The 251,685-nt window shown below is 48.5% G+C and overlaps 4 protein-coding genes across 5 annotated transcripts; 2 read left to right on the top strand and 2 right to left on the bottom strand.

The window, feature by feature from the left end:
• The first annotated feature begins 42,597 nt into the window (after positions 1–42,597).
• F8 (coagulation factor VIII) lies at positions 42,598–140,787 on the top strand. Of its 2 annotated transcripts, XM_084638391.1 has the most exons (27): positions 42,598–42,807; positions 51,627–51,751; positions 54,005–54,127; positions 54,848–55,060; positions 56,116–56,187; positions 59,169–59,264; positions 60,898–61,119; positions 62,637–62,904; positions 65,282–65,456; positions 75,447–75,540; positions 78,567–78,778; positions 81,374–81,524; positions 81,878–82,087; positions 87,873–91,254; positions 92,933–93,098; positions 96,445–96,657; positions 97,878–98,106; positions 98,344–98,526; positions 99,561–99,677; positions 102,133–102,204; positions 103,190–103,275; positions 106,326–106,481; positions 107,293–107,437; positions 108,419–108,567; positions 109,662–109,838; positions 133,975–134,104; positions 140,671–140,787. In XM_084638391.1, exons 1-27 carry the CDS (start codon positions 42,647–42,649, stop codon positions 140,772–140,774), a joined length of 7,431 nt encoding a protein of 2,476 aa, XP_084494517.1. In that variant the 5' UTR covers positions 42,598–42,646; the 3' UTR covers positions 140,775–140,787. The 2 variants fall into 2 exon arrangements, with proteins under 2 accessions (XP_084494517.1, XP_084494518.1); XM_084638392.1 differs by lacking the exons at positions 133,975–134,104; positions 140,671–140,787 and adding an exon at positions 115,559–117,625.
• Positions 140,788–144,267: 3,480 nt separating this feature from the next.
• MPP1 (MAGUK p55 scaffold protein 1) lies at positions 144,268–200,282 on the top strand. The gene is made up of 12 exons (XM_084638835.1): positions 144,268–144,719; positions 166,714–166,857; positions 167,290–167,368; positions 168,983–169,068; positions 170,225–170,293; positions 177,628–177,824; positions 178,322–178,428; positions 181,001–181,081; positions 182,545–182,625; positions 184,238–184,440; positions 185,679–185,753; positions 198,679–200,282. Exons 1-12 carry the CDS (start codon positions 144,618–144,620, stop codon positions 198,853–198,855), a joined length of 1,401 nt encoding a protein of 466 aa, XP_084494961.1. The 5' UTR covers positions 144,268–144,617; the 3' UTR covers positions 198,856–200,282.
• Positions 200,283–200,988: 706 nt separating this feature from the next.
• On the bottom strand, positions 200,989–217,178 carry DKC1 (dyskerin pseudouridine synthase 1). The gene is made up of 15 exons (XM_084638834.1): positions 217,050–217,178; positions 216,094–216,158; positions 214,070–214,156; positions 213,393–213,484; positions 212,158–212,342; positions 211,554–211,618; positions 210,561–210,687; positions 209,750–209,880; positions 208,652–208,795; positions 208,116–208,236; positions 206,401–206,519; positions 204,481–204,584; positions 203,801–203,858; positions 203,044–203,202; positions 200,989–202,359 (listed from the first exon to the last, which is right to left on the bottom strand). Exons 1-15 carry the CDS (start codon positions 217,063–217,065, stop codon positions 202,288–202,290), a joined length of 1,545 nt encoding a protein of 514 aa, XP_084494960.1. The 5' UTR covers positions 217,066–217,178; the 3' UTR covers positions 200,989–202,287.
• Positions 217,179–219,385: 2,207 nt separating this feature from the next.
• On the bottom strand, positions 219,386–221,680 carry LOC311526120 (40-kDa huntingtin-associated protein-like). The gene has a single exon (XM_084638838.1). The coding sequence runs from the start codon at positions 221,635–221,637 to the stop codon at positions 220,609–220,611; it is 1,029 nt and encodes a 342-aa protein (XP_084494964.1). The 5' UTR covers positions 221,638–221,680; the 3' UTR covers positions 219,386–220,608.
• Positions 221,681–251,685: the final 30,005 nt, after the last annotated feature.

The raw sequence follows: 251,685 nt of genomic DNA, 5'->3' as shown, positions 1-251,685 counted from the left end.
TAGTGGATCGGTTCAGCGGATGGCCAGAAGCCTTCCCATGCCGTAACTGCACTGCCAGAACAGTGGCCCTCAAGTTTGTTAAGGAGATCATTCCTCGCTTTGGACTCCCCCTGTGGATGGAATCTGACAACGGGACACACTTCACGTCAAAAATCATTCAAAGCATCTCACATGCCTTACAGATCCCCTGGAAACTCCATACGCCCTGGAGACCGCAAGCCAGTGGGGTAGTGGAGCGTACCAATCAGACCCTTAAACGGCATCTCTCAAAAGTGTGCCAAGAAGCCTCACTGCGATGGTCTGATGCTTTGCCCCTCGTCCTACTCCGTATCCGCGTTCTCCCAAAGGGTAGATTAGGGCTCAGTCCCTTTGAAATTATGTTTGGAAGGGCATGGCCTATGAATGGCACCCCGGTTCTGTCAGGGGAATGGGAGTTGGGTAATGGTTTTTTGTCACAGTATATGTGTTCCCTGTCTGCTGTTCTCTTGTCTCTTCACAGGTATACCAAGGATTCCCAGCCTCTCCCCTTGGACACTCCCGTCCACTCCTTACAGCCCGGTGACTCTGTGCTTGTTCGCATCTGGAAAGACGAGCCTTTCCAGGAAAAGTGGAAAGGACCCTATACCGTCCTGCTGATCTCCCATACAGCAGCAAAGATTGAGGGACACAAGAACTGGATCCATCACTCTCTTCTGAAGACAGTACCCGCCCCCTCGTCAGCAGAACAATGGACCGTCCAACCTGCTGACTCCTCATCTAGTGATGATTTTGGGCTAAAGCTACTGTTTAAAAGACACAAATAGCAGGCACCTTAATGCTAAAATGGGCCCACCCAGGTACTGGAGACCCTGGGTTGGGAAGACTCTGGTGATAATTAATTGGGTAACATTGTTATTCTCTGTATTGGTATTTCCAAACTGTGCATATCGGGAGCATAACTCCTTTGTTTCGCTTGCGCACCATGTTGCTACTTTAACAAACCAGACTGATGGTTGGGTATGTGCTCCAACTCCACTGTCCCCCAAAACGGGAATGCCCCTTGACATGCTGCCCTTGACCCTAGCAGAATTAGCCACCACCAAAGAGCAGGAAAGAACAGACTCGCCATTCTGGAATAAGACCTCTTTACAGCAGGCCACCTATCAGGACCAGGAGTATTCAGTTGCAGTACTCATTGAGGGAGTGTTATGTTTTACCCGAAACCAATCTTATCACTATGGGCATCCTGTGGGAAAGAGCTCCTGTGTTATTACACAGTGGGCTGATGGGTATTGGATAAAGACCAAAAGGGGAGGCCAGCAGTGTGGGTGTAATGGTTCCTCCCCTTTTAGGGAAACTCTTACAAATAATCTTACCACAAAAAAAGGGGTTTGGAAATGTAACTTGCTGTCCAGTTAACATCTCCAATGTAGCAAGCCAATGGTGGGTTTGTAGTGGTCCCTATGGCGAGTGTAATTTGAACAGCACAATTAGAAACGCCCCCACTTGTACCCAATCAGAAGGATGGGATGCCCCCCTAGGGGCATATGAACTGTTTAAAAAAGCAGCCTTAAATATCCCAGGAATCCCCTTAAAAAACAGTCCTTACTGGGCCCTACAGGGTCACTATTTTGTATGTGGCCAAAAGGCTTACAAGGTGCTGCCAGCCAACTGGACAGGTAGCTGTTATATAGCTCATGGAGTTCCTCATCTGTCAATAGCTGCCACACTGCCCAAAGGAAAGATTAGAAATGCCCGAGACACCTCTGTTGAGTCACGAGAAAAGACCCTGTGGCGACTGACTACGGCATTGGAGGGCAAGATGAAGAATCCCCTCACAACCGAGAAGCTTGTAGGGTGCTCTGTGCTGGGAATAGCGCCACTGGTTTCCGGGCCAGCCATGGCATGCATAGGCCGCTATACTGTAAGGTTGCAAATGGTACTTGAGAAAGTTGCCTTAGAGTTAGAGGACTCGGTTAGTGATTTAGGGTCAGCAGTAAAAACATTAAATAAAGAGGTACAGCAGCTCAGGATGTTTTCCCTCCAAAACAGGCTGGGTTTGGACTATCTCTTGGCATCCCAAGGAAGGGTTTGTGCCCTCGTCGGGCCCCGACGTTGTGTATATGTAAATGGTAGCAGTTATGAGATCTGTGAAAAGGTGGTACAGGCTAAGGCCCATGCCCGAGCCAGAGCACAGGTTGCCTATACTTCCCAGAGAATGATTGGTTGCAAACCTTGTTTTCAGACTGGGGTTTGTCGTCTTGGCTTGGTGGTTTATTTAGCCTGCTATTGAAAATTCTCTTTCCTGTATTGCTTGTATTACTGGTATTATGCTGTGCAGTATCATGTGTTAGGGCCCTTTTGCAAAAGTTAATAAGTCATTCTCTTCAGGCTATCACAAAGTGCTTATGCAAAGTCCTATTGTAAAGAAATAAGTAGCCCAAGTGAGAAAACTCAGAGCCAAGGTTGTTGAGTGTTCTCAAAGGGGGAGTTGTTGGGGACACTGGGGCATGGCCACTAGGTAACTCGAGGGGATGGAAGACCACGAGTGTCGATGAAGCCCCCTCGCACTAGGCCCAGGTGTCCTTGGCCCACCCTCCTGCCTGGAGGCACTCGCAGCAGCTCTGCGTACTAGGCCCAAGTGTCCTTGGCCCCCCCGCCTGGAGGCACACACAGCAGTTATGCTGAGGATCTGCAACAATATGCTGCAGAGTCAGACTGCCTGAAACTAAGCAAGGCCAAACAGGACAGAGATGGAAGAACAATGCTGAATAAAGCAGCTTTATGTATAGTTTAACCACTGATACAGAGAACCAGGGAACTAGCTGGGAACTGGATTGGCTGGCTATATGGATACTTGGAGCAGCTTGCTATTGGATAAGTATGCTGGGAAAAAGGATGTATAAAAGCCTGTGTGACTTCCTGCTCTGGGTACAGGATTTGAGATTCAAATCTCCCTGTACCTATTTGAAGCTTCAAATAAACTTTTCTGCTTCTCCACCCCGTTGTGATAACTGGGTGTAGCACACCGGGTAACGAACCAACTCAAGCTGTTGTTCAGCCTCTCGGCACTGGGTGCTGGCAACAATAACCACCCCCCCCACAGACACAGCTACAGCGCGGCATGTGACCCAGGCTCTGTGGGAGGCCCCACCTCAATGGGTTCTATCGGGAATCCCCCGCGTTCCTGCCTCCGCCCAGCACTGGAGGATGCCCTTGGCCTCTGCCCAGCGCCTGTGGGTGGGGGTAGGCTCAGTGATGAGCTGCCAAAATCTTAACAACCGGTTGGTTCCCTCCTCACCCCACGAGGGGGTCCTGCTCCGCAACCCGGGACTCCTGCCCCATCCAATCCCCTGTGTTCCTTGATGCCCCCCACCGGGACTGCTACCCCATCCACTCCTATCCCGTGTCCGCCCCCAGAACCGGGCAGGAGGGTCTCGTGGGCCACTGTAGTAGGTGCCCGTCCCGCCCCTAGGAGCCAAAGGGACCTGCGGAGGGACGAGGTCGGGAGTCCCGGCGGTGTTTATCTGGGGCGGCTCCCGGGAAGTATCCGGCAGGTTCCTCTGGCTCCTAGGTGCAGGGTAGCGTAGCTGGGGGGAAACAGGGGGAGGAGCCACTCCCCCCACTGATCACATCAAAAGTGGCGCCTTAGGGTGCTCTGGGGCTGGAGCCCCCATGGGGAAAATTTGGTGGGTGCAGAGCCCCCACCGGCAGCTCCCCGCCCCGCGCCCGGCCACAACTCACCTCCGCTCCGCCTCTGCCTCCTCCCATGAACGCGCCACCCCGCCCTGCTTCTCTGCCCCCTGCCCCCAGCTTCCCGCAGATCAGCTGTTCACATGGGAAGCCAGGGAGGGCTGAGAAGCAGGCAGTGGCTTCACGCTCAGGCCCAGGAAGGCACAGGCGAGCTGGGGCAGGGAGTGGTTTTCCTGTGTGCCCCCCGAGTTACCTGCTGTGGCGCAGGAGGCCCTCCTTGCGCCCCTCTGCTCCAGCTCACCTCTGCTCCACCCCCGCCTCCCTGAGTCTGAGCGCGAAGCTGCCACCTGCTTCTCAGCACTTCCTGGCTTCCCGCGCGAACAGCTGATTCGCAGGAAGCCAGGGGGGTGGAGAAGCAGAGAGGGGCAGCACGTTCAAGGGCAGAGGTGGAATGGAGGTGAGCTCGGGGCGGGGAGCTGCCGGTGGGTGCTCTGCACCCACCAAATTTTCCCCATGGGTGCACCACTTTTGGCCGGTTGTTAAATTTAGAAGCCCTTTTGGAACCTGTTGTCCTGCAAGGGACAACCGATTCTAAATGGGCTTCTAAATTTAACAACCTGTTCCAGCGAACCGGCTCCAGCTCACCACTTGGTAGGCTTAGCTTGCTGGGGTGGGCCCTGCCTGTGCCTAGTTCCAGGGCCCCAGGCAGGGCGGGTGGTGCCCACTGTGGGAACTGGCCCTCAGGCCTTCGCACCCACCTGGGCTCTGGGTTGGGTTGGAGCTGGGCAGGCTGGGGCCGGGCAAGGCTAGGGCCTGACTCAGCCCCACAGCCTCTGCCTAAGTCTGCTTCCTATCCACGGAATGGGGCTTGTTTTGTTAAAAGTGGCTTTAATGTTCTGGACTCTAAGAGCCGTGGGGTTTGGGGCTTGTTTTATTTGGAAGCTACTTATTTGGGCTTTTTGTAATTGGTGACTTCAACACAAAGTTATGAGCGGGGGGTTGGTGATTGACTGACTGATGTCAATGTGCCCCTCATTAGAATTTTAGAATCCTCCTATCCCCACTCCAATTCAATTAAGAAAACACACCCACATTGGTGAAACTTCTGCCCCACACATATGACACATCCTATGTTCCAGTTTTTTGTTTGACCCTGGGATATGTGTCAATAGTTCAGCAAGGGAATGTATCACACTGAGGATGGAAAGAGTGAGGATTTTGAATAATGTAAGTACACACAAATTTATTATTTTAATATTTTTATGTATAACAATGTTGAATGTAGCAAAACTAGAACTACTAAAAAAAAATAGAATTTGAATAAACACCCCCACTCTCCTCCCTTTGAAATGGGCTTGTTTTGAAAGGCAGTGCCACTTTTTTTTCTCATGAGACTTGTATGACGAAGCGGGACTGTTCTTAATGTTTCCTCTGAATAGTGTGGGGGTGCCTCAGTTTCCCCTATGCAGTTCTTAAGTATCTAGGTGGTGGGATAAGGGTGTATGATCGTTGCAGAGCCCTAGAGGGCAGGTGTGTGCAGCGGTCTGGACACAGAGAATGGCCAACACCCTGTTTCCTGGCAACTGATGGCCTGGCTCTTCCCCCCGCAAGGTGAGAGCTAAAGGGTTGAAGACAAAGAGATCGGGTGATCTCCTGGCCCGGGAAAGGGACAAAACCCAGAGGAGGAGGGGCTGGAGAGAGTTTTCAGTTTGGGGCTGGCTGGGGACATGGAGTGAAGCGCAGATGTGGTTGTCTGGCTCACTGCCCCCCAAAATGGACCCGGCTGAGGGGTCCTGTTCTCTGCACCTACAAGCTCTGTTTTAGACCATGTTCCTGTCGTCTAATAAACCTTCTGTTTTACTGGCTGGCTGAGAGTCATGTCTGACTTCAAAGTTGGGGGACAGGACCCTCTGGCTTCTGGGAAACGCAAGGAGGGGCAGAGGATGCTGAATGCTCTGAGGTCAGACCCAAAAAGGTGGAAGTTGTGTGAGCTGTGTGTCCTGAAGACAGTCTGCTCACAGAAAGGAGACTTCCCCAGAGTCCTGACTGGCTTCGTAGGGAACATTTCCAGAGCATCGCCCGGGGACTCCGTGACAACTGGTGGAAGTGGTGAGATGTACTGCACCCCGTGGATGGCGAGAACAGGACCCCTCAGCCGGGTTCATTTTGGGTGGCCCTGGGAGAGAGAAGGACTTTTGCAGTAACAGGGTTCCCCTGGGGATTGCAGCGAGCGGTCCCGGGGTGGAGGAGTCTGCAGCTCGACCCTGGCAAAGAGGTGGTGACCTTGAGAAGGGCTGGCACACTAGGGGTTCTCCCTGGAAACCATGGGGAGCTGAGAGCACACAGGTCTCTGAGTCCACAACAACTTGGGAAGAGTGGAGTGATGGCCTGTCACCATCTCCTTAAGAAGGACATTGTAACCCTGTGCAAAAAGAGAGGGTTGCGCATTGGAAAGTTCACCAAAGCACAGTTAATCGTGCAGCTGGAGGACGATGACCGCTCTAAGGAACATATTCCTGACCCAAATGGGGCTATAGTAGGATCTGGGAGCAGCTGGAGTGGTAGCCAGGCATTCCCAAGACTCCTGTCCCTGACCAGACGGGGGTCTTCACGATCAGGTTCCCCATCGGGGGATTAGAGACGGACAGGATTGGAGCTGAGTCGGGAGAGCAAGAGGACTGTGAGAGACAGCGAGAGTCCAAGAAAGAGCTGCAGAAGCAGCAGCAGCATGAACTGGCGGTGAGGCTTAGGGGACCTCCCAGGGGTGAGTGGGGATAGACCCCAGGGTGCCAGTTCCGTAGGGAACCTCAAGACTAAATTGCTGCCCCTGGTTAAGGGGGGGGAGGATGTAGATGCCTACCTCACTGCCTTTGAGCAGGCTGGTGATTTGAACCATGGGGACCCTGTGGAAAAACCCGTGTCTACCTCCCTTGCTGGGTCCCAAGGCTGTAGACTCCACCAGCCAGATGGGTGGGGAGGTGGACAGGCTCCCACTCCTGGTCCCAACCTGTATGTCTGAGTGGAGTTTCCTGGGGTCACGCCTCTCGGACCTCCAGTGGTAGCGGAAGGTGATGGTCAATGGGGAGACATTCCTGGGGTGGTGAGATCCTGGGACAGAGAGAACAGGACTCCTCAGCCGGGTCCATTTTGGGGGTCAGTGAACCTGACAACCACATCTGCACTTCACTCCATGTCCCCAGCCAGCCCCAAACTGAAAACTCTCTCCAACCCCTCCTCCTCTGGGCTTTGTCCCTTTCCTGGGCCAGGAGGTCACCCGATCTCTTTGTCTTCAACCCTTTAGCTCTCACCTTGCAGGGGGGAAGGGCCAGGCCATCAGTTGCCAGGAAACAGGGTGTTAGCCATTCTCTGTGTCCAGACCCCTGCACACACCTGCCCTCTAGGGCTCTGCAACGATCATACACCCTTATCCCACCACCTAGATACTTAAGAACTGCATAGGGGAAACTGAGGAACCCCCACATTATTCAGAGGAAACATTAAGAACAGTCCCGCTTCATCACAACTTGATGGCTGACATAGGACAGCGGGAGATGCAGGCTCTTAGTGCCTCTCTTGATTGCACCCACCTGGTATCTTCTGCCCGTGTAGACTGATGCCCAACCCCTGCTCCTGTGCACTGCTCCCTTGGCTGTGCATTTGCCCAAACACCCATTCGTTCTGCCAGGGCACAACATGGAGAAAAATAAAATAATCAGATTATTAATAATAATTCCAGTGAAGTAATGTGACTCCTGCTACTGGGCCTCCCAGTGTAGCCTGTCTAAATTGTACTGACTCTTGGGCAGGCTAGGTGTTTGTCTTTTGTATAGGGCCAAGCACACTGATGGTACTTAACTAATAAATATAAAGTAGTGTAGGAGCAGCACCACCAGCTGGATGGCTGCATAAAGTGGGAAGGAGAAAATAACACCTAGCTCTAAGATAGCATTTTTCATCAGTAGATCTTCAAGTGGTTTACACAGGAGGTTAGTATCATTATCCGCATTTTACAGATGGGGAAACTGAGGCACAGAAAGGGGAAGTGACTTGCCCTGGGGTACCTGCTAGGCTAGTGGTTGATTTGGGAATAGAATCTACCTCTTCTGAATTCAGGCCAGTGTGTGATGCGCTTGGCCATACTGACGCTCTGGAGATAATTTTTTGCATGGCTAACATTTTAACATGTTTTGTTGTATTCGTCAGTCACTCCAAAGTGAGCATTTCTTAAAAACTAAGCAGAAGTGCTTTGAAAACTAACATGCAGCAGCTCACTGTGCACCTAGGTGGCGCCTAACTGCTATGTTAAGAGGTACATTATTGCTTATAGATAGTAGGGCCCTACCAAATTCAGAGTCCATTTTGATCAATTTCACAGTCATAGAGTTTTAAAATTGGTAAACTTCATATTTTCAGCTGTTTACATCTGAAATTTCACCCCCCACCCTGCCATGCAAGGGAAGGACAAGTCCTGTCTCTCCCCAGCCCTGCAGGGACTCACAGCTAGGAGCTCCCTGGCTAGGCCGCTTCCAGAGCAGGGGGATATCAGACTCGCCTCCCCAAGTCTCCTCCAAAGCCAGGAACCTCCTCGGGTGGAGCTTCCTGCAGCGGGGGCGGCACTTGGATCTGGTCTGATCTCCCGCTGAGAGCCAGAGTGGGGAAGGACAAGTCCTCCTCTCCCTCCCCAGCCCAGCCGGGACTTGCAGCTAGGAGCCCCCTGACTGGGGTGTTCCCAGAAGCAAGGGGGAGATCAGATTTCACAGGGAAGGGTGTATTTCACAGTCCATGATGCATTTTTCACCTCGGTGAAATTGGTAGGGCCCTACTTATAGATAGCTTCTGTGAGTTGTTACAGGGTGTCATCCTTTCTCTGGTTGTCCTGCAGGTTTTAGTGTGGTCAGGGCAAAGTGACAATTGTCAGGTTTTTGAGCAAATTAGCAAAATAGATCAAAGATTTTAACCTTGTAGAAGTCCTCCAGCATTTCTGCTTGAGTTTACTGGTTCCTTATTTTTACAGAAGATCATTTTCCGCTTGCTAATGTTCTTTCTTTGAAGAACAAAAGAACAGCCATACTGGGTCAGACCAATGGTCCATCAAGCCCAGTATCCTGTCTTCCAACAGTGGCCAAAGTCAGGTGCTTCAGAGGGAATGAACAGAACAGGCACTAATCAGCTGATTTATCCCCTGTTGTCTTGTTTATGTTACTTATCACAATTGGTGCCTACAGACCCAGAAGACATCCATAACAAAGAAGTTTATAGTTTGACTTTTAGAAGAAAAAGTTAAAACAGAAAGAGCAGCCACCAGTTTATTTGCACAAATTCTAAGGGATATGGATTTTATGTCTGGCTCCTCATTTGTGCTAAGAGTAGTGTTTCAAGGGAGGATGTGGTCAGTTGCGTGCGCGCTCTCCATGTGAGTGCGTGCGTGCAGGAACGTATGCCATTCCTGGGAAGTGGTTTTAAATGCTTTTCACAGATTCTGCATTTTATTTTTGGTGGGCCCAATCGAAATTATAATTATTTTTTCTTAGCAGTGCAAAGGTAGGCATAAAAAAAATGAGGAAATTCTGCATTAGATTAACATCCCCGAATACCATTGTTCTTTGTCTTTGAGGGTAAAGCTGCAGGACTGGAATTAATGGGGCGCTCTCTCGGGCAATGGTTGAAGAGGGAATTATGACTCTGATCATATTATTCTTGCTGGCAGTGAAGTCAGTGGAGCTACAGCAATCTATATCAGTTGATGACTCATGCTTCTACATATATCTTATTTTATGTTGTTAATTTAAAATGAATTTAGTACTGGTGAAAGGTCCTGGATTTAGACCTGGACCTAGAACAAAGTCCCCTATTTCTGTGTGGCAAGCAGCTCTATTCTGCCCGGTAATTTGCATCCACCCTAACTTGAAAGGGTCATCAGTAGGGGTGAGCTTGCCTAGTCTATCACCTTCCCTCTCTTAGCCCTGGTCAACACTACAAGGTTAGATCGAATTTAGCCACGTTCGGTTGATTTTGTAAGCAATGTGGCGACACAACCAACTCCATTCCATCAACCTAAAGGGCTCTTAAAATTGACTGCTGTACTCCTCCCCAATGAGAAGGGGAATAGCGCTAAAATTCACCTTCCTGGGTTGGTGGTACTGTAGATTTGAGGTACTATAGATGCAGCACTGTGAAATTCGATGGTATTGGCCTCCAGGAGGTATCCCAGAGTGCTCCACTGTGACCACTCTGGACAGCACTTTCAACTCCGATGCACTAGCCAGGTACACAGGAAAAGCCCTGGGAACTTTTGAATTTCATTTCCTGTTTGGTCAGCGTGGCGAGCTCAGCTCCACAGGTGACCATGCAGTGCCAGAATCGCAAACGAGCTCCAGCATGGAGCGAACGGGATACACTGGATCTGATTGTAGTATGGGGAGAAGAATCTGTGCAGGCAGAACTCCAATCAAAAGGAAGAAATGCTAATATATATGCCGAAATTGCACAGGGCATGGTGGACAAAGGCTAACACCAGGGACACACAGCAGTGCCGCGTGAAAGTTAAGGAGCTCAGGCAAGCCTACTACAAGACAAAGGAGGCAAACGGTCACTCCGGGTCAGAGCCCCATACATGCCACTTCTATGATCAGCTGCATGCCATTCTAGGGGGAGACCCCACCAGTACCCCACCACTGTCTGTGGACACCTGCAAAGGGGGAGTCTCACGCAATACGGAGGAGGATTTTGTGGATGAGGAGGAGAATGTGCAGCATGCAAGCGGAGAATCCGTTCTCCCCAGTAGCCAGAACCTTTTTATCAGCCTGGAGCCAATACCCTCCCAAGGTGGGTTCCTGGACCCTGAAGGCGGAGAAGGCGCCTCTGGTGAGTGCACAGTTGTAAGTACGCTACAGGAGTTAAAAGCAATTGTGTTGAATGTTTGATTTGCCCTGAAGAATTGGGATGCATTCGTGGACAGTACAGCTACTGGAAAAGTCTGTTAACGTGTCTGAGGATGGAGCAAGAATCATCCAGGGACATCTCCATGAAGCTCTCCTGGAGGTAAAAGCCTTTGCAGACTGTTTCTGGGGAGGGCTGCCTTATTTCATCCTCTACGGTATGATGCTTTACCACGCCAAGCCAGTAGCAAGTAGTCTGGAATCATCGCAGCACAAAGCATGGCAGTGAATGGTCCTGATTTTTGGTCGCATCCATGCAACATTCAATCTTTGTCTTTCTGTGTCAGCCTCAGGAGAGTGATATCATTCACTGTCACCTGGTTGAAACAGGGGAATTTTTGTACGGGAACAGTAAGAGGACCCCGCTCATGCTGGGCTACTTTGCGCTTGGCTAAAAGGGATCATCCCGGAGAATAGCCACGCGGTGGGGGGAGGGGTGTGCTGCACATCCAACCCAAAACCGCAGCCCCTCTTTTTAAATGGCAAACCCAACCGGCACCGCTTGCCATGGGAAAGGAGGGCGCTGCAGTTTGAAACCATTGCCACATGTTATGAAGGCGGAAGAAGCCAACCTCACGTACCCTTTGGCTTACCATGGCTGCCTGGAAACCGAATTCTGTTGCCCAGCTGTGTGTGATGTGTCACCATATGGGCAGGCAAAGGACCGTGGCAAAGGACCATCCTTAAAGCGCTGCCGCAGCAGCCCTTTAACGTCGCTGCCCCTCCCTCCCCTCCCCCCCCCCGACAGCGGCTCTGCTGGTAGGGTCCGTACCGGCAGGGCCGCCGACAGGAGGCAAAAGGGGCAGGGTCATTAAAGCATTGCTGCGGCAGCGCTTTAGGGATGGTCCTTTGCCGTGGCAGCGCCTTGACATTGCTGCGCCCCCCACCCCGGTCAGGACCCTGCAGCGCTTTAACACCCCTGCCACTTTTGCCCCCCCCCCAACCGCCAATGTGTGGGGTTCCTTTAAATTGCCACGGGAGCCCCGCGCAGCATGGGCCAGGCTGCCTGGCCCATGGCTGGCTGGGAGATGCTGACCCCCACCCCAGCCCCGCCCCTTCCGCTTGTGGCCTGGCCCCGGCCCCGTACTGGTAAGTGTCCTGAGTTACTTTCACCCCTGGTTCCGTCTATTGCCCCACCACAGTTAGGGAACCATATTGCAGAAAACCATCCACTATGACCTGCACAATTCCCAGAGTCACTACCCTTGTGAGCAGAAGGTCGCTGATTGCCTTGGCTACTTGGATCACAGCAGCCCCCACAGTAGATTTGCCCACTCCAAATTGATTCCCGACTGACCGGTAACTGTCTGGCGTTACAAGCTTCCACAGGGCTATCGCCACTCACTTCTCAACTGTCAGGGCAGCTCTCATCTTGGTATTCCTGCACTTCAGGGCAGGGGAAAGCAACTCACAAAGTTCCAGGAAAGTGGCCTTACGCATGCAAAAGTTTTGCAGCTACTGGGAATTATCCCATACCCACAACACTTTGCGGTCCTACCAGTCTGTGTTTGTTTGCCGGACCCAGAATCAGCATTTCACTGTATCAACCTGCCCCACTGCCACCATGATGTCCCAACTGACACATTCTGTGCTTTCAGGAACATCTGTGTCCATGTCCTCCTCACAATCGTCCTTGTGCTGGCGTCTCCTAACCAGGTCCTGCACATACTGCAGGATAATGTGTGAGGTGTTTACAATGCTCACAATGACAGCGCTGAACTGAGCAGGCTCCATGCTTGCCGTGCTATGGTGTCTGTATGGGTAACCTAGGAAAAAAGGCGCAAAATGATTGTTTGCCATTGCTTTCGAGGAGGGAGGAAGGGAGGGGAGACTGACGACATGTACCCAAAACCATCCATGACAATGTTTTTGCCCCATCAGGCATTGGGAGCTTAACCCAGAATTCCAATGGGCAGCGGGGACTGTGGGATAGCTACCCTCAGTGCACCACTCCGTGAGTTGATGCTAGTCACGGTATTGAGGATGCACTCAGCTGACCTACTGCGCTTAGTGGGGCGTACAAAATCAACTGTATAAAATCGCTTTCTAAAGATCAACTTCTGTAAAAATCAACCTAATTTCGTAGTGTAGACATGCCCTTACTGAGACAATCAGCATAGGATGGCGATGACCATTTTTGTCTCCTAGGAATCGATCAGAGCCCTAGCAGCCCAGTTTAGATAGTTCAGCAAACAAGTAATTCCTTACTTGAGTTCTTGCAGCCTTGCTCTACTGGGCTCTGAGAAATAAAATCCAGCACATTTCACAGAAGAGTAAAGACTCTTGGATTAAACCCTCAAGAAAACAACAGGGATTGAAAAGAGCCTGTGTATTGTAACTTGTTCTGAAAACAAATTAAACCAAAGCACATCAAGCACGTATGCAGGATTTTTGGCCCAAGAAATCCTGCTAATGAACAATTTAACATCATGTTGCCCCTCCCAGACAAACACAGGGACGTGTTCAGAGAAGTAGCAGGTCATTTAGGCTGTTGTGCACAAACACATGTGTTTCCTGTGATACTGATTAAGGGAAACCAAAATAATCTGCACATGGGGCCAGCTTTGTGAAACCAAAACTCTGGAAAGCAAGAGGAGGCCTGTGCTGCCTGCACAGTGGCAGGTGGGACTGGGGCCTGGGGGACTGTTTCTGGGGGAGTGGGAGACTGTGACTGTTAACCATGAGCATGCTTAGTTAAAGAGTGAGTCTTACGGACCTAACAGCTCTCCCAACTGGCTGACACGCAGAGATGCCAGCATTTGCAAGCTGCTTCTGGTGTGACTGCTCTTCTTCTCTTGTACAGATAGATTTCATGTAACAAACCTGGAGGTTTCCTAAACATAAGTCCATGTTAGGGATGCAGGGAGAGGGAGCTGACGCCCATGTAACCTGGCTTGCACTAATGAATGTATTGGAAGGATCGAATGACAAAAGATGACATTTTTGCTGCAAATACTGTACAGTAACCTACCCTCCTCAACCCATAGGCTGGATCTTGTTGGGGGGAGGGGGGAGAAGGGTAAGGCAAACACTGCTTCCGTTAGGCTCATTCCCACATTGGGCTCTGGGTTAGACTTGATTCTATACTCCTGGCACAAAATGTGCCAGGTAAATCTATCTACTACAAAACAGTTAACTCTTCTTCCTTCCATTCCAGAGCAGTTTCTACTGCAAGACAAGTATCATTATTTCTATTTCACAGATGAATCTGGCTCACAGACAGATGACATCAGTTACCTGAGGTTAGCTAGCAAGCCAAGGACAGAGCCAAGAATAGAAACTAGGTCTCCTGACTCCTGTCCTGTCATCTGACCCAAGATATTTCTGGCTCAATATTAACATCTCCATTAGATTAGAGAGAAGACAGGGATCTATGTGAGACTTCTTGTGCCCCAAACAAAATCTTTGAGGCCAGATGAAGGATCATGAGCAGTGTGGGACTTCCATCCTGTCTTGCCTTACGAGTGATCAAGAGGACAATGCTGCAATCTGATTGGCTTGGTCCTTACAATGGTAATGAATAGTGTTTCATATTTACTATTTTTCCTTTCAAATGCATGTACCAATAGGAAGTACAAGGCTACACCAGCTCTGGACTGAAGTAGTACAAATGGGTCAGAACTATAAAGTTCAAGTCCAGAGCCAAATCCCCTCTAGCTCAGGGGTGTTGATGTCTGGTTGGATTCAGCTTTATCATGAGGCAAGTATCCTCAGGCATAACTGGTAATTTAGTTAGCAACGAACAGGTTCCATTGGAGACCCTCTGCCCTCCTGCCTTTTCTTCATGAACCAGGTTGTTTGTTTTTTTTATTAAAGTTTTCAGTATACCTAGAACATAACCTGTGTTTAGCTAGACCTGCCTTGCACATGTCTCTGGGATACATTGGGTTGAAATAATCTGTTAATGTCAATGGAGCCCCAAAAACGGGGCCCATTCATATACACAGAAACAACAGTGAAGCTGTTAAGTCCAGGAGCAATATAGGTAAAAATATGGAGAGGCTAAAAATGTTTGTGAAGATGGAAAAGGGAGAAGGGATTGCAACAGTGTGTGCACTGGAAGGAGGAGGATGTATGCAGGGCGTAGTACTTTATTTTTCCCCTGGTAAAACTCCACAATTGTTCTTGCACAGCTCCCTAGAATAGGATGCACTGGGTTAGGTATAGCTGGTGTACCATAGATGCATCTCTTGGGGACTAACAGGTGGGGCATGCTGGTTGCAGAAAACCCTGTCAGAATATCAGGTGCCCCTGACATGGTACAGCCAGGAATAACATGTGCTAAATATACACCATTGGTATGAAGTAGAAGAGTGAACCACATCCCCAAGGAGCCAGCACATAGTGCTCTACCCTTGCTGCTCACACCAAGGAGAGGGAGATCCAAACTAAGACAGTTCAGGTTGTCGTTGGATCAAACGAACAAATCCCATATGAAACAAGTATGTCTAACTATTAACAGGATTCTGTTCAGTTCTCTGTTCTGACCAGAGGGCTAACTGCAAAATGAGATCAACCCAAATAACCCAAAATGTGATATGGGAAATTTATTAGCTCCTTTTCAGCTTAGAAAGCTACTTGTGAAATTCCCACCAGGCACTGTACGTTTAGACACACTGTGGCGTTTAAAGACACTGGCCCAGATCCTCAGAAATATTTAGGCACCTAACTCCCATTGATTTAAATTAAATGGGAGTTTGGTGCCTAAATACCTGTGAGGATGTGGGATATGCTGCCCTTTAGAGTCAACAGGCTTGGGGTAAGCTACAAATGCAAGGTCAAACTCACACATGAACAAATGCCCTCAGCCTTGTTCTTTTCCCCCCTCGCTGGCTTTCTCTGTCGAAGAGCTCCAGTTGGCTGCAGTTTGATGATGCTATCAGTGACCCAGTAATCAGATGTAGCTGTTGGTAATAATGTCAGACAGATCCTACACCGACTACTGAGCAGCCAATTGCATCTAGGTTCTCCTGCTTCTCCATATCTCTTCAAGGGAAAGAGATGACTCCAAGTGGGACTTATTGTTAGCGTACTATCTTCACCCTGTGAAAACAAGACATGGTCCCAGGAGGGTGGTGACCACATGCAAAGCAGGACGCCGGATGAAAAGCAGCTATACAGGCACCTATGTTCCTGAAATGCACATGTCTCTGTGTAAAAATACCAGTGTTGCAGTACAAAGAGGTCCGCGTGAAGCCCACACATTCAGGAGTTTCAGATCTCTCTTTTACACGGGGATCAGCCAGGGTCTTGAGAATCCCCAGTTCACACCTACACCTCCCTCCCAATTCGTCACTGCTTTATGCTGCCACCCACATTGTAGCCGCTCTCCTGGCCAAGGAGGACGAGTCAGGCTCTCTTTGGACCCTGTTGACAACTCTTGTTATTGGCCTAGTGGGGAGTGCCTAGCTGAGTCACATGAGCTGCTCCCAGCCTCTCCTGAGAAGGGAGAGACCAAAGCCAGACTTGGCCACTACCCTTTGTTTACCTCAGTGGGCTAAGGAGCGAGGTCTGAATTTCTTGGCTTTGGTAGGTTTTGGGCCAGCCATGTATGTCGACCCTTGGTATTTAATCCTGTGGTAGAACTAACTTACTCCCCTTCTGCCCCAGGAAAAGGGCACAAGTTTCTTCGAGGCCATTGCTTTTCAGACTGTGCTACAGCACTTGGGGAAGGTTTGTGTTGGGGGGTTGACATGGTTTTGGGACCAGATTGGGCCACATTATCAAGAAAGAAGGGGAAGGGAAGGACTGGAAAGGGGGGGCACACAACAGCCAAAGTCCCCAGAGCAATCCTAGCTAACACAGCAAGAATTCCTCTAGGCCTCTGGGGACATGCAGGTCAGCCTGGACAGTCACTGCCCTTCCTTGGATTTTCTAGCAGGGCCCCTTTAAACACAGCCAGGGGTCCCCTAAGAGAATCACTGAGAGGAAGCACTAGATCAGCGCGGCCCTCACCATGCCCTCTTGCTGACCAGCCTGCATATTTTGCACACTACTGACTCTCTGCAGCCTTCACATAGTAGAGGGTGTTGCCACACCGCACCCTGCTCCACCGTTGTGGCAAGCTGGTGCAAACTCAGCAGGAAGTGGGGCCGATGACATGCTCAGCTTACTTTTTCAGAACTTGCTTTTCTCTTTTAGGACAGAAGTGGCTGAAGACGAGCCACAGAGAAACCTGGGCTGTTCTGCATTGGTTCTTGGCCTCATCAGCTTACCTTCGGCTTATCTTTCTCATCAACCCACCCACACCTCCCTGTCTCTTGTGGACACCTGCTTTCTCCCACTGCTGCATTTTCTCTTCCTGCTCTTCCTATCAGGTCTCTCACCAGCAGCTGCAGTCATCCCCTGGCTCTCAGCCTTACTATTTCTTTTGTCATTTTTGTAAGTAACAACGAGAAATCTCTTTTCCAGGCTTAACATACCTCTAATGAGCTGGGATCCTGTGAAACTCTCTAGGGAGAAGCTGATTGAACATTCCCAATTGTTCCAGTACCAACTTGAAATTCAGGGCCAGCCACCTTCCACTTAGAGCAAAGTTGTTCTGTGAAATAAACAAGCCTGAAAACACCTGTGTCTCTCCCAGCCCTCATGCAAAGCTCAGACAAGTAGGAGATGTAACTAGGGATCAGTGTGGGAGGGTACCTGTTCCATGCCCCTGGCATGGCCCTCAGCAGCTGTGCAGCCATATTGCTAATGCCACTGTAGCTGCAGTTGGAGCCCTATGTGGGGAGTTTATCCCTAGGGGTCTGCATTGTGGCATGCTCCTACCCCCCACTCTTCCTCCTGTGCTACTGGAGAGAGAGAGAGAGGCTCTGGAGTGCATGCGTGAAATGTCCTGCTGTGCAGCCTCTCCAGCCTGGCCACAATGGAGCTAGGGTGGTTCCACTCCCCTGAGGGTCTTCCCCAGCTGCATAGCAGAGGCAGTGTTTAGGAGAGGGACTCACCCGGAGCTGGACGGGGCTCATACTGCACCTGTTTGCACGAGTGCTCAGCTACACATCCTCCCAGGCAATGTGGCTACCCCATCCTTCCTGCCGCACCGAGCCGATGAGTGAAATGTGTACAATCGCTGTGAGAGATGAGCACAAGGTGATCACGCAACTTCCTTCTCTGGGAAAAATAGGGGGTGAAATGCTTTGAATACACATAGAGTTATACAGAGGTGTGCAGCATTGCTCTAACAGAAAGGCTACAGTGTTCTCCAGCAATACACCGGAATGCTCCAGCTTACTGCTATGCTTGAAGCATGACTGCAGAGCACTGTAGCATGATTGTTATTGCAGGGATGGTGGCTCATCACTGCAGATCTTTGTGACTTCTGTGCAATAAAAGGGAGATACATATTAACTGAGCACACAGGCACACTCAGATAGGGACAATATAGCATTTAAGGCATTCAGATGGAACCCAAACGCACACTTGGGTACACACATGCACATACAGATTGGGAATGGGAGATCTTATTTTTGCCAAATGTAGAAGCCACTTAGAAATAGTGGATTCTAGATTTACAGTAGAACTCAGGCCTGGCAAAAAGCCATCTCTAAGCTGCTGCTGCTGTTTTTCTTATAGGTTATTCCACAATCACCCTCAAAGTATAGCAAGACTTTCAAACAAGAAACATTTTCCTAGCATAGATTAGAAATACTGCACAAGGATTTCTCCCCCTTTCAGATTAAATTTTCACTCAGAAAACAATGGTTTGCAAAATGCAAAACTTTGAAAGATGAACAAATCTGATCTTTAAAAAAGAAATAAAACCTCAAAAACTACTTGTTCCCTTAGCAAGTCACCGGCCCCTCAACCTCCACTTTAGCATGTGCTTAACTGTAAGCACATTAGTACTCCCATTGAAATCAATACGACTACCAAAATTCCTTAAAGTTAAGCATGTGCTTAAGTGTTTTGCTCAGTTGGGCTACAGCTCAGCACGGGGGAGCCATTAGCTATTATTAAGAAAATAGCCTTTGAACCTGCACCTTATGGCTCTGATCCAGCAAAGCACTTAAGTGTGTGTTTAGCTTTAAGCAAGTGAGTCCCATTGACTTCAAATGGGACTGCTTAAAGTTAAGAATGTGCTTAAGTGATATGCTGGATCGGGGCCCCAGTGCTTAGCACCTTACAGGGTCGTCCCCATGGAGTAATCAGTGCACCGTCAGACGTGGTCACCATACCTTGCCATTTCTCTCAATGAATCATAAAAAAAGTTTGCTCTTTTACAAAAGCAGGAACCAAAATGTTTTTTCCAGATGGGGCTCAGCCAGGTGAGGGTTACCCTTTGTCCACCAGACATGCTGCTCCTGGATGCTTTCTTAGAAAATGAAACACATTTTTTCTAACCACGTGTCCCCAGCCCAACTCCAGACTCAGCATTTTTAACAGAAGAAAAAAATTAAACAGAAGTGAAGAAAAAAAAAAGGAAGAGACAACAAGGCTTTGTAGAGCTTCATTTTCTTCCCCTGGGCTTACAGCTTCTTCCTCAGAGTAAAATCCAAAGGTAGCAGGGCAGCTGATGAAGTGGGAAGGAGGCCTGGGCACAACCCATGGTCTGAATCCCCAGTTTGGGTCATTATTGTGCTCCCTTCTTCGTGAACCTCTAGCCATCGAAGCTGCTCTCTGTTGAGCCAGGATGTAGGCAGAGGTGCTGCCGCTTTTATCAGTACTACAGCAAGCAGCTTCTGAATTCCCCTTCCCCCAGGATGGGACATTCATACTCTTCTTACTCACCTCCAGCAGGGACAGTCCCTGCGCCACAGGTTTGGGGCAATGACGAGGGCTCCTCTTAGATCAAACAAGAAACTGGGGATTTTTACTGGGTTTTCTCCCCTCCCCCCTCTCTTTCTTCTAATTTTCTGGAAACGAAGCACACTCAGTCTCCAGTTTTTCATGCCATTTGGCGCGTTTCACTGCTTTGTGGGGGCGAGGGCTCGTCTTTTTAGCCCTGACCACTTTCAGATAGGCTGTAGGGACTTTACAGCCTAGTTTGTCTCTTTCCCGACTTCCACTCAGCAAATAAAGGGACTTTCTTCTCCTCTTGCACTGACAGCTGGAATTTCTGATGATCTGGTTTAGTGAAAGCTTCGTGGTCATTTCCCAGTCAGGCTTTTCCCCTGCTCCTCACTGTACCTCGGCTGGGGTGACCAGATGTCCTGATATTAGGGGCTTTGTCTTGTATAGGCAGCTATTACCCCCACCTCCACCCCCAACCCAATTTTGCACACTTGCTATCTGGTCACCCTAACCTTGTCAAATCCATATAAAGGGTAGTTGTTTTCATATAGAGCCTGATCATATCTCCCATATGCTCTTAGTGAGCAGTTACTCATGCAAGGAACCCTGGGGATTTCAATGGGTCTACTTGAATGCATAGCTGCTCATCCAAATGAGTAAAGGATTCCTGCAAACTGGCCCTCAGGCATTACAAATAGTAAATAATAATAATCATTTATTATTAATCGAGGCAGACCTGAGTTCTGTTCCTTGCTGTGCTGTTGGCCTGTTAAGTGACCTTGGGCAAGGCCTCTTTGTACCTCAGTTTCCCTATCTGTAAAATGGGGATAATTATAATCTCTTTTGCCAAGCATTTTGAGATCTAGAGTTGAAAAGTGCATTATTAATTAAGTATAATTATATTTACATGTACTATATATGTGCAAGGGATATCCATGTTATAGTCAATATTTTTCTAGAAGATATGCTGTAGTTCACGTATAGCTAAAGGACCTGAAGCAGAAATTGATACAGGAAAATTCTGTGGCCCGTGTTATTCAGGAGGTCAGACTAGAAGATCACAACGACCCCTTCTGGCCTTAAAAATCTATGACAAAATTGCTGAGTTATGTGATACTTTGTATCTGCACCCTGCATCTTTGACCAGTTTCACCTGCACTTTGCCCACTGGAACTACTTCAAACAGTTGCTAAATGCAAAAATAAAAAAACTTGCCACAAAATCCAGCCCTGGACTGATGTGATAAAGTGGGAATTTTCTGTAATATTTTTATGAAGCCTATATGTGACTCAGTTTCCCCTATATGCTGCATTGTTACCAAGTGGGGAAAGGGACTGTTTGCTCTCAGGGCATGCTAGGAGACATGGGTATGGATGTCCCCTAGCTGCCTGGCCTTAGTCGCCATATCAGTGGCGCACCTAAGAAGACAATGACAAACCCAATAACCAGGACATTTGACACTTAGTAACCAATGACCCAGAGGGATATTGATTTTCCTCACCTCTCAGCAGGGAAGCTGAGCAACATCCCCAGCTGGAGAAAAAAGGACAGAGGTGAGAGGTGAGGGATAAGAGTTGGCTGCTGGAAGGTGCCAGGGCTCTCACTGGGAGTCTGACCAAGGAGGGACCAAAGCTAGAACAATGGGGTTCACTACAGCTTGCCTGGGCTCCCCAGAGTGGACTATGCATTAACCTTCATTCCTCTGTGTTAACCTAAGGACTTCCTGTGCTGTGTTCCAGTTCCTAATACACCTGACTTTTGGCAATGCTATAACGTCACTGCAAATGCTGGGTGAGCTGCATTAATCCCCGCAGAGTGTACAAGAGTCTATTTCTGTTGGACTCACTGAACAGAGCTCACAGTGTGAAGCAGGGACCTGAAGGCCCAGAAGCAAAGTCTAAGGAGGTGGTGAACCAATATGGCCTACCCTGAAGGAAGAGTGAGACCCCTTGGGGGTCTGGCACACTAACAGGGTTCTTCCTAGAGACTGTTCCATAGCTGGGGGAGTAGCACCAATCCTGTAGATCCTTGACAACCAGCGACAGATTTAAAAACTGAATATCTCATGAACAGATCAGGCTGGCAACAGGTGTTTAATCACACTGGAAAGAGACTGGGATCCCCCTTTTAATGTCTAGTCCTGGTAGGTTCCAGCTTATCAGTTCTTAAAATCATGAACCCCAATAGCTATTAGTATAGGTTTACGCGTGTGCACGCTGTGACACTCTGTACCTTGAGGGAACACCCAGCACCCCCATGTTCATCCTTATAAAATGATTGCATGGGATCCAATGCAAAGTTTGTCTTGTCAGGTGTCTTTGGAAGGCTCATGATGTACTGAGCATTGTTGTTATAGTGATGTTATAGGTTATAATTTCACTTATATAGTTATGAGACTGAAAATGTATCCTCATGGCTTAAAGCAAGCCCAGACAAAAACTCTCCAAGAGCAGAGAGGCAGTTCATCATGGCAGGTATGGGACAAACCAAGCCCAGCCTCACAGGAACAAAAGACGCTGGCTTAGGCAGCAACAAAAGAATCTGTTAGACTCTTGAAGGAGTCACCCCCCTTCCTTTGGTCAGTTTGGAACTGCAATGAGGTAATGCTGACCTGACTCTGAAGTGGGGGGCAAAGCCAAGAGGGAAGAAAGGACATGAAAAAAAGGGAAAAACATTTGCCATGGCTCTCTCTCTCTCTCTTCCACCTACATCTACAGACACCACCACCACCACCAAGCGACTGAAGCACTGATCAAAGGGGAGAGCCTGGCTGAAGAGCAACCAGCCAGCCTGTGGTGAGAAGCATCTAAGTTTGTAAGGACATTAAAAGTGTTAAAAGCAGCTTAGAATGCATTTTGCTTTTATTTCATTTGACCAAATCTGACTTGTTATGGTTTGACTTAGAATCACTTAGAATCTATCTTTATAGTTAGTAAATCTGTTTGTTTATTCTACCTGAAGCTGTGCGTTTGGTTTGAACCATGTCAGAGGCTCCCCTTGGGAGAACAAGCCTGGTACATTTCAATTTCTTTGTTAAATTGACAAACTCATATAAGCTTGCAGTGTCCAGTGGGCATAACTGGACACTGCAAGACGGAGGTTCCTAGGGTTGTGTCTGGGACCGGAGACATTGGCTAGTATCATTCGCTTGCAAGTAGCTGGGAGCAGCTTACATGCCAGAGGCTGTGTATGAACAGCCCAGGAGTGGGGGTCCTCACAGCAGAGTGAGGTAAGGCTGGCTCCCAGAGTCAAGGATTGGAATGGCCTAGCAGATCATTGGTCCGGATAACACCGGAGGGGAGCATTTCCCTCTGTCTCTCATAAACACACACACTCTCTCTCTCACTCACTCACTCATTCTACCTCCTTTATTCTCCTTAAATATTGGTTGGGAATATTTTTTTTCTGGGACGTCCAAGTATCTTTGGAGCTTCTTTCCCTGTGGAATCACATTAAAAACCTGATGTTAAATACAGCCCTTTTTCGGCTTGCTGAAAACTAAGTTGGTGAGATGACTGCCTGGCTCCCCAGGTGCTTGGGTAGTGCTAATAATGCAAAGAGCAGATTTCACCTTTTGCAAAGGGTAAATTAATTCTCCTTTCAGTATGTGCTAGACACCAGGATTAAAGATAAAGGGCTTAGTTCTCAGTTACTCCATCCCTAAGCCTGGGGCTGTCTAACAGAGCAGGCTCCACTATCTGTCATAGAATCATAGAAGATTAGGGTTGGAAGAGACCTCAGGAGGTCATCTAGTCCAACCCCCTGCTCAAAGCAGGACCAACACCACCTCATCATCCCAGCCAGGGCTTTGTCAAGCCGGGCCTTAAAAACCTCTAAGGATGGAGATTCCACCGCATCCCTAGGTAACCCATTCCAGTGCTTCACCACCCTCCTAGTGAAACAGTGTCTCCTAATATCCAACCTAGGCCTCCCCCACTGCAACTTGAGACCACTGCTCCTTGTTCTGTCATCTGGTACCACTGAGAACAGCCTAGCTCCATCCTCTTTGGAACCCCCCTTCAGGTAGTTGAAGGCTGCTATCAAATCCCCCCTCACTCTTTTCTTCTGCAGACTAAACAAGCCCAGTTCCCTCAGCCTCTCCTCATAAGTCATGTGCCCCAGCCTCCTGATTATTTTCGTTGCCCTCCGCTGGACTCTCTCCAATTTGTCCACATCTCTTTCTGTAGTGGGGGCCGAAAACTGGATGCAATACTCCAGATGTGGCCTCACCAGTGCCGAATAGAGAGGAATAATCACTTCCCTTGATCTGCTGGCAATGCTCCTACTAATGCAGCCCAATATGCCATTAGCCTGCTTGGGAACAAGGGCACACTGCTGACTCATATCCAGGTTCTCATCCACTGTAATCCCCAGGTCTTTTTCTGCAGAACTGCTCCTTAGCCAGTTGGTTCCCAACCTGTAGCGGTGCATGGAATTCTTCCTTCCTAAGTGTAGGACTCTGCACTTGTCCTTGTTGAACCTCATCAGATTTCTTTTGGCCCAATACCCCAATTTGTCCAGGTCCCTCTGGACCCTATCCCTAGCCTCCAGTATACGTACCTCTCCCCACAGCTTAGTGTCATCCACAAACTTGCTGAGGGTGCAATCTATCTCATCGTCCAGATCATTAATAAAGATGTTGAACAAAGCCGGTCCCTGGGGCACTCCACTTGATACTGGTTGCCAACTAGACATTGAGCCGTTGATCACTACCCATTGAGCCCGATAATCTAGACAGTTTTCTATCCACCTTATAGTCCCTTCATCCAATCAATACTTTATTTAACTTGCTGGCAAGAATACTGTGGGAGACCATATCAAAAACTTGGCTAAAGTCAAGCTATATCACATCCACTGCTTTCCTCATATCCACAGAGCCAGTTATCTCATCATAGAAGGCAATCAGGTTGGTCAGGCATGACTTTCCCTTGGCAAATCCATGTTGACTGTTCCTGATCACCTTCCTCTCATCCAAGTGCTTCAAAATGGTTTCCTTGAGGACCTGCTCCATGATTTTTCCAGGGACTGAGGTGAAGCTGACCGATCTGTAGTTCCCCAGGTTCTCCTTCCCTTTTTTAAAGATGGGCACTATATTTACCTTTTTCCAATTGTCTGGGACCTCCCCCGATGGCCAAGAGTTTTCAAAGATAATGGCCAATGGCTCTGCAGTCACAGCCAATTCCCTCAGCACCCTTGGATGCATTAGATCTGGACCCATGGACTTGTGCAAGTCCAATTTTTCTAAATAGTCCTTAACCTGTTCTTTCACCACTGAGGGCTGCTCACCTACTCCCCATGCTGTGCTGCCCAGTGCAGTAGTCTGGGAGCTGACCTTGTCTGTGAAGACTGAGGCAAAAAAACCATTCAGTACTTCAGCTTTTTCCACATCATCTGTCACTAGGTTGCCTCCCTCATTCATTAAGGGTCCCACACTTTCCCTGACCTTTTTCTTGTTGCTAACATACCTGTAGAAACCCTTCTTGTTACCCTTCATATCCTTTGCTAGCTGCAACTCCAGTTGTGTTCTGGCATTCCTGATTACACCCCTGCATGCTCTAGCAATATTTTTATACTCCTCCCTAGTCACCTGACCAAGTTTTCACTTCTTGTAAGCTTTCTTTTTGTGTTTAAACTCACTGAAGATTTCACTGTTTAGCCAAGCTGGTTGCCTGCCATATTTGCTATTCTTTCTGCACATCGGGATGGTTTGTTCCTTTGCTCTCAATAAGGCTTCTTTAAAATACAGCCAGCTCTCCTGGACTTCCTTCTCCCTCATATTAGCCTCGCAGGGGATCCTGCCCATCAGCTCCCTAAGGGAGTCAAAGTCTGCTTTTCTGAAGTCCAGGGTCCGTATTTTGCTACTCTCCTTTCTTCCTTTTGTGAGGATCCTGAACTCAACCATCTCATGGTCACTGTCCTGCCATCCCATATTGTTACCAGATTTCCCTGTTACTTTGGGGTATGCTCATTTATTAGGGTTACTCTTCTGGGAGAGGGTGCTCTATAATTCTATCAATGTACTGCTTGTGTCACTTATGCTCTCATATGGAGCTCTACTTCTCCCTTCTGCAGGTTCCCTCCCGATGGAGCTATCCTGCAGGACCTAGGTTCCCCAGGGCTGGGTTCTTCGAACCCCAGAATCAGATGAACACAGACATTAACAAAGGGCATCTGAGAGGACTGGGTTAATCAGCACTCGCAAGCTGACCCCTCATATGCCCCTGGACTCAGCAGAATGGGTCAAGCAGCAGCTCCAAGCTGTCACCCTCAGAGGCCCTTGGACTCAGCAGGTGGGTCGAACAGCACCTCCCAGCTGTCACCCCCGTGTGCCACGGGCACCGCACTGGCATAGAGCACGCCTGAGCAGGCTGGGTCGAGCAGCACTTTCAATCTGCCTCCCTCATATGCCCCTGGACTCAGCAGACTGGGTCAAGCAGCACTTCCAAGCTGCCACCCTCATATGCCCCTGGACTCAGCATGTCCCTATCCCCACTTTCACATTACAATTGTTCTGGTAGTAACCCACTTGATGAGCAAATTCCCCAGGGTTTTTGGGCACTACACGGATCTTAAGCTTAGGTATGAGGAGCATTGTTGCAGAGCGAATGAGGAAGCCAAAAAACACCCACAATGGGGGTGGAGGGGAGGGAGAGAGAGAGGCAACCAGCTTAACCATGAAAGTTATTTATTGCCAGGTAATAACCATACAAAGGGAGGCAAACAAACAAAACAGTGATAATATTAAATCTAACTTACATTTGATTATAAAAGTCAGGTTTAGAAAACTATAACCTGATCACACAAGTCAGGGTCAGAAGGCTATACCTAGAGAGAGAGAGAGAGAGCTGGGTTCTTACCACTCCGTGAATCTTGAATCGATCGGGGGTCCCAGGTGGTGCAGAGGGTCCGGAGTGCTGGAGACAGGCAGAGCCTCCAGCATGATCAGTCAGGAGAAGATGAAGTCCCAATGAAACTGATGCAGATTTTGGATCCAGGCATCAGAGCACTTACTTGAGCATGGGCAGAGATTTTTGTAGGGAAAGAACAATGGCTCAAGGGAGAACACTAGATTTGTTTATAGGTAAAGTGATGGTTTAAGGGAGTACACCAAAGGTGTTTTGTTCAGGCTAGACAATAGGAGCTGATCATTCCTGGCTATGGGTGGTGTTTCTTTGAGGGAGCTCACAATGCAATTAGGCAACTTCAGTATTTTGGATACCAATAAAGGATTTATTACTAGAATTGGTCTGATAACTATTGAGCTGGGTGTGTGCAGGCGTGGGTTCATTAACATCTGGAGCAGAGATCCCCCATCATGCAGTGCTTTCCTGCTTTTCTGGTCCCATAGTTCAGTGCAGATCTTGCCTTGGAATCTCTGTTCTCCATTCCATATGCTAATGAGGATGCCTCCCTGTCCCATCTCCAATGCAAATGAGGCTAGGGGAGTTTCCTTAATCCTGTCACCCTTGTCCAAGGGGTTTAGGTGTGTCTCTTCTTGCCTTTTCATTGCTTTTTGTAATTCTTTCTTCTGATCAGCTTTGGTTCAAGCAGAGGTTGTTGTGGGGAGGGGGAAGGTCTTTTGTGAGTCAGACAGGCTGGGTACTGCGCCCTGGTTCCCCAAGAACACAGAGCTGATAGATAACAACACAGTCTTGAATTCCTCATTTGTTAATGCCTTTACGTGATGTATTCATGTTATCACCACCATCACAGTCCCATCCAGCCTTTTTATCTGCAACACTCTATCAGCCCTTTCTTCAGGGAACAGGAGAGCTCTCATCCTTCTGCGATGCCCTTCTCCCTCTACATTTGCTTCCTGTGCTTTTTTAACTACTACTCCCAGCTGATGGGACAATTAGCTCTTTAGAGCCCCCAGTCCACAATCTGGTCAGGTAATTAAGTAGTCCATTCCTCAGTCAAGTTTTCTCTGGGGTGGGGAAATTAACCAGAGCTTAAGTGACCAGAGTGCTGGGACAATTGTTAGCTCTCAGCACTCTGCCAAAAGCAGAGATGGAGGAAGCAAATGGGGAGAGCAAAGCTATTTTTGTACTTACTGTATTGTGAAGCTGTGCAGGCTTCTTCCTGGGCCCTGGCATAAATTAGAGTAGTCTCAGGAATTTAAAGATTATTATTTTGTATTGCAGTAGCACATAGGAGCCCCAATCATGGGTCAGGACCCACTGTGCTAGGTGCTGTACAAACACAGAACAAAAAGATAGTCCCTGCCCCCAAAGAGCTTACAATTTAAGTGTATGATGGGAGGTATCAGGTTGATACAATGAAACAGGCCAGAAGAGCACAAGGTAAAGGTGAGTATGATTAGTGTAATAAGCACTGGTCACAGAGCACCAGCTGAGTCTTTTGTAGGCATCCTGGCAGAGGTGAGTTTTAAGGAGAGACTTGAAGGAGGAGGATGCAGTGTCATTGTGGATTATTACAGGGAACTACTCCCAGAGATAGGGGGCAGTGTGGGAAAAAGCATCAAGGTGATTGTGGGAAAATTTTCCTAATGGGTTGGCAACAATGGATAGCCATTGATGATCTGCACTCCCATATAAAAGTTATCTGCATTAATCTTACATTTTATGGGACAAGTCCAAATTAATAGGGTCCTTATAAAATAAAGCAAAGCACCACACCATCTTCTCTCCCCAGAATGCATGTCCCATCTTGCTTCTACTGCACAATACACTTCTGTGGGTTAGAAAGTATTTTGTCTTGAGTTTTGTCTTTGTTCTCCACCTATGTCATCCTAGGTATCTATCTGCCTGATTCATTCAGAAATGCCACAGATGTGAGAAAAAAAAACTAGAAAGGAGAAATTACTGATCCAATTACTGTAGTGATTCAGAAGAAAGCACAGAAAGGACATGGCAAGTTTTAGGGGTTTTTAGTAAAAGATAACACTTGATTAAATGGCTCATTCATGGTTCAAGCCAATATTCAAAGAAGTCAGGGAGAGTTCTATTAACTTCATTGGATTTTGAAGAAGGTCCTGAGGTTAGAACATTGGGTCACAATCAGTGTAGCTCCATTGAAAACACTGAAGCACCTGAAGATCTGGCTTGTTGTATGAAACCTCCTGTGAGTTGGCAGGGAAGATCCCAGTCTGGGGCTCCTCTAGAAGGCTGTAACAATGATAAGTGGGTGTTAGCCAGCATGGTCTGATCTGGGGATCTTTCATGTGGAAGGGGGGAGGTAACCCATACCTGGCAGAGAATATATTTTTGACTTGATTAGGGTGATCTTTATAGAACACTAATGAACTAATGGCATCATCATCATTATTATCTTACCGTTTCCTTTTGGTCCCCCATCAGTGTGGGGCATCCATCTGTTGTGTCTTGGATCACTCTGAGGCCAATCAGCCTCACTTCCATCCCTGGAAATATCATGGAGCAGGTCCTCAAGGAATCAATTTTGAAGCACTTTGAGGAGAGGAAATTGATCAGGAACAGTCAGCATGGATTCACAAAGGGAAAGCCATGCCTGACTAACCTAATTGCCTTCTATGATGAGATAACTAGCTCTGTGGATGAGGGGAAAGCAGTGGATGTGTTATTCCTTGACTTTAGCAAAACTTTTGATACAGTCTCCCACAGTATTCTTGCCAGCAAGTTAAAGAAGTATGGGCTGGATGAATGGACTACAAGGTGGATAAAAAGCTGGCTAGATCGTCCGGCTCACTGGGTAGTGATCAATGGCTCCATGTCTAGTTGCCAACTAGTATCAAGCGGAGTGCCCCAAGGATCGGTCCTGGGGCCGGTTTTGTTCAATATCTTCATTAATGATCTGGAGGATGGCGTGGATTGCACCCTCAGCAAGTTTGCAGATGACACCAAACTGGGAGGAGTGGTAGATATGCTGGAGGGTAGGGATAGGATACAGAGGGACCTAAACAAATTAGAGGATTGGGCCAAAAGAAATCTGATGAGGTTCAACAAGGACAAGTGCAGAGTCCTGCACTTAGGAAGGAAGAATCCCATGCACTGCTACAGACTAGGGACCGAGTGGCTAGGCAGCAGTTCTGCAGAAAAGGACCTATGGATTATGGTGGACAAGAAGCTGGATATGAGTCATCAGTGTGCCCTTATTGCCACAAAGACTAACAGCATTTTGGGCTGTATAAGTGGGAGCATTGCCAGCAGATTGAGGGACGTGATCATTCCCCTCTATTCGGCACTGGTGAGGCCTCATCTGGAGTACTGTGTCCAGTTTTGGGTCCCACACTACAAGAAGGATGTGGAAAAATTGGAAAGAGTCCAGCGTAGGGCAACAAAAATTATTAGGGGGCTGGAGCACATGACTTATGAGGAGAGGCTGAGGAAATTGGGATTATTTAATCTGCAGAAGAGAAGAATGAAGGGGGATTTGATAGCTACTTTCAACTACCTGAAAGGGGGTTCCAAAAGGGATGGATCTAGACTGTTCTCAGTGGTACCAGATGACAGAACAAGAAGTAATGGTCTCAAGTTGCAGTGTGGGAGGTTTAGGTTGGATATTAGGGAAAAATTTTTCACTAGGAGGGTGGTGAAGCACTGGAATGGGTTACCTAGGGAGGTGGTGGAATCTCCTTCCTCAGAGCTTTTTAAGGTCAGGCTTGACAAAGCCCTGGCTGGGATGATTTAGTTGGGGATTAGGTCCTGCTTTGAGCAGGGGGTTGGACTAGATGACCTCCTGAGGTCCCTTCCAACCCTGATATTCTATGATTCTATGACTAAGATCATAAGCTCTTTGGGGCAGAACGTTCTGTTGTTCTGTATTTGTACAGCACCTAGCATCATGGGGCCCTGGTTCATGACAGTCCCCTGCTAGGCACTACAGTGATAATTAACAATACTTTCCAGTGGGAAAGGCTCTCCCAGCAAATTTCCTCATAGTATGGTCATGTATCTCAGCTGAAAGAGAACAGTCTCTCTCTCTCTCTGAAATCATCTGGGTTTAGAATCATAGAATCATAGAATCATAGAATATCAGGGTTGGAAGGGACCCCAGAAGGTCATCTAGTCCAACCCCCTGCTCGAAGCAGGACCAATTCCCAGTTAAATCATCCCAGCCAGGGCTTTGTCAAGCCTGACCTTAAAAACCTCTAAGGAAGGAGATTCTACCACCTCCCTAGGTAACGCATTCCAGTGTTTCACCACCCTCTTAGTGAAAAAGTTTTTCCTAATATCCAATCTAGACCTCCCCCACTGCAACTTGAGACCATTACTCCTCGTTCTGTCATCTGCAACCATTGAGAACAGTCTAGAGCCATCCTCTTTGGAACCCCCTTTCAGGTAGTTGAAAGCAGCTATCAAATCCCCCCTCATTCTTCTCTTCTGCAGGCTAAACAATCCCAGCTCCCTCAGCCTCTCCTCATAACTCATGTGTTCCAGTCCCCTAATCATTTTTGTTGCCCTTCGCTGGACTCTCTCCAATTTATCCACATCCTTCTTGAAGTGTGGGGCCCAAAACTGGACACAGTACTCCAGATGAGGCCTCACCAATGTCGAATAGAGGGGAACGATCACGTCCCTCGATCTGCTCGCTATGCCCCTATTTATACATCCCAAAATGCCATTGGCCTTCTTGGCAACAAGGGCACACTGCTGACTCATATCCAGCTTCTCGTCCACAGTCACCCCTAGGTCCTTTTCCGCAGAACTGCTGCCTAGCCATTCGGTCCCTAGTCTGTAGCTGTGCATTGGGTTCTTCCGTCCTAAGTGCAGGACCCTGCACTTATCCTTATTGAACCTCATCAGATTTCTTTTGGCCCAATCCTCCAATTTGTCTAGGTCCTTCTGTATCCTATCCCTGCCCTCCAGCGTATCTACCACTCCTCCCAGTTTAGTATCATCTGCAAATTTGCTGAGAGTGCAATCCACACCATCCTCCAGATCATTTATGAAGATATTGAACAAAACCGGCCCCAGGACCGACCCTTGGGGCATTCCACTTGATACCGGCTGCCAACTAGACATGGAGCCATTGATCACTACCCGTTGAGCCCGACAATCTAGCCAGCTTTCTACCCACCTTATAGTGCATTCATCCAGCCCATACTTCCTTAACTTGCTGACAAGAATACTGTGGGAGACCATGTCAAAAGCTTTGCTAAAGTCAAGAAACAATACATCCACTGCTTTCCCTTCATCCACAGAACCAGTAATCTCATAATAAAAGTCGATTAGATTAGTCAGGCATGACCTTCCCTTGGTGAATCCATGCTGGCTGTTCCTGATCACTTTCCTCTCATGCAAGTGCTTCAGGATTGATTCTTTGAGGACCTGCTCCATGATTTTTCCAGGGACTGAGGTGAGGCTGACTGGCCTGTAGTTCCCAGGATCCTCCTTCTTCCCTTTTTTAAAGATTGGCACTACATTAGCCTTTTTCCAGTCATCCGGGACTTCCCCCGTTCGCCACGAGTTTTCAAAGATAATGGCCAATGGCTCTGCAATCACAGCCGCCAATTCCTTCAGTTTACTTCCTTTACAGTGTAGAACCCCAAATGGATTTACTTTTCATGCCAAAGGGAGAGAGAAAAGAAACAAGAGACAAAACTTTTTTATTAATTTCCAAAATTGAAAACAACTTTTTAGCTAACATCACAAGGGAGAATTCCCTTGTATTGATTCTGTGCTCACTAACTAGTGAGCATCCATTTGCAAAATCTCATTTCTTTCTTTATTGCTCAGCTCAGAATTAGTCAGCAGGATCCAAAATTGATTCCTCTAAGGTAGGTAGTAAGGGTTAGATCCTCAGGTAATGTAAATTGGCATATGTCCATTCACGTCAATGAAGCAATGCTGGCATACACCAAGCTGAGGATCTGACCCTCTGTATGATAAACATCAGCTGCATGAATAAAATCCCCCTTTGGACAAGCCTGGGGAGGGGTGGGGGCTGACAAGATCCTTAGTTACATTGTTGGAAGGTATCTGGGTTGAAATGAAGCACGAGGTAGAGACTGGAGCACAGTGGAATAAAGGAAAATGAGTCAGGGCAAAACCTTTGAAGCTTTGCTATTACAGTGCACTCCTTTTATAGGAATCACATCCACCCTGCATGATTTGATTCTTATAAGCAGGAATAATTTTGTCCCAGTGGTTTCAATCACTGTATGTGGTTGATTCTTATGTCAATGATTCTTATAAACGGAGGGCACTATGATAGTAGCACAATAGCTTGCATCCAATTTCAGGGCCCCATTGTGCTAGGCACTGTTCATAAGCATAATTAGAGACAGGCCCTGACTCAAACTGTTCACAGTCTGTACAGACAGAAGGTGGTAGAAAGGGGCAGCCCCTGAGTCACTTACATAGAAGAGATTAGACGTGGTTCACTTTTTTCTGAATAATGTTTACCCTACAAATCCTCTGTGTAACTGAGAACACACTCTGCAGGGAAACGAGCCGGGCTTTCTGTGCGTACATGGGTACTGGGGTTTGTGTCTACGGTTAATGTCGCCCTCTTTGACATTGCTGCATGTGACTGTGCTCAGTGAGCGGCACTGATTCAGACAAAGAGCTTCCAGAACATTGTGCTGGGAGTACTGGCACCTCGTTAAAGGCACAGTTTCAATGGGCATCTTTTCAATGTTGTCCTTAAATGTGTTTAATTAAGAGGGCAAAAATCAGGTGAGGGGTATGGAGCCTCTGGCCAGTTCATTCCCCCTTTGCGATCTCCAAGAGACATTGCTGGTGAGCTGGTCGCTGAACACAGCAAGCTGAGCCTGAAAGTGGCCAGGGGGGTGTGAAGAGAAGAGGGGAACTTCCCTCCCCCAGACCAATTGGATGTTCTGGGTCCGGGAGACTCCAGACCCACTGGAACCCTTTCTGCTCACTTGGAACACTGGGCAGGCCCAGTGCTGCAGGACCCCGCAGTGTTGATCACCATCAGAAATTCGTGGTGATGAGCCTGTGTGCACCATCCGGATCCAGATTTCAATCACCCTAAACATTGAGGCTGGAGCAGGGCTTGGTTCAGACCCAGCTTATAGGAGGAGGAAGGCGAAAGAGCAGGAGCTCTACTCCTGTTCAGACAGCAAAGTTCCTCCACTGTCTAGCACTTCCCAGTGAGGCTTGCTTTAAGTGGCTGTGAGTTGCTAGAATTTTCCAGCTCATATAAAATTTGCCAGTTAGGTTGCAAATTCAAGGCTAAATCCCTGGTCCCCGTACTCCCATGAGGAGTCCCATTGATTCCACCCCATCCTGCTACTCATCTCTGTCCCACTTTAAGGGAATCCATATGTTCCTTGCTGAGGCACCTTCTGTCCAAGGATCTCAAAATGTTTTACAAGCATAGCAGCTAAGGATTAAGATCACCTCAGTGTCACAGATGGGGAAACAGATGAGGCACAGAGATGTTAAGTGACTTGACGAAGGCCAGAAACTGAGTCAGTGGGGAAGGCAGGAACAGCACACTGTTCTCCCAACTCCACAGTCTCTCCCTTAACCACAAGAGGACCCCTTCACGCTCCAGCCTTTAGTTGCTATTATTATTATTGTTTTATTTATTTGTGCAGAAGGGCCCCAATCAGAGATCAGGAGTGGAGCTGGGAAAAGTTTTGCAGGTTGCATTTTTTTGGCAAATTAACTATTAGTTACAGGGTGAGTGCAACTATTCACAAATCCAAGTCAAATTCAGCCAAGAGTTTCAGCTGAGGGGGAAAAGAAGAAAAAAAATCAAAACCTTTTGTTTAGATATTGTCAAAATGATCTGTTTTGACTGTTTGTTACAAAACGATCACTTGTTTTGAAATTTTGCTAGATTTATTTAAAAAGAATAGACAAAAAAACTAAATTAAATGAAAAAAGGGGCAAAATGTTTTGGGTCAAACAATTTTTTTCATTGTGGTCGAGAAAAATGAAAATATTTCATGTTGAGTCAAACCCAAACAAATATTTTTCCAGATTTTTCCATTTGATTCTATTTCTGGCTTAGCCAACATCACCCAGCAGGCCAGTGGCAAAGTCACTTTCTTGCTCTGTGCCTCAGTTTCCCCATATGTGAAATGGGAATAATGATTCTGCCCGCCTGTGTAAAGTGCTGAGAGATCTATGAATGAAAAGTGCCAGACAGCTGGGTATTATTCTTAGTTGTTAAAAACGCTTTACAAGAGATATAACACAGACAGCCCTCGCCCTGGAGTATATACAGCCTCACCAAGACAGATGCAGAGTTGACAGGATGTGTGGGAATGCCCACTAAATGCTTTTGCCCTAGTCAGATGTTTGCTGCAAAACATGTTTTTTAAAGAAAGCAAACCCCTTGGACGCAAGGCGAAAAGCTGCTGCAGCTTTTACTTGAACTTGAGGAATTGCTAGTTTTTAATTTCTCGGCTTTGAGCTGTGGGGAGAGTGTTTTCCGCCCAGGTTGTGAGCTTGCTGCTGTGTCAGCCATCCCCTTAGATAACGAGAAGGAAGGAGTGGGCAGTCCCCCAGAGGGCTGGGTTTTTTCACTTGTTAAAGGGGAGAGTCCCTAGAAAATTTTGCATCCGTAGCAGGAGCCCTGCTAGATAGTATCGTTGCTTGGAAGGTTTTCCCCTAAAGTGGCCAAACTCAATGTACTCACAATGGGAGGGAGTTATGCTGGGAAGAGAAGGGGTTCTCTGCCCCTCCTTCCTTCCCCCTCCCCCTCACCCCTGAGATGCCTTGGGTGGCTTCTTCACTCCCACAGTGTCAACAGTGGTGCAAAACCACGGAGGGACAGAGCAGCTGGGGTAAATTGACATTGCTCCATTGACTACGGATGGGGCTCTGCCGAGTCACTTAAGCTGAGGGTTTGGCCCTGATGTCAGCTTTGCTGTTTAATCACTGTGTGGCCTTGGGCAAGTCACTTCCCCAATCCGTGCCTCAGTTTCCCCAGCTGTAAAAGGGGGATAATGCTGCTGTGCCTCTCGGAGGGGCTGCAAGGCTGGAGCCCAAGAGGTGAATTCTCAGGTCTGGTCAGCAGAGGCGGATTAAGGTTTCCTGGAGCCCTGAGCCAGAATAAGTGGAGGGTCCCTCCCGACCCCTTCCACCTGCAGCCCTGCCCCGCCCCTTCTGCCTGCAGCCCTACCAATGGCCCCACCCCTTTCTGCCCCTTCCCCGGGCAGCCCTTGTTCCAGTTAGTGTCCCCCCCGCATTCTGCCCCCCTCTGCAGCCCCGCAAACCCTTTTGCTCCTTTCTGCCTCCCCACCCCACCCCATGCGGCCCCAAGACTGGAGAAGCTCTGTCCCCATGCCGTGGCCCTGGGGCTGCAGTGTGGAGTGACAGCTCCTCCAGTCCCAGGGCTGCAGCAGTGGTTTGGGTGCTGGGGCTTCCCCCTCCACTCTCTGTACTTCTGCGGGAGACCAGGAAGGGGGCGCTGGGGCTTCTTTCACCCCACCTGCCCGATGCTTCTGCCGGAGAGTGGAAACAGGCACGGGGGCTTCCCCTGCTGGGGACAGGGTTGGGGGTCACTGAGGGAGGCTTCTCCCATCCTGTGGTTTCTGACAGGGAGTGGAGTTGGGGCGCAGGGGCTTCCTCTGCCCTGCCCATCCGGCGGTTTGGACTCCGCGCTTCCGCTGCCTGGTGGCAGATTTTTGCCAGGGCCCCCCAGTTGGCCAGGGTTCCTGGGCACAGGTCCCGTCGGCCCAGTGGCTAATCCACCACTGCTGGTCAGAGACTCATGTTAATTTCCTCCTTCCCCCTCTCCCTAGATTTCCCTCTTTCTTTCCTTCTTTCAGTTTTTTATTCCCTGCATTTCACTTTTAGAATTTGCATCAGTGCCAGGGAGATTCAAAGGGTGACATGAAGGGGAACAGAAAACGGAAAGAAAGAGGAAGAAAATATTTTCCATTGGGGAAAAGGGCAAGTTCTTGGTGTCTGGTGGGGAGACAAGGGCTGGGCTGGATTCCTGTTCCTTCCACTCAAGGAGCTGGGGCTCAGTGCTGTGAGTGCTGCCATGGGGCTCAGCTCCTGGGAGGAGCTCCATCCAGTGGCTTCTATTGGCTCAGTACCCATGAGCAGGGCCTTAACGAATAAATATGCGTGTGACTGAGTATAAAGCCCACACCTACCACGGACTGTGGGATAAATGCTCTCCCTGGCTCCCAGGGTCCCCAGGGCCAGCCAAGCTGTGATTGACACAGGACCTGAGGGACAAAGGTATCTCTCAGGGCTGCTCTAATTTATTCTGGGGTGGGGGGAGGTGGGTGGTAAGTGAGCCCTGAGTGTTGGACCTATCCAATGGGGACATTGTGTGCACCTCGATGCCATTGCCAGGACATGGAGTGCGTAAGTGTGAGCCAGTGTACCCCACAACTGGGCTCCAGTCCAGGAAGAGCCTGTACTCCTGTCATGGAGGACAAGCTCGGTGGCCCTCAGAGGAACAGCACAGGAGAGGTCAGCTCCACCCCACACTGCTCGCCAGAGATTCCCAGCCTGGCTTCTGTGTGTGGCATTGTTCAGAACTGAGCCTGTAGCACTGGTGATCATTAGAGGACAATGAGATGTCTTTCTTTGAGGGAGAAGAAAGCAGAGATCTGTCTTGATTAAATCTGTTGTGCCTTTGTGAATACAAATTCCCCCTGTGGCAGGCTAGCCCCTTGTGGGGCACCCTCCAGTGTCAGGCTGCAGCACAACAGATAGACCTGCCTCAGTTTCCCCTTTCTTCCACCCACAAATGGACCATATCTTTCAGTGTCTGACACAAAGCCCGCCTCCGGCCTTAATTTATTCAACTACACCAGAGCAGTGATTCCCAAAAACCCTTGTAGTAAAACCATTCTCCAATTCCCATCATAAACATACCAAGATGCAACAGGTTTTCCATTCCCCTCTCTGGGGAGATCACCTGACGTCACCTACCCAAGAGTCAATTGCAGCATTGTGTTCCCAGGTCCTTTTCCTCCTCATGCAGGGCCCCACTCTCAAGGCTTCCCTGCCTGAGGGATCAGTCTCACAACTCCTTTACTACACAGTCCCCAAGTCAGGTCTCCTGCAAGAGGGCTCCCCACAGCATTCCCCTCCCCACACCTCCTTGCCTGTGCATCCTACCCTGGCTCAGGGATCCACCCTTCAGCAGCCATCCTCTTGCTTCCAGGCTTGACTTCCCTTGACCAAGATGGCTCTTCCCCTTTTCCTGGGGGCTGCTCATCAGCTCCCCCAGCTGTGGCCAGTTCTCACCAATACTCCCGTTCCAGCTCTTGTGGGAACTCAGCTCTCTCTACTGGGTCTCCTACTGCTTTCTTCCAAGCAACTGCTGCCAGCTCTTCCTTGCTGCATCCTGTCTCTGAGTCTCAGACACCTCCTCCTTCTGGTTCCTCTCATGCTCTGACTCACCCCAGCAATAGATGCTGGAACGAGGGATGCGGGGGGTGCTGCAGCACCCCTGGCTTGAAGTGGTTTCCATTATATACAGGGTTTACAGTTTGGTTCAATGGTTCTTAGTACCCGCACTATCAAAATTGTTCCAGCACCCATTTTGGTTCAATGGTTCTCAGCACTCACAATATCAAAATTGTTCCAGTAACCATGACCCGAGCTCCTTCCCTCTAGGTCCCGGGTGGCCTCTCTTAAGCCTAACTGGGGTTCAGCTGAGCAGTCAAGGTGCACTGGCCTCTTCCCTGCAGTCCCCCCACTCCCTTAGGTGCCTCAAGGAGCAGCCAAGGAGTTGTTCACCTTGCACGTGCATTACTTCAGAGAAGAGGCTTCCTAGGAATGACTCATGGAGCATTTCCCGCATCACCTCATTTGCATAGCAGAGGACAAAGCAAGGCAGGACCCTCACTCCTCATCTTCCTGCCTTTTTATTATTTGTTTACAGAGAGAAAAAAATCAATGAACTCAGAGTGGGGGGAGAATTTTCTGGTCCTTAAAAATGAGAAAGAAAAATGTGAACTTAAAAATAGTGAAAGATTTGCATAAAACATTTTGGTGAATCATTTATGAGCTGCTCTCCTAGACTCAGAGAGAGGAAAGTTGTTTGCTTTTGCCATGCAGAAGGTCACTAGGCATTGTGGCATGGGGTGTTTCCAACTCTCTTTCATTCTGTCACTCCATTTGGGTCCAGCCAAGTGGGTGTGTTCATAATGGATTCCCCATTGGGGGTGATTTTAAAGAAAGTGTGTGGTGGAATGGAAGTGTTTAAAGAGGGGTAGATGACTGTGTGGCATACATGTAGGAGACATTTGTGGATCGTCTTGTGGTCCTCTGTAACACCCAGAAAAGGGATTTCCCTTGAGCCTGTAATTGGGGTGGATGTGGTATGAGGCTAATCCACGTGATTTTTGCCCATGTTGGTATGTAGGATAGTCCATAGCACAGGGGTGGCCAACCTGAGCCTGAGAAGGAGCCAGACTTTACCAATGTACATTGCCAAAGAGCCACAGTAATACGTCAGCAGCCCCCCATCAGCTCCCCTCCTCCTGCTCCCAGTGCCCACTGGCAGCCCCACCAATCAGCACCTCCACCTCCCTCCCCGTACCTTCCAATCAGCTGTTTTGTGGGGTGCTGGAGGCTTGGAAGGGGAAGAGCAAGGGCATAGCGGGCTCAGGAGAAGGGGCAGGAAGGGGTGGAGTGGGGGCAGGGCCTGTGGCAGAGCCAGGGGTTGAGCAGTGAGCACCCCCCAGCACATTGGAAAGTTGGCCCCTGTAGCTCCAGCCCTGGAGTCGGAACCTATACAAGGAACCGCATATTAACTTCTGCAGAGCCGCATGTGGCTCTGGAGCCACAGGTTGGCCACCCCTGCTATAGCAGTTCAGACTATGTAGACCAGCATCCAACCTGACTAATGCTCCAGAGGAAAGTGGAAAATAAATCCAGAGTGTACTTACTCAATAGTGCAGCCTTATTCCATGGACAGAAATGTCCTTTATGGTGATTAGCTGATGCCCAAAAACGTGAAGTTTGATTAGCCTTGTATTAGTATGTATAACCCTCTGTGTAGGGCCTGGTCCTGCTCCCACAAAAAGCAAAACTCCTGTTGTCTTCAGGACCGGGCTCACTATTATCAGGCATAAACAAAGCACATTGTACTGGGAAGCGATTTTTATTCAGGATATTGCCAGACAGAGTTGATACCCAGATCTTGGCACATGTGCTCCGGCACACACACACCTTGGCATCAGGAGGTATCAAGGTTAAACTTCTCATAGGCTCATAGACTCATAGATATTAAGGTCAGAAGGGACCATTATGATCATCTAGTCTGACCTCCTGCATAGTGCAGGCCAGAGAGTCTCACCCACCCATTCCTGCAATAAACCTCTCACCTATGTCTGAGCTATTGAAGTCCTCAAATCGTGGTTTAAAGATTTCAAGGTGCAGAGAATCCTCCAGCAAGTGACACGTACCCCATGCTGCAGAGGAAAGAGAAAAAACCCCAGGGCCTCTTCCAATCTGCCCTGGAGGAAAATTCCTTCCCGACCCCAAATATGGCGATCAGCTGAACCCTGAGCATGTGGGCAAGTTTTACCAACCAGATACCCAGGAAAGAATTCTCTGTAGTAACTCAGATCCCACCCCATCTAACATCCCATCACAGGTCATTGGGCCTATTTACCATGAATAGTTAAAGATCAATTAATTGCCAATATCATGTTATCCCATCATACCATCTCCTCCATAAACTTACCGAGTTTAATCTTGAAGCCAGATAGGTCTCTTGCCCCCACTGCTTCCCTTCAAAGGCTATTCCAGAACTTCACTCCTCTGATGGTTAGAAACCTTCATCGAATTTGAAGTCTAAACTTCCCGATGGCCAGTTTATATCCATTTGTTCTTGTGTCCACATTGGTACTGAGCTTAAATAATTCCTCTCCCTCTGGTATTTATCCCTCTGATATATTTATAGAGAGCAATCATATCTCCCCCTCAACCTTCTTTTAGTTAGGCTAAACAAGCCAAGCTCCTTGAGTCTCCTTTCATAAGACAGGTTTTCCATTCCTCGGATCATCCGAGTACCCTTCTCTGTACCTGTTCCAGTTTGAATTCGTCTTTCTTAAACATGGGAGACCAGAACTGCACACAGTATTCCAGGTGAGGTCTCACCAGTGCCTTGTATAACGGTACTAACACCTCCTTATCTCTACTGGAAATACCTCGCCTGATGCATCCCAAGACGGCATTAGTTTTTTTCACGGCCATATCACATTGCCGGCTCATAGTCATCCTATGATCAACCAATACTCCGAGGTCCTTCTCCTCCTTCGTTACTTCTAATTGATGCGTCCCCAGCTTATAACTAAAATTCTTGTTATTAATCCCTAAATGCATGACCTTACACTTCTCACTATTAAATTTCATCCTATTACTATTACTCCAGTTTACAAGGTCATCCAGATCCTCCTGTAGGATATCCCGGTCCTTCTCTAAATTGGCAATACCTCCCAGCTTTGTATCATCCGCAAACTTTATTAGCACACTCCCACTTTTTGTGCCAAGGTCAGTAATAAAAAGATTAAATAAGATTGGTCCCAAAACCAATCCCTGAGGAACTCCACTGGTAACCTCCCTCCAGCCTGACAGTTCACCTTTCAGTAGGACCTGCTGTAGTCTCCCTGTTAACCAATTCCTTATCCACCTTTCAATTTTCATATTGATCCCCATCTTTTCCAATTTAACTCCCCAGGTGGCCACCGTATCAAATGCCTTACTGAAATCTAGGTAAATGAGATCCACTGCATTTCCTTTGTCTAAAAAAATCTGTTACTTTCTCAAAGAAGGAGATCAGGTTGGTTTGGCACGATCTACCTTTTGTAAAACCATGTTGTATTTTGTGCCATTTACCATTGACCTCAATGTCCTTAACTACTTTCTCCTTCAACATTTTTTCCAAGACCTCGCATACTACAGTTGCCAAACTAACAGGCCTGTAGTTACCTGGATCACTTTTTTCCCCCTTTCTTAAAAATAGGAACAATGTTAGCAATTCTCTGGTGAAATGGTACAATGCCTGAGTTTACAGATTCATTAAAAATTCTTGCGAATGGGCTTGCAATTTCATGTGCCAATTCCTTTAATATTCTTGGATGAAGATTATCTGGGCTCCCCGATTTAGTCCCATTAAGCTGTTCGAGTTTCGCTTTTACCTCAGATATGGTAATATCTACCTCCAGTCGTCCCATTCCCATTTGTCATGCTACCATTATCCCTAAGATCCTCATTAAAGACTGAGGCAAGGCATTGGATCAAACTGGTGTGGGATCGCTGAGAATCAAACAAGCTTCAGTCATCAAAAGTCACAGATGATCTGGGATTTTAGATACCCCAACTTTCACCCACTCCCTCACACACTGGTGGTAGCTGTCGCCATGAACAAAGGATTTCCCCGATAAGCAGTGGGGTTGGTCTCCATGGCCCATTCATTGTTTTGCTTCCCTATTGGAACAGCAGTTGTTGGAAGGAGAGACCTGTAACTGTTGTGTATAAGCTACTCAACAGTCATCTGATGGCAATGACTAGTCTGGAAGTGTTTGGATCTGGAGCTTTGCTTTGGGTCCATCTTTATTGTGGTTACGCTATATGATGTCAGCAAGTGGTTACACTGTATGATGTCAGCATGTGAGGCTATGTTGATCACTAGAGCTAGACAGCCCTGCCTATCTGCAATAAGCCATATGTATCAATACCATAAGAGCAATGTTGGGAATACACTGTCCCCGGAATCTGCACTTCATGAACTTTCAGAGGCTGCAGAACCAGAACTTGGCTTTGAGTCCAAATTTCCTTCTTGGACCCTGAATCTATAATGGGCTGGACCAAGCCCTGGATTTGAACAGTTTTCATATCTAGATGGAATCATAATTTTGCAGCTCAGGCTAGTCTCTGCATCCTGGCTGCTTATTGCTATGAGAGAGTAAAGCACCTTGCTCTCTATGGACTGTGAGAGACTGAACTTGACCCAAGCCTTGCTTTTTTCCTTTGCAGCTGAGAGAGTAGGCAGAGACCACACCTAAATTCCCCTGGCCAACAAACCCCTCCCTTTCACAACTCACTCCAAGATTTTGACTCAGTGGATGCCTCCGAATACAAATAAACACCCTGCACCTGGAGTGCTGCAGACCAGGAAAAGTTTAAGCTTTGCTTGGCCTCCCTTTTCCCTTTGTTTTTTCCTCTCATCCTGTTGCTACTACCCAGAAGGGAGATCCCGTCACTTACGCATGTTCCCCTCTGCACTGCTCCGGTCACAATGACTCCGTCTCCTGATGTCCTCAGAAACCATTCCAGAGGTTTGACTGAGCCAGTGGGTGCCGGTTTCCCCTCATTTTTTCCTGTGGATTAAAGCTGCTGGATGGAAGATAAATCTTTTTCTTGTCAGAAATTTATTTTTTTAATCAGAAACTCTTCTGCCTCTCCAGTATGAGGGGCACCATGCCGGGAGGAGTCCTGTGCTGCTTTCTGCTGGGTTGTTTCTTTCAGGAGAGCTTTGGAATCACCAGAAGATACTACATTGGTGCCGTGGAGACGTACTGGGACTATGTGCACAGCAGCCTGCTCTCTGTGCTGCAGGCACCAGCTGGGTAAGGCCATTTGTACTGTAAATGTTCCGACTGTCATGTGATGTCCGTAGGGAGCTCTCATCTTGGCTTTGAGGAAGGTGGCACCCTGCATCACAGAGGTGATGGTGGCCCCCAGGGAAATATGACAACTATAAAATATGTGTGTAAATGCAGCTGTATGTACATGAGTGTGTGTGCATCTGTTTGTGGGGGTATATCTGTTTGAATGTGCATGAGTGCATCTGTGCATGTGTGTTTTAATCTGAGTGTGTGCATGTGTGTGAGGGCATATTTGTGTGTGCGCATCATATTGTGTGTATGTGTGTATACATGTGGACACACAAAATCTGATTCTCCCAATGCCTTGCACATTACATCATCACTGGTGTCTATGCAAAGTGGATGTAGAATGCTCCCAGCGGTGCAGGTGAGTGGAGAATTTTGATTTACTAGAATCCTCACACTTGCTTTGCACTCCACTTTCACAGGTGTAAATCATTGGACATGGTTCAAGGCAGGGAGAATCAGGCCCACAAACTCACTCTCGCACTCACTCAGACATACACATACATTCATCCAGGCACACACACAGTGTGATTAGACATATGGGTTAATTCTGCACATGTAGCCAGCGAGAACTGCTTTGATGTTGGAGTTTTAGGTTGCGGTCATGTAGGGTAATTATTATTAACTATGACTTTAAAAACTGTGCATTTTTCCATCCCAAATCTAGTTAATTTATTTGTGACTGAGACCTTGTATGATAAGATAAGAATTGCTTCTCCGGCTGGTACCAGATGAGTAACCAGTCCCTCACCCTACCCTAAGTAGGGTTCTGATTTGCTTTTTGATGAGTTAATAGCTGTGGACTGTGCTTTCCATGTCCCAAAGGTTACAAATGATATTGTCGTGACACCTTTAGGTAAGGTTGGCCAACACTTCCCATTAGAACTGTTTTCAGTTGCTTATAATTTTGCCAAACTGTAACTGTTTGGGCTGAAGTTTTCCATGCGTGGTGTCTGCCTCAAGTGGAATATTTTTAAACATTTCAGCAGAAGTGGTTTGGCCATTTCCAAGAATGAAATTAGGGGAAAATATGTTGTTTTGTCCATGTGAATGAATTGATTGTAAGAATTTTTTTGAGAAGTTCTAGCACCCAGGTACTTTGCAGCAGGACAGGACATTTGGCGGGGGAGTTGCCCTGAACTCAGGGATGTGCCTTTTTGCTTTTCCTGGGAAAATCTGTCCAAATTTGGCCAAGTCTTTGAAAAATTGCAGTTTTCACATGTTCTGTAGAGATTTGTTAGACTTTGACAGCTAAATTATCCGACGATGCCATCTGCACTGAGCATGTTCCAACCCCTCACAACTCCTACGTGTGACTGGACTGCATATGCACCATCCCCCTCAGAGTGACTGAGCATGCTGCATCTGGGGGCTGCAGGACTCTCCCCGCAATTGCTATGCCAGGTTGGCCTGGTACCAGGCACCACAGCTGTGAGCAGGGAGGCTGTGCCTCCTGTTGCCTCAGTGTTCCCCCCGCTGGCGCGCCCAGGCAGCATGGAGGAGGGTGTGGCCTGAATGCAGAGGGATGAGGAATTGGGGTGGAGAATGGGGGAACACAGGAAGGGGGGATTACAGGAGCCAGAAAGTGGGGAGAAGTAGTGGGAGACAGGAACAGGGGAGGGGGATTGGATTGGATAGGAGCAGAGAGAGGGGTGGGGGCAAGGAAGATAGGAGCAGATGGGGGTGTGGAGGATAGGGGGCAGAAGAGTCTCCCATCACTAAAGCACACTCCCTCCAGAACCTGGAATTGAACCCAGGAGACCTAAATCTCTCCAGTCCTCCACTCTCAGCAGATGTCTGTAAAACCCACTGGCAGAGTGTGTCTCGTCCCCCTCTGATGCCTGGTCCAGATACTCAGCCTGCTATTACTATCAATTACTCTACTAGCTCAAGTAGCAGAGGTCTGTGCCAAGGAGCTAAAGGTCCGAACTCTGCGGCTGACCCAAACTGTGGGTCAATATGCTTTCAAGCTGTTTGCACAGTTTCTTTTAAATTGGGTCCTTGCTGCAATATAAGACTATTGCTTTTTGTCCTATCCTCAGAAGTTAACTACAACAATTTTTCTCCCTCCTCCTTGTGACAACCTTTTATGTACTTGAAAACTGTTATCATGTCCCCTCTCAGTCTTCTCTTCTCCATACTAAACAAACCCAAACTTCAAACTTTCAAACTTCCCTCATAGGTCATGTTTTCTAGAACTTTAATCAATTTTTGTTGCTCTTCTCTGGACTTTCTCCAATTTGTCCACATCTTTCCTAAAATGTGGCACCCAGAACTGGACACAATATTCCAGTTGAGGCCTAATCAGCGTGAAGTAGCATGAAAGAATTACTTCTCATGTCTTGCTTACAATATTGCTAATAAATCACTGAATGATGTTTGTTTTTTTTTTTGCAACAGCGTTACACTGTTGACTCATATTTAGCTTGTGATCCACTTTGACCCCCAGATCCCTTTCCGCAGTACTCCTTTCTAGGCAGTCATTTCCCCTTTCCCCTCAGGGGGACTGAGTCATCTACCTGCTGCCCCGACCGGGAAAACCGAGAAGTCTGCTGCTTGCCAGGAGCTAGGATTCATGATGTGACAGAAAGACTGCCGAGACTCATCAAGCCCTCGGATCGCTACTCCTTCCTGCTTCTCCACGTGGGCACCAACGATACTGCCAAGAATGACCTTGAGTGGATCACTGCAGACTATGTGGTTCTGGGAAGAAGGATAAAGGAGTTTGAGGTGCAAGTGGTCTTCTCGTCCATCCTCCCTGTGGAAGGAAAAGGCCTGGGTAGAGACCATTGAATCATGGAAGTCAATGAATGGCTACACAGGTGGTGCTGGAGAGAAGGCTTTGGATTCTTTGACCATGGGATGGTGTTCCAAGAAGGAGGAGTGCTAGGCAGAGACGAGCTCCACCTAATGAAGAGAGGGAAGAGCATCTTCACAAGCAGGCTGGTTAACCTAGTGAGGAGGGCTTTAAACTATGTTCACCGGGGGAAGGAGACCAAAGCCCTGAGGTAAGTGGGGAAGTGGGATACCGGGAGAAAGCACTAGCAGGAGCGCGTGAGAGGGGAGGGCTCCTGCCTCATACTGAGAAAGAGGGACGATCAGCGAGATATCTCAAGTGCCTATACACAAATGCACGAAGCCTGGGAAACAAGCAGGGAGAACTGGAAGTCCTGGCACAGTCAAGGAATTATGATGTGATTGGAATAACAGAGACTTGGTGGGATAACTCACATGACTGGAGTACTGTCATGGATGGATATAAGCTGTTCAGGAAGGACAGGCAGGGCAGAAAAGGTGGGGGAGTTGCATTGTATGTAAGGGAGCAGTATGACTGTTCAGAGCTCCGGTAAGAAACTGCAGAAAAACCTGAGAGTCTCTGGATTAAGTTTAGAAGTGTGAGCAACAAGGGTGATGTCATGGCGGGAGTCAGCTATAGACCACCAGACCAGGGGGATGAGGTGAACGAGGCTTTCTTTTGGCAACTAATGGAAGTTACTAGATCGCAGGCCCTGGTTCTCATGGGAGACTTCAATCACCCTGATATCTGCTGGCAGAGCAATACAGCGGTGCACAGACACTCCAGGAAGTTTTTGGAAAATGTAGGGGACAATTTCCTGGTGCAAGTGCTGGAGGAACCAACTAGGGGAAGAGCTCTTCTTGACCTGCTGCTCATAAACTGGGAAGAATTAGCAGGGGAAGCAAAAGTGGATGGGAACCTGGGAGGCAGTGACCATGAGATGGTCGAGTTCAGGATCCTGACACAGAGAAGAAAGGAGAGCAGCAGAATACAGACCCTGGACTTCAGAAAAGCAGACTTTGACTCCCTCAGGGAACTGATGGGCAGGATCCCCTGGGAGAATTACATGAGGGGGAAAGGAGTCCAGGAGAGCTGGCTGTATTTTAAAGAATCCTTATTGAGGTTACAGGGACAAACCATCCCGATGTGTAAAAAGAATAGTAAGTATGGCAGGCGACCAGCTTGGCTTAACAGTGAAATCCTTGCTGATCTTAAACACAAAAAAGAAGCTTACAAGAAGTAGAAGCTTGGACAAATGACCAGGGAAGAGTATAAAAATATTGCTCGGGAATGTAGGAGTGAAATCAAGAAGGTCAAATCAAACCTGGAGGTGCAGCTAGCAAGAGATGTTAAGAGTAACAAGAAGGGCTTCTTCAGGTATGTTAGCAACAACAAGAAAGTCAAGGAATGCAAGGAACTGAATGTGGGACGCAACCTAGTGACAGAGGATGTGGAAAAAGCTAATGTACTCAATGCTTTTTTTGACTCTGTCTTCACGAACAAGGTCAGCTCCCAGACTACTGCACTGGGCAGCATAGCATGGGGAGGAGGTGACCAGCCCTCTGTGAAGAAAGAAGTGGTCCGGGACACATATAGAATCATAGAATATCAAGTCTCTTCCCTAGACTAAACAATCCCAGTTCCCTCAGCCTCTCCTCATAAATCATGTGTTCCAGTCCCCTAATCATTTTTGTTGCTCTCCGCCGGATGTTTTTTCAATTTTTCCACATCCTTCTTGTAGTGTGGGGCCCAAAACTGGACACAGCACTCCAGATGAGGCCTCACCAATGTCAAACAGAGGGAAACGATCACGTCCCTCGATCTGCTGGCAATGCCTCTACTTATACATCCCAAAATGCCATTGGCCTTCTTGGCAACAAGGGCACACTGTTGACTCATATCCAGTTTCTCATCCACTGTAACCCCTAGGTCCTTTTCTGCAGAACTGCTGCCTAGTCACTTGGTCCCTAGTCTGTAGCAATGCATGTAGCAGTGCAAGGGATTCTTCTGTCCTAAGTGCAGGACTCTATGCCATTATCTAAATCATTGATGAAGATATTGAACAGAATCAGACCCAGAACCAATCCCTGCGGGACCTCACTCATTATGCCCTTCCAGCATGACTGTGGATCACTGATAACTACTCTCTGGGAATGGTTTTCCAACCAGTTATGCACCCACCTTATAGTAACTCCATCTAGGTTGTATTTCCCTAGTTCGTTTATGCTTCTGAGAGTGCTGATTGGCAACCGATGAAGTTACCCCTTCTGGAGGCAGGATGACTGGAAGTGTTCACCAATTACACTGGTGGCTTTCATGGCCCATTTGGGGGTTTGAGTGGGTCCCTGAAGATGGGTGTGCTCTGTCCTCTCCCAGCTATGTTCCTGAAGGACTTTGATGTCTGAAACTGCTCAGATACACTAGCCTGCTGCTATCTAAACTAACTTCATCTAATGGAAACACACAGAACTTCTTATCTGTTACTTATTTCCCTTGTTTCTAATTCCTTCCCTGCATTCCAAGAGACTAAATCTATTTGGTGACTCCTGGTGAGTGACAGGCATTCCCTTTCCTGGGGTTGAGTGGAGTGGGGAACAGGGTCTCTGTGTGTCCTATCAAAGCCTTGAGAATCTCTTCTCAGCCTCCAAGCCTTTTGGCAAAGGAGGACTGGGTGGTAATTTAGGTCTTTAGTATGACAACAGTGCAGAGTGTTTACCTTGGCTGCCTCAGAACTCTGAAGAAATTAATAGATAAGGAAGCCTAACAATGCTGATGAAATGTTCCAGGCACTATCTGCCTTCACTTAGTCTGCTCTTAGGTAAGAATTCCACTGTGATTTGATCTGATAAGAAGTCCTGGCAAAAATGCTTGGGCATCCAAACTCTTAGAATCATAGAATCATAGAATATCAGGGTTGGAAGGGACCCCAGAAGGTCATCTAGTCCAACCCCCTGCTCAAAGCAGGACCAATTCCCAGTTAAATCATCTTACTTCACCTCTGATCCAGAGCCAACCGGATTCTCCTTTGAATTTCTGGATTCTGCCCTGTTAACGATGCTTGCAGGGAATGCAAAAGGAGCATGTGTGCAGCAGCAGCATCACCATGCATAACTGACTCCCTTTGGGCACAGTATTTAAGGACCAGAATCTATGCTAGTTTCCTGCTGGTGCCATTCCTTTGGCCTAGTGGAGTGGCTGCTGTCTTACAGTAGTATACATGAGATTAGAATCAGGCCCTACAGCGCTGAATGCTTTTTCAATTGTCACCAAAACCAGATTTTCTTGGCATAAAGATTCAAATAATCTGACTCATTTCAGTGGAATGACCAAAGCCTTTTATCTCTGGGGTACCAGCTCAAATCTGGGACATATCATCCAGTGAGTGCAAAATGGTACAATCTAATGACAGTACTGTGGCTAATGTGAAATGAGTTTGGTGGTCTCAATTGCCAGTGGTCAAGGAGCAACAGAAATCACAGCTATAACTGGAACTAACTGGCCAGTTCAGTAAAGAGGCCATTGACTGAATAAACTGTGGAGACTAAATTCATCTAATTTTCTCCAATCTGTCCAGACCAGGTTACAGGCATATTGGCTGGGTGGCATGGAGATGCTTGCACTGCTGCTATCTTGTTCTGTGGATTCAGGAGACAGTCACTCATCAGTAGAGCTCGGGGAAATTTTTCAGACGTATAGTTCATTGAATGTGTCTATAATCCTGGCCCTTGCCAGTTTTCTGTGTCACTCAGTCCCCCTTCATTTCCCCTTTAGGAAAAATTAAGCCAGCTAATGTTATTACAAATGAAGTATTAGTCATAAGGGAGAGAAATCTCTTCCATTTCTTCAAGGGGAAAAATAGCAACTGGCTTGTGTTCCAAAGAAAACACCCTGCAGCAATCAGTGAGAGCATTCATTACTGGAAATGGTCTGTGGGCTGAGACTGATAAGGCATCCTCTACAATCCCTGGAGAAATTCAAAGCTTTGTTATCCTGAGAAATTTACTGGATTTCTCCTATATAATGAGTTTGTTAAGCAGCTTAAAAAAAATCAATAGTAGGTCTAGGTGGTGCAGTCAGTGTGCTAAATCATTAAAGCTGCCTTCCATCTCACAATGAGATCTCATTGCTAAGTGACCAGGGTGCAAATCCTAGTTCGGGTATAAATTAAATGAATTTCAGGACCTCACTCTAATCCCTAAGCAGAAATTCAAAAATCTATCCTGATCTCCCTGCCAGAGAGGACGAGAGCTGGAATACTGTACTGCCAAGGCACTGGACACAGGGCATGGCTATCTGGGGTGTCAAAGACTGCAATAACAGGATGCTGCAGGTCAGAAATGACGTGCATCATTAACAGACTTTGATATCTGAATACTCAGCATCTAATCTCCCTCTCCTGAGCAAGCTCATTGGGAAGCTCGCCAAAGCTCACCTCCCTATGAGAAGGTCTGACACTTTGCAACCAGTAGAGGGCAGACAACCACATATATGTGTTTTGGCAAAGTTCACCCTGTGGAACCGGCAACGAAAAATTCTGTGCCTGACAGCCCCTGATTGCAAATCAACCTGTTTCTGTGCATATACTGGTCACAGGGGCTGCAGCTCCATGGCTTAGCATGTGGGGTTTGCAAGGGCTGCAGTATAACAAGGCTTGAAAGAAGTTGATCTTTCAAAAAATAATTTTGACAAATAATATCAATGTTTATTTTTAATGCATTTTTTCTATTTTTATCTATTTACATTTTCACAGGAAATTATGGGGTGAGAGTCTGGCAATAATTATTTAATGACGGTAGATGTTGAGAATAAAAAATGTTAAAGCTTTATAAACGTTAGAACACAAATTGTCAACATCATATGTCAAAATATACAAAGTAAATAGCCTTAAATGAAACTCTAATAAGTTCTCAAGCAGCATTTTTTTTACTTTGCTTATATGTACATTTTGATTATTATCAATGGAAATATTTTGGTGTTGGTTTGTGTGAGTACGTTGACATTGACATTTACTGACATTTACAGATAAAAATCTAATCCTTCCAACCCTAATTATAACCCAGTGGTAAATTCCCAGTCAAACTCATGGCACTGTACAAACATAGGAAGACAAGGGCTCTGTCCCCACAACCCTATAGTCTAATGCATGAAGGAAATCTATGATTTTAATCCACATGTCAGTCATTGTGAGGTTCTTTCTCTTTGGATGAATAAGGTACTTATGAAAAGCATTCCACAGCTGAGCAGGTGCATTATGAACTTTACTTTTCTGTAAAGCAGGAGAGACTGGCTCCTACAGATAAAAGGGTGCTAGATTAGATGGGCTAGGTGCTCTGAGCTGGTACAGTATATCTGATGTGCCTGCAGTTGAAAAGAGGTAAACATAAATGTCTGAGGAAATTGGGTCCTTGTATTATGCAGGATAATGGACCATATAGAGGATATGTTTCTTATCAAACTCTTACCACCTCAGATAGATAGATTCACATGTTCACAATCAATCGATCAATCATACTCATCAGTGGATCTTGTCAGCATGTGTGTATTGTATAAAGTGGTAAGAAGTCTCATTATGATGCATCTTAATCCAGAATGACACACCATGTTATGTTATTACAGATAACTTAGTAATAACAGTTTAAAAACTCATGCAGCGGGTATTAGGAAATTTACAGGGTGTATTAGGTTTCAGAGTAACAGCCGTGTTAGTCTGTATTCGCAAAAAGAAAAGGAGTACTTGTGGCACCTTAGAGACTAACCAATTTATTTGAGCGTAAGCTTTTGTGAGCTACAGCTCACTTCATCGGATGCATACTGTGGAAAGTACAGAAGATCTTTTCATACATGTATTAGGGCAGGTATTGACTAGAACCGACACAAGGGTGTGATATTTTGGGGATGAGGGAGGAAAGGGGTATTTATAAACACCTTATAGATGGATCTGTACAACCAGTGCTAATTTTTTCCTTCTTTAATGCAGAGATTCAGGGGTCCAAGGTCAAAAGTCACCTATGTCTGGCATTTCCACTCGGTACAAGAAGGCGGTGTTTGTGGAATATACTGATTCCTCGTTCACGCAAACTAAACCCAAACCAGCCTGGATGGGTAAAGAGAATGATTGTTATCTATAGTCTAATGATCAATAGCTTGAAATACATCTAATGGTCTTTATTTATACTAGATTGTATGGTGAGGAGAGTGGTACAGGAACCTAGACAGATATAGTTTTAACTGGGGATATACTATATCATATACTACAATGATGAAGATAGATAGATAGATAGATAGATAGATAGATAGATAGATAGATAGATAGATAGATAGATAGATAGATAGATAGATCACCTTTCATCCCAAAGACTCCCGAAGCCCCTTACAAATTATACATAGCGATCACTTCACACACCATCAAAATGCAACCATCTCTGTTGCAAAATATAGTAATGACTTGCAATGCACTGCAGCATTAGTTTTGCAACGAACCGGCAAGTTCCCGTGATGAGGCAATGGGGAAGAAATTACCCAGGGAACCAAGCTACCATCTGAACAACACAAACCTGGTACAAGGAGATGCAGTATCTTCTCAACTCAATTTTCCTTGGTCCAAGTCAACATTTCTACTGTTTTATTCCTGTATAGTAACATTTCTGAACTATCACAACTTTCAGTTGCTTAAAAAGAAACAATTATTTTAAACCTTAAGATGTTTATTTCTTAGTTGAAGAATGCATTTCTTCCTCTCCAACTGATCTGGTTTTTGCTCATCCTTAGCATGATGGACAAGCTTGGCAAGAAATCTATTCACATGCCATGTCTCGCTGGGTGCAGTGTTACTATAACTGTGTTGATCACCCACTTTGTCTCCCTCTTATCTTGCTGAAGTCTTTTGGGGTCTTTTTTGACACAGTATAGGTTGAAGTCAGTGACATGTAGCCTCTAAGGTTATTAAAAGTGCTCAATAAATTGAAGCCTCTACAAGCATATTGCTAAATTATATTCCCTTTACAGCGGTGCTGATATTGCTGTTATTTTAAAGAGTGTTTTTTCTTTTAAAAAAACCCTTCAATGTTTATTTTCAGATAATTTTTTCTAGCTCCAGAGGACAAGTGGGATCTTGTTTCCTTTGGACTTGGGGGTCAAATCTTCAAAAAGCTCCAGCCCCATTTTCAGAACTGAGTTAAGCACTTAGGAGTCTAGGGGGTCTGTGCACACTGCAATCAGAGATGCGACTGCAGTACGGGTAGGCATATCCAAACTAGCTTTGGTCTAGCTAGCTCGGACACCAATAGCACTGAAGCCGCATCTGTGCGGGCTGTAAAAACCATCCTGCAACTCTGGGTATGTATTAGGCAACTAGTTGGTACTGCTGCAGCATCACTGCTGTTGGCATCCAAGCTGGCTCGATTACAGCTAGCTCAGGTATGTCTACACATGCTGCAATCACACATCCAATTGCAGTGTAGATAGACCCTAAGTCTGATTGCAAGTCTATGGGACTTAGGCTCCTAAGTCAGGTGCTTTTGAAAATTTTACCCTGCGTCTGAGCTTTATATGCTTTTTAAGGGCACAACTCCTTCAATTCCCTCTCAGAGCCACAAGGATCACCCTGAATTTGCTTTTAATTTCTCCAGTCTCCATAAACACCTCAGGATGCTGTGACATGTGCTCTGGCTCTGGAAGGCTGCACATGGCTTCCTGCCAGTGTCCTCCCCCGCACACCACCTTAGTAACTAGGGAAGATTTATACCACATCATCCTAACTGACCGCTGCCTGTTGGGACAGTTTGGCTTGGGACCTGCAGAGTAACTCACATTCTGCTCATGGCATGTTCATTCATAGACTCATGAGTACTAGCCGGGATTGCCTGGCTTTGCTTCAACAGCACATTACGCCATTGTAGTAGCATCATAGAGTCCAAGACCAGAAGGGACTACCAGATCATCTAGTCTGACCTCCTGCATAGCTCAGGCCACCATCCACCCAGTACCCACACACTACATAGAATGTCCATCCAAACAACGTACAGAACCGGAGGCTGCAGGAGGGTAGCCTGTTCAATTCCGTCTGGAGAGCTCTGATGACTCCATGATGCCTCCATGATAAGATTATGACGGGTTGCATGTGATAGTAGGGACTGGACTTGTTGATTCAAGCGGTCCCTTCTCCAGTCCTAAGTTTCTAGGCCTCCCAGCGTGATGCCCCCACACCTCTGGCTATTTCTCCAGTTATCAAGTACCACACACTCCTGGGCCTCTATGGTCCCTCTCCAGGATATGATCTACTCCCCTTGTGTCTCTGTTTTTAGCTCAGCTGCTTGTGTATACAGCACTTACCCTGCACTGTTCTTGCTCTTTCAGGTCTCCTGGGCCCCACCATCCGAGCCGAAGTCTATGACATGGTCGTTGTTACCTTTAAGAATCTGGCTTCCCGCCCTTTCAGCCTCCATGCTGTGGGTGTGACATACTGGAAAGCATCAGAGGGTAGGTCTGTCCTCTTATCTCTGGCTCTGTAACAGCTGTCACAGTGCTTGTTTGCAGGAGGGCAGAGATGTGGGAGCAGGGAGCAGAAGAATATTGTGCTGCATTCAGAGCTAAATGGAAAAGCAACCTCTTTGCCCAGGTTTTCCCATCATAAACCTCATTCTCATGGGTGCATTAAAAACAAACAACAACAAAACCCCACCTTACCACCCAGCCAGATTCCTGGTGGCAGGGAAGAGGGAAAGAGAGAGAGCATTGCCATATTTTTAACTTCTGGTGGGTGTTCAGAGACCACGGTGATTAGGACCATAGGCAGGTGGGTTGGGTAGATATATGGATAGGTGATTGGATGGTTAAGGGAAATTATCACAGGATTTCTAGTGCACCAGTTTGAAATCAGTAAATGTCAAACAGAAACTGTCCATCCAGTAACAAGCTGGTTTAAACTAAACAAGTATTCAGATAATGAACTAACCCATTACTTGGCTATTTAACACTGATCTTCTGTTTGCACTAAAACTAGCTGTCAGACAGAGGTATCAGATAGTAACCAGCTTCATGAATCTGGAGAGAGGCACAGAGAATGAGATGAGCTGCGGGCTGCCCAGACTGTTTTTAAGAATGATAATAATAAAACAAAGGGCAGTTGTGTGGTGACAGGTCATTGGTGCAGTGGAGATGAGGTCATCAGTGATGAGTGGGCTGCTCTTTTGGCTTTAGGGGCAGGGTATAAGGATGAAACCAGCCAGGCTGAGAAAGAAGATGACGAGGTGGATCCTGGTAAGACCCACACATATGTTTGGGAAATCCTAGAAGACCAAGGACCAACAGAGTCTGACGCGTCATGTCTGACCTACTCCTACTTCTCTTACACTGACAGCGTGAAGGACATCAACTCTGGCTTGATTGGAGCCCTGCTTGTCTGCAGGCCAGGTGAGGGGCATGGGGAATCGGAAAAGTAAGTGGGTGATTTAATCCAATCAACCGTTTAGTATTTGGTCATGACTGAAAAGAAAACTGGAATCTTCCTTAAATTGGGTATGAAGCAAAGGCAGGACCCCTGGGAGAAACAGCATCTGTTGTGGACATACAGATTTTCTGGTTGACACATTTTCCAAAGGGTGCCTTTATCCATTCCCAATCCAGAAAGTTAACACATTTTCGAGTGCCATGCTGGAAATAACTTGGTCATCTGTTTCCCTCAAAGAATTTCTTGTATTTCCCAGAGATTCCTAAGCAGTTACTGAGGCAATGGTATCAGGGTGTGAATGTTTGTCCACCTTTTTAGATGCTTTCACCTATGCCATGATTATTCAATGTAAGTCTAGGTATTTTTTCACACAGATAAATTGATTTTGGAAGACCAAATACAGATGGGGCCATGCCAGCATGGATTTAAAGATCACACACAGATGATGTAGGATGTGTAGTACCAAGCCAAATTTAGGATACTCTTGCCTATTCTATGCATGATCCTTTTGCCAGAATGGAGATTGACTAAAACTTCGTTCCCAGTAGTACCTGAAGTGCATAGGAGCAAAAGGTGATGCCAACTTAGCACAGATCTAGATAAGATGGGCTGTTTCAGGTGATTAAATAAAATCCTGTATGGTACAAGAGGGAGTCAGGATAGGACATATTGAACTATCCCTTCAGTACCTAGACCAGGGAGCCTTCGTGACAGCCTTTGCTTTTCCCCTAGGAGCCTTTCTCCTTAGGATCACCAGGCCACAGCACTGGCTCTTCAGATAAGGGGACTTCCTTATCACTCCATGCACTGGACAAAGACCATGAGCAATGGCAGGCAAGAATTAGGCTCCCTCCTGAGTACCCCTCCCAGATCAGCACAAACCCATGCAAGCCCTGGCAATGGCTTCGCTACCTCCAAGAGGTTGAACAAAAGGTCTCCAGGGGAAGAGAGAGATACAACACCACCCTTGCTGTTTCTTTAACAGTAGCATCATCTCTTTCTCTCCTCTTGCTTGTAGGAGCCCTGACCAAAGACGGAACCCAGGGCACATTGCAAGAATTCGTGTTGCTCTTCTCGGTGATTGATGAAGGTAAATACATGGTATGAGGGCGGCCAGATCCTGTATCCTGGCTTAGGGTAGTCAGATTCTGCTGGTTGGGAGAATTTGTGCCACATCTGGAATATTACAAACAAAGCCAGCATGGCCGAACGCACCTTAGCATAGCTGGAGTTCACGGTCTGGGTATTTCCTTCTTTGATGTATTTATTTGCTTTTAAAGGCTGGCAGAAGGTGCTGGATGGGCGGCCCTGGAGAACAAAGTCTCTTTTTTTGATTGGCTGCAGAGCTGCCTCCTGAGCTGAGTCTGAACACACTGGGTGTGTTGACACTGCAATCGGAGGTGTAACTGCAGCACATGGGATAAACCACAGCTAGCTTTGATCTAATAAGCAATGAATCCACAGCAACACAGGCTTGCTGCTTGAGCACGTACTCAGGGTCCTGAGTGAGGTTGTACAGCCCAAGCTGCTACCCTGGCAGTTGTGGATTCACTATTATTTTTACCCGAGCTAGTTAGACCAAAGCTAGTGTGGGTCTGTATCCCTACGCTGCAGCCCCACCTCTGACTGCAGTCTAAACTCCCCACTCTGCCAGAGGGGTGAGACACCAGGACTGGTATTTGAAATCTGGTCTCCTGCATCACAGCTCTGGAAGATAACCTCCACCTGGCCATGAGGTTCAGTTACTGGGACACTGGTTTTATTCTCAGAGCTGGACCCTCATGACTCTAAATCACTTGAAGATGTCCAGGTGCAAAGAATTTTTGCCAGTCCCTGCATTCCCCCTAGCATATGGAAAAAACAGCCTTCAGACAACAGGGCAGTCAAACCCATAGAGGAAATCTAGATTGTGATGAGCTTTACTGGTGCTGAGCGACCTCAACTCCTGTTGACTTCAGTGGGAATAGAGAGTACTTAGCACTTTGCAATGAAAACTGAGCACCTCTCAGGATCAGCCCCTTACTATCCCAGGCACCCCCGTATCTATCTAATCTAATTGATCTATCTATCTATCTATCTATCCCCATACAACCCCTCTATGTATGTATGTATGGATGGATGGATCTATCTATCACCATACACACCCACATATCTAATCTAATCTAATCTAATCTAATCTAATCTAATCTAATCTAATCTAATCTAATCTAATCTAATATATCCCCATATACACTCTCTATGTATGTATATATGGATAAATCCGTCCATCCATCCATCCATCCATCCATCCATCCATCCATCCATCCATCGCCATACACACCCACATATCTAATCTAATCTAATCTAATCTAATCTAATCTAATCTAATCTAATCTAATCTATCTATCCCCATGCACCCCCTCTATGTATGCCTGTATGTATCTATCCCCGTACACCCCCTCTATCTATCTATCTTAGCTAGCTAGCTAGTGCCATACACCCTTGTGATAAATGAAGTGTGAGGGGGCTCCCTTTTATGGACGCAGCCAACCAGTTAGCTATAAAATCCCTCTCGGTTGCCGTTCTCTACTTGCTTTACCTGTAAAGGATTAAAAGTCTCACTGTGATGCATAGGTAAAAGGAAGTGAGTGGGCACCTGGCCAAAAGAGCCAATGGGAAGGCTAGAACTTTTTAAAATTGAAACAAGACTCCCCTTTTATCTCTCTGTTGTTGTTCTTGGGGAGAAGCAGAGAGGGAGCAGTGATGCTGTAAGAAGCTTTGGGCCAGGTATGAAAAATCATCAGTATCATACCTAGAAGCTACTCATCTAAAACCCCAGATATGTAAGTAGATTAGGAAGTGTCTAGAAAGACGGGATTAGGTTTATCCCTTTTATTTTTTATGGCTTGTGGATTCCTCTGTGCTAACCCCACGTGTTTTTGTTTTGCTTTTAACCTTTAAGCTGGACCTCAAGAGAGCTATTTTTAATGCTTAATTCTTGTATTTGCTCTTTTTAAATCTAGCAATAGCTGGAGCTTTCAGATGTATTTTCTTTCTTTCTTTTTTAATAAAATTTACCTTTTTTAAGAACCGGTTTAGAGTTCTGTGTCTTAAGAGGTTTGTGCACATGTTGTTGTTTTTTATTAGCTGGTAGCAACAGCTGATTTTCTTTGTTTTCTTCCTCAGCTCTTCCCTGGAGGAGGGTCTGAAAGGGCTTGAGGGTACCCCACAGGAAGGAATTCCCAAGTGCACCTTCCTGGTTTATCAGAGTGGTTTTGCACTTGGGTGGTTTACCAATCCAAGGTCAGAAAAAAGCTGTAACCTTGGCAGTTTAATACAAGCCTGGAGTGGCAAGTATTAATTTTTAGCGTCCTTGTGGGCCCCCACCTTCTGCACTTGAAGTGCCAGAGTGGGGAATCAGCCTTGACAACCCTATCAAATTGAATCTAGCTATCTATCTAGTGCCATACCCCCCCCCCCCCCGGCCCCCATACACTGCCTCTATGTAATCTAAGTATCTCGCTATCTCAGGGAATTGGAATCCACACATCATCACAGTATCCAAGTGCTAAGGCCCTGACCCAGCAAAGCACTTTGGTACATGCTTAACTTTAGCTTGTCCCGCTGACATCACATGCTGCAAGTCATGCATGTCCTTGAGTTGCTTTGCTGCATCAAGGCCTCACTGATTAGCACCCAGAACAACAGTGTGTAGGTGCTGTGCTGCAGTCACTCCAAATATACTGAAGGCAGAGCTCTGAAGGAGCCCTGTCCTTCACAGAAACACGCTGGACCCAGCACATCCAACCAGACAGGATAAATCAATCAGAATAAAAAATAGTGTTTGACCAGCAGCTTGATTGTGACCTGGAAAGGCCTGGCCGCATGACCTGGCGCCCCCCAGTTTAGGAGAATGAACAGTTGAGGGACTGAGTGCCAGCGTGAGGGGCTCTCACCCGAGAGCACACTGCTGCCCACTCCAGGATTCCAAGGCTCCAGACGCTGAGGCCTCAGCTCTCGCAGTAGATCACACACCATGAATTTCATTTGGCTAAAAACTCTCCAGCTGAACTTCTTTGTCTCTCTCCCCAGGGAAGAGCTGGTACCCAGAGCCCAACCGCACAGGAACTCCTCGGTCCTTGGCTCAGCTGCATGCTATCAACGGCTATATCAACGGCTCTCTGCCCGGTACTGGATGCTGAGGAGTGTGGGAAGTGAAGGGAGGATGAGGGAGAAGGAGGGTCTGGGAGCAGTGCAGGAGGGAGATTGCTTAGAGTGGCACAACAGGATTATAGGGTCACCTGAAGAGAAGGGATATTTAGACTGGAAGCCAGGAAAAAATTCCTGAGGGTGAGACTAGAGGGAATGATAGCTCAGTGGTTTGAGCATTGGCCTGCTAAACCCAGGATTGTGAGTTCAATCCTTAAGGGCGCCATTTAGGATCAGGGCAAAAATTGGGGATTGGTCCTGCTTTGAGCAGGAGGTTGGACTAGATGACCTCCTGAGGTCCCTTCCAACCCTGATATTCTATGATCTGCTAGGCTGTGCATTAGCCTCCCTAGGGATCCCTTTGTCTGTCTTATTTACCCTGGGAGCTCTCCAGGGTAGGGACTGTCTCCTACTAGAGTTTGCACTGAGTGTAGCACACCGGGCCCTGCTTGTAGTCTTTCCGCATTATAGTAATGAACGGGTGGCAGTCTCAGCGCTGGGGATCTCTAACACTAGCGTAAAGGGAGCACTGAGGAAATATATCAGGGGACAATCCAGCACTGACCAGGGATGGAGTAGACAACACAGCAATATTTTACCTCGATTCCATCTTGAAGGGCCCAGTCACACTCCCATGGTAGTTAGCGGCAAAGTGCCCAGGTGTCTTTACCGATGCAGAGTCAAGAATTGTATCCCAAAAGTCTGCCTGAGGAAAAAGCAGGGGGAGAAGTGAAGAGGAACAACAACTGTTTCCAGATGGAGAGTCCTTTCCATCCCTAATTCCTACAGGACAGAACTTGAAGTTCCTAATCAGGGCCTGACCCCATCTCCCATTAAAGTCAATGGCAAAACTCCCATTCACTTCAGGATTGGTCCCTCTTTTTTTGCTCAGTCCTTGCTCCCCTGGGCCAGATTGTGAGAGGTGTTGAGCATCTGCAGTTCATAGAATCATGGAATACTAGGGTTGGAAAGGACCTCAGGAGGTCATCTAATCCAACCCCCTGCTCAAAGCAGGACTAATCCCCAATTTTTGGCCCAGGTCCCTAAATGGCCCCCTCAGGGATTGAACTCACAACCCTGGATTTAGCAGGCTAATGCTCAAACCACTGAGCTATCCCTCCCCCCTGGTACCCTGTCTCCAACAGTGACCAGTACCAGCTGCTTCAAAAAAACGGTGGCCGGCAATGCATGAGCTGATCTCTGTGTGATTGCGAGGGTGGTCAGCAGGAGGGAGGAGTCAAGGAACAGCCATATGTGGTATGTTCCCCTTGCTGGACAATGTGCCATATGATGCAAAATGAATCATAAGCAGGGCCCTATACATTTCATGATTGCAGAGTTTTCCCTTTGCTGGATAACTGCTCCAGAATGCAAATTTTCTTTAAAAGAAAAAGTGTATAGATTTTAAGGTCAGAAAGGACCATTATGATCATCTAGTCTGACCTCCTGCATAAGACCCAACAGAAGTCAGAGATCCTGGCACGACAGGTTTCCAGAGCTTAGCACCTGTCAGGGGTTGGCCCATTGGTGTCTCTGGGTGGAGTGGAGGCTATAACTGTGTGATTCTATGAGCTGTTCTCTCATTGGTGCATTTCCCCTCCCTTTCTGGCAGATCTCCAATTGTGCCAGAAAAGACCAGTCTATTGGCACGTCATTGGGCTGGGTACTGCCCCGGAAGTGCACTCTATTTTCTTTGAGGGCCACACATTCTTGGTGAGGAGCCACCGGCATACAACCTTAGAAATCTCACCGGCCACCTTCCTCACCGCTCAGACCATGCCCACCACCAGCGGCAGGTTCCTAATGTTTTGTCAAATCCCGGCCCACCAGCAAGGTAACATCCACCAGCCATCAGACTGGGAGGGATCAGGAGAGAGAGGATGGGCTGGAATCAGAGATGTGTGAGGTGACAAGACTCACAGCTCCCTCATGCTCAGTTAGACTCGCCTAGACCCAGTCACACCCCCTCTATTGATCTGCAAGGGGGTCTAAGGTTGATGTAATTGGCACACTGAGGAGCTGAAAGTGGGAGTGGGGCTATTTAACTTACACCTTTTCATAGGCACCAACTCTGTGAGCACTCTGGGGCTGGAGCACCCACGGAAAAAAGAAAATGGGTGCTCAGCTAGAGTGACCAGACAGCAAATGTGAAAAATTGGACAGGGGTTGGGGGATAATAGAATCCTATATAAGAAAAAGACCCAAAAATCGGGACCGTCCCTATAAAATCAGGACATCTGGTCACCCTATGCTCAGCACCCACCAGCAGCCCTGCCGATCAGCTCTTCTCCCTCCCCCCAGTGCCTCCTGCCCGCCGAGGATCAGCTGTTCAGCGGCATGCACGAGGCGTTGGGGAGGAGGGGAAAGAGTGGGGGCAGGAAGAGGCGGGGCGGAACCGGGGGAAAGAGGCGGGATGGGGGCAGGGCTTGGGGGAAGAGGTGGAGTGGAGGCTAGGCCTGGAGTGGAACAGGGTTGAGCACCCTCTAGGAACTCAGGAAGTCAGTGCCTCTGCACCTTCTTACCCCTGCCTACTGCTTTTCTTGCTACCATCCTCTCTTCCAGCCATTAGACTTGTGAGATTTGCCATCTTCGACTCCTTTAGGCCTGCGGGAAACTCAGAACTTCTGCTGTTGGTTACAAATTGATGAGTGGATGTGTAAGTCAGGAAATAAGCACATCTTAGAAGTCTAATGGGCTGTAAAATTAAAGCAGTGTCCTCTCCCTTACACTGGATAAATCAGGAGTGATTCCATGAATGCCAGTGGTATTATACCAATATAATACAGGTGTAAGAGGGAGGAGAATTACTGAGGCCCACCTGGAATTATTTAGCGTCATCTCTGAATTTGGTCCAGAATCTGTCCCAGATTTGTTTTTTCCTGTGTTATTTCAAGAAGCAAAAAGAACAACACAAATTTCTCCAGAAGTCTGCAGCAATTAATTGGAAGCTAACCCAGGCCTCAATGTAGAGTGTGTGTTATAGAGCTCCTTAAATGATCATTGGTATAATTAATTCTGTCTTTGCAGACGTAGTGGCTGTAATGCCTCTCCCATCTGGTTGCACTGGAGTCTGTTGGCTGTACATTTGTCTTATGTCATCTACGGATACATACGTATAAATCCCTGCCCTCCTCTACTAACCTATCTAATTCCTCTCCTAATCACTATCCTCATCTGTTTCTCCACATCAACCTACTTACCAAGACAGATATAATAGGGCTAGGTAGCTGTGTGTCCATCTGATGTAGAGGCAGGTAAACCGGAGATACTAGTGAAACAATATCCAGAGCTGTGAGTGAGTGAGACAGACAGACAGACATTGATGTTTCTGCCTGGCCCATTTGAATCCAGCTGGCATGGAAGCATACATCAGTGTGGAAGTCTGCCTGGAAGAGCCCAAGATGAAGATGAGGCTGGCCATAGATGCACCAGAGGAAGACTATTATGATGACAGCTATGATCTGGACAACACAGTGATTATGTTTGATGAGAGTGACTCTTCCCCCTCAATTGGCGCACGTGCTTTCGCCAAGCAGGAACCTGTGACCTGGATCCATTACATTGCAGCTGAGGAGGTGGATTGGGACTACGCCCCAATAATGCCCACTTATTTGGACAGGTGAGAGCATGTTAGCATGGCCAGGGAATGGGGCAAGTACAGGCTTGGCCAGCTGTTCCCTTTTCCCCCCTCTGAGTTTTCTTTCTCTTTCTCAAACCACCATGAAGCCTCAGCCAGACCCTTTCCAAGAGCTGCTTACTTCTTCCTCATTAGGCTCAGGACAAGAAGAGAGTGGGCTAAGTTTTTCTCTTAGGTATACTCGCCCAACCTCAGGGGAGTGAGAGCTGAGTTTAGCCCTTATATTTAAGCCATATTCCTTGCTGCTGGCAGATGGTAGGCTGAGCCATACAAGTCACCAAAGCCATAATGTGGTTTACTTTCTGCCCATGGAACCTGATCTAAAGGGAACTGTTGTCATTAAGAATCCTATCTGAGGGTGTATTATATTAGACAATACCATCAACATCATGGCAAAAAGGACTACCCCAGAATAAAGGCTGGGTGAGCAATCTAATATAGCCCGAAGCAGCATGCACAGTACCGGAGCATGGGGCTCCGTTTGGTCCCTTGCCAAAGGTTGGGAAGGGTGTGGAAATGACACAGTCAGCTCCTGGGAGAAAGGGAATTGTTTGATCTACTGTACCAGTAGTCACTAGCTTTCCACAAGCCACTTACCAGTAGCACAGGTAGAGTTCTAGAGGGAACTGTGAGGTGCAAGTCCTCCGAACAGAGGGTTCTGTAGTTGGTGCTGAAATACCCAGCCCACCTTGCCCTCTTAAACTGTGAGGGTGCCATGGTGAGCCATGTGTGCTCCTGTGCTACCGCTCTGCTGGTTTCAGTGGAGATACACCAGGGATCCCTTTGGCCCTATATTTTTGCAGATGAGAGATGTGATTGCATTGTCCTGAGAGGATGGATCTGTACCAGATACAAGACAAGATTAGCCCCTAATGATGCTCCACTTCCTTCTGGGTAGCAGTAATCTGAGAATTCTATCATAGCAGTGTCTTACTCAGCACTGCCTGGTAGTGACAGTTGTCACCATTCATCCCACTCGCTCTACTCACGCAAGCTTGCTTGGGTATTAAGCAGGGTCACAGGGTTTTGCTTTCCCATGGAGAGTCTCAGCCCAGCCCCCAAAAGACAAGTATCAACCTCTCAAAACTCACTTTCCCAGTTAGCACTGACTGGGCCCCTTGTCTGCAGGGAAGCCGAGGGCTGAATGGGCTAATAGAGGGGGTCCTTCCAGATCAGGGTCAAGGCTTGCTGTCAGGGCAGTAAGAGGATGCTGTCTTGGCCAAACAAAGTAGTTACTCGGTCATGTGATTTTGGCACATCTGGCAGTGACCCCAGCACATGTGGGCAAGTGCCACGCTCACTGCTTTGCTACAGTAATCAGTTGCTGCCAGGACCGGACACGGTTAACGAACCTCTTGTTGTTAAATTGTGTAGTCAATAGCGTGCCCACACTTGGGTCTGTTATGAAATAGACTCAGGAGTCCAGTAACCATTATCAGCCAGATTTATTGCTAAAAGCCAATACCGGAAAAATGGTTCAATACGATACCAATTTCTGGGATGCCGTATTGTTGTTAAATTCACCTTACATAGAAGGTATGCTCCCAGAGCTACATGTTTCAGCTGGTAGTATTTTTGGATGATTTTAGAGGTTACAAACCCCTTCACACTTCACTAAAACCCAAACATCACTTTGTCCCCATTCCTTAACTTGTTCTGTACCTTCTTTATCTTTGTTGTGGATACTAGCACTTCAGATACTGATCCAAGAAGGTATCTGTACCAGGGCAGAACATTAATGGATTTTGCCTTTGACAAGTTTGCTGTTTTCTAACTCCAAAGTGACTTCAGCTTTGCAAACTGTTATGGGATACTTAGCATAAGTGAACAGGATTATAGAAAGAAAAAGGCTGTTTTAGGCCATATAACTGCTAGAACTATATATATACAATATAATGTTATATTGATATTGTGTGCTTAATGCATATTAATACATCTGGTGTGAATAATGCATATTGATAATGTGATATATATATACCCCAGGGTATATATATATTAATTAGCCCCTTGTATATTGGTCAACACTGTCCTACAACTCCATCTGGTGTAGGCTTCCTCTCTTATAGAAGTGATAGCCTGCATTTGAATCCAGTCTTAGGGTTGTGGAAAAGTTGTATTTTGTTGCATTGTTTTTCAGGGCAGGGACTTCCTTTTCATCCTGTTTCTGTACAATGCCTAGCACAATGTGGCCCTGATCCATGATTGGGGCCTGTGTGCACTACCATGATAACAAATTTATTATTATACAATTATTAATAATAATAATGATGGTGATAATAGTAAAAAATCAGCTCCTGTGCCCACCCCTGGCAATTCTGCCTGGGCTTACTCAGTTCTCCTTTCCCTCTCTCCCCTGTAGAAGTTACACAAGTCAGTTTCTGGAAGCTGGTCCTCAGCGAATTGGTTCAAAGTATAAGAAGGTGATGTTTGTGGAATATGGGGATGGGACCTTTAAGAACCGCAAGATATCAGATCAACGTGACACAGGAATTCTGGGACCTGTCCTTAAAGGAGAAGTTGGGGATCAATTTACGGTAAGAAAAAAAGAGAGACGGCTTTCTGGTAAGAGGGATGGGAAGGGTAAACTCATTACTGATTCATTACTGTTCTTCTTCCTGGTTCTCTATTCATGCCTATGATCCAACACAGATTATGTACTGAGTCCCTTGTAGTGGCTAGAGTCCACCAGAGAAGAGGACTTTCCTTCAATTGCTACTGAAATCTAGAGGTAAAAGCCTCATTGACTTCAGTGGAAATATACATGGGATGGATTTGGCCCAATGCTCTTGACTTGTCTTTAATGCAATCAGCTGTGCTTAGTAATCGTCCTAACCCATACATGGTACATGCCTCCCAACAGTTCTCTTCCTTCCTTCAGTCTTCTCCAGCTATGTGTGGATTGCACGGGTAATTTAGGATGTACAGTACCTGGGGGAGGCTGCTTTATATGCACAGTCTATCTCACTGTACCCTTTTATTAACCAGCTGCTTGACTTGTTTATCATTAGCAAGAGGCAGCGTGGGTTTCTGGTGAGAACAGGTTATGATTCAGCAGATTCTAGTTCTAGTCTCTTTGATTTGCTGTGTAGCTGACCGCAAGGAACTGAGGCCAAAGACTTCAAACTCGGGTGGCACTTATCTCCATATTTATTTGATTGGGCAGATGTTCAGAAACGCCACACACCCATTTGAGGTGGATGGCAGTTGTGGGTGCTCAGCACCTCTGTGAATCAGGCCACTTATTCAAGTCTCTTATGAATTCAGTGTCCAATTATGGGAACCCATGTTTTAAAAAATCAGTCTCAGCCACTCTGGGGCTCACTTTTCCCATCTGTAAAATGGGTCTAAATAATATTTACCTACCCTCTAACAATTCTGCCATTTCCATGCTCTTCCATGGACGGACTGAAACTGGGACCTCAAAGAAAGTCAGGATCATAGCGTTTAAGGCCAGAAGAGACCCACTGGATCATCTAGTCTGACCTTCAGCCATCAGAGGCCACCAGCACCACCCAGCGCTCCCACACTAAACCTGACAACTGAAATGAGACCAAAGTATCACAGCCCACAGGAGACTAGACTGTTATGTGCCACAGACAGAGAACAGGAGGGACTGAGGTGCACCAGTGCCCGAGGCCCCCTGCAATAGCAAGGCAAAGTGTGCCTAAGACCAATCCAGAAAAGATGGAGACAATGCTGAAGATCATAGAATCATAGAGTATTAGGGTTGGAAGAGACCTCAGGAGGTCATCTAGTCCAATCCCCTGCTCAAAGCAGGAACGACACGAACTAAATCATCCCAGCCAAGGCTTTGTCAAGCCGGGCCTTAGAAACCTCTAAGGATGGAGATTCCACCTCCTCCCTAGGTAACCCATTCCAGTGCTTCACCACCCTCCTAGTGAAATAGTGTTTCCTAATAGCCAACCTAGACCTCTCCCACTGCAACTTGAGACCATTGCTTCTTGTTCTGTCACCTGCCACCACTGAGAACAGCCTAGCTCCATCCTCTTTGGAACCCCCCTTCAGGTAATTGAAGGCTGCTATGAAATTCCCCCTCACTCTTCTCTTCTGCAGACTAAACAAGCCCAGTTCATAGAATCGTAGAATATCACGGTTGAAAGGGACCTCAGGAGGTCATCTAGTCCAACCCCCTTCTCAAAGCAGGATCGATCCCTGACTAAATCATCCCAGCCAGGGCTTTGTCAAGCCTGACCTTAAAAACTTCTAGGGAAGGAGATTCCACCACCTCCCTAGGTAACGCATTCCAATGTTTCACCACCCTCCTAGTGAAAAAGTTTTTCCTAATATCCAACCTAAACCTCCCCCACTGCAACTTGAGACCATTACTCCTTGTCCTGTCCTCTTCTACCACTGAGAATAGTCTACAACCATCCTCTCTGGAACCACCTCTCAGGTAGTTGAAAGCAGCTATCAAATCCCCCCTCATTCTTCTCTTCTGAAGACTAAACATCCCCAGTTCCCTCAGCCTCTCCTCATAAGTCATGTGTTCCAGTCCCCTAATCATTTTTGTTGCCCTCCGCTGGACTCTTTCCAATTTTTCCACATCCTTCTTGTAGTGTGGGGCCCAAAACTGGACACAGTACTCCAGATGAGGCCTCACCAATGTCGAATAGAGGGGAACGATCATGTCCCTCGATCTGCTGGCAATGCCCCTACTTATACATCCCAAAATGCCATTGGCCTTCTTGGCAACAAGGGCACACTGTTGACTCATATCCAACTTCTCGTCCACTGTAACCCCTAGGTCCTTTTCTGCAGAACTGCTGCCAAGCCATTCGGTCCGTAGTCTGTAGCGGTACATTGGATTCTTCCATCCTAAGTGCAGGACTCTGCACTTGTCCTTGTTGAACCTCATCAGATTTCTTTTGGCCCAATCCTCTCATTTGTCTAGGTCCCTCTGTATCCTATCCCTACCCTCCAGCGTATCTACCACTCCTCCCAGTTTAGTGTCATCTGCAAACTTGCTGAGGGTGCAATCCACACCATCCTCCAGATCATTTATGAAGATATTGAACAAAACCGGCCCCAGGACCTACCCCTGGGGTACTCCACTTGATACCGGCTGCCAACTAGACATGGAGCCATTGATCACTACCCATTGAGCCCGACAATCTAGCCAGCTTTCTATCCACCTTATAGTCCATTCATCCAGCCCATACTTCTTTAACTTGCTGGCAAGAACACTGTGGTAGACCGTGTCAAAAGCTTTGCTAAAGTCAAGGAACAACATGTCCACTGCTTTCCCTTCATCCACAGAGCCAGTTATCTTGTCATAGAAGGCAATTAGATTAGTCAGGCATGACTTGTCCTTGGTGAATCCATGCTGACTGTTCCTGATCACTTTCCTCTCCTCTAAGTGCTTCAGAATTGATTCCTTGAGGACCTGCTCCATGATTTTTCCAGGGACTGAGGTGAGGCTGACTGGCCTGTAGTTCCCAGGATCCTCCTTCTTCCCTTTTTTAAAGATGGGCACTACATTAGCCTTTTTCCAGACATCTGGGACCTCCCCCGATCGCCATGAGTTTTCAAAGATAATGGCCAATGGCTCTGCAATCACATCCACCAACTCCTTTAGCACTCTTGGATGCAGCGCATCCGGCCCCATGGACTTGTGCTCGTCCAGCTTTTCTAAATAGTCCCGAACCACTTCTTTCTCCACAGAGGGCTGGTCACCTCCTCCCCATGCTGTGCTGCCCAGTGCAGTAGTCTGGGAGCTGACCTTGTTCGTGAAGACAGAGGCAAAGAAAGCATTGAGTACATTAGCTTTTTCCACATCCCCTGTCACGAGGTTGCCTCCCTCATTCAGTAAGGGGCCCACAATTTCCTTGACTTTCTTCTTGTTGCTAACATACCTGAAGAAACCCTTCTTGTTACTCTTAACATCTCTTGGTAGCTCCAACTCCAGGTGTGATTTGGCCTTCCTGATTTCACTCCTGCAAGCCCGAGCAATATCTTTATACTCATCCCTGGTCATTTGTTCAATCTTCCACTTCTTGTAAGCTTTTTTTTTGTATTTAAGAGCAGCAAGGATTTCACTGTTAAGCCAATCTGGTCACCTGCCATATTTACTATTCTTTCTACACGTCGGGATGGTTTGTCCCTGTAACCTCAATAAGGATTCTTTAAAATACAGCCAGCTCTCCTGGACTCCTTTCCCCCTCATGTTATTCTCCTAGGGGATCTTGCCCATCAGTTCCCTGAGGGAGTCAAAGTCTGCTTTTCTGAAGTCCAGGGTCTGTATTCTGCTGCTCTCCTTTCTTCCTTGTGTTAGGATCCTGAACTCGACCATTTCATGGTCACTGCCTCCCAGGTTCCCATCCACTTTTGCTTCCCCTACTAATTCTTCCCAGTTTGTGAGCAGCAGGTCAAGAAGAGTTCTGCCCCTAGTTGATTCCTCCAGCACTTGCACCAGGAAATTGTCCCCTACATTTTCCAAAAACTTCCTGGATTGCCTGTGCACTGCCGTATTGCTCTCCCAGCAGCTATCAGGGTGATTGAAGTCTCCCATGAGAACCAGGGCCTGCGATCTAGTAACTTCTGCGAGTTGCCAGAAGAAAGCCTCGTCCACCTCATCCCCCTGGTCTGGTGGTCTATAGTAGACTCCCACCATGACATCACCCTTGTTGCTCACACTTCTAAACTTAATCCAGAGACTCTCAGGTTTTTCTGCAGTTTCATACTTGAGCTCTGAGCAGTCATACTGCTCCCTTACATACAGTGCAACTCCCCCACCTTTTCTGCCCTGCCTGTCCTTCCTGAACAGCTTATATCTCCATCCATGACAGTACTCCAGTCATGTGAGTTATCCCACCAAGTCTCTGTTATTCTAATCACATCATAATTCCTTGACTGTGCCAGGACTTCCAGTTCTCCCTGCTTGTTTCCCAGGCTTCGTGCATTTGTATATAGGCACTTGAGGTAACCTGCTGATCGCCCCTCTTTCTCAGTATGAGGCAGGAGCCCTCCCCTCTCACACGCTCCTGCCTCCTCCCTGTATCCCACTTCCCACTTACCTCAGAGCTTTGGTCTCCTTCTCCCGGTGAACCTAGTTTAAAGCCCTCCTCACTAGCTTAGCCAGCCTGCTTGCGAAGATGTTATTCCCTCTCTTCGTTAGGTGGAGCCCGTCTCTGCCTAGCACTCCTTCTTGGAACGCCATCCCATGGTCAAAGAATCCAAAGCCTTCTCTCCGACACCACCTGCGTAGCCATTCGTTGACTTCCATGATTCGACAGTCTCTACCCAGGCCTTTTCCTTCCACGGGGTGGATGGACGAGAACACCACTTGCACCTTAAACTCCTTTTTCCTTCTTCCCAGAGCCACGTAGTCCACAGTGATCCGCTCAAAGTCATTCTTGGCAGTATCATTGGTGCCTACGTGAAGAAGCAGGAAGGGGTAGCGATCCAAGGGCTTGATGAGTCTCGGCAGTCTCTCCGTCACATAGCCAATCTTAACTCCTGGCAAGCAGCAGACTTCTAGGTTTTCCCGATCGGGGCAGCAGATAGATGACTCAGTCCCCCTGAGGAGAGAGTCTCTGACCACCACCACCCGCCTCCTTCTCTTGGGAGCGGTGGTTGTGGAACCCCCAACCCTAGGACAGTGCATCTCATGCCTTCCAATCGGCGGAGTCTCTTTCTGCTCCCTTCCCTCAGACGTATCATCTGGTCCACTCTTCGCATTAGTACCTGTGGAGATAACATGAAAACGGTTACTTACCTCTATCTGCCCTGCTGGTACATAGACGTTCCCCTTTTTTCTTCTGGAGGTCACATGATGCCAAATTTCTTCACCATCCTTCTGTCCCCAATGTGCAGCCTACTCTGAATCTTCAGAACCTTGTGCCCGTAGAAGCCTATCCTGACATCCGTCCAGGAAATCTTCAGTTTCTCTTATGCACCGCAGGGTCAATACCTGTTGCTCCAGACCTTGAACCTTCTCTTCCAGTATGGAGACCAGCTTGCACTTTGTACAGACAAAGTCGCATCTGTCCTGTGGAAGAAAGACAAACATAGCACATCCAGTGCAGGTCACAACAGCTGAACACCCCCCATCCATGTTACCTTCCTTCTATGAGCTTCCTAAGGAGTTGTAGTAATTACTCAGAGAATCCGACAAGATGTAAGCCACAGTGGGCTCTCCCCAGGCAAATTCCTTTTGTTAACTGCTCTGCTGTTCGCTGCTCAGCTGGTTCGCAACTGACTGGCTTTTTATGCAGTCAGGCCCACTTAAGGCTCACCTGGAACAAGGCACACCCAGTTCCCACCCTTTTCAAACAACCAATCAAGCACACAGCACACAGTCACACTGTCCTCACAACACTCAGATACTCACCAACACAGCCTCCTTAATGCAGCCCTTAGCGTACCTCCTCTCAGGCAGATCCCAGGCAAACTCCTTTTGTTACCTGTTAGTTCCCTCAGCCTCTCCTCGTAAGTCATGTGCCCCAGCCCCCTGATCATTTTCATTGCCCTTCACTGGACTCTCTCCAATTTGTCCACATCCCTTCTGTAGTGGGGGGACCAAAACTGGACACAATACTTGAGGTGTGGCCTCACCAGTGCCGAATAGAGGGGAATAATCACTTCCCTCAATCTGCTGGCAATGCTCCTACTAATACAGCCCAATATGCCATTGGCCTTCTTGGCAACAAAGGCACACTGTTGACTCATATTCAGCTTCTCGTCCACTGTCACCCCAGGTCCTTTTCTGCAGAACTGCTGCTTAGCCAGTAGCCTGTAGCAGTGAATGGGATTATTCCTTCCTAAGTGCAGAACTCTGCACTTGTCCTTGTTGAACCTCATCAGATTTCTTTTGGCGCAATCCTCCAATTTGTCTAGGTCACTCTGGACCCTATCCCAACCCTCCAGCATATCTACCTCTGCCTCCAGCTTAGTGTCATTTGCGAACCTGCTGACGGTGCAATTAATCCCATCATCCAGATCATTAATAAAGATGTTGAACAAAACCGGCCCCAGGACCAACCCCTGGGGCACTCCACTTGATACCGGCTGCCAGCTAGACATTGAGCCGTTGATCACTACCCACTGAGCCTGACAATCTAGCCAGCTTTCTATCCACATTATAGTCCATTCATCCAATCCATACTTTTTTAACTTGCTGGCAAGAATACTGTGGGAGACCATATCAAAAGCTTGGCTAAAGTCAAGCTATATCACATCCACTGCTTTTCTCATATCCACAGAGCCAGTTATCTCATCGTAGAAGACAATCAGGTTGGTCAGGCATGACTTTCCCTTGGTGAATCCATGTTGATTGTTCCTGATCACCTTCCTGTCCTCTAAGTGCTTCAAAATGGATTCCTTGAGGACCTACTCCATGATTTTGCCGGGGACTGAAGTGAGGCTGACTGGCCTGTAGTTCCCCGGGTTCTCTTTTTTCTCTTTTTATAATATGGGCACTATATTTGCCTTTTTCCAATCGTCCGGCACCTCCCCTGATCACCACGAAGTTTCAGAGATAGTGGCAATGGCTCTGCAATCACATCAGCCAACTCCCTCTGCACCCTTGGATGCATTAGATCTGGACCCATGGACTTGTGCAAGTCCAGCTTTTCTAAATAGTCCTTAACCTGTTCTTTCACCACTGAGGGCTGCTCACCTACTCCACATGCTGTGTTGCCCAGTGCAGCAGTCTGGGAACTGCTTTGTCTGTGAAGACGGAGGCAAAAAAATCATTAAGTACTTCAGCTTTTTCCATATCATCTGTCACTATGTTGCCTCCCCCACTCAGTAAGGGTCTCACACTTTCCCTGACCTTCTTCTTGTTGCTAACATACCTGTAGAAACCCTTCTTGTTACCCTTCACATCCCTTGCTAGCTGCAACTCCAGTTGTGCCTTGGCCTTCCTGATTACACCCCTGCATGCTCTAGCAATATTTTTATACTCTTCCCTAGTCATCTGTCCAAATTTCCACTTCTTGTAAGCTTCCTTTTTGAGTTTAAGCTCACCGAAGATTTCACTGTTAAGCCAATCTGGTCGCCTGCCATATTTCCTATTCTTTCTGCACATCAGGATGGTTTGTTCCTGCATCCTCAATAAGGCTTCTTTAAAATACAGTGAGCTCTCCTGGGCTCCTTGCCCCCTCATATTAGCCTCGCAGGGATCCTGCCCATCAGCTCCCTAAGGGAGTCATAGTCTGCTTTTCTGAAGTCCAGAGTCTGTATTTTGCTACTCTCCTTTCTTCCATTTTTCAGGATCCTGAACTCAACCATCTCATGGTCACTGCTGCCTAGGTTGCCACCCACTTCGACTTCCCCTACCAATTCTTCCTTGTTTGTAAGCAGCAGGTCAAGAGGAGCACAGTGTGACCTTGCACCCCATAATGCTTTGTAGAAATATGCTTATGAATGTAAATATAACATAACTGGAATATGTTTTATGCTACGTATGCCATGTAACATATCTCTGCAAAGATTATGATCTACTGAATATATTCATCCTATTTGTATGTATGTATCATATTTTGTATTCATAGTTATGAATATTAGCTGTGTACTGTGTACTTGTTTGTTTGTTTTAAGTAGCCTCAGTGAAGCATTTGCTCAGCTTCTTGAGTAAGTGCCCAATCAAGAAACACTTAAGCTGACAATAGACTTTGATAGATGCCAATCCACATCTGAGCTTTCCTGGGAACATTCCTGTAGAGAACTAAGTCATGCATGGACATGTGACTTGCCCAGGTGACTCCAAAATTCCATCTTGTAGAGGGGATTCTACACAGGGGGAAGGAGGGGGTTCCACCCACAAGAGAGAAACTATATAAAGCCCTGGGAGACCCCTCATTTTGTCTTCACCTGTCTCAAGAGATAGCCTCTCCATCCCCAAAGGATACCTGAAAGAAACTGGAACAAAGGACAGTAACCACAGGGGTGTGAGTGATTGCTGGACCCAGAGTAGAAGCAGACTAGTCTGTAAATGAAGCTTATTGGAACATCTAAGTGCAGGGTCCTGCACTTAGGATGGAAGAATCCAATGCACCGCTACAGACTAGGGACCGAATGGCTAGGCAGCAGTTCTGCGGAAAAGGACCTAGGGGTGACAGTGGACGAGAAGCTGGATATGAGTCAGCAGTGTGCCCTTGTTGCCAAGAAGGCCAATGGCATTTTGGGATGTATAAGTAGGGGCATAGCGAGCAGATCGAGGGACATGATCGTTCCCCTCTATTCGACATTGGTGAGGCCTCATCTGGAGTACTGTGTCCAGTTTTGGGCCCCACACTACAAGAAGGATGTGGATAAATTGGAGAGAGTCCAGCGAAGGGCAACAAAAATGATTAGGGGTCTAGAACACATGACTTATGAGGAGAGGCTGAGGGAACTGGGATTGTTTAGTCTGCAGAAGAGAAGAATGAGGGGGGATTTGATAGCTGCTTTCAACTACCTGAAAGGGGGTTCCAAAGAGGATGGCTCTAGACTGTTCTCAATGGTAGCAGATGACAGAACGAGGAGTAATGGTCTCAAGTTGCAGTGGGGGAGGTTTAGATTGGATATTAGGAAAAACTTTTTCACTAAGAGGGTGGTGAGGGTAACACTGGAATGCGTTACCTAGGGAGGTGGTAGAATCTCCTTCCTTAGAGGTTTTTAAGGTCAGGCTTGACAAAGCCCTGGCTGGGATGATTTAACTGGGAATTGATCCTGCTTCGAGCAGGGGGTTGGACTAGATGACCTTCAGGGGTCCCTTCCAACCCTGATATTCTATGATTCTATGGTCTCTGAGGGTGAGATTTCATCTGTAATCACTTTCTTACTGTATTAGGCTTAGACTTGTGTGTTTTATTTTATTTTGTTTGGTAATTCACTTTGTTCTGTCTGTTATTACTTGGAACCACTTAAATCCTGCTTTTTGTATTTAATAAAATCATATTAACTTATTAATTAACCCACAGTATGTATTAATACCTAGGGAGGGCAAACAGCTGTGCATATCTCTCTATCAGTGTTACAGAGGGCAAACAATTTATGAGTTTACCCTGTGTAAGCTTTATACAGGATAAAACGGATTTATTTGGAGTTTGGACCCCATTTGGAGTTGGGTATCTGAGTGCTGGAGACAGGAGCACTTCTTAAGCTATTTTCAGTTAAGCCTGCAGCTTTTGGGGAACGTAGTTCAGGCCTGGGTCTGTATTTGTAGCAGGCTAGCATGTCTAGCTCAAGCCAGGCAGGGCACTGAAGTCCCAAGCTGGCAGGGAAAACAGGCTCAGAAGTAGGCTAAGCACATCAGGTGGCAATCCCAAAGGGATTTCTGTGATACAACCCGTTACACATGGCCCCTAGTCAGTTCCTCCAGCACTTGTACCAGGAAGTTGTCCCCAGCACTCTCCAAAAACTTCCTGGATTGTCTGTGCACTGCTGTATTGTTCTCCCAGCAGATGTCAGCGTGATTGAAGTCCCCCATTAGAACCAGAGCCTGTGAATGACCACAAGGAAAGCTTTGAAGACATAGGGCTATAGACGCTAAGTGTTATTGTTGTGTGTTGTCATTTCAGATTGTGTTCAAGAATCTAGCAAGTCGGCCTTACAACATCTACCCTCATGGGCTCACCAGCATAAGTTCCTATCACCCAGTGAAGTCTTCTGAAGGTGAGATTGGCTGAGGAAGGACACTGGAATTTAGCAGAGCTGTTGGCAAAGATCACATACCTCAGAACAGGAGAGTTTTGTGAAGCCCTCAGTAAATGGGTTGTTTTACCTATTCGAAGTACTTGGGTACTTATGTCCTCTCAGACTGCATTAACTCTTGGGGAGAGACCCCTCTGCACTGTGGAACCCTCTCTTTCAGGGAGGTTTTGAGGACAGGGGCTGACAGGAGAGGTCCTGTTGATCAGGGAACTGAGGGTCAGCCAAAGGGGTCCAGGAGGCAGTGTGGAGTCCTCCCTCATGCAGATAGCTCTGGCCTCTCTAGGGCCCCCAAGATCTGAGAAGATCTGCATGTTCTGGAGTCCAGATCTCCTGCTGCTTCCAGTGAGAGGCCAACCCTGCCCGACAACGGCAGAATTCAGAGGAGGCTGTACAAAGGGAACCTCATGGGGTTTCCTTGCCTCTGCAGAAGTTCTGCAATGTACGATCATTCTATGGTCTCATGGTCCCTCATGATGCTTCCAGACAACAGAACCGATCCCTCTGCTGCTGTTCTTCATCAGTAGCAGAGGAATCACTGAGCCTCAGACATCCTTGTCTTTACACAGGATTTCTTTAGCATATCAGATCATCCAAGTCAGTATCCCCCTCTGCCTGTGGCCAGCAATGCTTCGTAGGAAGGAAATACCCACTGCTATAATTCACCTTCTAGTGAGCGATGCCGTATACGTGCACTGGGGGAATTCGTTCCCATCCCATGCACAGTGATCAGCATATGCCTTGTATATTTCACTTTCTCCTCATTCCCTGGGCATTTCATACTGACCAGCCCCTCCAAAAACCTTCCTGGAACCACACAGCTATAAAATGGGGTTTAAATGGTAGCTTAAAGCAAAGTCAACTAAATAAACTTGTGTAGTTCTAAAAGTGTTTTGAATGATCAATTGGCATTTATTACAACATTCCTTAACATAAAACACTGCTCTATTAGCAGTGGTGTAGTAAGGTAGTGACATGGCTGTCAGCTGCAGTGTTTTGAGCCATTGTTGTAGGATAATGCAATATTTTTATTATATAATCAATGCCTAGCTCTTTTCAGCAGTAGATCTCAAAGCATTTCACAGTTTTTAATGTATTTAGCCTCACACAGCTGTGTGAGGCAGGGCCATGCTATTATTCCCATTGTACTCATGGGAAACTGAGGCACTGAGCAACTTGCCCCAGGTCACACAGGAAATGTGGCAAAATTGAACCAAGGTCTCCCAAGCCCTTGGCTAGTGCCCTAGCTGCTGGACCATCTGACTGGGGACAATGACAATCACTAATCCTCCTCCTCCTGCCATTTTACTTAATACAACCACCCAGTTATGCCACCTTCCCAGTGACCAGTACTGAAATCAACAGGACTGCTTCGCAGTCAGATGCTGCTCAGTGGATTGGAATCTTATCTCATTTATACCAGTGTAAATCAGGAGTAATTGCATTGAAGTCAGCAGAGTAACACTGTTGTAAAATTAGTGTGAGGGTGGCAGAATCAGGCCCTTTGTGGCATCAGTGAAATTCTCCCTGGGCAGGAATCCTCCGTTCTGATGCTGCCAGGATGGGTGAGCTGGCCACACAAGCGCTCTCCTGCTCTGCTTTAATTTGGGGTTTCCCTCTGGTTCAACTTACCCTCCTGGTACTGCTTCTTGTTTTCCTCTGTGCAGTTGCTAGGTTACCACCTGGCCTTCCAACCACTGCTGGACTGCTGCCTGGTGGGAATCTTTGGGAGACACTGTTACTTAGGAACCATCGTGATTCTTGGGTAGGCATCATGCACTTCTGTCTCCCTCCTCTTTCTTCTTTAAGGATTAAAACTATCTAGGGCAACAATCGCAGTGCATGAACAAGATCCTCTGCTGCTGCTTCTAGCTGGGATGGGAACCTCCAAGAAAAGGAGAGGAACCAGTGGCTTCAGGTTTCATAAAACTAGATCAGATTTGCAAGCCCCCCCTTTTTTTCCCCCCTATGATTTAATTTAAGCTAGTGCCTTCCTCCAGGACAGCTAGGTTCTGTTCCCGGCTCAGCCACTGACTCACTGCGTGACTGTTGGCAAGTCACGTCCATGCTTGGTGGCTCCGTTTCCCCAGCTATAAATTTGGCAGAACACTCACCTATCTTTGTGGGATCTCTGCCTAATGATTGTGGTGCCATAATTTAAGGGTGATCAATTAAATCCAAGTTTTTCTAGCAAGTTGGGCTCTTAATTAGGAGTGGATGAGCCCCCTTCAGAAGCATATTGGGCATAAGCAATTGCCCTGAGGAGGTATCATCATGGTATTTATTTGATGTTAGCGTTTTCTGTCTTCTCGCCAAACTTCTTTTCTCACAGTTATTCTGTATTTGTTTGTCATTCTGCCCTTCTCTGCATCACTCTTCACCCTATCTATTCCCTTGCCATTTCACCTATAATCCCCACTCAGCAAGACACAACCCAGATAAATTTGAGTTCAGATCAGACTCAGCCCATGATACTCATAAGTGGTTTCAAAATTAGGCACAAACCTTCCCTTTCATCCCTGGCTCTGTTTGGCTCAGGCAAGTACTAGCACCTCCAGAGAAGTCTCCATACCTTCCCACCATATTGTACAGGCCTTTTGGGTTTGCAAATGTGGTCCTGATTCAGGAAAGCACCTAAGTGTGTGCTGAACTTTAAGTGCCCTTCCTGAAGGGGAATGCTCTGTTGGCTCATGGTCTTGGGCTGAAAGTGTTGCGGGATCAGGCTTTCTCATGAGATTTCAGGAGCTCTGATTGGGGTTGGGCCAGCAGTCCCCACAAAAGAAGCTCCAATCATGGAATCTAAGTACTGTTGCTTCTGGACCTAGATGCTTGTCCTTGACCTTCTGTTGCTTCTACAGGATGCTTGTATGATCTTGATTCCTACTTGACCCATTCAATCCCTTCCTTCCTGCAGCCCATTTTATAAGTAGGATTACCCCCTCCTCTGAATGAATGCTAATGAATTGCTTTTGGGGGTTGTCTGTTACTAGATAAAGATGTGAAGGATATACCTATTGAGCCTGGCCAGTCATTCAAGTACAGCTGGAAAGTGACGACTGAGGATGGGCCAGCTGGCTCAGATCCTCGTTGCCTGACCCATTTCTACTACAGCTCCATCAACCCAGTCCGAGACACGGCCTCGGGGCTCATCGGCCCCCTCTTGATCTGCTCTAAAGAATCGATGGATCAGAGAGGGAATCAGGTGAGCTCTTCCCTTTCTGCGTAACCACCTGCCATTGCGGAGGTGGGGGTGTGGCCAAAGTGTGCTGGAGTCCCATTCCTTGTCTGTCTGAGCTGCAGGACAGAGCCATTGCAGTGCGACATAGTGACACTGCACCACAGCTTCCCAACATTTGAATTTTCCCATGGTGATAATGCATCATTGCTTGCTAATTTTTCATCCTTAGGGACAGATCCCAAAGCCCTTATGTAGGCAAATCTCCCATTGGCTCACGTGGGAGATTTGCTTGGTTAAAGGGCTGCAGAATTTAGTCTTTACTTTCCATGACACCAATATTAATCAGAACTGACAAAACACATGTCTGTCCCCTGGATTTCAGTGTAGACATATGGTTACCTGCTCTGAACAGCTGGTTCTGCTGTCAGGTGCCTGGTCATATATCCATATGATGGGTAACTTACATTACTAAGGGATGCCCTTATATTTGAGATCAGAGCTGAGGTTACAGAAATGCAGCAGCTGAGTTATATGAAATGATTCATATTGTAACTCACACCTATGCTCTCCTGCCACTGAAGGATCTCAATGATTCTGGAATAATAATCATAATAATCCCTAGCTCTTTTCATCCATAGATCTCAAAGCACTTTACAAAGGAGTCATGATCATTATCCCTGTTGCACAGATGGGGAAACTGAGACACAGGGAGGGGAAGTGACTTGCCCAACGTCACCCAGCAGGCCAGTGGCAGAGCTGGGAAAAGAACCCAGATCTCCTAAATTGCAGTCTAGTGCTCTGTCCACTAGACTGCACTGCCTGAGAGGAAACAGCCTCATAAGTGCATAGGTCACTAACATATCCATGGCACCAGGTGCATAGTAGTGTAACAGCAACATTAAGAGTGAGGGAGTGTATTATAAGGCATGACCACCCCATAGCACTTCCTTTTGCCCAAGCATGGCACTGCCAGCACTCCCTGCCTCAGTTTCCTTCCCTGAGGTGGATCTCCTCAGCTCTCCAACATAGGTCTATGCTGGAGATGTGGCTTGGCCCTCCAGCCGTGTCACAATGAACATGACCCCTTCCGGGGTAACAACAATCCAGCTAAAAGTCCCAACAAACAAAAAGGTTCTTCTGCCCTCCATGGGAGTCTTTTTAGCCTACCCTTTGCATCCTGGTCCCAGCCCCTTTCTGGGTTATTTTGGTGTCTTCCCTGCTCCAACAGAGGGCACTCGGTCCCAGGCTGGTGCCCCTGGAGAACCCGGCCTTCTGCAAACCCTGGCTCATGGCCATACCACTCCCTGGGATTGCACATCCCAGACTGAGCTCTGTCAACCCTTTGATGAGGCCCACTGTCACCTGGCCCCCTGCCCCCTCAGGCTGGGAAGCAGCAAATCCCTTATCGCACAGGTGGGGCTGGCCCCATCTCCCCAGAGTATCACACACCCTGTTCATGAGACAGAGGATTTGTTTTTGTTCTGGTCCTGTCTCTGTGGCCCTGAGCAAGGGCCCAGTCCTACAGAGTGCTGACCCCTTCAATGTCCTTTTAAGACACTGGGAGTTAAAATTAATGAGCTCTGACAACAAAATCTATTGACGTTTTCTTAAATCCCCAATACATATGGTCAGTGACAGGGCTTTTGGCTACTGCCAGGGTTTCATTGGTGTCAGTGAAGGTAGAATTTGGCCCCAAAGGTTCAGATGTTTGCTTTGGATGAGCATCTAGCACATGTCTGCTCCTCCAGAGCCCACTCCTGGGCAAGGAGACTTGCAAGAACAAGCTTTCACGGTGCATTTCCAGTGCTTCTCTTTGGGTTGAGGCATGAGTTGTCCTTTCTGCAAAGAGCTTCTCCCAACCCTGATTGTAACATGAACACAAAGCAGCATCATGCTCAGCCTGGCTACTGTGGCTCACTCTGGAATCTACCATCTCTGAACTCACCTAATATAGCTGCTGCCTACATACTGTGAGGCTCTAGGTTGGAGTTTGGCAGCAGCCATATCCCGGCTACGTGCACGCACAGGACGTGCAGCCACAGGACTCCGCTAGCTGGCTGAGAGCGCTGTCATGCCCACTGGCTGAGGCAGCGAGGGGGCAGGCCAGAGCTGGAGTCAAATGTGTGCATGGTGATGGGGTAGCGGCAGGTCAGACTGCATCAGAGGTGGCCAGGACAATGGTCAGAGCTTTCTGGGGGTCAGTAGGCGAAAAAGCCAAGCCCCGTCACTGGGTCAGTGGGTTGGGGAGGTGAGGTCAGGCAAGGTAACAAGGCAGGGCTGGGAGAGGCAGCAAACAGCAGACAATGATATGTTGCTCAGACAGCTTCCTCTTCCTGTTGGGGCCTTTCTATAGTCCAGGTACCCAGTGAGAGTGCTCCTGTCCCTCCAATCAGGGGCCCGTAGGCCTTTAGCAATCAGGCTGTTGGTCAGGGAAGGGATTACATGCATTGCTGGGCACAACAGCTAAGGCTGCCACCTGGTGGGCCTGGGTGCAGTACCAACATCCTGCCCAGTCTTGGGTGGTAGTTGGCAGGCACACTGTGACCTCTGAGTATAAGTTTACATTCTGGCCAGAGCCATCCCAGATTATGAATAACCCCCTTCCTCTGTGATTCCCAGATGATGTCAGATGAGACGAGGTTTGTGCTGTTTTCGGTCTTTGATGAAAACCACAGCTGGTACCTGGCAGAAAATATACAGCGGTTCTGCACAGATGCAGCTATGGTGAACCCACAGGATCCTGAATTCTATGCTTCAAATGTTATGCACAGTGAGTATCCCAGGGTGGGAGCTGTAAGTGAAGGACTGAAGGAAAAAACAGCATTATCCATACATAAGGACCTATCTTATTTATTGGCTCAGCACAGTTATGGTAGATCAGTGTTAGCTGATACTAGCTAGCAATAGATGACCTGATCTTGGGTTCTTTCTTGATTGTAAGCTGGTCATGACTGTCCTGATCTGGGCTCCTTCTGGAGCGGGAATGTGATCAACACCTGGTTGTTGTCAGGGAGTGAACTGAAGTCTTAACTGTATTGTCACACCCAACTAAAATATAAAAGGTTAGCCGTCATGTGAGACCAAAGCACTGATAAAACTTCTCACACCCCATGTCTCTTCCAGGTATTAATGGGTACGTCTTTGACAACCTGCACCTGAAACTTTGCCTGCATCAAGTGGTGTACTGGTATGTCTTAAGTGTCGGTGCCCAGACAGACTTCCTGTCTGTTTTCTTCTCTGGAAACACCTTCAAACACAACATGGTCTTTAAGGACACGCTCACCCTCTTTCCACTTTCTGGAGAAACCGTCTTCATGAGCATGGAAAAGCCAGGTTAGTAACTTTAGTTGTTTTATAAATTACTTTGCCCAGCTGCTGTTTAATATATGTTGACAAAGACAGGTCAGCATGTTACAATAGGAGCATTTTACGTGTATGACTGTAAGGATCAGCTAGAAAAATAACCAGCTTTATTAAGAGAAAGAGAGATAAAAGAATCAAAACTCAACTGAAACTGCATGAGCAAGTAAATGGCAATTCCAGGTGCATCTGGTTCCTCACCCCCACTCACACTCCCCCTGCAACAGAGCTCTCCAGCTAGCTATCAAGTTACATCATCAGAACAAACTCTTACGGTGTGGCTATCTTACAGAAGTTTGCCACGTTTGAACATGGTTGTGAAGAATCAGCCTTGCTGGCCTGATGCTGACCATGACCTGGTGCCCAGTGTATAGATGAAGAAAAATCATATTCAGTATTGTGTGCTACCCACAGTCAAATCCTACACATTATAGATTCAGAGAAGGACCTCATCTCCAGTTTGTGAAACCTTTCTTAGGTGTGACCTGTTCCAGAGAAATAAGAGAGCAGAGCTGAGAAATACAAGACACATTCACATTTTGTGCCTATTTTGGAAACTAACAAATGATGTGAAGAATGCTGAGATATGTAATGTTATTGTGAAGTTACCCCTATAAAAACTCTAAATTTAAAAAATAGTTAAACTTTTAAACTTTTTTTTTTTTTGAACAAGGAACTCAGAGTAATTCCCACAGTATTGTATTCAGGTGCCAGAGGCAGAAGCTGATTGGTCATTCCCAAAAGACTTTAAAAAAGCCACAATCTCTCTTTTGGCCACTCTGATTCCACCCTTATGGAATGCAACAAGCACCCTTGTCAAGTTATTGACTTGAACTGGGACCATATAGAACGTGGTTGCAACCCAGCTCCTGTAGTGGCACCAAATCTTATATAAAGGGGGTCAAATGAGGTGTCTAAGACAAGGTTATGGTTTGCTGGTTATGATTATGCTGTCTATGTGTGTATCATTTTTGTAGTTAAAGTTATGAATATCGGCGCTATACTGTCTGTATTTCAAACTTGTGCTATGCTCCTGGGTGACACCCCAGATAAGTTGGTGTCAGTTCTGCCTAGCCTGCTTGATGTCCCATTAAGGACTATCAGCTATACAAGTGACCTATTGAGAGAAGACAGATATGCCTTGCAACTCAGCAAGGTATGCAAGGACATGCCTGTGGAGAGAACGCTGAGGTTTTTCCAGGCCATGTCATGGACAGCTTGTCTTTGGAACAAAGAAAGAAAGACTACATGGCAGCTGGCTCATATCCAGAAGGAGATGCTCTCTTCTTTGGAAAGCTGCTGCAGCTCCTCCATCTTGTCTTCAGTCCTGCTTCATACCTCTGGAGGAACTTTGCTACACTGAAGCTTTGAACCAAGGACTGAAAGACCCATCCAAGCTGTGGATGTTTTCCAGAGACTTGATTTGAACCTGCAGGTTATTCCATCACTGCTGCAAGCCTGAACCAAAAACTTTGCCATTACCCTATGTAGTTGATTCCATTTAACCAATTCTTGCTCTCATCTATATCTTTTTCCTTTTATAAATAAACCTTTAGATTTTAGATTCTAAAGGATTGGCAACAGCATGATTTGTGAGTAAGATCTGATTTGCATATTGATCTGGGTCAGGGGCTTGATCCTTTGGGATCAAGAGATCCTTTTTTCTTTTACTGGGGTATTGGTTTTCATAACCATTTGTCCCCATAACAAGTGGTACTGGTGGTGATACTGGGAAACTGGAGTGTCTAAGAGAATTGCTTGTGACACTTGTGGTTAGCCAGTGGGGTAAAACCAAGGTCTTCTCTGTTTGGCTGGTTTGGTTTTCCTTGGCTTGCATAGAAACCCCAGCCTTGGGCTGTAACTGCCCTGCTTTAAGCAATTTGTTCTGAATTGGCACTCTCAGTTGGGTCCCACCAGAACCAGCATCATTACAACCCTTAACTTGCCCTCACTACTCCCTGAGCTGCAAAACTAGACTGTTCCACTCCTACAGAATCCCATGTGCGATGGGTGATGGGACGCAGAGCCTTCTGCCTCAATGGGACTGGTTTGACAAGGTAAATACTGTTACTATCTGTCAGGGTTCCCTCCCCATTCTGAACTCTAGGGTACAGATGTGGGGACCTGCATGAAAGACCCCCTAAGCTTATTTCTACCAGCTTAGGTTAAAAACTTCCCCAAGGCACAATTTGTTCCCTGTCCTTAGACGGTATTGCTGCTACCACCAAGTGAGTTAGACAAAGATTCAGGAAAAGGACCACTTGGAGTTCCTGCTTCCCCAAAATATCCCCCCCCAAGCCCCTTCACCCCCTTTCCTGGGGAGGCTTGAGAATAATATACCAACCAAATAGGTAAACAAGGTGAGCACAGAGCAGACTCTTGGGTTTTAGGACACTAAAAACCAATCAGGTTCTTTAAAAAAGAGAACTTTTTTCTTTATAATAAAGTAAAAGAAGCACCTCTGTAAAATCAGGATGGAAGGTAATTTTACAGGGTAATTAGATTTAAAACACAGGGGATTCCCCTCTAGGCAAAACTTTAAAGTTACAAAAAACAGGAATAAACCTCCCTGTTAGCATAGGGAAAATTCACAAGCTAAACCAAAAGATAATCTAATGCATTTCCTCGCTATTACGTACAATTTTGTAATCTTAGATGCTTATTTCAGGTAGGGTTTTAGGAGATGTTTTTTTCATGCCCTGGTTCCTCTCTGTCCTGGAGAGAGCAACAAAGACAGCCCAACAAAACCTCACCCCACAGATTTGAAAGGCTCTTCTTTCCTTATTGGTCTTGTACCAACCAGGTTATGTGAGCTTAATCATAGAATATCAGGGTTGGAAGGGACCTCAGGAGGTCATCTAGTCCAACCCCCTGCTCAAAGCAGGGCCAAGTCCCATTTTTTTGCCCCAGATCCCTAAATGGCCCCCTCAAGGCTTGAACTCACAACCCTGGCTGTAGCAGGCCAATGCTCAAACCACTGAGCTATCCCTCCCCTTACAGGTGGAGGAAGGATTTTATGCTACCCTTAGCTGTATGTTTATGACACCATCTAATGGTGATCTGCTGTCCTATGTGAAGTGCCCAATGGCTTCAGTCCCATTTCTAGTGGCAATAAAAAGCTACCCTCAGCACTAGCCTCCTTGGTGGCCATCTGAGCACAGAGACAAATGACTCAGGCCTTGATCCACGAGGGAAGAGCTCTGTCTGTGCACAGCCTCATTGACTTCTCTGGGACTATGCAAGGGTGTAAGAATCTGCGCCCATAGATCTGGCAAGATAAGGGCCTAAATGAGCTGGAAAGAATGAACATACCTTTCTCTTCTAGGGGCGCCTCTCTGGGATACATTGACAAGGACAGTGTGGAAGAAGCATATGCTGCCTCTGCCTATACTGCATCTTGTCTATAATAAATACAGGCCTTCAATTCCCAGGGCTGTCAATCTGGCACCTTTCACCCCCATCAAACATACTTAAAACTGTATTAAAAATAGTTTAAAAAATACATCTGGACTGAGTCATGGTAGACAAGGTTTCACCATCAGGGGGTGCTGTTTCTATTCAATAATTTGTTTGTTTCTTGTCAAAGTGATCTGCACATAATTCTTTTTAAAATTAGGCTTGTGCCTTCCCCCTCCCCCCCTTATCATTTATAGAGAAGGCCTTGAATTTTTTAAAGTCACTATGGTTTCTGCTGGTTTTGCAAGGCCAGCATCATTAACTGTTTCACTGCTGATAGTTTTAGCAGAATTTCAGCTTTTCTGTAGTTGTGGGCAGAGCCTAGGTAGATTACCACCACATTTTTACCGGTCTGAGTCATGCCATTGCATGACACTGCAGGGAGATCAGCCCAGCATAGCACATGTCCACAGATTTAAATTTTTAAAGGCTGCACGAATGTTAGGTGCTGCCTTTTAAAAACTCAGAACAAATCTTACTGACAATATGTCTGGCTGGAGAACAGACTATATTTTAGTGCCTAGTTGAGATTTTAAGTGTTTTTGTTCTGTTATAATGCATGCAAATCTTTCCATATACGCTCTGTCAAGTTTGTTCCAGCCTCCCAACCCAGTTCCCAAATGATAGTGAATCCCAACGTGCTGGGCCTGTGGCTTTCTGCTGGTGTCAAGAAAATCACTCAAAGTGAGGGATGGAAACACTGCTGGGGACAATTCTGTGGAATGAGCCTAATTCTGTCTGGGGCATCTCGGCGCTGCAGTCCAGTTTCCTCCATATACACTGACAGATGAAATGTATCTGCTGAGCTGTTAAAATAAAAGTCACTGAACAGCTTGAATGTAGTAACTATAATCCCCATCATGGATCATGGCTGAGATTGCCAAAGCCACATCAAGGTTCCATTGGAATGAATGCCAATCCAGTGTCCACATCCTGTAGGCAACTAGCCAGATCTTAGCCCACATATTTAACTCAATCGTTTAATCTCAGAATTTACCTGCTGGCCTTTCTTCGTCCTCATCCCTAACCTGCCTGTCACACTCACTGGGTCAGACACTCCCAGCGGAGTCTAGTCACAGAGTTTTATGGGAGTTGGGTTAGGCCTGTTATGATGCTAGTGTGCTGTGCAATCAATGACAACTGCCCTTGAGCTTTTTCCTGTTTTTGATTTGAAACAGCCACATGGGCACTGGCAACTCAGAGTTGTGCTTGTGGCTTTAACCCTTGGCCCTTCGTCCACCCTGGGGAGAGTAAGAAAGTGGTATAACTGTATTTATGTAAGTGAATTTAGAACGAGTGAATGGCACCAGCCTATTTGGTGACCAGGATGAGCACAGCCCCCCAAAGCAAGAGAAGGCCCTGTCCTCTCTAGTGAAGGGACGAGGGGGAACCCCGAAATCAACAGTTCATGGGGAGAATTATCTAAACCTAGATTATTGTTGTTATATCCAGTCTTGACAGTTCAGAGTTGACCAGGCAGGAATGAGCTGGTCAGAGCAGAGGGGTAGGAAGAGGGGCGTTGTGATAGAGGGGCTTTGATTTCTTTTACCTTGAGCAGGAGAGAAATGGTGACTGGGACTCAAGAGATCAGCATATGCAGAAGACATTCTGCACCATAGATTCAAAGGCCCTCCTGCAGAACATAGGCCAGAGAACTGCCCCATAATATTCCTGTTTGAACTAGAGCAGATCTTTTAGAAAAACTGACCGTCTTGATTTAAAAATTGCCAGAGATGGAGAATCCACTGCCACCCATGGACAACAAACCAAGTATTGGCTCTTCTGAGATTTGTGAACTCAGATGACTGGATTCAAAATCCAGAATGGTGACCATTATACCATAGAACCAGTATAGTGTATCTGACAGCACCAACCAAACCTTTGATGGGTTGATTCTGGAATCCCACTGGCACTTACATGTAAAGTTGCAGCCATTTTATTGACCACTTCATAGCTACTCTCCACTGAAGCCATTGTGGGGACATACCAGGTAAAGGTGATGGTACCAGGGATGCATTCAATTCATTAGGTGTGTTAGGGAGCATTAAAGCAGTTAAAAATCCTTGCCAGGGATAATTCTAAACACTGCCAGAAATGTTGCAGCACATGGAGACATGCATGACAGGTGAACCCAGTGTGTGATAGATTTCAGTGGGAGTGGAAACAAGAATGTCATTGGTTTATGTCAGAAGCATTCTTAAAATACAGAACTTGCTAATGAGGGAGCACCAGCTGGGTGATAACTCTTGAAATTTCCTGGTATATTGAACTAATGCTGTTCTTTTGTCCTTTTCTGGGATAGGCGTATGGATGCTGGCATGCCTGAATCCTGACTTCAGAGACAGAGGAATGTGGGCAAAGTTCACAGTCTCTGAATGTAACACTGATCCAGAACTGTATTCCTATGGGGAAGATTATGATTTGATACCGGAATACTTGATAAATGAGGGCAATGGCCTTCAACCTAGGGGCTTCCCCAGGAATAAGGGATGGCGCAGGCTGTGTCTGAGGAAGCATCATAATGTCACCTCTCCCAAAAAGGAAACAGAGTCGCTTAACCCGCAGCTAACACTCTGCTTGAGAAAATCCAGCCAGCTCCTCAAATTCAGTAACAGACTTCAAAACAGCAGGAATAATTCCATGGACCCCTCTTCCAACAGCACATCAGTGCTGTCTGATCTACATGGCCTTTCACTATCTTCTCAAACAGAGTCTAACTTTGAGCCAATATCTTATGATTCCTTCTCAGAAGAGGCAGGTTTGTCAGAAATGATCAGCCCTGACCAAGAATTTGGACACCCGTCTCCTGAAGGAAACTCAACAAGCTTAAGTGACATGGTCCATCATAACACACGCTCAGCCAGCGCTGCAGCAGCTGGCTCATATCCAGAAGGAGATGCTCTCTTTTTTGGAAAGCGTAGACCAATTCAAGCTGTAGAGATGGTTAAAGAGAATTTAGAGCTGCACAAGTCAGTGGACAATGTGATGTCCCAACCAACTGCTCCATTAGCCAACTTAGAAAAATTTCTTAAAGGGAATGTTACTTTGGCACAATTAAAAGAGTCAGCACATGTGATGGGCCATCAGGAACCTTCCTTTAATGCTGAAGAAACTGGTCTTCGAGGGAATGATAGTTCACTGCAACTGAATGACTCAAAACATGATTCTAGGTTTCAAGAAAGGATTCCATTAGATGAAGAAATGCCTCTAGAATTGAATATTACATCTTTAGAGCCACACATACCACTGAATGATACAATAACTACAGATAACACTTTTGTTAAAGGGAATAGTACTTCAGCATCATTAGACAAGTCAGCAGATAACACAAGTATACGTGTCATCACCTATGTGAACAGTGGGAAAGCATTTCTTAAAAGCAATGGTGCACCGATTAGGTTAGAAAATGACACCAGACTTCAAGAAGAGGCTTCGCTGGGCTTTTATGAAACTTCTCAAGAAGGAAAGTTAAATAGCCCAGCACATGATACCATGCTTCAAGAGAACACATCCACTACAAATGGAGACGTATTCTTTGAAAAGACTGTAGAGAAGTCTTCAAATGATACAGGAATTCAAAGGACCCCTGCACCACATCAGGAAGATCTTCTCCTTGGTAGGACTAACATATCGCTGTTAGATATCAATGATACAGCAGATCTGAGGCTTGCAGGAAACCATCCGTTGGACCATGAGACAAGGAGTGTTACACCGCTAAGACAGGATAAATCTGGTGATGGCCTGGGTCTTTCAAACGTAGAACATTCCTTGTCTGCAGAAAGTAGCATCAGGCTAGCCTCAGATAAACTTACCAATGTTTCTAGAAGGCTTGTACCAACATTTCTGGGCCGCAATGACATTTTTGCCACCAGCTATGTTACTACACAAGAAAGCGATGAATTAATATTGGGGACAAAGTTTCAAGAAGCTACAGAAAACGAAGAAATGTCTGAAATGGAGAACGTTGACTTACTCAAATTAAATGTTATGGCCAACGAGAGGAAGCTCGAAAAGGCCCCTTTACAAAGCAGCAAGGACACATTTCTGAAACACAAGGTTACTGTGCTAAGTTTAGATGGGCCAACAAATGAAGACAACAGCTTATTAGATAATGAGGAAGTTTATCTCAACGGGAAAGTGCCTCCAGCAGAACTAGTGGACTTGATAAATGGTACACATCGCCTGGAGGCCAATTCATCAGACAAAGAAGGAACACTCTATAAAAGTAAGAGAATGGAGCTGGACTCGGACAGCCAGACCCCTGGAAAGCTAGTGCAAAGGACAGCTTTCAAGCCCTGTGATCAAAACTCTCAGGGATGCAGCACTCATGTAAAAAAGAGGTCCCTGGAATCACATGGAACTTCACTGGAAGAAACAGAGGTGCAGCAAGGACTGGAGGATAAAGCCAGAGCATTGAAGGGAAGGCAGAGCTCTGGTAAACATACAGGAGGAATTGGAGATGTGCTCAGAGGCACTATCAAGATAATCTACAATGACAGAGCAAACCACCTCGCTGCTAGGCCACTCTTGGTAGACACAACAGCAAGAGATCATAGAGCAACTGGCACTGATAACCCCACAGGATACATCAGGGGTGTGTCAGCTTCTCTTCCATCAAGCCCTAGCCAAGCGGATGCACTATCATACCATGCCAGCAGTCATGAGCCACCAGCAGTAGAGGGACACTATGACAACCAAGGTGAAAGTGATACAGCTCAGAGAGGAGGTAACTCCTTTCTGAAGGTGGAAGAGTCAGAGGAGGAGAAAACTAGTGCTACCTCTGCCTATTCAAGTGAGAAAACTACCAAAGAGGAACAGGAGGTAGGAACTGAGGCAGACACAAAGCCCACTGCATCAGCAGTAGAGCGAACAACAAGTATGGTCTCCATCTCAACACAGGTTGTGGGGCAAGTGAGTGGAATTAAGACACCTGCAGTAACTGCAATGCAGCGTAAAAGGGGTGTTGATTGGGAGGCACATTTGAGCTTGCAGCCCAAGGGAAATGTGACAGATGGGGAAGTGAGCACCTTGGACCAGCTGGAGCTGAAGGAAATGTGGATCTTCAGTAAACTGCAGCAGGATATTGAATCTAGTGCTGTTAAGGACCAAGTATTAGGAACTGAATCTAAGGATTTTCCAGCAAGCAAAGAGGTCTCAGAGATCCTGACAAAACGGGCCTCCAAAGAAAACTATCCACTTCCCCAAGATGGCGTGGCTCTCAATCAGACTCTTAAAGGGGACCAATGGAAGCTGAAGCACAGCCAGCAAGAAAATCAAGTGTTTAAAGAAGAAGACGCCATTCCCCTCTCAGGTAGTAAAATACAGACACCAGAATGGAAGGAGGTGGTGCAGGGGGTAGATGGGACACAGAGCAGCAGGGAAAGCACCAGCAAAGCAAAGAACAGGAGCTCCTCTCCTGGATCTGAGGAATATTTTGACACCTCTGGAGAACCCAATGCCCTAAACAACATGGTCAAGTCCAACATCTCAATGCCCCAGAAGGAGAAATCAGACTATGACGACTACAGCAAACCCGAGAGAGACACTGAAGAGTTTGACATCTATGGGGAGGAGAACCAAGATCTGCGCACCTTCACTGGGAGGGTCCAGCAGTATTTCATTGCAGCTGTCGAGGTGCTGTGGGAATATGAGAGCCAGAGACCCCAACACTTTCTAAAATTGAAGTAAGTTTGATCAGACACATCCTTCCCCTTGCACGAAACATCTTTCCCACCCTACTGATTGCTTTCCCTTCTATAGGGCAGCATGGATGAACAGACAAGGCTTAGATCAGTGGTTCTCAAACTTTTGTACTGGTGACCCCTTTCACATAGCAAGCCTCTGAGTGTGACCCCCCCTTATAAATTAAAAACACTTTTTAATATATTTAACACCATTATAAATGCTGGAGGCAAAGCGGGGTTTGGGAGGGAGGCCGATAGCTTGTGACCCCCCATGTAATAAGCTTGAGACCTCCTGAGGGGTCCCTACCCCCAGTTTGAGAACCACTGGCTTAGATCCATCCAGGGTACAGGCCGCACCACGAGACAGACATTGAGTTCCAGCACAGCCTGTCCTACTTACAGCGCTCCACCCCAGTAGAGTCTTGTCTTTCTCTTGAGTCCTTGATCTTCCTTCGAAGTGTAGCAGCCCAGCTGGCAGCAGTCAACTGAGTTCTGCCCTGCTACTCCACTTTGTTGAGGAGTTCAGATCCTCCCTAGCTTGATCTCAAAGATTCTGGCTCTAATGTGTCCTCCCAGTGGTTTGCAGTATCAGTTCGCCTTACCAGGTGAGGGGCAGGAGTTGGAGCCACAGACTTAGTCATTGGCTTCCTATAGACGTGGCAGTGCTAAGGAGATGTAGGAGAGGAATGACCAGCATCTTGGTCTGTGGTTAGTCCACTACTTGACAGTTTGTCCACACTGCTGGGGGACTCCAAAGGGAGCATCCTCCATGAAGCGCTGTGTGGCTGCTGAGCTGGCCACAGCCATGTCCAAAACAATCAACTCAGAGGAGGAGCCAGCGAGATGAAGATAGGGGCACTCTCAGATACCTCCTCTGCTCTCAGTCTGAGTGCTACCCCATAGAATCATAGAATATCAGGGTTGGAAGGGACCTCAGGAGGTCATCTAGTCCAACCCCCTGCTCAAAGCAGGACCAATCCCCAACTAAACCATCCCAGCCAGGGCTTTGTCAAGCCTGATCTTAAAAACTTCTAAGGAAGGAGATTCTACCACCTCCCTAGGTAGCGCATTCCAGTGCTCATAGCCATGCTGGAGAGCTAATCCACTTGGATTGCTCTCCAGCATGGCTATGAGCACTAAACACTAAGAATCTAGAGAGGGTCCAAGACAGCAAAGGCTGGAGCTGCTGTAAGTACCTGGATGTACCTCAGCCCCTGGGCTTCTGAATAGGGTCCAGTCAAAGAAGAGCTGCACCAGAGAGACTATGCCAACATACAGAGCTCGTTGCTGATACAATTTGTATCCGCAAAACAGTCCGTAGATATAAAGCGGATATCCACAGATTTGCAGGGCTCTACCAATATGTCTTGGCAGCTACATAGATCTCTCTGTCACAGTCAGCTCATGCTTTGCCTCTTGAAGGCCAGTCGGAGCCCTTTGGTGGCTCCTGGCTTGGCTCTACATTCAGACTCTCTGCCTGAGCAGGTATGTAGCTTGAGATCACGATGCCAACCGAGATGCTCATTTGGGGTGTTAGCAGAGGGACTAGGGCTGTGATGGGAGTTGGGGTGAAGAGAGGCATTAGAGCCCAGACTCCAATGTCCATGCCTCAAGCCTTCCACTCAGTGAGCATGGCTGGTGCCTTCCCACAGGATGTGGTCCTTTCTTGTTCTTGCAGAGGCCCAAGTAGGGGCTGGAGGAAGCCCTTCCAGCCATACAAGAAAGTGGTTTTCCGAGGGTACCTGGACAACTCTTTCACCCAGCCGCTGGCGCGTGGGGAGCTGGACGAACACTTGGGAATCCTAGGGCCATACATCAGGGCGGAAGTTGATGATGTCATAATGGTGAGTCAGACTGAAAAGGAAAATCCCCATTTCCTTAAAAGGAGTTAGGACATTCCCAGTGCAAAGCTTCCCCTCTAGTTCTAGGTGGGTCTTCCTGCTACCTCTTGTGCCGGGACCCGTTAGCACTAAAGGCCTGTCTTGCACCATAGGCTGCAGTTAGAAAACTGCCAACCAAGGGCCATGGCTGAGATCTGTCACGTTCAGTTTACTCCCTTGTGGTTCCCTGGGTATGTTGTCTCTCATTGCACTGACAATGCAAGGATATTCTGTGGGGAATTATTATTTATGCTAACACCATCCCAGCTCCCTAAGGTGTTCATAGAATCATAGAATATGAATCATAGAATATCAGGGTTGGAAGGGACCTCAGAGGGTCATCTAGTCCAACCCCCTGCTCAAAAGTAGGAACCATACCCAATTAAATCATCCCAGCCAGGGCTTTGTGAAGCCTGACCTTAAAAACTTCTAAGGAAGGAGATTCCACCACCTCCCTAGGCAACGCATTCCAGTGTTTCACCACCCTCCTAGTGAAAAAGTTTTTCCTAATATCCAACCTGAACCTCCGCCACTGCAACTTGAGACCATTACTCCTTGTCCTTTCCTCTTCCACCACTGAGAATAGTTCTAGACTATTAGACTATTAGGTCTAGAACTATTCTCAGTGGCGGAAGAGGACACCTAACTCCCATTGATCAGCACCTAGATAGCTGTGAGGAGCTGGGCTGTGGTACCTAGAGGCCCCCGCTGAGATCAGGGCCCCTTTGTGCTGCTGAGAGCGAGAGATGGTCCCTGCTCCAAAGAGCTCACAATGCACATAGACAAAGGCTGAGAGGGGAAACTGAGGCACAGAGCAGGGAAGTGGCTCAGCCAAGATCATTTAGCAGGTCCAAGTCACAGATTAGGGTCTCCTCGTCACAAGAGCAGTCTCTGTAGAAATACCACATGGCACTTCTGGGAAAGAGCCTCTGAAAAGGCAGAAGGAGGTGGGAAGGGAAGAAAGCTAACTGGGATTCAGAATGGCTCCCAAGGGAGACACACGAGTCCCCAAGTTCAATCAGGCTCCGATTCATCCTCCCTAAAGAGCAGGGTACCAAACTGAGGAACTGTGTATAAACTCAGGCCTTATAGAATCATAGATTATCAGGGTTGGAAGGGACCTCAGGAGGTCATCTAGTCCAACTCCCTGCTCAAAGCAGGGCCAATTCACAATTTTTGCCCCAGATCCCTAAATGGCCCCCTCAAGGACTGAGCTCACAACCCTTAGCAGGTCAATGCTCAAACCACTAAGCTATCCCTCCCCCCACATGGCAAACTGCATCGGTTTAATAGATTGCTAAACCTTTCTATTTAGTGCAGACTCCTGTGTGGACACTCTTATTTTGGTTTGAGAGGGGCCTGTTTCAGTTTAGCGTCACCTTGTCCCACCTGGACTCAAGCTAAAACCAAATAACAGCATCCACAAAAGAGTTTGAAATTGGATCAGCTTCAGTTCACACCTTAGGCTAAACAGTGCAATTTGCTCATGCAGACAAGGCCTCTTTTCCCACACAGCTCCAGCTGAGCTGGGTGATAGTGTGAGTTTGGCTGGGCAGTGTGCACAGCTGGGACTCAGGCTGGGGTCCATTCTTGCTGACCGGCTGAAACTGAGTCCAAAGACACACCCCAGTCCAGTGTGGATTGGACCTGTACTCATCATATGTATCAAGGAAGAGGGAAATTCTTAGCATATGTAACCCTTCTGCCAGGTGGAGCCAGCAGCAACAAGTGCCAGGTTCAGTATCTAGGGGTTCCTTTTCAACAATACAACAAAGAACCATCTCGAGCCCCCACCCGTTTCCTGGGACAATTACACAACACCCCTGGGCACCTTTAAGAGGAAATACTTCCTGTCTCATAAGCACAGACTCTGAGTGTAGCAAAAACTTTTAATAAAAGGAGGGAAGTAACTCAGCCTTAATTTGGGAAAACCCCACAACTAGGGTTCATAAACATAAACCATGAGCAAAAGACCCACCTCCAAGTAAGTTGGGCAGTGTCCTTTTCCCCTAAGGTTCTCAAGTCCAGCAACCCAAAAGCCCCTTTAACATGCTCATCCCTTCTCTGCACCCCACTCAAGTTGCTGTCTTTTGGCAAGTGCAGCCTCAGAGTTCAGAGGTTCATCTGCAGAGTTTACCTCCCACCCTGGGTGGAAGGGGGGATAAGGAGGCACCTTACACGCTCCACTACTCAGGCACACGCTTGTCACCCTGCTAGCCAATTGCCACACCTCTCTGCAGGGCTTTGCTCTGGTCCTCTCTGCCAGCCGCACTGCTGGCTGCTTTCCATGCCTCTCCACCAGCCACCTAGCTGGCCACTCACCAAGATATCTTCAGGGCCCACCACTTAACACAGCTCTCAGTGATTTCAGCTGTTAGCAGGCGGGCATCACTGCTGGTGCACACGGGGCAGTCTTTTGCAATAGAGACACTGTCCCAAAGTAGGTCTAATACTTAGACCTAGGTATCAGTGATTTCAGCTCTGTAGCACATAAAAAAACTCTCAACTGAGTCTAAATTAGCTCTTTTATTATACCAGGGAGGAAAAAAAGGGTCAAGTGGTGCTTAGGACCTTTAAACAAGACCCACACCACCAAATACAAGTACCTCTCACCACCCTTTCTCAACTCCTTGGGCTTTGGAACCCATGTTCCCTGCCTAGCGAGTGCCGTTGAGTTGAGAGTGAGTCCTTTATTACTCCTGCCCCAATAACAAGGAGACTGGGGATCCAACACCAGCCACAAGTGATCATTTGGACAAGCAATCATAGAAGATTAGGGTTGGAAGAGACCTCAGGAGGTCATCTAGTCCATGATCACATCATGCTGAGCACCTAGGCAGGGTGGGGGTGTCCATGCAAATGAGATCAGCTCCTGAAGTCCTTTTCCACAGCTCACCACTAAATGTCAGAGGAGAGTTCATTCAGACTCTGTTTACACATGTAATAGGGGGTGGCAAAACCCTGAACTGGGGAGGAAGAAAAGACCAGATAATATGGATTCAGAAGGCTGGAGCTGGGGGAAAAGGCAATGGCAGGGACTGGCCTGTGTTTGACTGACACTGTGGAGAAAACACACATCTTGCCTATAAAAACACATGTGCCTTTCCCAACAACTCCAGCGAGGGATGCGCAAGCAGAACTGACGCTAGGATCTGTCTCACTGAGCTTCACTAAAGAACAACAGCAGGAAGGGTATGGGGCATAGCCAGTGCCCCACACAGGGAAGGAGTGCAGGCAGGGCCCTGGCTCCAAGTTTTCCCCCCACAAGGAATGTAACCCTTCTCTTTGCTTCTTTCCCTCCACGGTGCAGGTTAGCTTCAAGAACCTAGCTTCCCGGCCTTACTCCTTCCATTCCAACCTCCTGCCCTACCAAGGAGGCCTGGGGGAAAACAGCACACCCAGCCAGGAAGCGGTGCAGCCTGGCGAGCTCCGCGAGTACTCCTGGAAGGTGCTGCCCCAGATGGCACCCACTGTCAATGAGTTTGACTGCAAGGCTTGGGCTTATTTCTCCAGTGTTAACCTGGTAGGTGGGAACCATTTATGAGAAACCTGTTGGTCTCTCTGCTAGCCATCTCTGCCCTCACCTGCCTCTCAACCAGAATCCCAGCTCCCCTGTTCCATGCAGACCCAACGGGATTGGTGCCTGGGACACTACTGCATAGGATATTTCTGTGACACATTGATGGGGGCTTTCATCAGGCCATTTGTGAATGGGTCCGAGAGTGTATAGAAATAGAAACGTAGGGGTGGAAGGGATATCGACAGGTCATCAAGTCCAGGCCCCTGTAGGACCAAGGAACTCTAGACCAGGTGTTAGTTCCACCTGGTCTTAAAGACCTCCAGTGATGGGGATCCCACAACCTCCCATGGGGGCCTGTTCCAGAGCTTAATCACCCTGAGAGTTAGAAAGCTTTTCCTACCACCTGGATAAGTCACATTTCACAGGCCAGATCCTCAGCCCCTCTCTGGCTGCTTGTGGGACCCAGAGGTACAAAACTCCCCCTGCCTTGGTGATGCCTTAGGCAGTGCAGAGCCACTCAGGGGGGATGTCTGGGGCATCCTTATGCCCTGGCAGTCCGTGACATGACTGGCCCCATGCAGGCTATGGATAGAGCAGCCATCAGACTTAAAAATCTGGTCCTTCTCAGCCACAGACTGACTAATGCTCACAACATCCTGTACCGTTGTCCAAAGTGTTTCAGGTGGGGCAACTGAGGCACAGCAGGATTAAGTGACTTGCCCGAGGTCAGGCACTGCGTCAGCAGCAGAGCTGGGAAGGGAACCCAGCGAGTCAGAACTACAAATCAAATCAGAGCAATTCTAAGTGTGCATTCCTCCCCCATGTCAGATTGGGATCGAGAGGAAGGGGGCTTCTGCCCCCTTCTGAAACCCAGCATGCCTCTCCAACTCCCAGCACCAGTGCCAGGCTCTGCACACACCTTGCTCCTCTCATTTTTGGCTTTTCAGCTGTGAGCTGGGAGCATTCATCGCCAAGGCCTCTTCCCCTGTCTGTCTAGTCTGAGGCCACACATGCTGCTGGAGTTGTGGTTGGCACTCACAGGGCGGTGCTGGAGTTTGACAGGCACAGAGAGAGCAGCCCTGGGACGAAGCACACACTTCCAAAGTCCTGCCTGACGGTGGTTAATGTTGTTCTGAGTAGCCACATTGTGGCATTGTGGATGGGGTGGAAGTTAGGAGTGGACTCTACATTCCCATTACACTCTGGTTATTTTCCCTTTCTAGGAGAAGGATCTGCACTCTGGCCTGGTTGGGCCACTGCTTATCTGCCGCCCCGGCATCTTGAGCCCTGCCTTCGGGAGGCAGCTGGCGGTGCAGGAATTCTCTCTGCTTTTCACTATCTTTGATGAGACCAAAAGCTGGTACCTCGCCGAGAACATGGAGAGGAACTGCCCACCCCTCTGCCAGATCCAGCCAGACGATCCTGATTTTAGAAGAAGCAGCTACTTCCCTGGTAAGAGCTCCAGCTCCCCTCCCCTCCCTACCCAGCCATCCCACATAGAAGGGAAACTCTGTAGGGTCTGCTGTTAGAGCAGAGCTTCAGATCAAGGGCTTCAGAATCCCCTTCCTTGCCCATCCCCTGGGTAACAGCAAGAGTGACCTCAGCTCACTCCAGCATGGCTGCTGCTGTTTGCAGACTTTGAACCTCTCCCCTGCCACAGCACGTCCCAAGTGTGCTCTTCTCCTCCAGCTATCAACGGCTACGTGATGGATGCACTGCCTGGGCTGGTGATGGCTCAGCACCAAAGGGTGCGATGGTACCTGCTGAATGTGGGCGGCACTGAGGACATCCACTCAGTCTATTTTCATGGGCAACTGTTTGCCATTAGGACGAACCATGAGTATCGAATGGGAGTCTACAACCTCTATCCTGGTAAGAGTTGACCCAGGTGCTGGGAGCTAACCTGTCTCCTGGAGAGGATTGATGCAGGAGAAGCCAGCAGCCTAGCTCCAAAGAGTGCCCACCTAGCTTAGTGCAGCTGATGCACTCTGATTAGGGTGAACATGGCACCAACCTGACATCAAGGGGTAGCTAAATAGACGAGTGCCTCTCAGCCTGAGAAATAGGCCCTGGACCAACACTGCCTCAAATATTTGGATCCAAATGGCCATTAACTAGTGACGCCTTACTGGCTTTGAAGAGTCTTGTTTTGTTTGTCCAGCACTTCGCACAATGAGCTCCTTGTCCGTGACTAGGGCTCCTAGGAATGAGTGGTGGAAGTGTCCTAAAAGTGGGGCGGGCCACAGGTCCCCAAACCATGGCCCCATCCCAGAGCTGCACTACCCCCAGGCCCAGCCCCTGCACCGGCCCTTCCCACCCGAAGCTCTGCCCTCGCACCACTCATTCCCCCTGAAGCCCCACCCTCACACAGTCCCTTCTCCATGAGCCCCTGCCCTCACACTGTCCCCGCCCCTGCACTGCCTCTTCCCCCAAGACCCTAGCCCCCACTCACTCCTCTCCACCACCTTGCTCCTGTCGCTCAGCTCTATGGCTGGTAAAAAGTGATGGGGCCATGGCCCCCTGGCTCTCCCATTCCAGTGCCCCTGCTCCTAAGTGCAATGTAATACAAACAATTCATATTTTTGTTAATTATTTTTATCAAATTCAAGTGCATTTATTGGGCCAAACTCATTCCTGTCTAACGGTACTGGCTTTGATGAAGTTACACCAGGGAACAATTTGACCCAGTCAATGTGCTATTAAGGCTCAGGAAGCACCTGGCACCCATACCCACCTTGGGCAGTACTTTACTCTGTGAGTAGTCCAGTGCAATTGGCATCATGGCAGCACAATCTGCCCTCAGCATGAGTGAAGCAGGAGTGGGTGTAGCCACCACAGGCTTCTCCTTTAGCCGCTAGAAATAAATAATCCTTTGTTCTGCCCTCCCTCCCCTTCTTCTCACCCAGGTGTCTTTGGAACAGTGGAAATGCGCCCCTCCCACCCGGGGATCTGGCGGGTGGAGTGCGAGGTTGGAGAGCACCAGCAGGCTGGAATGAGCGCCCTGTTCCTTGTGTATGACCCGAGTGAGTGACTCTTCTCCTTGTTCTACAGTTGCCTTCACTGACTCTTCATTCACCTCCCGAGAATTTCATGTTAGACAGCATGGGGGAGCATTTTCACAGGTGCAGAAGTACCCGCCTAAGGCACTCTGGAGAACAGGGCTCAGGCTCCTCCGGTCACTTAGGTGCTTTTGAAAATTTTGCCCTCATGGCCCTCAAACGTGGACACGCCAGTTTTCACCCTCAGTCAGCTCTGGGCGAAGGAGAGTTACAGCGCTGAACAATTGAACCACCTGACCAAACCTACGGAAGAGACAGCAGGATAGCTAACTGCCATCATTCACACCTGCAGTGAATTACACCCCCATCTAAGAGGGGGCATGTGACTATGGGTGCAAAACTGGAGGCCGGCTTGAACCACCTTGAAAAATTTGCCCCCAGCAGCCTGATTTTCAAACCCTAAGACGCTATGGGCCACGCACAAAAATGTGCATACTCTTATCACCATGTCTGCATGCGCCCATCCAGCTGGCTAACGGAATAGGGAAATACCCATTTGTAGATCGGTAAACTGAGGCACAAAGAGGCAACGTGACTCACCAAGGGTCACAGAGGCTGGCCACAGGTGGTCATTTTCAGCAACACTCTTTACCATGTAAAGTGGTGCAAAATCTGTTGGGAATTGCAGTAAAGTCTTTGCCAGCTCAAGAGTGTAAATCAGTTTCCACCTCATTTTAAATACTAGTTTCAAAACAGAAGGAAAGGATTGATTTGTTATACTTAAGAGAATCATAGAATCACAAGGGTCATCTAGTCTAACCCTCTGCCAAGATGTAGGATAGTTGGCTTTACATAGTAAAGGTCTTTTTCCTCTTCTTAAAGGAGCATTAAATGTGAGCCAGAAAAGCTTTGTTTAAAGATAAATTAAAAAGCCGCTTAAGATTCAAAATCCACTTTTTACTAGAAAGGGCTTGACGTGAAAAGACAGTGTCAAGTACTATGATTTTTTAAGAGTCTAAGTTATAATGGAAATAAACACCGCAGTGCTCCACAGATCAGCAAAGGGACTTTAAAAAATAGGAGGTGTCAGCCAAGATGTTCTTAGAAACATGAAGATTTGTGTTTAAAAGACACTGCCTAGCAACAAACAGGCCTGGGAGCCAGACATCAGTACACAGAAGAGACATTTGTCAACACAGCTGTCATACCAGTGATCCAAAGAGAGGAGATGTTTCAGAGGACTCTCTGAGAGGCAGCTGTGAATTGTAATATATACCATCCCGGATTGGCTTATAAACCAATAATAAAAGCTGATATCACCCGCAAGGGTCAAAATTAGGAACAAGGGTCTGTAAGGGGCAGATTTAAAAATTTGCAAAGAATTTTTTAAAATGCTAGAAAATCAACTCCTGCCTTACTTATATGCCAGGACCTGAGTTCAGGCTTTTGGAGTCCTCCTGTGAAAGCTGTAGCAGTTAGGGTCACTAATAGCTAAGGCTGGATGGAGGTGTTCTCTTGTTTTGCAGCTCTTGCTGTATTTAGGACTGTCCCTACAGTGCTAGCAAAAAATCAGGGTTCATGGTTCTATCTCCCCTTTAAAGCGAGTTTAAGATCTCTGACACTATGTTTAAATTCAACACCTGTCAAAACTTCCAGGAGAGACTTGTCATGTCACTGCACTGTGATGCCTCTTGACATCTGCACTGCACAGTGACTATTAACACAATTGATCTGCAGCATTGCATTGTCACATGGCGACATTGTAGCACAACGAAGTGGCATTGGCTCTAAGGATATTGCCATCCTGGGATGCTTTCAATATCCTGGCTGCGCAGGGTGGTAGGTCACAGATAGCAGGACCTGGTCAGAACTGAGATGGGGGGGGGAACTTGGCCATTTGAATTCTCCAGTGTTGGCACAAGCCGTTGTCTGTCTTGGTTCATATGGGTCCCCACATCCTGAGTTTCAATTTGGAATCCAGGTTTCAATGAATCAAGAAGTTCAATGGTGCTCAGCTGAATCTGCCAAGTTGGCCTGGTTCCTAGTTGAAACTACTAGGTATCATGTGATTTACTCTCCAAATCTTGAACGGCCCACCCCCGAAGCCTAGCAGTGGCTGGAAACTTGGCCCAGGTTCACACGAAGCCCCACAGAACTTGGTGCACCTTTCAGCAAGCCTGGCCTGACCTCTGGGTTGGTAACAAGCCCACACTTGTCCTGGGTTGTGGGTTTGTTCTGAAAGGCTGGCCCAGCACTAACTGAGCGCCCTTATGGCAGGTGATGTCACCTGAGTACAATGGCCACCAGCCCCAGGGAAGGCTCCAAAGCAGTGCTGCGTGGGCTCCCTGGCTGCTGTGCCAAACCAGACTTGGGAACCTAACTCAGCGTCCAAGACTGAAGGCTCACCTAGGCCTTAGCTTCAAAGGCCAAATGAAATAGCCCATAAATCTTCTTTCCTCTCTCTTCCCCTTTGTTGCAGAGTGCCAGAACCCCCTTGGCCTAGCTTCCGGGAATATTGCGGATGCTCAGATCACAGCTTCAGGGCAGTATGGTGAGTGCTGGACTTTTTGGCCTTGTGACCAGGAAGAAGGTCAAGTTTTCATCAGGCTTAGCCAACACATGCTGGCAAGACCTGACCTACTCAATCAACTTTCCTAGTCGAGACAAAGCCTTTTTTATGGAGTGGTTCCTACTTCCCGCCGGATACCATCCCGGCATTGAAGGAGTTGTGGAGGGAGCAGACAGGGGCTGGCAAAGGCCATACCATTGGCTCTGAGGACCCAGCTCTAGAATGCCTTCTTCCCTGGGCCCATTCAACTGAGTTTCAAATCCTTTCTTGATTCCTAGAGGCCTCAATATGCTGCATTGCTTTGCCTTGGCGATTTTATTCCTTGCCTTCTATGCTTGGGATGATTCCATTGTAACCACAGTTAGATGAGGCGTCTGCAATAGACTGGTGCCTTGAAACATCCTTGCTGTTTAATTCAGTACTTCATCTCAAGTTCAGCTCTCCCTGCCTGCGGTGGCCAGCGAACACCTCTTCTGTCAGCTGAGAGCAACCTCCTCCAGCCCCCAGAGGAGTCCAGTGAGAATCCATTTTTTAGCCATTGTTATAGCAGAAGTGTGGCCAAGATGCTTGTTTCTCTACACAAGAAGATATGGCCCCTTACAGTCCAGACAGCATGTGATACACGGGGAGACCCTGTCCCTTGGCAGGATGGTGGCCACTGTTAAAGAGAGGGTAAACGGGAGAAGTAGGTCTCTGTCAGACAAGGATGCCTGAGTGGGGTTACCCAGACTCTGTGTTTCTCTGTCTTTTTAATCTGAGCCCAGATTTTACCAGTGCAGAGCTCTCTGATACCTGCACTTCCCATCTGACAGTGAACCAGGTCTGAACAGTGAGGGGCAGGCAGACAGACCCACTGAGGGATGTGCTCTGACTCTGCTGCTGGTGCTGTAGTCATCACACCTGTCTGTCCATGTCAGTGAGTGAACTCACGCCATGGCTTCCCCATCTCTCTTGTGTTCTTCCACAGGTCAATGGGCGCCTAGGCTGGCCCGGTTAGATCATTCTGGGTCTGTCAATGCTTGGAGCACTGACAGCGGCAACTCCTGGATTCAGGTAGGTTTCACTTATGGAGGAAGGAGACATTGTTAAGTGAAATTAATAGTAGCCTCTGATGCCTGCAGGCACCAGCCATTTGCCCTGTGGATGAGCTACAGAAAGAGGCAGTGAGCAATTCAGTCTGGGCAAGCCCCTCAGTTTCTCCACCACCACATCTACAGTGCCCTCAGGCTATTCAGGCCATTGCCAGATTGGGATGTTTCACTCCCCTCCAAACTCCCTACACACACACACACACACACACTCACTCACTCCTCCAAACCCCCTACACACACAGACACACATACACACTCACTCACTCCTCCAAACCCCCTACACACACAGACACACAGACACACTCACTCACTCCTCCAACCCCCCTACACACACACACACGCCCCTCCAAACCCCTACACACATACACACAAACGCCCCTTCCACCCCCCTCCACACATACACACACATGCACGCACCCCTCCGAACATCCTATACACACACACGCAGCCCTCCAAACCCCCTCCACACATGGATATACACCCGTCCCTCCAAACCCCCTCCACACACACACACACACACACACACATGCCCCCTCCACACATACACACACATGCATGCACCCCTCCAAACCCCCTACACACACCCACACGCACCCCTCTAACCCCCCCCCACACACCCCACCAAACCTCCTACATACATGCATATACATCCATCTGTCCAAACCCCCTCCACACATACACACACATGCACGCACCCCTCCAAACCCCCTCCACACACACACACACACCCCTCCAAACCCCCTCCACACACACCCCCTCCAAACCCCCTCCACACACACACACACACATGCACCCCTCCAAACCCCCTCCACACACACACACACACCCCTCCAAACCCCCTCCACACACACCCCCTCCAATCCCCCTCCACACATACACACCCACATGCACCCCTCCAAACCCCCTCCACACACACACACACACACCCCTCCAAACCCCCTCCACACACACCCCCTCCAAACATACACACCCACATGCACCCCTCCAAACCCCCTCCACACACACACACACACGCACACTTTTCCCTGCAGGTTCAGGTTTCCCTTTTCCCCACTTGTCCCCTCCTGCCAGACTCTGTGCCCCCATTCTGACCTCAATGTCTGGTGCCGCATGTTCTGCACCCTCTGGAGCTAACCTCAGTGCCCCCAGATGGGTCTGCTGCTGGAGTGAGAAATAGCATGTGACTCCCAGTGCTGCAGAAAGGGTCCCCTCCTCCTGCCTACCCCCTCCCTGCACCTTGTGCCTAGCATCTCACCCACAGGCTGGTGAAGTCAGTAGTATCTGCCTTCCTCGGATGGAGAAAACAAGAATATTTCATGTTGCACAGAGAGAAAAATAGCAGATTCCCTTTTGGTGAGAAGTTTCCTATTAATGAACAGAACAGATGAGCTGCCCTCCATGTTTATTTTTAATGTGGATTTTCCTGCATTGATGTAACACGCATAACAGTGATTAAGTAATGCACTGTAACATTGCAACCCTCAAAGTGGATTCTCAGCTCAAACTGCTGTGTGTGAGGATGCTAGCCCTAAGAATAGGAGCAATCCCCCAGCTTTAATAGTTAAAATCTTGACAAGTATTGTAGCCAGCCTTGCTTTAGTCAGCACTAATCATCCCCGATTCACATAAACACCAGATCAACCCTCACAGGTAAACAGGAATCATAGAATATCGGGGTCAGAAGGTCATCTAGTCCAACCCCCTGCTTAAAGCAAGACTAATCCCCAATTTTTGGCCCAGGTCCCTAAATGGCCCCCTCAAGGATTGAGCTCACAATCCTGGATTTAGCAGGCTAATGTGCAAACCACTGAGCTATCCCTCCCCCCTGGTATCCTGTCTCCAACAGTGACCAGTACCAGCTGCTTCATAGGAAGGTGCAAATTCCCCTACCAGACAGCTTTGTAATAATCTAGCCATAAGGGAAGAATCTTCCTGACCCTTATCAGTTAGGGGTTGACTTGTGCCCTGAAGTCTCAAAGTTGATATTCCTTATACTATTTTATCCCATCTAATATAACTTTGGGTATTCTTATTATTAATATAAATGTCTAATCCTTTTATCAATCCTGCTACACACTTGGACTCCATCATATCTTGTGGCAATGAGTTCCAAAGGTTAATGATCGACTGTTTCCTTTTACCAGTGTTAAATTCATCCCTTTTCAATTGCATTGAGTGCCCAAAACTATGCTGTGAAAATGTGAAGGGAAATGTAAATCCACAAAAGTCACTGTCATGTTAAGATAATTATAACAAAGCAAATAAAACTGTAATGTGCCAGCACAGTGTCTGTGATAATCTCCTGACAATACACACACAATAATAATACTCTTATAGCATGCTCCATCCAAGGATTTCAGAATGCTTCACAAATAGTCATTCAACCTTTTAGCAACCCTGTATATTATCGCTATTGTATGGATGGGGAAACCGAGGCTTGAAGTGACTTGCCTATGGTTACTCGCAGGTTTGGTAGAGCATGAGTCGCTACCCTGTTTTTTTAAACCCGAAGACCATGTCCCCTCCCTTTGAGGCTCCTCTTTCCCCAAAGGCGGTAGTAATCTTTGGTCCATTCAACCATACTGGTGGGTGTGATTTTCCTAACGCTGGTTAATATTCGTGCTGGCTGTGAGAGACTGGGGCCACTGGGGCTGCAGGGTGAGTGGAGAGAGGTAGATTGGCACATTTCTTAGGGGCTGTCAGTGCCATTGCAGAAGGTTGTTTTGGTTTGAGTAGCAGAGGGGAAGATGATGAGAGGGTGGTCTGAGGTCTCCCAGTGGCCCCTGCAATCACTGATGGTGTGGGATACCTCAGCCTGGTCCTGACAAATTATCCTTACTCAATGAGCCAGGGTTCTGCAACACCCTCCCCAGATATATCAAGGAGGGAAGCTCCTCCCCAACCCCAAACCTGGGAGGAGTCAAACCCGGTGCGCAAGTCGCACTATCGTTGGGAGTAGATACCAAATGGCAATCATCCTATGGGAAAAGAATCTCTATATTCCCTCGGTAGGTGGATCTGCTGCGTCCCATGATCCTTCATGGCATAAAGACCCAGGGGGCCCGGCAAAAGTTCTCCAGCCTCTACATCTCCCAGTTCATCATCTTCTATGGTCTTGATGGGGAGAGGTGGAAGAGATACAAGGGGAATGCCACCAGCTCCCAGATGGTGAGTAAAGGAGAGAGGATAGGATCTGAAAAGGATGCTGCATCTTTCTAGAACTGACTGATAGGCCAGGGTGTGATGAAGGCAGGCATCCTGTCTTCTGCAGGGGCCAGAACCCCTTTCAATTCATATAATTATACAATGTTGTCTCGGGGGTAAATATCTTCCTAATCCCAGCAGGTGATACATTTCTATCCTGAAGCATGAGGATTCATTGCTCCAGTAATTGCATCCTAGTTCATGTCATGGCAGATGTTTTTGTCCATATAAGTGTCTGACCATTTGTAAACCTACTCTTCAGTGACATCATGTGGCAGTGAGTTCCAGGGGTTAATTTTGGGTTGTGTATAATAGTATTTATTAGTATCCATTTGAATGGTGTTTCATATTTATTTCATTGAGCCCTTATTCTTGTGTTATGAAGCTGGTAAGGTTAATAAGTGCCAGACTGAAGTGACCATCTCCTTGCCACTCATTATTGGTAATGGTCTCAAGTTGCAGTGGGGGAGGTTTAGGTTGGATATTAGGAAAAAACTTTTTCACTAGGAGGGTGGTGAAGCACTGGAATATGTTACCTAGCGAGGTGCTGGAATCTCCTTCCTTTGGGGTTTTTAAGGACAGACTTGACAAAGCCCTGGCTGGGATGATTTAGTTGGGGATTGGTCCTGCTTTGAGCAGGGGGTTGGACTAGATGAACTCCTGAGGTCCCTTCCAACCCTGATATTCTATGATGCTATGATTATTTTGGAGACCTCTGTCCTCTTCCTTCTGCAAGCGCTGGAGAAACAGGGCCCCATCTGTTCCCTTCCTGCAGGTGTTCTTTGGGAATGTGGATGCAACAGGGGTGAAAGATAATCGTTTCAACCCCCCCATCATAGCCCGGTATATCCGCCTCCACCCCACACACTACAGCATTCGGACCACTCTGCGCATGGAACTCATTGGCTGTGATCTGAACAGTAAGTCCCACCATGAGGCCGTGATCTGAACAGTAAGTCCCACCATGAGGCCCTCTGCTCCTGGCTCCTCCTCATGCCCTCTAAAATCTAACTCTGGAGCAGAGGGGGACAGGGGCCTGCACCTGTGAGGTGCTAAACTCTCAACTCCCGCTGATTTCAGTGAGAGACGAGGGTGCTCAGGGCCTGGCAGGGTTAGACCATGTTGGTGGTGGGGCTGGCACCAGACACACCAAGATTAGCTGCAGGGGACAGGAAGGGGGAGTGACATCTGGCAGGTAAGTGATGCTTGAAAATCTCCTTATTGGCTGATGGCTATGGCTATCCTGGGAAGAGCGCAGAGCTAGCTCTCGGTGCTGACGCTGCAGCTGTGGGTGGGTGTGTTAGCCACGCTGAGAGTGCCCTCCTAGAAAGAGTGTCTGATCCTCACCTGTTTTAAGGAACCCTGTTTGCTTTTGGTTTTTAGTCAGCTGCCATTTCAGTCTAGGGGGAGCAGGTGAGCAGATGGAGTCCCCCCCTCCCACACACACTGGGGCTGGATATGTGGAGGCACGTTGGGGAGTGAAGGACATTTCCTCCTGACAGGTTTCAGTGGTAGCCATGTTAGTCTGTATCAGCAAAAAGGACAAGGAGTACCCTCTAAGGTGCCACAAGTACTCCTTGTTCTATTTCCTCCTGAGTGACTCAAGGAGAACAGACCCCCCTCCCTCCCAGCAAGAGCAGGCTGGAGGGAGCAGGAGCTGCTTTGGGTATTGGGTGTGTGTCCAATGCACAGGACTGTTCTGGAGACATGGGAGCTGGGCTGGCAGGGGATTGCAGAAGCTGAAATATAGCCAGGTAAGGTACGTGCACAGCAGGACTGTGACAGGTGGTCTTGATGTGATAACAGATGCTGCCTCCCATATGTTGGCCAGTAGGCCACCAAATGGGAGTAATGGGCAACCAGAAGGCATCTTGGTTTCTATTGCTTCAACTCTCTTCCAGGCTGCTCCATGCCCTTAGGAATGGAGAACAAAAGTATCTCCAACCAGCAGATCTCTGCCTCCTCCTACAGTGAGAACATGTTCTCCAGCTGGGCTCCCTCCCAAGCCCGACTTAACCTGCAGGAGAGGACTAATGCCTGGAAGCCAAAGGTAACCATGGGGCATGCCCCACTTTTAAATGGGGGTTTCCCAGCCCAAAGGAGCACTGAGCTAGTGACAGAGCACTGGCTCGCCACACTCCCCACCTCTCCCGACAGGAGTCCCTGTGGAGAATGGTAGAGGAGCAGTAGCTGTGGGTCAATCATAGCTGCTCCAGTCTGAGCAGGAGGTGCTGTATGGCAGGGTGCAGGAGGTCTGGCTGTGGGTCAGATCATAACTACTCCAGTTCTGGCCTCTCCAAGGAGGATGCGCTACAGAGATGAGAGTAGGAACAGTGAGTGCACTTAACATGAGCTGTGATCCCTGGCCTGGTGTTCAGAAATGTTGAGCACTCACCATTCCTTCCCACTGACATTAGTGGGACGTGCAGGGGCTCAGCCCCTCTGAGAGTGAGGCCAGTTCAGTTCAAAGTCTCTTTGGATCCAGCAGCTCCTCGTAGAACATTAAGGCCCCATCCACAATACAAGTAAACTGTGACTGCGACACTCTTGTCTGCCATGCTTACAACACACCAGGCTGAGTTGTGTCCACACAGCAGCCTTTTTCGCAACACACATGTGTCTCCAGTGGGTTTGTGCATCTGTACCGATCATGCTCCTTGCCATGTTTGTATCAGGGCACTGTGGGAAAATCAGGGTAGCTATCCCACAATGCCTCAGCGGAGCACATGAAGCAATGCATTTTGGGATTCCCTACTGCAAAGAGTCTGGGAAGGAGTGCTGGCCAACCTGGTGACACAGATGCTGTGAGGAGATCCTACCCACACAAGGAAATAAGTGTCCTCATTTGGTTCCAGGAGCATGCTATGTGCCAGTCTAGCAGGGCAACACCTGGTTAGCTGAGATTGTTCTGAAGTTTTAGCACCAACCATGTCCAGAGATGGTTACCAACTTGGTTCAAGGTTACGGCATAGAAAGGGTTTTGGCCTGTCTGCTCCCTGGCGCTGAAGACATTCTGAGAGTAGTGGGAGGGACTGGACATGGCTAAGTAAAAGTTCTGACATGTTGAGAGCTGAGGGGACCATTTGCACTGTGTCTGGTGGGTATTTCTGAAGGGGACATGAAGGCTGGTGTGTCATTCCCCAGGTGAACAGCCCCAATGAGTGGCTGCAGGTGGACTTTGAGAAGATCATGAGAGTCACTGGAATCGTAACCCAGGGCGCCAAATTCATCTTCAGTAAAATGTTCGTGAAGGAGTTTGCTGTCTCCAGCAGTCAGGACGGCTCGCGTTGGACTCCAGTTCTCCAGAATGGCGAGGAGAAGGTAAACAGATCCAGGCTGGTGCCTGGGATACCAGGGAAAGCCCAAGGGATCACAGACACTGGTACTCAGGGTTGTCCTTAGGCATGCCCAGCTATGCTGCGTAGGACATCCAAAAATATGGGGCACCCCTGGGTCTTAGTGTCCACCCGCTACCTCTTCCTATCCCTGTTCTGACCCTTTCTGCAGGCTCCGACCACAGCTGGCTGCTGCAGCCTGGTGAATCTTCCTCTGAAGGGGATCTAGTACTTAAAAGTGAAAAAGATCAGGCTTGACAAAGCCCTGGCTGGGATGATTTAGTTGGGGATTGGTCCTGCTTTGAGCAGGGGGTTGGACTAGATGACCTCCTGAGGTCCCTTCCAACCCTGATATTCTATGATTCTATGAAAAGCCTTCCAGACCTATTAGGACAACACTGAATCTGTTAAAGAGCCATTCAAGTGGTAATGAAGCAATTTAACAGGCATTTGCCAAACCCCAGGTATATACTGTCAGTTTCTGAATTTTACTGACAAAAACAGTTGTGCATTACTGTAATATTTACTCAGAACTACAGGATCTTAGTTTAAAATTTGCTTTAAAAATATTTCATTAGTGTGTTGCTGAAGATTATAAAATCACATCTCTAAAAAATCCTCGCACATATTTTTAGATGCACAATCTGGTATTCATCTTTAGCTTTAAATGCTTGGATCTTCAGGCATATAATTTTTTTAATAAATCCTTCAAAAGACCACCTTTTCTAAAATATACATGCAAGCCCGAGCTGCCATCGGGCATAGGGCACCAGTTTAATAATACTGCACAGAGCCCCATAAATCCTAAGGATGGCCCTGCTGGCTCACACTTGGAGAGGGGCTTGCAACCCCTCTGTATCCTTTATTTAACCAACAGCAACTCCTGGGGCTTTTGTCATGGGCAACTCAAGGACCACTTGGCAGTGATGTGCTGCCAGGGTTGTGATGGTGTCTCTTTGGATGGAGGAATTAGTCAGTGTTTGGGGCCTTGCAGGGTTTTTTCTGCTAGGATGAGAAGTTGGTGCTAGGAGTCAGGTCTGTTCTTGGTGCAATCCTGTTTATCTACCAAGAACACACACACAGTCCTCGTTCTCTCAAAAGGTAGAAAGAAACAACAGCAGGCAGTTTCTTGGCTGTAAAATTCCCAGGTTTGCCCCTCCAGTAGGGGGCCACTCACTCATTCCTGAATACTGGACATTCCAGTACTTCTGGGAATGGCGTGACCCTGCCCCTGCCAGTGTGACCCTACCCGCACTGGTCGGACCTTGGACGCACAGTGCAGACAAGGTCATGCTGCATGGGGTAGCGGGGGACAGGCCATTGTTAAGAGCACACTGCTTTTCAGAAGGGCGTCCCACATCCAAACTAAACCATGTCCATTTTTTTCTGTGCAGAAGTGGGACATACCCTAGAAAAGTAGGACTGCCTGGTTTAATACTGGACAGCTGGGTTCTTATCCTCCAGTGAGCTCAGCTTCCTCTCAGGATCACACTCACAGCTTCTCCAGTCATCCTGCTGGCTTTCTTCCGCTAACACACACAGGCTTCCAAACCAGTCTCCTAGCCCCTGAGTTTGTACTCAGCCCACTGAACTGCCAAGTACTTTGGGCAAGCCCTCCATTGTCTCTGCTGCATAAAGGGTGTTGTTTGCTCCTTCCATTGAGCCTAAAAAAGAGCGCTTGGCACAACCATTGGCTTTACCAGGGTCTGTATTTGCTTTGGATCAGACTCATTAGTCAGAGCCATCAGTAGCTTTCAGCCCCCCTCAGCCAGCTGTGAACCCCTATTCCAGGGTAAGGGCTGGTCTACACTAGAAAATTAGTCAAACGTTGCTCAGGGGTGTGAAAAATCCTTGAGTGACCAGTTAAGCCAATCTAAAAGTCCCTTTGTAGACAGCGCTAAGGCTTGTCTACACTACAAATTTATGTCGACCTAAGAGCAGGTCTACATTACAAATTTACATTGGCGCAGCTCCAGCCTGTCTGGTGAAGATGTTCTAAGCTGATGGGAGAGAGCTCTCCTGTCAGCTTAATAACTCCACCTCCGTGAAAGGTGGTCACTGTGTTGGCAGGAGAAGCTCTCCCTTTGACATAGCACTGTCTACAGAGGTTGGTAGAACTACATCGCTCAGGGCGGGTGTATTTTTCACGTAGTTATACTGAAGTAAGTATGTAGTGCAGGGGTGAAAGTAAGTCTAGGGACTTACTGGTACGGGGCTCGGGCTGGCTCTGGCCCCTGGAAGGAGCAGGGCCTCAGGCGGAAGGGGCGGGACTGGGGGGTCAGAGCCAGCCCCGGGCCACCCTGTACCAGTAAGTGCCTGCTTCCCCCTCCCCTCCCCCCGCCGGGGTAATAGCGGCAGCCGGGGGCTCTGGCAACGGTTTAAAGGGCCCGGGGAGGTAGCGGCGACTGAGCCCTGGGCCCTTTAAATCGTCCCCAGAGCCCCACCACCGCTTCCCCAGGGCTCCGGCAGCAGGGCTCCGGGGAACAGGGCTCCAGCCGCCACTACTGCCCCGGGCCCTTTAAATCATCCCCAGAGCCTGCTACCGCCCCGGGCCCTTTAAATCGCCGCCCCAGCCCCGCCGCCGCTACCCCAGGGCTCTGGCAGCAATTTAAAGGCCCAGGGGCTGCAGCCGCTGCTGAGAGCTGCAGGCCCTTTAAATTGTGCCTGGGGAAGCCGATGCACCCCGGTACGGTGCACCAGCTCTTGCCAGTAGGCTGTACCGGGGCGTACTGGCTTACTTGCACCTCTGATGTAGTGTAGACCAAGCCTTAGTTATGTACCAAGTCATTGCACAGTAATTAAATCACTTTTGTTCCTTGTGTTTGCGGTGCATGTCCTCCCCAGGAGCGGTTGTACCAATTGTACTGTCAGTGTGGGGCATTGTGGGATGGCTTCTGAAAGCCAGTAACAGTCAATGTAAGCTCCACACTGACCTGCGTCAACCTACTACATCAACATTGACTCTACGCCTTTCACGGACTCAGTGTAATGGGGCAGTTACATCAATGGGAGCAAAATTTTAGTATAGACGCTTAGAGTTAGGTCAAGCTGCCTTGTGTGTGTCGACCTAACTCTGTACTGTAGACCAGGCCTAAGTCAATGGATGAATTCTTCCGTCGACCTAGCTACAGCCTCTCAGGGAGGTGGATTTACTGCAGTGATTGGAGAGCCCCTCCCGTCAGTGAAGGTGCTGTCTACACTGATGCACTATGGTGCTTTAAAGGGCAGACATAGCCTGAGTGTGCTGCAGGGTGCTATGGGACTACGGTAATGCATCTGCTCTACCATTGAAACAAAACTGTCTTCTCAGGGCACTAGCAAAGGAGAGGTGCAGCAGTCCCACTTGGCAAACAAACGTTTCCTGAGTTGCACTCGCTAGGAGTGCCTGGGGTGGTTCCTGCATGTGGATAGCATAGCACAGTGCTGCTGGAGGCAAAGGGAGGACAGCCTTGTTGCAGGGCTGGGCATATTTTTCCCCATTTGAAAATACCTTGCCCAAACCAAAACTTTTCCATTTGTTCCAAAGATTTTCTAACCCTTTAAAAATAAAATTGAAGCAAAATTTGAAACAAAAAGTCATTTTGAATCAAAATATCTATTTTCCATTTTTTTCCATTTTTTTCTTGAGCAGAACAATTCAGAGAATTTGACACAAATGTATGAGTTTTGAGATGAGAGAGTTTTGTCCAAAAAATTTCACCCAGCTCTAAGGTATCGTTTCCTGCCATTGTGCCCATTGGTGCTTGCTCCATTATGAAGCCTTGCAATGGCGCAGAATTCCATCAGCCCTGCTTGTAACTGCATCAGCCCTTGTGCCACCTGGTCCGTCAGAAAGCAAAGTACAGGGACTTGTTGAAAACACACATCACCCACAAATTAGAAACCTGCAGGCCAGAATAAGGGGCTTTGTAAAATCCTGACTGTGCAATGGCCCTGGGGGATGGGGATAATGGAGGAGAACTGATTACCGTGTGTACTGCAGCAGCTGGGAGATGGGAAGAACTCATGATACAGCAACAGTCTATTAGTATGTGTATTCCCTCTGTGTATAAGAATCATAGAATCATAGACCCAGAGGGTTAGGAGGGACTGCAGGGGCCATCTGATCTAACCCCCTACCACGATGCAGGATTTGTTGTGTCTGACCCATTCAAGAGTATCCAGCCTTCTTTTGAAAACCTCCAATGAAAGAGCTTCCACAACCTCCCGAGGAGTCTGTTCCATTGTCCTACTGTTCTTACAGCTAGGGAGTTTCTCCTGAGACTTAATCTAAATCTGCTGTGCTGTAGTTTGAACCCGTTGCCTCTTGTCCTGCCCTCTATGGCAAGAGAGAACAAATTTTCTCCATCTTTTTAATGGCAGCTTTCAAATATTTGAAGACCGCTATCACTTCCCCCCCGCAATCTCTTCTCTTCCAAACTAAACATATGCAGTTCCTGCAGCCTGTGCTCATACAGCTTACATTCCATCCCTTTGATTATCTTTGTCGCTCACCTCTGAATCCCTTCCAGTTTCACTAAATCCTTTCTATACATTTCAGAGCAGCAGCCGTGTTAGTCTGTATTCGCAAAAAGAAAAGGAGTACTTGTGGCACCTTAGAGACTAACCAATTTATTTAAGCCTAAGCTTTCGTGAGCTACAGCCAATGAAGTGAGCTGTAGCTCGCGAAAGCTTATGCTCAAATAAATGTGTTAGTCTCTAAGGTGCCACAAGTACTCCTTTTCTTTCTATACATTGGTGACCAAAACTGGACACAGTACTCCAGCTGAGGCCTAACCAGCGCCGAGTAGAGCGGTACTGTCACCTCCCGTGACTTGCATGCTATGCCTCTGTTAATGCAACCTAAAATTGCATTTGCTTTTTTTGTAACAGCATTGCATTGCTGACTTATGTTGAGGTTGTGATACATCACAGCTCCCAGATCTTTCTCAGCAGTGCTGCTGCCAAGCCAGTTATTCACCGTTCTGTATCTGTACATTTGGCTTTTTTTCCCTAAGTGCAGCACCTTCCATTTGTCTTTGTTGAATTTCATTTTGTTGTCTATAGCCCAGTTCTCCAATTTATCAAGATCCCTCTGAATTTTAGCTCTATCCTCAAAAGTGTTGGCATCCGCCCCCCAGCTTTGAGTCATCTGCACATTTCATCAGTATGCTCTCCATACCTACATCCAGGTCATTAATAAAGATGTTAAACACCACCCCATACACTGCCTCCCCATATAGTAGACCTGGGCTGTAACAGAAAGATAGAGAAAGCCTATTAGAGCAATTAGCTGTCTGCACCCAAGCCAGTGCAGAATTGATTCCTCTAGTTTATTCTCCAGATCTTTGTCCTGTTTATTTTTAAATTTCCCAAGTGATGAAGCTTCTACCCCTTTCCTTGGGAATCTCTGCTGCAATCTGATAGACCCTGTTGTTTAGAACCCTCCCCCTCCGCTGTTATCTTCCTTTGCTTCCTTTCTTCCCACTCCTCCCAGGTATATCCTCTGCTTGCACCACCTGAAATAAGTCCCCTCCTGTGCCCTTCAGATACAGGGATCGCCTTCCTTAGCATTGTCCTATCCCCAGCTGAGTGAGATTCCCACCTAGAGTAACTCCACTGACATCCAGGGGCTGGTTCCTGGGATGAATCTCTCCCCACTGGGGGAGTGAGCAGCCCTGACATGGCAGAGCAGAGAAAGTGCCAACTATTTCTTCCTCCTTTCAGATCTTCAAGGGCAACCAAAATCACTTCAGCACCGTGGTGAACTCCCTGGATCCTCCGCTCTTTGCCCGGTATCTAAGGATACACCCCCGCCGGTGGCAAAACCACATTGCCCTGAGGATGGAATTCTTAGGCTGCGACGCCCAGCAAACATACTGATGGGCTGATAGCTTTGGATTAAAGGACCTAGCTTTGGCTGGACACTGAACCATCACCAAGCCTGGAGCGATCCAAAGAGGAAGATCTTCCAAAGCCCATATGAAGGGCCACATTCACTGCAGGTCTAAGCAGAAGCAGCACCATTCACTTCCGTGGAGTTTTATGCATTTACACTAGCTGGGTTGGGAATGTGGCACAGAGCACTCCAAGTGGTCGGAAGAAAGGGGCCTGCAAAGGTTTATGGGTCGCCTGCCCTTCCCCTGTCTTTCTCATATACTGTGTGCCATATAATCGGAACATAGCACTAAATAATTAAACAGTAATTTTCCAGCAAACATCTGCTGCCACCCCCCACCCCTGTCTTCCCCAGCTCAGCCAGCCTTGAAATCCCCATGGGGCTTAGAGTCAGCATTCATAGCAGCTAATAATTAATTAGCCACTGAGATCTGCTTCGTTATTTTCCATAAACTCTCAGTGACCTGGCCCTGGCTATGGCCCCAGCACAAGTGATGGAGGGTGTGGTCTGGAGGGAGAGATAAGAACATCACCCAAGGGCCACATTTTGCAATCAGCTGGGGTTCAACGCACCCAGTGGCCCCTGCCAGAGTCCAGGCTGGGGCTGTGCTAGCTTGGTGCAATGCCTGAAGCCAGCAGCCATGCAGCCTGACTCAGGGCTGTGGGATTTGCCCCACATGCCCTTTTGTTTCCCTTCCTTTGCTGAGTCAATAGTGCTCCTGCACTGTCATGGCCCAGTGCCACCATTCTGTCTTCAGCAAGTTGCTCTCTTGTTGGCAGTCATCTCCTGGAGCAAACCCTCCTCCTCCTGGGGCTTTTCTCCCTTTCTGTGCTCTCGGTAGCCTGCTATGGGACTTTGGCCCCTCATGCCGACACCATGTAGAGTGCAGCCCAGGCAGGCTCTCAGATTGTCACAAACAAGGATACTTCCTGTCGCACACACATACCCACCCCCACCCAGAGACTCTGTCAGGCCAGGGGCCATTGGAGGTTGGGGACATTTTACAGTAAGGCCATCTAGCCCAGATTGCTTCTTCACACTGAGCCCCATACGTTAGGGGAATCTGGAGTGGGAGCTGGATTTGGCTGTTATGCTCTTTCTCTGCTTTGGCTGAACCCAGTGGCTGCTTTCCCATTAACTTTAGGTAGACTGGGCCTGGATCCAAACCGCAGGACTTGGGCCCATCTCGGCTTATGCTAGTGTCTGCTGCCAGCATATTAGAAACAACAATGCTTGGAGCTCTATGATTAGACTAGACTGCCAGGCTGTGATTCAGTCCCTTTCCCAGGCTGCACTATAGACACTGGCCACACACTGTGTAGAATCCAAACTCGCCGCGTCCTGATAGTTGGCTTTATTAACAAGGCCACAATAAGATAATGTTCAGCTCAAACCTTCTCCCCTGGCTTGGCTTCTCCTAAGGCTCCTCCTTCTTGACTACTCAGCCTACACCCCAGATCCTTGGTCCCCAGAGGGCCCGTCCTACCTCCCTTATAGCCAAGTGGGGTAATGAGTTACCTGCCTTGGAGACTCAGGAGAACACAATTAACCCTTTCCCAGCAGGGTCTCCAGGGTGGAGTATTTCAGTCAAACACTGCGAGCCTGTGACAGGCACAGAGACGGACTGACCCCACCTCTGGAGCACAGCCAGTCAAAGAGCAGGCATGGACCCCTCAGTATTATGGTCCTGGTGTGGGTTCTGGTGTTTTCAGATGGGTGCCCACCTACAATGACCTTTTCACTTCTTCCCCCAGCACATTTTGTTGGGGTGTTACAATTACCAAATCCCCAAACTGTGCAGACATTGTTTAAATTGAACTGAACAAAAATAAAATCGATCTTACTGATGTAATCCTAATAAAGTCCAGACTCCAGCCAGATGGCACTGTGCTTGCTTTCAGGGTTTGCAACCAATCCAAGTGCTCGCTACTGGAAGCCAATGCCAGCAATGCAGACCACATAAAAGCTCTCACCCCCAAGTAAAGTTTAGCAGCAAAATATTTTTAAAAAGAAAAGAAAAGGAAGACTTGTGGCACCTTAGAGACTAACCAGTTTATTTGAGCATAAGCTTTCGTGAGCTATAGCTCACTTCATCAGATGCATAAAGTGGAAAATACAGTGAGGAGATTTATATACACACAGACCATGCAAAAAATGGATGTTTACCATACACATTGTAAGGAGAGTGATCACTTAAGATGAGCTATTACCAGCAGGAGAGTGGGGTGGGGCGGGAGAGAAAACCTTTTGAAATGATAATCAATGTGGGATAACCTTTTGAAGTGATAATCAAGCTGAATGAGGGAGCCAACCTAGTGACAGAGGATGTGGAAAAAGCTAATGTACTCAATGCTTTTTTTGCCTCTGTCTTCACTAACAAGGTCAGCTCCCAGACTGCTGCGCTGGACATCACAGCATGGGGAGTAGATGGCTAGCCCTCAGAGGAGAAAGAGGTGGTTAGGGACTATTTAGAAAAACTGGACACGCACAAGTCCATGGGGCCGGACGAGTTGCATCCGAGAGTGCTAAAGGAATTGGCGGCTGTGATTCCAGAGCCATTGGCCATTATCTTTGAAAACTCGTGGCGAACGGGGGAAATCCCAGATGACTGGAAAAAGGCTAATGTAGTGCCAATCTTTAAAAAAGGGAAGAAGGAGGATCCTGGGAACTACAGGCCAGTCAGCCTCACCTCAGTCCCCGGAAAAATCATGGAGCAGGTCCTCAAAGAATCAATCCTGAAGCACTTACATGAGAGGAAAGTGATCAGGAACAGTCAGCATGGATTCACCAAGGGAAGGTCATGCCTGACTAATCTAATCGCCTTCTATGATGAGATTACTGGTTCTGTGGATGAAGGGAAAGCACTGGATGTATTGTTTCTTGACTTTAGCAAAGCTTTTGACACGGTCTCCCACAGTATTCTTGTCAGCAAGTTAAAGAAGTATGGGCTGGATGAATGCACTATAAGGTGGGTAGAAAGTTGGCTAGATTGTCGGGCTCAATGGGTAGTGATCAATGGCTCCATGTCTAGTTGGCAGCCGGTGTCAAGTGGAATGCCCCAGGGGTCGGTCCTGGGGCCGGTTTTGTTCAATATCTTCATAAATGATCTGGAGGATAATGTGGATTGCACTCTCAGCAAATTTGCAGATGATACTAAACTAGAAGGAGTGGTAGATACGCTGGAGGGCAGGGAAAGGATAAAGAGGGACCTAGACAAATTGGAGGATTGGGCCAAAAGAAATCTGATGAGGTTCAATAAGGATAAGTGCAGGGTCCTGCACTTAGGACGGAAGAACCCAATGCACCGCTACAGACTAGGGACCGAATGGCTAGGCAGCAGTTCTGCGGAAAAGGACCTAGGGGTGACAGTGGACGAGAAGCTGGATATGAGTCAGCAGTGTGCCCTTGTTGCCAAGAAGGCCAATGTCATTTTGGGATGTATAAGTAGGGGCATAGTGAGCAGATCGAGGGACGTGATCGTCCCCCTCTATTCGACATTGGTGAGGCCTCGTCTGGAGTACTGTGTCCAGTTTTGGGCCCCACACTACAAGAAGGATGTGGATAAATTGGAGAGAGTCCAGCGAAGGGCAACAAAAATGATTAGGGGTCTGGAACACATGACTTATTGGGAGAGGCTGAGGGAACTGGGATTGTTTAGTCTGCAGAAGAGAAGAATGAGGGGGGATTTGATAGCTGCTTACAACTACCTGAGAGGTGGTTCCAGAGAGGATGGTTCTAGACTATTCTCAGTGGTAGAAGAGGACAGGACAAGGAGTAATGGTCTCAAGTTGCAGTGGGGGAGGTTTAGGTTGGATATTAGGAAAAACTTTTTCACTAGGAGGGTGGTGAAACATTGGAATGCGTTACCTAGGGAGGTGGTAGAATCTCCTTCCTTAGAAGTTTTTAAGGTCAGGCTTGACAAAGCCCTGGCTGGGATGATTTAATTGCGGACTGGTCCTGCTTTGAGCAGGGGGTTGGACTAGATGACCTCCTGAGGTCCCTTCCAACCCTGATATTCTATGATTCTATGGGCCATTTCCAGCACATTTCCAGGAGTTAACAAGAAAGTCTGAGGAACAGTGCGGGGGGTGGGGGAGGGAAGGAATAAACAAGGGGAAATAGTTTTACTTTGTATAATGACTCAACCACTCCCAGTCTCTATTCAAGCATAAGTTAATTGTATCCAATTTGCAAATTGATTCCAATTCAGCAGTCTCTCGTTGGAGTCTGTTTTCGAAGTTTTTTTGTTGAAGAATAGTCACTTTTAGATCAGAAATCGAGTGACCAGAGAGATTGAAGTGTTCTCCAACTGGTTTATGAATGTTATAATTCTTGACATCTGATTTGTGTCCATTTATTCTTTTACGTAGAGACTGTCCAGTTTGACCAACGTACATGGCAGAGGGGCATTGCTGGCACATATCACATTGGTGGATGTGCAGGTGAACGAGCCTCTGATAGTGTGGTTGATGTGATTAGGCCCTATGATGGTGTCCCCTGAATAGATATGTGGACACAGTTGGCAATGGGCTTTGTTGCAAGGATAGGTTCCTGGGTTAGGGGTTCTGTTGTGTGGTATGTGATTGCTGGTGAGTATTTGCTTCAGGTTGGGGGGCTGTCTGTAGGCAAGGGCTGGCCTGCCTCCCAAGATTTGTGAGAGTGTGGGGTCGTCCTTCAGGATAGGTTGTAGATCCCTGATAATGCGCTGGAGAGGTTTTAGTTGGGGGCTGAAGGTGACGGCTAGTGGCGTTCTGTTATTTTCTTTGTTAGGCCTGTCCTGTAGTAGGTGGCTTCTCGGTACTCTTCTGGCTCTGTCAATCTGTTTTTTCACTTCAGCAGGTGGGTATTGTACTTGTAAGAATGCTTGATAGAGATCTTGTAGGTGTTTGTCTCTGTCTGAGGGGTTGGAGCAAATGCGGTTGTATCGTAGAGCTTGGCTGTAGACAATGGATCATGTGGTGTGGTCTGGGTGAAAGCTGGAGGCATGTAGGTAGGAATAACGGTCAGTAGGTTTCCGGTATAGGGTGGTGTTTATGTGACCATCGCTTATTAGCACTGTAGTGTCCAGGAAGTGGATCTCTTGTGTGGACTGGACCAGGCTGAGGTTGATGGTGGGATGGAAATTGTTGAAATCATGGTGGAATTCCTCAAGGGCTTTTTTTCATGAGTCCAGATGATGAAGATGTCATCAATATAGCGCAAGTAGAGTAGGGGCATTAGGGATGAGAGCTGAGGAAGCGTTGTTCTAAGTCAGCCATAAAAATGTTGGCATACTGTGGGGCCATGCAGGTACCCATAGCAGTGCCACTGATTTGAAGGTATACATTGACCCCAAATGTGAAATAAGTTATGGGTGAGGACAAAGTCACAAAGTTCAGCCACCAGGTTAGCCATGACATTATCGGGGATAGTGTTCCTGACGGCTTGTAGTCCATCTTTGTGTGGAATGTTGGTGTAGAGGGCTTCTACATCCATAGTGGCCAGGATGATGTTTTCAGGAAGATCACCGATGGATTGTAGTTTCCTCAGGAAGTCAGTGGTGTCTCAAAGATAGCAGGGAGTGCTGGTAGCGTAAGGCCTGAGGAGGGAGACTACATAGCCAGATAATTCTGCTGTCAGGGTGCCAATGCCTGAGATGATGGGGCGCCCAGGATTTCCAGGTTTATGGATCTTGGGTAGCAGATAGAATACCCCAGGTCAGGGTTCCTGCGGTGTGTCTTTGCGGATTTGTTCTTGTGCTTTTTCAGGGAGTTTCTTGAGCAAATGCTGTAGTTTCTTTTGGTAACCCTCAGTGGGATCAGAGGGTAATGGCTTGTAGAAAGTGGTGTTGGAGAGCTGCCGAGCAGCCTCTTGTCATCATGAATAGGTTGGAATATGAACAACAGCACCTCCTTTGTCAGCCTTTTTGATTATGATGTCAGAGTTGTTTCTAAGGCTGTGGATGGCATTGTGTTCTGCACGGCTGAGGTTATGGGGCAAGTGATGCTGCTTTTCCACAATTTCAGCCCGTGCATGTTGGCGGAAGCAGTCTATGTAGAAGTCCAGTATGCTGTTTTGACCTTCAGGAGGAGTCCACCTAGAATCCTTCTTTTTGTAATGCTGGTAGGAAGGTCTATGTGGATTAGTATGTTGTTCAGAGGTGTGTTGGAAATATTCCTTGAGTCAGAGGCGTCGAAAATAGAATTCTAGGTCACCACAGAACTGTATCATGTTCGTGGGGGTGGAGGGGCAGAAGGAGAGGCCCCGAGATTGGACAGATTCTTCTGCTGGGCTAAGAGTATAGTTGGATAGATTAACAATATTGCTAGGTCGGTTAAGGGAACCATTGCTGTGGCCCCTTGTGGCATGTAGTAGTTTAGATAATTTAGTGTCCTTTTTCTTTTGTAGAGAAGCAAAGTGTGTGTTGTAAATGGCTTGTCTAGTTTTAGTAAAGTCCAGCAACGAGGAAGTTTGTGTGGAAGGTTGGTTTTTTATGAGAGTATCCAGTTTTGAGAGCTCATTCTTAATCTTTCCCTGTTTGCTGTAGAGGATGTTGACCAGGTGGTTCCGCAGTTTCTTTGAGAGCGTGTGGCACAAGTTGTCAGCATAGTCTGTGTGGTATGTAGATTGTAATGGATTTTTTACCTTCAGTACTTTTTTACCTACAGGACAGGCCCAACAAAGAAAATAACAGAACGCCACTAGCCATCACCTTCAGCCCCCAACTAAAACCTCTCCAACGCATTATCAAGGATCTACAACCTATCCTGAAGGATGACCCATCACTCTCACAAATCTTGGGAGACAGGCCAGTCCTTGCCTACAGACAGCCCCCCAACCTGAAGCAAATACTCACCAGCAACCACATACCACACAAGAGAACCACTAACCCAGGAACCTATCCTTGCAACAAAGCCCATTGCCAACTGTGTCCACATATCTATTCAGGGGACACCATCATAGGGCCTAATCACATCAACCACACTATCAGAGGCTCGTTCACCTGCACATCCACCAATGTGATATATGCCATCATGTGCCAGCAATGCCCCTCTGCCATGTACGTTGGTCAAACTGGACAGTCTCTACGTAAAAGAATAAATGGACACAAATCAGATGTCAAGAATTATAACATTCATAAACCAGTCGGAGAACACTTCAATCTCTCTGGTCACTCGATTTCTGATCTAAAAGTGACTATTCTTCAACAAAAAAACTTCGAAAACAGACTCCAACGAGAGACTGCTGAATTGGAATCAATTTGCAAATTGGATACAATTAACTTAGGCTTGAATAGAGACTGGGAGTGGTTGAGACATTATACAAAGTAAAACTATTTCCCCTTGTTTATTCCTTTCCCCTCCACACACCTCCTCCACACACACCCCCACACTGTTCCTCAGACTTTCTTGTTAACTCCTGGAAATGTGCTGGAAATGGCCCACCTTGATTATCACTTCAAAAGGTTTTCTCTCCCCCCACCCGACACTCCTGTTGGTAATAGCTCATCTTAAGTGATCACTCTCCTTACAATGTGTATGGTAAACATCCATTTTTGCATGTCTATGTGTATATAAATCTCCTCACTGTATTTTCCACTTTATGCATCTGATGAAGTGAGCTGTAGCTCACAAAAGCTTATGCTCAAATAAACTGGTTAGTCTCTAAGGTGCCACAAGTACTCCTTTTCTTTTTGCGAATACAGACTAACACGGCTGCTACTCTGAAACCTGAAAATATTTTTAGTCACCAGTCGACTTAGAGTGGAAATATTGAAGCAGAGCACTCCTCTGATGAGGATGCTGACTCCGAATTTGCTTCATGGGTCCTTGATTGACTGATCCCAGATGACCTTATTTCTTCTTATACCAGGGTTGATTCAGGGGTTAGACAGTGCACATTTCTCTGCTGGAGGGCAGGGATAGGATACAGAGGGACCTAGACAAATTGGAGGATTGGGCCAAAGGAAATCTGATGAGGTTCAATAAGGATAAGTGCAGGGTCCTGCACTTAGGACGGAAGAACCCAATGCACAGCTACAGACTAGGGACCGAATGGCTAGGCAGTAATTCTGCGGAAAAGGACCTAGGGGTGACAGTGGACGAGAAGCTGGATATGAGTCAGCAGTGTGCCCTTGTTGCCAAGAAGGCCAATGGCATTTTGGGATGTATAAGTAGGGGCATAGCGAGCAGATGGAGGGACGTGATCGTCCCCCTCTATTCGACATTGGTGAGGCCTCATCTGGAGTACTGTGTCCAGTTTTGGGCCCCACACTACAAGAAGGATGTGGATAAATTGGAGAGAGTCCAGCGAAGGGCAACAAAAATGATTAGGGGTCTGGAACACATGACTTATAAGGAGAGGCTGAGGGAACTGGGATTGTTTAGTCTGCAGAAGAGAAGAATGAGGGGGGATTTGATAGTTACTTTCAACTACCTGAGAGGTGGTTCCAGAGAGGATGCTTCTAGACTATTCTCAGTGGTAGAAGAGGACAGGACAAGGAGTAATGGTCTCAAGTTGCAGTGGGGGAGGTTTAGGTTGGATATTAGGAAAAACTTTTTTACAAGGAGGGTGGTGAAACACTGGAATGCGTTGCCTAGGGAGGTGGTGGAATCTCCTTCCTTAGAAGTTTTTAGGGTCAGGCTTGACAAAGCCCTGGCTGGGATGATTTAATTGGGGATTGGTCCTGCTTTTGAGCAGGGGGTTGGACTAGATGACCTCCTGAGGTCCCTTCCAACCCTGATATTCTATGATTCTCATCAGCTCCAATGGGCATTCAGAGTGCGCTGCACTAGAACTAGTCAGAAAATCATTTTTTCCCCGCTGCAAAAAATGTCAAAAATGTGGGTTTTGTTTGAAAAATTTCTTTGCAATTTTTTAGATTTTTGTTGAAAAACTAAAAGCTGTATGTGGGGGGCAGGAGAGAAATCACAAAACCAGAAACAAGTTCCTTTACACCAACAATTTTTTACAAAAGTGGACTTTCATTTTTGGTGAAAATATCTGTTTCACCGAGAAGCCTAAAAAGACTTCTCTCCCCTTTTAAATACCATCCAGCTTGAGGCCCAGGGTCTGCTGCATTCCGGCAGGTCAGAGCGTGAAACGTTTAGAGAGTCTGGCAGAGGATAGAGGCTGCAGCGATAGGAACCTAGTGAGATTAGATGAGCTAATGTTGAGGCGTTGGGGAGGGAAGTGGGTCCCTCTCTCTCGAAAAGTGATCCACCGTGTGGAAAAGCACCCAGCCTCCCTTAACCAAATGCAGTGATTCAGGGGAGACAGGTGATGGTTCACCAGCTAAGCTTCCATAATCAGCCTGCTCTTTGGGGATCACTGCAGACTCTGTCCAGCTGCCAAGGATTCGGGATGAAGGGGGTGCAGGGGTGAGAGTACAGGGCAGCGAGATGGAGGGGGAGCTCCCCCTCTTCTCCCTGGCTTGCAGCTCCCTGTCACATTAGGCCTCAGGCTGGCCATTTGAGTGAGGGTGGGCGCCTGGCTCACCTCCTACATAGTTCTCTGGTGCGGTTCTGAGGTGCCCCCTTCCATTGGTGTCATGTAAGCAGGCCTGCCCCCTGCCAGGGGATGGCAAGCAGGCCAGACAAAAGAAAACTAGTTCCACGGTCCTTGCCTCATGCATAGGAGATGGGAGCAGGCTTTCAGCACTGCAGGCTGTTGCGGCTCCCACTCTCCTGGGTGGCTAAACAGGGTCTCAACAGCAATAACAGCCCAGCCCATCTTCGTCCTCAGAGGGCTGAAGCAAGCGGTGCATGCACACCATACACCAGCTAATAACAACACAGTGCCCCAGTCTGGTTTGGGTGGCACCCCAATTTGTTGCATTCCTCCCTTTCATAGACCCTTGTTGGGGTCTGACAAGCCTCATAGATGCTTGGGTGGGGGCTGATCCTTAACCCCCTCTTGACTGATGTGTGTATGGGGGGGGGTCAACTCAACTCCCTCCCCCCACAGCTGGATAGTGACATGAGAGCTCCCCCGTTTGTTTCAATCTCCTTTAACCAAGGCAGGTGTGGGGAAGAGAAGGGGGGCGGGGGTGATGTCATAAAAACAGCAGAGTTCCACGTGGCAGCTTTAGAACCCAGAATGGAAGACTCCGAGATCAGATGTGATCAGGTGTGTGCGTGTGCACACACGCACGAGCATGTCCTCTGGGGCTGGCACTCTGCAGTTTGGCCATCATCTGGAACCAGCAGCCTGGTTTGTTCCCCCGGGGTTTGGCCTCACTGCCCTAGGGCTGCCTCTGACAGTGAGTACCTGGTAATTTGCTCTATACAAAAACCGTTTTACGGACCTGATGGCCTGACAGCAAGAGGATCTCAGTCCTTGCTCTGTAATGTGGCACCGTTGTATTGCTCTGGTAAAAGATGAGAAATACAGCCTTGACATTCTGGAGTGTGTCTGTATATGCATGTGCAGATACAGATGTGCGTGCCTGTGTATGTGTGGGACAGTGATTTTCCTGGGGACTGTAATAACAGCTCTTTGCATGGGCGGTGTAGCGAGATTCCGAGACATTGCTGGCCAGCCAGGACAACCACTCCCTTGGAGGAAAGCAACACGAAGCCTGAAGCAGGTTGGTCTCAGTGGAGGAATGTCTCTCCGTGCCACTGGGTGACTAGCTGGGCTGTAATAGACAGTGAGAAATGCATCCCTACAGCAGTGCTAGCTCAATGGCACAAGGCAGCAGGACAGTGAAAGAGTATCTTCAGTGGGTCCTAGGTACCCTAACAAGGACGACAGGCCTGAAGACTAGGCCTGCCAGCTGGTGGAGGCACATGGAACACCCATTCTCTGTGCCCTAACACTTGGAGCGGTCAGCTGTGGATCGAAACACACAAGCATCCTGCTTTTACAGTGCTGCACAGGGCAGGATTCCTGTGCGTTTCAATAGGCATGAAGGATGTGCCATCGCATAGGCCATCAGTGCATCCCCCTGGTAATCCACATTCAGCAGCAAATATCTGACACTTCAGCTGACAGGAGGATTCAAACATAATGCCACCAGGTGGTGCTGCATTGCTGTATGTGAGTGGCCAGAGGATCCCCTCCTCGTTGGCCGCTGCAGTGACTTATTGCCCAGAGTAGGAGATCCGATTACCCTTCAGTCCAACTGCATCATCACAATAACAACCTGCTCACAGGAACAGAGTGACCAGACTGAAGGACGGCTCCTCATGCTCATCAGAGCAAGGAACTCCTGCCTGTGTGGCTGGTGACGTGGATCTTAACAGGGTCATTGCCCTCATTAGGGGAAACAAAGAGCACTTCAAACTCAGGGCTGGAAACCTAAGGATTCCCAGGGCTCGGAACAGTCTGTCTCTCAGTGGCTTGCAAGCTGATCTTATCTTTTATTTTAGGAACAGACCAAACAATGTCCCTTTCCAAGGTGATCTTTCCAGAACCCAGAGCAGCTGCAGGATATACACTGAATCTAGGTACTCCAACTCACTCAGTGTCAGAACACAGCTGGCTAGGGCCACTGCACCACTCAGTGATTTTTGCTCCATGATACCATTTCATGATGGACCACCCTCCTCATATCAACCAGCAGCTCACAAGCTAGTGCCAAAGAAACCCGGGGTGCCATCTGACATGCCCTGCAGAGATCCATCTTGCATTGGCAGAGAGATGGACCAGATGGCTAGGCAGCTCTGTAGTTCCTGTCATACTAAGCCACCCTGTGGGGAAAGTGGGGTTGGGTCCCCTGGGAGGTGTGGCCTACAGTGACAGGTACCTCCTCCAATGATAAGCCTGCCCTTGCCAGCTGTGTTCTGAAGCTGTTAGACTAGGGCCTGGGCTCCCTATTCCATATAGTCACTGCAGCTTCCTTGGCATTGGTAAAATCAGCAGGAAAGGGGTCAGGAGGCCAAAATGGTTGGTCTTGGCTTGGAAGGTGGCAGTGGCCAGAATAAAGGTGCAAGGGGGGTATAATCAGGGGCACCTGGGGAGAATGGACCAATCCACTCAATCGCACCAGCCTCCACCACTGGCACATCCCAAAGCCTCTCTTTTGTATCTGCCTCTCCTTTGCGAGGCCAGGGTCTCTTGGGCTGCAGGGCTAGTGAGATGCATTGAAAGGATGGTGGTGCTCTCTCACCAGCTTCAATTCATCCTGCTCAAAGCAGGAGTTGCGACTCGCTGCCCTAATCCCAGATGCTGAGTTTTTAAAATATAGTGATAAAGAGATTTAAAAGAATCAATCAATTGGACAGAAGGTCAACCCAGAAAGTGTCCAAGCTGGAGTGTTCCCAAAGTATGAAGCCAGCCTTGAAATTCCAGGCACCAGGGTATGAACAGGGAAACTACACTAAACCTGCAGTCCGTGGGCAAAGTCACAAGTCCCTTGCGGCAACTCCAGCTGCCCAGAAGTCATGTGACGCAGTAATGGCTGTGGAGTGCTGGATTGTGGGCGGTGGATTTGTAAAGCCTGACAGGCTCCTGGACTAGTTTCCAGAACGGTCTTGTTAAATGTATCTTCTTCTTGGGAATGGAAACAAGAGCTGGTTTCCCCTTGCCATATGAGTCAGAGCTCCCCAAATCCCCGGCCCCCATGTCATCTCGAAACAAGAATTCAAAGGTTCTGCAGAGTTAAAGGGCCCGATCCTCAGCTAATGTAAATTGTCGTAGCTTTGTTGCCTTCAGTAGAATGGTGCCACACAGTTTACACCAGCTGAGGATCTGACCCAAAGTGCTTGCATGATGTAAACTGGTAGCAAGTGCTAACAGTGCAATTAGGTTGATTTGGGGATAGAGGATCTTTCCTGCAATAGCATCTCAGGATTACTGAAACCTACTCAGTTTAGGTCAGGGGAGTCTGATAAACTGTGTTATGAAATAAACCCTGGTCATTCTTTCAAGAAACAGCATGGAGGGATTATCCATCACCCGGAAGCTTCTCTGAGATATCTCACTGATGGTTTCATCCCCCTCCCCCACAAAGCCATACCTCAGGTTATCCATTTTCCTCTTTTCTAGCCTCTCTCTGTCTTTCTGCCTTTTCTTCCTCTCTTCTCACTCTCTCCTTTTTTCTTGTGGCTGATCTTGCTTAGACTTCAGGTATCCATGTGAGTAACTTGGTTCCAAACAGCAAACCCAAACCCTTTGCTGCTTTGTGCTACACTGCTGGTGGATTTTGGGTCCACAGGAGTATCACATAGGGCTCATCAGTGGCATAGAGCTGGTATATTGGCTCCTACATCACCCCTACTTGTACCTGTCAGCACAGGGGGCGTAAGAGGTATTTTGTACACCCTGTATCGTTTACAACTGCCTTCAGGCTATTCTAAATTATGCCAGGGAATTGGCTTGTCAACACAGCTAGCCCAGGATTGGGAGAGCGCAAAGACCACCTTTGCAACCACCTCTTGAGCTGCAACAGCCACAGCTTGAGGATCTGGGTCACAGAGTCACTCATGTGACACAGAACTACCCTGTCTATTGCTTATGTACAGGCTACCCTGGATCCTGCCAAGAGGCCAGTGACGTTTTTGTGGGTGTCTTTGCTTTGGACTTCTATTCCTGTCCCTAGATACATTTTAATTTCTTAAAGCATTTAAAAAGAAAAATATTTCCCCCACACTGAAAGGCACCAGAATAAACATTTGTTACAGTGTCAAAATGCTGGCTAAAAAGGGCTTTTTCCCCCAAATAAAATGGCAAATGACAAGAGAATCAGGGCAAATAATGGGACTCTAGAAACAGCAGAATCCAGACCCAGCCATCTCTGGGAGCCCCTGATATTGAGCACATGGGGTACATCCAGGGGCCCCGCAGGCCCAGGAAATTGACCAGGTGAGGGACACTTATCTGATCCTAACAGACAGACCCTCAATACTCCCAGGAAGGCATAACCCACCCCCAAGGTCCTTCCTGCTATATCCCAAAAGGGAATTACTTTTCAATCCAAAACGTGCTGCTCTTTTCAACCCTGTGCATGAGCAGGAAGCACACTGTCCAGGGGAGACTCTTGATACTGGTAATGTCAAACCCTGCTGCTGTAACAGTGGGTTCTCAACACCAATTCTATGAAAACAGATATGGGAGACTGATATAAGGGGACAGTTAACATTAATTAGCAACAATTTGTTATTGTCAGAATGAATCCCATGCTGCATAAAATCGATCACTTGATGATTACCTCTTCTGTTCATTCCCTCTGAAGCACCTGGCATTGGCCACTGTTGGAAGACAGGACACTGGGTTAGATGGACCGTTGGTCTGACCCAGTTTGGCTAGTCTTATGTTTTTACAAAATACAGGACCAGACCCAAAAATGGGAAACAACCCAGAGGGAGGGGGCAGTGTAGCCTAGTGTATAGGGCACTGAACTAGGAGCTGGGGTCAATTCCCACCTACACTGATCTGCTGGGTGAACTTGGGCAAATCATGTCCCCACTCCGTGCCTCAGTTTCCTTTTCTGTAAAACAGGGATTATGGTATTGCCCTCCTGTGTAGAGTACAGCTGAAAAGCGCTATAGAAGAGCTCAGGATTATTATTATTACATGTATTCAGGTACTTACAAGCCCCATCTGAGCCCCTCCCAAGTGTTCATTCTCACAAAACCTCCATCAGGTGGGGCAGTGCTATTATCTCTGCTTTACAGGGGGTGGGGAACCATGGCAGAGAGAGACAAAGTGACCTATCCAAGCCTATGGCAGAGCCAGGAATTGAACCCAGCCCAGTACTTTAACTACATGATCAGCCTTCTTCTTGCATGGGCTGAATCAGAGGGCTATTAATTACACTGAAGATCCCCCATGCTGTCTGAACGTATTTAATGCCCCCATGAGTGTCAGATATCTGAGAAGTCATTGTCAGTTGTATCTTCCGTGCAGGATCTGAAGCTTGTGGGGGACAGGGTAAAGAGGACACACTGCTGTTGTATGGCAATCTATGTCCCCCAGGAATATTTGTAATGCTCAGATGCAGTGTCAATTTAATATCAGATATATTCTCTGTTGGGGGACTCCATTTGCCTCTGGCAGGGGTGTGGACTCGCTGATTCAATAGGGTCTTTTCTATCTTGGCTATGATCCTAAATGGTTCTCTTCATATTTCAGAGTAATTCTCCTCTTCCCTGCTGTTTATACCGTGGTTAGCTGCAGGATTGTAGTTTGCTCTCTGCATTTGTAGGCTCCCACGGCAGCCTTTTCATTGTTATGAGCCTGTCTCATGCACTATTAGGATAAGGGAAGCATGAAATCCAAACAGCCCTGCTTCTCCTAGGGATGCACAAAAGAGTCTTTATAATAAGTGCTCATAACAGCACAGTTCCTAGCTATGCCTGCAATCAGATGACAAAGTGTGATTCCATGGATCATCCTGGATCCAGACTTCCTCAAATGATGGGGATGTTGGAATCCCAGCTTTATAGCTCAGGCCTTGCCTCTATATTTATAAATTCAGAATCTTTCTGAGTGAGATGCTCTTTCTAGCAAGAAATACACTTAAGAGCCCGTCTGACTGGCTAGAGAATTAAGGGACTACTTTCAAATGTGGGCTGCAATTTGCATCCACTTAAGCCTGCATGAGCACATCCAAACAGGCACTACGGCACAGTTGTGCATTATTTGGGCCTGTTCCAAAGGCCACTGAAATCAGTGGAAAGGTTCCCATTGACATCACCGGGCTTTGGATCAGGCCCTGTGTGGACAGTTACTCATCAGCATGTTGGGTTCATACAAATTTTTCTGCTGTAATAAAGGGAATTGGTCTGGGAAATTTTCCCCTTAGTAACTGACAAGTCCCTAACCCCTTTTACACTTTTCAGTCTTCTTGTGGTCAAAGGATCCCTAAAGATCAAGGCTAGGGCAAGGGCAAGCATGTGAGGGGCCAGGTGGAACCAGGTGAGGAGAATCCAGCCCTGTGAGAAGTCCCCTGGCAGGAAGAAGCCATGGCACTGCTGTTGCACAAGGCTGTGTTTCCTCTGCTGGTCTGGCTGATTGCCTCTGCCTCCTGCTACCAGCCCACCTCCAAGCCTGAGGCCATCTCCCATCCACGCAGGCACCTCTTCAGGATCAGAGAGTGGGGAGCCCAGAAACCAGTCCCAGGAAGACTTCTGGCTTGGCAGAAGGGGAAAGTTTACCCCTTTGCTGTGGGAGAGAGAGGAGACCCAGGCCAGGAAATCCAACGTAAGTAGCAAAAGCAGCAGCTAAAGAGAGACAGGCCCCATGCCTCCAGCTCAATGGGGTGGAAGTAGAGAATGGTACTGCCAGATCCATTGGTAATGCTCGTAGATGACATATTTTTAAACCTCTCTCCCGGTGTCTGGAATCTGCAGGGTGAGGTACAGGATGGATGTGAGGCTTATTATTCCCTTGGAGTCAGTTCAGTGCTGGAGAAATGGATAGGATTTGCAGCCCTGAAACTATAAATTCTCTAAAAGAAAAGGAGTACTTGTGGCACCTTAGAGACTAACCAATTTATTTGAGCATGAGCTTTCGTGAGCTACAGCTCTAATAAATTGGTTAGTCTCTAAGGTGCCACAAGTACTCCTTTTCTTTTTGCGAATACAGACTAACACGGCTGTTACTCTGAAACCTAAAAATTCTCTGTGTATCCCTAAGAGCATCTACAGCACTGGCCCTAGCTATGTACCCCAACTTGGGCCTAGGAGGAACCCAGTTTTAGAGACAAGAGAGGAGTTCAGTCACCATGACCCATTCAGTTCTTGGTCACTCTGCTAAAACTGCTGCCAAGGGGGAAGGTTAGTGCCAACTGGGAGGGGGATGTGTGATGAAACTGTCATAGCTAGTTCCTCCACCCCGCTCCCGTGCCAAAGGGGTACGTGGATGTTTCAAGAGGGCAGAATATGATTTGTTTACCCTGCCACCAAATGACCCTCCATTTCCTTTGTAGGAAGGGCTCGGGGTTCAGGGTTGTCTCTCTGATTGCAGATTATTTTTTACTTTTATACAAAGCATCGAGGGCACTGACACTAGACTTATCTCCTCCTCGAGCTCTTGTGCCTTACAATGTCAAAGGACAGAAAGGTGAGGCAAGTGAAGAGATAAGTGTATTCTTAGTTCTAATAGTTGATCCTACATAGCTCATAGTGTTTAACAGGGGCAAATGGAACAGGAACTGAATTATTATACTATTCATGCTTCAGAATAAATTCTGATTTATTGGTCCTTTTCTAAATCTACTTTTATGAAAAATCTCACTAAGACTGAAACTCCTTGGGTCAGTTAAAATGGGTCCTCTTGGTCTCTGTTCAAATAACTATCAGAAAACTCAAACATTTAACAATTAATATTGGGGTCTGTCTACATGGGAACACTCAGGAAAGTTAATCTGAATTACCTAAAGGTGTGGATTTAAAGTGGATTAGTTAAACTGCATTAAATTCCTGTGTAGACTCTCTCATTCAGAATTGAAGTGACTTTAATTCCATTTTGCTTAATTCACAGAATTAAATTAAACCAAATTAAAGCCACGTTAATTCTGAATGAGAGAGTTTTAATGAAGTTTAACTCATTGACTTTAAAAATTAATTTGAATTAACTTTCCTGAGTGTCCCCAGGCAGATGAGCCCTTAGAGATGTTCCAGTCTTTCTGAAGGCTATTCAGGCTGTTTCAGCTTTCCCCAAACCTGCCTTTCAGGTTCCAAAAACCTAATGAGATAGAACCCACCTTCTCCCAAGTATCTATGTTCAGCCGAGGGTCCAATCCTCATGTGACTCTGGGACCCAGGAGTCTGCCAAGAAAAGACACACGGGATCTGGATCTCTATTGCTTCACAGATGTCAGGAGAATGTGTCTATAGGTTCTACTGTACCAAGTTAGAACCTTCTTATATTACCAGGCAACCAGCTTGTTTCATGTAGGCTACTAACAAGCCATCAGGTGGGCACTACCAGCCTCGTCTGCATTGAGACAAGCAACCTAGAGATGCAAATTGCCCTGGGCCCTATCCTGTTCCCATGGAGGTCAACTGTGTTCACTGGGAGCACAGACAGGTGCTATATTCCATCACCAGTCCTCAGAGCTATCCATTCCTCACTCTCTGGGCTATGGAGAGACAAGGTGGGCGATATAACTGGCTGGGCATGTGGGGAGGCAGCAGGGACTCGCCAATGTAATACTTTATTGGCTCTCCCACAGACAGAAATGCATGTAGAGGATCAGATGCCACATACCTTCTTCCCCTGTGGTGCTTTTAACGAAGGACATCCCTGTAGCAGATTTTTTATTCTATCCCTCCAGCACATTGCTCCTTTTGCTGACTAGAATGTGTCACCTCTGCAGGAGTCCGCAGGTCCTGGCTGGCAGACTACATGGATGATCTCTGGACCCACATCCGTGGATCCTTCCCCCGGGCAGCTCTGTATGCCTTCCCTTTTGCCTTGGGGATCATGCTCCTTCTCTGCTGCATCACGTAAGTGTGCGCATAGCCTCGTGCTCAGGGCATATTACACATCCTCCCTCTGTGCCCCAATACTGTAGGGCTGATGGTTGTATAAAAATCAGGTAGTCTTCTCTTGGAAGAAAAGACTAGCTTCCTCTTGTCTAGAGCTCTGGGTTGACATGGTTGACAGCTTCATTCCTCTACAGAGGTTCTCAGACTGGGGGCACGCCCCCCTGCAGGGCATGAGAATCATAGAATATCAGGGTTGGAAGGGACCCCAGAAGGTCATCTAGTCCAACCCCCTGCTCGAAGCAGGACCAATTCCCAGTTAAATCATCCCAGCCAGGGCTTTGTCAAGCCTGACCTTAAAAACCTCTAAGGAAGGAGATTCTACCACCTCCCTAGGTAATGCATTCCAGTGTTTCACCACCCTCCTAGTGAAAAAGTTTTTCCTAATAGCCAATCTAAACCTCCCCCACTGCAACTTGAGACCATTACTCCTCGTTCTGTCATCTGCTACCATTGAGAACAGTCTAGAGCCATCCTCTTTGGAACCCCCTTTCAGGTAGTTGAAAGCAGCTATCAAATCCCCCCTCATTCTTCTTTTCTGCAGACTAAACAATCCCAGCTCCCTCAGCCTCTCCTCATAAGTCATGTGTTCTAGACCCCTAATCATTTTTGTTGCCCTTCGCTGGACTCTCTCCAATTTATCCACATCCTTCTTGTAGTGTGGGGCCCAAAACTGGACACAGTACTCCAGATGAGGCCTCACCAATGTCGAATAGAGGGGAACGATCACGTCCCTCGATCTGCTCGCTATGCCCCTACTTATACATCCCAAAATGCCATTGGCCTTCTTGGCAACAAGGGCACACTGCTGACTCATATCCAGCTTCTCGTCCACTGTCACCCCTAGGTCCTTTTCCGCAGAACTGCTGCCTAGCCATTCGGCCCCTAGTCTGTAGCGGTGCATTGGGTTCTTCCGTCCTAAGTGCGGGACCCTGCACTTATACTTATTGAACCTCATCAGATTTCTTTTGGCCCAATCCTCCAATTTGTCTAGGTCCCTCTGTATCCTATCCCTCCCCTCCAGCGTATCTACCACTCCTCCCAGTTTAGTATCATCCGCAAATTTGCTGAGAGTGCAATCCACACCATCCTCCAGATCATTTATGAAGATATTGAACAAAACCGGCCCCAGGACCGACCCCAGGACCTAAAGAAGCTTTAGGAGAGTGGTGACTGCTGGCCGGGTGCCTGGCTTTGAAGGCAGTGCCGCCACCAGCAGCAGCACAGAAGTCAGGGTAGCAATGCCATATCATGTCACCCTGACTTCTGCCTTGCTGCTGGAGGTGGTGCTACCTTCAGAGCTGGGTGCCTAGCCAGCCATCGCTGCTATCCGCTCTGCCTTCAGAACTGGGCACCAGTATATGTACTTGTGTTGTGGGAGGGGCATAAACGACTACAGACTCAAAGAAGGGGGGTGTGATCAAATAAGTATGAGAACCACAGCTCTGGCACAATGGAACTCTCAACAACGGTTAAGTTCATCTGTGCGGGAGAGAGCTTTCTTGGGGGGCTGGTCAGACTGTGGAATGAATTCCCCCAGGAACCACAGACCTCCCTGTGATGGGTTGGATCACAGAAACCCCCTTGGGGCTGCCAATTGACGTGCCAAGACTACTTCTGCCTCTGCTTTCCCTGCCCTCCCAGCTTGGGACTTCAGTGCCCTGCCTGGTTTGTACCAGACCCGCTAGACTGCTGCAAACCCAGACCCAGGTCTGAACCACATCCCCTAACATCTGTAGGCTTAAACTGAAAGCAGCTTAAGAAGTGTTCCTGTCTTTAACACTCAGATGCCCAAACAAATCCATTTTACCCTGTATAAAGCTTATACAGGGTAAACTCATAAATTGTTCGCCCTCATTTAGTGTCTACTGCATTTCCCATTTCTTTGTGCCCCGGTAGGCACTCTGATGCAGATTCTTCTGTCTCTTTGAAGAAGGCTTTTAATTCAGGCCTGGGTTTGAGGCTATGGCAAGGAAAGGGTGCACTGCAATTACGCCTGCCCTCGGCCCCTCCCTCTGGAATTTCTCTGGGCTGGACCCCACTCCCTGTGAAGTTTCACCCATACAGAGATTTTTTTCCCTCCTGCCTTGAAAAGACAGTTTTACCTCTTACAAGCGTAGCAAGAACAACATCTTTCAGTGGGGTGCTTTGGATTGGTAAGACTCCTTTGGGCACCCCACTTTCTGTTCCCAAAAGGTTAGCTGGGGGGTCACCCCCTTCCGAGAGATCTGACCCCCAGTCTTCCCTTAAACCTGATCCACAGGAGAGGGGTCTGACATTTTAAATACAGATTCTTCACCCTCCTCCTGGGAAAGATCCTCCCTAAAAAAGGTGGGCAGACTCTCCGACCCCCCCTTCACCTTCCATCTGGGTTTCCCTCTCGGTCAGCCATTCCTGTGTCCCCCAAAAGGACTCACAGCTACCAGCTATGACAGACCCTTCACTGGCCAGCAAAATTCCCCCCCTTTCACTCAGGTTGGGCTTGCTTCGGGCTACAGAGTCCTTGGGGTCTGTTCCCACCGCAGCGGTCACTAGGACCCCAAACTCCACCTTCAGGACATGTCTCTGTGCACCCCAGTGCAGGCCCTGCCCCCTGCTGACCTGCAACTTCCTGGCAGTCAGCGGCTGGTGTGGCCCCCCTGCTACAAGGTGGTGTATCCCCCTCCCCTGGGGAGATGATTAAGGGACAGGAGCTGGCTTTGTGCAGCCCCTCCCTCTGGAACTTGCCTTGAGCTCCCGGGCTACAGGAACTGTCCACAACCATCCCTGCCCCCAAAGCTGCATTCTTTACTACTACTGAAGAGACACCCTCCTAATCCCCAGCAATCCATGTGACTTTCCCCCCCAGCCCCGTGGCTTTTAGCCAAGATTCCTGCTCACTGCTAACCAACCCTGGGACAGATTCTACCACATTAAAGAAATCATTCCCCAGTAGAAACGGTGCAGAATTGTGTGCCACTGTTGCAACTGTCAGCTCAGCCTGCAAATCCCTAGTTTGCATGTGTACTTTAGCTAAAGGGGCAAGGACTTTGTGACCCCCTACCAGCTCCAATTCTGCCAGTTTCCCTGGCAATAAATCCTTCTCCTGGATCAGGTCCCTCCTGACCATAGAAATCTCGGCCCCTGTGTCCCTCAATCCAAGAAGCTTGTTACCATTCAGTTTACCAGCACGCATATGCTCACTGCTTGGTTGTGTGGAAGCAAGCTTTATAAATCCTGTGTGGAAAGAGGCAGCAGTTGGGCTCTTAGAAGCAGCAGCTTCATGTGTTACTTGCTGCCTGTTTCCACTCAGCAAGGGACACTTATTCCTCAGGTGCTCAGTGGACTTACAATGGTAACACCTCTTGGGCTCCTCTGCTTGTCTAGGAGTCTTGGGACGAGTAACAGGGGAATGGGGACGTGAATACCCAGCCTCCTTTTCCCCAGGCGTAAAACGGTGATTCTGCTTTCCCCCAACCCTGCACCCCTCTGCCAGTGGTTTGTGTTTAATTGCAGCTTGTGATTGCTCATAAGAGTCTGCAAACCCAGCTAATTCACCCATCTTTGTCCCACAAATACTGTTTTACATCATCACTGCACATATTTAGGAATTGTTCCTGAGTAACCAAATCACACATTCCTTCTAAGCTTGTAATGCCTTTCCCCCCTCACCCACTTATCTACCAAATCTCTCATTTCATTTACATAAGCCACGTTATTCAATCCAGATCCCCTCTTAAGACTCCTGAATTTAAGCCTGTAGGTTTCAGGTGTAACCTGAAACTGTTTCAAAACCAGTTCCTTAAATTTACCATAGTTTGAAGCATCATCAATAGGCATCTTATTGAATATGTCCAGGGCTCTGCCAGTCAATTTTGCAACCACAGTGGTCACCTTTTGATCTTCAGGGATCGCATGGAGGGGGCACAGTCTCAAAGATGATGAAATATTCGGCAATATTGCTGGATTCATCATACTGTGGACGTAGTCACTCCCATTTGTGGATTTTTGGGGAAGTGGAGCCAGCAGCTGGAGGGTTTTTCTCTTCAACTCCATAACAGCCAGTTCATGCCTCTGGGCCTCCATAGCTCTCTTGTGGGCAGCCTCCTCCCTGGCTGTTTCTGCCTCCATAGCCTTTCTGTGTTCAGTTGCCTCTCCTGGTCCTTTACCTTCTCTTCTGCTTCCAGTCTAGCCAGCACTAGTTTAGTAGCTGCTTCACTGGTAGTCATTTTCCTGCTTTCTTGTGCTGGGCCACGCCCCCTCTGCAGTTCATTGAAACTGGGATGTACTCAGCTCAGGGGCTTCTTAGGTAACAGAGACTTTCCCAGCACCCTGTGTTCAGGCTTGCTGGGTAATTTGCAAACTGTGCAGTTCTAGCTTCTTCTGATCCTCACTCTTATTTATTTTGCTTCCTTTTCTGTCCCTATTTCCTTTACGCGAAATAAGCAAACAGAAAATAACAAACCAGTAACCATTTTGTCTGTTCTCCAGCCACCACATTTAAAACTCACTTAAAATCACTACCAGTGTCTCAAAGCAATCAGCTGTACACAGATCCTGTTCGCAATGCCACTGTGACAGGTTGGATCACAGAAACCCCCTTGGGGCTGCCAACTGATGTGCCAAGACTACTTCTACCCCTGTTGCCCCTGCCCTCCCAGCTTGGGACTTCAGTGCCCTGCCTTGTTGAGCCAGACATGCCAGTCTGTTCCAACACAGACCCAGGGTCTGAACCACGTGCCCCAAACCTACAGACTTAACTGAAAGCAGCTAAAGAAATGTTCCTGTCTGACACTCAGATGCCCAACTCCCAATGGGGTCCAAACCCCAAATAAATCAATTTTACCCTGTATAAAGCTTATACAGGGTAAACTCATAAATTGTTCGCCCTCTATAACACTGATAGAGAGATATGCACAACTGTTTACCCCCCCCCTTTCCCTCTAGGTAGTAATACATACTCTGGGTTAATTAATAAGTAAAAAGTGATTTTACAAAATACAGAAAGTAGGATTGAAGTGGTTCCAAATAGTAACAGAGAGAACAAAGTGAATTACCAAGCAAAATAAAATAGAACACGCAAGTCTATGTCTAAGAAAACTGAATACAGATAAAAACCTCACCCTTAGAGGAACTCCAGTAAGCTTTCTTTTACAGACTAGTCTCCTTCTAGTCTGGGTCCAGCAATCACTCACACCCCCTGTAGTTACTATCCTTCGTTCCAGTTTCTTTCAGGTATCCTTGGGAGTGGAGAGGCTATCTCTTGAGCAAGCTGAAGACAAAATGGAGGGGTTTCCCAGGGGTTTAAATAGGCTCTCTCTTGTGGGTGGACACCCCTCCCTCTCCATGTGTAGAATCCAGCTACAAAATGGAGTTTTGGAGTCACATGGGCCAGTCACATGTCCATGCATGACTCAGAACTTACAGGTAGCAGCCATGGGTCACATGCTACCTTGAACATCCTCAAGTAGACTTCTTATGTGGATTGGAGCATTCCAAGATCCATTGTCCCTTAAGTGCTCCTTGATTGGGCACTTATTTTGCACATTCCTTTCTCAAGAAGCTGACCAAATGCTTTCCAAAGGCTACTTATAAATCAAGCCAGTACACACCCAATATTCATGACTTTGAATACAAAAATGATACATGCATACAAATAGGATTAATAGATTCAGTAGATCATAACCTTTACAGAGATACGTTACATGGGCTATGTAGCATAAAACATATTCTAGTTATGTCATATATACATTCATAAGCATATTTCCATAAAGCCTTATGGGGGGCACCGTCACACTCCTCACCTACCTTCTGCTCCAAGTGGAAGGGGAACTTCTTTGACCTGCCTCTCTAACATAAATACATCACCCCCCCAAACCACCCCACCCTAACAAGACACTCCACTGCACACACTTCGTCCCCTGGGAAGAGGCTGAGAGAATCAACACCAAGTGCCAGGTGTTAGTCACCCTGCTGAATGTGCTACTCAAGGTATTCAGCTACTACAGGGAGGAGTGTGATATAAGAACCTACACAGAACAGCAATGGCTAATGCATCCCCCCCACTCTCTATGGAGTATGTTTCCAGTGAGATGGTTTGATTGGGGCAGGGAGAACAATTAATTTTCTTTCTTTGAAAAACAGCATTTGCAGAGCCAGGGCATTGGATGCCTTGTTGTGGAGAAGCCCTACACTTGGTCCCTTAAGCAGTCTTGCTTTATTCCATTCAGGAGGCGTGACCGGTGGCCCCCGCTGCGGACCTGGCTCATCCTCTGAGAGATTTATGGTTCTAGTCACCTAGAACAGGCCTTCTCTTCTTCGTCCCCACCCCCCACAACTCACACTACTTTCTGGCTTTTAAATGCCACGGCCAGAAGCCTTATTCCATCAAGCAGGAGAAAGTTGTAGTTACAGCAAATTGAGTCTTATTTTCATTACCCTTCATTACCCTTATTTACCTTCCCCTTCCTGCCTCCTCCTCCTCCTCTTCTCCCTGTTTCCTTTCTTCGGTGACTTACATTCTTCTCCTCTCTCCTTTGGTTTCTCAGGGTTCTTTTGGACTGAAGAGTCAGAGGAACTTCCAGACGTGTCTATGTCCTCTCAGTCCAGCGACGAGCTGCCAGTTGGGCCGAGGTGCACATGGCCCCACTGAAGGAAGCCTCCCCAGGAAGTTCTAGGTGTTTGTGTTCCACAGATAGAAGATTAGCCTGTGCTGTTACTTATTTCCTTTTCACAGTGGTGGTTTTATCTTAATGAAAAACATTTTCCCAACACCCACATTGAATTTCATATTTCCAAATAACTCTTAGAAAAGCTAATCTGAAAGTATGTCTACACTAGGAACACTATACTGGCATAGCTACATCACTGTACCTATGCCAGTATAATTTCACAGTGTAGACACAGCCTACACCAAGAGAAGGGTTTTTTCAGTCTGAGTCAGACCACCACCTCCCCACACAAGGGCAGCTATGTCAAATGAAGCTGCATGTACACTGGGACTGAGGTTGGCCTAGCTCTGTCGGTCAGAGGAGTGGAGACCTGTGGTGACATCAACTGTAAGTGTAGACCAGGCCTGAGAAAAGTTTAAAGTGGATTAGTTAAATTGCATTAAGCCCCTCTGTGGATGCTTTTATTCAGAATTAAAATGACTTTAATTCAGTTTAGCTTAATTCACTTGAGGTTAATTAATTCACTTGAGGGGAATTAAACTAAACTGAATTAAGGTCATTTTAATTCTGAATAAGAGCATCCACACAGGGGTTTAATGTGATTTAACTAATCCACTTTAAATTCACACCTTGAGTTAATTCAGATTAATTTTTCTGAGGGTCTCTGTATAGATAAATCCATAGATCTTCAGTTTCTACTTTCTGATAGTCTGTTATTAATAGGGATCACATTAAATGAGCAAAATGGTTTGTCAGCTCATCTTCCTCTGGTGCCATTACCAGTACGTAGATCTTCAAACCCTGCTCGTGTCCATGCCTTCATCTGTGGGCAAGCACACTGACAGATCTGTCTTCTGTCAGTCGGGACATGGCTCTGCTACATAAAGGGGAGGGTTTCTTGCCACACATTGCTCAAAGGCACTGATTGTGAGCCCTACAAAACTGTATACAAAAGCTTTGATTAATTCTTGTTTAAAATATTTATTTTTAAAAGATGCCATTTAAATGGGATTAAACCTTCCTGGCTGCAGTTTTGAGTCTTGCTGCTTGTCCCTCCCAAGCAGGCTGCACTGTGATATGAGGGACTTTTAGCAGCTAGAGGTCCCAGCCAAAATCAAGGTCTCCTTGTACTAGGCACTGTAAGCTCTTCAGGGTATCAGCTGTCTCCTACTATCTAAGCAGACAAAACAGACAAAGGGTGGGAGCGGGAACAGGGGGAAATGACTTGCACAAGGTCAGTGGAGGGCTGAGAATAGAAGCTAGGTCTTCTTACTCTCCATTCAACTCCCACTCTCCCGGACCAAATGCCTCTCAGCATTGAGCAAGGTGACACATGTGACCAAAGAGGCATGAAAGCCCTATCAGCTTGCAGGGAGATGGTGCAAGCACAGACTTGCTGACTTTGCATCTAGAGATGAGCGTGAACCAAAACACCAGATCTGAATACCTCCAGACTTCAGGAAAGCTGGGCTTAGCATCCAGACCTCATGGCTGGGCCTGTCTGTGGATGGGCGGGCAAATCTCAACACCCTCAGACTTTGCGTTCCAGTTTTACAGTTGATTCCTATCTATGGCCATACATCACGCATGTCCATATCACGTGCCTGAAGGGTACAGAGCAGTGGGCTTGTTTTGTTCGGGTCTCTTAACCTGAGGGTTGAAATGGTAAGACCGTTGTGACTCTCATTTCAGAGGCTGTAGCTTTTTCATTTAGTGCTGGGCAAAAATTTTCAAACTAAACTTTTTTCCAGTCAGAAAATGCAGGTTCGGATCTATGGAAACATTTCACAAATTCATGGCTAATTTCCCAACTGTTTTGGTGAAAAAAAATCCAGAAAGATTGAAGGGCTCATTTTGACATTTTCAGAATAAAAAGCTTTGATTTTTTCCATTCAAAACAAATGGAATTTTGAATTTTACTTCAGTTTAAAAAAAAAAAAAGGTTAAAACACCCTAATGAAACATTTCATTCGACCCAAAGTAGTGATGGGGCTGGGCTGGGAGTGCAGTCAAAAAGTGGCTGCAGACAAGGGGTTTAGACACTCCCACAAGGGGTGAGCTGGACTCCTGCTGCCCAGGCCCTGTGCTTCATGTGTCAGTGCGAGCACCCAAATATCTGCTGCTTGTGGAAAGGTTTTAGCACGGTAGGGGGTGAGCTAAGCATATCCCAAGGGAGTGGGACCTCACATTTCTGGGCAGGTTATTAGATTGATCTCACCTCGTGATCTCCTCCCATTTGATGAGACATGTAGTGGGAGACTGCAGGCCCAACACACAGGTTTTGCATCAAAGGAGCGAGAGAGATCCAAGTGTCATTCACCAAAGAGCAGAGCACAGCCTGGGGCTTAGTGCCAGAGGGACTAGGGCCAGGTAGTAGCGGCAAGCCCAGGACCACGAGCCCAGGACCACACTGCATTAAGGGGTTGTATGAACACAGAGGCAGTTCCTTCCCCAAGGAGCTCACAGCCTAAGTAACTTACTGTTGTCTTGCTTCCTCCTCCCCCCCCCGCCCCCATCTAATCCCCTCTTGCACAGTACATCCGTCTCCCTGCTCCCACTGGAGCACCCACTTACCCCAGCTCTCTCTCTTTCTCCCATCCCCCCATCATTTTCTTTCTTTCCCTGGCACACAGGGCTGGGGACTGTTTTGTGTCTTCCTTCCCCTCGGGGAGGGAGTGAAGGTAGATGACTGGATTTGGGGGGTATTTGGAGATATGGATGGATTGATATTTTTGGGGAATTGGATGTTGGAGGAGTAGATATTATCTGAGCTGTGGTGATGGTTTTTGTGGGGGGCACCTGGCTGACTTGGGGGCACATGGGTTTTGGAGGAGCAATATTCAGGTGGCAGTGGTTGGATTTACGGGTGCAATAGCTGGGGGATTGGGGATATGAATGAATGTCTGCAGGGTGGAAGGATTTCAGGGTGCATTTTGTGAGACTAGAGGGGGGATGTGGATGGGAGAGGGGCAGGGATGTCTGGGAATAGAGGGCAGTAGCAGTGGGTTTGTGGATGGGACTTGGGGGGTGCATGGCTGTGCAGGGGATGAGGGAGATGGGGCTGGAGGAATGGGGATTGGAGGGGGTGCATGATTGTTTGGGGGTGCAGGGGATGGGGATTGGAGGGGGTGCATGGCTGTTTGGGGTGGGGGAGACGGGGCAGAAGGGTTTGGGATTGGAGGGGGTGCATGGCTGTTAGGGGGTGGGGGGAAGCTGTGCGTCCCCATTTGCCTCTCCCTGCCCGTTTGTTTGTTTTCCTTCCCCTCTGGGGCACGGAGGAGGAGCGCAGGGAGGGGAGCCATTGCGCGGGAAGAGCGGCATCCCCTACCAGCCGCCTCTCTCCGGGTTCCTGGGGTCTGTCTCTCCGCCCGCAGCAGGAGCGGGGGCCGCGGCCTCCCCCGCCTGGACACTCCTCCTGTAGGGCGGGGAGGGGGAGTGACAGTGACAGCTCGCCAGCTCCCTGCAGCCCGGCGCTTCCTTTCCCCGCCAACTCGGCTCCGCACGCTGCCCGGCTGGCTGCAGTACCCCGAACCCGCAGGCAGGGAGCGCAGCCGCCCGGCCAGCCCCAGAGCCCGCCCCCCGCAGCAGCTTTACAGGCACCAGTCGGCTCGAATGAATTAATGTCCCGGCGCTAGGCGGCCGGGGAGGGCAGGGGCTGTACCCAGGAGCTTGCGCACGGACTGGAGTCGGCCCTGGAGCCGTTGCTGCAGCGGGGAGCCGGCCCGCTCTGCTGGAGCCAGGGGAACCGGCTCAGGTGGCTGGAGTCGGCGTGGGAGCGGCCGCTGCGCAAAGGAGGCGGCTCGGGTGGCAACAGAGAGCTCGGCATGACCCTCAAGTCGAGCCGGGGCCACAGTGTGAACAGCATGCGGACGGCGCTCTCCGACCTGTACCTGGAGCATCTGCTGCAGAGCCGGCCCAAGCCTGAGGTAAGAGGGTCGCTTCCCGGGGGGCAGGGAAAGCAGCAGGCAGCCGCAATAGGGTAGCATGGCCCGGGGTGCTGCGGCAGCCAGGGAGCAAGCAGCCGGGCACAGTGCCTAGGGCCGCTAGCAGCCAGGTCTCATACAGTGCGGGGTGATTGCCCCAGGACACTTTATGTTTGGGGGCTTCCTTCACCCGGACACACTATTTCAAAGGGGGAGAGGGAGATCAGTACACAAAGCAATTGGGCACAACAGGATCTGTGCCCCTCATCCCAAGGCCTTTGGGAAGGCGGTAGAAGTTGCCACAAATGTTTCCCTCTCCCAAATGTTCAAACCCCTATTTAGGAAAGATGCAATTAAAATGCTTATTTTGGATATAATTTTAGTCTGTTATGGGGGGTACCTTCCAAGGGTTGGGGACCCTCAGCCTATAGCATCATACATTTCCTCCATTTACTAGAGGGGCGGGCACTTATTGAACAGTGAGGGGAGATGGGCCAATTGTACTGCCGGGATGTTTAGAGGAGGGGTTCTCAAACTGAGTGTCGACACCCCTGAGGGGGTTGAGAGGTTATTAAATGGGGGGTCCTGAGCTGTCAGCCTCCACCCCAAACCCCGCTTCATCTCCAGCATTTATAATAGTGTTAAATATATAAAAATGTGTTTTTAATTTATAAGGGGGGTTGCATTCAGTGGCTTGCTATGTGAAAGGGGTCACCAGTACAAAAGATTGAGAACCACTGGTTTAGAGGGAGGGTTTTATGCCACCCCTAGCTCCCTTGTGTGACCCAGTCTGCTATGAGAGGGGTGGGTTTGTGGGGACTTGAGATTCCAGAGCGTCTGTGTCCCAGCAGAGGAGCTGTGTGCAATGGCACTTCAGCATGCCCTGAGCAGCACCAGTCAGAAGTATAGTGAGGGAAAGCAAACAGCAGTGACCGAACAAATAAAGCAGATGCCACTTTCCACAGCTTCTCCTGCAAACAGGGACTCTCCTGAGCTTTGTAGGCTGGGCTCTGGCATTCTCCTTAGGCAAAAATCATGGAGAGAGCAGAGGACATGGAGAGAGCACAGGTCCCTGCAGGCTGAAGGTGTCACCAGGCAAAGACGCTAACAGCTTCCCTGTGGGGCATGTCTAGTGCTTGTTAACCTCGCTGGTGCTTCCATTGCCTTCACTTTGGACTGGATGCTGGTGGTGCTGGCTGGCTGACTTTTTCAAGATAGGAATTTATTGTACTGGAGAAGCCAATGTATTTATTACAGTTCCAGCCCAAATGACCCCACAGCAGAAGGCATCTCGGCCTTAGCTACTGTGTTCTGAATCAGGTGTGTAGATGGTGCACTAGCTACTAAGTTCCCTAGGGTAGAATTGACGTGACCAAGCAGTTTGATGTACATTTGTGGTACAGCACCAATCACATTTCACTTCGCTCCCTACAGCTGGCAAAGCAGGGGCATGGGGAGCTAAGAGGTCTGGGTCTCCCAGTCTGAATTTGGGCAAGTCTCTGCACCGCTCCATTTCTCAGTGTCTACATCTGCAAAATGGGGATAACGATCCCTCTCCTGGTTCAAGATCCACAGATGGGAGGTGCTTATTGCAAAGTCTCTGGGTTCTTATTCACTCCAGTCTCTGGCCCTTGGGCATGTGTAGCCTTTTCTGTGAGGTCACTGAAGGGTTGAGTGAAGCTGCTCTTCACAACACCAAGGATATCGGTGTTTAGGAATTCAGTTCACTTGCCACCCCACCCCATTCCATCCCTGGGGCTGGCAGAGATTGTGGCCCTCATCCTGCTCTTGCTTGCTCTGATTTGACTCCGAAGTGACTCCCTTGAAGACAGTGGCATTAGAGCAGTGTAAAACGGGTGTGAGTGGGATCAGGGTTACAGCTGGGGGGTGCTGTGGCTGAAGATCTGGGAGCAGGGAGGGAGGGAGTGCTCGCTCTATGTTACTCCTACGCTACCTCCCTGGCTGACATGGGGGCAGCATTGATTGGTTCTGGAGCCCCCAGCCCAGGGTACAGTGAGGAAACCCTAATCTGAGGGTAGGGAGAGCTGCAGATGCAAAAGCAGGGTGTGAGGGAAGGAGATGGTATTCACTGCCCTTAGATCTCTGAGTGGGGCTGGGGGACAGCTGAGGGGCTGACAGCTGTATTTGAATCTGTAATGAACTGTCCTGCTCTGTTTCCCTGTTGTCATCACAATACAGCATTTCATGGGTGTTTCTCCTCTCTGGGTGGATAGGAATGGGGCCCGGGGGGAGGAGGGGGGGGGCATGTGAAGCTAGTTTGGAAGAGGATTTGCCATTTTGCCCTGGGTAGGGAACGGGTAGCTGAGTGGGAGGAGGAAAGCTGCAGCTCCAGGCTAAAATGAGGCTCTTTCTTGTTTTTGCTGCAAAGTTGTAGCTGGTCTGAACTGGAACTGCCTGTCACATGAGCTGATTTAGCTGCTGAGCAACCTCAGTTAAGCAGGTCCACACATCAGGCTGAAGGAGATGTGGCAATGGATTTTAGCCCTGGGAAACTGGGACAGGCCAATCTTGCACATGCCTCCTAATTCCTGCTCCTGAGACAATGATTATTGTGTGGCAGGCTTCACACACAACTAGCGTGACCAGATGTCCCAATTTTATAGGGACAGTCCCGATTTTTTGGGTCTTTTTCTTATATAGACTCGTATTACCCCCCACCCCCGGTCCTGATTTTTCACATTTGCTGTCTGGTCACCCTACACACAACAGCACTGGCTGAATGGCAGTGGCATTGGTTAAGAAAACATCTGCAGTGTGCCCTCCTGCTTCAGGGCCACATTATCAGCTGGTGTAAATTGGGGTATCTCCAGTGCAGTCAATGGAGCTATGACAATTTACCTCAGCTGAGGATCTGGCCCGTTATCCCCAGAAATACTCAGAAATCTCAGCACTCTTAGGGTGTGTAGCTTTCAGGCTGTAAAGCCGCACAGTTGAGCAATGACTGCTTCTCTTTTTAAACCCACAGAAGCAGGGAGGAAATTGGAGACCAAACTGAAACTTTATCCTTAACCCACCCTGTTGTTCAATAAAGCAATAGAAAGAAACACAACCACCCATCATGAGTGAGTTAAATGTGAGCTTTCATCCAGAACTCTGGATTCTCTCTCTTTTTGGTGGCTGAAATCTGGCATCATGAGGAAAGCTGAATGATCTTGTATGGAAAGAGGGGTTTTGGTACTTCAGTCAAACCAAAGAAACGGTTTCACATTTCCTGCTCCCCATCTCACCAGTCTGGAATCCCACAGCCAGCTCCACAGCAGGTATAAATTGTTGTGGCCTCAGAGACTTCATTGGAGCTGTGACAGTTTATACCCACTATGAGTCTGCTCCCAGTCTTTCCTTTTTATGCCCTGTTCTGCATCAGAGTGTCTTTAACCCTTTAACCCAGGAACCTATCCTTGCAACAAAGCCCATTGCCAACAGTGTCCACATATCTATTCAGGGGACACCATCATAGGGCCTAATCACATCAACCACACTATCAGAGGCTCGTTCACCTGCACATCTACCAATGTGATATATGCCATCATGTGCCAGCAATGCCCCTCTGCCATGTACATTGGTCAAACTGGACAGTCTCTATGTAGAAGAATAAATGGACACAAATCAGATGTCAAGAATTATAACATTCATAAACCAGTCGGAGAACACTTCAATCTCTCTGGTCACTCAATCTCAGACCTAAAGGTCGCAATATTACAGCAAAAAGACTTCAAAAACAGACTCCAACGAGAGACTGCTGAGTTGGAATTAATTTGCAAACTGGATACAATTAACTTAGGCTTGAATAGAGACTGGGAATGGATGTGTCATTACACGAAGTAAAACTATTTCCCCTGGTTTATTTTCCCCACCCCCCACTGCTCCTCAGAGGTTCCTGTTATCTGCTGGAAATGGCCCACCTTGATTATCACTACAAAAGGTTTTCTCTCCCCCCCCCACCCCACTCTCCTGCTGGTAATAGCTCATCTTAAGTGATCACTCTCCTTACAGTTTCAGAGTAACAGCCGTGTTAGTCTGTATTCGCAAAAAGAAAAGGAGTACCTGTGGCACCTTAGAGACTAACCAATTTATTTGCGCATAAGCTTTCGTGAGCTACAGCTCACTTCATCGGATGCATACTGTGGAAAGTGTAGAAGATCTTCTTATACACACACAAAGCATGAAAAAATACCTCCCCCCACCCCACCAGCAGGAGAGTGGGGTGGGGGGAGGTATTTTTTCATGCTTTGTGTGTGTATAAAAAGATCTTCTACACTTTCCACAGTATGCATCCGATGAAGTGAGCTGTAGCTCACGAAAGCTTATGCGCAAATAAATTGGTTCGTCTCTAAGGTGCCACAGGTACTCCTTTTCTTTTTGTAAAATGCTAATAACAGATCCAACCTCAAATGCATTCAACGGTCTCATCCTGCTTCCACTTAAGCCAATGTCAAAGCTCTTAGGCCAGAAGTTCTGAGGTTGGGTGCTGGGTATGGCTGTGGAGAAACTGGGTACGTCAAGGGGAGTTTCGTGATTTCAAAATGTCTTCTCTTCTGGATCGAAAATAAAAATAACAAAAATCTAAATTCCTTGTGAGCTGAAATGCTGAAAAAAAAATCACTTTGAGTCTATCAGAATGTTTTGTTTTGACAAAATCAAAGCATTCCAATTTTGCATCTTTAAAAATTTCATACTATTTTTCAGAATAAAAGGAAATTGCAATGAAAAGTCATTTTGAAAACGAAAATCAAAATGTTCTGCTCCAAAAAGGTCAAAATGGGCAGTTTTGCCCTCATTGCAACACTTTTTTAAATTGAAAGTGCTTTAAATAATAATTCAATTGCAATGGGCTCCCTGATGGATCCCAGTACTGGTGGTGAAGGGAGTGGGTCCTTGGCCCCTCGTACACTGATGCTTAACCCTTTCACCTGTGCTTACTGCTGTGGGCATATTGGTGCGGTCTCCATGGTTTCTCCTGGCTCCATGCTACCTCTTCTTCTCTCTCTAGCTACTGGATCGTGCATTGCAGCGAGGTGCTCTTCCCACCTCTCGACCCGTGAAACCACGAGCTCTCTGTCCCAGTCTGCCAAAGCCCTCCTGCTGCAGTCACATGCAGACACAGGAGATGGCTGTGGAGCACTGGCCCTTTGGAAGGGTCCTATGCCTCCAAGTAACCCCTTGTTATCAGTAACCAGATGGCAGGGTAAGGTGTGGGGAGGTTCTACTGTCTTTGTCCACAGATAGTAGGTGCCACGGGGATGTTGGGGAGGGGCAGGAGAGACTGGCTGGGTTGTCCTATTGTGAATTGCTTGGTCACAGCAGGTGGTGGGGGCAGCCCGTGCTCTTGACACTAGGCTTTTGAGGCTGGGCTGGTCCAGTGGTCCTCTGCTAGAGGGAGTGGAGGTTGGTGTTGGGGCTCTGCCCTTGCCCTCTGTCCCAGGTGGAGGCCGGGATTCTGGGATGAGTGGCTGTTGGGCTGTGTCTCTTGTTGGAGAAAGGTACCAGGCTGGCAGCCCAGGGGACCCTCCTCCTGCCTGGGATCTGAGTGGCTCCCAAAGAGGATTATTTGTATCCTGCAGAAGGCAAGAGGAGGTCCCTGGAGACAGAATGCCTTTCCTAATTCACTAGGGTAAGCACAGTGGTCAGGCTTCCCCTACCTGCCTTGCCCTGCCAGCATGCCTCAGCCCTGAGCCAGGGGGCTCCAGCAAGAGGGAGTTCTGTCTCCATTGCCCATTTGTTCCTTGGCATCTGCTGGGGCTTCTGTGAAGGGGGCATGTGTGGAGGATAGGTCCCTCAATGGCTATTAGCTAGGATGGGCAGGGACACAGCCCCATGCTCTGGTCTGGGTGTTCCTAAGTCTCTGACTGCCAGAAGCTGGGACTGAATGACAGGGGATGGATCACTCGATTGCCTGTTTTGTTCATTCGCGCTGAAGCACCTGGCATTGGCTGCTGTCGGCAGACAGGTTACTGGGCTAGATGGACCATTGGTCTGACCCAGCGTGGTTGTTCTTATGGTCTGATGTGCCAATGGTATTGCTGGTTTGTAGGGTGCTTGGTCATGTGGCCCTGGGCTGGGATCCACAAAACACCCCTGGCAGCAGCTTCCAGCCTCCGCTGGCCTGGGCTGGGTTTGAACTGGGGAGCTTAGTGCGAAGGGCTCTGTGTCCCTTTAACCATCCCCTGAGCAACACCATCCATCCCGCGCATGGCAGTTTAATTCCCAGTGCCTGATAGGGCTGCTGGCTGACAGCTGTGGTGTCTGTGTGTGGCCACGGCCCGTTGCAATGAGGCAGCAGTGAGGGTGCTGTGAAGGGAGTAGACACGTGCAGTGGAGCCTGCTTCCTGTCCGCAGCTGGCTGTGCAGTGATCCCTGCCTGGAGGTGAATCCAAGAGAGACCTAGGCCTGTGTGTGTCTTTGACCTCATTTGTTGCTGCATAGCTGTTTCCTTGGGTCCCTGTGCCAGCCTGGAGTGGGTAGAGGGCCAGCATCACCTTTGGGTTTCTGCTGGGTGACTTTATATCTGCCCTTGTTAGTCAGGGCTTCCCCTGGGAGTCCTGTTCTTTCAAAGTTGACCTGAAGAAGTAACTGAGAGCGAAGCAGGTAGTGGAGGCAGATGGCCCTTATCCCCTTTCGTGGGGTAGGGGCATTAGCAAAGTGTACCATTCTCTGGTTGGTTTCAGAGTAACAGCCGTGTTAGTCTGTATTCGCAAAAAGAAAAGGAGTACTTGTGGCACCTTAGAGACTAACCAATTTATTAGAGCATAAGCTTTCGTGAGCTACAGCTCACTTCATCAGATGCATATCGTGGAAACTGCAGCAGACTTTATATATACACAGAGAATATGAAACAATACCTCCTCCCACCCCACTGTCCTGCTGGTAATAGCTTATCTAAAGTGATCATCAGGTGGGCCATTTCCAGCCCATTCTCTGGTTGATCTTTGGACAAGGATGATGGCTGTTCAAATTATCTAATTGCTGTGAAGTTAATGTTTGATTGCCTGCTAGCGTGTTTGTTCCCTGCCTGCTGCAGCAAGGGTGGCAGCATTTGGCTGGAGGAGCTTGGCCTCCTTTGCTAAGCTGGGGCTGCTTACGCCTCCCCTCCCCCAGGACCCGTGTGAGCTGGAGGGGTGAGAGTTCTTTGGCCTTTCCAAGGAATATCCCCTCTCCAGCCTGGGATCTGGGTTCAGCCCATTTTAGAAATGGGGGGCCCACTGCAAAATTCAGGTCTGGATTTCAGACACTCCAGCGCTTGGGTCCAGATCCAGAGGGTGATCTGGTTGCTCTCAGTGAGGTGCTGGGGGCAGGGTTGGTATATTTAGTGGCTGAGTAGATGCACTGCTCCCCACATCCCTTGGAACATGTGGTCCTAGCAGGGCACTTTTCCACCAGCGTGCCCAATGCAACATGGCCCATCTGCAAAGCACTATCAAGGCCACTTTGTACAGAGTAGCAGCTCCTGGTGCCCCCTCCTTTGCCACCCATTACACAGCTGTTCCATTCACCTCAGGAGCTGTCGTCCCAGAGGAATTGAGCCTGAATCTCCAATGTGGGACAAAGTGACCCTGGGCTCTGACCTGACCTGGATCCCATTTCCAGCGAGGTACAGAAGTAACCCTTGTTCCCTCTGCCTGGATTCTGCTGAGCTGGCGTTCAGTCTGTATTTTCACTTCAGCTGGCTCCTCACAGTGCTCCTGAACTCTGAGCCCTCCTGCAGATGTTTCCTCTCCCTCAAAGGGATTTGAGAGCCCTGCATTAAGCAGCCGTCATTGCCCTGACTCTCGAAGGGTCGAGAGGTCACAAGCTACACAAGGCCAAAGCTTCAGAACAACAATGTTGGGTGTGTGTGCTAGGCAGGAGGTTTACACTGAGCAGGCTGTGGCACTGTCCCTATGGTCAACATCCCCCTAACCCAGTCAGGCCTGGTAAGGCCATTACACACGATCCCTTAGTGCTTCTGTTTCATTGCTAGCACCAACTCGGAACAGAGGCTGTTTGTAACGCTGAACAAAACATTCTGGTTCTTTCCAAAGTTCACAACTGAACAGTGACTTAACACAGCTTTGAAACTTTACTCTGCAGGAGAAAAATGCTGCTCTTAACCATCTTAATTTAAATGAAACAATCACAGAAACAGTTTTCTTACCTTTTCAGAGTAACAGCCGTGTTAGTCTGTATTCGCAAAAAGAAAAGGAGTACTTGTGGCACCTTAGAGACTAACCAATTTATTTGCGCATAAGCTTTCGTGAGCTACAGCTCACTTCATTGGATGCATACTGTGGAAAATACAGAAGATGTTTTTATACACGCAGACCATGAAAAAAATGGGTGTTTATCACTACAAAAGGATTTCTCTCCCCCCCCCCACCCCATTCTTCTGCTGGTAATAGCTTATCTAAAGTGATCACTCTCCTTATAATGTGTATGATAATCAAGGTGGGCCATTTCCAGCACAAATCCAGGGTTTAACAAGAACGTCTGAGGAACAGTCGAGGGGGTCGAAGGAATAAACAAGGGGAAATAGGTTACTTTTTATAATGAATCAACCATTCCCAGTCTCTATTCAAGCCTAAGTTAATTGTATCCAATTTGCAAATTGATTCCAATTCAGCAGTCTCTTGTTGGAGTCTGTTTTCGAAGTTTTTTTGTTGTTGAAGGAGTGTCACTTTTAGATAAGAAATCGAGTGACCAGAGAGATTGAAGTGTTCTCTGACTGGTTTATGAATGTTATAATTCTTGACATCTGATTTGTGTCCATTTATTCTTTTATGTAGAGACTGTCCAGTTTGGCCAATGTACATGGCAGAGGGGCATTGCTGGCACATGACGGCATATATCGCATTGGTAGATGTGCAGGTGAACGAGCCTCTGATAGTGTGGCTGATGTTATTTGGCCCTGCGATGGTGTCCCCTGAATAGATATGTGGGCACAGTTGGCAATGGGCTTTGTTGCAAGGATACGTTCCTGGGTTAGTGGTTCTGTTGTGTGGTATGTGGTTGCTAATGAGTATTTGCTTCAGGTTGGAGGTCTGTCTGTAGGCAAGGACTGGCCTGCCTCCCAAGATTTGTGAGAGTGTGGGGTCGTCCTTCAGGATAGGTTGTAGATCCTTGATAATGCGTTGGAGGGGTTTTAGTTGGGGGCTGAAGGTGACGGCTAGTGGCGTTCTGTTATTTTCTTTGTTAGGCCTGTCCTGTAGTAGGTGACTTCTGGGAATTCTTCTGGCTCTATCAGTCTGTTTCTTCACTTCTGCAGGTGGGTATTGTAATTGTAAGAATGCTTGATAGAGATCTTGTAGGTGTTTGTCTCTGTCTGAGGGGTTGGAGCAAATGCGGTTGTATCGCAGAGCTTGGCTGTAGACAATGGATCGTGTGGTGTGGTCAGGGTGAAAGCTGGAGGCATGTAGATAGGAATAGCGGTCAGTAGGTTTCAGATATAGGGTGGTGTTTATGTGACCATTGTTTATTAGCACTGTAGTGTCCAGGAAGTGGATCTCTTGCGGTGGACTGGATCAGGCTGAGGTTGATGGTGGGATGGAAATTGTTGAAATCATGGTGGAATTCCTCAAGGGATTCTTTTCCATGGGTCCAGATGATGAAGATGTCATCAATATAGCGCAAGTAGAGTAGGGGCGTTAGGGGACAAGAGCTGAGGAAGTGTTGTTCTAAGTCAGCCATAAAAGTGTTGGCATACTGTGGGGCCATGCGGGTACCCATAGCAGTGCTGCTGATTTGAAGGTATACATTGTCCCCAAACGTGAAATAGTTATGGGTAAGGACAAAGTCACAAAGTTCAGCCACCAGGTTAGCCGTGACGTTATCGGGGACAGTGTTCTTGACGGCTTGTAATCCATCTTTGTGTGGAATGTTGGTGTAGAGGGCTTCTACATCCATAGTGGCCAGGATGGTGTTATCAGGAAGATCACCGATGGATTGTAGTTTCCTCAGGAAGTCAGTGGTGTCTCGAAGGTAGCTGGGAGTGCTGGTAGCATAGGGCCTGAGGAGGGAGTCTACATGGTCTGTGTGTATAAAAACATCTTCTGTATTTTCCACAGTATGCATCCAATGAAGTGAGCTGTAGCTCATGAAAGCTTATGCGCAAATAAATTGGTTAGTCTCTAAGGTGCCACAAATACTCCTTTTCTTTTTCCTTACCTTGTCAATCTTTTTGAAACTTTCCCTTTATTTATTTAGTAGTGTACATTTAACACAGCACTGTAATGTATTTGCCTTTTTTTTTTTTTTTTTGGGTCTCTGCTGCTGCCTGATTGTATACTCCCAGTTCCAAATGAGGTGTGTGGTTGACCGGTCAGTTCATAACTCTGGTGTTCCTAATTCTGAGGTTACTGGATTGCCAACCCCAGGGTACCCAAAATACAGGAGCCAGGCCCTGAAAAATCAGGAGATTGGCTTCAAAATAATGAGATTTAAAAAAAATAACACCTTTGGGGTCTTTATTTGCTTCTGGGTTTTAAGCCTTTATGAGATCACTTTTCCAAACCCTTCTCAGGGACCACCAGGGCTAGAAATGTTCTTAGCTGACATTCTCATGGAACTCCAGGAACTGGGGCTTTAAGAAACACACTGAATATTGCAAGACTCATGAAAGCTTTGAGAGTTGGCAACACAGTAACTGCTTTGCATTACAGGTCTCTTTATTAACCCACAGCTCCTATTGCTTTTACCTCTGCTGATACTTGGGCATCGACTTATTTAATGCCAATGCTTAAGGTAGAAACAAGCTGGCCTAGTGGTTTAGAAAGGTTAGTGCTCCTGTTTAACCCCAACTTGGCTGGTCCTGGCTGTGGCAGCCCCTTGGAGTGCTGATGTTAGTAAAGAGGATGTATCTGGGGCTGTATTAGCCCCATCTGCCAGCAGTAGAGCAGTTAGCATGCCTGTTTCATCTTCCCTCTCTATCCTGGTGCCTTGGCCTCTCTTGTAACTTTTCCTTGTTTGACTGTGGTTTCAACAGGCGGCGGTTAGAGTCTAGGACAGGGGTTGGCAACCTTTCAGAAGTGGTGTGCCGATTCTTCATTTATTCACTTTAAGGTTTCATGTGCCAGTAATACATTTTAATCTTTTTTAGAAGGTCTCGCTCTATAAGTCTACATACAACAATAGTTTAGTTATATAATATATAAAGTAAACAAGGTTTTCAAAATGTTTAAGAAGCTTCATTTAAAATTAAATTAAAATGCTGATCTTATGCTACCGGCCCGCTCAGCCTGCTGCCGGCCTGGGGTTCTGTTCACCTAGGCTGGCAGCAGGCTGAGTGGGGCCTGCGGCCGGGACCCCGGCTGGCAAGGGGCTGGCAGCCAGAACCCCAGACGGGCAGCGGACTGAGTGGGGCTGTCCGCCAGCTCCTGCCAGCCAGGGTCCCGGCTGCCAGCCCCACTCAGCCCGCTGCCGGTCTGGGATCCCGGCCCTGCCCACATAGTGCGTACCTACCTTCTCCCTGGTTCTAGCCCATTCTCTTCCTCTCTCTCTGCACTGAGCTGAGGGTGGGAGTGCACTGAGCACAGGGCTGGGGGTGAAGGAGCAGGCTGTGGGTTGGGATGTAGGGTCTGGCCAGGAGCTAGAATAAGGGAGGGGGCTCAGGGTTGGGGCAGGAGGCTTGGGTGTGGAGTGCTTACCTGGGCAACTCCCATTTGCAAGGGGTGCAGGTGGGAATGTGTGTGTGGGGGTGTGTGCAGGAGCTCCCGTTTGGTGCTCAGGATGGGGGTGGAAATGTGGGGGGGGTGCACGAGTCAGGGCAGGGGGTGTGGTGGGGGCTGGGTATGTGGGGGGGTGCACGAGTCAGGGCAGGGGGTGTGGTGGGGGCTGGGTATGTGGGGGGGGTGCAAGAGTCAGGGCAGGGGGTGTGGTGGGGGCTGGGTATGTGGGGGGGGGTGCAAGAGTCAGGGCAGGGGGTGTGGTGGGGGCTGGGTATGTGGGGGGGGTGCAAGAGTCAGGGCAGGGGGTGCGGTGGGGCTGGGTATGTGGGGGGGTGCAAGAGTCAGGGCAGGGGGTGTGGTGGGGCTGGGTATGTGAGGGGGGTGCAGGAGTCAGGGCAGGGGGTGTGGTGGGGCTGGGTATGTGAGGGGGGTGCAGGAGTCAGGGCGGAGGGCTGGGGGCTGGGTATGTGAGGGGGGTGCAGGAGTCAGGGCATGGGGTGTGGGGGGGCTAGGTCTGTGGGGGGTTGCTGGAGTCAGGGCTGGGGTCGTGGGGGGGCGCAGGGGTCAGGGCAGGAGGCTGGGTGTGTATGAGGGGTCTCAGGGGTCAGGGCAGGGGGTTGGGTGTGTATGAGGGGGGCGCAGGGGTCAGGGCATGGGGGGACTGGGTATGTGTGGGGGGTGCTGGAGTCAGGGCAGGGGGCTGGGGTGTGTGGGGAGGTGCAGGGGTCAGGGCAGAGGGCTGGGTGTTTGTGGGGAGATGTAGGGGTCAGGACAGATGGCTGGGGGTGTGGGCTAGGGTCCTGGGGGTGCTTCCAGCCCCCTGCCCAGAGCGGCTCATGGCAGGGGGCTGGAGGGGATATGCCCCGATTCCACCCCCCTTCCCCACAGCCCCATCCCTGGAGCAGAGCGGGCTCCGCTTCTCCCCCTCCCTCGCAAGGGCCATCAGCTGATTGGTGGCAGGGAAGGAGAGGAGGAGGGGCAGGAACGCAGCATGCCAGCAGAAGAGGCTGGGGAGGGGGAAGCTTGCCTGCCCTGCAGCAGGAGCCTGCAGAACCAAGCTTCTTCACCCTGCCCCCATAGGGGAGGGTGGGGGAGGAGAAGAGTGGCCCGGGATGGGCAGGATTTTTAATGGCACGCTGCTGCCTGCTGGGTTCTTGACCGGGGTTCGGCAGTGGGCTGAGTGGGGCCGGCAGCTGCGACCCGACTGCTGCGACCCAGCAGGGAGCAGCGTGCCATCTTTGGCACGCGTGCCATAGGTTGCCGAACCCTGGTCTAGGAAGACTATGAGAGGTTTGAAACAGGTGTGCCAACCTCCTGCAGCTGGCTCATCATCAGCTGCTTCTGCCCCTCGCTGCCCACTCCTGTCTCTGCTCCCTCCATTCATCTAGCACTAACCTCCCCAGGGATCTCTTGCACATTCCCACTGTGCCTTCTCCTTTGCAGCCCCGTGGTCCAGCACAGCCTCCCTGTGTCTCTGTGCCTCATCACTTCTCTGTCTCTCTTTAGATTTCAGCTGAAATCCTTTTTTTCTCTCACCTATATGCTAGTGCCATCAATGGAGCAGTAACAAAGAGGAATGTACAAACAGCAGCTTAATTCTTCTGAGATGGGACCCAACTCTCCCACAATGCATCTGTGCACCAGCTGTAAAAGACCCGTGGTCACTCCTGCCTCTTTTGTCTCAGTCTGTATTGTCACTAATGGGCAGGTGGGAGCTGTAATCAGACTGGGGTGCTCCCTTGTCCTGGCCATAATACCAGCTGTGCACTTTCTTCTGTCCTAATGCTCCCCCTGTAGAGTCCACTGATGTTCACTTCTCAACCAAAACTGTTGTGCGGTGTTGCAGTGTTCTGTGAAACAGCTGCTGAGCTCCACCCCCGAGGTGGCTGCATTTCAGGAGGAAGGTGAAGTGATCCACTGTATCTGAGTGTTCGTAAAGTTTCATAGATTCCAAGGTGAGAAGGGATCATTATGATCACCTAGTCTGACCTCCTGTATAGTATGGGCTAGAGAACTTCCTCAAAATAATTTCTAATGCAGATCTTTTAGAAGATTCCATCTTGATTGAACAATTGGCAGTGCTGGAGAATCCACCACAACCCTAGGTAAATTGTTCCCATGTTTAATTACTCTCGTTGTTAAAAACGTACCCCTTATTTGCAGCCTGAATTTGTCTAGCTTCAGCTTCCTGCCATTGGATTGCCTAGACTGAAGAGCCCATGATTAAACATTTGTCCCCCATGTAGGTACTCATGGATAAGGTTACGATTTAGTCATGAGTATTTTTAGTAAAAGTCACTGACCTGTCTGTGACTTTTACCAAGAATACCCCTAAGTAAATCTTACCTGCTTGGGGGGGGTGGCGGTACTCCAGCGGACGCTGCTGCTCCTGGGGATGGGGGACAACCCAGGGCCCCGCCGCCGCTGCTGCTTCTAGGGTGTGGGGGCAGCTTGTGGCCCCACTACTACCACCACTCCAGCCAGGGCAGGGGGGCCTGTGGCCCCACTACCACCACTCTGGGCCTAGGGCCCTGGTGCCACTTCAGGTGGGGGGTGGCCTGGGGCCGCACCACCATTGCTGCTCCTCCGGGTGGAGGCAGCCTGGGGCACCGCTGCTTCTGCTCTCAGACCGCTGCTCCAGGGCAATAGGCCCGGGACCAGTTGCCTGGGGCCGCTGGAGCAGCGATGGTGCAGCTGGCACCAGGGCTGCCCCAGCTGCTTGGGCAGCCCTGGGGTCAGCCTCTGGAAGTCACGGGATCTGTGACTTCCGTGACCTCCATGAAAGATTCGCAGCCTTACTCATAGACTGTGATCAAGTCACCTCTTCATCTTCTCTTTAAGCTGAATAGATTGAGCTCCTTGAGTCACTGTATGGCTTGATTTCTCATCCTTTAATCATTCTCGTAGCTCTTCTCTGATCCCGCTCCCATTAATCAACATCCCTCTTGAATTGTGGGCACCAGAACTGGACACAGGATTCCAGCAACGGTCATACCAGGGCCAAATACAGGGGTAAAATAACCTCCGTGCTCCTACTTGAGATTCCTGTGTTGATGCATCCCAGGCTAGCATTAGCCCTTTTGGCCACTGTAACGGGGCACAGACTCACCCAGTGGCGCCTCCTGCTGGCTGTCTGGGAATTAGCCCTTTTTAACAGCTCCGGGGCACCCTCTGCTGGTGTCTCGCTGTTGCTTGCCCCCATGTCCCTCCCTGACCCTGGTGCCCTTTTACCTGGGTTGCTGCCCCTCCGGGCAATACCCCACAGATCTGGGTCTCCCTTCCCCGGAGAACCCCCACCCTCTGTCCCCACCTTGCCTCAGCCTATGGGCTACTGCCAGTCACCATCTAGCCTCCTTTCACTGGGGCCAACTGCAGTGTGTATAAGCCAGTCATCATAGGCAAGGGGGGTTTGGACCTGCTGCCTTCCCCTGCAACCCGGTACCTCCAGGGGCCTTGTACAAGGCCCTGTAGCCTGGGGAGTTGCTGGCCCGGAGCTCTGCAACTCCTCTGGCCTTTCCCCAGCCCTGCTTCACTCCAGTACCCTTTAGCACTCAGGCAGCTAGGCCCATCTCCCTCCTCAGCTAGATGGAGACTCTGTTCCTGGCCCACTGCCCTCTTATAAGGGCCAGCTGGGGCCTGATTAAGCCAGCTGCTGCCTGATTGGGGCGTGGCCCCTAGCTGAGGCTGCTTCTTCCAATCAGCCCCGCTTTTCCTTTCGTGCCACAGCCCTCTCCCTGGGCTGTTTTAAGCCTTTTAAGGCAGGAATGGGTGACCACCCCTCTACAGCCACTGTGTCACACTGGGAGCTCCTGTTCAGCTGATTGTCCACCAAGACCCCCAGATCTTTTTTAGAGTTACTGCTTCCCAGGATAGAGTCCCCCAGCCTGTAAGTGTGGCCTGCATGCTTTGTTCCTAGGCATAGACATTTTCATTGAGCTGTATTCAAATGCGTGTTTTGTCCCTTCCTCAGCTGAAAGCAAAGGTTAGGGTTGGGGAGGGGCCGAGGTTCCTAGGCTGTCCCAACCTTCGTGACAGCGCCTGTGCTTTGCTGACTGGAATGTGCTGCTTTGCTGAGCCTGGCGTTTGAGGGTTGCTGATGTGCTGGAATCCTGCTGTGTCATATATGCTGAGGAAGGCAAGGAGAGATAAGAGGGGAAGCCATGCTGACTCTGTTCCCCTGGAGGTACTTTGAACTCTGACTGGGGCCACAGTGAGACTTCCTCCAGCTTCCCAAAGGTTCCTGCTGGCTCCTCCTGCTGGAGAAGGCAAACAGGGAACAGCATGTCTGCTTGCTGCCTCAGAATGGTTCCGTTCCCCCTCCTCTGTCCAGTGGCCCAGGGCAATTTCACCGTGTGTCTTTCCTCATCTCCCACCATCTGTCTGCTCCCTGAATCTAGAAGCATCTGCATGGGCAGCGGGTATTGTAGGCCAGGGGAGGCTAAGTCTCCCCTAACCCAGGCTGTGGCCTCACCCATGCTCCACCCCGAGGCCCCTCCCCTGAAGCTAGCGGGGGCTCTTCCGGCCATGGGGGGGCCCTTGGGGCTCTGGCAAGCGGTGCCTCAGGAGGAAGGGGCGAGGCTGGGGGCTTGCCTCCCCAAAGGGGAGGTTCACCCACTGCCCCTGAGCATCTAGTTGTCCCTCTGTCTCCCCAGTCTGGATTGCAGACCCGGCCCCCTACCTGATATTCTAGCTATTCTCCCTTTCACCATAAGCCAGGCTTTCCTGGGGCTTGTAACAGCAATGTGCACGACCTGGGGCTGAGGCTTGGCTTCAGGATCTGTAGTCTGAACGTATTTAACAAATTTGGCAGGAGCAACCTGTTCAGCTCTTTTTAATTTCTTGGAGATTTTTTGGGCTTTCAAAGATGGCTTTTTTCAATAAGTCTGGTGTCCTCCCCAGCTCTGCCGTTGCCCTGCAATCCTGACCGCAGCGCACTCTGGGAGTCCAGGCCTGGCATCTGCACAGCTCTCCCAGTGCACCATAGTCCTGATTTGCAGCACTGCCTGCTATTCCAGTGATGGATTCTGCCCCCAGTTGTGCCAGAGCATTGTATTCCCCTCGGTTCCAGTTTGGGGGTCCCCACATGGCTCTGCTGATGCACCCTAGACCTGATCTGCAGCATCACCCCTCAGTAACTCCCCCAGTGTACTTCAGTCCTGAAATGTGTCCTGTCCCACCCCACCCAGTTATGCCAGCCCTAGACACCTCATCCAGCTCTGCCCATGCAGCACAGCCTACCCCAAATGTTCAGAAATCATAAGTCAGGTTCCCTCCCTGAGTCACAGGACTGGTGTAAAATTCATGAGATTTGTTTTTAAAAACAATACCCTTTGGCTTCATTTTCTTGCATTTAGTTTCTGAGCCTTTAGGAAAAAGAAAAGGAGTACTTGCGGCACCTTAGAGACTAACCAATTTATTTGAGCATAAGCTTTCGTGAGCTACAGCTCACTTCATCGGATGCATACTGTGGAAAGTGTAGAAGATCTTTTTATACACACAAAGCATGAAAAAATACCTCCCCCCACCCCAATCTCCTGCTGGTAATAGCTTCTCTAAAGTGACCACTCTCCTTACAATGTGTATGATAATCAAGGTGGGCCATTTCCAGCACAAATCCAGGGTTTAACAAGAACGTCGGGGGGGGGGGGTAGGAAAAAACAAGGGGCTAAGTCATTATGCAAGGTAACCTATTTCCCCTTGTTTTTTTCCTACCCCCCGCCCCCACCCCGACGTTCTTGTTAAACCCTGGATTTGTGCTGGAAATGGCCCACCTTGATTATCATACACATTGTAAGGAGAGTGGTCACTTTAGAGAAGCTATTACCAGCAGGAGAGTGGGGTGGGGGGAGGTATTTTTTCATGCTTTGTGTGTATAAAAAGATCTTCTACGCTTTCAACAGTATGCATCCGATGAGGTGAGCTCTAGCTCACGAAAGCTTATGCTCAAATAAATTGGTTAGTCTCTAAGGTGCTGCAAGTACTCCTTTTCTTTTTGTGAATACAGACTAACACAGCTGTTACTCTGAAACCTGAGCCTGTAGGGTTCATTCAGATTCGATTTTCAAGCTCTTCTCTTTGACCGTGGGGGTTAGAAACGTCCATTCTTTTTTAAATTAAACCTCAGATTCTCACCTAAGCACAGGACTCCAGGAGCTGGGACTTTGAATAAGGCACCCAGTATCACCAGGCTCGTGGTAAATGTTGAAACGTGATTGAGAGTTGGCAACACGCCTCAAACCTGACCCACAGCCATTCTCCTCCACTTTCCCTCCCCCACCATTCCAGTTCTGGCACCCAAAACAGCTCCGCCAATGTCCATCAAACCTGACCTGCGGCCCCCATCTCCCACTAGAGCTCTGGGCTCCCCACACAGCTTTGCCAGTGCACTGTAGGCCTGCAGTTTTCCCCCCTCCGCCCCTTTGCTATTGCAGCCCCTAGCTCCTTTTGTCCAGCATCTGCCAGCGCATGCTGAATTGCATTGTGGTTTTGTGGTGGAGATGAATGTGAAGTGTGTGTGGTGTGTGTGTTTGGTGGGGGGAGAGAAGTTGCTACATCCCCACACACATCCTCTTAAAGACAGGAAGCTGCACCCAGCTGATTCTGCATTCTCTATGTACAAGGCTGGTTCCAAAACAGGTCTGGTCCACACTAAACACTCTTGATGGTATGGCAATGCCGGTTCAAGTGTGATTTATGATTCTGACTGGCAGAAGCCCTAATGTGTAGGTAGGTTAAAAAAAATGCTTCTGCTGGTATTGCTTATTTCATTCACCAACCATAAGTAAGGCTCCGTGATTGTCACAGAGGTTGCAGAAGTCATGGAATCCGTGACTTTCAGCGACCTCTGTGACTTCTGCAGTGGCTCCTGTGGCTGATCACAGGGCCACCCAAGCAGCTGCCCTGGGAACAGCTCCTCGGGCGGCGCTGGGGACAACCACACCGGCTGCTGCTGGAATGGCTCTGCAGCCAGCTGCACCAGCCACTGCTCTGTCAGCCCTGGGCAGCGGGCCCCTGTAACTGCCCGAGCAGCACCTGATGTGACTTGTCCTGGGGACCGCCTGAGCAGCAGTCCCAGGGGGTAGTGGGAACAGCCACAGCTCAACGGCTCCCAGCAACAATCTTGGGGCGGCCAGAGCACTGGCTGGCCCCGGGGCTTCCCCCCCCTGCAGCGGTGGCCAGATCGGCAGCAGGCTTCCCGGGGCTCCCACCAAGGCAGCGGTGGGAGCGGCAGCACACCCTCCACAGTGCTCCCCCCTCACAGTGTCCCTCCCCCTCTAAGATTCAGTCAAGGTATTTATGGTATAAGTCATGGACAGGTCACGGCCTGTGACTTTTTATTTCTTGCCTGTGACCTGTCCATGACTTTTACTAAAAATACCAATGACTACATCATACCCTTAAACATAAGGGTTACCAGAAATGGCACTTTGATGCTGGTATAAGCTGCAAACCTCTCCCTGCGTAGACATGTCCTTAGTGTTTACCTGTAAGGTGAAAGGAGGGGAGGGTGCAGGCAAGGTGTCAGATAAGTTGCAGAAGGAATCCAAGGTCAGTTGAAAAACAAAGAACAAAATAAGCAAAAATCAAGGAAACTAGAGAAGAACAATTTCCCACCAGAGTCTGATCCTGTGTTTTCTGAATGTGCTCCGCAGCTGGGACTGAGGGTGGAGTGGAGCAGAGCAGTCGTGGTGGCTGAATCAGCTGGTTGAAGAGACATTTTGAGTACAGAGCAGAAATGTCCTAAAACAAATTGATATAAGAGCAGGGGTCTCAAAGACGCGGCCCATGGGTTGCATGTGGCCCGCAGGGTTATTTTCTGCAGCCTGTCAGCTCCCCATGGCCCCCCGCCCCCCCAGCATTTACCTAGAGTGGCTCTGGCCCGGCGCGCACGGGGGGGCAGGGAAGGCTGCCTGCCTGCCCTCCCCCTGCACCGCTCCGGGAAGTGGCTGGAACCTGGGGGGGAGGGCACAGGGGTCTGTGCAGTGATCAGTGGACTAATATCTAATCTGGAACAGCTGGGGGTGTTCGCTTTACCCTAGCGAGTGCTGGGAGCTGGCTAAAGGGGAGGTTGTGTAGTGCCAGCTGTGGGGGAGAGATGTCTGACAAGCTCACAACCAATGGATGTGTCATTGGGGCCCAACATGGGATAGCAGGGGCTGCAGGTCTGCAGTGAGCTGCCCAAGCAGGGATATGGACTGGAGTAGCAGGGGGAGCTGTGGGTCAGGACTGAGGAGCATTGACGGGGCTGTGTGGGGCCCAAGACTGGAACTGAGAAGGGGCTGCAGTGCTGAAATGAGGTGCCACTGGCCCCTGGCACTTGCAAGATGCACTCTGGGTGAAATCCTGGGTGCCTAGCTTATTTCCCAGCATCCCTCACCATGCTGGCCAGGGGCCTAAGTGGTGTCATTGCATCAACTTCGGTGGAGTTAGGCTCACTTTGTCCCAGGAGGAATCTGGCCCTCTATATACTGTTTACAGATTTCTGCTGATGCTTTGTGTAACATCCTCCGGCCAAGGGGAGATTAAGTCTCCAGAGCTTCACACACATGATCTGCAACCTGGCTTTGGAATGGTTCCTCTTCTCATCTGCTTATTGGCCAGTGGAAAGCATCATTGTACTGGGACCAGGTCGGCCATGGGGAGTGAGAATGCTGTTGAGAATATCTCCACCTTTCCAATATCCTGCTGCAGATCTCTCTCTCTCTCTCTCTCTCGCACACACACTCTTGCACACACACAGAGCCGTCTGACAGCCAGCTCATTTGTAACTATTGTTAAATTGGGAAAATCAAGTGTTTCTGGCTGGTGTTGGGGTTTAAACCCTCTCTCCTGCACTGCCTGGACAGGACATGTTTCTGTCCCGCCTCTTCTTTATCCAATGTGCTGTTCACAGCTTTCAGCACCTGCAACTGTGACATCCATGGATCATAGCCAGAATGGTACCAAGAGTCCTGGAGCTGCGAGGGCCTGACAAGCAACCCCAAAAGCCCGAGGTGAGGCAGGTCTGGTCCTTTCATGAAGCAGGACCCAGCCGACAGGCAGGGGAGATGTTAGATTGCTCTGTGGGGTACGTTTGCAAAAGCTGGCCTTGTGGGAACTAGTTCAGTGGTTCCCATGGTTCCTACTGACCAGGTATCAGTTCTTTAACTATTTATGTGCTGCCGAGTACTGCTCGAGAAATATCCTCCATCTAGTCCTGTTAATTTGTGATACTGAGGCGGTTGTATAACCCTCCCGGCTGGATATGCCATCATGGGTGGCACAGCAGGAGTTACAGGCGAGCACTAGGACTTGCAGTGTGTGTGAACAACTCTGGGTACACAGGTTCATGCTTCCTTGGAAATCCTTGGAGTGAGTTTTGGAAGGCCTGCTCTTGATTTGGTAGTTGCTAGATGGGGTTGCTGCGTCTATGGGTGGAGAGAGAGCTATGATTTGTGTCAGTGATCCATCAGTTTTATCCTACAAAGTTTAGTGCTTAAAACCCTGTGGGACGCTGGGGAGAATGGGCACTGTGAGGAGCTTAGCCTGCAGACAGCTGCGTTGCTTGGACCAGAGGTGAGAGTTGGTTCAAACTAATGGAAACCAGAGTCCAAGTTCTGCTCCTAGTTACATTTGTGTGGATCCAGAGTAACTCCATTTATTTTAGTGAAGTTACTCTGGAGTGATTCTTATGTGAGATAAAGTAACATTTAACTCTAGATTTGTAATATTCTGCTGCGCCATCTTATTAAGCTTTGGAACTCCTTGCAGCAGGCTCCTGGGAACCCTTTGGCCACCGTGACCATTTCATTTTTCCTTTCTCAAGTATTGCCAGACCACCAGTGCTGTTTGCACGCTAGACATTTGGATCAAGCTCGTCTTTCTCTCTGGTTGAAGCCCTTCATGTTTCTTTTTCTTTCTTTTTACTTTCCCATCTCTCTTGGACGCAGGCCCCACCTGCTGTCTGGGCTAGAATGAGCTCCACTGATGTTTACTACTGAGCTGGCCAGCAGGGATCACTGTGGAGCTTCCTCCTGAGAGCTGGGAGTGCCGCTTTCCCAGCACTCCTGGACCTTGCCTCCCCAAGGGCAGTGATGTTCAGCAATCCCAGCTCTCCAGCTTGGTGCTGGCTCTCCGACCAGCTCTGTTCACAGGAGAGGCATCAATAGCGTGGACAGAAAGTGTATCTTGAGGCTGAGGGGTTCAGCAGAACACAGCAAGAGCCACCAACAGTCCCTGAGCACATAGGGGATCATCATGGATACACTAGGAAGTTCCAGATGGGCTCATCTCCCACAGAAGGGCGTGTTGCAGGGCCTCCAATGCTGTCCTTAACCCTGGTCTGTGCTTTGCCCTGATAGGCCGTCGTGTATCCATCAAACACTGTGACCGAGGACATCTACACCAACGGCTCAGCCATGCTGGGCAGCCCGGCTCACATGAACAGCCGGGAGGTGCGCAAGATCCGGCTGGTCCAGTTCGAGAAGGTCACCGAGGAACCCATGGTGAGCTGGCAAGAGTTTGGTAACCCTTAAGACCCCAGGGGTCAGGGTGAGTCCCACCAGTGCATTGGCATGCATAGTGGGAGTGACAATCCAGTCCAGCTCCCAGGTCTGTGGGTGGGGTAGGGACGATCTTGAATTTTGCAGACTTCAACCAGACTATTGCCTGTTCCACTGGGACAAAGGTGCTGCTTTGGCCAGTGCCCCACTAGGAGCCTGAGGGGAGCTGCACAGGGCATAGTGGGACCGGGAGGAAGCTGCATCAGCTGTTGATTTATTCTGCCAAGAGGAAATTAACCTCGCTGGAATTGAGCCAGGAGAGGACTCTGAGAAGTGAGACAGACCATCTTGGATACCGGCCAGGCAAGGCCTTTACCTGGAGAAGTGGGTGTCTACCCTAGATATGTAATAGTCACAGATTTTCCTGTTTTCCAGGGAATCACACTGAAATTGAATGAGAAGCAGAGCTGCATGGTGGCCAGGATTCTCCATGGAGGCATGATACATAGACAAGGTAACAGCAAATGGCAGGAATATGAAGTCATCTTTGACTGAGACCTAGACACACAAGGCTTCTGTTTAGTCAGAGATTTTAGCCCTTTCCTTCCACCCTGGTGCTGGGTAGGGTCTGTTAGTTTCATCTTTGGAGCTGGGCAATTTCAGTGCAAAGGGATTAAACAGTTCCATGGTGCCGGTGAATTTTCCCTTTGATTTATATCATTGGTGCCCTTCCTGTACCTCTTGTATCCCCTCCATTTGCTCTTTACATGTGGCTGCTGCATTAACGCCCTGGAGGTTTCAGGATGTTCTCTGCTGGGAAAAGTGGGAGGGGAGATGGGGCAGGAGCAGTCACTAAGCTCATGCCTGCAAAGAGAACCAGAAATCATTTGTGTTCATCTCACTGGATTCTTTGCCACTCCATGTGGATCAGATCCTACAAATTTTGAAGGACATTTTTTTCCATTGCTAAAATGCACAAACAAGGCAGAATTTCTGTGCCAATGACCTGCAAACAAAAAGAAAAGGAGTACTTGTGGCACCTTAGAGACTAACCAATTTATTTGAGCATGAGCTTTCGTGAGCTACAGCTCAAGACTAACATGGCTGTTACTCTGAAACAAAAAGAAGTTGCCAAAGTAAATGAACTTGCACCATTTCCTTTTTTTTTTTTTCCCTGGCACCTGCAGATGGTGTGGTGGCTACATGCAAAATAGATGTCCTGTACGTACAAAAGGAGTGCCCTTCGATGGCCTTGGGTCCAGTTAGAGGGCTTTATAGGTCCATGTTGAAAACAAGAGCCTGATCCTGATCTAGCACCAGAATAAGTCAAGACCAACTCCAGTGATGTCACTGGAGTGCTGGCTTATCCCTGTGTATCTGAGATCAGAATCCAGCCTTCGTTACCTGTACAGACATCTAAAACGAGTATCGGGGGTAGCTGGGTTAATCTGTATCCCCAAAACAACAGGGAGTCCGGTGGCACCTTAAAAACTAACAGATTTATTTGGGCATAAGCTTTCGTGAGTAAAAAACCCACCACTTCTGCATCTGAAGAAGTGGGTTTTGTACCCACAAAAACTTATGCCCAAATAAATCTGTTAGTCTTTAAGGTGCCACTGGACTCCCTGTTATCTAAAAAGAGAGCACTTAAGGTAGAGAATGTTTATATACTTGGTTCTGCAATGAGGTTACCATTCAGCTTTACATTACATATTGGCTAACATTGTGGATACCACTAAAATAGAATGCTTTTACTGCAAGCTAAACTACAGAATGCAAGATCAAAGGCTAGTATTAATGGCTTTAGTTTTTGATCAATTTTTAAAAAATATAACAGAAAAGAGTGTGCATGGAGGGAGCGAAGCTGTGTTCCCCTCATGTATGTATTTCACATGTATGTGCACTGATACACACCATGTCTCCCTGGTAGAATCATGCTAAATGAGCCAATCTGGATGTAAAATGGCAGGAGATGGTTGCATGCTGCAAAGCAACTATGCCTATGCATTGTGAATGCAAAAGCCATTTGGTCTGAGATTCGCAAACAGGCTTGCGATCCAGAATTTTTGGGGGGTTGTATTTTGCCTGCTTGTGCATTTCATGGGTTCGTTTCTCCTGTCACCGGCAGGCTCCCTTCATGTGGGTGATGAGATCATAGAAATCAATGGGCAAAGTGTGAGCAACCACTCTGTCGACCAGCTGCAGAAGATGCTGGTAGGTATTTTGGGAGGCTGCTCCTGAGAAATGACCCGTTTGGCCACATAACACACATGTTGCCTGATTTGATTGTATTCATTCTTAATATGCAAATCACGACAGATCTTGCAACACCTCCTGCACTACGAGGAACAATTGTTGTTCCCCTTTCTACTGGAGCCTCATCAAAGGCCAGGCCACTTCTCAAGTGCAGGCCATCTCCGCTCAGAGCACTGGACGGGGCTGTGCATGCAGAGCCCATGGTGGGGCTCGGGTTGCTCGGTTGTCTTTTTAATTTAAAATTGCCCCCATGCAGTCAAACCAGAATCCCCCCTCTGCCATGGGAGCTAGGGGGATGGTGCTCAGTCAGGCTCTGATTTCCAGCTGCTAGGGCCACAATTGTCCTCTTGCACCATTCAGTAGATGGTCACCTAGCTTCAGAGAAGGACCTCTCTCAGGGTACCCTGAGCACTCACTTTGTCCATGGTTAAAACTCTAGCCTGTCAGACCTGTTAGAGGTGCTAAGGAGTCACTCATCCCCTTCCTGGAAGGAGCAGGAAAGGGCTGTCTGGAGTTTGTGGATTATTCGAACACCACCAGTCTCAGCCTCTGATCCACAGAAGCTCCCATCCCTCTCCCTGCTTTCCTGAACTGGTTCATAAGGCAATGGCAATACGGAGGGTGGGCAGGTCTCAAGGGTTGGGAGAAGAATTAGTTCAAATTGCCCTCCTCTCCCCAGGCTGGTCTGTCAGTGCCCCATAGCCCTGAACCCTCTCTGTGGCTGGAGAGATGGGGTGAATTTAATTCTCTCTCCTAGTTCATTCTGGTGACCCTTTTAAAGCTACAAGAATATCAAAACCCCGCTCTGTGTGGCCACCTAGATGCAGCTCTAGGCCCGAGTTAGTTAAGTTAGCCACTGTGGCTTCAACAGTGCAAAAGCCTTTAGCCACAGTGATTCTGACTCTGGTGAGCTCCCATCAGCTCTTCGCTCCCCTGTTGCTTATTGCCACCATGGCTCCAGATTCCCAGCTCTCTGTAGGTTTCCCGGCACCAGTGGGGAGTGCCTGTGCACCTGGAGGTTAATGATACACTGGGGGCCTTGAGCTGGTTTCTGGGTTGATCTAGAAGCCACATTCTCCAACTCTTCTCTCTTCCCCTTCCTTCTATCCACTAGAGAGAAGCCAAGGGGACGGTCTCAATAAAAGTCATCCCCAACCAGCAAAGCCGCCTCCCTGCTCTACAGGTAGGTGCAGCTGTGTTCTCTCAGTGGCCCTGCAGACCAGATGTCTTTGAGCCGGTGAAAAGTCACCGGGGTGTCACGGGGTTGGGGTGCGGGTTCAGTGGGCTGAACTGCTCTACTACACTGATGTAAACCCCACACAGGTAAATAGAGCTGTTCTGCATTTACATGGGGGAAAGGAGAGCAGCATTTACCCAGTCTGAGGGTCTGTCTGCCCTGCAAAGTGAAGATGTGATGGTAGCACAGGTGTGCATACCTGTGCCAGCTTAAATCTAGCTAGCGCGGGTAACATTAGCCGTGTAGACGTGGTCACACAGGCTGCAGCCCCACACCCTGAGGACAAGACGGTCAGGGAGCCTGGTTTGTACTCTTTCTGCTAGCCCACTCTGAGCCTGTCACCGTGGCTACGCGATCATTGTTACCCATGGCTGCTACATTAAAGCCAACCCGTGCTACAATCACACCTTGTCTTGCAGTGTAGACAGACTCTGTATAACACTGCGCAGCATGGCCCCTCTCTGTGCCTCAGTTTCCCCATCTCTAAAAAGGGGACAGCAATATTTACTTCCTGTGTTAAGCGGTTTGAAAGGGGGCTCGGTAGGTACCAAGGGCTGGACTCCACTCTCAATTCCATGGACGCGATTCCCATTGGCCTCAGTGGTGGTGGGGCTAGACTGCAAAGACCCTTTGCAGACATGGGCTCCTGAGCCTGCAGCATCCAGTCTGCTCTTTGGCTGGAGGAGAGAGTGACAGACTCTGCCCTGTGTTGTAATGCCTTAGCCTCCTTGGTGAAATGCTGTCACTCTGCAGTCAGGCTGGGTCGCAGCATTTCTGCCACCACGGGGGTGCTGATGTGATAGTCGGAAGGAAACGGGGGTGGCGGGAAAGCAGAGCAGAACACCCCAGCTCTTGGCTATGCAACCACACTGCCATTGCCATATCAACAGAAGTGCATGTTTTTATGAGGCTCCTGTGCTCAGTACAGGGATTCAGAAGCCAGGGCTGGTCCATTCATCTCGCTCATTTGGCTTCTGGAGATGAATGAGGCCAGAGGGAAGAGGGGGCTGGCTAGGACTGATGGGTCCCAACTCATTCCAAGAGGATACAGTTTCCTCCCTTCTTATAGCTACTTGAGCTTTTCTTGTGGCTTAATCTAGGAGCAGCTCACTGCCCCCCAGTATCTCTAGGGCATGAAACCTGTCACAGATGGCACCAATCATACATGTGTGATACCAGCTATACAGGCTAACAGAATCTATCTAGTTACAGATGGCAAAAGTGTATCTCTTCCATGCAAAGAGTCTAAACTAATTCATCCCAGCAGAGTGCTAGTTATTCCACACAAAAACTGCTTTTCGAGGTGGCGATTGTGTCTCCAGTGATTCGATCTCTTTCACATCCCATACGTTTAAATTGCAGGAGTTAACATAACATTTCCCCTCTCTCTGATCTCAAGTTAGTTCAGTAAAACTAGCAACATGAAACACCCTGATCTGACTCTATGCCACCATTTGCACGGAGCCAAATATTCTGCTCAGGCAGATTCTCCTTAAAAAGGATGATTGGGTGAAGTTAATTTAAAAAAATAACATATGTGGCCCTGGAGCCATTCTGCCCCCCTTTTCTGTATTTCATCTTTATTCTTCCTTTATCACATATCTCCCATTGGAGTTGGTTTCTCTAAGCAATGAGGTGAAAGACGAATATCTCCTCCTCCCCATCTCTCCCCTTCATCTCTGTTGCTACCAGGATGAGCTCTGATCTCTGCTTATTTATTAAGCTCTGTCCTCTTTTCCCCTCTCTAGCTAGAGACTTACCCTAGCTGATGCTGTGGAAACCAGCTGTAGTGCCACTGACTTAATAACAGACATGTGCAGGCACCTCTGCTGAGAGGGGACACCAGGGCAGTGTCTTGCACGTGCTAGCCGGTGTCAAGGACCCAAACCCTCCTCACTGAGGCATTGTTCCCCAGAAGACTGAAATTTTCTTCCCTCTGTGTGAGGTTGAAAGCGTGGCTCTTTCACCAACAAGTTGCTCAAATAAAAGATATTCCCTTCCCCCCCCCCCCCCTTGTCTCTCTCATTTCTCCCTTATATCATTTTGGCTAGGTTCTGGAGCAGTCTATGCCAATAAACGGCCATGCACACATGCTCTTGCTGCCTTTCCTTGTGACATTTCAGTGCTAGGAAGCCTAATGACTTCAATTTTGCCTGCCCATTGTGATCAATCTCTCTGTCCTTCACGGTTGCTATCACTTCACAGATATGGTTACAAAGTGTGAAGCAAATCCCATCACTTTTTCTGGAGCTAAACCATCCCTTCCCAGCCCCTGCCCAAGCTCCTCCCCCACATCTTGTAAACAGCCAACCCCAAGCAGAGCAATTAGTTTGCACCAATTAGACTGCTGTTTAGAGATTGCGAGGGTGGTTCCATTCTGAACTAAACCACCATGAATGATCTGAATGGGAGGATAAGAGCAAACGGGTCCCACCTGTTGTAACCTCATAACCAGAGCTAGAGGCAAGCTCTGAAATTCAGACTTGGCCTAGATTTCAAACTCCACCACTGGGATTTGGGTTACACCTCTGGGGGAGACAGGACCAACATGCAGTTCAAATCTGGATTTCACTTCCTAGATTCCAAGGACAGAAGAGACTATGTGATCGTCTACTCTGACCTCCTGCATAATGCAGGCCAGAGAACTGCCCCAAAACAATTCCTGTTTGAACAAGGGCCCTGATAATGTTTGAGGTGTTTAGATCCAGTGCTCTGATTTAGGCCCACTTTGCAATTCGGTTATTTCAAAAGCAGAATTAAATATCTCTCCACACACACCCCACCCCCTCATCTTTGGACAACTGGGAGTTCTGAGAGCTGGGAGGTTCAGCCCCATGTGACATTCCCCATGGTACAATCTGGACTGCTGAAATGCTGTGTCCCTGTAACTTTTTAGCCTGAGTTGCCTTTTACACAGCCACTCCTCACCTGCTCATGCATAGCCACTGGCATGTAAAATCACTCCCAGATGTATATCTGACTGCTCTCCCACCATCCATGAATAAATACAGGGTGATACTGCATATCTCCCCAGAACTGTGCATTTTATGCTGCTTGGTAGACCCCCGGATAGTATAAGCTCATAGATAGTCTGACATTCTAACAAAGGGTAATATTTATGCACCAGCCTTTGTTATCCCAAGTAGAGGTTTCCCAAACACTTCAAACACACTGGCTTAGATAAAAAAATTAAATATGTTTATTTAACTAGAGAAATATTTTAAGTGATTGTAAGTGATAAGGGATAAAAGTTAGAATTGGTTACAAAAGAAATAAAAAGTTAAAATTAAGCTAATTTCCCTAAACTTTACCAAGGTAAATAAGATTAGAGGCAAATATCATTCTCATTGTGCCAGATGCTGCAAGTAATTCTCAGTTCACAGACTTGATTTCCTTTCAGCCTGGGACTGCTTCCCTTAATTCAGTGTTCTTCAGGTATCCATTGTTGTTATGAGCAGAGAGATGTAAGGTGACAAGGAAAGGTAATTTGTGTGTTGTTTGGTCTCCTATCCTCCAAAGTACTTGCAACCCCTCTCAGCTTGGTATCATCTGCAAACTTTTTCCCCTTCTTTGAGGATTGCCCCCAGCTGGGAGTCAGGCGACAATCTGTTTACGCGGGACCTCCAATTGTTTTCCAGTGCTAATATGTAAAGTTCTTGCTTATACCTTCCTTCCTGCCAAAGGATGGCTGCTTATCTAGGTGACCGTCCCTGATGGTTCATTTGATTATGATGATACTTCAGTGTGTCTTTCTCTCTCAGAAACTAGTTTGTAGGCATTACCCAGAACTACAACATATTTCAGTAATAATCCACAGAGCAAAATCTCATAATTTGACATGCAGTGATGTTACACATATTTCAAAGAGATGATAATATTCAGCAGATTGAGTTTTCAAACAAGGTATACTTTGTACAAAATATTTTATAGCCATATAAAAGTAGTGAACATGGGGTACAGGGTGTCACAACCTGCTGAGCTCTTATATTAACAAGAGATTGGCCAATGTCACTGGTATTTCACAGGCTCTTCTCAGGTTGGTCCATCCAAATTTTGACAAATGGAAGGGGCTGTACTAGCGAATCTGGAGTCTGGAAGCCTCACTTGCAGGGGCAGTTGGACCCTTTATGGTCTTTAATGCTGAGATGTGGCTCACAGAGTCTTCAAGTCCCAGCATGCAATACTCCATCTTGATCCCCAGCACTCTGGCCTTCTGGCAACAAAGGGATACTGTTTACTACATGCTGGGACCTGTTATCTCACAGGCCACAGCTCCATAGTAAAAGTGAGGACAGTCATGGACAGGACTTTGCCAACCCCTATTTTAATATGTTGCAAAGAAAGTCTGGTTTATCCTGCTCGGGAAGAAAGATCTCCAAGGCCCTGCTTGTCAAGAGCTCTGATCTGGCAGGGTCTAAAGATGGGACAAAAAAGAATATTTTACTCCAGACATCATGTGGGAGTAGCTTCTTTTCCAAGCATGAATTGCACTGTTCTCTGCTTCCACATCAGAGAATCGTAGAAGTGTAGGACTGGAAGGGACCTCATAGGTCTAGTCCAGTCTCCTGCACTCAAGGCAGGACTTCGTAATAACTAGGTCATCCCTGACAGGTGTATCTGTTCTTAGAAAGCTCCAGTGATGGAGATTCCACAACCTCCCTAGGCAATTTGTTCCAGTGCTTAACTATCCTGACAGTTAGGAAGTTTTCCTAATGTCCAGCCTAAACCTTCCTTGCTACAATTTAAGCCCTTTGCTGCTTCTCCTGTCCTTGCTGGATAAGGAGAACAATTTATCACCCTCCTCCTTATAACAACCTTTTATGTACTTGAAACTGTTATCATGTCTCCCCTCAGTCTTGTCTTCTCCAGAATAAACAAATCCTTTTTTTCCCCCCCCCAGTCTTCCCTCAGAGGTCGTGTTTTCTAAACCTTTAATCATTTTTGTTGCTCTTCTCTGGACTATATCCAATTTGTCCACATCTTTCCTGAAATGTGGTGCCCAGAGATGGACACATTACTCCAGCTGAGGCCTAATCAGCACGGAGTAGAGCAGAAGAATTACTTCTCGCGACTTGCTTACAACTCTCCTGCTGATACATCATAGAATGATGTTCACATTTTTTGCAACAGTGTAACACTTTGACTCATATTTAGCTTGTGATCCACTATGACCCCTAGGTCCCTTTCCTCAGTACTCCTTTATAGGCAGTCATTTCCCATTTTGTATGTGTGCAGCTGATTGTGCCTTCCTAAATGGAGTACTTTGCATTTGTCCTTATTGAATTTCATTCCGTTTCCTTCAAAATGCTTCTCCAATTTGTCCAAATAATTTTGAATTTTAATCCTATCCTCCAAAGTACTTGCAACCCTTCCCAGCTTGGTATCATCCGCAAACTTTCTAAGTGTCATGGCTTTGCACTTCCAGGGCAAATAACTTGCAGCAATAACAGTTGAGTGAACTCCACGCTTGTGTGGAATGGAGGTAAATTTCATCTCAAACAAGCGTCCTCCCTTGGACAGTAGAGATCTCCTACTCATGGCTTTGCTGCTCAGAGATGATCATCTCTACATGCAAGCTGTGATTTATGGGGTATGCTATCACACACTTCAGGTTTTCCATGGGTTGTAGATTTAGCTACTACCACCCTTCAGCACGGTGATCAAATGTTTGGTGCCTGCAAAGCTGCCCCTCAACTGCAAAATCCCAGCTGTGCCCAGCTTCCTCTCTCAGCCAGAAAGCCCCCATGGGTGGAGCTTACCAATGATATTGCTAAAGATGTACTTCCTCATCTGCAGTTGCTCTGGGCTCTGCAATGCTCACAGAACAGACATGCCACAGGAGAGATGCAGGGAGCTGGTATGGACAACGGTATAGGACTGTACTCGCAGATTGAGCCCTTTCTATCTGTAAAGGTCCCCAGTGCTGAGCCCTCTGGGTTGCCCTGCCTGCTAAAGCCGATGTGATGGGTTTGCAAAGCTTAGGTGCGAGTTTCCTAGAGGTGGCCAGGGAGCAGCTGGAGAAGTTTACTCAGCAAAGGTAAAATCCCAGGCAAACCGCTGCTCCTGGCGAGGTGTGGACACAAAAACCCAGCCTCTGAGACCTGCTGCCTTGGGCAGAAGATGGGAGAAGATATCTGGTCATGAGGGATCAGGTCATCCCCTTCTCTGGAAACTTTTCCACTCCAGCCCCCACTCCCCAAATCAATGCTCATGCAGAGACCTTTGTGCTCAAAGACGTTCCCTGTCTGTTCTGTGGCTTCTGGCACCTGACTCCTAAGCCAGTTCCCCTGCCCCCTTGGTTCAGATAGCTGAGTCAGTGCCTGCTAGAGAGCTCTGTATGTTTGGTATATAGAGGAATTCCCCTGGTCCTGCCTGTTGTTGGCTTACTGCACTTTATCTGGCTGGCTCCAGGCCAAGTAACCCTGTCTAGGCCCTGCTCTCAGTGTCTTGCATTTAGGTTTTGGACTAGCTCTGATTGATAGTGAGAGTCTTTGCGTTGGGAGAGGGGAAATAGCGTGTGTGGAGGGACTGACCAGTGGCAGGGTGAGAACCTGAGACAACTAGACCACAAGGTCCTGATCTGCTCCAGCTCATCCCGTATTGGAGGGACTAGAAATGGGAAGGAGAATTGGTCCTGTTTTGAAGCAATGGCTGTAGCAGTTAATGTTCAGTTCAAGACTCTGTCTTCCCTCTGCCCCGCTCATCCCACCTTTAACTACCTGTTCACCACAGTTCACCCCCAGGAGATGGTTTCTTTCCCCATTTGTGCCCCAACCTCTGGCAGCGCTTGCCTCACACTTGCTGTCTGGATTCTTAGCTTTCCCCAAGGATGATGCCATTCCTCCTTCCCCAGGAGATTCCCAGAGTCAGAGGACACGCAGTTTGCTAGGATGGCCGGGGAAGGCATGGAGTTAGATTTTGGGTGGATCTTCAGGTAGAATTAAAGCCCCTCAGACTGACTGTTGGGTTGGCCAGTGCGGTTGGGGGAGTGTGTACGTAATCTAATGATTGGCATTTCTAAATGCCTGGGCCCCTTCATCTCTAGGTTGTGGCATCTCTTCTAGCTCATCAGGTCTGCAGATAAGACCTGAAAAGGGGGTCATGGACAGGGGAGACAAGATGGGGATGTGCCCTACACTTGCAGCTTAGGTTTGGGGCAGTTAATCTCTTACCCCATCTTGTATGGTCACTGCTGGGGGACGTCGCAGGAGCTGCGTAGGAGAAATGGCAGAGCCAAAAACACGTGGCATTGACTGACTGACCTTTGGCTTCTTCTCCAGATGTTCATGAGGGCCCAGTTTGACTATGACCCCAAGATGGACAGCCTGATCCCCTGCAAGGAGGCAGGGCTGAAGTTCAAGACAGGGGACATCATCCAGATCATCAACAAGGATGACAGCAACTGGTGGCAGGGCCGGGTAGAAGGGTCCTCCACGGAGTCAGCAGGGCTAATCCCCTCCCCTGAACTACAAGAATGGTACGTTCCAGAGTTGCTGGTGAAAGCAGCTTGGGGGGCCGGGGGACTCCAGGCTCTGTGCACAGCTCCAAGTGCTGCATCTCCAGTATGGGAGCTGCCCAGGGGCTCGTGGCTCAGAATCCCTGCCTTGCATCCATGTGGAATATGCTTCAGAGATGAAACTGGTGTAGGTGCTGCTCCTTGGAGAAGCTGGGCCCAGCTGCTCAGTGCAGAGAGCTAGGTAGACTGTGTCTTTTGGGATGGGCTGTTGGCACCCTCTGACCTTGGCCACAGTGACCCATGGGTCTAGCCCGGTGCTACCCTGATCACCTTGGTGTGGACACTAGATCTGGCAAGGAGATACTCTCTGACCCCTTTGGTGTGAGCCCTGACTATCCTTTCCTTACTCTTGTGCATTGAGGAAATCCTGATGCTTCTGGGGGTCGCTAGGTTTGGACCAAAACCTAACCTTACCTGATCTGACTCCCTCCGTCGCTCGTGTGTTTTCCCCCTTATAGGCGTGTGGCTAGTATAACCCAGTCCAGTCAGAGTGAAGCCCAGAGCTGCAGCCCCTTTGGGAAAAAGAAGAAGTGCAAAGACAAATACCTGGCCAAGCACAGCTCAAGTAAGCAGCCCCTTTCCTTGTCACAAGCCCCTGTTCGTTGCTGCTCAGGATCAGCCCTGGCAGCTGTCGCTGCAATGCACCTTCCCATCGGGCAGCAGGACAGGGGTGCTTGCAGGACTCTGGTGCTTAGAACAAGCACTGGACTCTGTGAGGTTGTTTCACTGGTTGGACAGCATACGCAGGATGCCGCAGCCTGGTGACGGGGCTGTGATCCACATGTCCTCTGCAACAGGCTCCCTGGTCATGTGAAAACTGCCTTTCCTGTGGTCTCTTAAATTCCCCCTCCTAGGAACAATGCAGTCAGAGCTGCAGGGCATGGCGGTGTGCTCTCTGGTAGCTGTCTCCTTATTGGAGGCTACCACAACTACCTCCAGGGGAGCATGAGGAAAGGCATCTTGCCCCGCGCCTGGTGTTGGCTTTCTTGGAAGAGTCCCATCATGTACAAATCAGTCAGATGACCTCGAGTCATCTGGTAAATGACTCTCCATTATTTTCCCCTCTGGGGATCTCTTTACATTGTCTCCTCCTGTTTGCAAAGCAGCTTGCAAAGAGCCCGACCTGCTGGCTTTGTTTACATTGCTGCTGTGGAGTCACAACAGGTGTGGACTTGGGGTGCACACAGGAAGGAGAGAGGATTAAACACGCTGTGTTCCCCGCCTGACTGGAAGGAAAGAGCTATGTAGGAACAGCTCTGCCAGCACCTGGTGCCAGGGGAGGCGGGGGTGCTGCCACTAGGCATTCAGCTTTGTAAGAGCCATCTGTGGTTTTTTTACAGCTGTTCTAGGCCCAAGTGTGTTAGTTGGGAATGGGTGCAGAGTTAAATCCCATTTCAGGAAGGATGGGCAGAGACCCATAACTAAAGATAATGTAAAGCCTGTTGTCCTGCCAGAGGGATGGTCCCCAGCCCAGTCCTTCCTGCAGGCTCCCCCACCTGGTCTCTGCCCACTTTGCTCCCTCTGCCCTGGGATTTTGCTCTCCCAGAAGTGTAGCTCTCTGCTCTGCATTAGGAATTATGGGCCCAATTCTCCCCTGCACTGTGTGTCGTCGTTTACACTGTGCATAGTGACATCTGAGCATTGCCATGGTGCCCCAGTGACGTGTTGCACCGGGAAGCAGCTCTCTGGCTGGAATGCTCAAGAAGGGCTCAGCACCCACAGCCAGGGCCAGAGTTTGGCACAGTGGGTACATAATGGGTGCTGAGCTCCTTTAAAATCTTGGTCCTTATTTGGTGCTGAAATGTGTGCTGAGCTGCCTCAACTGTAGGAGCGGAGACCTTGGAAATCTGGCCCTGAGCTAATTTATGGCCCTCATCATCAGATGCATCAGGACAAACACAGACTCTGCACTCAGGTCCTGGCAAGTCAGAGGTTTTCAGTTCACCTCTTAAAACTTTTAACAGATCAAAAATCTGTTCCTCGATTAGGGAGAATCCTCCCTATTCACCACCTTCATCCAGGGGCCCAGCCAAGCAAATAAACCCTGCTGGTTAAATGATTGTACTATTGAGGTTTTAATGTACCAGGACCTGAAACTGACCCATAATAAGCCAGTGCCAACAATGCACCACAGAACTGAGTGATGGGGGGTGGAGAGTTTTGTGTGACCAGAGCCTGGGGACATGCTGGCACCTGGCCTGGCCTGTAGTCTGGGAGACAGTGACAAACAGGGCAGTAAATCAAGGGGATAAATAAAGATCCTCACTATTCCCTCAGGGGAATAAACTAAGATCCCCATAACTCCTTCAGCTAAGAGTTAGTCTTGCAGCTTCCAATTTGGCTTCTCTGGGGTCCAGACTCCTGGGCAGAACTGAATGGGGAGAGGAGCCATTTATTTCACACCTTGTCACTACAGTTTCCCCATATTAATCCCCAAAGTATGTTACCATTTGCTGATTTCTCTCTGCGGCTGAGTTTGTAAGGGATGCAGTGTGACCTAGGAGCGAGCCTCAGGAGCAGAGCTGGGTAATTGATTTTTTTGGTACATGGGCCAAATAGAAAAATCTAAAAAAAAAATCAGATTGGTTTGAAGCAAGCCTGATTTTCTTTTTTTCTTGCCAAAACAAAAATGGGGGAAAAAATCCTTCTGGGTTCATTGCTTTGGGGTGTTTTTCATTCTTGCTCTCTCTTGCGCGCGTGCTCTTATTTATTTATTTATTTATTTATTTATTTATTTTATTTGTGGTTTAAAAAATTAGCTAAATATTGAACTGAAATGCCATTTTGGAAGGAAAAGTCCAATTATTTCATTTTCACTTTAAAAAAATCTCCATTTTTTTTTTCAGCCCAGACTATTCACTGAATTTGCAAATAGTTTGGTGCCCTCCAAAAGGCAAGTCACTTCCCCTCTCTGTGCCTCAGTTTCACCATATTTAAAAAGGGGCTAATGATACTGACCTTTGTAAAGTGGTTTGAGATCTACTGAAGCAAAGTACAATATGAGAGCGATGTGTTGGTGGCGGTATTATATACCGATGCCAATATGTCCCAGTGGCCTTGGACAGGGATGTGCCCTGATTTTGCATCTGGACTGATTCTGATCCTCTCTTGGATCCATTTCCCTTCTCTCCCCCCAGTTTTTGACCAGTTGGATGTGATTTCATATGAGGAGGTGGTGAGGCTGCCAGCCTTCAAGAGGAAGACCCTGGTGCTGATAGGTATGGCCCTGCCCTCTATGTACATGTTGTGCTTTTCTGGCCATTGTCCCTCTCCACCCTGACAATGGCCTGGACAGAATGGAACCTGATAGAGCATTTCCACTGGGGAACCCTGCCAGCTGAGGGTTAGGTCTGTTACTTCTTTAACACGGGTTTGATCCCAAGGCAATGGGAGTGTTTCCATCAACTTTAGTGGACTTTGGATCAAGCCCTTGATCCTTAAAACAACATCAGCTGGTGGATTTATGACCTACATCTGGCCTGAATAAAATGTATTCTCCTCGGATTGAGAGTCCTACTGTATTCTAGAGAGATTTGTGTGGGGGCTTGGGGTGCTGCAAGAGTCACCCCAAGCTCCCGCTCTCCCTGTGTTTTGAGCTGCCCCTGCTGGCTGTGCAGTAGAAGTTCAGAAGAGCTGAACTGGCATCCTCAGGCACAGCTGTGTTGGCCGGCTTGGGCATTTAGAAACTGGCACTGTTAGCAGTACCCGAGTCATGGTGTGAACTGTGCTGCAGAGGGAACCTGGAGGAGGAGCAGTCAGCCCTGGGTGGGAGGGGATGGGTTTTCAAAAACAATGCAGTGGGTTTTTTTTTAAAAGAATGCTAAAGCTGCCTTTTGTTTAAACCTAAGGGTGGGAATCAACCCCTGTCCTGAGCCTTGCACGGCACAGACCCCTTGGTATGAGACTCAGGGCATGTCTGCAAGGGGACACTCAGGAAAGTTATTCTAAATTAGCTTTTAAAGTGGGTTAGTTAAACCACATTAACTCCCTGTGTGGACACACACGTTCAGAATTAAAGTGGCCTTTAATTTGGTTTATCTTAATTCACTTTAAACAAAACCTAATTAAGACCACTCTAATTCTGAATGAGTCCACATGGGGATTTATTTTAATTCATTTTAAATTAATTCCTTTTGGTAATTTGGATTAACATTGCTGAGTGCCACTGTGTAGACACTAAGGTCAAGATCCTGAAAGGTATTTTGGTGCCTAACTTCTATTGGTTTCACTGGGCGTTAGACGCCTAGGAGGATCCAGACCTAACTCAGTAGTGCCAAGGCTGTGCCTTGCCCAGTCCATGGAGAAGCAGTGGGCTGGCTCTGGGACTGGAAGTGCATTGCCCTGCATTATGGCCATATTGAAAAGAACAGGGTCTCCCATTTTGCAGAGTCTGGTCCATTCCAAAGGGGCGAAGAGGCTCCACTATCTGGTCTGGGCAGCAGTTATCCCATTCCTTCTGGGGGATGGGCTCAGTGACCCAACAGGGGTGGAATTTCCTTGGCTAGCTCATCCTGCTCCATCCCTACTCACTCTCTCTGCCAGAGCTCCTTCCTCTGAAGAGGGGTTCTTCTCTTACTTCTCCCACATGGCTCTTGTGATTCCCCTCTCCCCTTCTCCAGTACAGGAAAGGCCTCTTTTGGGGGGCACTGATTTCCCATCCCTCTCTCATCCTCTTGCACAGGTGCAAGCGGGGTAGGTCGTAGCCACATTAAGAATGCCCTGCTCAGCAAGAACCCGGAGAAGTTTGGGTATCCAGCTCCATGTAAGTAGTCACCCATAGTGGGGTCGAGCTCTACCCGCCCCCAGTGCCTGTGTCAGCAACCAGAACTAGCCATTTTAAAGCCCTAGGAAGGCCAGCTTCCCAGCACTCACTCCTAGCCTTACCTGCATAGAGCTGGGGGGGGGTTAGGTGCAGAAAAGCTGTTTCAGAGAATGTTCAGAGATTGTTCCAACTCCCTCTGAGCCCTGCACAGTTTGGGTTCATGGTCACTGAGCACCTGGCATTACCGGGGGAGGGTTACCAAAAATAGTCCCTGTTTAAAAAAAAAAAAAAAAAAAAAAAAGATAGGGAAGCTCTAAGCCATTCTGTACTGTCCGTGGTGCATGCAGAACCCCTGTGGGGATGAGGTGGCAGGAAGATGTGATAGATGCTCCTTTGGAGTGACTCACGAGAGTAACGGGACCACCCCAAATGCCGTCAGAGAATGTCTCAGCCCCATGTGTTCATAGATACAGGAGTGCACAACCTCAGTTCAATCAGCCTTGAAATCAGACACGAGCTCCTGCCACTGGACATTTCAGTGACCCACCACATTGGGCGAGGTTTTTTTGGTCTGTTTTGCTAGTGTTGCTAAAGTGGCTCTGGAGGTTGCTCAAAGTCATGTTTAGGGAAGATGTTGTAGTCCCACAGGGTGCATGCTGGGTAAATGGGGCCTGCCTCGACCAAGGCAGCAGTGTCTCCAGCACACTTGTACTTTCCAGCAAGATGGCAGCTTGTCTGTCCTGGAGGCATGTTTCCTTGCCATCGGTGAATGCAATTGGGCTCAGATTACCCCATGTTCCTGCCATAACTCCTGAGCAGCGCCAGTGCTGAAAACATGGCAAGGCCAGCTGGAGAAGAGCACATCCAGCCAGGCCCATGCTGGGAATGGCCTGGTGTGCACGCAAAGGCTGGTGGAGGTTGCTTTCATTGGGGTATCTTGGCTTTTCGGAGCCTCCTGTCAGCGGCGGAGAAATAGAAGAAGAGGTGCCAGGAGCCTGGCCTCAGAGCTGGTAGATCAGTGTTTTCCCTTGGCTTTAAAGGACACCATCAACATGAAACCTAGTCAGTTTCAAAGCAGGCCTCATAGGTCTTGCTGGGCCTGATTTTTGTTGCCAAAACTGTTTTGGGCTGGCAAAGAGTTTACAGTCCAGTCCAGGCTCTAATGTGAGCCCTTGTTCCCAAGTGATGCTGCTTTCAGTGACCTTGGCTGGCCATACTTATCACTAGGGGCAGGGCTTGGTGGCCCTTGACATAGGCAAGGAGGTCAAGAGGCAGGAATGCTCCAGATCCTCTCACCTGAGCAACAGTCAAGGCACTACAGGCAGCAAATCCATGCTCTGCCCACCCTTGTTCTGAGCAGCAAAGGGTTAAAGCTGATGGAGGCCCTGCCTCTCTTCACCAAGTGCTCACTTCCTCTGACTCCCCCCTCCTGGCCTTCCTAGGGCCCAGCTTGGGAACATGTGAGGGCTTCCTATGGTGCAGAGTGGCACAGCAGCCACTCTCTCCACAGCCTTCCTGCTCAGTGGTCATGTTGGCCCAAGCTAGCTGGCCCCTTTGGTTCTCTTGTGAGGTGGCAGCACAGGTCAGTCACCCAGCTCTCTCGCCCATTCAGATACCACACGTCCCCAGAAGAAGAACGAAGTGGACGGGAAGGACTATCACTTCATCTCCACTGAGGAGATGACCAGGGACATCTCCACCAATGAGTTCCTGGAGTTTGGGAGCTACCAGGGAAACATATTTGGCACCAAGTTTGAAACAGTGCATCAGATCCACCAGCAGGATAAAATCGCCATCCTGGACATTGAGCCCCAGGTGAGGGTGAGGGATGGGGGCAGCGTGTTAGGGGTCAGAGTTGGAAAAAGTACCTCTAAAATTTTCGGGGGCAGCTTTGCACCCACATTTAACTGCACTTGCAATTGGGGGTGCAAAGGAGGATTTATCCCTCTGTCTTCCCAACTGTGCCCACCAGTTGCGCAGGCAGAACGCTGGGGCCCGTCACTCACGGGCATGATGTTAGTGGCTGGGTGCAAAATGTATCCTTTAAAGCATAACCCAAGCTGGGGCTGGGTGAAAAGGCAAGGCAGTGAAAGAGCAGACCATTTGGCTAGGAGAGTGGGGCACTGTAGAGGGCAACTGAGCTGGACTGAGCTATGCACCTGCCAGTAGCCAGAGGGAAAGGGCACGGAGGAAGGAAAATTAAACACAAGAGATAAAACCAATGGATGGACTCCACCTAGTGCCCCCGTACTGGGCAGATACCTTGGGCGAGACTGCTGCTGATGGCCCCACACCTTCCTGCTGCACAGGTATTCCAGGGAGCACCCGCCTCCTAGAAGGGGAGCATAAAGGCAGATGGCAAAGCTGCCACGGGATTGGCATATCCATCCCCAGGGCGCCCGTGGAAAGGGCAGGGGAGTCTGCGCCTCAACTTGGCGACTTACTGCCTTCAGCTAATGACAAGGGTATGGAGGCAAACCTCTCCCCTCAGTGAGAGCTGACCGTCCCAGCCCTTAATGATGATGGCTGTTCTGTGGGTCCCTTAGAACTTTCCAATGGGATGAGAGAGGATAATTACAGCTGCGGAGGTCACCAGCTGCTGGCCTGCAGCGGTAGATTGCACTAGTTCTGATCTGCCTTCAGGTGTCACTATTTCAGATCGGCACTGTCTAGCTAGCAGAACATCAGCTGCTCCTGCAGCCAAGGGCCAGCATCCCCGTGGCAGCTTCTGAAAGGGTGCAGCTGGAATCCTTTGCTGCATCCCAAGCTAAGGATTTTTAAAGTGAATTTATACTTAGCTGATGTGACAGGCCTGAAGCCCAAAGACCTCTGGCAGCAGCAGTGCAAGCTGTCCGCAGCCCCACAGAGCCAGCCTTTGACCCACCTCTCTGTGAGGCTGTGACATGGGCCTGTCCCTGGCAGACACCCAGGGTGTGATTTTCGGGGATCCTGGCCTCCAGCCGGGACCCAGCAGAGCTGGCAGCCCTCTGGAAGGCAGGAAGGGCCTTGCACTCTGCTCCTGACCCCTCTCTCTCCCTGACTCCCATCTGCAGACCCTGAAGATTGTGCGCACTGCCGAGCTGTCCCCATTCATTGTCTTCATCGCGCCAACAGACCAGGCCAATCAGGTGGGTGCCATGGTGTGGCGGGAGGTGGAGCGATTACACAGGCGTGTTCTCCCATATTCACTCCCCCACGCACGCTTGCATCTTTGCACACACCCCCCGCTCCCCATTGTGGCTTGTGGCCGGGGGGATGAAGAGCCCTTTCCTCACAGTGGTGGGACCCCAAAGGTAGGGTCCACAGAGGTATTTAGGTGCCTAACTCCCAGTAACATCAGTGGGACTTAGGCACCTAAATATATTTGGGAATCTCACCCCCAAGCAATTGTTTCTGTTCCCTTTCCTCCCTGGGGACTTGTTCTCCTGTCCACTGTTCAGAAACTGGTGCTTGCCCCTTCCCTGTCGGGTGTCTGGGTTTTCCAGCCAGAGGAGTGGAGTTAATCTGCAATACCCCAAACTTAAACCTCCCTGAGATAAAGTGCAGAGCACCAGGTAACTCCAAAGCTGTGCGTGTGAGTGCGCTTCCCCCCTCACCCTCCCAGCTGGGGCCACAGCAGCTGTTTGTAAGGGGCTAGGGGCTGATTCCCCATTCAGGCTGGTGGCCACCTGGACTTGAACAAGAGACTTGGGCACAGCTTCTTCCCCCTCAGCCAGTCGCCAGCACCATCCCCCCCCAGGACCCAGCGGGCCCCAATCTCCCCACTTTGCAAAAGGAATTCCTTAGGAGGTGAGATGAGGCAAACCTGCCCCTCCTCCAAGGCTGCTTCCCCTGCCCTTAGAGGGATTGTGGTGGCTGGAGGGAATGAAACTGTCTAGCATGTGTGCTCTTCCATAGCTAGCGCCTGGCTGCCTCCAAGCCTATAGGAATAGCGAAGGCAGCAAGACCTTCACCCCAGACAGCAGCATAGCTGGGGACGGTGCCCCCTGCTACTTCATTCCCCTCCCGCACCAGAACTAGGGAGGGGAGGGCTGTCTCAGGACTGGAATTACAGGGGATGTGGCAGTGTGGGTGGGGGGGACTTTGCCAGCAGCTTCTCCCCAGCAACCCCTCTCCATTCACGTATGAATCCCAGCTAAGCTGCTGAGTTTCCAATAGGCAAGGACACAAACCACCCCTCAAATGGCTCCTTAAGGGGCCCAGTCCCTGGCATTCATGGATTCTGACTTTGCCCTGCCTGGGGCTCGCCCTGCACAGGTCATTTCACTTCCCAGAGCCAAAGCGCTGTCAACTTGCAGCAGTTTCAAGCTGCAGAGACCTTCCTGCTGTCAGTGTGGCTCACGCTGATTAGACGGCAGCCAGCCAGCCCGAAACAGTAACACCTGGATCAGCTGCCCCTCTCCAGTCTCTGGTGCTGTGCAGCAGCCAAGTGACTGGTATTGTACGAGAGACTGGCTTAGGTGTGCCGCTGGATGGGTCCCTTTGTCCTGCCCTTGAATAGTCTTGTCTATGCAAATAGCACATGGCAACAGCAGATGTTCTCTTGATTATTTAGCTAACTGAGCTGCTGCCCTTTACCACTGAAGATGAAAGGGGGGTTTATGCAGCAATCTGTTCAGAAAGCGCTGGGATCCTAGGCTGCAGCTTGCAGCAGGCGCGTGTCTTTCTAACCCACTTGGTTCACTCGTGGCCTGGCTAAGCTAACCCTTTGCTAAGCAGGGTGCCTGCATGGCAATGGCAGAGTAGAGCTGAGAAATTCCACACAGCTGGACATTGAAACCAGGGGGCGAGAGGAGCAGGGTGACCACATGTCCCATTTTGACCAGGACAGGCCCCTTTTTAAACCCTGTCCCAGCCGTCCCAACTTTTTTGGCAAAACTGGGCATTTGTCCCGTTTGCTCTTGCCAACTGATCAAACTGGACAAATGCAATTTTGCCAAAAAGGTGGGGTGTGACCCCCTAGCGGGGAATGGAGTCTGTCAACCTGTAGCTGGGGATTAGGTTGCAGACAATTTGATCAGGAGGCTGTAACAGGTGGAGGGTTTATGTAGCCTTTGAATGAAGTGCCACCCGCAAACTGATTAGTCTGTGTTTATGAAGTGCTGTCCAATGGAAGGTGTTATGTAAGGGCTAACTATTGTGCTATCTGAAAAAGTTGTGGGCCAGCTGGCTCCATGGGCCTGCAACCCCATGCACCCACTGCAGTTGCTGAAGGTGCCAGTGTGAAGCAAGGCTGAGCTATTATTGATAAAAACTGTCTTCTGCCGCAGGGGACAGGCCCGGGTGGTGAAGCAAATGCTATATTTAGCCTGCTTTCACAGTTCAGGTAACTGCTTAGTAAGTCAAGGGCAATGGCCAAAATATGACCTCCAGCAGCTCAGAGAGCAGGGGTATTTTTCCCCTCTAAATACGCTCTGGCTGCTGAACGCCACACAGAGAGTGGGGTGCAGGCTGCAGCAATTCACTGTTGCCCAGAGCTGAGCTCATGATGCTGGTAAAGAGAACAGCCATGTTCATTTCAAGTGCTACTGGGGACAGAGATGAAAAAACAATGTTAGAGTGACTCAGAAAAACAACAAGGAGTCCGGTGGCACCTTAAAGACTAACAGATTTATTTGGGCATACGCTTTCGTGGGTAAAAAAAGAGGAAGTTACTCACCTTGTGCAGTAACGATGGTTCTTCGAGATGTGTGTCCCTATGGGTGCTTCACTTTAGGTGTGCCCCTTCACCTCTAATCGGAGATTTTTGGTAGCAGTGTTCCATTGAGCCTGCGCATGTGCTCTCCCTCCCTAGCACGGGCGAACCTCCCTCACTTCCTTCTCTACCACAGAGCCCTATAGAGAACTCCGAAGTAGAGGGGAGGAGGGTGGGTTGTGGAGCACCCATACAGGGACACATCTCAAAGAACCATTGTTACTGCACAAGGTGAGTAACTTCCTCTTCTTCGAGTAGTGTCCCTATGGGTGCTCCACTTCAGGTGACTCCCGAGCAGTACCCATCACTGGAGGCTGGGACTTCAGAGTCGAGTCTTTTACTACAGAGAGTACTGCGGAGTCGAAGATGGTGTCAGTGGCCAAATCTTCAATGATCGCATAATGTTCTGTGAAAGTATGGGCAGAGGCCCAAGTCATTGCTCTATAGATTGCTGAGATAGGGGTATCCCTAAGGAATGTGATTGAGGTAGAAACTGACCTCGTGGAGTGCTTATGGACTCTGGACGGAAGCAAGTTGTGTCCTTGATAAGTGATTAATGCAACTAGAGACCCATTTGGATAGTCTTTGAGGCAATATCACAGAACTTTTGGATCTTTCTGTGGACAAAAGGAAGAGTTTAGGGGATTTCCTGAAGTCCTGAGTCCTGTCCAAGTAGAATGCTAATGTCTTTCTAATATCTAGTATATGCACAATTGTCTCCCAGTTGTCGCTATGTGGTTTTGGGAAAAAACAGGGAGATGGATCTGTTGATTGTTCACGTCCATTCCACATTAGGTGTGCGCATGCTGCGTGCACGAGCGTCGGAAACTTTTTCTCTTAGCGGCTCCCGGCGGGGCTCCCCAAGTGGCACCACTGCGCCGTACATATATACCCCTGCCGGCCTGACCCCCTCCAGTTCCTTCTTATCGTCCATGGCGGCGTTGGAACAACCTCTCTCTCTCTCTCTCTCTCTCAGAAGAGCAGTCCCTTAGCCTTTTCAGAGTAGCTGTTATCAGTTAGTTAACATACCTTGATGGTGGACACTTAAGTGATTTAGGTGCTTGGAGGTTTCCAGCACCCGCCGCAGGGCATGCCACAGGCCCATGGCTTCAAGGCTTGCGCCACGTGCCACAAACCTATGCCAGTTAGTGACCCCCATGACTCGTGTCTATGTTGCCTGGGGGACGAACATCAAACTGAGCGGTGTAGGATTTGCAAGGCATTTAAGCCAAGAACAAGGAAAGAAAGAGACTTTCATTTAAAGCAGCTGTTGATGGAGGCTGCATTGCAGCCACCGGGCCTGAAGCACCTGACTCTAGCTCAGGCTTCCTCGGTGCGTAGTGCCCTGGAGCTGTCGAGAGACCTGGCACTGGCTATGCACTGTAAACTGTCAGCCCCAGAGCGCCAGACTAGGCCCCGGCACTGCTTGTCTTCTCCGGTGCGGCCCCTGGCACAGCCAAAAGCAAGGTGCGGTCATTCCCCTCACAGGAGGCCAGCGCCTCCCAAGGCCCCGAGCGCTGACAAGAGCGGGAAGGCCGCGGTACTGGTGCTGACACCGGCGGTCCCGGCAGCACAAGCCCCCCCGAGCCCAGATCTAAGTGAGCTCAGTGCAGACGATGGGCTCGAGGGCATAACGGATCAGCCCTCCACGCCTGGCCCCTTTGAGGCTGCAAAGGATCTCATTGAGCTGTCAGTGGCGAGCCCACTCCCGCATAGAGAGAACCCTCCAGCACCCATGCCGCGGGTGCCATTGAGGGGTAAGCTGGCAATAGTGTGCCGCTTGAGGACACCGTCCCGGCACCGCTCCCAGAGTTGGTCCCGGTCGAGCTCCGACTCCGTGGACTCATTTACCAGCAGCCTAGAAGGAAGTTGCGGCACTGGGAGTGGTTCGCGCGAGGAAGCACCGGAAAGGGCACACTGCTCTCTGGCACCACCCAGAGACTGGCACCAGGAGGAATTGAAACGGCCCTCGCCAGAGGACTCCCACAGACGGTCCCGGTTCAGGGAACGCTGGCACTGGTCCTGGTTCCGGGGATACCGGTACTGCTCCCACTCAGCCAGGAGCTGCTCGTTCTCCTGCCGGCGCAGATCGTTGGCACCGCTATGGTCGTCGCGATTGGCATCACTACAGTCTGGCGCCGACTCAGGCCGCTATAGCTACCACACCGGGCCCTGGACAGCAGGGACCCTCAGGTGGGCTAGCAACCCCAATGGGGGCCGCCAGGCCATTGGCCCTTCTGGACCCCCTGGGCCTATCAGGGGCACCAAGGGGCCCCGTTCAGGGCAAGTTACTCGGTGCAGTGATCCCGGTCCCTGCACCGACGCCAGACGGTGTCAGAGGCTACAGTATCCAAGCCTCCAGCATCCCCCCAGGATAAACCGGAGAGACCGGCACCGAGTCCAGTGCTGTCCCATGGACTCCTGCCCCGGCCGGAGCCAGAGGCCCCTCCCACGGGATAAGGGGAACAGGAGGACCAGCCAGAGGGGGTCGAGCAGCAGCTAACCTCCTCGTCATCCCTGGATGAGGCGTTAGTGGGTACAGCGGTGTCCGGCCCTCCACCAATAGACTATAGAGCCCACCATGAGTTGCTGTGCAGGGTCCCCCAGAACTTGGGGTTGCAGGCCAAGGAGATGGTTGAGCAGGAAGACCCCATGGTGGACATTTTGAGCCCCAAAGGTCCATCCAGAATAGTGCTCCCGCTCATTAAGACCATTCTGTCCAAATATAAGACCATATGGCAGACCCCAGCCTCCAGCGCTCCAACGGCCAAAGGAGTGGAGCGTAAATACTTTGCCCCATCTAAGGGCTATGAGTTCCTGTTCTGAGTCCATGCTCCCTAGTGATCTCAGCGGTAAATGAAAGAGAGTGCCATGGACAGCAGGCCCCGGCCCCTAAGGCCAAGGAGGCGAAACGCCTGGACCTTTTTGGAAGAAATGTGAACTCATCTGGGGGCCTTCAGTTGAGGATTGCGAACCAGCAGGCCATCCTCAACAGGCATAATTTCAACTCCTGGGCGGCAGTGGGGAAGTTTAAGGACAACCTCCTGCAAGGTTCCCAACAGGAGTTTACGGTCCTGGTGGACGAGGGTAAGCCAGTAGCTAAGACCTCTCTCCAGACCTCCTTGGATTTGGCAGACGCGGCGAACAGAACAATCATGTTGGGGGTGGTCATGAGGCACTTGGCATGGCTGCAGGACTCAGGCCAGCCGCCCGAGGTCCAGAGTACACTCCAGGACCTCCCCTTCGAAGGGTCCGGGCTCTTCTCAGACCAGATAGACACGAGGCTGCACAGCCTTAAGGACTTGCGAGCTACGCTTAAGTCGCTGGGTGTGCACACCCCGGGGACCCAGAGGAAGCCCTTTAAGCCGCAACCTCCCCCTCAACGCCAGTACCAGCCTCGCCATAGGCATGAGCCTTACCGTAGGCGAGGCAGGGATAACAGGCAACAGTGCAACAACAGTAACAATAATGCACCGGGCCAGAAACAAGGCCAGCACAAACCCCAGCCAGGAAGTAAGCTAGGCTTTTGAAGGTGTGCTCGAAGACAGCATACCAAACCAGTCACCGGAACCGTCCCTTTGTTTCCTGAACTGCCTGCCCTGTTTCTCCCGTGCGTGGTCCACCATTACCTCAGACTTTTGGGTCTTACGCACGGTGCAGAACGGGTACCTCGCTGCAATTCTCTTCCTTCCCTCCCTCCCCACCCCGCTTCCCTGTCCCTCTTCAGAGACCCCTCTCACCAGCATCTCCTAGAGAAGGAAGTCCGCTTGCTGCTAGAGGCGGGGGTGGTAGAGGCGGTGCCGCACAGCCTAAGGGGGAAAGGGTTCTACTCCCGGTACTTCCTCATCCCCAAGGCCAAAAGGGGCCTTCGCCCCATCCTAGACCTATGCAGGCTTGACAAGTTCCTGGTCAAGACCCAGTTCCGCATGGTCTCTCTGGGCACCATCATCCCTTCCCTGGATCCGGGGGACTGGTTCACTGCCCTCGACATGAAGGACGCATACTTTCATATCGCCATCCACCCAACACATCGGCAGTTTCTGCGCTTCACTGTGGGCCAAGAACATTACCAGTTTGTGGTTCCCCCGTTTGGTCTAGCCGCGGCCCCACAAGTGTTCATGAAGTTCATGGTGGTGGTGGTGGCCTTCTTACGGAGGCAGAGAATCCGGGTGTACCCATACCTTGACGACTGGCTCCTGGTGGGTCGATCCGAGGCGGAAATGGGGGGTCATGTGGAGGTGGCCCTGAGATTGTTCCGCGAGCTGGGGCTCCTGATCAACTTCCCCAAGTCCATGCTCGTACCCACGCAGAGAGGAGAATTCATAGGAGTGGTCCTGGATGTGGTGCAGGCCAGAGCAAGACTTCCAGTATCCCGATTCCAGTCTATCCAGCAAGCGATGGCCTCCTTGCGCCAGTCTCCAACGACAACGGCCAGGTGCTGCCTGTGGCTGCTGGACCACATGGCAGATTGCACGCACGTGGTCAGGCATGCTAAACGGAGACTCAGGACTCTGCAGGCGTGGCTCGCTCGGATGTACCACCAGGCAGGGATCCCCTGGACTTGGTAGTGACAGCCCCAAGGGACATGCTGGACTCCCTGCGGTGGTGGCAGTCCCAGCCCGTGGTTTGCGAAGGCATCCCCTTTGCCGCCCCACAACCGGACCTGACGGTGGTGACGGACGCGTCAGACCACGGATGGAGGGTTCACTTGGGGAACTTCACGACGCAGGGGTTGTGGTCCGGAGCAGAGCAGTTGCTCCATATCAATGTGAAGAGCTCAGGGCAATTCGTCTCGCCTGCCAGACCTTTCAAGCCACTCTAAGTGGTCATAGCATGACAGTTCCGACAGACAATACTACTGCCATATTTTATATAAACAAACAGGGCGGGGCCCGTTCCTTGCCACTCTGTTTTGAGGCTGCTCTCCTCTGTGACCTTTGCATAGCCCATGCAATTCACCTCAAGGCGTCCTGTCTCCCGGGGGTACGAAATGAGCTGGTGGACTCCTTCAGCAGGTCATACTGCATACATGAGCGGAAGCTCAGAGTGGACGTCGTGCTTTCGCTCTTCCACAGGTGGAGGTTTTCCCGGGTAGACCTGTTTGCCACCAGGGTCAACGCCCAGTGCCCACGGTTCTGCTCGTTCCAGGGCCACAGCCCGGGCTCGCTCACGTACGCGTTTGCGATCCCGTGGAGAGGGGGCTTGATGTATGTTTTTCTCCCGCTCCCCTTAGTACATAAGGTTCTACTCAAGGTGTGCAGGGTCAGGGTGGCGGTGATACACTGGTACAGCACTGGTACACATCGCTCCTAGAGCTGTCAGTGGAGGCCCCAGTAGTCCTGCCCCTACACCGGGACCTCCTTACACAGGACGGCTGCCAGCTTCTCCACCCCGACCTGCAGTCACTGCACCTGAGGCTCTGTGGCTAAACACTCTGGAGAGCCAGTGCTCCCTTCCTGTGCAGCAGATTCTGCTTGGAAGTAGAAAGCCCTGTACCAGGGCGACCTATATGGCCAAGTGGAAAAGGTTCTCATGTTGGTGTGAACCCCAACAGGTGCGGCCAGGCCAGGCCCCAGTGCAGGTCATCCTGGAGTACCTCCTGCACCTCAAGCAGCAAGGGCTAGCCCCCGTCCTCACTCAGAGTGCACCTGGCGGCCATCTCCACCTTCCATCCGGGGTTCTCGGGGGGCTCAGTGTTTTCCCACCAATGGTGGGATGGTTCCTTAAAGGGTTGGAGAGGATGTTTCCGTACTCACCGCCCCCCAGTCCCTCCATGGAACCTTAAGCTGTTCCTCTCTAAACTCATGGGACCCCCTTTTGAGCCTCGCTTCCTGTTCTCTCCTCCATCTTTCCTGGAAGGTGGCATTTCTGGTTGCCATTACCTTGGCCAGAAGGGTGTCCGAACTGAGGGCCCTCACCTCTGAGCCACCGTATACAGTATTTCACAAGGACAAGGTGCAGCTCCGACTGCACCCCAAGTTCCTCCCTAAGGTGGTCTCCCAATTCCATTTGGGCCAGCACATTTGTCTGCTGGTGTTCTTCCCGAAACCCCATACAGACCCGAGTCACTGCAGCTTGTACACCCTGGATGTGCGTTGAGCGCTGGCGTTCTATTTGGAGCGCACCAAGCCCTTTCGTAAATCCACGCAGCTGTTTGTGGCTGTAGCCGAGAGGATGAAAGGCCTCCCAGTGTCGGCACAGCGGATGTCGTCTTGGATTACAAGCTGCATCTGGGCATGCTATGAGGTCGCAGGTGTTTCGGCCCCGGCAGTCACTGCCCATTCAACCAGGGCGCAAGCAACTTCCGCGGCGTTCCTGCCACGGTCCCGATCCAGGAGATCTGCACAGCAGCCAGCTGGTCCTCAGTGTGCACCTTCACGACCCACTATGCAGTCAACAAGCAGGCCAGAGCGGATGCGGCAGCTGGCAGAGCGGTCCTCTGAGCAGTTGTTCCGTGACTCCTACCCTCCTTCGGAGGTAAGCTTGTAATTCACCTAATGTGGAATGGACATGAACAAGCACTCGAAGAAGAAAAAATGGTTACTTACTTTCTCGTAACTGTTGTTCTTCGAGATGTTGTTCACGTCCATTCCACCACCCACCCTCCTACCCCTCTGTCGGAGTCGCCAGCAAGAAGGACCCGGAGGGGGTCAGGGCGGCAGGTGTATATATGCACAGCGCAGTGGCGCCACTCGGGGGGCCCCGCCGGCCCGACAGGAGCTGCTAAGGGAAAAAGTTTCCAACGCTCGTGCACGCAGCGCATGCACACCTAATGTGGAACGGACGTGAACAACACATCTTGAAGAACAACAGTTACGAGAAAGTAAGTAACTGTTTTTTCACATGGAAAGTGCAGAGAAAGTAGGGAGAAACTTGGGACATGGCCTTAGAGTTACTTTGTCTTTAAAAAAAAAAAAAAAAAGCCGTGAATGATGGATGTGCCATCAGGGCCACTATTTCTCCTATGTGCCTAGCTGAGGTGATGGCAATTAGAAATGCTGTCGTCATGGCCAGGTGTAAGAGAGAACAAGTTGCCCTGGACTCAGAGAAAGGTCTAGTCAAAACCCTGAGAACTAAGTTAAAGTCCCAGGCTGGAGCAGGTGGTGTCACACGGGGGAAGAGATTCCCAATGCCCTTAAAGAACCTACGCATTAGTGGGTGAGCAAACACCAAGTGGGAAGCCGTTTTCGCCACAAGATGTACCTTAAGGGAGCTGAGTGAGCGTTTAAAAAGTAACGCAAAATCAAAGGGAGGAAAGATGAGGTTGGGTCTGTGTGTTTGGAATAACACAAACTTGGAGTCATTTCCATTTTGTAGATCAGTATGTTGCGTGGTCAACTTGTGGTCGTGTTGCAACCCGTCTTTCAGCTCATCATTCTGCCTCTAAGCCTTGGAACTAAGAAGGAACCAAACCTGGAGGCAGAGGACCTGCAGGTTGGGGTGAAGGGTCAGCCCATTGTTTTGAGGGAGCAGGTGAGGAATAGGCTGAATAGAAACAGAAGGGCATATAGTGTGATGGTGGGCAACAATGAGGGGCCAGGGAATGATCTCCTCCTGGCCAGTGTCAGTTGGTAAGGGTGCCGCTGACTGGGGTATTGGCAGTAGACAGCCCGGTGCCAAGAGCAATTCTGGGTGTAGGGATGTGCTCAGTACCGGGGTCCTGGTACCAAGTAATGGGGATTGCGTTTCTTCCCCAATCATCAGGTCTCCAGGGTACCAGAGCTCGTGCATCACCATGGGTTCATTTGGTACCACATAGGAGTGTCTGTGGTACGTTGTCAGTACCGATAGATGGGCAGAGCACTCCCTAAATGAGTGTTGTTGTCCCTAGTATAGAAAGTTTGTTGGTGCCACTATATTTTAGAGATGGTACAGTAATTGTCCCTCCCTGGGTACTGAGGCCACAGGTTTCCAGAGCACGTGTGTTACCATGGGCTTATGTGGTACCACAGAGGAGTGTCTGTAGTATGTTGTCAGTATTGATGGCTGGGAAGGTGCAGAACACTTCCTAGATGGGAGTTTTGTTACACTTGATACCAAAGGGTTTCTTGGTGCTGCTCTTTTAGAGATGGTATGGTAATTGTCCCCTCTCTCATCTCAGAGTATGACTGGAAGCCCCTGCGCAAGACAGTGCCATGGGGACTGTGCTGCAGGGCAGCACTTACAGCAGAAAGCCCCTTTCAGGTGCCTGCTTCAGAGCTGCCACAGCAGAGCTCACTGCAGGAGGTCCCTCTGCTGGTGTCTTACCGAGGTGGCCGCTCTGGGGAGCCCTGCTGGCTGGCCAGTTACTCAGAGGAGCTCTTTTTACAAGCCTTTCTGCGGGGAGTCTGCTGGTGGCTTTTCTTTCTTTCCCCTCTCTCCTCCTCTTCACCACTTTTGAATTGAGGGCTCCGGGGATGATCCCGGGTCAGCACCCACCGGAGTCCCCTGTAGACTGAAGTGTTTTCTCCACAGGGAGGAGTTTTAACTTCAGCTCCTGCGAGGCTGCTGTTTTAGCTGTGGCAGGTAAAGCACCTCTATGAGGCTCTCCCAGGCACAGTGAGTGTCTGGCCATTACAGGAACTGACTCCTGGCAGGAGAGGCACCGCTTGGAGCAGAGAGAGCCAGGCAAGCTCCTGGGCAGGGAGGAATGCAGAAGAGCATTGTCTTTTATTTTCATAATTTTTTTTTCCAGTTTAAAAGAAAAAGTCTACTAGATGCCTGGGGGGGGCGGGAGGAGGAATGTCCCTGGAGAGGGCAGAAAACTGAAGTTCTTTTCCCTTTTTTTTTTTTAACCCCAAAGGAATAAAATAAACACTAGCTTAACAAAACAAACACTACTTATGCTAATGACATAGATAAGGAAGAGGCTGCTTGTTCCCTCAGAGGCCAAAGGTGGAAGAGAAGAGAGGGGGGTTTGCCCATGCAGTGCTAAATAGCCTCCAGGCAGACCATGAGGGAGGGAGAGTACATGCGTGAGCTCAATGGGGACACTGCTACCAAAAAATCTCCGATTAGAGGTGCAGGGGCACACAGACACCTAAAGTGGAGCACCCCTAGGGCCACTACTCAAAGAACCACCCCACTTCTTCAGATGCATCCACAAAAGCTTATGCCCAAATAAATGTCAGTCTTTAAGGTGCCACCAGACTCCTTGTTGTTTTTGTGGATACAGACTAAGATAGCTACCCCTCTGCTAGAGAGAATCAGGAAGGAAGTTGTAGTGGAGTTCCTATTTACAATATTTATTGGATGCTGGAGCAGGCTCCTGCGGGCCTGCAATACCTTCAGGAGCTAGGTGTGCAGCAGAGTGCCATGTAGCCATCTCTGATGTCTGCCATTACCAAAGGTGACCCTCAGCAGTAGAGGTACAAGGAAAGTGTGAACAGAGACTGAGACTCGAGCCTGCTGTCTGAATAAACCGAGGAAGGGAGGGGAAGTAACTTCCCTGAGCGCATGCCGCTGGCTGGCAGCTGGATTGGGAACAGAACTTTTATCCAGAGTCCCAGGCCAGCACCCTCATCCCTCAACCCCCTGTCTGTCTTTGGGGCTCTGCTCCAGAGGCAGGTTGAGGAAGTTTGTCTCCCTAGGGAAATTTACCAGCAGAACTGTATGGGTGTAATCTCCCTGCCAAGGGCCACCTATGGTCAAGATAGGATGCCTTCTTCTGCTGATAGCACATTCAAAGTGTCATAGGGAAGAGGCACTGTTATTCCTAAGTGCCCACCTGGGGAGTTAAACCAGTATAACACTGCTGGGAAAGTGTCCCACTAGCCCAGCCCAAAGAGATTTCTTTTCACAGGGCTAGAGTTAATCTTAAAGATACTCTGCAACTTTTTAGGGTAGAGTCAGTGGAATTGCAACCTGCAGTGAGGTGTATAGGTCCTCTGCAGGCCGGCCTAGGGAGCTGGCGCCTATGCACTCTACTGGGACTGCCACAAGCCTATTGTGTGTGGGAAACATAAAACAGAGCTAGCTTTCTCAAGTAGAGAGTGATGCTGTATGCAGCAGCCCCTGTGCTGCTTTGGGCATTCAGCACCCAGAGTTTTAGGAAGCACCTGCGAGTCCCTAAATAAGCTGCTATCATTTCAGTTCGCACAGCAATAAGGGCACACTGCAGTATCCCCATGAGGGTCATTATGGCAACATGCTGTAAGAGTAGGGGGTGCTGCCTAACGAGACCAGTACTCGGTACAAACCACTGCACTAAGAAATGGGTGCAATGTCTCATCTGGGCCAGAGGCCCTCCTGCAGTGCATCATGTACTTCCCAAACCAATAGGGGCAATCCACCAGCCTCAACCTCCTTGGCCTGGGGGTTCTGTATGGACACACTACCCCTCGCACAAGCCCCAGCTCACTGGCTCTCTTCTGTTGCAGTCGGAGGCCTTGCAGCAGCTACGCCAGGAGTCGGAGACCATTTGCAGCCGCTACGCACACTACTTTGACCTGTCACTAGTCAACAACGGTGTGGATGAAAGCCTCAAGCTGCTACAAGAAGCTTTTGAGCAGGCCTGCAGCTCACCCCAGTGGGTACCTGTCTCCTGGGTCTACTGAGCAGTTGTCCAACCCTAGCAGCTTCCTGTTACTCCCATCCTGCAGAATGGAATGGTGGGAAACCCCTGATCTACATAGTGCAACACCCAGTCCCCTTTCCTTTTAACGTTCTATGGCCCCAATCTCACTTGGTCTATTATGCACAGGGTAAGTGCAGGGATCGCCAAGCTCAAGCCACCAGTCCTTGTGCATCAGCACTACTGTAGTGTGAAGCCTTCTCCCTGGCATGTTGTTTGGGGGAGAAATTCTATTTTATCTTAGGGGTTGCATCCTAGTGCTACACAGGTGGGGCTATATAGCATCCCTCCACTCAGCAACACTCCTACTGATCACACAGGGATGCTTTCCCACTGACTGAGGGGGAAAATAGGGGCCTGCTCCAGTAGCTATTTTGCACTGTGCTTCACTCTTGAGGAAGACAGGATGAAGGCACTTTAACACCATGAGCTCGGAATCTTATTTGGCCATTTGCACATTGTTATCTGATGCAGCTGGGCAGAATGCACTGTTTGAAAAACCTGGCCCTAGGCTTCAGAGTCTGCACATGCTTGAGCTAAGGGGGCAGTTCAGATTACACAGAGCTGTTCTTTCAGGCTAAGCCAGTGCTACCACAGCTTGTATTCCAAGGGTTTTCTGCACAACCAGAAGGGCTAATTATTTTTAACTGTGAGCTGGAGTTGGTCACCCCAGGGGCTGGTCTTCCATGCTGGATGTGTGGAGTTCCTAACTCAGCCTGTGCAGTTATAACTTGACACCTCTGACCATAGACACCACTAAGGCAACAATGATTAAAATAACCCCTGGAGTCAGTAAATTAGATTGTCTGGACCCAATCATCTATCCATTCCATTCCATTACATAGCAACAAGAGAGACTATCCAGGCACATTCACTGTGTCCAAGGAAAAAAGAAAAGGAGTACTTGTGGCACCTTAGAGACTAACCAATTTATTAGAGCATAAGCTTTCGTGAGCTACAGCTCAGCTCACGAAAGCTTATGCTCTAATAAATTGGTTAGTCTCTAAGGTGCCACAAGCACTCCTTTTCTTTTTGCGAATACAGGCTAACACGGCTGTTACTCTGAAATGTGTCCAAGGAGTGCACCTACTCCATATGTGCACATACCCCAACCTCCACTTGTGGGGCTGCTTAAGCCCAAGACCCCCTCTGGTGCCAGAACTAAGTGTTGCCAGCAGGATAGTGCTAGGGGCCCCTTTGGAGCAGCAATTCTTCAAACCATAATCAATGTCTAGCTCAAAGGACCTTTTTGTGTGCTTTATTGTCAGGAAGGGTAGAGGGAAAGGGGATTAACATGTCTGAAATCTACAATTTTTAAGAATGCCAAAAAACCTGATAATGTGCAATAGGGACCTTTATTCTAGTCCACTGCAGGGAAACACCACATAGCAATAAAAGTGTTGAAGTGTTTGCTTGGTTTCATAGTTTGTACTGAGCTCAATAGGTCACTGCAGCATCTGTCCAATGAACTGCTCCCCAAGGAAACAGCTGAACTACAGTGAGGTATTCCCTGCCCTTAGGACACTGCCATCTGAGCTGCACACCTCTCTGCCCTTCAAGAGCAGAAAAGCTACAGGACTGCTCCACACTGGCCCTTAAAGGGGCAGGGAATCACTGCTCAATTTATTCTCTGACACAGGACCAGCACAAGCTGGCTTTACTCCCTACACTTAACAAGAGCACTCACCCCTGCCCCTTTCCCTCCCACCAAACAGCAAAAGTCAGCCTTATTATGAAGGAAGTTAGGGCAAAGCCAGCAATATGCATGTGTGGGTTGGTTCACAAACAGTCTCAGTGCCCTTTTAAAGGAATAGGGCCTTCCAATGCAAAAATCCCATGTTCCAAGCTGGCCAAGGTAGGTGCTGACCAAAACAAATTGGTAATTTAGTCAGTTCCTATTAGAAGATTCCAGAGCAGTACCATCATTACCTTTGCAATCAGTCCTAGCAGCCAGCACCAACCATCCTCTCCCCTGCAGCTCCTTCTCCCTGGGAAAGGAGGCATAACTAAGGACAGAATGGGGAAGAGGCCTGTCTCCTAGTAACCCCCACCTCAATGCAGAGTTGGCCAATTAACTGAAGCACTGCCTCCTACCCAGCTTGAACAGCAACAAGTCAACACTTGAAAAATAGTTTATTTGTTAGTTTGTTTTTTTTAATAAAAAGTAAATAAAAATCACAACTTTCTTTTCCCTTAAATCCCTGACAGCCCCCAGCTGTGCTCACCACATGTGTGTCTCCCTAGTACTGGAGAAGGGGAAAAAAGAGCAACACACACAGGCAACTTTAGGCCTTTACTTCAGATGGTATTTGCTCAATGCAGAGCATCCTACCCCTCCCTGAAGGGGTTAAAATAGGTATAGGGATAAATCCAGTCACCCAGTAGCACCAGCAACCCACCACCTCCTGCCCGTGAGGCACCCCAGCAAGAGAACCTCGGTGCTTTGTTTGGAACAGACCATCTGCTGCCCACAGCACATTCAGCTTCAGCCAGCCGAGGGCTGGTGCCAAAGGCCTCCAATCGCCATACGCACTACCATTTAGAGAACACATGACCAGCTGACATTTTCCAGATCATACAGGGCCTCTGGCCCCACAGATCTGTCCTGTCTCTCCATTCCAACCCCCAGAATTGATTACGTGCCAATACTGGGAAGGAGGGCTGAGGCAGTGGTGGACATGGCCGTCAGAACATGTAAATGGGAGTTTGATGAACAGCAAATGGAGCCAGGTCCCTGCACTTTGAAACAAAATGGGAGAAACCTCAAGTACAAATTCTAAGCCTACACAAATTGAAAACATGTACCTAAAACATCTACCCTCCTGGGGGAGACACTGGGACTTGGCTAGTCAAGACTCAAGCCAAGCACTGCAATTTAAAACCAAAGAACTTAAAATAGCCAGTGTGATCATCCAGACCCCGGACACTGCTCCAAGAGGGCGAGTGGCTCAGGCCAATTCCTTCAGCTGTAAGAACATTCTCTGACTGTCAGGGTAATGGCTCCCGGACCCACGAACAGAAGGAAAGGCAGGACTAGGAAGGGAGGCATTATCTCCATTTGTGGAAATAGCTCAAAACACTGGAGGTTAGGAGGGCCCATTTTTAGCAGAAGCTGCTGGTTCTCTGAGAAGAGTTTTATACGTATCGAGGCAACCAGCTTAGCAGAGCAGAGTCCAGTGCAGTGGGTAAGTTTTACACTCTTCCCTCCAGCCACCCTTAAAACAGGATGAGGAGAGGCTTATGGTGAGCTTGCTGAGCCACACTGCAGACATGCTTTTGTTTGTGTAAGCAATGGATTAGAAGCCTCATCACCCTTCTGCAGGCAGTGTTTCTGCATTGCTGGGGAATAGCTTTTGTTATTTCTGTCTTCCATCCAAAGCAGATGGCCTTGTCTGGCTGGGAGGGATCTAGCCACTTACTCCGAGCTCTCTTCAGCTTGCTTTTGTTTCTTCTTCTTCTTCTTCTTCTTGGTGCTGGTGTCACTGGCCTGCAGAGAAGATGGATCTCAGGAAGGGTGTCTGGGAAGGAATCACTGCTGATTTGTGACACCTTTCAGCAAGGACTAATGAGGTATTTATATAAGGATTCATCTTAACTACCCCCCAGGAGCTCTCATCCATGAGGGAAGAGTGACATACCATGCTGACACTCCCCCATCCAAGGCTCCCCAAAACAAAATCTGCCTGGCAGGGTAATTACCAACATGCAATGCACCAAGTCCAGGAGCATGTACACTGGAGAAGCAATTGCCACTCCACATCAATAGGCATCTAGCCTGGTGCCCTATCTCCAACTGTGCACTACTCCAGAGGCACCAGAAGAAGGCATAATAATCTCTGCCAGACAATTGTGAAAAAGCTACCCCAGGAGCAGATTATTCCTAACCCATTAAACAAGGGCAGTCTGTAACAGCCCCTTCCACACCCTGCCCTACAGATTAATCTGTTTATCCATGGCAGGCCAGCCCCCAGGGACAGACAATGGTGCCAACTAAGCTTAGCTATATTGAGGCGGCTTGCAGTGATGTAACTCTATACTGATGGGGGAAAGCAGCGACCTACATGGACAAATTAAATAGGTGTCTCAGGGTTTGTAAGTATCACTAAGAGGGGTGTACAAGTAATGCAGTGCAGCCACACTCCTAGCTCTGCAGCACCATCAAGCTACCTACCACTTCCATTAGCTCCCCTCCGCTCTCTGCAGCTTCTTTGGCTTTCTTCTCTTTTTTCTTCTTTTTCTTTTCCTTCCTGCTCTGCTCCTCTGGTTGCGGAGTGGCCGGAGAGGATGGAGCCACTGATGCCTCATTTTCACTCTCTGTCTCCCGCTTTCTCTGTTTAAGATTAAAGCCAGCATCAGATCAGCTCTCTGTAACAGGAGGCCTGTCTCAAGTTCAGATGACAGACCCCACATACAACTTAGGGCTCCACATTCTTCCAGTCTCTGCTATGTCATCTGTACGCAAAGTGACAGAGCCCAAAAACAGGTCCAGGGTTGGCTCCCCAAAGATAACCTGCTTCCTTTGGTAACACGCACATGCTGGTTGGGCTTTTTCAACTGGGATGAACTGCACCAGACTAGGATGGGGGCTAGTGACCCTGGCCTCTGGAATCCCATGAGCGCAGCTCTGCATTCAGATTCTGGGCCATGGTCTTGAGCCATCTTTAGGGCTCTTGTTCCCAGATCTTGTCCCCCAATGAATTCAAAGCCTGGTGACGTAACACTAACCACACAGGTGAATATGGATAACATATGAAAGTCCACTCTGCTGGACAAATTGAAGGAGACTCCACATGTTAACTCTGCCTCCCCCAAAGAAAACAACATAGGAAAGCATAATTCACGGGATCAATCTGCCAAGGCAGAGATGTTCATTTGACAATACACAGGTCTGAAATGGATGTTACACGAAAGCAGCCTGTGGTACTTACTTTTGGTACTCTCTCAGCCATTGCTGCTGGGGCTTCTGCCTCTTTCTTCACAGCAACACTGAAAGGAGGAAAACACCTCTGAGTTGAATGTGTGAATACTGCCAATCAATCCTATACGTTCAGATTTACTGTCCTCCCTCCTAGATGCTTGCTGCAAACCAAGCTACATCCCTCAGCCTCCTGCTGCTACACAGTTGACACACTACAGCTCCTTTTTCTGATTGCTATGTTATACAACACTTGGCAGTGTACGGAAAGCCTGCAGCCCACATCAGTGCCTAACTGTGCTGGACAAAGGCAGAGCCTCCCCTGTTTAATTTGGCAGACTGACTCCCTCTAGAGCCACAGATATCAAGCTAGAAAGGGATAACTGTCTGCTCACTTGGTTTGTCTGGAATAGCACCTCCCGTTATTCCTCCAGGGCAGTGCTCCCTAGGGATGGCAAATAACCGCATTGCAATTAACATACTTTGAAAAGGTATTATGTTGCTTGACAGTATTTTTAACATGCTATATTCAACCCCCGTGACCTTTTATACCCCAAACTGACATTTTCCAGCAGAAGTCAGCAATATGCCCTAAGGAAGTGGCACTCTAAGATGCCACAGCAGAGACTGAACACATGCAATTCACCCCTCTGCCCTGTCCCTCAAACAGGTCTCTGGAGCGCTGTGCATTACCTGTAGTCCACATACTCCTTCTTCCAGGAATCTGGCGTGCTCTCATTGGGCTTGCCATGCTTGCTCAACAGGCCCTGCTTGATCATCATCATCTTTTGACTTGCCTGGCGTGAAAATGCAGAGAGAAAAGGTCATATTCTAGCTTCAAAGGAGCTATCATTTCTAGTTGGAGAAGTCACTTGGCATGTGATGACACACTGTGGAAGAGAACCAAGTTCATGATGAAACCTTTACCAGGTCAGAGAGAGAGACAAATATGTCCTCAAAGAGCCTCTGATAGCACATCGCAAATTATCATTGTTACTTAGGAGTTTATTTCTTGGCTGATGTCATTCTTCTATTTGCAACACCGGTTAATTAAAGTAGTAGTATTCCAGAAAAGATTATTTTACCCTCCCACTGTGTCACTGCATGAGAAGGAACTGCAAGCAAATTGGAGCAAGTCTTCTACTGTTACAGACCCAGCTATACATAAATGCTAATCATATGTGCATCAGGCACATGGGTAAGTGGAATTGTGCAAGAGAGATGGAAGTGGTATTTCTGCTGCTCCTGGAGCCCCTTTCAACAGACTTTAGTACTCTGCCACATGGCCACGATATACTGCGTCTCTAATGCTATTTTGAATTTCAATGGCACCTTTCATTAGAGCACTTGAAGCATTCTTACAGACACTACTTCAGCCTCTCAAGAGTGGGGGGCATGGAACATCTTCTAATTCTTCCACGAGCCATCAGTATTGGGTGATAGATTTAAGTCATCTTTGCACACAGTGCTAATGTCAGCTACATCACATCATTTGGCTCTTCCTGGAAGAATCTGCAGCACAGACTAAAATCAGTCTGATCCTGGCTTAGCCTAGTCAAGATCTAGTCTACACCACCAACTGGAACCAGACTTTTAACCAGGTTAGGGACAGCCCAGTCCTCGGACATGGTTATAGCTGTGCAGACATAGCCCAAAGAGCCCTACAGTCTCACAGCAGGAGCAAAACTGATCAAGCCTTAGAATCATAGAATCATAGAATATCAGGGTTGGAAGGGACCCCAGAAGGTCATCTAGTCCAACCCCCTGCTCAAAGCAGGACCAATTCCCAGTTAAATCATCCCAGCCAGGGCTTTGTCAAGCCTGACCTTAAAAACCTCTAAGGAAGGAGATTCTACCACCTCCCTAGGTAACGCATTCCAGTGTTTCACCACCCTCTTAGTGAAAAAGTTTTTCCTAATAACCAATCTAAACCTCCCCCACTGCAACTTGAGACCATTACTCCTCGTTCTGTCATCTGCTACCATTGAGAACAGTCTAGAGCCATCCTCTTTGGAACCCCCTTTCAGGTAGTTGAAAGCAGCTATCAAATCCCCCCTCATTCTTCTCTTCTGCAGGCTAAACAATCCCAGCTCCCTCAGCCTCTCCTCATAACTCATGTGTTCCAGTCCCCTAATCATTTTTGTTGCCCTTCGCTGGACTCTCTCCAATTTATCCACATCCTTCTTGAAGTGTGGGGCCCAAAACTGGACACAGTACTCCAGATGAGGCCTCACCAATGTCGAATAGAGGGGAATGATCACGTCCCTCGATCTGCTCGCTATGCCCCTACTTATACATCCCAAAATGCCATTGGCCTTCTTGGCAACAAGGGCACACTGCTGACTCATATCCAGCTTCTCGTCCACTGTCACCCCTAGGTCCTTTTCTGCAGAACTGCTGCCTAGCCATTCGGTCCCTAGTCTGTAGCTGTGCATTGGGTTCTTCCGTCCTAAGTCCTTTTTCATCTTCTTGGCTTCAGAGGGTTTAGACAAACTACATATGTTTGTAAATGGTGGTGACAAACTGGAAGCCTTTATCTAGGACCTGCTACTTTGTAAGAGGCTGCTTTGAACCAATTTCTAACACCACACAGCCTCCCACCCTTAGTCTCACCTTGGGACCAAGACCCCATTTGCGGGGGTAAGTGTCTCTTTCCATAATCACCCTCTTGATCTTTGCCACTATACCGTGGTCACAGGTAGAAATCACTGCAGTGGTCATCAAGGCAACAGCTGCATTAGTGGAAATGAAAAGAATGAACATTTAGGCACAAAAGAGCAATACTGGCCAGCTATTGGATTCAGTCTCCTATGACTCAGCGTTATGGTGGTGCAGAGATGGGCTACAAAGATGGTATTCCCAAGACTGACATCCAAAGGGATGCAATTTTCATCAGCCCCCTACACAATTACCCAAGAAGTCCATCCAACTCACGCCCTGGACAGGCTTCCACTTGTAACTCACTCCCTGTCTGGTTCATGATCAGGGAAGTACAAACTGGGGAACTCTAGATCTAAAAGCAGGAGCATCTACTGCCTGAGCTAAAAGACTCAGATCTCGTAGCTAAGATTGTAGCAGGTTTACCAACCACTATGTGGCTCAGCCCCCAGCAGAGCAACGGATGCGGGTTCACAGACTAGCTAGGAGTGAATTGTTACGCCACCCAGTGGTGTCCTGTATTGGATACAGGGCATAAGCAACACACACACACACCACTGCTCATTGTCAGACATGCGCCCAGTCAGGATGGCGCCTTAGTCCTTATTACCTAGGCAAATTCTTTCCTGCAAGTATCTGGTAATAAAAAAGACATTAGTACAAAATAACAGTGCACACCCATTCAGCAGCCATCCAAGATGCATCATTTCTTTATACTAGATTTGTTAGGAGAGAGAAGTTCACAGGCAGCAGTATGTGATCAGAGAGCATCACTCGTCTTGGTCGAGATGGAGCCCCCATGGAGAGGGGCTCCAGCTCTGCTGGCTCTGTCCCGCTCCTGCAGGCAGCCAGCCACACCCTCAAGCAGCCCCCAGTAGAACACTGAAAGGCTGGAGGGTATTTGGAGACTGCACAGCACAGAGACCCTAGAACAGGAATCTAGGTGCTGCAGGGAGGGCAGTGCAGCAGTACTCAGAGAATGGATAAACTTCATCATCATTTCACATACAGTGGTGTGCTTGAAAGCCCAGGACACAGGAATGGAGTGATATAGCTAGGCTTGGAAGCATTAGACTTTTACTGCTAAGTGTCGATAATTGTCAATTTCACTGTATACAAACTAACCAAAATATATTTCCATTGATTTCTTTCTTTGCCTAAGAACTTAAGAATTTGATTTAAAGATATTTATTTTGTACATTTTGACATATAATGTTGACAATGTGTTTTAACAGTGGTAACACTAACTTTTTGAATCTTAACGTGTCATTAAATTATCTGCCCTACCACAATTTCGCACAACTGGGAAAATTTAAATTGATAAAAATAGAAAAAACACATTATAGAGCAATAAAATCTGTTACTGTACCAGATACCAGAGTTATAACTAGGCCATTATTTCTCAGCTGGTATCACTGACCTCTCTAAGCAATGTTGTTCTCACACTTCTAAGGGTAGCAAGTCATAGTTATTCCATTGACAGCATCCCATCATTTCCCACCACGAAACAAAGATGAAAGATTCCAGCCATGGCGAGTGCCATCCTGCCCCCCATGAAATGCTCAAGCCACCCATGTTTGTTACAAGCTTCTGAAGATGTTCTATTGCTCTGGCTTTACGGCCAAGTAGCTAGCTCAGTGGCTGGAGGAAGAACATTGACCTCTTCTTACCCATGCAGATGGCCTCCCCTTTAGTGGTGATGACGACAATCTCCTGATTAATCTCAATGCCATCTTCATACCTCAGAACACCAGGAAGCATGATCTTGGCGCCGTAGCAGATGGCATTAACCTGGAAAGGTGTAAGACGAAGGCTGAAAAATCTGGTTGAGAATGTAAAGTTACATGGTCTTAACCAATGCATAACATTGACTCTGCAAATTTATTCAGCCACTAAATACCAATTGGTGCTGCCCCACTGATAAAATGATATTTTTTCATGTATGACTTAAGAGCACCTCCTCCCACGCTCCAGGATTTGGCCATTGCTCCTCTACGCTGATTCAAAGCACCCTCTGCTATTCAGACCTGCACACTGCCTCCTTGAAAGAGATGCTGGTGGTTGTTTATAAGGATCTGGATCACCACCACTAAAGTTATTTGTTACTTGTTGTCCAAGCTGGAGGTGAAGTTAGGGTGAAATGCATTAGTGTCACCCCACTGTCCCACCACCTGCTGATATTTTCCAAAGCCATTCAGGAACTCACTGCACTGTCCTTCATAACCAGCCGTTTGTGTGAAGTCAGCAGCTTCTCCAAGGGGAAGATAACCCGCCTCAGATAACTCTCATCCTTGTTGTTGTCATACTGCCACTGGGCATCCAGTACATCGTGCATTGTCACCATGTGGTCCTGCAGAGAGAAATGCCCACTAAGTTTACCCTTGGCCCAGCCACCCAATCAAATCAGACCGAGAAAAACTGGCTAAAACAACGGTGAGAAATACATTGCAGTAAAAGCAGTGATGAATTCTGGGGTTCCCAAAAGGGGTTGAAGATAAAGTTACCGAGAGCTATGAACAAAGCAGGTAAGTGCAACTTAAAGTCCCCCCACATAACTCTGCTAGCACCCCTCTGCTCTGACCTCTGCTGTTCCAGTCCTGGGACCCTCCTGACCACAAATTGCCACGTTTGTATATAATGTTTACCACAAAAACTCATTTGTGACCTGACCCACAAATGAACTTAGCTTCCCACACATGAAACATCAGCACGTGAAAGGCTGAGCTACCTAGCTCCCCAAATCGCGCACACAACAACGCTGTCTGCAATGGCAGCAAGCACCCTGTCAGAAACCTCAGTACTCTGGATGCGGTGTATCAGGCACTAAGATCACAGGCTCTTAGGAAAAGTGGCTGCATCAAGAGCCTCCATGCTATAAAAAGAGCAGAGAATTTGTTCCACAAATGAAGTGTTTCTCCAAAACTCCAGGACCATCTCGGCCCATGCTGGAAAGTCTATCTAGGCTTTTATACCACCCCCAGCACAGCAGTAGCCAAGGACTTTACACAGAGGTGCTCATTTTAATCCAAGTATGTTTCCTACATTAGATACCTTGAAAAGCCCAAAGCCAGAGTGCAAGAAGAAAGCAGTTAAGCTCTTTCAGTACATGGACGTTTTGTGGGCTGAGTGACGGAAGTGGCAGAAAGCGAAGCTTCCCATCATCTTGACATGACTCCCAGCCACTCACTGTCCCAAAGTTTAATTACCAGAACAGGGACAGCAGCCCTGAACTGAACTCAACACTCTGGGTTAAGATAACTTACAGCAAGGGCCTTTCAAAAGAAAGCCAGGCGTACCCTCCTACCTTCTCTCCCATGATCCCCGAGCGTACTCGCCGGAGCTCTTGCATCTGACCTCCAACCCCCAGCAGCAGGCCCAAGTGGACACACAGCGTACGGATGTAGGTGCCAGCTTCACAACTCACCCAGAAGATACCTGGAATGCAATATAGGGAGGGGAGAGAAGAATTGTGAGCTATCCAGCGGTACCATAATTTAACACACTTGCCTGTGGGGATTAAAGTGAGCCCTGTGATTGGCTCCATGTTCAGTGCCTCCAATGAGCCATCAGTATTGGGTGATAGATGTAAGTCATCTTTGCACAGAGTGCTAATGTCATCTACTTTGCATCATTTGGCTCTTCATGGAAGAGTTCAGCAACTTTTATCATGGGGAAAATATGCAAGACAATTTCAGCTCTTGCAGAGGGTGGGGACTGGCAGTCTCAGGGTATTTCTCTGTACTGGGAAGAAGCTCATCCCACATGGAAGTAGGTGGGATTTCGTCAGTCATCAGAGATCACCATAATGAGGAATTCATCACATTTCCCCAGGAACATCAACAGAGGGCACTTTTCCTTTCCTTAGATGGCTGCAGTGCAGTGCATCCCCTTTGGAGTTCAGCCTGGAACACAGACCTCTCTTTTAAACCAGTTTCAATTAACAAGTTAAAGCCTGGATTTTAAAATGGGACCATCAAGTGTCTGCACATCACTGCACTTGGAAGAGGAACAGCAAGTCCCCTCTAGTGGTGTGTTCACTAGATCCTCACAGAGAGAGCCCATAACAGCACTTTCATGCTTTGAAGTGCTAGCAGAGAACCTATGAGGCGTTTTACCTAATCTCCTCTCAGGGTCGTATTCTACCAGTTTGCTCTCATAGATGGTTCGGACCCTCAGCTGCCTCTTGACAGCTGCAATGAGGGGAGGTCGCTGAAACAGGGCACCGGTCAGAGTTTCTATTGCCTAGGGGGAAAAGCAGAAGAGCTGTCAGCCTTCACCTTTACAGAGCCCACACCATCCCATCAGCACATCTCGACAAAAAAGCATGCTGCTATTTGGACAATAAAAATCATTTTCCTATTGTATATCACATGTTGTATCTGATCATACAACATTAAAGCAAGCCCATCTGAGCCACTCACGCACCCCCTAGATAGAAATTACTCCCCCAGCTACCAATGAGGCTACTTTACCAGGCAGCAGCATGTGATCAGACAGCAGCACTCATCTTGGCTGAGACAGAGCCCTATGAAGAGGGGCTCCCGCCCTGCTGGCTCTGCCCCTCTCCTGCACAGAGTTGGCCAAACCAGCGGCTCCCAATAAAACAATGAAAGGCTGGAGGGTATTTGGAGGCTGCACAGCACGGGGACCCAAGAACAGGAATCTGCATGCTGAAGGGAGGGCAATGCAGTAGCACTCTGAGAATGGATTCATCATCACTTCACATACACCGCATGCCTGCCAGGAGGAGACTTAAGGTCTTTTTTAAAATGCATGATCACAGCATTTGTGAAATAGCAAGGGCATGTCAACATCTCAAGGCCTGAGGTTCGTATTCTCAAGGGAAAATTGCAATTGTTATGGACAATCCTACTAAAACACAGACAGCAAATATACAGTGAACCAATGCAAATTAAGCATCTGATTAAGTAACATCATGTCATGCTGCACAATTTTGATTTTATTAGGGGCAGTTTACTCTATTACCTCTACCGCAACAAAATGCTCTCAATGGCTCTTTAAGGAATGCTCTTACCCACATCTCTAACGTACACTGATAAGACAACACAGCAGGAAGCGAACGTGGGTTCAAGCATGCAGAGACTTACCCTGGAAAGCTGAATCTCGCTTTCAATAGCATTGTGCAGCCGAATGATTCCCACATACTCTTTGCCTGAAAGAATGACAGAAGAGTAGTCAGGAGCGGCCACTTGCATTTTATTGTTCACCGCCATGTCGGTGTTATTACAATTCAAACATCTATAGAGGCCAGTCTTCTTAACAGCCACTGACTTTTAGAAACGGCTCAAGCACAAAAAGCTCTAACCCCTTGAATCTCTCAACAAAGAAACACAAGCTGCAGGTTTATTTATGGAGCAAGATTTATTGTGTAGGGCAGCACAGCACAAGGCTGAATAAAAGCAATGGTAACCTCTTGTGTGTAAATTAAAATTTGCAGTTCTGAGACCTGATCAGCTAAAAATGGTGACACCACAAAGCTCAGGAAAACAATAGCTTGCCAGGCCTCCAGTTCATCCCAACTTTGTATTCTGCTATAATGGACAGTAAACCTTAGTTAGAAATAGGCAGGCTTTAGAGGCCTGGAACTGGAATCCTCTGCTCATCATTAAAATGCAGACAGTCAGTCAGTCTTTCATCTGACCACTTAAAAGAACTAGAGAGTAAACTACCCCAAAGCAGTAAATGACATGCCTGCACTCTGCTGAGACTTGACCAGCCGTGTTGCTCGTTCGATGCACACAATCAAACACCCCGTCACTTTGGGGTCAAGCGTCCCACTGTGCCCTGTCTTCTCAACCCGGAGGATGCGCCGGATCCAGGCAACCACCTCATGGGAAGAAGGGTTGGATGGCTTGTCGAGGTTAATGAAGCCTGTCCTGGAACACAGCACACAGATGATTAGAACCTTCAATGCCATTTGATAACCTGGTTGTATTTTACCAAGGGCATCTGGCTTCTAAAGAGAGATGTTTTGCAGCCAAGAAAAACTACATCCAAGATTTTTAAGAATAGGAGCTCCTCCTAATATGGAGCATTTTCAAAAGTGCTGAGCAACCAAAAGCTCCCATTTAAGTCAAATGAGCTGTTAGGTGCTCTATATTTAAAACAGGACTTTTATTAAACAGCTTAACTCTAAACTCCTGTTTTTGAAAATCTTGGCCTTACTGCATCAAATTTAATAATTTTATTAAGATAATGTTGAAATAAGAAACGGTACAGAGTTCAAGCATAGAAGTTTCTGGTTGTCAGGGGATAAGGTACAGATTATCAAGGGGTGCAAAATTCGATTTAGGAGCTGGTGGAGCAAGGATCACATAATAATCTGCAATCTCCCCGACTGGGGGAAAAGTTTAACCGGTCAGGGTACAGACATCGAGATATGGGGTAAGTTATCCACACAACGGCTATGTTCAGTATGCTGGGTATAGTGAGTGAATACGGGGGTGGGGGTGGGTCTACCCTCATTTGGTGGGGTTTAATGTTCAGTGGGTTTACGGTTCCAGTTCATACGGTCCGATGGGGAAGGCCTCTCAGTCTCTTTCCCACTACTACAAGAGAAAACTCCCCCAGCCTGGCAAAACATCTCCACTAAAGTCTTCACATTGGATGTACATTTACTTGTGCCTCTTTATCAATACCCACTAAACAATGACAGAAAGTGAAACATGCTGGGAAAGGGAAGCTATATTGCTTTCAGACACCATAACATTACTCTACTTTTCATTTCTAAATCTACCCCAAAAGAATCTGACTAGAATAAATTGAAATGTAGGCGACTGGTAACCAAATTTAAAGAGGAATTTTGTATAGCCAACAACAGTGAAGAAAAAGTAACTGTTTCCAGACCTACTTAAACTGGGAGAGTCACCAAACTCTTTGAGGATGTAAGCTGTGACAGAAGTTACAATTTTCCCCAACAAACATACCTAACATACTCAGTGATGTCTCTCTTCAGGGGATTGCAGCCAGAGGGAAGGGGTGTGTAGTGTGTTGTCCTCACATTTAGCTTGTCAAAGTTCTACAAAATTCAAACAAAATGTACCATAAACAAAAATACTCTAAGTCTTTAGAAACGAATCCCATTTTACCTGGAATTTTTGATCCCCATGGAGATCTGCAATCACATAATCTGACCTAGTTTAAATTACAATTAACTGAAAATGCCTCTCCCATACTGGCAGCTCTAGAAACAGACTTTCTACAGCAAGAAAAGGCCAACACTATGCAAAGAAGGTTAAAAGCTCTGTAGAACAACAGAGCTTTACAAAGTAGAGCAAACCCAGTGTGTCTGTGTACAGAACTAGGGTCTCTGTGGAGACTTATGCAAACATTATCCCTGCACAGAAAGAAGGGATGGATGTAAATCCTGTGGGGATGGTTATACGGCAGGTCAAGATCATATGCAGTTTGACAGATCAGACACACAATGAGTGAAAGCCCTTTTCAACATTTGGGTCATAGAGCCTGGTGCGAGATTGGTTGCCCTCTGCCTTAGGTTCCCATGTAGGGTATTTCTTTACAGGCAGGCTAAGGAACACATGTGAATCAAGGAGTAATGTTTTTATATCTGTACACACAGACGGAATCCTATAATCCTCTTTACCTTCAGCAGCAAGGGCCACTGAGATGTGTCCAGCTGAGCCACTCGGGATTCAGGTTTGATGAAGAATTCCTCTGTATGCTGTATGTCCTGGGGAGAGAAATCACAGATCAGAGAAGTGGAGTTGACATGCAAAGTGTCTTATCTCTTTTTTACAACTGAAAGTCTTTTGTAGTCTATTGCCAACATTCACAAATTATTGCTAACACATCTTACACAATTCCCTTCAATGACAGCTACACCAAAGCAACATATACCCACAGCACCACAAATTCACTGCAAAACGATTATTGTCCAGAGAGATAATGGCTATAACACCAAGTAAAACTGAAGAGTTCTGGAACTGAATTAATGAACCATGACGTGAAACAGCCCCCCAGAGCTCCATGGCAAGTCTAAAGGATACTAAAGGATGGCTACATGTTTGAATGCAGAATAATGATCCCAGTCTGCTCCCTTCACTCACTAAAACAGTAGCAAAGTTTCAGTTCCAAAAGACCATAGGAGGCAGAATCTCTTTGGTGCATTGCAAAAGAGCAAAAGCTAGACTTAGACTATGTCTACACTAGCACTTTTGTTGGTCAGAGGAGCCAAAGAAACCACATCCCAACCGGCATAAATTTCACCATTGGAAGTGTTGGTGTAGACAGCGCTATGTTGGCAAGAGCCCTTCTCCCAGCAACATAGCTATTGCTGCTCGTTGAGGGTGGTTTAATTATGTTGATGGAAGAGCTCACTCCCATCAGCATAGAGTGGCTACACGGAAGACCTTAGAGCGGCGCAGCTGCTGCAGTAGCAGCTGTGCAAAGTCTTTAGTATAGACATGATCTTAGTTAAGCAACTTCTCCAAAAAACAAACCCAAAACACTGGCTGATCACATCTTAATGCATGCATCACAATTTGAAAGGAAAGAAGTGCTATTTTGCTCCTCTCAACTTCAGGTGACCCAGTGAATGGGTGAAAAAAGACTAAATCCCAATCCAATAATGGATTATTTCTATTTAAAAATGAATAAAGGCCAATTTAGGACAGATTCTCTTTTAAATGACACATTCTAAGCACAAGCATCTCCCTCCACCCCTTACCTACCAGAATAATTAATTAAGCTGATAAGAACAGATTTTAAAAATGTATTAAAGCTAATGTTAAAATTATACAATATACAGGTTGAGAAAAGACTGTTTGTACACCTGGATATAGTGCTTAGATTATCCCCAATACAAAGTTTGTTTTTAAAGTCATAAGATACACAGTGCATAACCAGCAGTAATCCAAATTTAGGTGAATGAATTTAAGAATACAGTTTAGATATTTAGCATCCAAGTATTCAGGTACATTACTCATGAAAAAATGTATACAGAGTTGGTGGCGGAAGGCGATATACTAAACCTTTAGTCAGTTGTAGTGCAAATACATCACTCCATTGGATTCTAAACAGCCATCTTAGTCTCAAGAGATTTATTAGGAAAAAAAAAGTAGTTTTACTCCAAGAGACACCGACACTCTAAATTCTTGGGGATCAAAGCTGATAAAGAACTTAAAAATCTGCTAAAATGTGTTTATTATTAAAGAAATTCACAGTTTTTTGCCCCCAGTCAGGGCAATTCTATTTTTCTATGGATACTTGGAGCAAGGAGAGGTGCTGATTCAGGACAAAGACTTCAACTGTCTTTCATTCTAAGCCATAACACTGTCCCATCTTAAGTCTCTGAGCTCCCATGGACAGCATTCACCAAAACCAAGGCAGGAAACAACACCGCTTGCCTTCTGTCCTGCTGCTTCTCTCCCATCCACCCCCCAACTAAAGACCTAAAATTGCAGGTGAGTAACATTGTTAAACCATTACTCAAACAGTAAAAGATTCAAGAAGTGGGCCATTGAGTTCTTTTCTTGAGATACTTAAAACAGGTGAAGGTTCCAGGATCTTCCCCAAACAAGAGTTTTGCTCAACTTGAAATCAAGTCAAGGCACCAAGCTAGCCTGGAGGCAAACTCAGTCAGACAAGTGGAAAAACAACTTCACTCACAGCAACATCTGCATCTGGTAGAAGTTTCTTATCCTTTTTCTTCTTCTGCTTCTTAGCTATACAGCCTATATTTGAAACAGAGGTACGTTAAATATTTTTCATACCAGAACTCATCCAAATCCAAACTGGCAGCACTACAGAATTTTATACACAAGCAAGATGTATCTCCTAAAAAATTAGATTCTTTAGTTCAATATCAGGTTCAAAAGCAACTTAATTATTATTTGTTCAGTACTTTGTTGCATTCAATATCAGAGGCAACATATGATATTTAAGAGCAACTATTTCCACACTGCAGTTTTCTTCCTTCTCCATTGTCTTTTCTCTTTTTCTCCCCTCCCCATCTGTCTCTTTCCTACTTTTAACCTCTCTGCATTTTCTTCTCTGCAGCAACGCCCAATTCCAGGAGCTTCACTCCTCCCCCTCTCCTGACAAAAACTGACAAAGAAATGACCATTGTTGACATGAAAACTATCTTCATTAGGCTTTAGACTCAGTACTGAAGCGAGATTAAGGGGGCAGGAGCGGGAGGAAGCTTACACCTCCCGGTCTCCGAGCCACGTGCCAGGATGCCCAGTCAGGCACACGCCACCCTGGCGGACAGGTTTCCGGCACAGATCGGGTGACTGGAGCGTTTGCAAACGAAAGCCGAGAGGCTGCGGAGCTGGCACACGCCGGGGCGCGCCCACATCCCGCTGGGCCTGGGTACGGGGAAGCGGGTGTTGCCACCACGGCACCAGGTATTTGGCCCCGAGGTAATTCCAGGAGCTCCCGGGTTTCTGAAGGGCAGCAGGAGCCACGTGTACGCGGAGCGGCCCCGTTGGTGGCAGGGCTCGGATCGCGGCCCAGGCGGCGGAGCAGGGCCGCGCCCGGGACAGCCGGAGAGACCGAGACCTGCCCCAGGCCACGTGCTCAGGCCGGACAGAACCACCCCCCGGCCGGGACAAGCTCCCCACCTTCCCGGTCAGCCATCTTCGCCCCGCGCGCTCCAGGAGCCGCGTGCTGCCGCCACCCGCCGCCGCGCAGAAAGAGAGACTCGAAGGCCGCCCCTGTCCCGAGATGCACCGCGCGCAGGGCCCTTCCCCGTCACGTGCTCAAGGACCCGGCCCAGGGAAGGGGGGGCGCTGCTTCTCCGCCACCTGACAAGGCGGCGTGCGGCCCGCTCCCCATCACGTGACGGACTACACCCCCCCCCCCCGCGCGCTCACTGCGGGGCCCGGCCGCCGCAGCCCGCTAGCCCCGCGGCAGGCCCTCATGACCAGCTCCTGCGGGGCGCTGGGCACCCCCACAAACTTCCCCGGCCAGGATGCGACACTGAACGTGCCTCCCCCCCAGCAAGCGCACGCCACGGGGATGGCCGTAACTGGAGCGTAGGGGACGCAGCGACCCTGCCAAGCGCTAACGCCAGACCTCCTCCTAAGGCAAGCAAAGACTATTTGACTCTTGGGCACATGGGAAGCAGTCACACCCTTTTAAAAAAAGTTACTGCTACAGGAAAGCTGTGCCAGAGTCCGTAATTACACTGCATATGCTCATTCCGCTTTCTTAGGGGAAAGGAGTACCACAGCCACAGAAACGCCTCAGCCCCTCTAAACAGCGATGTGATTGCCAGTTCATAGGGCTATTACAAGCATGCTGCTGCAGGTAGTAGTGTACTCAAGTGAGAGGAGCGAGCTGTGGCCAAGGTACGCAGGCTCCAGAAGGCCTGTCAAAACTCAAAACCGTTCACCCAACAGATGTGGAACAGAGGAAGGAGGTAATGAGTAGTTTTCCTTTTTTAAAAGGTCATAATACTGATTAAAAGAGTAGAAAGAAAAGGGTATGAGTATTTTACAGAATCAGACACCATGGAAAGTATGGAATAAGCAATCTCTAACCAGGGACAGAGTTTTCTATGTTTAGAATAGCCCTTAAACATTTTCAGCCCTAGTAGGATAGTTCAGAAGGCTAAGCTTTCTTTTTGAAGCACTCTGTTCCCACCCATCACCAGTTCAGTACATGGTTATGAGTCTTCCCCCCAGGAGGAAGACCTGGAGCTTTGTTTTTGCACAGTTTTATCTTAAAGATGTAACATACAATAGTAGCTCCCTTCAATATTTTTTTCCCTGTATCCTGCCCTCTGGTACTGCACCTAGGCTCAAGCCCTGCAGCACATACACAAGCTTAGAGAGCTGAAGACTACTTCAGGACAATAAAGACAGGAAACTCCATTCTGAGTTCCAGTACATAGATGCTTCATTAGAGTCATACATCAGTGAACGAACTGATGATTTCAAAACTTGCCAGTAAAAATTACGTTTCAAAACATTTAAGAAATAATGTAAAGTTCACTTTTATATGTATAAATCAGTTTGCAGTTGCACATAAAGCAAAATAAAGACAAAATACCCATCAATTTCCAATGTTTTACAGGGATGTTTCGTCTCCACTTACTACAGTATAGGCTTGAAGTATTTTTATGCAACTTCCAAAACAGCCTCACTTTTATTCACCCAGAAGACCATGTTAAGTAGGAACACTACTTAGCTTAAGGTCCACAAGGTTCTATTTGTGTAAAAGGTAATCCCACTCGCAAAAAGAAAAAAACATCGTATTTATGCATCCTAAAGAAACAATTAAAGGGAACCCACCCCAGAAAGGGGCAACTAAAGTTCATCCTCAGCAGGAAAACATTCTTTCCAGAAGATGGCCAGCAACATGCTCTTCTCAGGGCATTATCATTTTTCAGCACATAAGAAGTGTCATAAAACATTAAATTTACACCAGCAATTTGTAAAATGGAAATAGAAATTCAAGTAGGAAAGCTGGCCCACAAAGATTAAATGATTTGTCAGACTACAGAGTCACAGTGCAGAACTCTATGGCTTCTAGACCCAGGTTTAGTTCATTAGACCACAGAAAGGGTCTTATCAATTCTCTTTATCATTAAAATGGAAAAATTGTTAAAAGTATTAAACTAATCAAAGTTCACGTGCTTTTCAGATATACATCAAGGCTCAATTTTGCACAACTCCTATACACCTTAGAAGGAGTTGCAAAAACATATCTGAGGGCCAAAGTTATAGGTAAATGTTCCCCCTACACCAATACAATCCTTTTAAACTGTTGTAACAGGCCTGATATGTAAAGTAATACAGTATCTGTAGCAAATGCTAAAATTAAACATATTACATCCATCTTTACCTACTTGTTGAATGAAACCAACAAGGTAGTGAAGCTAAAGAGCCAGCAGCAATGACTCCCCACATTGCCTAGGTTGTAGCTAGTGATATTTGCTTTGAGCAGTAAACAATTTTAAAAGTCTACAATATTTACTGAATTACATCTTAAAGAACTAGAAGGCTTCAGGATACATTGGTGTCTCCAGAGTTCTAGCTACAGCATTATATTAACAGAGGAAGAGCTAGGACCGAGAGCCAGGTAGTTAGAAAGTACAACTCTTAGGCAACAGCTGCCAACATTGAAACAGAACCAGGAGCAGAAGGTACAGAATAAAATTTTAGCTTTCAATTTAGTTTTTAAATGGAAAGAGTTGAGTTTAGTTACTTTTTTTGAATTAGCATCTTAAAGAGAAACTGGTATTTTTACCAGCTTGCTCACATGTGAATTACACTGATACAAAACCAGTCTCATTTTGAAACAGATACAGAAAAAATGCACTAGTCATTACATCTCCAAATGCGAGAATTTTAATCTAAAAGACTGAATCCTGGCGTTTGTGGACTGTTTGGAAAATGAGTGCCATTTGTAGTATCTTCATTAAAAATGGCAAGAATCCAGCCTCTTACTACCTTAAACTGTAGTAGTTTACATACACAGTTTCTAATGGATCAGGTCATCTCCTGCAGTAGCAGGTGTCTCAAATCTGTGAATGAGAGGAGAATAGCAAAGAGGCTGCACTGGGGCTGAGAAAGGAAAGGTCTCTATAACGAGAAGTAGTTAATAGGAAGTGTTGGCATGTCCAAGTTCCTTGTCCCCAATAGGAAAATAGTCTTTAGCTCACATAGTCCTTTCCTACATGCAGATAGTAGCAGGGAGATGAACCAAGGCTTTGTTGTGGTGATGAGCCAAAATGGAACAACCCTCCATGTGGCTACTGTGGGAAACAGAATCCCATGGTGGGTGAAACAAGTCATGTTGGTGGTGATCCTATTGGGATTAGACTCCTGTGGCTGGCAGCACAGGGGAAAGGCCATTCCTCAGCGTAGCAGATGGGTCTCATCTCTCCTGTGGATGGTTGGAGTAGGTGTACAAGGTTAATTTCTCTGGTGATGCTTGGTGAGGGTTTCAGGCTATATGAGGGAGATAGCAACAGATCAGTGAAGATGCAGTTAGTCTCTGTGGAGATGGCAGATAGTGTGCCATAGAGATGGCAGCTGAAGATGGACAAGGCCTATCTCTCTAGTCCCACTAAGGCAGCAGCAGGTGGGTGGGGCAGGCCTCTCTTTCTGGTGGGAGACTGACTCCCCTATGGAAGTGGCAGCAGGCAACTGAAGCCAGTCTGCCTGGGGGGACTCAGGCCCCCTGCCCAGAGGGGCTGATCATCTCTTGAAGCACCAGGTGGAGCAGGTGGTTCTGTTCAGGGCTGAGCAGTGGCCAGAGCTCTGCCTGCAGCACCTTGAGCGCCTCCAGGTCCTTCTCCTGACAGGCCATGACAGTGGACTGCAGCAGGAGGAAGAGGCCAGGGGGCAGGTACCCTGCCTGGGGGAGCTGCCCAGCCCCCGCCCCACTCTCGAAGGCCTCCCAGCAGTATTTCTCCAGGGTCTGGGCATGCTCGGGCAGCAGCTTGGGCGGTGGCGGCTGGAGCAGCAGGAGGAGCAGCACCCGGGACACCTCGCAGCGCACCAACACCTCCAGGAAGGCACCACTGGGCGGGCTGGGCCCGGCCTGGGCCAGCAGCTGCGCCTGGGTGAGCGCTGCTAGGGCCCCGTCGTAGTCGCGGGTGAGCAGCAGGCAGGAGGCCAGCTCGCCCAGGCAGCGCAGCGCCTCCAGGGGCAGCTCGGCGGCTGCCAGCAGCTCGGCAGCGCGCTGGAAGTGCGGGGCGGCCTGGCCAGGTTGCTCCATGTCCCGTAGCGCCGAGCCCAGCTCCAGGCAAAGGCCTGCCGCCAGCGCCGGCTGCCCCAGTTCCAGGTGCAGGCGGGCGGCGAAGGCGAAGCAGCTGTGCGAGGCCTGCAGATGCTCGGCGAAGCCGCCGCTCAGGCTCAGCCGCTGCTGCAGGTCCCGCTCCTGGCGCAGGAAGAGGCGAGCGGCCTCGGTCAGGGCCTGCGCCTCGCCGGGCCCGTGGAAGAGGCTCTGGGCGCAGCGGGCCACGGCCAGCTGGCACCAGGCGGCGTAGGGCAGGCTCTCCTGGGCCCGCAGCTCCCGGGCCAGCACCCCGAACTGCTCCGCCGCCTCCGACACGTTCGGCTTCCGCAGGAACCTCTTCCGCAGCTTGGCCGACACCAGCCGGTACCGCGCCAGGAAGTCCCCGTCCCAGCCCCCGCCGGGGCCGGCCGCCCCCAATCCCCCGGGGCCAGCTGGGCCCGAGCCACCCGCCGCCGCCATCCGCGCACCGGCTGCCGCCCGGAAGTGAAACCGTCGCGTGCCAGCCAATGGGCAGCCGCCTGATCGGAAGAGGCTGCGCACGACTCCTGCAGAGAAGGGGCGTGGCTAACAGGAATGTGATGCACCCCCGGGAGCAGGCAAGAGGCGGGGTTGAGGTTTCCGCCGCTTCGTGAGAAGGGAGGGGGGAGTCGGTCCCCCGTCTGTTGAGAGGGGATGTACGGGGGGAGTTGGCTCGGGTCCCCAAAGCCCTGGGAGGCTGAGGGGTAGCGGCTCCCTGGGGAGTGGGGCGGAGTAGGGGTGTGGTGCCCCAGCTTGTGAGGGGAACAGCCCCAGATCCTTGCAGCCCAGCTCATCAGGCCTGAAACCCCGTCATGGGGCCATGGCACAGGCCCCCCCGTCCCCCGGGCTACGGCATCACCGTTACACAGTGACACAGGCAGCCCACGGGCACGGCGCTGGGCAAGCCCCACAAACCAGGGGCAGGCTCCATCTGGGAAAAGGGCTAGCTCCCCAAACCCGCCCTCCACCTGGCAGCATGGTCAGCAGCACATCCAGCCCTCCCTGCCTCACCTCAGAGCCTTCATTAGTGTGTATCCATTCACAGAGTCCAAGCATAGGCTAGTGGCCTCCCAGTGACATAAAAATGGTCCAAAGAGACTACCAGCTCCCAACACAACAAAACAAGAGGGTAACAAACAACAGAGTGGAAGGGATGGGGGGGGGGGGGGGAAAGGACACAATTACATGCTTGTTCAGTATTGTGTGCTGCATCTTGGAGTTAAGTTACATAGAGTAACAGTTTGCCAGAACCCGCAACCTTATTTTTAGCGCTTCTGTAGAATTAACCCTAGCACCACTGCACCATGGCACTCGCTGCTGTAGGTGATCCTCTGTATGGCTCAGCCTACCCAGATCCAGCCATGGGATAGAGTAGGCAACACAAGAAATATCTAATATGCTGTAATTCAGGAATCTGAAACTGATGTGGGGTGAATTTCTCTGAAGAAAAGTTCTGTTTTTTAAGAATCTGATTGGGTTTTTTGGGTCTTAAAAATCCAAGGCTGGTTTGTGCTCATCTTGTTTATTCTCAAGCCTCCCCAGGAAAAGGGGTGTAAGGGCTTGGGGGACTATTTTGGGGAAATAGGAACTTCAAGTGGTCCTTTCCCTGTTCTTTGTCTAAATCACTTGGTAGTGGCAGCATACTGTTCAAATACAAGGTGAAATTTGTGCCTTGGGAAAGTTTTTAACCTAAGCTGGTAAAAATAAGCTTAGGGGGTTTTTCATGCAGGTCCCCACATCTGTACCCTAGAGTTCAGAGTGGGGAGGGAATCCTGACAAGGTGGACTTGTGTTTGTTGTCCAGGAGACCTAGGTTCCTGAAAGTGGATTGTACGAAGTCTATGTGCCCTTCCACTAGTTCTTTGGACTGACCCCTGACCAAACAGTCGTCCAGGTATGGGAAGACCCTCACTCCTCATTTCCTGACGGAGGCTGCTACCACTGCCATGCATTTCGTGAATACTTTCAGGACTGCTGGCAGGCCAAAAGGCAGCTCCATGAACTGATAGTGATTCTGGTTTACTACAAATTGAAGGTATTTTCTGTGGCCTGGGAAGATGGCTATGTGAATGTACACATCCTTCAAGTTGAGGGCAGCATACCTGTCCCCTGGATCTAAGGAAGGAATAATCGAGGCTAGGGAGACCATGCGGAACTTCAGCTTCTTCATGAACTTGCTGAGGTTTTGAAGGTCTAGGATGGGTCTGAAATCCCCATTGGACTTTGGGATCAGGAAGTAGCGGGAGTAAAACCCCTGGCCTCTTAGCTGTTAGAACCTCCTCCACTGCCCCTACCCTTAGGAGTGACTGCACCTCCTGGGCCAGGAGATTTTTGTGAAGGGTCGGTCCTCAGGGGGACAGGGAGGGGAAGTGGAAAGGAAGGGAAGAAATAAACTGCAGGGTATATCCCACTTCTACCATATGAAGCACCCATCGGTCGGAAGTGATGTTGGCTCGTGCCCAGTAAAAGCTGGACAAACGGTCCACAAACATAGAGGTGACATCAGGGGTGAAAGTAAGATAAAAGACTTATCTGAGGCAGGGCCTCAGGTGAAAAGGGTGGGGGTCAGCCTTCCGCAGCCAGCTTTTCCATGCTGCCCGGCCTGTCCTGGCCGGGGCTCCAGCAGCGATTTAAAGGGTCTGGGGCCCACTTTCACCTCTGGGTGACATCCAAGTTATGGACTGGTGCACAGTCCTTGGGCGCACCCTCAAAAGTTTGCTTATTGCCCTTTGGTTGTCTCTTTCTGAAGCCTTTATTCCTTCGTCGACCGAAGTCGTGTCTCTGCTGATGGTGAGGCAGGTAAAAATGGCACACGGGCTGAGGTTAGTAATGCTTCCAGGATTGGGATGGAGGGGAGGGGAGGGGCTGGAGTGTGATGGCCAAACAACTTCAGCGTCGCCCTCAAATCTTTTAGGCTATGAAGCCGGGCATCCATTTGTTCTGAGAAAAGGGACTGTCCCTCAGATGGTATGTCCTGCACTGTCTGTTGGACCTCATGGGGTAGGCCAGACAACTGAATCCAGGAGTTTTGTCTCGTTACCATGCCTGTGGCTATCACCTGGGCTGCCACATCCATGGCATCTGAGGCCACCTGGAGGGATGCCTTGGCTATGGCCTTGCCTTCATCTGCCATGGCAGTAAACTCTGATCTAGAGTCCGATGGTAGGAGCTCCTTAAACTTCTGCATGGCTGACCAGGAATTAAAGTCATACCTGCTGAACAGCGCCTGGTGGTTCTTAACTGGAGAACTGGTCCTGCTTCGAGCAGGGGGTTGGACTAGATGACCTTCTGGGGTCCCTTCCAACCCTGATATTCTATGATTCTATGATTAACTCCCGTGGAGTATATTTTCCTCCCTAAAAGGTCTAGTTTCCTGGCCTCTTTTGCCTTGGGTGATGGTCCCTGTTCCCCTTGCCTTTCCCTCTTGTTGGCTGCAGCAACAACCAGAGAACCCGGTGCAGGATGAATGTACAGGTATTCATATCCCTTGTGGAGTGCGAAGTATTTCCTCTCCACTAGTTTAGCTGTGGGTTGAAGAGAGGCCATGGTGTGACAAAGTGCCCTTATGGGTCACAAGACAGCCTTATTCAGGGGCAAGGCTACTTTCGCTGGTCGTGAGGGGGTCACTATGTCTACCAAAGCCAGGGCTGACTCCATTATCTCCTCTACTTGGAGGTTGAGGTTCTGAGCCATCCGACGCAAGAGCTCCTGGTGAGCCTTGTAATCATTTTGCATCAGGGCTATGGTCATATTTGCTACTGCCTCATCAGGCGAAGATGACAAAGAGGCTTGTACAGTTACCAGATTGTAGGCTTATTTTTCAGGTTTTTGTTTTGTAATGTGAATCCTTATGCTATAATGGGTTAATGTTATGATGTTTGCGTGCTGCTTATGTACATTGCTGGTTTTGGATGCCATCTTGTTGGTATTGCCATATTGAATAGGGCTAAACAACAGCCTTTCTCTACAGAACTTTTGCATCATAGAGGTTATATGTATAAGGATGCTGCGCCCAGCAATGGTGGCTGTCTGCCATAGAGGCAGCCTGTGAACCCATCACTTTGCACACACTTTGAGAGTCAACTTCACTCACCTGCAAACAATCCAGGAGGATCCTGAGCATGTCCTGAGCCGTACCATCTGCTCCATCTCAGCCAGGTTCCGTGTTCCTCCTGCAAACTCCATCTTAAGGCAGTGGAAGGTTCGGAGCCCAACAGCGGCTGCAGGGACTAGGTTCCTGGGAAACTGTCCGCTGTCCACTTGTCAGTCATTGCCATCACCCTGCAAGTACAAAAAGGGCTCTCATTAGGGATACCCATGGTTTGCTAAGGGTTAGTTGGGAGCCGGGCTTCAGGCCCAACTGGTTCCGACCACTATGCTGTTTTGCTCTGTTTATTGTTTCTCCCCCTTAACTGCGTTCACTTTCCCCAAATAAATAACACTTTGTTTGCACCTTAAACTTGAGTTAAGTTTTACTTACCTGGGGTGCTGGGTGGGGTGTGAGGGATTTTGTTTTACCAGGTGATAGATACTGGATGCTGGGGCCAAATCACAATCTTCTAATTTAGTTTAACTTTTGTGATAACTTCTTCAGTACAACAGGACCTTGTACATCCTCCGGTGCTGGCGGATCACCTGCAAGTGTGACCTGAGAGTCCCAGACTTCTGCCCTGGAGAAGGAACCCATCTCCAACAAGGATGGCGGGGGTGCCCTCGTCTCTGAGGCTGCTGAATGTGAGCATCCCGCATGGGAGCCCTGGGCCATGTCAGTCGTCCAAGAGGTTCATATCAGTCACTGGAGTGGCATCTGCCACTGGCCAGGAGGCCATGCTGCCGGAACGAGCCCCTGGGCCATGGCAGTAGAGCACATATGCTCCGTCCAGAGTCTGCTCCCTCACAAGATGTATGAATCCCCCTGTGATTCGGAGCCTGAGGACCCGCTCCTAAGCGATCATTGCGATGCTGTGCTCTTCGGTGCCAAATAATGGTGCTGAAATGGAGAGCGATGTCACTGTGGGAGCGGTGATGGGGAGTGGCGTGGTGATCATAGAATCGTAGAAGATTAGGGTTGGAAGAGACCTCAGTCATCTAGTCCAACCCCCTGCTCAAAGCAGGACCAGCGCCAACTAAACCATCTCAGCCAGGGCTTTGTCAAGCTGGGCCTTAAAAACCTCTAAGTGTGGAGATTCCACTACCTCCCTAGGTAACCCATTCCAGTTCTTCACTACTCTCCTAGTGAAATAGTGTTTCCTAATATCCAACCTAGACCTCCCCCCACTGCAACTTGAGACCATTGCTCCTTGTTCTGTCATCTACCATCACTGAGAACAGCTTAACTCCATCCTCTTTGTAACCCCCTTCAGGTAGTTGAAGGCTGCTATCAAATCCCCCCTCACTCTTCTCTTCTGCAGACTAAACAATCCCAGTTCCTTCAGCCTCTCCTCGTAAATAATGTGCCCCAGCCCCCTGATCATTTTCGTTGCCCTCTGCTGGACTATCTCCAATTTTTCCACATCCTTTCTGTAGTGGGGGGCCCAAAACTGGACACAATACTCCAGATGTGGCCTCACCAGCGCCAAATAGAAATAATCACTTCCCTTGATCTGCTAGCAATACTCCTACTAATACAGTCCAATATGCCGTTAGCCTTCTTGGCAACAAGGGCACACTGCTGACTCATATCCAGCTTCTCATCCACTGTAATCCTCAGGTCCTTTTCTGCAGAACTGCTGCTTAGCCAGTCAGTCCCCAGCCTGTAGCGGTGCATGGGATTCTTCTATCCTAAGTGCAGGACTCTGCACTTGTCCTTGTTGAACCTCATCAGATTTCTTTTGGCCCAATCCTCCAATTTGTCTAGGTCACTCTGGACCCTATCCCTACCCTCCAGGGTATCTACTTCTCCCCCTACCTTAGTGTCCTCCACGAACTTGCAGAGGGTGCAATCTATCCCATCATCCAGATCATTAATAAAGATGTTGAACGAAACCGTCCCCAGGACCAACCCCTGAGGCACTCCGCTTGATACCGGCTGCCAAATAGACATGATGGGGAGCAGTGCTATGATTCAGAGTGGTGGCAGGATCATGAGCTGTGCCACAATTGCAACTGATGCTGGGAGTGCGACCAGCACTGCGAATGACATCGGTGCTGGGACTGTGACCGGTGCTGAGGTGAGGAGTGATGTGGCTGTGGCAACCGCGGCCACAGTGTTGAGCCTCTCGAAGATGAGCAAGACTGGGGGCGGTGCCTCACCATCATTGCTGACTTGCCCAAGAACGGTGCTTGTCTTCTTGGAACCAGGCCCTGCGGTGCCTGAGCCCAGGGAACAGAGGCTCTGCGCCACCTCACATGCCTCTCGCGTCGATGGTGCTCCTAGGGACGAATTTAATATAGGTGTTTTATTGATCCCCTCAGCACTACACAGCCTTGGTTCATCTCATGGTGAATGATGAAGGACCTGCTCCAGTGGTCCACAAGCCTAAGAGGGGAGTCCATTGGCACAAGACTCGACAGGTCCCCCGCTGGGGCTGGAGTCAGCAGCACCAGCTGAGTTGTGACCGATTGGGCATGGCCTGATGCGGGTCTTTCTCGTGGGGGAATGCCCCCAGTCTGACTTTTTTGTCCTCTTCTTCGGCACCAGAGACGGACAGCGGTGTCATGCTGTCGGTGCTGCCTTCCTGGGTTCCAGAAAGGTGTGTCGGTGCCAGGAGGTGGTTGGTACTGGGGAACGCAGGCCACGCTGTGTTTCTCTAATAGATGCTGGTGCGTTCCTGGTCAAAGAAGTGCTCAGTGCCGGGTCAGGTTGTCGCTCCGAAGAGGGGCACAGCGCCACCTCTATGAGGAGGAATTTCAACCAACTGTCTCTCTCCTTAGTTTCAGGTTTGAAAATCTGGCACTTTTCTTGGATTTGACCATCTCCCAGGCACTTCAAATAACTGTCGTGGGGATTACTTATTGGCATATGTCATAAACATTCAGCTAAGGGTAGCATAAAATCCCTCCTTTACCTGTAAAGGGTTAAGAAGGTCAAATAAAAGGGGAGAACATACTTTCAAATCTGTGGAGAAAGGTTTTTGCTTTGTCTCTTTGTGGGGGTTCTCTCGGAGCTAGAGAGGAACCAGGGGCAGGAAAAACCATCTCTTAAAACCCTGCCTGAAATAAAATCGAGGATTACAAAAATTGTAAGTAAAGCAAGGAAAGGCGTTAGATTATCTTTTATTTTAGCTTGTGAATTTTCCCTGTGCTAAGAGAGAGGTTTATCCCTGTTTTTTGTAACTTTAAAGTTTTGCCTAGAGGGGAATCCTCTCTGTTTTGAATCTGATTACCCTGTAAAGTTACCTTCCATCCTGATTTTACAGAGGTGCTTCTTTTACTTTTTTTTCTTTATAATGAAGTTCTGTTTTTAAGAATCTGGTTTATCTATTTGGTTGGTATATTATTCTCAAGCCTACCCAGGAAAGGGAGTGAAAGGGCTTGGGGGGATATTTTAGGGAAACAGGAACTCCAAGTGGTCCTTTTCCTGAATCTTTGTCTAACTCACTTTGTGGTGGTAGCAGTACCCATCCAAGGACAAGGAAGGATTTGTACCTTGGGGAAGTTTTTAACCTAAGCTGGTAGAAGTTTTTAACCTAAGCTGGTAGAACCTAAGCTTAGGGGGTCCTTCATGCGGGTCCCCACATCTGTACCCCAGAGTTCAGAGTGGGGAGTGAACCCTGACAGCATGTGTTTGCGGCACACCACACATGGTTTGAAGCCCTGGGAACGAGGCATGCACTGGAGTCCGGGCATGCTAGCCCCGCAGGGCAGGAGTTTACAAGTATTCTATTAACTACCTTACTAACTTATTCTAACTAACTATTTGTACTTATTTACAATTTATTTGCAGGAAAAAGATCACTATGGGGTATTGCTTCCTGAGCAAGAGATCAGAGCATTCCAGCGACAGCCACGGAGGGAAAGAAGGAACTGAGGAGGCAATGGGCAGGTGCCTATATACTGCACCATGGAGGTGCCACTCCAGAATCAACCTGATGGATACCACTTAGGGAAAAATGTCCTGCAATGGTGAACACAATGTGCACACTCCTCTATTGGAATGGACATGAGCAAGCACTCAAAGAAGAATCATGAGTAATATCAGTCATTTTGCCAGTATCCCAGAGGGAACTCTAGAGAACAGCTTTTCTCATTAGCCAGGGAGAGTCAGTTCCAAACCTTTAATAGTTATAAACCTGCCTTATATCATCTCATTTCCTGTTCTCAGAACCCAGCTCTTATTCCTAACTGCCATGGACCCCTTCCTTCCAGCTTTCCATCCTTTTCCTGTTTCAAGGCATGTCAGCCAAAACAATCTCCTTTGCAGTTTGAATAGCACTGAAGAGGAAAAGAATAATTGCTCTGGGCCAGACTGTCAACCCCCTATTCACAAGGGTGACCTAATTCCAATGGGATTACTCAGACACATAAGGCTAGGTCCACACCTAAAAATTAGCTTGACCTAGACATCATTCAGGGCTGTGAAAAATGTTGCACTATGTGCAATGTAATGAGGGGCACCTAATCCACACTGTAGAAGCAGCTAGGTGAATGGGAAGATTCTTCCACCTCTCAGAGAGGTGCTGGTTCCAGGACCCCTTGCTATTCTGTCCATTTTAAGCACTGGCTGACTGCAGGTAATGCTGAACGGAGTTCTCAAGACAGTAGTGTCTGCTATTTGGCTGGAGATAGTGGGCAGCCCTCTCTTCACAGTAAGCAGTGCAAGGCTGACTAGGTTTGCTGCACTAGGGCAGGAAATTCTGGGACATTGGGCCAAATGGCAGAAGTGGCTGGGTAGGTTTTGTAGATTGGCTGGAGGGAAAATCATTCAGGGAGGTTTCCTCGACCTGGGATTTCTCGTGGTGATACAGCAAAGATTGTTTCTTTGGTGGCATTTAGCCTGCTCACGGGAAGGACTTGGCTATGCTGAATGCAGTTTGTGCTGACACACCCCAAGAGGTGGCCCAGAGGTCTACCCACAGGCTTCCTCAGCTTGTCTTCCCGAATGCTAGAAATGCTGCTATGAACAAGTGTGGTTTCCATGCTGGCCATCGCATGTGCTAACTTGACCTAGTTTTGGGGGACTATTAATACAAATAGATAAAAAGACTAACTGAGAGAGAAGGGGTGGGGTGGGGCAGGGGAGCAATTATAACATTAAAGACCAAGTTTTCAAAACCACACACACAAATTTCAGGGCACTCAAAGTTGCAAGCAATACACGAGGCACACAGAGAGCTGGTGTGGCTGATATTGCAGGCTCCTGGATAGCTTCAGCACACCCAGATTTCAGAGCTGGGAAGTTTTCAACAATACATTTATCTGTTGAGTTTCCACCACAGTCAGTGCAGAAATCAGGCTTCACTCAGTGTTTAGACTTTCTCTGAGCTTTATCTTTAAGTTTTTTTATCTCTGTGGGGTTTTCATTTGATCTGAAGAGCAGGAGCCAGCACTGATATTGACCAGTGAAGACTGGCCTGCAGATTACAGAATGAGTGGGGACAACATCCTTACACCACAGAGAGACAGGATGCAACTGTGGGGACCCTGTTACAGAGAGAGGGGTGGAGGAGTGGCACTGGGCAATCCTATTGCAGAGAGAGAGCGAGAGCGCTCCATTGAACCTATCACAGAGACAGGTCAGCATTTGATACCAGCACCCTATAGTACAGAAAGGCAAGTCAGGGTATGGCATTGTTAGCCATACACTACAGAGAGCGATGGGTAGGGTATGGCAGCAGGGAGATCAGACAAGTCATGACGCTATCACTGAGTGTCAGGTTCAGGGTAGGCACGAAGGAATCAAATGCAACATAGAGCTCATGGACTTCTAGTGTGTTGGCAACACTTGGGTCTGTCCTCTCCTTCCATCATGTTGAGCTCTGTTCTCAAAAATTTCGGAATCCAGCACTCATGACTTTTGATCCCACCAGTGATCTCACAGTAACTGACAAGCAGAAAGGGGCTAAAAGCAGAGGCTTTGGGTATATCTGCACTACGAAATCAGGTTGAATTTATAGAAGTCGATTTTTTATAAATCAGTTTTATACAGTCAATTGTGTGTCCCCACTTAAGATCGTTAAGTCAGCAGAGTGCGTCCACAGTATTGAGGCTAGTGTCAACTTCCGGAGCATTGCACTGTAGGTAGTTATCCCACAGTTCCCGCAGTCTCCACCACCCATTGGAATTCTGGGTTGAGATCCCAATGCCTGATGGGGCAAAAACATTGTTGCGGGTGGTTCCCTGGTACATGTCGTCAGCCCTCCCTCCCCCCCCCCCGTGAAAACAATGGCAGACAATCGTTTCGCGCCTTTTTTCCTGGGTTACCCATGCAGACGCCATACCATGGCAAGCCCGCTCAGCTCACCGTCACTGTACATGTCCTGGGTGCTGGCAGACGCAGTACTGCATTGCTACACTGCAGCAGCTCATTGCCTTGTGGCAGCAGACGGTGCAGTACAACTGGTAGCCGTTGTCATCGTCATCATTGTCTCCTGGGTGCTCTTGGCTGACCTCGGTGAGGTCGGTTGGGGGCGTCTGGGCAGACATGGGAGTGACTCCAGGTCATTCTCTTCTTAAGTTTCGTCTCATGGAGATTCAGTATGCCTGGAAATGATGATGGCTACAGTCGTAGTGCACCATCTGCTGGCGAGCACCCAGGAGTACACCGTCTGCTCCCAGCCTTCCCCTTGCTTCCCCCTCCCTCCCTCCCTCCTTCCGTGAAAGCAATGGCTGACAATAGTTTCGCGCCTTTTTCTGTGCGGGCGCCATATTGCTGTCAGCAGCATCATCCACCCGCTGCTTCTGCTGCCACTCTGCTCTCCTGTAGATGCCATACCACAGCAAGCATGGAGCCCGCTCAGATCACAACGGCAGTTATGAGCGTTGTAAACACCACGTATGTTATCCAGCAGTATATGCAAAACCAGAACCTGCAAAAGAAGGCAAGTAGGTGACGGCAGTGCAGTGACAAGTGTGATGAGGAGATGGACACAGACTTCTCTCAAAGTATGGGCCCCGGCAATTTGGACATCCTGGTGGCAATGGGACAGGCTCATGTCATGGAATGGTGATTCTGGGCCCGTGAAACAACCACAGACTGGAGGGACCACATAGTGTTGCAGGTCTGGGATGACTCCCAGTGGCTGCGAAACTTTTGCATGCGTAAGGGCACTTTCATGGAATTTTGTGACTTGCTTTCCCCTGCCCTGAAGTGCCAGAATACCAAGATGAGAGCAGCCCTCACAGTTGACAAGTGAGTGGTGATAGCCCTGTGGAAGCTTGCAACGCCAGACAGCTATCGGTCAGTCGGGAATCAATTTGGAGTGGGCAAATCTACTGTGGGGGCTGTTGTGATCCAAGTAGCCAATGCAATCACTGAGCCACTGTTATCAAGGGTAGTGACTCTGGGATATGTGCAGGTCATAGTGGATGGCTTTGCTGCAATGGGATTCCCTAACTGTGGTGGGGCGATAGACAGAACCCATATCCCTATCTTGGCACCGGACCACCAAGGCAGCCAGTACATAAACCGAAAGGGGTACTTTTCAGTGGTGCTGCAAGCAATGGTGGATCACAAGGGACATTTCACCAACATCAATGTGGAATGACTGGGAAAGGTACATGGCACTTGCATCTTTAGGAACTCTGGTCTGTGGGAACAGCTGCAGCAATGGACTTTATTCCCAGACTTTATTCCCGCCTACCCCTTGCTCCCATGGCTCATGAAGCCATACACAGGCAGCCTGGACAGTAGTCAGGAGCTGTTCAACTGTAGGCTGAGTAAGTGCAGAATGGTGGTAGAATGTGCATTTGGACGTTTAAAAGCATGCTGGCGGAGTTTACTGACTCAGTTAGACCTCAGCGAAACCAATATTCCCATTGTTATTACTGCTTGCTGTGCACTCCACAATATCTGTGAGAGTAAATGGGAGACGTTTATGACGGGGTGGGAAGTTGAGGCAAATCACCTGGCCGCTGATTATGCACAGCCACACACCAGGGTGGTTAGAAGAGTACAGGAGGGTATGGTGTGCATCAGAGAAACTTTGAAAACCAGTTTCATGACTGGCCAGGCTATGGTGTGACAGTTCTGTTTGTTTCTCCTTGATGAAATCCCCCGCCCCTTGGTTCACTCTACTTCCCTGTAAGCCAACCGCCCTCCCCACCCCCCTTCGATCACCGCTTGCAGAGGCAATAAAGTCATTGTTGTTTCAAATTCATGCATTCTTTATTAATTCATCACACAAATAGGGGGATAACTGCCAAGGTAGCCCAGGAGTGGTGGGGGAGGAGGGAAGGACAAGGCCACACTGCACTTTAAAACTTATTGAATGCCAGCTTTCTGTTGCTTGGGCAGTCCTCTGGGGTGGAGTGCTTGGGTGCCTGGAAGGGCCCCCACACCACCATGTTGTTGGGCATCTGGGTGAGGAGGCTATGGAACTTCGGGAGGAGGGCGGTTGGTTACACAGGGGCTGTAGCGGCGGTCTGTGCTCCTGCCTTTCCTTAAGCTCAACCATACGCCGGAGCATATCAGTTTGATCCTCCAGTAGCCTCAGCATTGCTTCCTGCCTTCTGTCAGCAAGCTGACACCACCTATCGTCTTCAACCCACCACCTATCATTTTCAACCTGCCACCTTTCCTCCCATTCATATTGTGCTTTCCTGGACTCTGACATTGCTTGCCTCCATGCATTCTGCTGGGATCTTTCATTGTGGGATGACTGCATGAGCTCAGAGAAGATTTCATCGCGAGTGCATTTTTTTCACCTTCTAATATTTGCTAGCCTCTGGGATGGAGATGATAGTGTGAGCATTGAAACATTTGCAGCTGCGGGAGGGAAAAAAGGGAGAGTAGTAGTTAAAAAGACACATTTTAGAGAACAATGGGTAGACTCTTTCATGGTGAACCTTGCTGTTAACATTACATAACACATGTGCTTTTGGTTCAAGGTTGCATTTTGCCTCTTATATTGAGGGTCTACTGTTTTGGTGTGAGAGATCACACACCCAGGGCCGGGCAACAGAATTCGGTTTGCAGGCAGCCATGGTAAGCCACAGTCTTTTGGCTTCTTTAATCTTCATAATATGTAGGAATGGTTTCAAACAGCGGCGGCCCCATTTCCCACACCAAGCAGCCATTGGGTTGCCCATTTAAAATGGGTTGGCAATTTAAAAGGAGGGGCTGTGGTTTTCAGGTTAACGTGCAGCACAAACCCAACTAACCCCACACACACACCCAATTCTCTGGGATGATCGCTTCACCCCTCCCCCCAGAGCGTGGCTAACAGCAGGGAAGATTTCTGTTCAGCCACAGGCACACAGCCCAGCAGGAATGGCCACCCCAACCCCCCAATTCTCTGGGATGATTGCTTCACCCCCTCCCCGCACCATGTGGATAACAGCGGGGAATATTTCTTTTCAGCCACAGGCACACAGCCCAGCAGGAACGGACACCTCTGAAAGTCCCCTTAATAAAATTACCCTATTTCAACCAGGTGACCATGAGGAGTGACCATCCAGGAGAGCTTTATGGAGATGTCCCTGGAGAATTTCTGCTCCATCCCCAGGCACATTAACAGACTTTTCCAGAAGCTGTACTGGCCGCGAATGCATCCCAAGTCTTCAGGGCAAATTAATCATTAAACACGCTTGCTTTTAAACCATGCATTTTATTTATCAAGGTACACTCACCAGAGCTGCCTTCTTCCCATGGCGGGTCTGGGAGCCTTGAAACCCCCCTATTCACCACTGCCATATAATTATGATCTGTTTGGTACAAAGTATCCCTTGAGGTATCATTTTAAAAGGCTTGATCTGTTGACCATTAATATCCTGTTGGATAGCATGTGCTATCATTGTATGGGACGTTATACAGTTTTGCTCTGTGTGTGTTACTGAAATATGTTGTAAGGTTGGAAACACCCACAACCAGCCTTTCAGCTGCAACAATGGAGAAGCCAGACACGCTGATGGCCCATTAAAGGAATACACACTCCCAGGAACTATCCCAGGAACCGTATTCAAAAGCGACTTCTCAGAGATAGCACTTACACCAGGAGTGACCAAGGTGTTTTCCCCAGGAATTGAAATTAGGAGGGGTGTTCAAATATACAGGGTGGGGTGAAGGCCAAAAAAGGATGAGACCATAAGGCCTTGGCTTCACTTGCAAGTTAGAGCACATTAAATCAGCCCCGGGTGCCCTAACTCATGATGCTTCCACACTGGCAAGGCACATAGAGCACCTGGACTCTGCGGCTGGAGGGCCCCTGGAATCCACCTCCACGAGAAGCATAGAGCTTGTTGCGCCCTGGCTGGAGCACCATGGTGCCAATGTGGATGCCCTGGTCTATTAATGCGCTCTGATCAGCCTCCAGAAGTGTCCCACTGTCAAGGTTCCTTCCCCACTCTGAACTCTAGGGTACAGATGTGGGGACCTGCATGAAAGACCCCCTAAGCTTATTCTTACCAGCTTAAGTTAAAAACTTCTCCAAAGCACAAACTTTGCCTTGTCCTTGAACCATATGCTGCCACCACCAAGTGTTTTAAACAAAGAACAGGGAAAGAGCCCACTTGGAGACATCTTCCCCCAAAATACCCCCCAAGTCCTACACCCCCTTTCCTGGGGAAGGCTTGATAAGAATCCTCACCAATTTGTACAGGTGAACACAGACCCAAACCCTTGGATCTCAAGAACAATGAAAAGTCAATCAGGTTCTTAAAAGAAGAATTTTAATTAAAGAAAGGGTAAAAGAATCACCGCTGTAAAATCAGGATGGTAAATAGCTTACAGGGTAATCAGATTCAAAACACAGAGAATCCCTCTAGGCAAAACCTTAAGTTACAAAAAGACACAAAAACAGGAATATACATTCCCTCCAGCACAGCTTATTTTACCCGCCATTAAACAAAAGGAAATCTAACGCATTTCTAGCTAGATTACTTACTAATTTAACAGGAGTTGCAAGGCTGCATTCCTGATCTGTTCCCGGCAAAAGCATCACACAGACAGACGAACCCTTTGTTCTCCCGCCTCCAGATTTGAAAGTATCTTGTCCCCTCATTGGTCATTTTGGGTCAGGTGCCAGTGAGGTTATCTTAGCTTCTTAACCCTGTACAGATGAAAGGGTTTTGCCTCTGGACAGGAGCGATTTTATAGCACTGTATACAGAAAGGTTGTTACCCTTCCCTTTATATTTATGACACCCACAATGCCTGTTCTAGCCACTCTGGTCATCACTTTGAACTCTACTGCCCTGCCCTCAGGTGACCAACCGTCAGACCCGCCCTTTAAATTCTCTGAGAATTTTGAAAATCGCCTTCCTGTTTGCTCAGCCAGGCATGGAGTGCTCTCAGCGCATCTTTCCAGGTGACCATACCTCCATGCGCCAGGCGATTCCCTGTATGGAGCAATGGCAAGGTGCTGGACCTCATCAGTGTTTGGGGGGAGGGAGCTGTCCAGTCCCTACTGCGCTGCAGCCATAGGAATTATAATACCTTTGGGCAGATATCAAGGGACATGATGGAAAGGGGCCATGACTGGGACTGGGTTAAAGTGAAGGAGCTGCAGAATGCCTACCACAAAGCCCTTGAGGCAAACAGCCACTCCAGTGCTGTCCCCGCGACCTGCCATTTTTACAAAGAGCTGGATTGATACTTGGGGGTGACCCCACCTCCACTCCGAAGACCACCATGGACACTTCAGAGGCCGTAGCAGCACAGAGTTCAACAAGGTAGGAGGAGGAAAGTGGGAGCGAGGGTGCTGAGGAGGAGGGGAGCCCAGAGCCAGAGGATGCATGCAGCCAGGAGCTGTTTTCAAGCCAAGAGGAAGGTAGCCAATTGCAGCAGACGGTGCTTGGAGAAGAACAAACAGCAGAGGAGGTGCCCAGCAAGTGGCTTTTATTTTGGGAAGGTAGTTGTTCAGTGCGGGCTCTTGGGGAGAGGAGGGTTCCAGAAAGAAGGGATAGGGCTGCGTGCATGCCTAGATGCAGAATAGTGCGTTGATATGCTCTCTCACAGCACGGTAATTGGCCTCAGTGATCTCTTTGAAGGTCTCACGCAGAAGCTGGGCAATCCGCTTGCGCATGTTCCTTGGCAGAGCAACTGTACTCCTTGTCCCACTAAGGCTAACATGTCCGTGCCACTGTGCCGTGAGGGGTGGCGGGACAATTGCTGCACACAGGCAAGCAGCATATGGGCCAGGGCGGAATCTGCATTGAAGTAGAAGACCCTCCCTTGCTTCCCCGGTTACCCTCAGCAGCAAGATATCTTCCAGGACAAACTCACCCTGTGGAAAATGTGGGGACAGTGTTCAGTATAGGGGCCCCTGCAGCTGTTGGCTCTCCCCAAGGCACATAACCAACCCCAGAGGACAGTACGGCCCTGAAACAATCAGTCCCCCTTGCCCCTGTGCTTACCATTTTGGGGCTCCTGTGGGTTATGAGCGCTCGCTTTGGGATGGGCACTTTCTGCTATTGTGTACACTGTACTTTAAGTACGGCCAAATCATTGCTCTGTCTAGTGTGAACAGTGCTCCCTCTGTTAACTGTTGCATTTTGGCTTTACAGATGCAACCCTGAGATCCCAGTCGTCCTTGTTATCAACGGCTGAAAGACTGCAAAGACTCAGAAAGCAGCTGTGAAGAACCAAAGAGGACCTACTGCATGAAGTCATGCAGCAGTCCCTTACTGAAAATCAAAAAATACAGGAGTGGCGGGAGACTGAAAGAAGGCAGAATGCAGATCACTGGCACCAAGCACGAAGTGACTCATAAGCATTAGGAGCACCAAGCGGACTCGATACAGGCACTCATAGCACTGCAGATGGAGCAGATCTGCGCCTGCCCCCCCCCAACAGCCCTTGTCCCAAAACTCTTTCCCTTGTGCCCCCATGTCACCGCCAATCCACTTCCCCCAACATCTGGTTTCTTTTCACCACCAGCTGCCTCCAAAATCTGTAGGTTCACCACCCAGCCCTGCAATCTACGACCCTTACCCACAGCACTCAACCCCCATCACCATGCAGTATAGCCATCCTGAAGTGCAGTACTCATTGCACAGCACTCCAGACAGGAAGGCTGAATATGATAACAGGACATATGGAAAGCTGTGATTGTCCCGTTCCCCACCCCGCCTCCTTCCCTCCTCCCACACAGCACAGAAGTGCTGTTTCTGTTTCCCTTTCTGTTTCCCAAGCAGTTGTATTTCTTTTCAATAAATGAATTTTTTTGGCTTTGAAAACATTCTTTATTGCATTAAGTAAAAGATACCGTAGCCCAGGAAAGCAACAAGCACTGCAAGTCAGTGCATCATACGTAGCAAACCCAGATGCCTACAAGCACAGGAACCACTGCACTTCACTCCCGTGCAGGGCACCAAACATTACTCGTGGCTTTCAGCATCAAATTGCTCCCTCACGGCTTCCCAAATCCTTAAGGTCCTGCGCTGGGCCCCTCTAATAGCTCTGCTCTTTGGCTATTCAAATTCAGCTTCTAGGTGTTGAACCTCTGTGGTCCATGTCTGAGTGAAGCTTTCACCCTTCCCTTCATAAATGTTATGGAGGGTACAGCACAAGGCTATAACTGTGGGGATGTTGTCATTGGCCAGGTCCAGCTTCCCATACAGACAGCGCTAGAGGCCATTTAAACGGCCAAAAGCATGCTCAACAGTAATTCTGCACTGACTCAGCCTGTTGTTGAACCACTCCTTACTGCTGTCAAGACTCCCTGTGTAGGGTTTCATGAGCCACGGCATTAAAGGGTAAGCGGGGTCTCCAAGGATCACAATGGGCATTTTGACTTCCCCTATGGTGATCTTCTGGTCTGGGAAGAAAGTCCCAGCTTGCAGCTTCCTGAACAGACCAGTGTTCCGAAAGATGCATGCGTAATGCACCTTTCCGGGCCAGCCTGCGCTAATGTCCATGAAACGCCCACTATGATCCACAAGCGCCTGGAGAACCATAGAGAAATACCCCTTAAGATTTACGTACTTGGAGGCTAGGTGCTCTGGTGCCAGAATTGGAATATGTGTCCCATCTATTGCCCCTCCACAGTTAGGGAAACCCATTTGTGCAAAGCCAGCCACAATGTCATGCACGTTGCCCAGAGTCATGGTTCTTCTGAGCAGGATGCAATTAAAGGCCCTTCAAACTTGAATCAACACGATTCCAATGGTCGACTTTCCCACTCCAAACTGATTAGTGACTGATCGGTAGCTGTCTGGAGTTGCCAGCTTCCAGATTGCAATAGCCACCCGCTTCTCCACCAGCAGGGCAGCTCTCAATCTCATTTCCTTACGCCACACGGTGGGGGCGAGCTCAGCCCATAGTCCGATGAAAGAGGCTTTCCTCATCCAAAAGTTCTGCAGCCACTGCTTGTCATCCCAGACTTGCATGACGATGTGATCCAACCACTCAGTGCTTGTTTCCCGAGCCCAAAAGTGACATTCCACTGTGGTGAGCATGTCCATGAATGCCACAAGCAATTTTGTGTTATATGCATTATGAGAGTTGACATCATCGTCGGACTTCTCACTGTCACTTTGTAGCTTAAGGAGTAACTCGATTGCAATTCGTGACGTGCTGGCAAGACCCATCAGCATATTCCTCACAAGTTCAGGATCCAGTCTGTGGGAACACAGACCGAAAGGGAAGACAGAGAGCACAGTACAAAAAATGTTGAAATTTGGTGCCAAATGTGGACAGGAGCCCAGAGATTGCTGGGATGCAAAGCGATGCATCACGGGGCATTGGGGCAGGACCCAGAATGCCCACCCCCACCCCCTTCCCACAAGCCACAGCACCAGAATAGGAAGAGGTGCTCTGTGGGATAGCTGCTATTGTGCACCGCTCCCAATGCTGCTGCAAGTACTGCAAATGTGGCCATGCAACTGCGCTTGCAGCTGACAGTGTGAACACATGGCAGCACTTTCTCTGCTGCGGTCTCCAAGGGCTGGTTTAACTCACAGCGCTCTACACCTCCAAGTGTAGCCATGTCCCATGAGGGCGAAGATAGGCTTTATGCCACCATAATAAAAATTGAAAAATGTTTCATGACCATTTTATTACATTAAATCATGTTTTAAAATCATCACAAATATTAAAGTTGGCTACTCAAGCCTTCTGTGAATCACTACATCTGCATCCTTATTGGTTTCTTGTTGTAATTTTGCACAATTCTGTTAATTAACTATTTGAATGCAGTGCATTCATCTTTGGTGGCTTCTTGTGTGTCCAGTACTTCCAGTCCTTCATGATATGCACATGATCAGGCAGAAGAGAACTTCTTTCAGAACACAAAATTATATTCAATGAGGAAAAAGAACAATCAGCTATGGCTGCTGTGACTGGGAGTAGCAAGAGATGAATTCCTACTTTCATCCCAGGAAACGGCACAAAGATTGGGTCAAACCACTAGTGATAATAAAGAAGAAGTTGAAGTCAAATCTTCATTTGTTTGCCATATGATATTCCACTCTGTGTTCAAATTCTCTGTTCTGTCCTGATCACATGGCAGCCCCATTGCTGGTAGGGCCTTACTCCACTCAACTGTCAGTGTGTCATAAAACAGGCATCAGTAAAAGCTACGTAGAGGTTGAATAGAATCCAGAAGTCGCTGTTGTAGATTTGCAAGAATCAAGTCTGTATACTTTTTCAGCTGGCTTAACAAACCCTTGTTCTCTTCACTTAAGAATTCAGTATAAGTACCTTCATAAGTCAACTGCTGCAATGAAGTCTTTGTTTCTTCCAATATGTTTTCAATGGATCTCTCTCTGATTGATCCAAGTGTAGCTTCTGTGTCTGGACAAAGACATACTACTGTTGTAGCAGATGCCTGGATCTAGTACTTACAAGTGGAAAAGGTCAGGCTTGACAAAGCCGTGGCTGGGATGATTTAGTTGCGGATTGGTCCTGCTTTGAGCAGGGGGTTGGACTAGATGAGCTCCTGAGGTCCCTTCCAATTCTGATAATCTATGATTCTAAAAACAGTCACAAAAACATTTCCATTAGTCCTAGTTTTGGTAATTTCCTTTTAAAACACAAATCAAAAAGCCAACAATATTTAGTGATTTTCATTTATAAATCTCACAGTGTTTTACAGAGGAAGGTCATTATCATTATTCCCATCTCGAAAATAGGGACACTGAGGCACAGTGTGGGGTGAGGGGGAGGTACAGAATAAACATCCCAACCTGTGGCCAGAGCAAATACATACCCTCTTTGCAGTTGCTGTATCAGACCCTGTGATTCCTGCACACTGGTCTAATAACATTCCTTGCCACACCCACTGGATACATGTAACCATGGCCTTTTTCCATTCCTTGGCCCATTCCTTAAGCCCCTTTCTGTAGTGGCCTATGCATAGCTAGCATGGAACCCAGTTCTGTCACATGCAGGAGGTACAGTGTACTCTGAGCACCTACTGATCAGTTACCCATTCACATGTAGTGTAACCACGATGGTTCTGCTACATTCAACAAAAGTGTGCACAGCTGACATTCACCCTTATGAGGGTTGCACATGGCAACAATCAGACCCCGTAGTTTTCGCAAGGGCAGCGTAACCAAAATATACTTGTTTATCATCAGAATTTGTCTTAACTTTATTTGTCTTACTTAGAGACTGTTCCTTTGCAAGCTATAAATGGCAAAGGCTCACTCTTTCAGGCTAATATTTAAAGCTTTCATGGAATGCTTAACACATGCTCTTACTTCTGAATTCAGAGCACAGTTCAAGTTGAGCAGGGCCGGCTCTAGGTTTTTTGCCGCCCCAAGCAAAACATTTGCTGCCCCAAGCTCCGAGAGCGCAACTGCCCAAGGGGAAAAAGAAAAAAGGGTGGCCGGAATGCCACCCCTGGCATTGTGCCGCCCCAAGCATGTGCTTGCTTTCCTGGTGCCTGGAGCCAGTCCTGAAGTTGAGGGACAATATTATATTGATCCAGTGACTAGCCTCAATGCAAGAAAATTTCTGCCAGCTGATCCAAGTAATTGATCTCTTATGCAATGGTAAGCCAGGGACAGTTAAATACTATTTTTGCCAATTTTTAAAAGCATGAGAAAAAATAATATAGATAGTGTAATGGAGAAAAAAATTAAATGATAGGTAATGGCCAAGAATGGGGTTTATAAGACCTTTACATGAAGTTGAAACTTATCAACTGGTGTGGAGCTTGCTAGAAGCGACTTTCTGGCAGATTACTGACTTTTTTATTGAGGCATTATCTCCTGGATATTCAGATGGTGACAAAACACATTCTGCTAATCAAGATACTGTGCTGACCAGGAGAGAGATGTCTCTCTGTCTCTGCCACAGCTGTGGCCAGAGCTGGGGCTGGGACAGAGGCGTCTCTCTCCCCTTCCCGCCACATAGTTTTGCATACCCCAACCTCCCTCAGGTCCCCATCATTGCACCTCCACCTCACCCCACTGCCCCCACCCACCCTACACATTCTCCACACTCACCTGTGTGTGCGCCTGCAAGGCTGGTGCACGGCCCTTGATGGCCTCTTGTGCAGCCGCACAGGCACGCACCTTAGAGGGAACACAGCTCGGAAGCTCTGCCTAGCAGGGTGGTAGGATAGGGGTTTCTGCCCAGGAGGGATGGGGGAGCGGGGGTCTCGGGGCTTCAGCTCTCTGTGGCATACCTGCTGGGGCTTGGGGCTTCAACAGGAGTGGGGCTGAAACCCCAAGCCCTGGCAGGTGTGCCCTGGCTCTCGAACTTCTGAAGATTGTCATATGCAGCTTGGTGGGTCAGTAAGTTTGGCCATCTCTGACATAGACAATGGAGACTGCTATAAAAGAAGGGAACTCAATACCTGGAAACACGCCTGGAGGGCAAAGATTGAACTGGGGAGGTGGTCCCAGGCTGAAGGAGAGTCCCAGCCTGTGTATGGAAGATCTGTAACCTGCTTGTCTGTCTATCAGAGTGAGACGCTGCTTGATTCAAATCCTGTCTAGTTTATAGAGCTCAGATTGCAATTTTACTTTATTTCTTAGGTAACCAACTTTGATCTGTATGCTTACTACTTATAATCACTTAAAATCTATCTTTCTGTGGTTAATAAATCTGTTTTATTAAAACTAAGCTAAACTTTACTAAAACACTGTGTTTTGGTTGAAGTGCTATGGGAATCTCCTAGGGAACAAGAGCTGGTGCATTGTCCTCTCCACATTGAGGGAGGGGCGGACTGGGTTATAAACAACTTTGTACCTGAAAAGAGGCAACTAAGAGGGGATATGATAGAGGTCTATAAAATCTTGACTGGTGTGGAGAAAGTGAATAAGGAAGTGTTATTTACTCCTTCACGTAACATAAGAACACAGGGTCACCCAATGAAATTAATAGGCAGCTGGTTTAAAACAAACAAAAGGAAGTACTTTTTCACACAATGCACAGTCAACCTTTCAAACTTTTTGCAGGGGATGTTGTGAAGGCCAAAACTATAACAGGGTTCAAAACAGAACTAGATAAGTTCCTGGAGGATAGGTCCATCAATGGCTATTAGGATAGACAGGGATGGAACACCATACTCTGAGTGTCCCAAGCCTCTGTTCGCCAGAAGCTGGGAGTGGATGACAGGGGATGGATCGCTCAATGATTGCCTGTTCTGTTCATTCCCTCTGAAGTACCTGGCATTGGCCACTGTCAGAAGACAGGAGGATACTGGCCTATAAGGACCATTGGTCTGATCCAGTTTGACCTTTCTTATGTTCTTATGTAAACATTAATGATAGTATAATAATAAAAATGTTTAGTACAGAAACTCCCCAAGATAACGACCTATCAAGATAGCAACAATGTGAGTTAACAACCTTGGAAATAATGCATTTTAAAAATCTTGGCCTAATAGGAAATGTATATTTATACAAGTTTCCAGTCACAAATCTAGTATTCTGGAGCAAAGTCACTAAAACTCAGTCCAACAAACAAATGTTCCTTTAACAAGTCCCTCCCTTTTCCCTCCACCGCACCACTCTCAGAGTTGTTCTCCTTGGTCAGTGAAGACCCAGAGTTCAGGGGTGCTTTCCTGTGAGTTCACCTCCAGTGAGTTCACCAACCAACCTTGGTGGTGGGAGGGAAGAAGGCACATTGCTTGTTCTTTCAGCCGCTCATGACTCACTCTGGCTGCTCGCTCTGGCCACTGTTGTTCGTCATGCCACCGTTCACCCCACTGCTCCATCGCTGATGGCCTGTGCCATCAACTTCTGCTGCCACCTGCCACTGTCACCTCTGCATGTTGGGCTCTTGTGGTTCCACCCAGCTGCCAGTGATTTCAGCTCTCAGTGCGGGAACCTAACTGCTAGTGCAGGCTGGGCAGTCTCTTCCACAGAAACATTTAGACCTGATTATCAGGAATTTCAGCTCTGAAGTGAGCTGTAGCTCACGAAAGCTCATGCTCAAATAAATTGGTTAGTCTCTAAGGTGCCACAAGTACTCCTTTTCTTTCAGCTCTAATGGTTACTTAAAAAAACAAAATACTCTCTATGGAGCCTAATCAGCTCAATCTTTAAATAGGGGAGAGGGGCAGGTCAAATAGTGCCTGTGACTCTTGGACAGAGCCCACACCGCCAAGCAAAACACCTGTCCCCCACCCTCTCTCTCTTTCTTTCTCCACTGGGATCTGGTATGCAAATCCCCTGCTTAGTGAGTGCAGTTCAGTGGAGAGTGCCCAGTGCTTAATTGGTAATGAAAGAGGTGCCAGGGCTCAAGCAAGTTTTTTACAGTCATCACTGCTGTAGCAAGACCAGAGGTCCTGGGGCTATGAACTGCCAAGCCTAGATATGCCGGGGCTCAGACTTGGCAAAAATTAAGTACTGAGGGTGACCCCCTCAATCAAGACAGGTTAAGTACAGTCCTTCTGACCTTTACTCATACAATAAGTATAACATTTCACTACCCCTTGCATTCAGTACTAAAATGATTTGTGACACGACACCAGCCAAAATTGATCACACGGACAGCACAGCTCTGTCTGCTGGATACCTAGGTACAGTAGGCATCTTCATGTAAATACATTCTGGTCCTGAACTCCTCTCCCCACCATCCTGTCACTAGCTGTCAGGGAGAGCTCATTCAGACCTTGCAAATCATAATTTGAAATTATAAGTTTGGCCAACGTCACCAAAAAGAATGCGCCAACATTGTGATAAAAAACAACAGCTGTGTGAGGAAGCTGGTCTTTGTTCATTCTTTTCAAACCTATTATGCTTTTTCAGGTACAAGTATTTTATTATATGCTGTACATGCTTTTAAAGTGTGTATTAATATTTTGATTTCAATTCAGATTTCCAACTGACTAAATTGGCAACAATGTGATGTAACTAGCTGACTACAGGGCAGGGGGTTGGGGGAGGGTGATGGGGAAATCCGTGGGGTGGTGTATGTGTAGGGAAATCCCTGGAGATGGTGTCTGCATCTGAGAGAGGCAGAGATAGGAACAATGAGCAGTCACTGCACACACCCAGAGGGATCATCAGCAGGTGGATCCCATCACAACAAACTGGTGTCCATTCAGATAGTAGGACTGGACTCAGGCTGTGACAAGGGTGTCCCCAGGATGTTACAGCAGGGTGCACCACAGTTGCATCAGCAGAAAAAAGGGCCCAATCTCATGAAGTGCTGAGCACCTCTTGCCAGGTTCTGAGTATCCTCAACTCCCTTTGATATTAATGTACCTCAAAGCAGGTGCTCAGCAGCCAGAAGGATTGGGCCCTACATGCCAGTGAGTAGTTGCTACGTTCAGTAGGCCCCAGCACTGCTAGGGTGGATTTTGCTCCATGGGCCAGAACCTCAGCTGGCATCAGTCAGGTTAGCTGAGTTAAGCTGGCCCTTTATTTCTGAGCACTAGTCAGTGCCATTGGAGCTATTAAGGTGACACCCCATCCAGCTCCACACACTTGTTTTTAATCTTGTCAATTTCACACTAAAGAAAGTGGTTTCAATTCTGATCTTCATGTGCACCAGCACTCCCACCCCGTCCAGTGATCGGCAAGCTGCAGGTTATGTTTTGGGTCTATCAAGCCACATCCCCTTGCTAAAACCTGAAGCAGCAGCAAGCAATACATTTATGAGAGAGGAAGGCAGGCCAATGAAGGCAAGTGTCACTTTCAGGAAATTCTGCCCCCACAAAAGGGTTTAAAGGGGACGACCAAAGAGCAGAAACCCCCATCGCAGCAAGCAGGGGATCAGAGAGGAGCTGCTGAGGTATGTGAAGCTGTCCCATCTTTTTCTGTCTTCACGGTGACTCTTGGGGTGAGCTGAGTCATTCTAGGGTTTCTGTCAAGGGCTGGATTCTCTGAGGTAGGTTAATAGTCACGGATGGTCTTTTCTGCTATGATTTATTGAAACAGAATTTTCTCAGGTAGGTAGAGAGAAAAGTGTACCAGCTTAATAGAAACAGCTGGGGACATGTGCTTGTACACATATATGGAACAGTGTACTTACACACTCATAAAATGGTCACAGTTGTAAGTACACACTTATAAACAAGTCAGTTGATACACACACTTACTCATATAATGTTTACAGCTATACACACACACACAGAAGACAGTATATATTCTCACACACACATACAGAATCTCACCAGGAGTCACACACTCCCAGCCATACCGGTGCACGCATACTCACATCCACATCCACATAGAATCGTAAGACTGGAAGGGACCTTAAGAGGTCATCTAGTCCAACCCCCTACACTCATGGCAGGACTAAGTATTATCTAGACCATCCTGATAGGTATTCTTTAACCTGCTCTTAATAATCTCCAATGACAGAGATTCCACAACCTCCCTGGGCAATTCATTCCAGTGCTTAACTACCCCGACAGGAAGTTTTTCCTAATGTCCAACCTAAACCTCCCTTGCTGCAATTTAAGACCATTGATTCTTGTCCTAACCTCAGAGGTTAACTGCAACAATTTTTCTCCCTCCTCCTTGCAACAGCCTTTTATGTACTTGAAAACTGTTATCATGTCCCTTCTCAGTCTTCTTTTTTCCAGACTAAACAAACTCATATTTTCCAATCTTCCCTCATAGGTCATGTTTACTAGACCAGTGGTTCTCAAAGCCGGTCCACCGCTTCCCACAGCCCCCATTGGCCTGGAGCGGCAAACCGCGGCTAGTGGGAGCCGCGATCGGCCGAACCTGCGGACGCAGCAGGTAAACAAACCGGTCTGGCCTGCCAGGGGCTTTCCCTGAACAAGCGGAGGACCGGCTTTGAGAACCACTGGTCTTGACCTTTAATCATTTTTGTTGCTTTTCTCTGGACTTTCTCCAATTTGTCCACATCTTTCCTGAAATGTGTCACCCTGAACTGGACACAATACTGCAGCTGAGACCTAATCAGTGCAGAGTAGAGCAGAAGAATTACTTCTCGTGTCTTGCTTACAACACTCCTGCTAATACATCCCAGAATGATGTTCACTTTTTTTTTGCAACAGTGTTACATTGTTGACTCATATTTAGACTGTGATCCACTATGACCCCCGAATCCCTTTCCACAGTACTCCATCCTAGGCAGTCATTCCCATTTTGTATGCGTGCAACTGATTGCTCCTGCACATTGCGTTTTCCTAGTGATCTGCACAAGGACCCCTATCCTCTGTGACACACTGGCCCAGGTTCCACATCAGCCCAGTGCAGTAGGACAGAAATTCTGTGACTGATTCAAGTGATCTAACAGTCTGAGGTTTTAAACAAATTAAACATGACAACAGGGAATCCAGTCAGCACTGTGTCCCTCAGGTTATTTCACAGAAATGTCATTGTCTAGGCTGGTCCCCCCGTTTTCTTTGTGTTGGAGATGGGTGTGCTGATAACTGCGTTGCAGTAGGTGCTGGGGGGGTGGGCGGAAGGGTTGGAGGTTTTAGCACCTTGGAAGGTGGAGGAGGTTGTTAGGGCCTTGTGTGTGGGGGGAGGGGTGGGTGACCTTCCCCAAGCCTTTGACATCTGGGAGAGGATGCATATTTTCCCCTCCCCCTTGTAATTTCAGCTGGAGCTGACTTGACACTTGGCAGGGTGTGGTTGGACTCTTGAGTTCCCCACTTCTGCAGTCTGTGGGTATGTCTACACTACGAAATTAGGTTGAATTTATAGAAGTCGGTTTTGTAGAAAGCGCTTTTATACAGTTGATTGTGTGTGTCCCCACACAAATGCTCTAAGTGCATGTAGTCGGCAGAGCGTGTCCACAATACCGAGGCAACCGTCGACTTCCGGAGCGTTGCACTGTGGGTGGCTATCCCACAGTTCCTGCAGTCTCCGCCGCTCATTTGAATTCTGGGTAGAAATCCCAATGCCTGATGGGGCTAAAACATTGTCGCAGGTGGTTCTGGGTACATATTGTCAGGCCCCCATTCCCTCCCTCCCTCCCTCCATGAAAGCAAGGGCAGACAATCGTTTTGCGCCTTTTTTCTTGAGTTACCTGTGCAGACACCATACCACGGCAAGCATGGAGCCCGCTCAGCTAACCGTCACCCTATGACTCCTGGGTGCTGGCAGACGCAGTACTGCATTGCTACACAGCAACAGTTTATTGCCTTTTGGCAGCAGACAGTGCAGTATGATTGGTGGCCGTCATCGACGTAGTCCTGGGTGCTCTTTTAACCGGGTGCCTGGGCAAACATGGGAGTGACTCAGCCAGGTCATTTCCCTTGTTTTGTCTCGTGGCGATTGAGTCCTACCGACAGTGCACTGTCTTTTAATCTGCAGCTAGCAGAAGATGATGGCTAGTCATCATACTGCACCATCTTCTGCCGAGTACCCAGGTGTTGACAATGGCTAGCGGTTGTACTGCACAGTCTGCTGCTAGCAAGGTGTATAAAGATAGATGAAGTGGCTCAAAACAAGAAATAGACTAGATTTGTTTTGTATTCATTTTCTCCTCCCTCCCTCTGTGAAATCAGTGGCCCGCTAAACCCAGTTTTGAGCTCTATCCTTGGGGTTTTGAGTTCTATCCTTGAGGGGGCCATTCAGTTTCTCGCAAAGCCACCCCCTTTGTTGATTTTAATTCCCTGTAAGCCGATCCTGTAAGCCATGTCGTCAGTCGCCCCTCCCTCCGTCAGGGCAACGGCAGACAATCATTCTGCGCCTTTTTTCTGTGCAGACGCCATACCACAGCAAGCATGGAGCCCACTCAGATCACTTTGGCACTTAGGAGAACATTAAACACCACACGCATTAGCCAGCAGTATATGCAGCACCAGAACCTGGCAAAGCGATACCGGGCGAGTAGGTGACGTCAGCAAGGTGACGTGAGTGATGAGGCCATGGACACAGACTTCTCTCAAAGCACAGGCCCTGGCAATGTGGGCATCATGGTGCTAATGGGGCAGGTTCATGCGGTGGAACACCGATTCTGGGCTCGGGAAACACGCACAGATGGGTGGGACCGCATAGTGTTGCAGGTCTGGGACGATTCCCAGTGGTTGCGAAACTTTCGCATGCGTAAGGGCACTTTCATGGAACTTTGTGACTTGCTTTCCCCTGCCCTGAGGCGCAAGAATACCAAGATGAGAGCAGCCCTCACAGTTGAGAAGCAAGTGGAAATAGCCCTGTGGAAGCTTGCAACACCAGACAGCTACCGGTCAGTCGGGAATCAATTTGGAGTGGGCAAATCTACTGTGGGGGCTGCTGTGATGCAAGTAGCCAATGCAATCAAAGATCTGCTGATATCAAGGGTAGTGATCCTGGGAAATGTGCAGGTCATAGTGGATGGCTTTGCTGCAATGGGATTCCCTAACTGTGGTGGGACCATAGACGGAACCCATATCCCTATCTTGGCACCGGAGCACCACGCTGGCAAGTACATAAACCGCAAGGGGTCCTTTTCAATAGTGCTGCAAGCACTGGCGGATCACAAGGAACGTTTCACCAACATCAATGTGGGATGGCCGGGAAAGGTACATGACGCTCACATCTTCAGGAACTCTGGTCTGTTTCAAAAGCTGCAAGAAGGGACTTTATTCCCAGACCAGAAAATAACCGTTGGGGAAGTTGAAATGCCTATAGTTATCTTTGGGGACCCAGCCTACCCCTTAATGCCATGGCTCATGAAGCCATACACAGGCAGCCTGGACAGTAGTCAGGAGCTGTTCAACTACAGGCTGAGCAAGTCCAGAATGGTGGTAGAATGTGCATTTGGACGTTTAAAAGTGTGCTGGCGCAGTTTACTGACTCGGTTAGACCTCAGTGAAACCAATATTCCCACTGTTATTACTGCTTGCTGTGCGCTCCACAATATCTGTGAGAGTAAGGAGGAGACATTTATGGAGGGATGGGAGGTTGAGGCAAATCACCTGGCTGCTGGTTACGCACAGTCAGACACCAGGGCGGTTAGAAGAGCACAGGAGGGCGGGGTGTGCATCAGAGAAGCTTTGAAAACCAGTTTCATGACTGGACAGGCTACGGTGTGACAGTTCTGTTTGTTTCTCCTTGATGAAATCCCCCGCCCCTTGGTTCACTCTACTTCCCTGTAAGCCAACCACCCTCCCCGCCTCCCTTCGATCACCACTTGCAGAGGCAATAAAGTCATTGTTGCTTCACATTCATGCATTCTTTATTCATTCATCACACAAATAGGGGGATAACTACCAAGGTAGCCCGGGAGGGGGGGTGGAGGAGAGAAGCACCAGGAGGGGTGGTGGAGGAGGGAAGGACAAGGCCAGACAGCACTTTAAAACTTTAAAACTTATTGAATGCCAGCCTTCTGTTGCTTGGGCAATCCTCTGGGGTGGAGTGGCTGGGTGGCTGGAGGCCCCCCCACTGCATTCTTAGGCATCTGGGTGAGGAGGCTATGGAACTTGGGGAGGAGGGCGGTTGGTTACACAGGGGCTGTAGCGGCGGTCTGTGCTCCTGCTGCCTTTCCTGCAGCTCAACCATACGCTGGAGCATATTGGTTTGATCCTCCAGCAGTCTCAGCATTGAATCCTGCCTCCTCTCATCACGCTGCCACCACCTTTCAGCTTCAGCCCTGTCTTCAGCCCGCCACTTACTCTCTTCAGCCCGCCACCTCTCCTCCCGGTTATTTTGTGCTTTCCTGCACTCTGACATTATCTGCCTCCACGCATTCGTCTGTGCTCTGTCAGTGTGGGAGGACAGCATGAGCTCAGAGAACATTTCATCACGAGTGCGTTTTTTTCACCTTCTAATCTTCGCTAGCCTCTGGGAAGGAGAAGATCCTGTGATCCTTGAAACACATGCAGCTGGTGGAGAGAAAAAAAGGGACAGTGGTATTTAAAAAGACACATTTTCTAGAACAGTAGCTATACTCTTTCAGGGTAAACCTTGCTGTTAACATTACATACATAGCACATGTGCTTTCATTACAAGGTCGCTTTTTGCCTCCCCCCAGCTCGTGGCTAGCCCCTCCCCCCTCCCCGTGGCTAACAGTGGGAACATTTCTGTTCAGCCACAGGCAAACAGCCCAGCAGGAATGGGACCTCTGAGTGTCCCCTTAAGAAAAG

The sequence above is a fragment of the Lepidochelys olivacea genome (assembly GCF_965140295.1).
Source record: "Lepidochelys olivacea isolate rLepOli2 genome assembly, chromosome: 9".
Lineage (NCBI taxonomy): Eukaryota > Metazoa > Chordata > Testudines > Cheloniidae > Lepidochelys > Lepidochelys olivacea.
This window is presented reverse-complemented; position numbering and strand designations above follow the sequence as displayed.

Bases quoted from the DNA above. Each gene is read 5' to 3' on its own strand.
- F8 (XM_084638391.1), top strand. From the start codon at position 42,647: ATGAGGGGCACCATGCCGGGAGGAGTCCTGTGCTGCTTTCTGCTGGGT. The intron at 42,808-51,626 runs GTAAGGCCATTT...TCTTTAATGCAG, and splicing joins GTGCTGCAGGCACCAGCTGG to AGATTCAGGGGTCCAAGGTC. The intron at 93,099-96,444 runs GTGAGTCAGACT...TCCACGGTGCAG, and splicing joins AAGTTGATGATGTCATAATG to GTTAGCTTCAAGAACCTAGC.
- MPP1 (XM_084638835.1), top strand. From the start codon at position 144,618: ATGACCCTCAAGTCGAGCCGGGGCCACAGTGTGAACAGCATGCGGACG. The intron at 169,069-170,224 runs GTAGGTATTTTG...TCTATCCACTAG, and splicing joins ACCAGCTGCAGAAGATGCTG to AGAGAAGCCAAGGGGACGGT. The intron at 178,429-181,000 runs GTAAGCAGCCCC...CTCTCCCCCCAG, and splicing joins CCTGGCCAAGCACAGCTCAA to TTTTTGACCAGTTGGATGTG.
- DKC1 (XM_084638834.1), bottom strand. The intron at 214,157-216,093 runs GTGAGTGAAGTT...TTCTCTCCCCAG, and splicing joins TACCAGATGCAGATGTTGCT to GACATACAGCATACAGAGGA. The intron at 212,343-213,392 runs GTATGTTTGTTG...GCTGTGTTCCAG, and splicing joins GACATCACTGAGTATGTTAG to GACAGGCTTCATTAACCTCG.
- LOC311526120 (XM_084638838.1), bottom strand. From the start codon at position 221,637: ATGGCGGCGGCGGGTGGCTCGGGCCCAGCTGGCCCCGGGGGATTGGGG.